Source organism: Liolophura sinensis, chromosome 8, assembly GCF_032854445.1.
Source record: "Liolophura sinensis isolate JHLJ2023 chromosome 8, CUHK_Ljap_v2, whole genome shotgun sequence".
NCBI classification, from domain to species: Eukaryota; Metazoa; Mollusca; class Polyplacophora; order Chitonida; family Chitonidae; genus Liolophura; species Liolophura sinensis.
Window position 1 is genome coordinate 45058723 of NC_088302.1, and position 263452 is coordinate 45322174.

Consider the following 263452-nt stretch of genomic DNA (forward strand, 5'->3'; position numbering starts at 1 on the left):
TTAATCCCATACATAAAATACATGTACAAGGTGCCAATAAAGCACATCAAAACATATGCACTTTTATGATATATCAGGGTGTCAATTAAACTGTACACCATACAGAATAATTTGTATTACGTTGCTAATGGGGAGGCGGCATATTTTTTAATTCCATGAGGTGGCGCTAGTGTGAAGCAGGATCTCGAGCCATTGATACTAGCGAATGGATTCTAGCGAAAGGTCTACACCTTTACAGTGTGTCAGTTTCTGTTGTAACCTCATACTGTCTCTAATGTGACGTCATTATGATGAGCTGGGAAAAGAGCATTCGACATAAACGAAATGAACATCAAGGTCCTGCTGCCGGGTGTTTGACAGATCCCCATTACAATGGGGAGAGCTGTGAATTAAGGCTTACACATGTACAATTTCAGTGTACAAAGTTAAATTATTACCTATTTTATCATATCCCATTATCAGACTGTGACATTGCTACAATTATATATGTTTTTGGTATAGATTTTAATTATAATGATTTTATATGCTTTTTATCCACATTTATACTTCCTGCCATTTTTTTATTTTTTATTTGCAAGTTTCACCCTTTATAAGGTAATAAATATATTATTTAATTTTTTTACATACATGAATTTGTAAATGGAACATTTTTAAATCGTAGTATAGTTAAATGATTTGGGATTTGAACTGATGTTGATACATTGTACTTATTGTTCCACAGCCCTACAGGGTGCATGTGCCCGTATAGATAACCTTGTTTAGGCGGACATGGGCTGTTGCTTGGGGATCAAAATGCTTGTCCACCATATATATCGCAGTCATTCTATGAATTTGTATTCGAAATATTTCTCAATATTGGGATGCTCGAGTTGATTTGAGATTAATGAATTGATGGGGGAAATGAGATAGACAAGTGAGAAAAAGAAACTGTACATGTTAAATTTGAGGGTATTTTCTTGCACTGGGCATGTAATTTGTCATAAATGACATGATAATGGGGAAATGAATTCTGTTTATTTCCTCAATATAATTCCGACTTGCATACACATGTGCAAATGAACAGGAGGGTAAAATATAATCAAATTTAACCTGTATAGTTTTATTTTGCTTGTCACAATGTATGATATGTAGCTGTTGATCCAAAGCCTTGCAGGCTGTATGTATAAAGCTTGGTCAGCAGAGGATTTGATGGTGCTTGTGGAGTCTGATCAAAATGCTTTTTCCTCCATATTCTCACTGTTATTTATCTGTAGCCAAACGTACAACTTAATATCAAATAAGTTTGTATATGCTATTAATATCTATCTTTTGCAACATTGTTCCATTTTTATGAAACATTAAATATGTTGATACATGTATATGCCAAAGCCAAATGTTTCATTCTTCATGTAAATCTGTGTGATCATAAGTTTAATTTGACAAAGACCTATATGTAACAGCTTTGTGATATCAGCACTGCAGTGTATGCATGGCTTTATGTGACGTTCCATCCATCGTAAACATTGCGTGCACATTTTAATTACAGAATGATTACATATTTGTGATAATGTGGCATGTAGCTCTTCAGTCATGCAATGTTTTTGTCATCATTTGTGAGGTGACAAATTCTGAGAAGGAAGGTATGCTGTAATTTATTCATTACTGTTTATATTCGAGAAGGACCAAAGAGAGAAATAAAAATTTAAAATGAATCCGACGTGTGGCTAAAAAGTATGAATGAATACTTGTGACTTTCTTTTTCTTAGTTGAACACTGGTACATTTCACGCAGGATAGAAGAAACAATACAGAATGTAAGCAAGAAAGGCTTATAAGACTGTGTGGATGGGAAAAAATTGCTCGCTCTTGTGATTTGACAAATATGAAATAGGGACATGGTTCTGTGGCCAGTGTGGTTAGCCCTTATTCATTCTGGGGACCTGCACCATACATGTCAGGTGATGTTACTGTGCATGTCTGGGAAGAGCTTTGAAAATGCTCTTCTGAGGACCAGTTGGGCTGTTATCATGTGTTGATATGTACTGTACATTAATGTACTAACAAACTTGTACTGAATCAACTCAAACTCAAACTTAGTCGGTAACTGAAAGTTCTAACTGATCTGTATTTGAGGTTGAATACTCAACTAAAATAAAAAGTCTGGGTATTCAGCAGGACTGGACTATAGGTCTCCAGTTAAAGGAATATTAATTTTTGTTAGTTCCAGCACCTAAAGTCTCTCATTTGATGATCAGGGTGCTGGGAAGGAGTCTCAGTCGTTAGGATTGAAGGACTAATTCTTCTCAATATGCTGATAAAATCATGGGGGAATCAAAACGGATTTGGACTTTTTTTGGAGCATTTTTATATCTAATTATATTGTATAACTATTTTATTGACATATTGCAGCAGTTGCATGTGAATAATTTTTAAAAATTTACAACTCTAAGAGCTTACCACCAGGTTGTGACATTCTGGTGGTGCTTTCAGAATTGATAGTACACCTTAATTATTCGAATTTTGGGGACAGATGTTAGTAGTGTTGAAAGTAGAATATCCCTTTTCTTTACCAGTCTTTTGGAAGAGTAAAAGAGATGAGAATGTTGCTCATTAGATGGTCAAACCATGTGAGAAAACATGAACTCAATATTCCTGATGCAATTACATATACATTGGCTAAAATGAGCAGACCAGGTGTCTCAAAAATTAGAAGAAATAGGGTAAAGTATGTGACTGGGTTGGAGACTGGGTTACTCACATGATGGCAATGTTTCCTACAAGCCCATCAAATTTGGTCGACCCAACCATTCACATGCCTTGGGAGAATATATTGGTAAAGCAGTGTCCATTTGTACAAATCTATACATAGTACCACGTATGTTTTAGGTCCTTTTCCCATGGTATAGGTACTGGTAACATTGAAAATCACCTCAGAGCAGCTGAGCCCATATGGTCACTCAGAGCCTGAGCGTAGTTTAATTGTTTATAGGTGCTCTTTCTGATGGTAAATATTTGACCTTCCATTGTTCTTACTGGTGTACCGAATATTGTTACATTTTATGAATGTCACCAACATGGAGTAGTCTACTACACAGCACAGATGACAGTTAATTTCAGACTGGCCAAAATCTATCAAAAAAGCACATCAGTTGTGACGAGGTAAAGTTTCTTGCTGTAATTGAATTGTCAAGTTGTTCTGCATATAGCTACATGAAAGTGTACTGTTTGATTTTTGTCTTTCATACCAGTAGCCTATAATCAGTATTCTAATTCTGCACAAAAATGAAGTCATTGATTTTGAAATATTACACATACTACCTTGAAGCTCACGGTCTTCAAAAATTTTTAATATTTATCAGAAATCCTGGTACTGGACTTCTGGTATTATGTATACATCCATGTCTATTGTCTCCTTTATATAGCCTACCCTCACAATACAAATGTACATTGAGAAGTAACATTGAATTTGTGGGTTTAAGTTTACCAGTTCTTACCTGTAATGTATCACGTTATGGTCAGTAAGGACATGATTGTCAAAACCATGTCGACATACCCATGTAAATAGGCATTTGGTATATGGATGATGCCTTGCTCCTAAATAAACAGATTGTCATTACATGTGTATGTGGTACTCATGGCGGCATCTTATGTTCAGGACAAGAGGACTGCCGACATTTTCCTGTTACAAAACTTTGTTGATAATCTGTTGTTGAAGTACCATACCTGTAATATCTGCATTAATAATTATGGATAAACACATTCACAAGAAGATGCAAATCATAAAAACAAATAAACTGATGTACTTTTATGAATTTCAAATCCTGTTCTCAGCCAAAAAGCCTTTGTACGCATACTGTTGAATGCAATATTTAATAATAATAGTATGTTCACATACATGTACAAGATAGCATGAAAATAACACCTGTCTGATCATTGTGAGGTACTCTGCATTTCAAGCCCGAACACTGCCAATTAGATATACCAATACTGAAATGACTTACAGAGCAGACTAGCAGTTTGTGTCTCATGGGATGGGTTCAATCTATGGGTTTATTTTCCAATATTGAGCTGACTTTCTGAACATACCATCAGTTTGTGACTTGGAGAAAGTGTTCGTCGGTTTTATCTGTTCCAATATCATAATGACTTACAGAACACAAAAAGTGTGTCATACAGGGGGAATTTCATCCGTTTTTATTTCTACCCATACCAGCAGTGTATTTAATCCTTTAAGTCACAAAGGTCGCAAACACTAACTCAAGTCCACACGGAATGATAAAATTTGACAGGAAATTCAGCTTACTGGATTCAAAAGATTCCAGTAAATCATTAACCTATAATTTCATGGAATTTTTGACCACTGAATGACTCACTTATTGAATAATCATGTCACCCTTCTGTTACTATATGACTCACTTATTGAATAATCAACATTTCACCCTTCTGTTACTATATGAGTCACTTATTGAATAATCAACATTTCACCCTTCTGTTACTATGACTCACTTATTGAATAATCAACATTTCACCCTTCTGTTACTATATGACTCACTTATTGAATAATCAACATTTCAGAAATTAGTCAGTGCAAAATTTCATGAAATTACAGGCAATTTACTGAAACCCAAAATACTGTGTACAAATCGTTAATTATGTACCTAAATCTTTAATGATGTATCTCCCTATTTAAAAAGTGCACATTGATGATTGAATAAAGTCTTGTGGCTTCTACATACATCTTCATGCTTGTCTTTGTTAACATTTCAGTTTTCTCATGGCTATAGTAGAAGTGGTTTTTTTTTTTTTATGTATCCAATTGTTGCCAACTTGCTGGTAACTGGATTAACTTCAGACCTGTCCGTTTCCATGGCGACTAATTGACAAGAGTAAATCTCACATTTTTCTTGTTCAGTGACATTTTAAATGGTGGAGAAAACCTGTCAGGTTGAATTGCTAACAGAAATCTCGACCCACAGGGACAAAATTAGGCTTGTGGGTAGAACATGAGCTGAATAAGGCTTCTTGTTTTGTGTCAAGTGTTTTCGTACCCAGGCTTTCAACCGTTACATTCTACCTGGGACTGTACATACATAGTTACTGGTGTTACAGGTATTTGACCTGGTCTCAGTTATTCAAAGGGGTATTCCATGTTAAGGCAGACAATGAATACAAAGACAAAAGTTAATACCACAGTTCATATAATTTCGGACATTTTTTCCCTAAAAAACAAGGGTCCTAGTTATATCAGAAACTAGGTTTTTTATTGACAGGACTGCCTATTCTAATGGAATTCCAACAGATTTTTCACTTAAGATGGTTTTTGGGTGGAAGACCCCACCCCAAGTATTAAGGTGGAAAATTTTAAGAAGAAGAATCACACGCACCAGTCATTTCATTATTGACTGGTCAATACAATGAAGTTTGCTCTTCAAGGTGGTCAGAAGAAAAACCTGACTGGCCAATAAACAGTCGTCAACAATGCTGCATTCAAACTGGCCCAATCATCAAGCAAGACTTCCATGATTCAGGTCTCCGTGGCTAATGGGTTAGTACACCAGCACAGTGCAATGACCCAGGATCCTCTCACCACTTCGGTCGCCATGAGTTCATGTCCAGTTGGCACGACAGTTGATTCATGTCGTGATGGCTTCCTCACCGGTCATAGGTGGGAAGGTCTCACAGCAACCTGCGGATGGTCGTTGGTTTCCACAGCTCTGCTCGGTTCTCTCCCACCATAATTCTGGCCGCCTTCATATAAGTGAAATATTATTGAGTATAACGTAAAACACCAATCAAATAAATAAATAAAGCCACAATTTCCCGTGTGGTACATGTGCATTTACATTTACATCTCATCTAAGTGCCTTCGAGCTTATGCTTTCTTCAATATCAGTATTTTTTCCTGGAATACTTAATCCCCAGGATGACTACCTTTACTTTTAACATCAACATAAACAGTTAACATTCACTCTTATTAAAGACAAGATTTTCATATGGATGGAAGAAACACACAGGTCCAGACTTTTCATCTATATTCACCTGTTGTAGCTGATCTTGCAGGAGAGAAAACTTTTCATCCGCTGCAAGACAGGCATTTGTGTGACGGAGGGGAACCTGTGGTAATAAGGCACCCAATATCACGCTACACTGGAATACCCCAACAGATATACAAAAAATTAAAGGTAATGGACAGGTAAGTCACTAAAACAACTCTGAACCAGTCATTCTGTGATATTAAGGCAATCTACATCTTACCACACTGAAAGATGAGGTAAGTCTCAACACAACTCCTCTGAACAAGTCATTATGTTTCCTGTGGTACTAAGACAAGTTGAATAACAATAAAAAAATGAATGAATTCTTGTCCATGAAGCCAAAGTGCTGCCGCCACTGAGGTATCATGCCGAAGACACCAATCATGACACCCTCATCCAGTCACATTATACTGACAGCGGAACAACCAGTCCTCCTTTCTTGCTTTAACCGCTAAGTGCTAAGTAAGGCGACAACAACTACCATTTTAAAAGTCTTTGATATGACCAGACTCCCAACTTCAAGGTGGATGCTCTAACCATTAGGCCGCCGAAGCGGTCAATAAAAAATGAAAACAAAGACGAAATAACATTGCAATGAGACCATTTAATGATACCTGATCATGTCCCTTGTAAGCACTGGAGGGGAATGAGCACATATCCACCATACACATACGAAAATCCAAATGAAGATGAAGTGAAAAACTATTTACTTTCATAATCCCTTCAGCAGTAATGATAGCAACTGACAAATGAGGTGATACACAGATTGTGGTCCTTGAACAATTGTGATCTTGATAATAAATTCAAGAACTTCATTATATTTACAAAATAAAATGAGACAACTATCTAGAATGATTTGTTCTGCAATGAAATGAACTGCAATGTCTTCATACATGATGGAATCCAGTGATTCACTGTACCCTTGTAATAATCACTGAAAGGCATTCACAATCTCAACTAACATCTCAACATATGAAAGGAACACCCAAAATGCAACAACAATCTTAATGTGATGGCTTTCCACATCAAGACCCATCCACCTAAACTGGATACTTTCCCACGTTTGTGGTTAACAGATCTCAAAAGCTCCTTCAAATAATCAGATCTCAGCCCTCTTTTCATTTGTCATTTCTAACTTTCTTATCTGCTGTTTTCAAACTGATCCAAGTGTTCAGCTTACTGGCCCTCAGCTTGGCCCAGATCACATGATCTGTAAGAGCCAATATCTGTGCAGCTTGAATCCCAGCAGCTTCAGGGGAGATAACTGTTGTACACCCGAGACCTGGGAACAAAATCACAAATGTGAAACCTGTCATACAAGTGTGTCATGTGAACAGCATCAGATATGCTCAACGTATTCCCCGGAATTAAGTTATGCAGACAAGAGAAAACATATATGGGAAAATAGACAATGTCAATGTCAGCCAAAAGATAAAGTCTGTTTCATTCCAAAAATAAAATGTATCATTAAGTGAAGTCTTGGTTTTTGTCTACGTTCCTTAAAATAAAGCAATGTAATTTCAAACAACCAAATGTCCACAATAAATTAGGTGCACCTAATTATGAGAAGATATACCTGACGGTAGTCTCAAAGATGACCAGATGTCTTCGGCTCCCCAGTCTGCAGACACAGGTGGACAGTTGATGACCGGCCAGGTAGCGTTACCTGATAGCACTGGACCTAGGCCATTACTGCGACCAGCCACAGCCACAAACACTGTCGGAATTCCCTCCCCTGAAGAAAAAGAGGCGGCATACATGAAAAACAGGCAATTCATGGAAAGAGAAGAACAGATGAAAGTTCATTTTCCATACATAATGGAATTTTGAGATCAACAAATATCACCAAACTTGAAACAGGATTTCAAAATTGACATTTTTGTCTTCACACACAATAAACTACTGCAATACACCTTCATAACTGGCCAGAATTTCCATGGTCTCATCCGTGCCCTTGTGGGCAGAGGTCACCCGCAGTTCACACGGCACACCAAACTTGTGACAGGTGGCCTGGATTTTCTCACAGTGAGCTGTGTCAGAAGGAGAGCCCATAAGAACAACAACACGAGCGGACGGTTTGGGGTTCAATTCCTGCAAGAGAAAAGCATTTACATGCAAAACCTTTTCCTTAATAAGAATACATATACTAGTACACAGAACAAATGAATTTCAACATTTACATTTGCAAGATTGCCTCTAAGTAATGGATGACACTAGAAGGCAATTACAGTTCAAGTGGAACTGCTTTACTTAAAATCCAAGAAAACCATAAGTCTGGAAAGCCTGTACATTCATTTTTTATTTAAATAAAATGCTGTAATATGTATTGCAAAAATATCAAAATATTCTGAAGCTATATGTAATTTTATCTGATTGGTGTTTTATGCCGTACACATATCACTTACATGACCGTGGCCAGCATTATGGTGGGAGGATTGTTATATTAAAAGCTAACCTGTGTAAGAATGAACTCTGTCTCTGTAACTGATAGTGAGCTATCTCACCTTTAAATCATGAAATCATCCGCGAGTAAAAAATATGTGTACCAAAAGAGTACTTGAATATCTGTTAGCTGTCTTGTTCAAAAATATTTCAGTGAAAATCAACCATTCTAGAGTAAAAATATCAAAACATCCATATGTCACACAAAAACTGTTGTAAGCATTTACTGAACAACCTCAATATGCTGTTTCTAAGGGGATTCACACCTTCAATCTCTCAGCAACCCACTCAAAATTCCTCTTCACAGTCTCTAGTCCTTCAGCTGTGACCTCCTTGAGTTCTCTGTACACCTGCTTGTCCTTCATCAGTCGCCGGTCGCCAGCTGGCCACAGTCGCCATGAGTCACTGTCAATGATGTCAGCCACCATGATCTCACCTACACAAATGAATTTAAAACAATACAAAATGAGTTCAAAATAATGTTTATAATTGATATTATTTAACTGATATTATAATATTTAGGCTGGAAATGCCTGAACAAGCATCCAATTCACTGTCTGAAGACTTGGAACCGTGACTGGGAAATTCAAAGTCATCCATGCTGGTTCAAACCTATAAGGCAGTATACTTGATACTATATAGCCTGAATCCATCATGATATTGACATCTTTCAGGAATTACAAGGTTGAGAGATCGGTAGTTAGTTGCTATCTGGAAATTGGCGAGGGCATTATATCTATTGTTTTACTGGATTTAACTTCCTTTTATTGCATTCATCAAACACAATTTCAGTAAAATCATGTTTAAGCAGGTTCCAATGTTTGCAATTAGGTCAAGTACCTAAATCTAGACAATAATCTTTTAATGACTTACTTCACAGTCAATGAATATGTCCATTCCACTGGTTGAGAGCGGAATAGAGTAACAGTACCTTTATCTGGTGTAACTCCAAATTCAATTTTCATGTCGACTAACATGCAGTTCAGTGAGGCCCAGGCACGTTCCAGGATTTCAAACACTGTCATGGTCATCTTGCCCATGATGGCCACCTCGTCTGGACCAATGGTTATCCCCGCTGCCTTCAGTCCCGCAGACACCAACTGCTCATGTGACCACTGGGGGTCATGATTGGCATCGTCCTATAAATCACACACACCTAACTCACCATATCTGAACACATATATAACTAATATACAGTACTTATACGACAGCGGTCAGTATTAAGGTGGGAGGAAACCGGGCAGAGCCCGGCAGAAACCCACAGCCATCCCTAGGTTGCTGGCAGACCTTCCCACTTACAGTCGGAGAGGAAGCCAGCATGAGCTGGACTTGAACTCACAGCGACCGCATTGGTGAGAGGCTTCTGGGTCATTACGCTGCGCTAGTGCGCTAACCAACTGAGCCACGGAGGGCCCCCCCTGAATGCTGTTTAACGTCATATTTAAGAATTTTTTATTTCTACACTAAAGGTTTTGTGGGTGGAGCCATGGAGGTAACTTGAATACCTGGGTAAACCATTAGCCTTTGGCTAGCGCCCATACTAAGGACTTTAATCTGTACCTTGTAAAGCCTATGTTCAAGTTTATGGGCCTTGCGAGGCAAGCATAACCCCAGATAAACTATTTGTACCATAAACTAGCAAACTTTGACAGAGTTGCTATAGCAGCAGATGAGCCAATGAGACCTGGATTCAAACAGCTACTGATCATAAAAACTAAACTTTGATCGCCAGTATGAAGAAATGCTTTGCGTCCTGGGTTTGCTTATGAGCGAAGATTCGGGATTCATCCTTGACTCTTTACGATGCAAATTCTACTAGAAATGAATGCAAGGGGTTAAAGGTCTCCAGAATATCTGGAGATGTTGTATTCCGGTCACTTCACCGCCTTCAGTGTTTTGAGTTATGTTCTGTAAGTGAAATATTCTTGAATAATTTAATAAATAAATAAATAAATAAATAAATAATGAGTTATGCCATCTGTATAACAACCTTAAATCATGTTCCTTCCTTCTGCTATGTGTGCAAGTGATGCAAACATCCTCATTTGTATCCACAAACATTTACAAACAGAGAAAAAAGGTACCTTAAAAAAAGTTTCCAGTTTAGGTGGGCAGAACCTATAGCCTTCTTTAACACCGGGGTTTCGCCTCAGGAACGAGCCTGTAGCTACTCTCCTGGTCACCCACTCTATTGGAATCATTTCACATTTGTACGCCAGAAACTCTTTCTCTGAATGCTTCTCAATGAAATGGGTGCGTACACCTACAATGATTAAAATATCATACAAAGATTAATGAACATTGCACTGTTATACCTTTTCCACTGATGTTTATATTCTCCAGGCATCCAGGCCCCGGGATCACGAAGCGATTTAAAACTTTAAACAAATCGCTTTAAACTTTTTATTTCTTACATAACAAGGTCAAAATACTGCTTGACAACGTAAATTCTTTGTAAGGTATTGCAAAGCAAATTTGAAGTTTAATAACTGAAATTTTGACTTAATTCTCAGATCCCTTTGTGATTCCAGGGCCTTAAGTATTTCAGTTCACAGGGCAGAAAAAATTGTCACAAAGCAGAAAACATTCAAACCTATGCTGGATTTGAGCCACTGACATCACCAGCCAGGGACGCATTGATTTCTGTCAATCTGACCTTTTCCTTCACTGCAATGGCAACAGTCCAATAATTTGTTGACATCACAAAAAAGTTTTTCGTTTAATACCCATTAATGCTATGTATTATTTCAGACGAAACATTTGTGGGGCTAAACTAACTCCTTATGTTTTCTGAAAATCTCAATATGTCTTCCTACATTAAAAGTTTGCAGCCACTTGTAAACTGGCATTACATTTACTATAGGTCACAAAAGGCCTTCAAAGATGAGGCATGTTCTCACACTCTCAACCCTTTAATAGCAATCATGAAACAAGATCTAGGTGTGCTAATATCAGATACACCTGGTAATCAAGAGTATGGGGAGTGAAAATTTCAGCGTGCAAGTCACATTCCTTGTCTTCTGCAAGGGGTTTGAAAGTCAAACACCTGTTGAATAATTATATACCTCAGAAACAATGAGCTTGACAAATACTGTGGCTAATATGAATTGCAGTCACATACCTGCATCATTAAGCAGTTTGAAGACAGCCGCAGCTGTGGTGGTGGAAATGGCAGCTTTGCCCACCAGTTCATGTTGTCTGGCACCGTCACCTGCAGATATCCTGTCCTTAGAATGTAAGAGTACTCTCTCTGGGCTGTCAGGCAAGTTGTACACAATCTTAGTTTTGCCCTCAATCAAAATATCTCCCAGATTTAATTCTGTTCAAAATCAAAACAAAGCCAGATAGTTAGAGTAATGGTTTGGAGAAGTGGCAACACAATAAACATTTTGGGGATGGGGGGGGGGAGAGGATTTATTTTGCAGGTGTTTAAGTGTGTGCTGAACCTATATCTAATCAAAACTGTCAAGCTTAAATTTATTACGACCCTATAGCTTAGCCCAGTTAATAAACTGTCCTACTATATATTTCACACACACTCTTAAATTTACATTTTAATTCAAGTTTTTTTCCTTACACAATTTTCTGTAAAATACTTTGTGTCTTCATTTGTTTTAGATGACTTAAACATCACAGCACAATTTTTTGCTCTTGTATCTCTTATTTCATGTGTATTTATATATGCTTGGGGTTTAACGTTGTACTTAACAATTTTTCAGTCATATGACGAAGAGCCATAAGGTGTGTGTACATATACTTTGTCTTTTTGTGACAGGGCAAGTTCATGCCGCCAAAGTGCTGCCGCCACTGAAGTATCATGCCAAAGACACCAGACATGACACCCCACCTAATCACATTATACTGACACTAAGCTAACCAGTCGTGTTTCCTTGCTCTAGCCTTTCAAGAGTTGGACGCCAAGCAGAAAGTACCATTTTTAAAGTCTTTGGTTACACCGGACCCCGGTTTGAAACAAAGGTCTCTAACCATTAGGACACCAAGACGGTCTTATTTCATGTGTACACGTATGCAGGCACCATTTAATGATTTAGTTTAGACAAGATCAAACAAGAGGCTGCAGCATTTTGTTTATAGGCATGCAGGGTAACAGATTATAAGCTAGGTCTTTCAGCACTTGACACCCATAAAAGAGGGACAGAATCCCCAGCGTTACAAATTCCAACGAACAAAAAAAAAAACAAACAAATATACTGTAGTTTAATGGACAAAACAGATCATGTGTATGCGTGAGGAGTTTAGCGAATCTTTTCCACGTCAATCTCGTTTGCTAACCCTTAGGCATGGTGTGGTGTCAAATATGTTGATGTTGTTGTGCACGTGGGGTAACCCGCCTTCTTGTCACGGCTGGCTGTGTCGCCTCTCAAGTACAAATGAGCAGCGCCCCTGCAGATATACAAAAACAACATGGCTTAAACTTTATCTGCTAAAAAAACACTGGTTATTAATTGGGACAAAAGAAATTCTAAGGCAACGAGGATATACGGATAATCCCATGCACTTACCAAAGTTTGGCTGCCAACCACCTAATCTGAATTTCAACTGTGAACTCGATGACCACGAGGTTGACCTGGATGAAAATGAGTCGGTCATTGGATTACACCACTTTTAAAATAGAGGGGAACAATTGGATTGTTAAACTCTCTGCGACTCGGGAAATGTTTTATTAGAATGGTTATCTATAACATTTTATGAATCATAGCGAATACGTGGAGAATATACTAAAACGCTAGCTCCTCCCCGAGTATTTGGAAACATAGACTTCTCCAGCGCGGATATATGTATTGGCAGGTCGGCATGGCCGGCAATAGCTAGGCGAATTGCAGTGTGACATTTGACGAAGCTTGAACCGTCTGAAAGCACAATGATGGCAGATCAAGAGTCACTGGTACATTTTGAAGACGTTGACACGGACGAGTTTGAATTGCGGGAAGCTTGTGGCGTATTTGGGTGTGTGGCTGCCGGAGAATGGCCGTCACAAGTAGACGTCCCTCATACCATCAGCGTGGGACTGGTCGGGTTACAGCACAGGTGATGTATTTGTATGGCTCATTATGACATGTGGGTTTCCAAATCCGAAAGACACACCGAGAATGGACACATGTAGTGTGAACATATTTGTAATCCAGTACAAGCCGTATTTCAGTATTCACGTATTTGCTTAATAGGTATATTAATTATACCATAGTTAAAACAGCTAAATTAATTATGTTTACCTTTAATTTTTGGAAATTTTTAACTCTGAATCTGAACGAGCAAAAAAAAAAATAAGGGAAATTTGAATAGTTATTTCCCAGATATAATATACATGTACGACTGAAGGATAAGGACACCAACCCAGGGGAAACCAAAGACCATGCACAGGTGGCTGGCAGATTTTGGACTGGAGAGAAAGTCAGCACCTTGCCATTGTTTAATAAGTATATAACAGAGCAGGATGATATTTTATTTATTCATTAGGTTAAGGGATACATGAAAAGGAACTCTACTAAAACAAAGATTATATATGTTTCTATGCCCAATGAAGAAAATTATTCCTTGGAATTTGTGTTAAAAGCAAGAAAATTTTGGTTATTTTCATACCATACCAATGACCAATCTGTAATATGCACATTTTCCGTCAGTGGTCAGATTATTGTGGAAATTATGTCATCGTCGACCTTGCTCGGAACTCGGCAAACACCACAGAAGTGCCCCGAGCCCAGTGAACCGCATGGCTACAGAGTGAGCAAGGTGACATGTACACAGATACTGCTTGGTTTCTTCAGGCCAGCTTAGTGCCTCTCCACCCACCCTCATTCGTCTGTTCCACACTTCCCCGCCCCCAGTTTTCCACAACCATTCAGTCTGTCAAAGTAGTTTTAAGCAGGGATCACCATTAACGTCAATGCTGCAAGTGACTTAATTTCCGAACTGACCACTGGGGCCTTAAGAAAACTACTTTGAAGCCATTTTTACTCTTTAAAGCAATATTTGAAAACTTTGTTTGTACTGTTATGTTATTACACATCATAATTTGCACACTAAGAAATAAACCAAAGTGTTTCCTGTATCCTTTAATGCCATACCACTAACACGGCTACCTGACAAATTGTTACTCACATAGTACAAAATTGTAGTGGAACCAGCAAACCGACACATGTCTATGTTGCTAAAACTTCACTGAGTGCTCTTCATTATATTTGCCCAATTAATGTGGTGTTTTATGACACTTAAACTATCATTTGTTGATACACACTATCTGTATCAAATCAAGTTGAACAAGATGTTTAATAAAATCTGGGTTAAAGGATTTATGAAATTTGCTTGTGAAACAGTTGATGATTGCAAAGGCTCATTATTCACAGAAGTGAATAAAACAGCTGTAAAGAGTTACATGTATTTTTCATTTATGGGCTGTATCAGCCATTTACTAATATAATATTTTCTGTATTTAGGATTGACATTTATACATGTGTTTTGTTCGTACTTGGGCATGTCTGAATCAAAGTGATGTCGGGGTCAAATCACATGTAGAAGAATACAGCCTTAGTCCCTCTCCTATGCCTGCCCTGTACCTCTTAGACACTTTTGTCATTCTTTAAAATATTTCCCATATATAGAGAAATCATTGCTGCTCACCACATACATGATTTACTTCCTGATGTCAAACCTCAGCGGGGCCTCCGTGGCTCAGTCGGTTAAAGCGCTAGCGCAGCGTAATGACCCAGGAGTCTCTCACCAATGCGGTCGCTGTGAGTTCAAGTCCAGCTCATGCTGGCTTCCTCTACGGCCGTACGTGAGAAGGTCTGTCAGCAAACTGCGGATGGTCGTGGGTTTCCCCCGGGCTCTGCCCGGTTTCCACCCACCATAATGCTGGCCGCCGTCGTATAAGTGAAATATTCTTGAGTACGGCGTAAAACACCAATCAAAAAAAAAAAAAAAAAAAAAATCAAACCTCAGCTGGCCCAGCAGTTACTGGAATCAGTCATTTCACACTGGCAGGTCAAGAGCTGGTAGATTAAGACAGGTTCCTCAACAGTTTTGTTTCATGTTCATCAACATACATATGTGCAGGGGCCAGGAGAGTGCTGGTATTGTGACAGGATATGGGGCAGACACCCACAGGTTTGCCCAGAAGAAGGGCATGGGGCTGGTAAACCAGGTGTTCTCTGAGGAAGATATGGTTCGGTTGAAGGGCAACTTGGGAATCGGTAAGTCACCGAGGAATCTTTTAAAAAATATAATTTTTTTTCTGGCAGTTGTTCACAAATCAAGAAGAAAATTGAAAAATAGTGTGATATTCCTATATGCCTCTGTAGAAAAAAATTTACAGACATTATTGCATTTACATTACCGTTGGTGTTGAACGTAATGGTTTCTTAAAAACACACCACCAGACCAAATATGTATGTCCTTCGGTAAGTATCTGACCTAAAGTTTGAAAAGCACAGCATTTTATTTTGGTGATCTTGAATTTCCGAAACATTGCAGTTTAAAGTATTGGTAAACAGATTGTGCAAATTAAGAAAATTAAAAGTGTGCTTATGTTATCAGTTATAACCAGTATGACTAATTTATGTAACTAGAGACAACTGAGCTCTTTCTGCTGACATCACACAAACTTTGGCTTGCCTGTTCATTGGGGTAATGGATGTCCCAACTCCCAACATCGTGTTTACGGCTGCTGTAACATGTCGCATCCCTTGACCAAGGTTAAAGGTTGACATATACAGCTACCAATTAAGGGCATCAGAAAAAAAAAACGGCTGTTTCCATCTCTCTTCTGAAATAACTACGGTTAGATTATTTGTTGTCTTTTCTTTTAACCTTGTTCTGAATTGATTTTTAGTTTTAGCTCTTACAAATTTTTCATTTTCACTGTTTTGTGAAAGTAATGCATCATGTATTTGCAGAGAGTTTGTCAGTGTTTACTTGTCAAAATCGTACTGTTATAACAATACCCTGAGATTAACTGTTGTACTATATCCTGTGATATCAGGTCACACCCGTTACTCAACCGCGGGGGAATCTTCCTGGCTGAATTCCCAACCCCTGGTGGTGGACACGTTACATGGACGGATAGCTGTGGCTCACAATGGAGAGCTGGTGAATGCAAAGTCATTGCGACACAAGGTAACTGTTGTACTTTCTGTGGATATAAGCACTAACTCAGCTGTAGTACAGAGCTATGCAGATCCAGAGAAATTCTAGTTTGTTGCTAAAATATTTTTTTAAGTTCATTCTGATCATTTCATCCAAAAGGAAACTGAAATAATTTAATTTTGACATGTATTAAACTACAAACGCAAACATGAATTTCTTTTTCATTTTTTGTGGTCAGTCAAAATTTAGGTCAGTAAACTAAATTTGAATTTTGTTTTAGATTTTGAGTCATGGTGTTGGTTTGTCTACCCATTCTGACAGTGAGCTCATCACCCAGCTACTCTCCCATACCCCATCATGTGGAGAACCTAAGGGGATCAACTGGGTTGGCAGGTAGGCCAGTTTTAAAACATCCAGCTGATCAGGAGAACAGCATAAGGATGTCTTTAGTTGTACTGATATAAAGAGTATGTTGTGAGTAAAGTCACATAAAAAGTGTTGAAAGGCTAAATTTGTGCTCAGATGACTCCATAATCCGTCTGTTAATTGTCACCAAAAATGTTAAATGACCGTGAACAGATGGCTTGAAATGACTTTAGCACAACTTTTGCTTTTTGTTAAAGATCAATGCAGTGTTATTATAAAACTGAAGAGATTTTTATCAAGGGTTATTTTCTGGGGAATTTCAGTTTGAATGAATTTTACATGAAAAAAACATGAAAACATGAAGGCTGGGTTTTCTTGTCAGTTATACAATTGAGGGGGCTAGCATGGCGCAATGACCCAGGAGCCTCACAGTAATGCGGTTGCTGTGAGTTCTGCTCATGCTGGATTCCTCTCCGGTCATACGTGGAAAGATCTCGCCAGTAACGCGCAGATGGTCGTGGGTTTAACCCAGTATCCTCCCACTCTAATGATGGTTGCCGTTGTGTAAGTGAAATATTCTTGAGTACTGCGTAAAACGAATCAAATAAATACACAGTGGAAGTGTTCTAGTAGACTGCCGGGTTATTTTTCTGTATGTGGCAGACAGTACTGGGATTTTATCCTATTTTCCTTGTAGGATAAAGAGATTGATGCTGGAGGCACACTTGTCTTACTCACTGGTGGTCATGCATAAGGATCGAGTTTACGCAGTCCGCGACCCGTTTGGTAACCGGCCGCTGTGTTTGGGCAAACTGCTGACAGCTGCAGCTTATTCAGGTGCTGTGTGTGTCGGCAGAAAAGCAGTTGCCTTTCTGCGTTTTCTGTCAGCAGTGTTGATTTTCAAACATTTGTGTATTTAGCACTCTGAATTGTGATATATTGTACTGGTTTATCAGTAACCTTGTGTATATTGTACTGGTTTATAATATGCTACAGGTCTGCCAGCATGTTCATGGGTTTCCCCAGGATCTGCCCAGTTTCCTCTCACCATAATGCTTGCCACAGTCATGTAAGCGAAATATTCTTGAGCACAGCGCAGAACACCAGTCAGACTGTGCTGTGTTAAACTGCTGTGCATTATTTTGGTGATATGAGCATGGCAAACTACTTCTTATTTCTTAATTATGTCGATGTTGGCATTACTGTGTCATTTATTCCGATGTTCTCATGAAATGTTTTAATACATCAATGATCGTTAATAAAAATGTTTATTTCGATGGGGTTATCACCAGTAGTGTATTCCCCAACCTCCCGAGACGTGCTTACTATGGTTGTGACCTGCACATGCAACATGCTATTTTTAAATGTATTTTCTATTTCTCTTTTTTCTCTCTGTGTGTTGTAGGGAAGGTTGATGTGGAGGACTGTGAGATTGATGGCTATGTCGTCTCCTCGGAGTCGTGTGCCTTCCAGGCAATCGGGGCAAAGTACTACAGAGAGGTGCTGCCAGGTCAGGCTTCAGCCGCTTTTCAAAACTCTTCTAATTTGCTCCTCCTAAAATATGAATGATTAAATTTTGGACAGGCATGAGGTTTACTGTGTATATAAATATACATAGTGTTGGCTAGAAAGCAGAAAACAGTTTAAAAAGTACACTGTTGAGCCCCAGTGCACCCAGACTTTCTGCCGAGTAAGTTCCCAGTACTTGTAAAGCTTTGTGTTTTTCTACCCTGGGATTTAAACCAGCACTTTGTGGATTTCCAGTCTGCTTTTCAACCACTAGATTGAAGGGAAATTCCCTCAAGCCTGGAGGTAGAAAGTCATATATTCCACCCTGATACATTAACAAATGCTGGTCATTCAAGAGTTGTTGTACATTGTTTTTCTCACAGAACTGACATATCCCATATGTTTTTCCCACAGAACTGACATTTTCTACATGTTTTTCCCATGTGAACATTTATTCATCCAATTTCCTTTCCCTAGGAGAAATTGTTGAGATTAGCAGGGATGGTTTCCATTCCATGTGTATAGTCCCACGACCAGAAAACAAACTACCCGCTTTCTGTATATTTGAGTACATCTACTTTGCCAGAGCAGACTCATTTTTGGAAGGTAAGACAGTTAATTTCAAATTCATTGTTTTCTTGAATATCCGTTCATTTCTCTGTGGCAATGTCAAAGCATTCTTCCAATGTCGCAGGAATTTGAGCGATGATGTGTAACTTGCTTTATGCTTGTAAGGCAGTTTTTTTTTGTGTTTTATAACTTGGCCTATGCTAAAATATCAACAAAATTGAATAAAACTAAAACTGTAAATTCATCTTTTTTATTTTGTCCAATCTTGATGTTTTTATGATTTTCATGTTTTTCAACTGAAGGCTTTCCAATTATTTAAACATGTTAGCAGGAAAAATTGCCAGGGATAGTCCTTGTTTTCTGCAAATTAGATGATTCAAGTTTTAGTTTTATTTTTATACTCTTCGACAACATTGAGAAAAGATTCATCCTGGAGGTAAAGCAACAATTAAAATTGGTATAAACTAACATTGCAAGCAGTTCCAAAAAAATTAAAATATATTTAAAAATCCCATTTTATTTTAATCATCACCAGGTCAGATGGTGTACTCTGTGCGAAAGCGCTGTGGTAAGCAGCTGGCCATTGATTCTCCTGTCAATGCAGATATTGTGTCCACCGTCCCGGAATCTGCCACGCCCGCAGCTCTGGGCTTCTCAGAACAGGTCAGCAAAGTTCACTTACAATTCATTTACATGGCATACATATTGAACTCAATCTGCAGGTGAAAATCTGTGCATCACGCACATGTGGGACAGTTCATCAGTTACTTGCCAAAGACCAGTGTTTTTGAGGTATGCGTGTGATATTGACTGCTGTAATACAGTGCAGCCTCGCTATAGCGCACCGCTTTGGGGACAGGCTCCTGAGCGCATTATAGTCTAGCCTTGCGCTATAATGAAATGACCTTGGGATCCATTATACACGGCTACAGTATGTAGGGCAGCAGGCTATCTTGCAGGTCATGATTTTGACATTGAATGAAGTTTTATCGATGCAACATGTGTTTTGTCAAATGCTTTCTTATTGTTAGTTTACTATAAACACATGAGATTTTTTGTTACCTAAGGATTCAAGCATTTCAGTACCGTCCTATCCCGCGAAGCTAGCCTCTTATCACGTAATCACAGGCCTGAGCTGATCTACAAAACTTGCTGCATGTTAAACATTTTCACAAGCTGAATTCCAGTAATGTGGTGTCATTCACTATATTTTTAAATAAAAAAAGCTACAACGCATGTCCATATCTGCTTGTTTTAGAAGTAACACCTGGAACTTAGTTGCCAAAGATTGAAAATGGCGGACTGCAGATGACTAGCTGTCAAGCTGATCAATTGACCGCGTTATAGCTACTGAACAAAAAAAAAATTATAATATTCACCATTTTAATATATATCATGGTAAATCAACGTTATTTAATGAAGAAAAGAGGAAAAAAATTAAGAAGCCATTGTTTTGAGTGAGTTCATCTCAACTCCCACAGTCAACATGCCGGTAAGCTGAAACCCACTCCCTGCAGTTTCACACCTCGCTTCACAGCCATTCAATAATTGGATTAAAGTTATCAGCATCTACTGAAAGTGTACAAACATTAATCCCTTTATGAGATATGCCTGTCACAGTGAGCAAAATGTGTTCTGCATTGCTGACGAAGCCTCACACATGCAGAAGTAATGCTGCAAAAACAGCGCCACACATGCATTTGGAATCAAACTCGCTCGCAAAGGAAATGTGACCAGCGACAACTTCTTCTTTATTCATAGAAAAATCCATTACTTTTTGCTTATACTCACCTAATATTTGAAAGCTTAAGCCTAAAATATCAAATAACACGAGGGTCACAGATAACACACCAACAGTAGGAAATGAAGCAAATGATGTCACGTTGTATATGTATATTTCATGGTGAAAAATCTTTATCCGTTTGCAGTTTTAGCAGTTCTCACTTGAAAGTACACCACAGATTTTTAGAGGGCAAGGTTTCGGTCGCGTTATGTCTGATTGCGCACTATGTCGAGGCGTCTTATAGCGAGGCTACACTGTGCACTAAAGTGAAATTGATATTCTTGAGTTCAGAACACCAATGAAATAAATAGATTATATTGATGAAGTTATATGATGGCATGCTTTTACAAATGTATTTTATCTGTATATCAGCACAGTTCAAAGTGTAATAAAGTAGGTTAATGCTGAAAAATGGAACAAATGGAAAGAAATAAACTGTCACATTATTTTCCCTATGTTTAGTCTGGAATACCATATGTTGAAGTGCTGTGCAAAAATCGTTATGTGGGCCACACATTTAATTTCCCAATGTTTACAGTCTGGAATACCATATGCTGAAGTGCTGTGCAAAAATCGTTATGTGGGCCACACGTTTAATTTCCCAATGTTTACAGTCCGGAATACCATATGCTGAAGTGCTGTGCAAAAATCGTTATGTGGGCCGCACATTTATTCAGCCCAGTAAGAGGTTACGGCAGCTTGGGGTTGCCAAGAAGTTTGGATCACTTGTGGAGAATTTCAAGGGCAAGCGAATTGTGATCATTGATGATTCCATTGTGCGTGGAAACACGATGGCTCCCATCATACGACTGCTCAAAGCGTCAGGGGCTGCTGAGGTGAGTGTGTGTGTGATGTTCAGTTGAAGTTAGTGCTCTAACTTGTCCTTGACCTAAGATCTCATGTTTGAAACCCTATCTCACAAATTTACGTGAAGCGGTTTGCCTTGTGTGTATGTGGTTTGTTCAGTATGTGGTCTCTACAGTATTATCGAGTACAAAGTAAAACCCAATGAAATTACTGCATAATTCTGAAAGGTACAGTACTAAACAGAGTTGAATCTTACTTTTGCTGATTCTTGAGAAGGGTGCTTATGCAAATGAAATATTTCACTCTCGTGTAGCGTGTGTTTGTGGTTTTTTTTCTTTCACCAATTTTCATTTCTGCATAAAATATCATTAGTTAATCCCAAAGAATAATTTTCTGCAAGACATTCTGTCATGTATTCTTTGAACTGTAAAAACCTGACATACAGCCTTGTAGAACCTTGAAATATGAAATAAACAGTGCAACAAAAGTAAGTTCCCCCAAAACATTGTTTGATGTCTCCCTTGATATGTACCAGATCACAATAAAATTTTGCACACACCATCCCAGTAATCCGGCAGACTTGATATATCAAGGATTAACGTGCAGGCGCAGTTGTGTGCTAATGTGCTTCTCGGACCTGAATCGCCCACATTACTGTCCACAAGTATTGGACAATCAATGTTGCATGTTTTGTAACTCTGGTATACCATGCCTCGATTATGCAGTACGGACAGGGCGATTGCAATTGGCCTTTTGGAGGCTAACACCCCTGTAAAACAGGTTGCACGTCGAATAGGGGTGACACCAAACGCCATTCGGAAATTGCGAGCGAAGTTTCTCGCATCAGGAGGTGTCAAGGACCTGTCAAGAAGTGGAAGGCCCAGGGCAAACACACAAAGACAAGATTGGCGAATCGTAAACGTCGCACTAAGGAACAGAATGACATCAGGTATAAGGGTCTGAGTGTGCCACACACAAAAAAAAATAATGCCATTTTCAACTCTAGTGCGGAGTCATATCACCTAACATCCATTCTGAATTTCAACACCGGAGGTTCAAGATCATGCTGGTGTCGGGGCAAGATGGTTGAGTGCCCAAACAATCAGGAGACGTCTAAAAGCCAAGCGGCTGGTGAAGAAAGTCTTGTTGCTCCACCATCATAAGATAGCACGTCTGCAGTAGGCGACAAATCACGTTCAGTGGACTAGACGGCAGTGGTGAAAGTTCTTTTCACCAACGAAACGCGTGTGTGTCTCTGTCATGTTGACTCTAGGAGACGTGTGTGGCGTCGACAGGGTGAACAGCATGCAGAGCACTGCGTGCAGCCAGTAACAGTCTTTGGTGGCGGCAGCGTAATGGTCTGGGCAGGCATCAGTTTGACAGGCAAGACCGATCTGATTCCTATTGAGGTAAACTTGGACACTGCTGGCTACATTGCTGAAGTTCTCAGTCTTCATGTTTTGCCCTACACAAGCACGGTTGGAGATGACTTTGTCTTCAATGATGACAGTGCACATCCACATAGTGCAAGGATTGTGAATGACTTCTTCCAAACTGAAGGCATTGACCAGGTCCAGTGTCCCACATGTTCTCAGGATCTCAACCCCATCGAACATCTTTGGGATCAGTTAAAACAATCAGTCTGTTGTCAAGTTGGGATGGAGTCCACTCTTCACGTTTTGAGACGCCACCTTCAGGAAAAGTGGTTAGCCATACCGCAACATCAGATCGCATGCCTTATCAACACAATGCAAAAGCCTATTCGAAATGTGTTACCATCTCGTGTTGGCTACACACAATATTGATAATTACTGGTCATTGAGTGAAAATGATCGAATTCTGTGATAACATAAAGAATTTCCTTTTATGAAATTTTCAAAGTCAACCAATTTTCAGTTTGCGCATGCCCATTAGCGCACATCTGCACCTGCACGTTAATCATTGATATACCACGTCCGCTGGATTACTGGGATAGTGTGTGCAGAATTTCATTGCGATCTGGTAATTACCACGGGAGATATCAAACAACGTTTTGGGGGGAACTTACTTTTGTTGCACTGTATATTTTGAGATAACAATTGAATTATTTCCCAGGTTCACATCAGAGTTGCCTCCCCTCCTGTTCTCCACCCCTGTTACATGGGTATTAACATCCCAACGAAAGAAGAGTTGATAGCTAATCACATGTCCACAAAGCAGCTTGCTCAACATTTTGGTATGTGGAAGTGCTACTTTTCTCATCCTCTGTATTTGTGTGAAAAATGTATTTTTTGTGTGTGAGTGTGTTGTCTTTCAAATAGCATTTTTTTTCTACTTGGATGTAACTTTTGAATATGATTCGCCTCTAGGTTCCAATACTAGCCCAAAATAAGGCTGGAAGAAATTTAACGTTGGTTATAACCATCTGTCAATGTGATGGCCCCATGAAAATTGAAGTGGCTTGAACATTTATAATGTAAGGATGGGATGTTGCCTCCTTTCCTATTGAGTGTGCTCTTGCCTCATTCACCAAACTTTCTAAGTAATATTTTTTGTACCTTTTCTTGTAAGAGACATCCAGCTACTAGCACCATATGGTGATGTGATGTACAAGAAAAGGTACCAAAAAAAAAAAAACAACAAATTATTCAAAGTTTTATGAAGTGCCCGGTTGAAGTTTGAGTTCTAACTATTAAAAAGTTACCTGTAATTTTGTTTTGTTCAGGTGCAGACAGTCTAGAGTACATGACACTGGATGGTTTGGTGTCGGCCGTTACGGACAACATTTCAGAGAAGGGGAGAAAGATTGGCCACTGTACGGCCTGCCTGAGTGGTCAGTACCCCACAAAACTGGACTGGTGACAAGATGCTAACAGTGACCCGTGGGATAAGGTGGAACACTTGTAAACGTCCACTGATACCATACCTGTTGAACAAGCTGGACTAATAGCAGGGTGATATCAGAGCTACATGCAGATCCATATGTTGGGTGTCTTGTTCAACATGCACTTGCTGCAGTGTAGATTTACATGGAAACTGACCGCTTCAGTAAAGTTGGCAGGTGGGGACCCTTACCTATTAGCAGTTAGTCAGAGACTGTCTCCTCCAACACCATGGCTCTGTGGTTACAGTATACTGACACATACAGCAAACTGACAGTGTTATTTATTGTGATCCGAAGAAAGTGCTGTAATAGAAACAGCTTGGCCTGTCCGTCATGTACCAGATACCAGTAATACTGGCTCCTTTGCTGTTGTGATACTTCTGAGTAGAATTTAATGAGCTTCAGTATGTAGGCAAAGCTGTGGTACAGATCTATCTTAATGTTAAACTGGTTAAACCATAGCCAGATGAATATGCATGTATGTAAAGGTAGTGGTGAGTTGTGCAGTCTGCATGAAACAGAACTGGGTAGCCCAATTCTTCCAAAATTTGGGATAGATATAAGTAGTGTTGTGATGAAAGTAGAATATTACATTTCTTTACCAGCCTTTTGGAAAAGTAAAGAGATGAGTATGTATGTTGCTCATTAGACAGTCTAACCATGTGAGGAAAAGAAATTGCATTTATATTGGCTAAAGTGAGCAGACCAGATGTCCCAGATTTTAGAAGAAATAGAGTACCCTGATTGTCATCACATATTACTGGAGATATTAATAACACACTGATAGGTTATGGTCTTGGAATTTCTCACAGAATGAGACATGCATCTTAAGGCCACAGTAAAGTGGACAAATTTTCAGTATATTATTGTAGGTTATACAAGAGAGTTCGGGTAAAAAAGTCCTATTTGCTGCTCAAATCAACTTCTCTATATTTTCCAAGAATAGCTCAAATTATTACCATCATGGGGTAAAGAAAACCAAACTAAACCACCGACCTTTGGCAAGTGTTTATATGTCTTAGTTATGGAAAGCAAGTGTTCTTGCAAAAACAGCGTTACTAACGCTATTAAATTCGCACCATGATGTCACTGAAGAGCAGAAGCATGGGAATCTTGAAATTCTGCGAGAAAGACTGAGACTGAATTAAGACTTCACTTGTCTGAAACGAAGAATAGCTCAAATTATTACCATCAGCAAATAGCAGTTTTGCACCTACTATTTATAGTGTTAAAATGATTCTAAAAAGTTATGGTGCAAACCGTTATATACTTTTTTGGAACATCACCGATTTTGAAGGATAACGCGCACAGATGAGGCTGATATTTTTGTACCAAGAAACATAATTACTTGAGCTATTCTAAAAAAATAATAGCAACAATTGAACTGGATTTGTGGTGATTGATTTTTTGCCAAAAGTCTCCAGTGTAGCCTTGTTAATTGTGGCAAAGGAAAATGAGGTTGTAACTCTTAACCGCTAGTTTGCAATTAAGTAATCCTTAAAATTTCTGCTTTATGTATCACCTGTTAGCAGGCATTTGACATTTCATTAATCATTAATTAATCATTAAACAGTGACATGGGCAGTGTAATCACGTGGTGGAATTGGTGGGAAAATGTAGGTCTTCCAGTTGGTGTATTTCAATGCAGAACATGACCTAAGAGTCATTTAAATGAAGTACACAAGTTGACAGGATTTTCAACCCTAAAATATAGGTGCAAGATAGTCATAGAGATTTGAACCAAACTTTAGTCCCGAGGTTTAGTCTCCTCAAGTTCACTTTTGAAAGTGTATTGATGAGGATATCAACATTGCAGAACTTACATTTTAGTATTCATGCCAAAAAACAAAACAAAACAAAAAACAGCAACATTATTATTTCATTGGCATTTTACATTTATCTTTATACTCCATGCACTGGCATCATTTCCCTGCTGGTATGGTTTGCATAATCATCTGATATGCCCATTTAATTTACCAACATTTTTCTTAATACCTTTTAAGATATGAATATAGGCAGCTACTTTGAAATGAGCAAGTCCCAAAAAGTTGCCAGTTTGTAGGCTTGTCTGTCAAGGACTCTAAATTTGAATCTCATGCCATGCTATTTGTTGTCTCTCCAAGTCAGTTTTTCTATTTTTTTTTTTCCTACAAAGCGGCTTGACAAGCCTGGATGTATAATGGTTCGGCTACAATCTTATAATCTATAGGAATCACAGCAAACCTAAATACACACCCCATGATGGTCTTGTGAAGCAGCCATCATCCATGTAGGATGTTCTCAGGATTCAGCCATCATCCATGTAGGATGTTCTCAGGATTCAACCATCATCCATGTAGGATGTTCTCAGAATTCAGCCATCATCCATGTAGGATGGTCTCAGAATTCAGCCATCATCCATGTAGGATGTTCTCAGAATTCAGCCATCATCCATGTAGGATGGTCTCAGGATTCAACCATCATCCATGTAGGATGGTCTCAGAATTCAGCCATCATCCATTTAGGATGTTCTCAGAATTCAGCCATCATCCATGTAGGATGGTCTCAGGATTCAGCCATCATCCATGTAGGATGGTCTCAGGATTCAACCATCATCCATGTAGGATGGTCTCAGGATTCAACCATCATCCATGTAGGATGGTCTCAGAATTCAGCCATCATCCATGTAGGATGGTCTCAGGATTCAACCATCATCCATGTAGGATGGTCTCAGAATTCAGCCATCATCCATGTAGGATGGTCTCAGGATTCAACCATCATCCATGTATGATGGTCTCAGAATTCAGCCATCATCCATGTAGGATGGTCTCAGGATTCAGCCATCATCCATGTAGGATGGTCTCAGAATTCAGCCATCATCCATGTAGGATGGTCTCAGAATTCAGCCATCATCCATGTAGGATGTTCTCAGAATTCAGCCATCATCCATGTAGGATGTTCTCAGAATTCAGCCATCATCCATGTAGGATGGTCTCAGGATTCAACCATCATCCATGTATGATGGTCTCAGGATTCAACCATCATCCATGTAGGATGTTCTCAGGATTCAGCCATCATCCATGTAGGATGGTCTCAGAATTCAGCCATCATTCACGTGGGATGTACAATCCCGCTGGGATGGTTGCAAGATGCAGCCATGATTCATCTTGCTTGCTTGCATGATGCAGCCATAATTCATCTTGCTTGCTTGCATGATGTAACCGTCTTCGAAATATGAAGTATGGATGGTTGCAGTCATGATCCATATTGTCCAGTCACATGACAAATTTTGCGTCCATGTACAATGTATGGTTGATGTTCATGTGGTGTTATTTTGACTGTTTGTATTCTGGCTGTCTTTCAAGGAGGATGACAGTGCCTGTTATTTAAGCAGTATATATCATAAAGTTGTTGGAAATGAATTATTTTGACATGAAGTATTTGAACCAGTTAAAAGTTTTTCTTGTAAGAAAGCTTTTTGTCCTTTGTCATCGTGGTTTATACTCTCATCTTGACAAAAGTATATACATGTATATGTATAACAAAATTAAAGTCACTTCTTTGTTGAAACATGTATTTTGGATTCTCTGTTATTTTGCCATTGAAATATCCTAAACTGTTCTCATGAAAATTGTAATCGTGGGCCTTCTGTCTGTTTAAAATAAATATGCTTCTTATACCAACCTGCCTCTTTTCAACCATGCTATATTCAAGTGCAATATTCGCATATGGTAGTGGTTAATTTCATGGGTGAAGAAAACCAAACTAAACCACTGATCTTTGGCAAGTGTTTATATGTCTTAGTTATGGAAGACAAGTGTTCTCGCAAAAACAGCGTTACTAACACTATTAAATTCGCACCAAGATGTCACTGAAGAGCAGATGCATGGAAATCTTGAAAATTCTGCGGGCCTGATTGAGACTGAATTAAAATGTTGTTCGTCTGAAATAGGGCAGGGTTTCATTTGATAGTTTATTGCCATAATCAAGAATTTTCACTTATATTTTGGGGGTAAGTTTTATGGCTGAAGGAAACCCAAATGCCTGAAGTAAACCACCGACCTATGAGAAGAATTTCAGAATCAAATTCACTGTACAAAAAATAATAGCATAACCCATTTTTACACCTCTGTCATCCAACTTTATCAATATGGTGAGCAAATCCCATACAATAATTTAGCTATTTTATGTATAAAATACAGCTTTGGGCATTGTTTTTAATGGTCTTTCCACCAAAGCCTATTTATTTTGGGAGTATTTTTTTACTTTGAAAGTTCTCGTCTTGGGCAAACAGTTCAAGTGACCGTAACATCTGATTTTTAGTTATATGAAAAACAGGAACAAGGAATCCAAGTATCAACATCATCCTTTAATGACTCATTGTTTAATGACACTTAAACACATTACATCAATATTACACCACGTTCTGAAGGTAAGATTCTTTACCTGGCTGTATGAAGAAATTATTCAGTAGAATGGTTCTATGCAGTCAAATAAAAGAAGAGACAAGCCTTTATAACAGTCCTCGAGTATAAAGAGACAGAATAATGCAAACAATTAGTTGAGCAAAACTTACAAACTTCAGCCTACCATAAGAGGACAGAGCTACATGCATGCAGAAAACACTTGTGTCACAGTTTTGTTGACAGTGACATGTTTCTATACCAGAGACAATAACTGAAAAGTTTGCTATGTTAAAATAACACAGGTCATAGTATCGGTTATAATGAACTGTCTAAAACAGTCTAGGAAAACAGTCTCGTGTTAAAAAAAAAAAAAAAAATATTTGGCTTTGCAATCACACCTGCTGAACAATTTGAAACTGAACAAAATGTAAACATGAAAATCCCCACATACAATCCAAATATGACTACTTAAACAAACCCTGTAGAATTAGTAAAAACTTGAGCAGTGTGTTACATGCACCAGATAAAGCATAACACCAGAAATACACCTGTAAGTTTTGGTACGAGAAGACTCGTGCGAGAAACTGATGTTAAAAACAGGCATGTAATCACTGTTGACTAGATCCTTCTCCCATACTATACACAAAGACCTTTCGGATGGCACGATTTAATCTTTTATTTAACACAGGCACTTCTGTATTAGTAAATTAAGACCCGAGTTGACAATATAGTAACACAGTCCTTGGCAAATTTTCAACACCCATGAGCCAGTTTTAGTCCATAACAATGAGTTACAAATATGTGACCCAGGTTCACTGAATGGTAAGTCTGAGAGTTACTGAGTTACAAAAACACAAGACCCAGATTCAATAAATGATAAGAGAGTTAACACAACATATGATCCAGATTGTGATTCACTACATCAATACACTGCATCTACAGGTAATGAATTGACTAAGGGAGTGTAGCCAAATATTGTCTATTACTCTAATTCAATTAAATATTGATTTACTGAGCATTTAGCGTTTGGTCAATTTTGAAAAAGATCAAGAGGCCCTCCTCACCTTGCGATCCCTTCGCGATTGGTGTAAAATGGATTCCGACTGAGTCTGTAAGATCTCAGGACAAGTGCGAGATCGCTGTTGTCAGAAGCAAAGAAAGACGAAAGTTGTTCCATGTGGCACGCTGGGGAGATGACGAAAACGAATCTAAAGAATAATGGAGGGATGCTGAGAATTCCACCAAACTTGGTCAGAAAAAGACCAAGAATTGTTTCATTTTATTACAGGGAATATATGACATGGCAATCCCAGTTTCAACTAACACAAAGCCAATAACATTTTTCTTCATTACAGATGGACATAACCTGCAAGGCATGCACCTTTTAGCCCACGTACACGTACTTGACATTTTTTAAAAAATCCCATGCTAATATTAACATGTGCGAGGGTGTCTCTTTTGGCCTAAATTAAGCAGGCTGTCATTAAAGTTTCACTGATTATTTATATATTGTCCTATTTAACAGAAAACTATACTTTTTCATAAATTTTTAAAATACTCTTAATATATAATTTAATCACTGCCACAAGTGCTAACACATACAAGTAAATGTTGTAAAAAGAAGATAAGTACGACATATGGCCAAAGTGGAACTGGAAGTCTGCTATATTATAAATGCACGACCCAGATTTATTTTATTTTAGTATAAAGAATATAGCATGAAGTCCCTCAGACTTTCAGTTAGACCAATACATTTTGCCTCATTACTGATTCACAAAATCTGCAAGACTGGACGCAAACAGGTTACAAACAATTATGACTGGAAATGTGCCACTTTATCGTCCCTCGCCATATCTCTGGCCAACGGTAAGATCTGGGAATATACAGCAATGTGTCGTTGTTTTATTGTACATAAATCAGGACAGGTGTAATAACAGTAATAGGCGGTATGAACATTTTCAGCGGTGTGATTCTCGTTATTCTGTACGTCTGGAACCTATGCATCGAAACAGGCCTTGCCCAACAGAATAAAGCATATGCATTACAATAAAATAGGAGATGTAGACATGAAATGTGATTGTTACTGCCCATGCAACCGACACAGCGTGGAGCTGCACTGTAGGCCTGCGGAGGCTGCCGACACAGCGTGGAGCTGCACTGTAGGCCTGCGGAGGCTGCCGACACAGCGTGGAGCTGCACTGTAGGCCTGCGGAGGCTGCCACACCTTTCCTCACTGCTGGATACCGAAGGGTCATCAGCAGGAGAACAAAATCCCAACACTAGGACAGTAATAAAGACGATGAAGCAATTCTCTGAAATGTGAATACGTAACATCCGAAAACTGACAATCCAAAAAACATGAAGTGTAACTCCCAGCTGAGCTGACATTGAGTAATTCAGAATATCACTCAGTAAATACCTGATTTTGAATGGTCACCTTTATTTTTTCATGGAATCAACCATGGCTGATTTACTTACGTGCCCATACAACAAACTGGTAGGTCTTAAATCTGGGAAGATTTTCAGTAATTTTAATTAGGTTAGCACATTTATAGTTCTAGCTGTACAATTTATTTCAGGAGTTTTCATTAATTAATTTTCACTGATGGTGCACAAACTGGCATGTCAAAGCCGGGATGTTTTATTCATCTCAGGCTTCTTCGGATCACTGTGATTTTGCTATATCACTCAATCTCTGTCAAGCAAGGTATGCGATTTTTATTATGTTCATTCTAATTGTGGAGGTAGAATAGTCCATGTACCCATCAAAAAGTTATTGTGATGCGGTCATACTTTGGGATTATAGTTTCATACGTGCATACAGGCCTACTATATCAGAGTTGTGCGGTTTTCAGAGAGGTCATTGTTTCACTTCATGACAGGGCAGCACTCAAATCTCAATTGAATCGTGATTTCATTTAATCAAAACCAATCACAAACTTGTCATCAAAGGTACAATCCTCAAATTTAGTTGGTGGTTTTTATGAAGAGGTTGTCTGACCAGTCACTGGTACCTGTGTGGTATCTACTTGTAACTGAGAATCAGTTTGCAATAAATTTTCCACATAAGTTTGTGTGTACTGCAGTAAAGTTCCCATGAATTATCTCCAGCCACAAAGACACTACCAGACTAATATCACAGGATCTTTGGATAGTGGCTTCCTCTCCAGCAGACTAGCTTCTCACCATGGCCTCCACATCATCTGGGTGTTTGGGGCATTTCTCTGTGAGAACTGTTTGTCCAGAATCTGTGATCAGAACATCGTCTTCTATGCGGATTCCTATCCCTCTAAACTCAGCAGGCACTGTAGTAGTGGAAGCTGGGATATAAATACCTGTATGAATTAAGAGAAAGAATCTGTTAAATGTGATATAAATCCCTATATTAAAGTCAAAAAGTAGTCGTGAAGTAATAATCATACAAATAAATGAGAAGTCTTCAGCACCGGTCCTTCGTATTCTTTGATGTCTGCATGTGTATGAGAGGAAATGCTATAATTATAGAAAACCACCTATTGTAATTTTTCAACCTTTTTGCGTGTTTGCAAAGCGTTTATTCAAGCATCTTCTGAAAGCATTATTTTGTGTTGACTGATAAAACTGTACTTTTCGTGTAGCCCTGAAGCAGGTCAATCCAACCGATGTAGTTTTGTTATAAATTGCACTGACAGTTGCCCTTTCATATGAGAAAAGGTTGAGGTAATTAGTGTAGAAACCTGTAATTAGGTGCACTGTCAAACAAGAAAAATTTTCGGTAGTACACAGCATTGCAGCAGAATAAAACAGTGTGTTCTGCTCTGATTTGGACCCTTTCGTGTAGCCCATCTATGAATTTTTCGTTACTTCACTGATAAAGGACATAGCCTGAAATATGAATTTACAACATTTCCCTGCCTCTATTAATCTTAAAATACAAGGCAGAATGGAATAGAAGAGGACTTCAGACCTCCAAGCCAAAACACCCCATTCATCAAGGACTCATTGTGCCATCTGCTTCATGTATTTATGTATTTCTTGACCTGACCAGTGGACTGTTTCAGTTGTGAGTGTACTGTACACAGTGACAAATAAATCTAACTTGCCTGGCTCTACTGTGACCACCATGCCTGGCTGTAGTTTTGTTTGTCGTGATATCCCGGCTGTATCATGGACGTCCATGCCCAGGTAATGTCCTAGGTGATGGGGACAGAACTGACGGGCTGCCTACAAAACGGGTGAGGTTGAAACAGAACTTAGTCAATAAAGTCATAAACTCTCATGATGTAAGCCCTGTTCAGGGCTTGATACCGATAACTCATTCAACCAGCCTTGAACACCATAATCAGACATGTATCATTTACATGGAGGAATCTGCCAATCATCCTCTGTCGTGATCCTGACAAACCCTGTGTCTTCAAGCTGCTACCATACATATAAAACCAGCAAGAGAAAGGATTTGTATAAGACCTCACTGATGCTCTAATGGAAAGAAACAGTGAAAGTCAGGTGGCACACTGATAGATCTATATATATGTATGAATAAGGCATAACTGTCTAATAATTATTTGCAATATCCAAAATTAAATTTTCACAACTGTAAAATTTAAATACTTCACTAATGGAGAATACCGAGGGCCTCCATGGCCTGGTGGTTAGCATGTTCGTTTAGCACAATGTCCCAGATGCCTCTCAACAATGCTGTCGCTCGGAGTTCAAGTGCTGGCTTAATTTCTCTCTGGTCATAAATGAGAAGGTCTGATAGGAACCTGTGGATGGTCGTGGGTTTCTCCTGGACTTGGCCTGGTTTCCTCCCACCAAAATGCTGGTTGTCGTCATCTAAGTGAAATATTCTTGGGTACGGCATAAAACACCAATCAAATGAATAAATAAAAAGTGAATATCCTGACTATCTCACCCTTAACCTGCTGTCCTTGTTACTGTTCTGAGGGATCAGGCCGATCGTTTTCAGCTGATGGCCTAACTTATCCAACATGTGGAAGAAAATGTCATCCAGGGAATTCTGGGTGGTACACTGCTGGATACAGGATTCTTGAACAGCCAAAACAGCCTCATACAGCAGGCGTTGTACAGCAGAAAACTGGCCTGAAATATCATGGATTGATGGACTGATTGCCTGAAATATGTATGCACATGTATATACTATCATTCTGCAACCTTTTCTCATGTTTGCAAGGTGTTTGTCCAGGCATATTACGAGAGTATTATTCTGTGTAGACTGATAAAATTTTATTTTTGTGATGCCCTAAAACCTGCCAAATACACCAATATAGTTTTGTTTTCAAGATCAAATTTAAAAAATTGCACTGAACGTAGCACTTCCATATGTGAAAAGGTTGAAGAAATAGGATAAGAAGCACTCATCAGGACCCAATACAACTTAGCACTAATCTTCTTCAAAAACCAACAATCCATCTTTAAGTAAAAGAAAGCTAAAATGTGAAGTAAGGTTCATCATATAGATGACTGAAAACTATGCAGAAAAATACTTTCATTTATTTTTTCAGATTTTTTGTGAGAGTGTTGAAAGGCATTCAAATATTCGAAAACCATGGTGGGCTTTTTGAGCCGTTTACTGATGGTATCCAGGTACTCTGACATCACATCATCTTCTTTTGGGGAGGGGGGGGGGGAAGTTTTGGGAACATTATTTCAGTAATCTTTTACTCGTGGGTATAAAGAGTTATTCCAACATTCAGTGTCGTGATTAGAGTTGGAAAAACTTCCTGTGATGTCGGAGTTCCCAAACTTTTATACTATAGTCCATAAAACCCACCTTAGAATTCAAATGTTTGAATGCCTTTAACTCTTTCCATAAAAATCTAGAGAAATAAATGAAAGCATATTTATGCATAGTTTCAAGTGGTCTATTTAGTGATGCCTACTTCGACTGTTAGAGGTCATTACCTTTAAATGTTCCATAATGTGTTCAACATTACACCAAGACCCACACACACAATGGCTTCTGCTATAACTGCTATGCTTGGGCTTACGTTGCTACATATGAACTGGGTAGTTAAATTTTTACCTTTAAACTAGAGGGAAAAACTATTACAATGTATCAATGTTCAGCACTAAGTAAATGCATATTTTCATATTACATGTCTATTTTATTTATAATTTATTATGAAGCCTTGTAGTGTTCCATAGTGTTCAACATCACCTATGTGGCCAGCAACTATGGTAGGAGAAAAGCAAGCTTGGGAAAAGCGACAACCATCTGCAAGTGGCTGGCAGACACTCCCACGAACAATCAGAAGGAAACAAGCATGATCATGACTTTCGCTATTGCTACATGTATGAGTGAGCTTAAGCCAAAGTTTATTCTGGTAAAGTTTTACCTCTAGACAAAAAATGATCAAGGTTTATCTGACACTGAGTGTATTTTCACACTTATGTCTTTTTCTATCATTTATGGTGGATAGGCTGGTATTTACCATTCTATCTAATAAGAGCTCTCATTTGCCATACCTGAGACTGGCCATGTTCTTGTGATATCACTGGAGTAACCATGGAGCTCGCAGCCTGCATCCATCAGTACCAACTCTCCTGCATGGATGATCTGGTTGTTATTGATGTAGTGGATAATGTTAGCTCTGTCACCACCTGTAATGGGACAGAAACTTTGTATATATAACCTCCGTGTCCATTTATTTATCGACTGGTGTTTTTAGTGGCATTTGAAGCTAGGGTGATATCCAACAGGGAATATGTCAAGTTCAGCACCAGATAAGGAGTCCAGACATTTATTTGCCCCCCAAAATGCTCTCCTGGTCAAATTTTTAGATCATTTGGGGTAATCATGTATGACTTGTCAAGTTTTACATAAAGGTCACCGTTGATTACTCTCTCACGACGTACATTTAATATTTCACACATCCAGAATTGGTATTTTGAAACAAAATTTGTTTCTACTTCGCATACATTTTGTTTCAAAATTTATACTAAATAATTACATTTTTAGAATTATTGCACTCAGTATGTCTATCTTCATCAGCAGGATCAAGAGAAAATAAGGCCAAATTAGCACTGATTTAATCAGCTAACAGTCATGCATATACACCACCTTGTGCAATTTACCTGCAATCACTGGTGGATAGGCCAAAAACTCTGCACTTCTCATCCGACATTCAAAATCCACTTTAGCATACAACTGGGACTCGTTAACCTATAAGTAACATAGGCAAAATATTAATGCGGACAACTGAAAACCCATTCAGCAGATTTCCCAACTGAAGTCCCAACCAAACCAGAACAGGTTTGACCATCACCCAACTAACACCTGGGACTGGCATAGGAAATACCTTTAACACTGCATGTAAATAGGCAGCACCTGTCACAGTATAGATCTTTGTCAACTTTGGTACCATTCTCACTTGTACATGTATCTACTAAAGGTCTACAGTTTCAATGCCTTGCTAAGAAGAACAAAAAGTTATCATATTTAATGGCTTTAAGTAAAGCTTTCTTTGTTAGCAGGTCCAACAAATTAGTTATCATGATTTTCACATGTACGTGTAACTTGAGAAAAAAAAATCTGAACTACTCTAACATTAAATACTTCAATTTTCTTCATAAGCACAACGGATGGATGACAGCTGATAGTGTGTGACACTGTAGGCATGAACACTGTGAAAGTATGTAAGGGACGTGTGAAAGTGAATATAAGTTACAACTGGGGAAAAGTGAAGGTAAGTAATGCTTATGTGAATGTGAAATTAAGTGATGACCATTTGCAAATGAAGGTATTAAAATAATGTTTAAACCATAAACATAATTACCCCAGGACAGGAGAACTGCATTACCGACTGGAAAGCCTCTGATGCAATCTCACAAGACCTTTTCATAAGTGCAACTTCTGCCGGAGACTTGATGAGACGCAGGGCCTGGACAAGCTGATTGGTAGTCTCCATGGCAGTGTGTCGGTTCTGAGTGAGGAACTGTGCCAGCACACGGTTGTGGAGGTCATTATGGCAGGGTCTGATGTAATCATACCATACAGCGAAGGAATCCGTATCTCTACAGTAACACTGTAAATAATGCTCAAGCTCATGGATGTTGTATGCCTCATCCACACCTGTCAGATCCACAGCCCCCTCCACACCTGATCGGGGTCCATCCCATAATTCTTTGTCAGGGTCTCTCTTTGGTACAAACAAAACTGATTTGAACGAATTGCTGGACTTTCCAGGGATACTGTGCAACATGAGCAAACTGTCTGGTTCCTGAAACCCACTGAGGTATAGGAAGTCTGTGTTTTGTCGAAAAGGGTAAGGGATGTCATGTGTCATGTAAGACTTACAGGCAGATGGGAATAATGCAATGTGGTTGGCAACTGATTTTCTGTGAAGTTTTGTTTTCCATATTGCCTCCATCAGTCTTTGTCTTCGGTAACAGAATTCTGCTCTTGATATGCCCGGAGTGACCTCCCCTTCCTGCAGCAGATGTGGGTGTGTTTGGGCAGCAGGCTGACCAAAGAATCGCTTAATGTTTCCATGACGCAGTTCACAATTTCGCTTCCTGTGAAGAGCATTTCTGATACTTCTCAACATGACTACTGGAAAATAGAAAACATCACTAAACATAGCATTTAAGTACTACCACATCATAACATAACATTCATGTAAGCTTAATAGTGGTTATAATGTACCGGCTATGTCATAATTTCACATACACACATACAGGTGGGTTGCCATCCAAGGCAATGAAAATTAAATCTGTGTATACTCTGCATTTTATTATTTACCAAATTCTGGAGTGCAGCCCGCATTAAGAAACAATAAAATATAAACTGATGTGTTATCATGCCTTGGAATAGTCCTACCTGTGCTTATTATAATGCCACGGATATACATTTTACCATGCTAATGTTTCACTTGATAAATTCTGAGGTTTGATACATACTTTGATCAGGTCTGCTGATGCAAGTAATGTACTGGCTACATATATACTGTAGGCCAGGTCTCATCACGAGTTATGCTGTACCCAATACCTTAATTGCCAAAAGCACACAAACATGACAAAAGAAGTCACATATCTGACACTTCAATACTTCGTCATCTTTTTTGTGGAAACATTGAAATGTCACTCTGCAGTATCATTATTTTCTGAGCGTCTGTGTCTATTCACATATAAATGCTTTAGGCCTAGTGGTATGAGCCTCAGGCTTCTACCTCAGCTTATTCAAGTTATTGATTGAACTAGTTCGGTACATCAACATCTACATAATGGTCTGCTAAATTACAAACACAACCTTACAGCTATTGAGAGTGCTAAGCACGACCTGAGACAACAATGTGCCATGCCAGTCGCTGTGACACACAGCTGGTGATAAACACAACCCGATTACAAGGAGCTTGTGTGAAAGTACCAAGGCGGCCCGAAGCACCTGAAAGCCCCTACCAACATCATCAATAATGACAGAAAACACAGATCCATTTCCCATACTGATTTATCAGATGCATAAAGTAGCTTTGAACATGATTACCAATCAAATTTATTTACGAAAAGAAGTAAATATGATTGTTAGGAGGTTTGTGCTTATTTTATTATATCAAGACGGGGAAGAAGGGGTGGGGGGCTTGTCAGCAAATAGGTCACCGCGACCACCGCCAATATTGTATTCTCGAGAACATACCGAGGCCTACTGCGTGGTTATCACAACGCTTTCAAGTATCGTAAGTACAAAGAGGATCTATAAAAAGTAAAGCCGGATAATGAGGATACGTCATTGTTAGGCACCATTTTGTGGTGATCATTTAAGAAATTTATGTAGTTTCGGGAAGAAAATGAAACTTTAAGCGTGACCACGGTTTGACGAAAACTGGACCTGCAATAGTCAATCCAAAACAACAACATGTTTCCAACTCTACTTGTTTTATATTACTATGATTGTACAAAATATTTCAGGAGACAGTGACATTGACACTGGATAAATTCTTTCTATATATCTATCTACGTGCTTATTTATAGTGTAAATGCTTTCTGCATATTATTTATTTTTTGATTGGTTCAAAGTTGATTGGCAGCTCAAGAATTTTAGCTGCATGGAGGAATATAGCTACATTCCTCCTAGATTTTATATTTCACTTACATGACGGAGGCCAGCATTATGGTGGAAGGAAACTGGGGCAAAAACACACGGCCATCTGCAGGTTACAGGAAAGCAGACTTTCCCATGTGTGGCTGAAGAGGAAGCCATCGTGAGTGGGACTTGAACTCACAGCAACTGTATTGGTGAGAGACTCAGAGTCTTTGTGCCACACTGACATTCTTACCACCTCGGTCTCGGAAAACCCTCCATATATTAAAATCTGTGCTCCTATGGTAGGTTTTTTCGTGTCGTCATTTGATACAATTTGGTTTATCGCACCAAGTGAAACGCAACTTAGGCAATAGCGTATGTCCTGTTTGCATACGTTAAATATGTGCTGTCAATATTTGTTGAATGGATCCACACGTCACCAATCTTTCTCACACCAATGTTACCTCAGCAGTCCTTTCTTGGTGAAAGCATCTGTGACAGAAAACATGATGGTCCTCAGAATGGCCGATAGTCGGAAAGGTCTACAGAAGTGAGCATTTGTGTGCTTTACAGGAAAAATAGATCAACAACATGTGTGTAACATATCATGCACATCATTACAGATGCACTTTTTTAAGTCTCCACCCTCAAAGACTATGACTTGATATGGTTGTGTGACGGGCTGAAAGTATAACATTATTCACAGTTACTAAATATGTTATGGTTACACACTCTATTCTGAAGCTTTCAGCACCTTGTCTAAATAAAGGGAAACTAAAGTTTGAAAGAGGTTATGATGTAAAATAAACCAAAAGGTTGACATCCTAATCAGTCACTATGAGTGTTTCAGTTGTAAGTGTTGGAAGATCATACAGAAACTAAATTTTTTGTATCACTTCCATTTTACCTGATGATGTCTTAGGCAGGAACACACGATATCACCAGCTGCTGATGTAAAGCCTAAATGAAATATTTACTTATGTCATATATACCCTGTTCATTGTCACATAAAGAACAATAATGTACCAGCAATGACGTTGAGGATGCTTTAGCTATAGATCATGATTTTTTCTTTAACACAGGTATCAGTTAAGAATTCCCTCCTAAGTATCATTTAAAAATTCAGGCCTAGTTTTAAACATACCTGGAAAAGCATTAATCAGTATTTTTATTCATGTATTATTAGTGCTTCTGAGAGAAAAGGTCCATTGTTGTGTGCTGTTCTCTTCAAACTGGTCTGTTCTGTTCAGTCTAGTTAATTGGCTGCAGCTCTCCAACGTCAAAATGGATAAGGAGCAGTTGGACTTGCTGAAGGACTTTGTCAAGCTGTGTGAGAAAAATCCAAATGTTCTTCATCTACCGGAGTTGAACTTTTACAGAATATGGTTAGAAGGGTAAGTGATTAAAAAATATTGTAACGTAATCAAATTCAAAAGGGGGCCTCCATGGTCAAGGGGGTTGGCACGCCAGAGTGGTGCAATGACCCAGGAGCCTCTCACCAATGCAGCCGCTGTGAGTTCCAGTTCAGCTCATGCTGGCTTCCTCTCCAGCCGTACGTGGGATGGTCTGTCAGCAACCTGCAGGTGGTCGTTTGTTTTTAGTTGAAATGTCATGAGATGTCACAGTGCAGTGGGATTGGGGGCATATTTTGACTCAAGGGCCAATGTCTTAACCAAGTGCTGGCGTAGGCACTGCATTAAATTTCCATTTCATTGGAATTCTGTTGCAAATTACATTACCATCTGACAAGAACAGTCCATGCACTGGAAACACCAAGTAGCATTACTTTGAAATGTTGCTGTTTTATTAGCTACAGACAGCAGTTTTGTCCTCAGAATGGATACTAATTCAGCCTTGACTGCACCGTTGTGGCAAGTGTCATAATGTGCAGCCTGAAATGTGAATGTGGCTTCAGTGTAGAAAGCTCTGGTAAAGTTAGGATAATTTAATAGTAACACTTCTGGTGTTGGTGTCCATGTTGGTTTAATGCGATTTTCTGTTTTACAGATTAGGTGCCAAGCTACCTCCATACAAACCTAAAGAGCCTGAGGCTGCTGACGGTGCAGGAGAAAAACCTGCTGAACCAGTAAGTAGCGGAATATCAGACTGATGATTTACAGAATTACAGGGCTGATTGGTGGCGAATTATCTGGGTAAAGGCTCACAGCCTCAGTAATGCTTGAATAAATCATGCTGGCTATTCAACAGTGAGAATGTACTCCTTTAAAGGAGAGTAGGATAACCATGATATCGCAGTTCAAAGCTAGCAAAAACGTCCCATGTAGGGAAAAACAAACACACTGCCATGCCCTCAGTTTTAACCAATCAAGGGCAAAGTATTTCTACCACCCGATAAGGCATCTGTTCCGCTGTGATGTCACCGGTTCCTAGTTCACCATTTTACCATGTGGAAGTATTGTTAGATCAGTTGTTTTCCTTCTGATTACGAGGACACTAAGCCCGCTCTGAATCACACAACAGTAACTATAACGTAACACGTTATGACGTAAGATTTTTTTTTTTTTTACACGTGCGACTATGAGAAGTGGGATCCCACTTATTAAAGCATAGGGTATGTAGGTACATTATTTCACAGCAGTGACAAATATTTTCTGGGCAACAGAATGTAAAAGACATGATATCAGCCTTTGAGAGTCGCATAAATGTTGAGAAATTTTGAATGAAGTACATGTTTTTCAGCTTGAGTTTGCTGAATCTGTCTATTGTATTTGAATAGCTTAATTAAAAATTAAAAAAAAGCTACATATAATTCATCGACTACACGGAGCTGATGTGGTTAACACGGAAACTTGCCTTTAGTCAATTACTGAGGTCCCACTTAACAGTAGCTTACTCCTAAAAATGCTTTTAGACTTGAGAGTGACGTCAAGAGATGTAATTCGGTGAGACCCTATTCAGGTATACTTTAAAACCATTTTCAATGAGAAAGTGGTAGTGGACTACATCTGGCGATATTCCCCAAGGTCTCATCCAGGAGGCCGTAATGTATGGCCTTTTGTTGTCATAATAAGGGGGAGCGCACTTCACATGTCAAAGGCTAGATAAAAGTGTTGGAAATGCGTCAAGCAACAAGCGGGCACATTACATACACTCACATGACACAGGGGTTTTTCGCCTCCAGTACTTAGGAGCATAGGGTACGGATGATGTGACATCATCTGTCCGGTTTCTCTAAAATGGTGTGTCCCATGGCTTGGTAAGAATTCCAGATTAATAGGTGATTCATTGAGTTATTAAGCATGTAATTGCCTATGCCTATGTAGGTCTCTATAGAACCCTCTTCTGAAATAACTTTGGTCATATTTTTTGATATCTTTCCTCTTAAACACCATTAGTTTAAATAAATCAAGTAATCCAATAAAGATGCAAGTAAAACATGTGCATGTATTTGCTTTTAGGAAGAACCCACAAAGCCAAAAACACCCGAGGCGGAGCCAGAACCAGAGCCAGAACCTGAGCCTGAAAGTGAAGAAAGTGAAATCGGTAGGTGATGTGTGAAAGTATATTATACATGGTACATGCACTAAATGTGTACAGTTGTAATGGAACACGTTATCTCGTTGACAACATACGTCAGTTGGTGGAGGGGAAATAATGTCTTTAGGCTGTCTCAAGTCTGGTGAAATGCTTTACTGCAATCTGGCATCCACTTATTGTCAAATTGAGTGTACACAACACACAAAGCCCTAGGGAGGGCATTTTTACTTACCTTAAAAAGGAATCAACCTGCCGATAGTTGTGGGTTTCCCCCTCCCAATATAATGCTAGCCGCCGTCATATAGGTGAACTATTCTTCAGTATGGCATAGTACACCAATTAAATAAGTAAATAAATTAAAAAGAAATCTGTGTTTGTGTTGAAGGAACTTTTCTGTTCTGGTCCCCTTTTACTTCATTCTACTCTCCCAATCCCGTAAGTTAATACATATCACCTATACCAAGGAGAATTTAATTGAGATTGTGTTAAGGGCTTTTTATTATGTGAAGGCTGAAAAGAGTCTAGAACTGTACATGGAAACGTTTAGGAGATACATGTATTTCCATTGTTTATTGTAAAGATATGTGAAATTGTTTATGAGTACAATATGTTGTTGTTGATTCAGAGTTAGACAACACTGGTGTTTTGGAGAATGTAGAGGATGATGGTGAACCTAAAGAGGAGATTGATGAAACTGTAGAGGTAACAGAGGAAATGATGGATGAGGCTGATGTCAAAAGGTCTCAGGCCACAAAAGCGTTCAGAGAAGGTAAGTTGTCTTGTCCAAGCAAATCTCAAAGGAGGTCATCCTTCATTGTCTGAGACCATGAATTCTTATGGAGACAGTTGGCTATCTTGTTCCAAAGCTTTTGGAGAAGAATAGTAATGTAATGCCAGATGCTGGAGGTGTTTGAAGGATACCGCAGTGAAAGTATTGAAAGTATATTGAAAGTGAAAGTATTGCCCTAGTAAGCTTTTTGAGAAGAATAGTGATATAGTGCCACACTGTAAATCTGTTGGGGAAGGATAGTGATTTAGTGCAAGACATTGAAAGATTTTAAACAAGGATAGTGATGTAGTGCCAGACATTAAAAGATTTTGGAAGAGGATGGTGTTTAGTACCAGACATTGAAAGATTTTGGAAGAGGATGGTGTTTAGTACCAGACTTTAAAAGATTTTGGAAGAGGATGGTGTTTAGTACCAGACATTAAAAGATTTTGGAAGAGGATGGTGTTTAGTACCAGACATTGAAAGGTTTTGGAGTAGGATAGTGATGTAGTGTCAGGTATTGAAAGATTTTTGAGAAGGATAGTACTGTAGTGCCAGGCATGGAAAGATTTTGGTGTAGGATAGCGATGTAGTGCCTGGTTGACAAAAACTTCAAGGGAATATTAGTGATACCAACTTTCACTGGCCATTTTTTAATCAGGGGCCTATTACTATAATGCATGTATATGCCTTGCCCTATTTTTTCAAAATACATTTATTTGATTGTTGTTTCACACCGTATGGGTGGAGGAAACGAGTACTGTGGGAAAACTATCAATGTGATAGAACCAGTTTCGCAAGGCAGTGTTTATAATGTCCCATTGTCTATAATTATTCCATAAAATCTTCTTTAATGCATTTTAAATGTATAATTTTTTTGTTTAAATACAGTTGCAGCCTTTTCTCACTTCACATATGTTATATATATTTGCTGACATTGTAGGTCGTCATGAGGAGAGTTTAGGGCTCTTCACAGAGGCCATAAAGAAGAACCCACACACAGCATCGCTCTATGCTAAAAGGGCCAGGTGAGTAGTCAATCTGGTATTGTGAAACATTGTGATGAGTAGACCATGCTGTATTGAGTCAACATAGACTGTGTTGTCGTGAGTCAAAATAGACCAATGCTGTATTGAATTACCACACACTGTTGTTGTGAGTGGTCATAGGCCATGGTGTATTGAGTCACCATTGGCTATGCTGTATTGAGTCACCATAGGCAGTGCTGTACTGAGTCACCATACGCTATGCTGTACTGTCACTGTAGACCGTGCTGTATTATGACCATGCTGTATTATTCAGTGCTACATCACCCTAGAACATGATAGGTGTATCATGTCTCCACAGACCATGATGTATGGACAAATCAAGATGTATTAACATCATGCAGTGAGCACCTGTCATCACAGACCGAGGCACGTTTGATCACAGATGCACATTGCATGCAAGCCACTGGCAGGCTGGTGGCAGGCTACAGTGATGCCAATCAAACTATATTGGCTGGCTCTATATGCTGGTACCAAATAATCATAAAACCTCAAACATAAAAAATAAATGCTGTGCGAAGGAAATTTTGCCAGTATCTGTTCTGTTCCAGCTTCATTGCAGTTTATTTTGTGAGAACCATCTACTGCCATTGGGTTATACCTTCCAGTCATATTTCTGGGTGTCTTTCTTTCTGCAGCGTCTACGTAGCCATGCAGAAGCCATATGCAGCCATTCGAGACTGTACAAAAGCTATAGAGCTGAATGCCGACACTGCACAGCCTTACAAATGGAGAGGGAAGGCATACAGGTATGTCCATCTGTTAAGGTCCTCATAGATAGACAATCTGCTACTTGAGGTCTCGTTCACACTAAGTAATTGTAGATGCCATTCTTAATTCATTTTGTTTAGGTGATCTATCTGTCAGCTATTCTTTTCCAAAGCAGGTGGTCATATTACATGTACCTGTTTTGTGGAGAAGTCTGTGGTAAAATGATTGAAATATATTGGTGAAGGTCACATCAAGGGTAAATAGTATCATTCTTAAAATTTATTCAATTTTTTGTCTGGCTCTCTACAGGGATCTTAGGTAATGAGGTCCTATGATGGAATCCAGCTCTTGCTGTTTCAACTGCGACTTTCAAAAGGGGAAGACAGTAACTGACTAATGTTTATGTCCACTGAAAGGGTACCATTCGAAGTATCTTAAACAGACATTAAATATTTTTAAAAAATTTTTTTCATCGTTGTAAAAGTTTAGTGAAACTTCATCTTTAGTCACAGCATCAGCATGTCTCCATTATTGACAGCAAGCTAACATCAAAGGTATTTTCTGTATAATAGTCTAAGCAGTAACCTATGGCAATTTAAAGTTGTGGACTTCTTCCATGAAGGACCAAGTGATAAAAAGCTTTCTCAGAGAAATTGGACATACTGGAAGGATATTTCTGCCACTGTTTGAACTGTTCATACCAATAGGAATACTATATCATTTATACGGTTTATGAGTAGCCTCTAGATGCATGGCCGGCGTATTCCTGGTTCAGGTCAAGCTCAATAAGGGTTTGTGCTGGTACCGATAATTCTCACCCCTTTTAAGTGTTAACAAAATTACAATAGGATTATTGTGCAACTGGGTTCTTTTCCAATTCTGACACAAATGGAAATAAATGTAAACACCACTCAGGCTGATCTAGGCGTTCGACTGTCAGTGGATTTTATGCTTCAATTTTTGGATGTGGCTTCTAAGTGAGAACAGTGCTGACCTGGTTTTTGCGGATGTCAGAGAAAGCACCTCGACTTAAACAGGGCGTTTCAATAATTTTAGTGTAAAAGTAAAACATCCCTTGTATGCGAGGAAGACAAATGGCAAAATTGAAATTCTTCAGTTCTAATAAATTGAGGGAAAATGAAGTATGTCATAAGATGTCATTAATTTTAAGCATTGTCTGATGAGATGCAGTCTTCTCATTCCCATAAACCTTCTGCATCCTTGATGAATTTTTCACTGGCTTTGATATTTGTTATTTAGGAAGTGCATGCTGACTAAACAGTAACATGAATGAAAAAAAATGTAGTTGTATAATTTGAACAGCGTGCCTACGTAGGCGGTATGTCTGACATAATTTGTGATACTGTCGTTGAGTATTACACAGTTTGGCTGGAGGTAAATGAATCTTTCCAAATGATCTCAGAATGATGTCTTATGATGTAGTTATGTGTTATCATATGTCACTTCATGGAGTGAATAGGTAAAGGCTATTGTCACAGCTTAGGCCATGCAATCTGATAGCCATGTGTTTGATTGGATAAAATGATCAAGATGTCTCCTGGAATCACACCTGCCATTTAGGTCGTATTGTCATTTTGTTCTACCTGTTAAGAGGTGAAATCTCATTAAGCCAATAAAGTATGACACTTTTTAAAGCTTGACTATTCTGCTTTTGATTGAAATATGTTTTAGCCATATTTTTGAATGAAGTGTTCAAGATCAATCTACCAATCAATCAACCAATCCATCCTATTTTTTTTTAGACAAGTGATTAAGGTACATTTGGATGCAATTGGGAATTGAAAATCATAGTCATATCAAGGATTTAAAGCTTTTTGAAAAAATGATTTGATCTGAAACTTCAGTTCATTACTTTTTTTTTTCTTACATTGTGTGAAGATCTGTTAAGTGTGACAGGCCTATAAATCCCCTGGCAGTGTTACCACCAGTTGCACTAATATGTTTCAGGTTGTTAGGCAAATGGGAAGACGCCTATCATGACCTTACCACAGCAATGTAAACTAGATTATGACGAGGAGGCAAATGCCCTTTTGAAAGAGGTAACACCGAACGTAAGTACATTTCTCCTCCTTTCCCTAGACTTTTTTTTAAATCTGTATAAAGTTACATTTGATTCTGAGACAAATTTCATGCTTAACATTTTTTTTTTTTTGCCAAAAGCATTTTTTTTTCTTCTCTATTTAGCTACACTGACCAACAAATCACACAATCTATCTTTCGATTTGTGGGAGCTTGCCTGGGATTTTTCATGCCTGATTGATTATTCGGAACTACTATTACTGGTTTCATCATGCCAGCTCGAATATTGATTACTGTAATTACCTTTTCGCATGTTAACTAGGTGTTTATTCAAGCATTTTTTGAAGGCATCATTTTGTGTATACTGATGAAATTATATTTTTTGTGAAACCCTGAAATTACCCGATCCAACCAATGTAGTTTTGTCCCCAAAATCAAACTAAAAATGTGCATAAATTGTACTGAAATTTGCTCTTTCCTATGTGAAAAGGTTGAAGAATAAGGGTATGTTTCCATCAACATAAATAAGCCAAATATTTGAAGAAACATAATATTATCAAAATAATATCAACTGCTGATGTACACGTGATGGTCTGATTTTTCGCAGGTAGTATGGTTTTCTCCGCCCTTAAAACTGAGTATAAGTAATTAATCATTAAATTGATGACTTTTGTGCTGCAATTTTAGTGGACATGTATAATTATCTTTTGTTGCTACTGCAATATATCTGTCGAGTCCTCTCTCAGAATTCACAAAAGAGGTTTTCTTTTAATAAATGCCATCATCCTTTGTTGTTGCAGTTCAGACAACGTTTATTGAGGTGTAAATTTTTTCAAAAGAAGAATCATAAAAATGACAGAATAGTAATCATGTTTTACGAGCGTTAAAACTAATGCATTCATAGATTAGTCGGGGATAGATTTACTTGAACACTGAACAACATCTTTGCATTCTGGCAAGCACAACTCTTTGCATTTTACAGGCCAGTTTTAGTGAAACATTTAACATGTAGATCACAGGCATTGTTGTTGTCTCTGTACATCTTACATCTTCTGGTAGCACAATTAGAACTTATTAAAAAGCATTTATATCTAGTCTCAGTTTTGTGCTAACTCCAATAGATGTTGTCAGTTTTTCACCCACATCTTACACTAAATTGAAATGCGTGTAGTAATGATGTAGTCAGGATATGTACATGAATGCTTTACTGTGTTCCCATCAGCTGTTTTTTATCCCACTATTTTTTGCACAGCTTACATATGTTACAGTAATTGTTGATGAACAGTTATCATTGGACGTGTATTTTCTGTAGCACTTTTAGCATCTTCCAGGCTTACATCATGGCACAATATTACTGTAATGAGAGCATTCTGAAACCTTTGAATTGGGGTATAATTTGTTTTAGTGAATTTCCGTGACACCATACTTGAAGATTGTTTATTCCACGTGATTGCAATAGGTAACACTCTCATCTCGTAATTTTACATTGCCAAATCCTAGAATGGCAAAACTACACTTATTTGTACACTGTTCCAAACATTCATGCAACCTTTAAAGTGGCACCTCTTCAAAATCTGTAAAAAATACTAGAATATTAATTGTATCACACTGTTAACAGTCTCATATAGTTACAAAAGCCACTTTTCATATCTCCACTCAACCCTCAACCTACACAGTACAATCACTATATACTTGTATTAATCAATAGAAATTTATTTTTTATATGATTTATATTTGATGATGTACACCTGTATCTTGTCACTAACCTACAACCTCAACGACCCAGGAACATTTTAGTTTACCTAGCCAATGTGGGTCAGAAATGCTAGGTTGTAAGCAGCATCAAGATAACTGTGCGCAGACTCATTTACATGCACCAGTACTTTTCGCTAGACTGTCATCAAATCTTCATACAATCATCATCAACCTATAGAAGCATATGCCTTGTCTATCTTCTTCAAAAATACCATAAACAGGATCTATATACATAAATACATACTAGTGCATGGCACCTTGTCTAAATAAATAAAACAGGTTTCTATGGAGAACATGTTTTCTGGTAATATATATTTGTACAGGATTGTAAGGAATGGTCATTTGGATATGGGAATTATAAAGCACCATGTTCAGTCTATAGACATCAGTCATATAATATATTAATAACAGTCCTAACTAAACTCATAGGGTTTTTCACACCTGTGTAAAGAAATGTTAGTATCGTTCTGTCCCCATTTTTAACATATTAAATACATCAACCACACTGGCAACCATTTTCAACTTTTGCTAGACCATTGCCTACAGGCTCCTCCTGCTGTGTCATAAGGATTTGGAAGCTTTTCGTTTTCATTTGCACATTTGTGCTCCATAATACAGGTGAAATGTACATTACAGTCCTGATTTCTCCTTGTTTTAAAAATTTTTTGACATTGAAGTGGTCTCTGTCATTCTCCCTTACATAAAGATGATCACACTTGATTCCTTGCTTTTTCGCCACTGCCCACAAATCATTTTATTCTCTTGAAAGGAACTCATTATTTCATTTTACCTAGAATTGCTACAGGTTGTGAGATCATCATAAAATACAGCTGACATGATAACAAAAATGGTTCCTCTGCCCACTTCCATTTTTCAAAATATACTGGCAGGAATCAAGTGTTACTGGCCTAAGCGTAACAGCATCAAGTGGTAGATCATCGTGAGAATGCACCAGAACCACTACTATACAAAGTCATGAAATTCCAAAATTAAAAGAAAAACAGTCCTGTTGTTTTCAGTGATTTGTAGGCTGTTTAGATTTATGTGGAATACTTCTGGTAACACATAAACTATGAACTCATACAAGATAAAACAATCTTTCGTCACCAAGTGTTTACTGTGCTAAATTTCAGTAGCAGATTAAAACCTTTGCATTTCACCTATGACTTTCATTCTGTGCATTTGATTAACACAATGAAGTTTTATCTCCCTCTAAAGGAAGGCATCACTCACTGCAGTGTCATTATTTCGACTTGTTTGATTCATAGTCATGAAACCTAACTCAGGCAGTTCAGTTGAGAAGTTTACAAGATAATCTCAGGCTGTTTGTTATGAACTAGATTTTATCAGAATAGTGTCTTTTCTTAACAGCTTGACTAAAGATGTACACATATTTTGCATAAAGTCTTATCAATTATGTTTGGCCAGTTTTGCGATATGGTTTTGTCTTCTTCAAAGGTCATACTACAGTACTACCTACATGTGCATGTGGTATGGTCACTATTATCAAATAAAGAAAAGAGACGTTGGAAATTGTTTTTTAAAAAAAAAAAAAGAGAATATCCACACCACATTTGGGTATCACCTGAGGTGGGTTACCATCTGAGGCACCAGCTCAGAGGCTGCCACAGCCTAGGCTTTTTCCCGACCTGCTGCAGGATGTTTTTCTGTCAGTTTCTTCTCTTCTGCAATGTCCTTTTCCTTTGTCTCATTTGTCTTCTTTTCTGGTACTTCTGTCTCCTGCTCCTTGACTTTTTCTGAAGGTGTCTTCTCCTTTTCTGTTGGTCGCATGCTGCGTTTAACTTTTTCATCTACTTTCTGTGAATGAGAGTTTATGTTTTTAAACTTTTCCTCCTTTTTTTTTTCATCCTTGTATTCATGTTCTTCCCTCTCACTGTTGTGATGGTGTGTTTTCCGACCCTTGACAGTGTTGCAGCCATGCTTCTTCGAGTCGCACGTCTCCTGGCCATGGAGCGTCTGGTATCGCAGTAGTAATTGAGGAAGATCTATGTTAATGGCTGATTCGAGCTTGTTTATTATACACTTCCCTACCAGCCTTGGACAGTGGTAGGACAGTGGGTTCAAGGAATCCAGTGGATGAATAGCAAAGAAATCTTTGTAAATCTCAGGATCGGGCAAGTCCTGTTTACTGATATCTTTGTGGCCAAGAATGTTCTTGAAAATTGGGTAATTTTCTGGCTCCTCGATAATTTTCTTCTTCAAGGCTTCGTTGTCACCGAAAAGCAAGCCTTTGTTTTCTGTGTAGGTGGTAACATATTTGTCCACCAGCAGAGCATGGATTCTGACCAGAATGGCATGCTGCCGGATGAAGGAAATCTTGCTCTCAATCTGGTTCTTGATGACCTGATTGACATCATTCAGCAGCGAGAGTTCCTCTGCAAAAAACAGTTCAGCAATAGTGTTGTCTTTGAAGGACTTCTGCCAGAAAGATCCAACGTAGAGGCGAGGCGGCTCAATAAGGTTCACAAGGGGCGCCAGACTCCAGAACAGGGCTCCGTAGACGCGCATTAGCTCCTGCGTCTGCACGGTGTCGGCCTTGTTCAGGATGAGGCGGATCTGAGACTCGCGACCCTTTAGCTGCTGGAACAGCTTGTCGAGCTCTGTTCCCACATCCAGTTTGGTGGGATCGAAAACAACGAAAATCAGAGCGGCCCTGTCGATGAACCATTGGCAGACGTCGTTGAACGGGTAACCCCTCTCCTGTTGTTTTCTGTTCTCTATGATTCCTGGTGTGTCAATAATGGTAACTCTCTCAAGCAGTTTAGATGGAAGCTCTATTCCTGTCAGACGTTCAGCAAAACCCTGTGGTGGAGAGAAGGATATATCATTGATTAGTTGTTACATCTGACATCTGAATGTTTATCAGATACCTGGTGAGGTGTGGTTGTGGTTGTTCACTGCCCAGACACCTGACTCATCACATTCATGAAATATTATCAGGTACACCATTAAACGTGATAACTGATGACTTGGGTCTTCTGCTCATATGACAATGTTGTTCAATGCTTGGGTAATTACTTGTCCAATAGTTTGTTTTCAAGTCCAAGAAAAGGAGGAATAAGAATGTTTGCAGTAATCAGACGTGGTTGCTGGGTGTGTGAGGGTTGAGAGAGTGGGGGATTACTTCATAGTCAACTCACCAATCCGAATTTCTGTAGTGGTGTGTAAGGTTTGGTAGAGTCTGACAGGAGCACCATACCCTCTACTGTCTTGTACTTAGGGCCAGAGGTGATGACTGTAAAATCCCGGGTAGTGGGCTCTGCACCTGGCAAACACAACCCCCCTCAAGTTTGTGAGACAACAACCGGGTGGTTAGTAACAAGTGTCAGTGCTGGTCATCAAGGTAACTTTGAAATCAGTAATGTGAATATAAATAAACAAAATAGGGAATATCGCCATAAGTTTATGTTTCAGCTTTTTTCTAACACAGGCACTGTATTCCTACTCACCACTTTGACATCAGTGTATGTAAAACTATAAACTTACTAAAGCTACTTCCTTAAAAATGACATGTACAGGTATGAGTCTATCCCGACGACACCATGAGAGAATTCTGTGAAGTTATTCTGTACAAATGAGATTCGCATCACTCTTGCAGATAGCATGAGGCTCATCGACATGGCCATTTGGTGCTGCATTGATAAATGTCTTCAGATTTAGATGCCTGAAAACATAACTCTTACATTTCAAATATGATTTCAAATTCCATGTAAGCTATGGCTCGTTCACCATTGGCAATGATCTTGATCACAAATAATTCAGTGTGAAACTGGTCGATAACTTACAGTACATCAGATAGGATTCAGTTGTGTGATAGGGACTATAAACATTGTGGGCATTGTTTCTTCTCTTGATGACAAAGCCCAGTAGATGTACAGTTGTGTGATTGTGACAGTGTCTAATATGAAATTCTGCTTGTGATTCTATCACTCACCAGTGTGCAGTTGTTTGGTGCCCTCCAACCCCAGCAGGTAGTTAATCATTGTGGTTTTTCCACTGCTCCAGGGGCCTAGAAACAGCACCATAGGCTTGGCGTGCATCTCACCCTCTGTGAATAGTTACAAAATGTTGAATGCCTGCAGAAATGAGTTTATATTTAATGTACATCTTACATATATGATAGAAAGTAATCATGAAAGTTTTTCAGAATTAGTTTTTATTACATTTCAGTCGCACATACCTGTATACTCTCTGTTCTGTTTGGGCTTTGAGAGAGTTTATCATAAGGCATATTACCCCCCCTCCCCACAAATAAAAAATAAAAAAATAACAAAAAGCACACATACACTATTTCCCCATAAAATTCTTATCTCATCTGGTGAAATTCTGCTGTAAATGTGTATAAAAACCACTGCGTTTTGACACGCCCCTAGAGGTGTTTCCCACTTAGCACATGTTGCAGTTTTCTTGTACATGCACATTTAAGTCACCTTTCATCAAGCTTTTGGAAGCTGTGTACATTTACCTGTGATCACATGTCTCTGAAGGGTTGTAAACTTGAAGGCCTCTTCTATGGGTCGTACACTCTGTCTGTACAAGGTGGTCAGATCATCCAAGATTTTCTTCTCTTGAGTACCTGGTGAAGAGAGTCACACACATGACCACGATCAAGGTCTACCAGCAAACTATAGGTGATGGTAGTTCCCAGGGCTTTCAGCTTTCCTCCCAACATAATGCTGAATGAAATATTCTTGAGTGCAGTGTGAAACACTGATCAAATAAATAAGTAAATTAAAACAAATGTTCATGTGTACATGTTATTTATTATCATAACTTCCTGGTTTACAATAGTTCTATATTTAACAAGAAGGGAGATACTCATTATCAAGTCAATGGTTTGTCATATATGTGGGTTTTATGGAGATTATTTACCATCAAGCCATTGACTGCCTGGTTTGTCCAACTGTAACATCATCTCTATGTGATCACGGTTCCTCCTACCTACAACAACAATCACAACAATTCCCTTTTAATACCAGGGTAAAGGAACTGATATGGTAAGATGGGGAATCAGCCCCAGAACAAGAAACCTCTAGGTCCAAAACTGACTAAAGTCATTTTTCAATCTTTTTGCATGTTTTCAAGGTATTATTTGAAGCATATTCTGAAAGCATTATTCTGTGTTTACTGATTAAAGAATACTTTTTGTGAAGCCCTGAAATTGGTCAACCAATGTAGATTTGTCTCAAAAATCAGTGAAAAGGTGCATAAATCACACTCATGCTCTTTCACGTGTGAAAAGGTTGAAGAATTAAGATATAGCTGTGATATAGCTCTGGACACCTTGGTAAGGCCACTTCTGTCAACGCCAATTTTCATACAGTGAATTAAAAACACAGTGCCTGGTATATTTGACAGCTTATTACTTAGCAACCATCTATTCTAGGGCTGTATAACTTTTATGAGTGCTTTGACCAAATCTTATACCTCTGATTCGAAAATTTATGGAACTGTGTTGAGATTTGAAATTTGCACTTACATGCATCATACTTCTCAGCCGCAGATTCTTTGTCTTACTGTACCAGGTCGTTTTGAAATCATAAAACAGAACTAAAACATCCTGTCTAATGCTGACAGATCATAATGTCATGATAACCACTGTCTCTTCCATTTTACTGACGCGATAACCACTCTTACTGTTTGCTTTTCTGAATTGCTTAGGCGCATGTTTTTTACATGTCTTCAAATCTGATGCTGACTTGTGAAGGAGACAGAGAAATAATAACAATAATCAAGGAATATTCAAGTGATGACAAAAACACAAGTTTAATGTACTTGTATCATATAGTGGTAAATTTCATTCCCTTCCTCATTTGCATAGTAGAAGTGGTGAAGACGTCATTGCCCTTTGAATAACAGCTCTGGGTCAGATTACAATATGGCAGATGATGAAACGAGGAGATTGATAGTAAAATGTTATTGTTGAGGCCATTTTCTTCGTTAAACAAGCAGAGCGAGCGCTTGCACTGTAAACATGTACATTTAGTTGCACAATTTGCTCTGATTTCCTTGGACTTTAGCCCAGCAGTGCCATGAACAAGTGCGACTCAGGGATTGATGAGAAAACCGGATTGTACATATAAATGGCTTGTAGACAACCTAGAATCCATGGCTAATCATCTGGGAGATGATTACCCTTGGGGGGATGGGGAGCTTGCGGGGCTGTGGAATATTGATTTTGCAGATGCTGTTGCATAATTATTAGTGTATGTTCTGTGGGCTTTCGCATCATAAGTTCCTTTGCTTTCTTAAATAGTGTTCACTAAGAGCTGTAATTATTAAATGTGCTTAAGAAATGATACTTGGTTTGCTGGAATTTTTTGCTGCTGTGGACTTTCTGACAGTGTACAAACCATGCATGTATTTGTGATTCCCATTGTATTCTGTAAAGCAGTATGTCGCCATGATAGTTACACTCTAGGTGGTTGTCATGTAATGATGCATTTATGGAATCTCTTTGCCCTCAGAACCCATTTCACATGGTAATTTTTTGGCATTTATGTTGGTAGTTCATAGTAAAGGCAAAAAACAACTCTTAATTAAGTGTCCAACCTCTTGTCTTAACATAAACCTGTTACAGGTTTAAAAAGCTACCATATAAAAGTCATACAAGGGCAATGTATATAGGATCCTTGTTATTGCTATTGTACATGGTTATACAAGAAAATTTTGCACCAGTTCCGAAGGAAACACTTTTAAATTGGAAGACTCAAGTTCATTCCTGGATTTTTAGTACTGCTACATTAGATAGATTTAGGAATTCTTGAAATTCCATCAGACAGACCCTTATACTGTGTGGTCTTTTAACTGTCAGACTGTGGACATACAGTCTAACAGTGTAATGCCTTTGAATAGGAATGTCACTATCATGTGAACTTCTTTAGTATAGTCATGTAGTCCTCAATATTTGTAAATGCATGCTGTCATTTTGTTTGAAAAGATTTGCAGCCTGTTTGAATTATCAGTTTCTTCTGCCTTGTTGTTACTCTGATAAAGAGACAGAAATGTTACAGTGGGAACATTGACCTATAGCTAAGCACTATTGAAAGTCTTCTGCCTTATGTATCTATAACCCATATTGGTATCTATAGGTTTGCCAGTGAGCTGATTCAGCAGTTGTATTTTTAGCATCTGCTTCCGCCCTCACACGCCTTATTGCGTTCACTGTGCGGCAGGCTTGGGTTACGGCTGCACCCGGCTGCCGTACACCTGCAGCACTGTTACACCTATGTCACTGTACCAAATATCAACAAACTAATACTTGTATGCTCAACAAAGTGTACTGTTCCTTCTTGGCTTAGATTATGTTGAGGCTAGGTGGTGCTTACACATGTTGATTCACAAGTTATTTACACAGGTTCCTGTGACTTGTTCCGGGGTTCTCATAACATACTAGTATTCATGTACATATATGTATGTATCTGCATAAGCACCTGTATGTGCTCTGTGGGCTTTTACAGGGCTTCGTAACTGTACATATTGTACCAAAAGTCACACTGTTATTCAAGATTGTCCTGTTATATTTATTCAGTGAGACTTCATCTTATCTTCGGACATGTGTACACACTAACATAGAATTATTTCAGTGTTCACATTTTGCATGCTATAATCTCTCTTTCATAGATGCTGTGTAAATTTAGAATTTATAGTACTACATGATTTTCATTTTAGCATGGTTTAAAAAACCTATAAATGCAGTCATACAAAATGTATGCCTATACTCTGACCCTTTTTCTCCTAATTTTTGAGACTCCTGGTCTGCTCTTTTTAGCAAATATACATGTAACTATAGCAGGAATATTTACTTTCTTTTTTCTCACATGGTTAGACCATCTAATGAACAACATACTCATATCTTTACTTTTCCAAAAGGCTGGTAAACAACTTTTCCAAAAAGCTGAGAAAGAAATGTAATATTCTGCTTTTAGCACTACTAATATCTGTCCCCAAAATAAGAACAATTAGGACTGTAGCAGCCTGGGTTGAGGGTGAATTTCTAACCTGAAGGGGGCACATGTACCATAGTATTACTGCATTAGTACAGGTAACCTTACACCTTTGTGGGATACAGCCAGCAGATTAGAGGTGGTATTGTTGGATTCAGAAATATGTACCATCAGTACAGGTGTTCAGCATCATTCCACTCACTTATATTGGCTAGGGGGCCTCCATGGCTGAGAGGGTAGAATGCCAGCCCAGCGCAATAACCCAGGAGCCTCTCAACACTGCGGTCGCTGTGAGTTCAAGTTCAGCTCATGCTGGCTTCCTCTTCTGTCATACATGGGAAGATCAGCCGGCAACCTGCAGATTGTTATGGGTTTACCCGTGCTCTGGCCGGTTTCCTCCAACCATAATGCTGGCCACCGTCTTATAAGTGAAATATTCTTAAGTACGTCGTAAAACATCAATCAAATAATTAAATAAATAAATGAACAAATACATGTAGTAAACGTGGGAAGTGCTAAAGGCCTACATGAGCTATTCGGTGGGTCAAGTCTTGTATACAAGCAAGATACACCTAAGTGGACTTAACATATTCTTTGTGGTTGGTCAAGTCTTCCATACATGCGATATACATGGAAGCAGGCCAGCATATACTGTAGAGTTAGTCATTTTACATACATGCAAGGAAGCTTACTTACTCAAACAAGCAAGAGTCAACTTGTCAAGTAAGCATACAAATGCTATCCAGCTGATCAGGTATTATGTTTAAGCAAGATTCATGTACGTGCAGTATAAAGGCTATGAACACATATGGCAAGGAGCTTATACTGTAGGTGTAACACAGTTATGAGGCATGTACACGTGTACCCTGAAAGTGAAAGTCTGTCACAGATCACAGACTTCTGTGAGATTAGCCTGTATTACTCCTCAGTGCCACTCTTTGATGTGCGTGATCAGTTACATGTGATTGATTAGACAGCGGGTAGACTGACCTGTAGAGGGAATGAAGTTGTCGGTATCAGCAGAAGATAGTGTGTAAATTCCTAGGAGGAGGAGAAGGGTGAAAGAACGAAAAGCCCGGCCATGTTTCTTGCTGCCGCACGCTGCCATGTTGATACTGTTTGTGCCGGTATAGGGCTATCACACTGCTCCCCTTCTCCGCCCATGTGCTGTGCTCGTCAGGAGTTGTCAGAGGGTTGTGAGGAGGGGGCTCGCATCTTGGTTTCTCCATCTATATCCCGGTGTTATTTATCCAAGTGGTTATCCTTAGTGGTGTCTTATCCAAGGTATGACCTTTGCCATAGTTCTGATGTACCTGTGAATGCTCTTTCATTCAACACAACAGTTACACTGAAAGAAATCTTTGCACAAAATGCACAATTATGAAAAGCAGACATTTTTGAAAATTGAGCGTTTACTCCATACATGATTCAGCTGAAGTTACCAGATCATGCCAAACTATTTAAGATTCTATGCTAGCGTGACATTTCAGATCCTTTCTTGTAAAATATTTTGTAAAATACCACAACTAATTCGGACATAATGTACATGTGTGTTGGACAGAAAATGACAGCCAGTTAATGGCTAAATTTTGTGCCTATTGTTTTCGGTATCATCTTATCTTTGAGTCAAGCTGAAACAGGCTATTAAAAAAAAACATGGGCTGCTTATTTTGAATTTACTGGTAATCTGTCATGTACTTTTGTTTTTGCAACACTTTTCTCACTTCAGTTTTCAGCTTGAAATGTTGAATCAACCTGTCTGCCATTGTTGAGACAACTACACTAACAATTTTGATACCATTTTTTTATAAGTCTTATACTGTAGTATGGTAGTTGCAGTACAACAGGACATCAGGAAATTCCAACTTTGAATCTCATACCATATGATCTTAGGATTGATTTGTGCATGTACTTGTTGGTTGAAAAAGTCAAGACACTGCATGAAATAAAGTCTGGGCTTGTTGGGTAACGTTCTTCATTAATTCCAACACTTTAAAATAAATTGTCTATTTTATTTCTTCAATATTGCTTATGGTGCTGAAACTTCATTTTAGTTTTTATGATTATTATCTTTTTGTACTATCACGTATAATCAGTATCAAAATGTTGTTAATTATTTAAAAGGCTTTGAAGATTCTGGAACATAAACGGAAGTACGAGAGAAAGCACAAGGAAAAAGAGATCAATCAAAGGAAGGAGCGAATTAGGAAGGCCAGGGAGGAATATGAGAAATCGAAACAGGTGAGCAGTGAGTGAAAAATCTGATCAATAGGAATGTGAGAAGTATGAAAAATTCACCAGAAAAATCAGGTGAATCTTAAGTGGAAAATTCAAGCAGGTGAGCAATGAATGAGGAAGGATTAGTATGAGAAATATACACTGGTAAATGGTTTATTGAGAAAGAACAGGGAGGAGAGTGAAGTTAAGACCGTTCAGTAATGGATGAGAAAGGCCAGAGAAGAGCATTAGGAGTCTTTATCATTAATATGGAGTGAAAAAAAAAACCAAGAAGAACATGACAGATGAGTAATGATGTTGAAAATTGTGACAGGAGGACTATGATATATGTAGACGTGTGAATAGTGAAGGTGAAAAATGAGGAGAAATACATTGATGAGCTGTACATGTGGGAAAGGAAAAGTCTGTGAGATGAGTATAAACTGATCAGTAACATGATACTACAGAAAACAAAAAGAGTGTGAGAAATCCAGTCTGGGAGGAGTTCGAAAAATTTTAAAAAATCAGAAGGAATGTAGAAAAATGCAAGGAAAGACAAGGGGATAATCTGTTACAGATATTAAACATTTCATGAGTTAGTACTTACAGTTTATGGGCAGGGCTTGTGCGTCTTGATTGTTTAGCAGATTGGCTTGAATTTTGCTTTAAGTGAAAATGATGGAAAGAATTTGTCATGTGTAGTATTTTTTCTTCTGTAATTATGTGCTTCACTGTACATTGGTCCTGACTTATTCAGTATCACCTACTTGGCCATCAGTTTCTATTATATCTTATTATTAAATAGTGCATGTACATCATGTATAATGTACCTTCTTTTATCTGATGTTGTAGCAAAGTTCATCTGGAGCAGGCGCTGGAGGCTTCCCAGGGGGATTCCCAGGTGGTATGCCAAGTGGAATGCCGGGGGGATTCCCAGGTGGATTCCCAGGTGGTATGCCAGGTTAGTATCCATGGGTCACAAATGTCAGATAGTATAGCCTGAACATTGTAAATCGTAAATTGTACAATTTGTTGAGAATTGTTTGCATAACTAAATGAAAGTTTAGTTATCGAGGTCAAACTGTAAGTTCAGAAGCCTAGTTAATCATGGTGTGATCACAAAAAAAAAAAATCCTTTATTGAAGGTGTATTAATTAGGGAAATATAGACCAAAATCAATGTGGTCCCAGGCTGTGGATTTCTTGGCTCATCTGGGGAAAATGTTGTACACAAAGTTGATTGCAAACCTCCCTCTGGTTCACAGAGATAGCAGTATCACAGGGGAGAACAAAGACAATTCACTGTATAGGACCATGATGTCCTCCGAATCATAGTATGACATAGTGTTCATTCCTAGCATGTTAAAACACTGTGGCATTTTTATTATATATTTATATATATGTATATATGTATATATGTATGTCTTCTACATTTGTACAGGAGGGTTTCCGGGGGCAGGTGGAGCAGGGGCTGGAGGGGCCATGCCTGATATCTCAAAGCTGCTCAGTGACCCTGAGATCCTAACAGCATTCCAGGTAATTTGTCATTAACCGCAGGTATTGAAGGTGTCAGTGACTGTAGTAAGAGTCTTTAGGCTTGGTAGGAGATCAAAGCCAGAGTTTACTTCAAACTATTTAAAGACATTATCATTTTTCACAATGTGCTGTATCAACCTGAAAAAATGCATTTTTTAGGGGAAAATGGAGATCATAATATATTACCCTTGGTGCTGAACCAGGATATCATCCTACATTCCAATCAAACTTTGTTTCTGAGATGAATAGAACTTCATCTTGTGAAAATCATTTCAGAAATCAGGTAAATTAGCTATGCTCAAAATTATGCTAGGTGAAATAGAGTAATTGGTGAGCTATTCTACTGTACATGACAATGTATTTGTATGCAAAATCAAGTTGAAAATATTTGTGGCTTCAAGTTGTATGCACAAGTGGGTAAAGTTATTGGAATGGTTATCAGCGGGTCCCTAGTTTCTGTTTTGTTTTTTCCACACTTCAGGACCCTGAAGTGGCAGCTGCCTTCCAGGATATCAGTACCAACCCGGCAAATGCTGCCAAATACAGCGACAACCCCAAGGTGCAAACTCTCATCAACAAACTTGCCAACAAGTTTGGAGGAGCCCCACCAGGAGGAGCCTCTGTAAGTACTATTGTTATCTCCCCTTTTATCCAGTTGACGAATATTGCATATTGTTATATCTCTAAGATTCTGAGTGTAGTTATTTTAGCAAGACTATTCATGCATCTGCAAAGTGGTATTCATAGGGTGTAGTGTGAATCATAAGCTTTTGAATTAATCTTTACAATGTGATCAGATCTCATACATGTACATTTTGGTTAAGCAGTTAATTTTGCAAATCCAAAGGCTGCTACAGTCATGAAACATGTCATAAAAGTTTACGGGCAGATCACAACAGTTTTGGACTTTTGAGGATTTCTTCCTTCTGTTTTTTGTTCTGTGCTTTATTCTAGTCTTTCTTTATCCAACAGGCTTAATTTGTTCTTCGTGTCCTGCCATCCCCAGGGAAGGAGGCGGCCTTCTACAACCACAGCTCATCTGGTGCAGATCTACTTAACAGTTACAGTCCTCCATTGATGGACTGGCTATACAGAGTTCTGTCCCCTTTTTTGATTTGCAGTATTTTGGTAGAAATAATAACTGATAGATGTACTAAGTCAGAAATGACAAGTAATCTTGTTGATTCTTTTTTGTCTGGTGGTTACAGATGATTAGATAACCTGTCTAATGTGTTGTCCTCGTGCTTTGATTCTAAATGTACTATGTACTATGATAAATGTTGGAGAGCAGAATTTGGGAGAATGTGTGCTAATTTGGGGAACTTTTATTTCTTCCATTTTCTGTTTTTACGTGCCATTTTGTCGTAATCTTTGACTGAAATATTTCTAAGTTGTCAATATTAATAAGTCTTAAAAAGGTTCAGCTAAAACATTGTTTTGCACATATTATAAGATAGTGTTTGTCTCTTGACTGAGGATTGGTGTATTATCAGTTTGTTCTACAGGATTTTAAAGATTTTATGAATCAGGTGTAATAACTTAGTGCTAAAACTCTGTGAATTGTACTTTGGGCATGAGCTTGATATGATAACGCTGAAGTAATGAAAATAAAGAGCGCTATGCATCAAGACACCTTAGCATTGTTACATTCATTATAGGCTTGTGGTATTAAGACACTTACTGTAGGATTTGTTGAAACTACATGTACATCTGTGGGTGCCATGAATGAGTTTGAGATTTTTTGTTCTGGTTTGGCAAGCTTAACAAAACAGGTTGTTGTCAAAAGACAGCTGTGTGTATTTGGTAGATTTTGTATTAGATCATGCCATATTTTAAAGTTGGAATTGTATTATTTCTGCAATGATGCCTTCAGAAGTATTGAGTAGAATTGACTTGGTAATACACATACTTGAAATATCACAATCGTAATGTGTACCTTCTCAGATGATCTTGTTAATGTTTTGTGTTTTAATGTGTACTAAAACTAGTATCATTTCCTTGTGGCATTTCAGTGTTGGTTAACTAAATATTCATGTACAACATTATGGACAAGTAGTTTTGAATGTGACCTTTGTTAAAGTCAGAGTATGGTGAATGTACTTCAAAGCACATGTACTGTTATTGTTCTTATTGTTTCATTATTATCTTATTGTTACAGCATTAAGGTAAATGAACTATTGGGATCTGTGCTGTGTACTCCGTGCACTTCCTCTTTCTGTATGAAATCTAGTCCACGCCTTACCTTTATTCAACTTGTGTGTGGCCATCGGTGCCGTCAAGAGATTTACCAGTGAAGACATCTACTTCGTTGCTGTTGTCCATCTTGCTAAGTTCAGATTACATGGTCTACTCATATGTGTGTACATTGTTCATTTGGACATCAAATAGATACAAAAACACATTTCTGATTTGCTTAGGATTTCTCTTTAGCAGACATCCTTTAGGAAATTTAGTGTCTAAATGTTCGCAAGAGTTAAAGAGGCTATCAAAGAAATATTAATCAGATTATTGGGAATAGAATCTGTTTGCTGAATTAGCAACAATTGTTTGAATTCAGTACATTTTAGTATGCAGGTAACCTCATCTCCATGTGTTCCGTCTTCTTTCCTCCATAATTTTGTCAAACGTTAAAACAACTTTTTTGTATTAAAGATGCATACAGAGGTGTTGTATGGAATATGCACACTTTCACAGAAATAAAGCTCCATGTTTCAAGTTCAGATAGCGTATGAGTGTTTGTCTGCGGTAAGCAGATGTTGTAATTGAAGGGACTGGGGCTGGACATCTTCTTTAGCTTGCTCGTACACTCGTACATGTGTAGCTGATGTAGCACCCTGAGGCATGATGTCCAATGATAAAATTGTTGATGTAAATTTTAGGGCGGTGTCTTTAAAAGTACTGCATGCAGTGAGATCAGGTTTTGCATGCTTGTAAAGCACAGTAATACGAGGGGGATGTTCCATTGTTAATGTGTGTTAATTACCATAAGGTATCAAGCTCATGGCCTTAGCATTTCTTTTTGTGTATTAGAATCCATGTTAAGGGATAGTTATTTCATTGGTGTTTTATGCCTTTCTCCATTTATGTAGTGAGCTGAAGTTCTGCATTCATGGGTCTCCAACAGGCACTCTCTGGTAGCCTTGTTGCCAAATCTAAGCTACACACATAGCAGCAGTTAAGCTTGGAGAAAACTGCACAGAACGCATGTAAGGCATAGTACCTGATGAAGTACTAGACGTGTACCAGACACACTTCTTATTTATTGAGGAAGCCAGGATGAGCTGGACTGGAACTCGCAGCGACTGCATTGGTGAAAGGCTCCTGGGTCATTACGCTGTGCTAGTGTGCTAACCAATTGAGCCACAGAGGCCCCCGACACACTTCTTACAAGGTACATTTGTGTACTAGACACACTTAGGTAAAGATACATATGTGTATCAGGCACACTTCTGACAGAAGAACATTTGTACACCAGACACATTTCTGACTCTAAAGAAACATACCCACCACATGTCTGACACTCCCTGGCACAAGGGGAGCTGGATAAGAATCCGAGACCAGATGGGAAAGGGTCATGTTTAAAGTGAAGTTAAACCCCAAGCACACAAACTAATGCTGGGGGAAAAAATGGAGAGGTGTTATCACATGAACACAGGAGATGGAGTTGTGGCTTTCTGTCACATCTTGCATTCAGCAACAAGTACAGTACGTCTCAGTGCAGATCGACTGATCTCAGGATATTGGTGGCAATAAGCTCTTGACAGCTCTCATCCTGCCGTATTTATAGTGACCATGCATTACCGGACAAAACTAGCTACCATCAACAGCGATGAAGGCTAAACTCTATACTCCATGTATAGTTAAGCTTGTTGATTACAAAGGTGAACTGTCCAGGTTGATTTTCTCGCAAAACTGACACAGCATATCCTAGAGGTATCTGAAACATGGGGCAAACTTTCTTTACAAAGTGATGTAAAGAATTGAAATCGCCAGATGTTGTAAAATAACAATTTCTTCGCCGATAGGACGAGTTTTATGAAGCTTGGTATTCTTTACATGTTTATCTGCCCTTGACGACATTAGTTCATGACGTCACAGTGGAGCAATGCCATTTCGTGTAGCTATGAGTTGTGCTAATCGCACACTATGGGATTAGTTTTCATGCCTTCCCATTGGATCGCTCCATGTGACAAAAATGGATAATTGCCATGCGACGAGACCATTTCGTGCTGAATAAACGCTCAAAATTATGCTCCAACCATTTCAAGTAGACGTGTTTTGACTCAGCTTACAGACTAAAAATGGCATTCCAAAGAGGAAAGGAAAGTAAAAATATCTGACAACGGTTGAAACCGGAAGCAGTACCTACTATTTTCAACGTTCCTGGTCACAAAAGCAGTTTTCCTGTCAAAAAACATGGATCACATCCAATGTAGCTGACATTGTGCCTTTAAACCTGAGTACCACTGTTACACATATTTGGCACACTAGCGTCGTTCATGGACAGACAAGCGATGTGATTTTTTTTTCTAAGGACTTGTGGTGTTAGTTACATTTTTAATTTCCAGACCTAAAACAACTAACCAGATACAATTTATTGTTTTCATACTTTTTTTCCATTTCACTGGTATACAACTCATTTATGTGAAGTGAGAAATAAAACTGGGACAGTTTACCTTTAACAAAGACTGGTTACCCTAGGCACATTGGTTTCCTCTGGGCACACTGGTTTACTCCAACAATAAAACTGACTGTCACTGTATTAGAAAAGTATTCTGGAGAACTCCAGTCAGAAGAAAATCAATTCTGGGTTTTATTTCTTTGAGACTTGGCCAAACACACATTCATCAAACAGCTTCTCCCAATGAAGATTATAGTAAAATGTATTTTATTTACATCATTTATTTCATGACAGTTTTGCAGACCATAAAAGGTGTGCTAATAAGACATGATAACCCTGGTGAACTGGGCATATACATGGTTAGAATGGGACATGTGGACACAAAACTGATGAGTCATCCTACACTGTATGTGTGTATCAAAATGGCCTTGTAAACCTCACATGCAAGCATTCCAGCCTCTTTGTCCATACAGTCCATTCTTTCTGCTAAGTGAATCCACTGGAAATGAAAGTCTTACAATTCCAGACACTGACAGATGCATCTCTGTTGATTGTTGAATAGAAAAAGCTCTCCAGTGTTACCTACTCTTGCACAGAAAATGCAGCGGAGTGTTTCTCATTTCTGATAAGAAAATGAACTCTGCCAGGTATGAGGGTGATGATATGAAGAATACAGGGTCTTTCTAATATCTGGATTTCTTCATGATGTTCGGGCGCCAATTAATAGGATGAGTTTCCTCTGTCTGAAGAAAAAAATACAAATATCTCATTATTTACACAGATTTTTGAAAGATTTCAAATCAAAGCAAATTTCTGATAATTACATGGCTTACAGTATATTTATATCCATGTGATTAATACAATAGCATTGTAGTTTTTCAACATTTCCCCACATTCGCTATGCATCTGACCAATCTTCCAATATGATGTCAGAACTGAAATACTGACAGGTGGATTTCACAATGCAATTACATGGAAGGCACGTACAGTTTTTGGCTCTACCATGAAGAACATTCAAAATTAAACAAGAATACGAGGGGTCGTTTCACAAAGCGCTTGAAGGATTAAATGCACGTCACTTCCATGGCAACCAGTAGAGTAGGCATTATGTCACCATGGTGGCCACATGAATGTAGCGCTATGTGGACTTTGTGAAACAGGGCTCAGGTTATCATACAATAGGTACCGTTACAAGTGTATTTTCCCAACGCAATGTACTACTTGAAACGCTTATGATGCGGCTACTAGCCCACCATGGCAAAAGACATCTTAATGTTGATTATATTTATTGAACCAGTGTTGTTTAAAATGCTTCAGGATATTTTACTTTACGACGGTGTCCTGGGGCCCTTACACAAATGCAAGCAAAAATGCCAGCTTTAGTACAAAACTACTACAGTTAAAACTTACTGCTGAGTCATCTTCTTTGTATATTTTTATGGTCTTATCAGCCTCACATGTGACCAGTCGACTGCCGCTGTTGTCGTATGTACAGGCAAATATTCCCGCCTCTGAATCGATAGAGCCAGGCTGAACGGCTGCCTGAATCCGCTGGAAATTATACCCTGTCTTCCAGTCCCAGAAATGCATGGTGCCATTGTCAGCTACAAGAATGCAAAACATTCATGACCATTTCACAAGCATTTTATCACCATTTGTCTTAACATTCAGTGAAAGGAATACAGAATCTTTGCTAAATGGCTGGTGTCAAAGACAAGTTCAGGTTATTCCTACATGAGCTAAGCTGAATTTTACATAGGGCTTCCAGTCCCAGAAATACATGGTATCATTGTCAGCCACAAGAATGCAAAACATTCATGACCATTTCACAAGCATTTTATCACCATCTGTCTTAACATTCAGTTAAAGGAATACACAATCTTTGCTAAATGGCTGGTGTCAATGACAAGTTCAGGTTATGCCTACATGAGCTAAGCTAAATTTTACATAGGGCAGTTATTCAATGACCACTGTTCTAGGCTTTAGCAACCATTCTGTATCCCTTCATGATTGTCTAAGCAACTATGGTATTTAAGAACATCACATCAAGAGAGTCAAAAGGCACAAATGTGTGCTTAATTCATCAATAATTCCCCTACAACTCACCTGCTGAAACCAGAACTCCATCAGAGTTTAGAGCCAGACCATTAATGATAGCATTGTGACCCGACAGATTCTGAATGAAGTTTCCATCTGGGAATTTCCACTGTTTGATGTTATCTGGTGAGCCTGTGGCAAATGTGTACCTGTTGACAAACACAGTACATTTTTGTTAACATTAACAGGGTCCATCAGTTTTCAATGGGAATTTTTGTATCTGTTTACAATGGGAGTTTCTGTACCTATTTACCATGGAAATTTTTGTATCTGTTGACAACGCGAGTCTTTGTATCTCTTTACAACGGGAATTTCTGCGCCTGTTTACAGCGGGAATTTCTGAACCTGTTTACAATGGGAATTTCTGTACCTGATTACAATGGGAATTTCTGCACCTGTTTACAATGGGGATTTCTTTATCTGATTACAATGGGAATTTCTGCAGCTGTTTACAATGGGAATTTCTGTATCTGATTACAATGGGAATTTCTGTATCTGATAACAGTGGGAATTTCTGCAACTGTTTACAATGGGAATTTCTGTACCTGATTACAGTGGGAATTTCTGCACCTGTTTACAATGGGGATTTCTGTATCTGAATACAATGGGAATTTCTGTACCTGATTACAATGGGAATTTCTGTATCTGATTACAATGGGAATTTCTATACCTGATTACAATGGGAATTTCTGTATCTGATCACAATGGGAATTTCTGTACCTGATTACAATGGGAATTTCTGCACCTGTTTACAATGGGGATTTCTGCATCTGAATACAATGGGAATTTCTGTATCTGATTACAATGGGAATTTCTGTACCTGATTACAGTGGGAATTTCTGCACCTGTTTACAATGGGGATTTCTGTATCTGAATACAATGGGAATTTCTGTATCTGATTACAGTGGGAATTTCTGTACCTGATTACAATGGGAATTTCTGTATCTGATTACAATGGGGATTTCTGTATCTGAATACAATAGGAATTTCTGTATCTGATTACAATGGGAATTTCTGTACCTGATTACAATGGGAATTTCTGTATCTGATTACAATGGGAATTTCTGCACCTGTTTACAATGGGAATTTCTGAATCTGATTACAATGGGAATTTCTGTAACTGATAACAGTGGGAATTTCTGTATCTGTTTACAACGAGAATTACTGTATCTCTTTACCGTGAGAATTTAAATTGTCCCTGTATAATATGGGACTGAAAACAGTACTGATAGATTTCAACTTGTGCAAAACTTATATCTGCAGTCCTGTCTTGTTTGGGAGATTATGCCCTGGCTGCTTTCACTATGAATCACTCATTCCTTTTTCCTTTACAAACTGTTCATTGTGTTAAATTTCAAAACTAAATCAAAACCAGGTAAGTTATTAAACATTCTCCCAACTCACTGTGTAGGGTGTAAGGCCAATGCCCTCACACTCTTTTTATGATTTGTCAGGGTGACTCGTGACTTTCCCGCTGCTAAGTCCCATAACCTCACGGTACAGTCATGGCTTCCTGTGATTATCTGAGAACAACAAATATACAACTGTCATTTTTGGAAACTCCCTGAAGATAGTATTCCTATACGCTGAAATACAGGTTTATTGTCAACTTCAGCATTTGTGTGACCAAACAAAAGTTATATTGTATTCAATCAGTGGCATTGTATTCAATCTGCTTTGTTATATCAAATGAAAGTGTTTGGTCTTCACGTCCCACACCGGAGACTTAACTTACCTGTGGTTCTGGTGCATGACACCTAACATCAGCCACTGTATTATTGTAACCACTCAATAGTGAATATAAACTTTAGCCCTCATGTCCCACACCCGAAACTTAACTTACCTGTGGTTCTGCTACCTGACACCTGGCATCAGCCACTGTATTAGTATTACCACGCAATGTGTGAATACAAGCTTTGGTCCTCATACCCCACACCTGAGACAAATTACCTGTGGTTCTGCTGTCTGACACCTAACATCAGCCACTGTATTAGTGTAACCACTCAAAAGTGAATATAGACTTTAGCCCTCATGTCCCACACCTGAGACAAATTACCTGTGGTTCTGCTGCCTGACACCTAACATCAGCCACTGTGTTAGTGTAACCACTCAATAGTGAATATAGACTTTAGCCCTCATGTCCCACACCTGAGACAAATTACCTGTGGTTCTGCTGCCTGACACCTAACATCAGCCACAGTATTGGTGTGACCACTCAATGTGTGAATATAGACTTCAGTCCTCATGCCCCAAACCTGAGACAAATTACCTGTGGTTTTGCTGCCTGACACCTAACATCAGCCACTGTATTGGTGTGGCCACTCAATGTGTGAATATAGACTTTAGTCCTCATGCCCCAAACCTGAGACAAATTACCTGTGGTTCTGCTGCCTGACACCTAACATCAGCCACTGTATTGGTGTGACCACTCAATGTGTGAATACAAGCTTTGGTCCTCATGTCCCACACCTGGATGCACAAATAATAAAACAAAAATAAAACAATTGTATCTATCCCTCATTGACTACTGATGGACAACATGGTGAATTAGAAAAACACTGAGAAGTGGGAAAGGTGCCAATGTTTCAATGATGTAAATTTCTCATCAACAATTCTTATATCATGCCTTAAGGGCCTCTGTGGCTGAGGTGGTTAGCATGCTAGCAGGGCGCAATGACCACAGGGCCTTTCTCCAAAGAGGTCGCTGTAAGTTCAAGTCCAGCTCATGTTAGATTCCTCTTCGACCATACCAAAGAAGGTCTTCAGCAACCTGCTGATGGTTGTGGGTTTGCTCCAGGCTGTTCCCAGTTTCCTCACACCATACTACTGGCCACCGTCGTATAAGTGAAGAATTCTTGAGAACGGCTTAAAACACCAATCAAACAAATAAACCTGACCTTCAAATGTACATGTAAGAGAAGTTGACCCAGGTAATAAAAAAGGTCAGGTGTCGTCATACATACAAATACAACAATTCATGAAAAAGTGCAAAAAAAAAAAAAAAATAGTACCATCTCATTATCTCATTGCACTTTATATGAAATTATTTTTGCACAGAAACACTGTTGTATTATACTATACAACACACAGGTCTAAATCATATTTCATCACATCCATAGTTGTGATGGACAGGAGCAGAAGACGACTTACCCGAGCAGAGCTGTCTCTGCCACAGGACACTAGGACATCTATGGTTGGGTGAATGTCCAGGGCGTAGCAAGCACTCAGATGACCATGGTAGTGACGAATCACCTATGGAAAGAGGTACTAAGCTGTTATCATCTCATAATCCAAATCACCACATATGTTGTGACAAGTGGCTTTCATGGTAAATTATTCCACAAATTCATTAGTGTTTAGTACATTTACTTTGTATGGGAGTATATACTGTACACTCACTATAACTGTGATACATTAAAAAAAAAACGTACTGTTTTCTTCCAAAGCAATTTAGTCACTCTGAAGTAAAAAGTAAAAAATACATGTACGTTGGTGAAAATTTTTGGTTTTTCATGAAAATTATTATCATCAGATTATGTAAAGCGGAATAATGATGTCAAATCACATCAAAACAAAGAAGGTTGGTGAATTACCAGCTGACTGCTGAATACATAACCATACCTTGTTGTACTCAAGGTCCCAGCATTTCACCTGTTTGTCTTCTCCACAAGAGAACAGGTAAGGCTGTCTTCTGCTTACTGCCACACCTCTGACAGAGCTGATATGACCAGTGAGGGAAAGCTTCAGTGTGCCAGAGGCCAGGTCCCAGATCTGACACAGGTGAAAACATGCTCATTATGTACAACAAAGTAAAAGATAGTACACAGTAAGCGATCCCAGAAAACAGTGTACCCCGCATAATTAGGTAATCAAAATCAGTCGGCCATAACATTACTACAGTGTAATTTATCAAAGTACTTCACAACTTGAAATATTTCCATACAAAACATAGTACTGTATACCCTGAAGAACTTTTGAGTATACTGACAAGGCATGATAAAGAGTACAGGTAAAGTTACTTATTGCAACCATATCATGAAAGACTTACTGATTTGCTTAACAGAAAAAATACATGCACTCAAAATCAGGAAAACAAAACTGAAATATGGTATTCAAGAACAACTGATGAAAATACTCACTTTATATACTCACTTTATACGCGTACATGTAACACGCCCAATAATAAAAGTATAACACCAAACCACTATGTACTATAAATGAAGATTATGTTCATTTGCTGAAATATTTCATATAAATAAAATCTCTCAGATATTATAGTCACTCATCCAAAATCTATCTGCTTGACTTTTACTTTCTAAAATGCACAGCATACTATTACATGTAAGAGCCTACCTTAATGACCCTATCTCCAGCCCCAGTAACAAACCACTCGTTACCTGGCTCAAAAGCAACACACCTGACCCAGCCCAGGTGACCACTAATTACCTGGAACACCAACACAAGATTTCTTTGTAAGAGGAGACAAACACATATCCACCAATCATTCCAATTATTAATTCTGTACCACTGTACAATTAATGACAGCATCTTTATTTCAGAGCCTTGGCAAAAAAACATCAAGGTATATGGAAAGCATGATGTGGTTCACATTTCATGAGAATCTAGAGCTGATGTTAGAGTCTTTTGTTCTTCTTTGAATGGTGTTTTAAGCTGTAATAAAAATTACTGTGTTTACAAAGCAGCTGTCAAGTTCTTGAGTTAAATGGTCCCTTGGAAACCACTACAACTCACAAAGTACCATACAAATGTTAATATAAAGAATCTTGCATTCAGCACACCATTTAGAAAAGACAGATTACAAGTGGTATTTACATGCAGAGTACATTTTCCCTACTCCTGGGGATGTATTTACCAGCTTAAGTTACTTTCACATAATGCGATTTGTGGTATCAACAAGTGGAATGAAAATATGAGAAGTCTTAACCGTTCAACTTGACAATCGTACCCAGTGAAGGTGGCTTCACTAAATATCAAAACACTAGTTAATTAACTGTGGTGCTCATGACATCAACTTTCACCTGTCTGACTCACCCTATATAGTTTCCATGGAGGGTGCCACTGAGGTTTGGGCATTGTTATAGCTTTCTTGGGAACCAGCATCTTCTCATGCCCAATGGACACCAAAGACTGACAAACAAATATACCATATATAGCAATCACTTAGGATAAGACCAGGTCCAATATTCATTCAAATGTAGATATGACTGACTGATTGGTGTGGTCAATAATTTTTCACGTGTACAGTAAGACGGCAGTCAAGTTTTGTGGGTAAAGAGATCAGGGTAAACCAGCAACCTTTGCCAGATACCTGACAAACTTCCTAATTCACAGTCACAGCCAACACAAGAAGAGTTGTACTGGAAAACCTCAACAACCTTTTTGTCTCAATAACTCTGTCTGGTCTTGTGCCCTGGTAGCATACACAGGTCTTTTTGCATATATAAATGTGTATTATCATCGATTTTCTTGCAATTTCTGTGACAGTAGTTCTCTAAAGGGTTTATCTCATTGCTAGTTTCAAAAGAAAAAATGTACCCAATCAAGTAAACAATCAAAATTTGATACAAAAAAATTTTTTCTTAACTTTTGACAAAGCTACTGTTATGCTGCTGGATAAGAACGCATGAATCTTTACACACCTTAGTAGGGTCTGTGTGGTCAGCATGCTGTCTATTCTCACTGATACCTGCAGCTGTAGATCCTACATTGCTTCTGAAAACACACAAGAGAATGTATACAGATACAGTATTGACAGTAACACAAAAGTACATCACAGCTTCTTGGGGATAGCCTGCTTTAATGAAGCTAAGAGTTATCCCCCTTGGGACCATGAACCAGTGTGTGGTGTTTGGCTTACACTGCAGAAGAGCAATATTTAACTAATATTGTACAGCAGTCAAATTTGACTAACACTAAGGAACGGCCACATCTAATTATCATTGAATTTAATTATTTATTTATTTATCTGATTGGTGACCGGAGAGGAAGCCAGCATGAGCTGGACTTGAACTCACAGCGAATGCATTGGTGAGAGGCTCCTGGATAATTACGCTGCGCTAGCGGGCTAACCAACTGAGCCACAGAGGCCCCCTATCATTGATGAAAAGCTGTGTGACTAACCCTGAAGAATATCCACACTTAACTAATATTTAGGAGCAGTCATATTTACCTAACACTGAAGAATATGTAAATTTAACTAACATTAAGGAACAGACACACTGTCACAACACTGAAGAAAAGCCGCTTAGAAGTAACATTAAACAATATCCACATTTAACGAATATTAAGGAACAGTCAGATAAAAGACACTTAAGATAATCAGACACTTTATCTTTACCTTGACTTCTTGTGTAACATTAGCTGCATGTTTTCCAGCCCACTAGGCTCTGTGGTCATGGCTGTACTATCTGTCAACTGCACTCCTGGAATAATACAACAGAGAATGAAAATACAAAAACAAATAAATACTTACCCCAACAAAACAATGTGAATATCGGCTGTGGAGAAATGGATGAGATTGCCATAGCACTAACTGTGATGTGGTCAATCAGAAGACCGCTTTAACCACTGTAATTCTTAAACCTTTTCGCCAGTTTGCAAGTTGTTTACTCAAGCATATTCTGAAGGCATTTTTCTCTGTAGACTGATAAAAATTATACTTGTTGAGAAGCCCTGAAATTGGCCAATTCAATGAATATAGTTTGTAGTCTAAATTATTCTAAATGTGTATGAATAGCAATGAAAGTTGCTCTTTCATATACATCACAGAATTACATTTTTTATTTTGTTCCTGTAGAAACGGCAGGTTACATACTTTGGAACTCTTCTCCATGTAGCTAAACAGGAGATTAAGACATACAAAAACTTTAACATGGGTTAGCAAATATAACATCTGTATTCCTCAGTGCAACAATTATCCTAAATGAATGAATGACTTTCTCCAAATACATTTGTGAAACACACCTTTTGATGCCAGCAGAACAAGACTGCATTAAAAGTGAGACTTTCGTTTATATGTTTATCTAATTTATTGATCTTTTACCCAATACTCAAGAATATTTCACTTACACCACGGCTGCCAGTATTATGGTGGGAGGAAACTGGGCAGAGCCAAGGGAAAACCTACGACCATCTGCAGGTTGTTGACAGACCTTCCCAGGTCTGACCGGAGAGAAAGCCATTATGAGCTGGACTGCATCACAGCAACTGCATTAGTGGGAGGCTCCTGGGTCATTATGCTATGCTAGTATGCTAACCCTCTCTGCCACTGAGGGCCCTATGAGACTTTCAGGACAAAGGTTTGGCTTACAGAATGAAAATATAAGTCACAGTACTACTATACTTTCTTCTTCAGGAGTGCAATGCTTTTCCCCCCACTGAGACATAATCTGAAGGCAATACTTTACCTGGTCCATTTGGATACGAATGTGTGCCCTGAATGGACAGCTGCGGTTCTGAAGCTGGAAACAGACAGGTGTCACATTGTAATGCTATTGTATTTATTTACTTAATTGGTGCTTTGTGGAGAATACACCAAAGTCATAGTAACCCCCAGGCTCTGGCTAGTAGTAGAATAATGATTTCACATACTTCCAGTAAAATAATTCCTAAATATGATAGGACATATGCAAACACTTAATGTATGACCAACTCTGACAGAAATATTTCAAAGGATTTCCATTCCGTAATTATACTATCTGTTAAAAGTGGTTGTCCTCCCAGGTCCATGTTCCGAACTACCTGGGGGATAAATCTATCTTTTACCTTTCCATGACCCATTTTCATATGGTTCTATGACATCATTATTTTGTTGTCTCTTTGCAACCTGCTGTTTGGATGACACATCTGCTATCAGCCCATATTCATCTTGCACTTTGCACAGTCTTTTTATAAGTTCACTGTAAAGAAAAAGTATACATTCACAGAAAAAAACAAAACACCTGGATACCTGACATTGAGACAAAGTTATAATATATTTCAGAACATTTATAATAGTCAATTAAGTATTTTCATGTGAATGATGTATAATTAATATTTGTATATGATTTTGGATATGTAACTGAAGACATTAAAAGTAAGTACATGTAGTTTCAATACACTGAGTGAGGAAGCAATCAATCTAACAGAGGTCAGTCCTTAAATCACTGCCATGTCTACAACATTGTAAATCTCTATCTGTTATTATTGCACACAATTACTTTAAACTATTAGTGTGTAAAACACCCACTATATTAAACATAAAATAATACTGTGGCTGCAGCACTTGGACTCTGTGGTCACAAACCCGAGTATTTTTAGAGTGGAAATATGTTTCATATTACCAAAAATGACAATGCATGAAAGTTATCCAGTGTAATAACATAACAGCTTGATTTTGACCTGCATTTCTAAGGAAAACATGTTTAAAACAACATATACAAAAAAATATATTTCATTCTAGAGCCATATCTTGAGCCATTTCAGTTCCAGAAATGTCTGGGTTCCAGAAATGTCTGGGTTCCCGAATTGATGGGCGCCTAAACTAATGAAGCTACATCAAAACTAATAAGTAAACTGAACAAAGATATTATGTGCAAAAGTCAAGTTTTCACACAATTTTCTTTCACTCATTTAAAAACTTTCAGAAAGCATCCTTCTGAGTTGAAGTTTGAAAAAAAATCTATATGCATGGTCACCAAGTCACCTTTACATTTTGAATCAGAACCTTCCGTTTCCTTCTAGATATGGCTCTATTCACTGAGATTGTAATGTATGTATGTCACAAGAAACAAAAGCCTACCTTTTGTCATCTTTAGGTGGAGGGTTACCCTGATCTGATATAAACATGTCATGGGTTCTCTTCAGTGATCGGAAGACCAGTGTGTGCACTGAATGTTTTTTGCACATCCTAAAAACAGAATGCACAAATACTGCAACTATTAAGGCAGTATGGAAAAAGAAAAGGATTTAACACCACTATATTTGATATCAAGTAATCCCGGCTAGGATGAGCAGGTGTGCTGAGCAATGTTTGAGAAACTGAAAGACTTGGCCAGCAGGCTCGTGGTGATTCTTAGGGAATGAACCAGCATCTATTACCGGCGCAGTCCAATACTGCAAGGTGTTCTAGATGCACAGTATCTACCATCACTTGATCATGCTGATGTGTAGCCCGAGACTGCTCTCTCCTTAGGTTTGCCGAAATTTTCTTCGTACACAGTCACCTGCCCTTGTCAAATATGTCGAGTCTGTCAGTACAGTAAATCGCATTGAGCATCACCAACGAATCACGGGCTAAAATTCGTTTGAAGATGTCTTGCGAAACAATGTTATGTTGTTGTTGTATAATGTACTGCCTTGAGAGCAGGTCTATTGAGAATATCAATAATCTAACGATATCTCAATAAGACTCTTGTCATTTTTCAGATATTCTTTGTTCAGTGCGTATACTTACCTCCACCATCCTCTTGTAGGTAACAGACAAGGAAAACAATCAAAAACTATACAAAGAAGCTTGACCAAAACGTTTACCACGCGTTGTCGTTGTTGTAGTTATGCCGGAAGTCATGATGAGAAAAGGTAAATCTTAAGACTATTTTTAATCTTCATCCGTTGGGAACGGTTTATGGACTTCTGCAGTTCTGTCATATCCCGTGGCTGTGTTTTTTTTTTAATGAACAACAGATATTTAATGTGTTATTTTCTGTGAAATAAATTGCGAAAATCTTAGTTTTAGCTGTAAGTGGTTTGTGTGTCCATTTTTAACTTCAAGGTCAATCCTTTTCTCGTGAACAGGTGGCGTCGTCTGCTATATCGACAGAAAGCGGTGTCAAACGTTAACAGTATACATCTCACTTTATTTCTCAAATATAAGGTTAGTAAGCTTACAAACTACTCTAAATGTGTTCATTTAAATGTAAAAGATTTACATACCAACAGCTGGGAAGGAAAATAAATTGAGCCGGCAAAGAACACGGTTGTTTCCAGTTCATTTGATTAGAGTGAATCTACTTCAACCGACTTTGACAACCTAAAAAAAAAATCAACGTTCAAAAAGCATAGTGTTTGTCAGAGCCTTCTAAAACGCCTTTCCTTTTTTGCAGCTTTATCATGTAGGGCTACGGATTGTCATGTGTCATCATTACTTTTCAGCTGATCTATGAAGGAGTTGCTTCAGCATTATGAAAGGACTAAAAGGGTACAGAGTGCATTGGTGTACCTAGATAAATCAGGAAACCTTAGTGACATTAAGAAGACAAGTTTGTTGTACGGCAATTCTCAGGTAACAGAAATGTGTGTATACTTATATCATCATACAAATTCCTACAGTTGATTTAAATTATTCTTCAGTTGCTATTCATCTGTCAAATTCAAATTGATACCAAGAATATGACTTGGCCACTTTTTATCTATGACTGGGATAACTGCAAGATTTTCTAATATTTAAATATTTACATCAGTGGTATAATTAAAAATAAAATTACAAATGCAAACAGTTAAACTGCAATTGTACATAGGCCTACATATATGTTATATTGTTCAGATGTAGCCTATTCACTTGAAGCTCAGTTTTCGAATTTTTGCATTTTTCAATTTTAGGATGTGATCTTGTACAAGTTCAGGCTGAAACTTCAGCCATGTGATCTTATACAAACATGTGGTATGTTGATTTACAGTCACTTAAGATCAGTATGTTCAAATATTTTAATTCTCCCATGTCAGCAAAGAATTTTATATTTGGCTTGTGGTAAGTCTTCAAATTTTAAATCATGAAACCTTCCAGCTGCCCAAGTTAAATATTTGCCCTTGATTCTTTGTGCTTCAGCTGGTTTGCTTGCTTTCAAATGTTTGGGATCATCATTTGAAGTAGCACTCTAGCAATCTAGCAGTAGATTGTTGGGATGTGTGGTATTGATAATGATTTTTTTTTAGACTATACAGTGGCAATCTCTTTATATGAAGATACTCTAAATTGATTTCTTAGTGCTGTTTTATCAAAGAAAGTGTAATGCCTATATCAGTGTAAATTATTTGTTTTTACAGCATATTTAGGAAATTTGGTTTTAAGCTGTCCAAGTGAAGCAGAGAAGATATTCCAGGAGGTATAAAATATACATGTACATGTACAGCAATATTCTCCACATTAAGAGGCTAAAGCATGTGCTATAACTCACACAACCCATATTCTTACTAAAGTGAGTAATCTGTTTACTTAAATGATTGGTTCATGTAATTTTGCAGAAATTGTATATTTCAGTGTGTTTTTTGTTGTCTGAGCTAGTGAGGAAATTTATATATTCTAGACATCAAAAAAACAAAGCAACTACAAAACTGAACCAATCTGCATGGCCCCTGGGGAACTTACATGCATTGTTATTACCTGTCTTTGTCCAGGTGGTTTACTTGGTAATAAAGTCTCTTCAACTCCTTCCTGGGGAACTCAGAAAGTCACAAATTGCTGTCAACCTCAAGTTAGGGTCTTTGCCAGCTATCAAAGAACAGTAAGCTGTGTTTTGTAAATCTCACAATTATGGTTAATGACCTGCCTAGTAAATTTTGTCCCTAATGTTCAATGATTCTGAGATATATATATTTATCTAAGATAGACATTTTGATATTTGTTTTGAAGGTAGGATGATATCCTGTAGGAAAAAATTAGGTTTTAACACCAAAAGTAATTTTGATGAACTAATTTTTATTTGGCTCTAAAAATGGACTCCTGCAGATGAAATTTTATGTTATTTACCATACTTGCGACATCGATATAGATTGATATTAACTTTGAGGTTTTTAATTTATTTCAAAAGCCATGTAGTTTGTGCTGGGTGTACAAAATTTTTCAAGTTCATCTGGCTTGAAGATTAGCCTGTTTTGTAAAAATGATCTCCACACAACCACTCAGAGAAAGCTTTTTTGAAGATCGAGCTTAATTATCACAATGTAAAATCATAAATAGAAAACACCTTTTGTTGAACCAGGTTTAATTATGCATGAGTTTTTTACCATGTCATTGTTTTTGACCTTGCCAAGATTGGCTTCAAATAAATAAATTAGTTGAACAGATTTGTACTGATCTATCATTTTTTGCTATGGGGAGGTATTGGTTATTTTTATTGTTACAATTTTTTTTTTTACAGCAAATGTTATATCAGCTAAATATGTCTGATATTGCTATTTCAGATATTACGTCAAGACAGTGAAAGACCTGCCAAGATTTCTTAAATCAGGCAGTTTTCTTGGGTTTGATGGGGTGGTGACAGGATTGTCAGCAGTTTCATCCTATACGTAAGTCTCTTGAATGGTACTTAATGTTCATCTAAATCAATCAGCTGCCATACTGTCTGTCGGTGTACAAATTGTCAAATGTACTAATATATGTGAATGGCTCTTTAAACCATAGTTTACTAAACCTGAAGGCAGCAAAAGAATTTGATCTCAGAGGGAAATATACTTAACTAGGTACCTGTGCCTGTATTAAGGATCATCAGCATCTACAATTAATTAAAGCTCACATAGGTTATAATGTTATGTTGTGTAATGTTTTCTCAGACAGAGCACCCTGTACATCTGTCCTGTGGAGGGCTGTAGTGGAGCAGATGGAAAGCAGTACATCAGAGTGCATGTGCCCGGGGCATCAGAGCTACAAACCATTAGGTAGTCTGGTTGTTGTAACACAAGTTAACTCACGACCATCCACACTGGTTTGTATTACAAGAAAAAACAATGGTAAATCCGGTTTGGGCCAGGGGTGCCATTGTGCAGAAAAGGCACCTCATTATTTAAATGTACTGAGATAATCTCATCAGAGTAATAATATAGTCAGGGATATGAAGGTCTGTTTCAGAGATTAACATAAGTGATTTGATCAGAAAAAAAAAAGAATTAAAATTAATAACCACTATAAATTTATCTCTTTGCTGAACAGAAATGACTTTCATTGCTTCCACTGTGGTATGGTACTGGAGGAAGACAAATCCAAAAGAGTTTTAGCAGGTTTGTAGGACCTATGATTGTCTGACACTCTTAACACACAGTTGGAACCACATGTCAGTGTATAGTGTCCCAAGTATATGTGCTAATTGTAGGCTGATAATTGTGAAACATTAATTAGAAATTACAGGATTACAGAATCACACAAAAGAAATCATTGTACCCAGACTGTGATGATACAAAATTACCTAAGTAAAGTTTCTGTGTTATTATGATGATACCTGTCATATCGTGCAGGAAGTCACTGCTTGTGTCATCATTCCATTGTACATACAGGGATGAGTATAATAAACAATTAACCTGAGAAGTTTTTTTTTACTAACCAGAACTCATATTATGTATTTAAGTGGTATGAATGTAGCATATGTGCTACACATGCTTCACTTAAATAAGCCTTTATTTTGCCAGAATGCACAGACTTCAGCAAACAAGAGGCATGGAATATTACATTTCAGGGGATAGTTTCAGTGCACTTCATTTCTGTTTCATGTTCTTAAACATAATTGTATAAGAAATGTAATATCTTTGCTTTCAGAAAAGTTGATAGCCGAACTGGTACCTGTGAGTACTCTTAGAACAGATGGTATAGGCACTGGACGAACACAGGCCATTACAGTCTACTTCAGGGGTAGCTTATTTATAATACCTGTGGCAACCGTAATTAAAATGCTCACGCCTTCTAATCCAATATGAAGGTCTGATTTGTCTACAAATGTCTGGATAATTATGTCAGGTCCCTGCCAAGAGTCTGGCACCCATAAACCTGACACGCATCATAGAAATAGAGCATTCAAGAGCTCATTGTAAAACCTCACTCAAATCATAAACTTCCCAACGAAAAAGCCCAATAATTAATTGGAAAATGTTTGTGATGAAAAAAAAGATTCTTAAGGTACCAAGAAACTAGTGTTCAGTGGTATAAATTTTTAATATTCCAGTTCACTCAAATGAGGAAGCTGTTACAGTACATGTTAATGTGGAGCAAAATATATCAGTGTTGTTAAATGTAAAAATATTGCAAGGACAAAAAAGCACTTTTACACGTGTGTGATAATATATTAGTCTCCACTTGTAAAGACTGCAAAAATATATATTGAAAATTTTTTAAAATATGCGGATCTTAAAAAATCATAAAAATGTGTTGGTCATTGATTTTATTGGATAGTGCAGAATCTATTTTTAGGATTGGGTTCTTGTCCATTTTATTTATGATTGAGTATTTGTGCATTTCGTCCAAATTTGAAGCAGTTTAACATGTACTGGCTATGAATTACCCTGTTTGTTATAATTATTGGAACTCGCGGTGTGCTCTTTTTATGCAATATACATGTAACTGTAGCAGGAATATTTAGTTTCTTATTTTTTTTCACACGGTTAGACCATCTAATGAACAACATACTCATACCTTTACTTTTCCAGTAAGCTGGGAAACAGTTGTATTATTCTGCTTTCAACACTACTAATATCTGTCCCAAACATCAGAACAATTAGGATACTCCAGAAAATGGAAATCTTTGCGAAATCTTTGAATAGATCTTACAACATCTGTAATTTTTGCATCTTAATTTGACTGTATAGTATCCAGAGAACATTAAAAAGTAAATAGAGGCATAAATATATTGATTCTGTTATATATTCAGATGAACTGGTCAGTATTCCTGTCATTGGAGAATTGTATAGAGTCATTGGTGTGGTGAAAGCTGATTTTGAAAACCAAAATATCCACTTAGTAGTAGAGGTAAGACCTGTGTGAAAGGTGGAAATAAGTATCTTATCACAGATAGGGACCAAACTGTTGTGCTTTTATGGATTTATTTTTACCATTTTCACAGTATATATGACTACCTTGCATTTGGTAAATTCACACAAATCTCATATTTGGTGAACTTATACAGATTGAGGCTGTCACTTTGCTTGTATTTTACCTTTCTGATTTGTTAGTTATTTTTTTGTATTTTCCAAAGTAATATTTATTTTGTGATAACCTAATTAGATTTCTGATACCTATGCTTGAGTTAGATTCTGCATGATCTAAATTTAACAGAATTTTGTTTTCTTTCTTTCAGGCAAACAACATTGAACAGGTAAGTTCTTAATAAACAAGAAGAAATATACTGTTTTACAAAAACTTCTTTTTGGTGTTTTTATTTTGTACATTGATGAGTATTAACAGATATTCTTAAATTACCTTTTTTAAAAATTATTTTTTCAGCTTTCTGCATTTTCCGATATCCCATACAGTTTGGAGCAGAGATACCTACCTAAGTGTATTCAACTCTTATATGAAGGTACATGTTGGCAATTGGCATTTAACAGAGGTATTTAACATGTTTTGTAATCTGTTACACACAAAATAGTATCATGTCTTTTTTGTTATATATTATATAAACAACTAAGACATGTGAAACTCTTTTTTGTATGAAATTTATGTTTGTTGACTACTTCTTAGCATCTCTTTGACATCACCAGAAGTTTTTCATTCTTTATTAACACACTTTCAGGGTATATGGGCCATCCCCATTCTGTGCATAACTCACTGAAAATTAATACTTTCCTGTAAACAAATTCACTGTTTGCATATATTCTTTTGCAGAGAATGTGTGTTCTCCTTGGGGCTTTGTTAGATGCCTTGCATATTTGTTTGGAGGTATGTCAAACATTTCTTCTCCACGCATGAAAACATTTATCCTGTATTAAATGGACGTAGTTGAATTTGTTGCTGTTGAAATGTTAGGTTAATGATACTTAATAAAAAATGTTACAAACTCAGGTACAAATACGCTGATAAAATAAGTTTTTTTAAGGCATTAAGTTGAGTGTATTTTTCATTAACCATTTGTATACGAGTGGCCTTGAAATTTTTTTTTAATATATTCACAGAAAGTGTGACACCTCCTGGGTCATTCCACAAGTTGAAACTAGGTATTCTACTGAGCCTGGTTTTAACTGGTTCCAAGTCAAAGGTAGGTGTATTTCTGTTACTGATGTTATCACTGACAAATAAAGGGCTCGTCATGATAGCTAGGTGTTAGTATCGAAAACTTCCATGCTTTGTGGCACCCACGTAGAATTCTTCATTTTACCTATGTTACATACCTGACTTCAAAGGATTGATCGACTGTTTGTAAGGTTAAATTTGCATTTGTTGAACTGACCTGTTTGCAAGTTGCTGACAAACATTCTTATGGGTGATTTACATTCTTCAGTGAATAAAAGACTGTGCAAGCAGTCCCACAAGCTCTGTCCACCAAGGCTCCTTATGAACACTGAGTGTGGGAAAAAGAATAATGTAGAAATTCTCTGACAGGTTTTTAACTCAAACACTGTGTGCACTTGGGTCACCCAGGGTTTTGCCTTCTAAATGTGCAATTGGGTCACCCAGGGTTATTCCTCGTAAATGCGCACTTGCGTCACTGTGGCTTTTTCCTTATAAATGGTGACCCAAGTGCACGTTCATAAGGAAAAACCGTGAGTGACAAATGTGCACATTTATAAGGAAAAGCTTTGGGTGACCCAGGTGCACATTTAGTAGGGAAAATCCTGGATGATCGAAGTGTACATTTAAAAGAAAAAAGTGTGGGTGACCCAAGTTCACATTAAGAAGGAAACCCGTGGGTCAGCCAAGTGGACATAAAGAAGGGAAAACCCTGGGTGATCCATGTGCATATTAGTAAGGAAAAACCATGGGTGACCAAAGTGTACATTTAGAATGAAAAACCCTGGGTGGCTCAAGTGCCCATTCATAAGGAAAAAGCCTGCTATCTGTCCACCTGGGTTACCCAGGGTTTTTCCTCCCTAATTTACACTTGGTTGACCGATAGGTTTCCTTATTAATGTGCACTTCACTGACCCATGGGTTTCCTTATTAATGCGCTCTTAGTTCACCCACGGTTTTTCCTTTGAAATGTGCGCATGGGTCACCAAGAGTTTTTTCTTATAAATGTGCATCTGGGTCACCCAAAGTTTTTCCTTATAAATGTGCACATTTGTCATTCACGGTTATCTCCTCTTAAATGTGCACATTTACTAGGATAAATCCTGGGTGATCCAGGTACACATTTACTAGGGAAAACCCTGGGTGACCCATGTGCACGTTAATAAGGAAAAACCCTGGGTTACCCAAGTGAGCATTTATAAGGAAAACCCATGGGTGAGCCAAGTGCATATTCATTTAATATACATTTAAAACCCTGGATGATCCAGGTGCACAGTTATAAGGAAAAACCCTGGATGGCCGAATCCACATTTTCAAGGTAAACCCCACGTGACCCAAGTGCACATTTACCAAGAAAAACCCTGGGTGACCCTTCTACATTCACCCAATGTCAAACATGGTAACAATTTTGCCAAAGTAGTTTGCTTTTTTTTTTTCATAGTTTCCCTCTTTACAAGTAAAAAATGAATGTTTCCCAGGTGCATATTTACTTGCAGAGTACTTGGCGGGAGTATACTTCATATTCACCCACTGTCAATTTTACTAAAGTTTTTATACGCCCTTGCCATTTGGCGGAGCATATTATGTTATGGCAGTTTTTTCCGTCAGTGTCCGGGCTATAACTCCAACAGTTTTCTGTGTAGAGTTTTAATTGTGTCACGACTCACATTTGTTCATTTCCGCTGTTGTCATGGTTACCAGACTGCCATTTTGCCTATATGTACTATATAAATAGATATGATTTCATCTACGGGGTATAACTCCTACAGTTTACCACATAGATTTTTAATTTTTTTTGGCACAGTGATACACAGATAACGATGTGTTGCATTTCACATTTATCCTTTTTCACATGGTAACTAGATAGTCATTTTCCTTATATACTATAAATAGATTTGATTTTCGTGTCCGAGCAACACACACACACACACACTCCCCTCTCTGTTTTCCACGCAGTTTTAATTTTTGGTGGATACATAGAAAAACAGATGACAGTGTATGACGACTCACATTTATCCATTTTTGCTGTTGTCATGATAACCAGATAGCCATTTTGCGTATATATACTACATAAATAGAAATCATTTCATGTCCGAGCTATAACTCCAACTGTTTTTTGCAAAAAGTTTGGATTTGAGGTGGACACAGTGCTGCTGGTATTCTTTTATACATTTCAAACAAATTCATTTGTTGGGGCGTATAAAGTGTTCACCTGAAATGTTGTTGTCTTTTGTTTTTTTATATTCTCAGTTTAACCCTTGGATCCTCATAGAAGTATTATATGAAGTGAATGACATCATGTTTATTCAGGTGTCCTGAATATATATATTTAAAACAACACCACAATACAAATTCATACTGATGGAAAATTTGGAGTGCAGTAGGTATATACAATACTTTCCATAAGGGCTTCATTTCAGGTGTATTAGTAAATCAGGTTTTGTTTAAAATATATCTAAACTGACAAGAAAGACAAGTAACCAATCAGATAACAAACAAACTACTTTAAGTGTTTTTTTTATTCTTTACATCCGTCATATGATATCTATTCCCCACAGACGAAGTCCCTCTTCCATATTTTAGCCTGTGGTAGAGAGTCCGTTGTTCTGGACAGGCTATTGAGGTATGGTTGCACATTTGCTGAGAGAGCTGTTACCCATAGCTTGTGTAATGCTGTCACAGGGCGAATTTCCAAGGATCCCTATCACAAAAGCCAGTACTTTGTTGAAGGTAAGCTAGTGGAGTGTGACAAAGGTCTTTCAGTTTTTGGAAGAGCTTTCTCTTGATGTCAGAGATGGTCTTTGTACTTAGACTCATAGTCTTCCTGGTAAAACTTACAAAAGCACAGTGACATGACTTTGAGACATACTGTTTATTACATATATTCACAAAAACAGAAGATTTCCAGAAGACCATTGTCTGCTGAAGTATTATCCAAGAAAAGGAATATCTGCATAGAGGGTAGGCATAAAGTCGTGAATCTTGTTTCCCTTCTTTAAAGCGGCACTGTAAAGCGGTAACCTTATATCAAATTGATTCCCCTCCAAAGTTACAATATTGCAACACCAGAACCAGGCAATATACTTTGGTGTTTATGGGTCAAGTGGAATTAGGCTTTAAGCTGATGTTCTCTGCATCTTTACCACAAAGTGCATGAAGTCAGCTAGCCTATATGCTTAATATATGTTTTAGGTGGCTCTTTGTCGTTAGCAACAAATGGCGTTTGTAACATTGGAGACCTGGGAAGGTACAAAAAAATCACAAAGGATATCATTAAAGCAAGTGAGTATTGTGCTAAATCGATAATGGGAAACTTGTAAATCTTCTTCTCACTGATAACAAAATGCTCCAAAGCTATGAACTCTTTGTTCTTTTGTTTGTTACATATGTGTGCTCCTAAAACACATTTTAGGAGTGTCACAGAAGAAAAAACAGTGTGTTCTACTGCAAATGGATCCTTTTGTGCAGCTCATCCTTGAGTCTCCCATTGTTCTTATTTCATAGCCATAAACTTGACTGCAACATTCATGACCAAATAGAGTATTGTTCCAACTTCCATAAGAGGCATTACATGATATATCGCGCTGCGAGAGTTTTTTCTTCTCTTAATTTCTAGTGTAAACTGTCCTGTTTTGTGTTATGATTATGCGTATCATAAATAAAGGAATAAAAGCATTGAAGACTCATCATACCTCATGAAGGTCAGCATTGAGCCATTGTGGTCATCGTACATGCGTTATGTAAATTAGTCGAATTTTTTGTTTTTTTATATCTTGTACCATAAGTGAGACTGATTTACCCTTTGTTCCAAAATATTTCCTTGTTGCAGCTTTGGACACAGGCAGAGTTGTGATTGATGTGAGCTCTAAATTTTCTCAGGGCCTCCCACAGCAGCACAGCTCCCCTCTCAGGTGCCATGTGTGGGCGTACTCAGACCCTGCCACACAGAAACCCTCTCAGTATAAGGATGAGCTCTTCATTACAGGCGACACAGGGGAACTTTCAAAAGCAATGCTTGAGTAAGCTTTCTGAGAGGCATATTTCTTGAAATGACAACTTTGGGGATGTGTAGTTTATCCCTAAGTTTTATTTGACTGAGGCTGTTTGAATACCTAAATTACTCCAAAGTAAAACCAGTGACAGTTTCATTTAAACATTCAGCTTTATTGGTTAAGTAGTGATGAGCCCTCTACAATAAAGTCTGGGTACTTCATATATATTCTCAATCAGCTCATCAGGAAATATTATGTAATGCCAGTAAAGTTCCCTACTGAACAAGAAATTAGACCCTGTCAAAACAAGTACGTCCAAATTCAGGTGTCAGAGCTGAACGGAAGAGAGAATCTGGAAAATATTGTCTGGCTCTTGGTGTGAATTTGTTATTGTGTGAAAAAAAATGGTTAATTGCAATTGTTTACATTAAGTCACTTAGTAAAAAAACAAAAAAGTTTCCTTATGTAACTAATATATCTGAAATTCCACGACTGTGTTAGTCTTGATTGCTTTCAGCCAATAAATGAAGCTTAAAGGAAAACTGTACATAGCACATGCGTGAGTTTACATGAGTGTTCAAATTCTTCACTAATCTGTAGATTTTAGCTGACAACAGTTAATGCAGAGAGATTATTTAGTATTTTTCATCCTTTTGTCAAGAGTGTCTAAAGTTCCCTGACTTGTCACGCTTTTGGAAAGTTTTGTGTGCTATAATGTTTAATATAAATATAACATCTGTGTATACTGGGATTTAATGGGGGTGGGGAAAATACTTTTTTTTAATTGTTTATTGATTAAAAGTATGAAGATATACTGAATGTTAAAACTAAATGTTGGAGTAGTAAGAGTGGCCATCCAAAATGGGTTGATCCAGATGTTTTCACGTCTTCTGTTTCTAACTCATACTGGTATTGCTTGGTGTTTCAGTGTTTTTAGCCTGGTGTTATTCACAGATGGCAGTGACAGCATTTCAAATTTTGATGAAGAGATCAGTAGAGACATTCTGCGTTCAGCTGTACACCCTGACAGCCTCAAACCATCAATTACCTTTCAGGAATTCAATAAGGTAACAAATTCAGCTATGTCACTGATAAACTGACACACCAGTGCAGTTCTGTGTAATGCTACATTTACAAGACAAAGTATGTAAAAGCTTAATTTAAGCCACAATCATTCATTCATTCAAAATATGAAGAGATCAGAAAATGTTCAGTGAAACAAATTAATGTATGTTTCATAACAGTTCTTGGAGATAGCCAGAGAAAGGGAGGTAATCCTTACGCCTGCAGCAGAGGTGATAGTTCAGCAGTATTATCAGGCCAGTAGGAGAATGAGGTCTTCAGACCCGAGTAGCTCATCAGTCCCTGTATCAACTCTCCCAACTCTGTATGTATATGTTATACTGTCTCCCATTTCTTTTATGGCAAATTAACCGTGACCGTTTATTTTGCATTTTCAAGATAAATACGTAACATAAATTAATTGAAATTGCATTTCTTTCATATTGTAAAGGGCAAAGAAAAACAGTGAGCATATTTAGTACATGTTTCTGTCACATTTTTATTTTCTTGATTTGTTTTCAATGGAATTTTTTTGTGTAGATACTCCCTTGCATTAGCCCATGCTAAGTTGAGTCTCAGAAGAGAAGTCACAGAGAGTGATGCAGTCATGGCTGTCCACCTCAGTGAGGAATGCCTTACAGCCAGACATGGTCAGTGATCATTTAAGCCATTACATGTACCCTGCAGACAAAAATTTTATCAGTTAGTCAAAAGGGACTTTGGAATACCCACAGACCAAAAGGGGAAATCCAGCAATTCTTCTAACTTTATCTTATTGTTATTATTTTAAGATGTGGGGAATATGCCATGCAACAGCACTTCCCTGTCATTTCCCTCTATGATTATTTTACATCATACTTAATATTATATACATGGTAAATGGTTCTTTTTTTGTAACGTAAGAACTCTCCACAGGGTTAAAATCAATATTCCTAACGAGGAGAAAGAAAGTGGTCTCACTAAATGTGGAATTTGTAGGTATAATTGATGATTTGCTGTCATTTCTATTAAAATTAGGATTAATACCTATATATTTAGATCAGCTGATGTTTCATTGAATTTAAGGAACGTCATATTATTAATAATGTACTTTGTTGAGCTATGCTGTTTTGCATTCCTTTTTTTTAGACTAAAAAGAGTGTATTAGCATCACATCTTCAAATCTTGATATTGTCATTGGATGAAAGTATATAATACTCACGCGTTTGCACCTGTGTACATGTTTCTCATCATTTCCTGTTGCCATGATAATTGTTTGCACTTTTAGGATTCTCAGCACTCAGTGTGCGTCCAATGCCTCATATTACCTGTGATGATTTTAACTTACAAGAGGTAATGTGACCACCCCTACATTTTTCATTGTTACAACTAACATGACATATAACTGGAAAACTTTTAGCTTTCAAAGTGTATTTTTATATGGTGTGCTACAGCAGAATCCTCTTATTTAGTGAAGTATTAATTCACTTTTTGTTTCTTGGCATATTTTACTATGTATCATAAAATGTTATTCCATATGTGTCAACATTGGAAATCTTCTTGGTATGAATCCTGATTAATAAAAATAAATATATATATTTTTTTTATAAATTATATCGGAGAAACTTGTCTTCATCATGTAACAAAACCAAGTCTACTTTCCTGCTGTTGTTTTGTTTTCTTTTCAGATGGATGAGGAGATGTATGTATTCCATCACCGTCTTCTGAGATTTTGTGGAGGCCAAGCACCTGGGCATGAGGAATAAGAATCAGAGAATACTACCTGTGTGACTGCTCCTGTGGAATAGAGGCGCTAGGTCATTAACATCAGGAACCACTTCTTCAAAAGCATATCAAAGTGATTTAAAGCTTTATACCAGTTTCATTGTAATATAATATCAGTGGGCTTTTTAAAAATTTATATTTTAGCTGAAATCTTTCTACAGTTTTGAACATTCTTATCACTACATTAATGTGATGTGGAAAATCAATGTTGCAATGGATGAAACAGCACGAGGCGGGACTATGAAGCATTCCTGCTAACCATTCATGAAAAATTTTGTTGTAAACTGACATTGTCCAGATTCCACTGAAAAGGAAAGCTGAATTTGGCGTTACACAATTCTGTGTGATACAATTTAAACTTGTTCATTATCAAGTCTTCAGAATGTGTCTGCATGCTGTAAATGTCCATGTTCAAACTTTGCGTGAATGTTTATCACCATGTGATGACCATGTAGTGTGAAATCAATCATTACATTTTAAGTTAAACCTGACCACTCTCAGCTGTACATATACATTAAATTGTTTGCTGTAATCTGTGATAGTTTAAACATATATACAGTTGTTCATATATTTTGTGTCCCCGATTGCCAGTGTATGCTATTAAGCTCTTTTCATTGTTCAAATGTTTATTCAATGCCTTGTTTATTTCAAGCAATATCCAGTTTCACTCATCTTATATCGAGGTCTGCCTGCAACCTGCGAGTGGTTGCAGGTTTTTCCAGGGCTCTGCCCGGTTCCTCCCACCATCCTGCTGACCGCTGTCGTATGAGTGAGATATTCTTGAGTACGGAGTTAAATACAAATCAGTCATATTAAATTGATCTGAAATGTAATAGAAACGTGTAAACAAGCACAAACAAAGGACTGTTTAGAGCTTCACCAGTTCCTTGGGAAACTATATGTAGATGGAAGTGTTAAAATAATATAAAAGAATCCCTAATGAGTTAATAACATGGTTCAAAAGTATTTATAAATGACATGATTTAACCGTTATTATTGAAGGATCATTTTTTTTTTTACTCTCGTGTAGCTCTATTAAACAGAGGCATAGAATGGATAAAGATTTTTCTGGTATTTATTTATTACGTCTTTGAACAGGTATTAGCCAAGCCATTTAAAATTTATTTATTTATTTGATTGTTGTTCAATTCCATACTCAATAATTCTTCACTTATAAAATGGCAGTCAGCTTAAATTGTTTTACATGTATATGTGGAGGAAACCTGATCAGATGTATCTGGGGTAAACCGCCAAACCTTTGGCAAGTTACTGATGAACTTTCCCATGCGTGATGAATGTGTACACATATTGGTGGAAGACAAGTGGTCTCAATGAACATTCACATAACACAGCTGGCTATATGAGCGTTTTATAAGTGCTCAGCGATCTACAAATTCCTTGTCCAAGACCAAGTTTGAGCTTGCAGCTTAAGTGTGTCCTACAGATTAAAAAGCAAACACCTAAATCGCACTGCCACAGCCCATTTCCAATTCAACAGAGATACAAAATTGCACTGTTTAATAAAGTGGCTTGTTTCGCTACGTTGCACTCTTGCAGCTGTAATATATTTTTGCTGCCTTCCTGGAATGCCAAGCTGAAGACACTAGACATGTTGTCCCATCCTGTCAGAGTATTGAGGCATTTAACTTCAAGATCTGTTCCCGGCTTAGCTTTCATCTTAACTGCTCTGAATCATTACATTCACTAACCTGGAACACGGTCCTGTTGTCGGGGCGGACCTCAAAAGTCGCAACATAGTACGCTACAAAAAACGGTGCCCAGTGACCTTAAAAGTTATTCTGAATTCATATCACTGCAATATGCAAGAATAGTACAGACCATAACATCGCAAGTAACACAAATGTAACCCACACACCCACTCGGACAGCATCATACATTGGCCAATCAACACCTGACTCTGTTGCTCTGGTGGACAAAATTTAGATCATCTCTTTTTTCACAATAGTTGATCATAGTTCCTTTGTCTTTATTAAAACACAAATAATGTAAAGACTCCCAAGCAATTTGTCAATCGCCCTTTAGAGGCTGACCACTGTCATATAAGTAAAATATTCTTGAGCACAGTGTAAAACTCCAACGAAATAAATAAATTTAAAGGTATACATTTCATTGGATTCAGTTAAATCATTCCACTAGTTTAGTTTATCTTTTTCTAGACGATGCAGTGTGGCCGGCTCAAATTAAAAATTACAAATGGGGGCTAGCAATGCACCATGTACATTTGTGATAATTGTGACGTAATGATCCTTATTATTTGCACAATTAGGTCATACGAACTCAGAATTACTGCAGGATTTGGGAGAATGTTTTTATAGCATATTGAGGATAGCACGCTTGAGAAGACCAAGCGTTAATGAACAGAAGAGTACAGATCTCAGATCTCAAAGTGGCACAGGGCCAACCAGTACAAGTAACTGACCTTTTTCGTTTTGCTGAGAAGCATGTATGCAGGTTTTGAGATACAACCTTGTGACCTTGACCTCTTTTTATGTATGGTACGGCCATTCTGCCAATTTTAGCTTGGCGTGTTATATATAAAACATAGAAAACTAATTAAAACGGATTAAATTCATCTTCTGAATTATGTTCTTGCGTGGTTTTGGTTTCATAGTTTTGCAAAAAAATAATGATCTTCTGTCAGTACTTTTGTTGAAAGATTGGCAAGTAGTCCTGCTCTACTGTGGCGTCATTTTGCACTGGAACATCACTCTCTGTCGTAAAGATGTAACTTCAAATCGGCCTTATACCATACCTTCTGAAACATTAAAATTCACCAGACCTTGTCAAAAAGTATTTATTTCCTGTAAATATATTTGTCCATAAAGTAGAATACATCATACAGACTTTAGTAATACATAAATAAATTCACAGGCTATCTGACTATGGTACCTCCAACTAGAAGTTTTCCTAAATCTGGTAAAACATTTTACCAGATAGTGAGATAGATTTACCTCAGTAGTGAGATATAATAGAATAATGAGCAGTACACTGAAACCCATGTCTGAATAGAATTTGTCATGTGAGCAGAGCTAGTTATAGGCCTAACTAGAGAGGTGGGATCAAATGAGCAACTGACAAGAAATGAGCAAACTACGATTATGCCACAAAGAAATAATACAAGCACTGAAATAACAAAATACCACTGTCCAGACACGTTACAATGTATAGGCCCCATAAACTGACTATAACAGAAATAGGGATACATGTACATCATAGAGAAATCTATCAAGGTACTGAGCAATAAATAAAACTATCAAAAATTTTAAAATGGTACTAATTCAGATAATACCACAATAACAAAATGAGAATGAGGGTAAGTTAATTAGCCACATGTTCATACAAATCATAAAACACCAACACATTACCCTGGTAGATGTTCTAGAGGAATCCTTGACGTCTAACAATTGCGTATAAAGTTATGAACCGGGAGAAGAAAGAGACATTACATGTTGTACAACTAAAACTAAATCCATACTTGCATGTATGCTCCACTGACTAGAGATGTAACCTGTCCACTGTTTCAACGAGCAGGATAAACAGCGTGGACTTGATACAAGAAGAAACCTCTTTCCCTAAGCATGTGGCAACAGGATTAACACAGTTAACAGACTAGAGTAACAGAATTATCATTTATGATTGTCATTTAAAATAGTGTCTGTCAAAGTAAATGTCTGGAAGTGTTGCAGATCATAGCTAATAGCTGTACTTAGGTATGATGTATAAATGTACATCATGTACCAGTATATACATCATATGGTTAAATTTCCCAAGCATTTTTGTATAAATCATGGAATGTGATTTTCCCAGATCTGGAACAGGAGGAAGTAATCCACTTACAAAATCATACCACAATGACTAAATGTCTCTATGTACCTCGTACCCTCTCGGCTACAACACACTGTATCTGTAACAGTGTCTAGACTAGTGGAAACTATTTCTGTTTCTCCAACGGGTCGTCTATAAGCTTCTTGTGAATGTTCATCAGGCCCTTGAAGTACTTGACCGTCTTCACCTTGAGTTCGAGAGTGGCGTCCTCATCACACACAAAGATGGTACGCGGATGCTGCTGGAAGGCTGATACTGTCCACATGTGGTTCACACCCTCCTCTATGGCCTTGTGAAGAGCCAGGGCTTTGTGAGCACCAGTTATCAAAATCATCACCTGAAACAATTTAGGTTAACATTTCCTTGGTGCATGGATTTATTTACTTACTTATTTATTGCATTAAAGTGTAACCTGTTACTCAACTTTTTTCAACTGTTCAAATGGAATCAGGTTTTACGTATGTGTGGTGAAAAAAAGGACAGCTTGGATTAAACCAATGCCCAAAGCCAGGTACCTGACAAACTCTCCTTCTTACAGCTGGAGCCAATGAAACATGCACTGGATTCTAACACAAAACCTCATTGGCCAAGGGCTCAACAGTTTCAGCAAGCCAAGGATTTGAATGCCTCAGCCAGCTTTGTATCCAAGCAGTTTACTATCAGCTTTAAATTTAGTTTGATTCACTACAGCAATATTCACTATGATCACAATCTGATGAGCTACTTGAGATTGCATATGTTTTGGCTGTCAGACACCAAGTAGCTCAGGAAGACTTGCATCGACTGATATCAAAATGGTAAAGAGAAAGTAAAATCTAAGAAATGGAAAATACTTTTTTTTTTTTCAAATTCATTATATTTAGAATACAAAGTTATGTGTGATGATAACATTTAAGCAGTTGTGAATTTTTTTGAGTACCGTAATTCATTGACCTTTCGACCATTGGAGCAGCACTCGTTGAAGTTGACATAACGGGGGCTGTAAGGGAATCTATCAGATAAGTTGTACAGTGCACTGTGGGTGCTCTTGACAGTGAAGGAGCAGAGCAAGCTTTGAGTGGTCAGTTAAGTAACAAAATCAGACCTGAAAGTCCAAATTAAAATGCACAGGCTCATCACTAGGCACGTGGCAGTATGTAAAATTCTGAGCCTCCATCTGCTAGTCTACATTTGGCGAAGATTTCACAACTGTGTTGACCTTTTTTTCCCCAAGGGGTGGGTCAATGAAAATAAGTCTAATTGGTCAGTGTTAAATTCTGTAAGCTGCTGACTTACGCTGTGACTTATTTCCTCCAAAATGTGAGTAGGAATAGATTTAGCCTTGCATTAACACACTGTTTACAACTGTTGCAATATGAAGCTGGTAATGGGCATCCATTTCCACACATGCGAACACATTGTTCAATCTGTGCTTGTAGAGTTTATGTTTGCGATTTTATGAAATGAGGAATGTTTAGAAATTCTTCTGATCTACCTTTGTTTTACTTATGTGCAGACATGACAATCAGCTGTCACTATAACGTGCGAACGATGTTTGTAAATATGTTAGTTTAGGAAATCTTGTCCCGAGTACGTGTTTACATGTATAACTGAAATGAGATGATAAAACGTGCATGAGGCTTGGAAAACTTCCCCGTGTGCTTTACAGAAGCTTAACGTCAGTCAGGTCTTCATCGCTGAAATACATTTGCGTACTGATTTGTTACATTTATTTATGGAACTGAACAGACAACACTGTTCCCCATATAATGCATTCACCGATGCAGTGTAGCTGGATACTTTCTTCATTTTAATTCATGGATACGTGTTTTCAAGCCTGTACCCACCAGACTACTTGCATCTCTCCAAGCATGTGCACCACACTCCCATGACGATGTTTGTCTACCCACCTTACCATTGCAGCTCTGTTTTAAGTTTCGATCATTCGAGGTAAAAGTGGCAAATTTCACGGTCAGGCATGCAGCTGTGGATTGATATCTGCTTGTTAAAGGTCAACGAATTACAGTAATCTGGCAATTATCTGATGGAAGCATCCCAACAGCCAGGCACATCTTTAATAGCACTAACCTCATCAGCTTCCATCACGGTCGCCACCCCCACTGTTAATGCCATGGTCGGTACTTTGCTCAATTCTCCCCCGAAGAATCGGGCATTTGCAAGAATCGTATCCTGAGCCAGAGTCTTTACCCTGGTGCGAGAAACCAGACTGGAGCCAGGCTCGTTAAAGGCGATGTGACCATCCGGCCCAATACCTGTTTCAAAATACATGTACATGTAATAAATACCTCCAGACAGATTACTAACATTATAGAAATTATTCCTATCCTACATTCACAAATAATGTGTCAAGTTAAAAAAGCAAAATCTTCTTTTGATTGAATAATAATCATTTGTAATTCCACATCTTTTTGGAATATGTTCACAATGTATATGATATAGGCCTTTCTAGGCCCTCTAATATCACCAATATTAACACATTATTTTCTGAATTGATGGAAATTAGTTGGAAATTTCTCAATCTTGTTGCATTTGAAAGTGCAACTTTCAGTGCAATTTAATTATGCTCATTTTTAATTTGATTTTGGAGACAAAACTACATAGGTTGGGTTGGCTGATTTCAGGGCTTCACAAAAGGTATGTGATCAGTTTACACAGAATACTGCTTTCAGAATATGCTTGAATAAACCTTGCAAAAAGCAAAAAGGTTGAAGAATTACAGTACATAAAGACTTGCCATATAAGACTTACATTAAGTCCTCAATAAATTCGAGCAGTAAAGCATAATCGCATGTCCAATATGAAAGCATAACTTATAACAATTTGAAGACTAAAATGTGTTATTCAGTTAGGCAGACAAACAAACTTTGCAGAAATTATCCAAAAGCCTGTCTAGATCAGGTAAATTATCTCATTAGATTATTACCTTAATAATGAGATATCTCATTATTAAGGTAATATACGCAGTATGTTGCCAAATTCATTGAGGATTTAGGGTAAGAATGTTTTGAACGTAGCAATATTAACCTCCAACAAACAGGCGAATTCCTCCAGCATCTTTTATTTTCTGTTCAAATTCAGCACATTCCTTTTCCAGGTCTGAAGCATTTCCATCCAGGATGTGAGCATTTTCTGGTCTGATGTCAATGTGTTTGAAGAAGTTGTTCCACATAAAAGAGTGATAACTCTCTGGGTGATCTCTTGGCAAGCCTGTGAATGATACATGAAGATCACAATCATGCCAGTATGATTGATTGCTCTTTGACTGTTGTATAAACTCAAGTGTCACATTCATGACCACTGAGCCTTCACCCATACAAATCTACTGGCCGTACATATAAGTCATAGTATTATCAACTATAATCCTCATGTTCAAAATACCCTCCTTCCACCTCCCAACATTTCTAAAAATAAAAGAAAGAAAACCTTTAAAGAAATGACAAGACATAATGTTGCTTAGTTTAGTTTCATGGGCCATTCATGATGTGCACTGATTCCTAAATGACTAGTTGCAGTAATTTATACATACTGAAATGTTTACATAATACAAAAGATACACAGTGTTAGGGAAATCTGTGTTCATGAAAATCAATTATTTCACTACTCTAGTACCCTACACGACCATAAATTTCATCCATGACTAACTTGCCCATTTTTCTTAAGTCTGAGAATTCTGCTGATTTTAGAAAGGTGTTTTGATGTTTGTTTGGAACATGAGACGATATTCTACAAGAAATTTGCACCAAGTTTCAGAACGAAAAATAATATTTTGTGACTTTGTGACATTTACTTTTCCCTAAAAATGCAATTTTGCGGGCTAAATTAAGGTCATTTCACGTAATTATGAGAATAATTAACTGATTGTAACTAAACTTAAGCATGCACAAGGTAAGATGATAGGAAAGATGTATGCCAAGTTTCCTGGATATACTTTAGGAAGAGTTACATGGACAAAATCTAAATACATGAACATGGAATAGCACTATTATGCCAAGTCCTATATGGGGGAAGACACACACACTTCGTCTTACCCACATACTCATCCATGTTGAAAGTCTTGACATATTTAAATGAGATTTGGCCATTTTCATGCAGCTTAATCAGCTCCTTGTACGTGCCTAGAGGAGTACTGCCTAAAAAGAGAATGGCAACGCATATCCATTATCAAAATTGAATAAAAGAACATTGTTTGTTAGCACAGAGTAAACTAAGATATATAGATATCTGGTCTTACCTGGCAATGTTGATGGCAGTATGAAAATCTGGTGGGCATCAAAAAATGGGCCGTACTTTGATGCTGCATTGCTCCGTTACCCTTTGTTCAAACCCTTTCAAACTTTAGACATTCAAATGGCATGATTTTGTTAATATACTGACCAATTTTCAAGGTCATAGTTTGAGTAGTCTGTACACAGGGTTAAAATGAAAACATAGCCTCAAAAACACACATTCCGGTGACCCATATTGCATTACCTGTCAGGTGTCATGACTAGAACACGCGCTACACCTGTGTGACACGCGTCAATCAAGTGTCGTCTGGAAAAATTGTCTGGCTCTAGTGTCAGAGAAACCCTTCTGCCAGACAGGCACAAGTTTGGCTGAATCAAGATGGTTTTCTCTGGGGCGGACAGGGAATTGATCACCTTTTCAAGTAAAACAATGTACAACATCATTTTGAAATGTCCGGAACATGCATTTTGACTCTATTTTGATTTTAGTCCCATGAACAGAAATCTTAAAGGATGAAATTAAAATCTGGTCTGTACACTTAGGACATAATGGCTTTTGAGTGTGTAAATTATTAGAAGCTGACGTAAGAGGGTTTCGGAGATATTGAGTGTAAAAGTACGGCCCATTTATTTATGACCTGATATATTGCAAGTACAACTACAATTGTGGCTGTTTTGTATACCTTAATTTTTCCACCTTTTCAACCACCTGTGCAACAAATATGTTCAAACATTCCCTCAGAGACAGGCTATAAGAGTGAACAAGACAGTGGACAGTGTGGGACATATTGACATATTTGTACCAGCTTTTAAGTCTTGTTTAATGCCATACCAGTACTCAAAAATTTTTCACTTCAATACACGACGTTAGTCAGTTTTATAGGTGGAGAAAAGTGGTGCCTGGGGTAAATCACCAATCTCAAACGGGACCTATTAGCGTGACTTGTTAAACTCATCATATTTCAGTCATGTCATGTAACATCATACAACAAGCCAACATTGTCCAGACAAAGCAACATGAGAAATGTAACTATATAGGTAATAAATTAAAAGTGACAACCTAGGCACTGGTAATTGGGTTAGCTGGCAAGTTACCTGTTGGAAGTCCCAGAGTGAAAAATTTATCAGGGCCAGGATTGAAGTCAACGATTTTCCTCCTGATATAGCGAGCTGACCAGCTGCTCACATCTGAATATGCATCTAAAATTACCAGCCTCATCTACAAAACACAACACAGTAGAGACTAGTGAATGTATATCACTGAATAACTTGGGCTGAATGGCTCACATCTTAATACCTATCCAAACAACCATGTGTAACGCATAACACAGCAGAGACACCCACATGAATACATCAATGATTGACTTGGGCTGAATACCTATTCTGATTAAACAGCCTCACCTACAACACATAGCAATACACATGAATATACCACTAACTGACTCAGATTGAATAACTCACATCTAAATACATGTCCTCAATAACCAGCCTCATCTGACATCCCTGACTACCTGCATGAACACTATCCACAGGTACTTGTCACTGGGAGTTTGATGGATTTGCAAATGGCTTGTGCATCTATGACACAGCACAGAACCTATTCTCAGCTTGTCATTAAATCTTCCTGCACATGTATGTGATCTTACGATCATGTGAGCAGGGCCTCTGTTTACAATAAGCCCAGACAAGATACAGGATACAGACCTGTGTCAATACTCATCAGACTGCCACTATTTATCTTTCCTGGTCGATTTCTATGCATCACAAAGGCTGAACGTGCATCTAAGCTTGTCTTCAAATCTCTCAACACCACCTGCCAGCCATACAGTATGAATGCGTGTAGATACACAAATGTATAGCCATCCACATCTTTTAACAAACCCAAAAACACAAGTATGTTGAATGTCAATTTCTTTTCTTTTTTTTTTCATGAACCCGAAACACTTTTTGTCAAAACTTGAGAAAAAAAGTCAGTCTGAGAAACCATTAATCAAGACTGGCCATATGGGAACTGTGGAATAGCCACATATGGTAGAGCAATTATGATAAATCTCACGACTGCCCCACGTTAGTCTGACCTGATAACTATATATAACAGTACATGTAAGCTAGGCTCTAGGCTTCTTGCAATGTATATAATGTCTCAATTGTACAGTCAGCCAAATGTCTAGTTAAAATGCCTAAGGCCACAGTTCAACATAACACATGAATGTCTAGCCATTTAATGTGAATTAATATATCACATAGGTGTATTTATAAGCCTAATTATATGGTTTAAAATTTCCAGGACGGTAAACATGTACTCTTATAAATGGGAAAAATAAAGAAAGGTTTGGGTGACTTCTGTGTTTGAAATGAATGGTGTATTTTATTGGTGTATAATGAATAAAAAAATGTGAAATGTTCTGACAAAAGTGACTGTGAAGTCGTACTCTTGTCAGTGCACTCCAACCTTATTCTTTATGATTCAGTCAAATTAAAGTTTAATATTTATAACACACTGTTTTAATACTTAACTCACACATTTAATGTTGTAACGGTTTTATACTTACGACTAATTTATGAACATATGCCAAGCCAAGAATTGATCACAATGTTGTATGTACATTTTGGCAAGTGGACAAAGATTAACAGACGACATGGATTTAATACGATATACATGTACATGAATTTGATGTAGAACGGCTTTGCATGCATCGTGATTAGCATCGACATCAAACGTAGCTTTTCAAGCCATATTAATTTGAACATATCCTTCATTAACCCATGTCACACTGACTTACCTCTGCTTACACCTTTCAACGATAGATACCTTGTTTGTGTGGCGTGGACGTCCTTCTCTGCGATTGTTGCTGTGATGCCGCCTCTGTTAACTGGGTCAGGTGTCAGCTGACAAGACACTAGTACATTTACTCAACAGCATATGTTTCAGATATGCCATAAATGTACGCGGCATGTGAATATAGGTCAATTTACGACTATCGCAAAGGAGCCTGAGAAGCATGGCTAGCAGACGGCATCTTTGCGGCACAGGGAAGAAATTTTGGAATTTTTTAATTTTTGAACAGTTTCCACAACGAATTTTAGTCAGACGAATTGCCTCTGACGGTGTGAATTCCCACAGACAGTTGTCGAAATGTTGCAATAGTCGTAAAACCTCACGAGCGTGGCCACTATTTCTGTCACGTTTTCGGGGGCAGCTAAATGTAGACGCAACAACATGGTTGTTTCGTGCATTCACTTCCACAGTGACAAATGTCAGAATAGCAGCAGGTGTAGGCTTGGGCCTTTGCGTAGCACACTGTCTTTCAGGCTCCGAAAACAATCGTAAGTGTAGTTTATGCTAACTTCATTTAGGTACTTCTGGTACCTTCCTCTGTCTACCAGATCTGAAATGATAGAAATGAATACCGGTACATGTATTTTTCACATGCATCTTAATAAGTTATATACCATGTCTTCTGTCAAGTCATTTTCAGATTTTTTATAAATGTACAAGATTGTGTGGGCTGGGTTATTGTTTGTAGGTGATTTAAGTTTAAAATCAATCAAAAAACTCTTAACCTGACGGTCAGTGATCAAATGATTTATCAGGTAAATAAATATACTAGGTTTCAAATTGAAGCCAGGCAATGTCATTTTTGCCACTGAGGCCAAATACCAAGTTGGGTACGTTAATATTGTTTGTGTTTTCTAACTCCTACGTGATAAGTGATGTTAAGTCATCAAATGCCGCCTTGCAGTCTGCCAGTGTCTGACTTGGTGAGTTGAGTCATTCAGGGCTATATCCGGGTGGGGAATGTACACAATATTCTACTGTATTTTTTTGCAATGTGTGTGGCTACCATAACAATTAACGAGCATAATATTTATAGTTCTGGCATAAAACAAGACGTCATATTATAGGGGGTGTCCGTGGCTGAAAGGGTTAGACCCAGGACCTCATCAATGCGGTCACTGAGTTTAAGACCATCTCATGCTGGCTACCTCTCCGGTCGTATGTGGGAAGATCTGACAGCAGCATGCAGATGATTGTGGGTTTCCCCCTGGCTCTACCTTGTTTCCTCCCACCATAATGCTGGTCATTGCCGTATAAGTGAAATATTCTTGAGTACAGAGTAAAACACCAATCAAATAAATCAGTGTCATATCATATACAACTAAAACTCATCTAATTCACCATATTTATGTTTTTTCTTTTTTTCAGATGCAAGGCTTCTGATAGCTGTGAAGAAAAATGATTTCCGAGATCTCGACAGGTGTGTTTAACTTATCACAAAACAGTGTAAATGTAGTACATAGACTATTTGTTGGTTACCATAATAATGACGTTTCCACAATTATATCTGTTTTCCAGAACTGAGCCAGCTGAGATATAATAATTTACTCGGACAAAACTGTTGCTGTCATTTATAGTGCATGACTGTTATCACCACTATTTTCCTGCATTTTCTTTTTTAGACTGCTGAGACTGGGAGTGGATGTAAATCAAAAACATGAACTGGGCTGGACAGCTCTCCATCTGGCAGTGGTGAACAGAAACTTAGTGTGCGTCCGTCTTCGCCTAATTTGTTATTACATGTATAATACTACATATTACGTATACCCCTAATTCCTCAACCTTTTCGCATATGAAAGACCAATTTTCATTGCAATTTATACACGTTTTAAATTTGATTTTAAAAACAAAACTACATTGACTAGTTTACCAACTTCAAGGTTTCAGAAAAAGGAAATTTTATCAGTCTACATAGAATAATGCCTTCAGAATATGCTTGAATAAACACCTTGCAAATGTGTGAAAAGGTTGAAGAATTACAGTATGTTTATGTAAAGGGCCTGATCCAGGTTAATTCAGACTCTAATAACCAGATATCAGGGAGATTGGGTATAGTGGAATCAGCCTGTCTGTCTGTCCGTATGCAGTCTCAGTCAGTCAGTATGCATGATTTCGACCACACAACTCTGCCTAAAGCACAGCACCGATTTCTTTAAAATTTGCATACTCTGCATCATCCGCCAAGGTCTAAATTTTTACACTGATTTTTGTGAACACAACTCCTTTGAAAGTACTGCACAATATATGTACTGTAAACATCTTTCTTTTAATATAATCTTCTGCTTTCTTGAGTTTTTGAGTCATGACAATTAATTAAATATTTACAAAGTAAACTCCTTTAGGTACTTCGTCTAAAATTTGGGTATGGACTTCAGGAATGTCTCTGTATCATTATAACATAATACAATGTTTGTGTTGTTCAGTGCCGTGAAGATGCTACTGCAGGCTGGAGCAGATCCAGATCTGGGTGATGAGTTTAGTAATGTACAGAGAATGGCCAGAGAGAAACAGCTTAACCCACTGCAAGGTAACACCTCTGTCCCTGCATATCTTTCTCTGCCAAGGGACTCCCAATACGTGCATGTTATATACGCTAATTCTCAACCTTGTAGTGTATGAAAGAGCAACTTTCAGCACAATTTGTGCACATTTTTTAATTTGATTTTTGAGACAAAATCAGTCTACACAGAATAATACCTTAAGAGTATGCTTGAATAAACACCTTGCACACGTGCGAAAAGGTTGAAATAATTATAGAACCATTGAGACTAGGAACATAAATTTGTTGAAAGAAAACACATTTTTGGCTTGATTAAATAGATGATATCACACATTGACCTCTTGAATAACTATTTTATGAATATTTTGCTGAATATTTATGAATAATACATGAGGAAATTGTACTAAATTTATTTTGACCACAGTGAATGCTAGAAAAATTAGATGATCATTGCAGTGGATGTACATATACTTTGTACATCTTAATGCATGTCAAATAAGAAAAATCATTTTGCATCAAAATGTTTCCGTGACATTAGTTCCTATCTTTGTGATGTAGACGTCCTGCCTAAATAGATAATGTGGAAGTTTTTTTTTACAGTCAAACGTCGATGTAGAGGATAGGTGTAGAACTCTAGGATAGTTGTCCAAGGAATCCCATACATCTATTGTTTTCATCCTGATAATTTCATTTAAGGAATGGAAGCAAGCAAATGAGACGTAAATTGTGCTTTGTTGTTTAGTGCTGGTGACAAGGGAGGACGAGTTCTGTGACCGTCTCAATGTTCGTGCCATCTTCAAAGGCTGCACAGCTCTCCATTATGCTGTGTTAATTGATGACCTGGATATTGTGAAGGAGCTCCTTAATGCAGGCAAGTCTATGTGCTGTCAGTTTTCTACCTTAAAAACTAGGACTGTGGTGATTTTGAAAACCATTAATTTGAAAGAGAGGGAAAATGTGAGCCTCATGCTCCTGTGTAATAGTACACATCATTTTCTGACATTTATATTTGGGCTGACAGTGTCTGTTGCTCTGTTTGTTGATGGGACCTACATGTACCATTGTAAATCCATAGGTAAAAATGGAAAGTTAACTGTAAACTGTAAATTTACTCATTTTCACTCCAGTATTTTTGCTGCCTTAAGTGAAGATATGTGCGCCTGAAGAAAAAATTCTCAACAAATAAGTTTATATCTTATGAATGAAGCAAATTTGATGTAAAGTTATACAGTAATACATGTAAATGTTGTCATTATGACAGGGGCAGACCCTACCATTGAGAATGCCAGTGGGCACCGGCCAGTGGAATATGTGAAAAACCCAGAAATAAAGAACTGTCTACTTGATTATGAGAAGAGGGTGAGTACCGATATTTAGAATAATGCTGAGAATCTGCTGTTCAGTTTATACAGCTAGCTTAGGTGCATATGATAGGAGTCCTTGCCTCTGTAATCATAAACACGAAGGAACTGAGTGCCCAGTAGCTTTGTGTTGCCCTGTTAACTTCCCAGCATTGTATTTCCTTCACATCTGTCCTTGCTGGCCAAGAGAAATATTGTCTTCATCTAATACCTGGTGTGCTGTCCAGGTTCCCAGTTAGGTAGCTGGTTTCACATGGTTTCTACCAGATTCATTCCATCCTTTACGATGAAGGCAGTTGACCAAGACCTGTATTTTCACTTTTTTTCCTATGTTTGGTTATGCTACTTCATGATGATATATCAGTGAAACTCTAAGAAGTACTGCTGACATTACCATTCTTTACAAGGCAAGTTAAATACTTACTGGTACTCAGAGAGACGACTGGCCCCAATAGCACAGTTGGTTTGAGCGTCCGCTTGGGAGTGGTAGATCCAGTGTCAATCCTGGGTCAAGTCACACCCAGGACTTTAAAAGAGGAAGTTGTAAGTTCCTCGCTTGGCGTTCAGCATGAACGGGATAGTGCAACGACTGGTTGACCCGTATCAGTATAATAGCTGAGGCGGTGCTGCTTACTTGCCTCAATAAACCTCAGTGAAGCAGCACTAGATAAAAGAGCAGCGGAAATCTGTCCTGCAACAAGGAGGCACGTTACATGCACTCTAGTGATTCCTTCGTCGTCATATGACTAATTGTTAAGTAGGATGTTAAACCCCAAGCACTCACTCATTCAGAGAGACGAGTTAAATATTTGCACTTTACCCTTCCTCCTGTTGCCAGTTTGCTGAGATCCAGGCTAACAAGGCTGCAGAAGAGAGGAGGAAGTACCCCCTTGAGCAAAGATTGAGGAAACACCTGGTGGACAGGAGGGAGCCATTAACACCGTGGCATCAGGTAGAGGGGTCGGTTGTAATGTCCTGACACTTGATTGATTTAGAGAAGATTGTGCCTGATTATTCCAGTTTATGTACATGTAAGACCTGAGAGATAAAACAAGTTTCATTCATGCGGTAGAAATGGAATGAAATTGAAAACTTTTAAATATTAAGAGAGGAATGGCTTGAGAACAGATGTATTTATATATGTTGGCTATTTTATTCTTGCAGCGATCAGAAGAAAAGAGAATGGGTGGTATGACGAGGATCACCCTCTAGTCTTCTTATTCCTGGGATCATCTGGCATAGGTGAGGTCATGTGGAATAGGTGAGGCCACCTGGTCAACAAGACATAATTCTACAAAAGTATTCAGACAATTAGTCGTCAAAACAGTGTTTAGTTTTTTTACTAGTGATCCAGGTTTATAATCGATGGCAGTGAATGTAGTAATAGCTTGTGTGTTTAGATGTGTAGTTTGAATGTGTCTAATGGCATTGTAGTTGTAAATGCATGTCAGCTTTTGTGTAAGATGTAATGCCTTCCAAACCTGCTTTGTTTAAAGAAAAAACAACTCTAGACCAAGTATATATATGCATCAATAATGTATTCCACAGGAACTTTAAAGAGCAATTTCTTATTTTTGTGATGTTGCACATCCTATATCGCAGCTCAAAGTATTAGCAAAATCACCGACATTGAGACAATCAAAAGCGCTGCCATGTTATCAGTTTTATCCAATCAAGCACAAGTATTTCTGCAACCCTAGGACCCCTCTGTTTGTGCTTATGTCAACCGAACCCTTTTGCCTTTTAGCAATACATGTATATGTGTGAGATATCACGTGGCCGTGGGGATATCACATGGCCATGGGGGTATCACCTGGCCGTGGGGGTATCACATGGCTGTGGGGGGTATCAAGTGTCTGCGGAGGTATCGCATGGTCACGGACGTATCACATGCCCGTGGGGGTATCAAATGGCTGTGGACGTATCCCATGGCCATGGTGGTATCCCATGGCCGTGGTGGTATCCCGTGGCCGTGGAGGTATCGCATGGCTGTGGGGGTATCGCATGGCTGTGGGGGTATCGCATGGCCGTGGAGTTATCACATGGCTGTGGAGGTATCACATGGCCGTGGGGGTATCACATGGCCATGGAGGTGTCACAAGGCCTTGGAGGTATCACATGGCTGTGGAGGTATCACATGGCAGTGGAGGTATCACATGGCCTCGTTAGGTTTTTAGAGTCAGGTCGCGTGTCACAAAAAATGTTTGTGACCATTTAGGTCTGTTTTCACCCCTTTTCCTATTAAATTCAAGCTATATCATTCATTTTTTTTAAATAGAAATAAAGTTAAGCATCGAATCAGCTGTTTCAGGAGTTTTCATGTTTGACTTTCATTTCAGGAAAAACAGAACTGGCTAAGCAGGTGGCTAATTATCTTCACAAGGACATTAAGAAGGTGCATGTATCTAAGAGCTGAGTATTTATACATGGAACAGCGTTATCAACTGTCTAAATGAGTCTCATATACGAGAATAACTTGGTAGCACATTACATTACAGGAGTAAGATTCAGTTAAAGCTATTACGTCCCTTACAGCGATACCGGTGGCCAAGCATCCAAGCCCAGTTGAATGTCAAATTCAATTGCTGTGCCAGACTGAACTAATTTGCCAAGATCAGAAAAATTAAGCTTTGGAAAACATTTGTTTACCAATAGATGCTAACACACATTAAGACAAATAGCTTTATTCAACTGCCAAAGTACATAGACAATGGAAATTTATTTATTTGAAGAGAGTTTTACACCGTCTCAAGAATATTTCACTTATACGACGGTGGCCAGTATTATGGTGGAAGGAAACCGAGCGAAGCCTGAAGGAAACCCACGACCATCCGCAGGTTCATAGACAATTGCAAATTCAACACATTCAACCTGCATGTACAAATTGTAACATTATTTACAAAAACGGGACACATGGAGAAAAATTATGAAAAAAATTAAAAATAATCAATTGGGTTTGAATCCCACACAACCAGATATCATATACAATGCGTCTTGTGCTGAAAACCACCACAGCGCCTTGATCAAGTTGGGCCTTAGCGATTACCGCACCTGGTTAAGTATGTACGTTTCAGGTTGCTGGACACATGGTGTGCAATCACCCCACGCTAGTGTCCCATCTGGTCTACCTGAGCTTAGTTCAGTTTTGAGAGCGGGCGAGGACAGAGCACATGAAGGTGACAGGGAATGTTAAGAGACTATAAAGATAGGATTTGGTCTAAATAGTTAGAAGGAATAAGCAGTGTGGTATGTTATTTTCTTTACAAAATATCCCCAGTCCAAAGCCATGGAGTACGGTTTTGTAGTTACTTTTCTGTGCGGCATCCTACAGCCCGTCTCTTCCTGATGGACATGTAAGGTCTAGACCTGAATAGAAACTGGAAACCATGATATTTCTTTAATGGTTGAATTTGGCCAAACGAGTAACATGTTTTGGGTTCGTAATGACTTGAGGCACATGTGTGAATAGAAATTTTTGGTATGTTTAGCCATGACTTTGTACTTATATTCCACATAGCACAAGGGTATAGGGGAAGGCTGTCAGGATAATTGAGAATTACCCATGATGCATTGCGAACAGGGCTGGTTTACGTGCTAACATGCAGCACATGCACAGTAATACAGTTACCTCCAAAGTCTCTGTTAAATGCACAGGCTTACATTTCTATTTCTGAAGTAGGGTGGTGTCATTTAAACATTTCTAGTGAGAAAACTATTTATCGTAGCTCAAATCCGTTGGCATGTTGCCAGAAGGGCATGCCTTGGGCTACAATGTGGTGCAAGTTTCATATTTCTAGTTACCATAGTTCTCGAGTTACAGGCCATTGAAATTATATAACTGAAAAAAGTTTTTTGACCACAAAAAGTTACAAAGATAGGCAAAATCTGTAAGCAGATTCGGAATCAGCGTTGCGAAATACACTTGAAAACCTTATCAAAGTTTTTATGACGTCATACCTTCAACCAATGGCTAGCTTCTAAAAGCTTTGGATGAATGTCCCAAGATTTTTTCAAACTTGCTGGGATCACTCTACAAGTACATCAGATGTCAAAAGAATCCATTTGTTGGTTCTTGAGAAGAAGATGGCAGCTGTGTCACATGATCAAAGTTAACCAAAATCAACCAAAATTTGCCTCGTAACCTGGCTCCTAGAATAACAAAATTTCAGCAACATCCAGTGAAAACTTTTTCTTTTACAGCTGTTAAAGCTTTCAAGAAAACGGTAGAAAAATAATAAAAATCGGAATGACTTCAGAGTGCTGGGCCACCTAAGGAATTTACAAAAAGGTCTGGATTTACTTGATCTCTGCCAACCAGCAGACTGAAAAGTTTCCTGTGAAAAAGGTACATGTAGTAATGTTGTTTTGGCAGAATTTTGAACAGAGAGTATGAGGAGTGTTGAGGGAGTCGCCTCATGATTAGTTAACAGCTGTTATTTTCCCAATTCTCTGTGGAAAATAAGGACTTCGGAAATTTTAACCTCTCATACAAATGTAACAAGGTGGAACATAAGCTCTATATACCTCCAGACTGGAGGAAATTTCCTCAAAACCCAAAGGTCATTGATTCAGACCCCAACAGGGTCATTTCGTCACACAAAGATACGTTTGGTACATGTATACCTCTGACTCACTTTAATTTGAACAATATAGTACATCTTTATCTGATCTCAGGGTTTCATCAGACTGGATATGTCGGAGTATCAGGAAAAACATGAGGTGAGTACATCTGACCAAGTATTGGAAATAGACTTAGTTAAGTCTAATACTAGTATAACCTTTTAGTCTGACAGTTTGAGAATTGCAATTACCAATTCACAAAGCAGAAAATCAGAGGCTGTTGGGAGTTTAATTGATAGAGGCTGATTGCAAAAGCAGCACTGCCCATAAAGATATTCTGAGAAATTATGCCCACACTACTGAGATAATATTTAAAATGTAATCTTGTAATGTATTTGCTAAACTTTTTAGTAAGACTTTACAGTGGCTTTGGATTGCATCTTACCCCACCAGGTGGCCAAGTTCATCGGATCTCCCCCTGGCTACATCGGTCATGATGAAGGGGGACAACTCACAAAGAAGCTGACAGAGTTTCCCAAGGCTGTGGTACTGTTTGATGAGGTGGATAAGGCTCACCCTGATGTTCTCACCATCATGCTCCAGCTGTTTGATGAGGTCTGCCATTTCTGTCGTGTTCCATTAAAAACTTGTCACAACTTAAATCTTTGTAGGTCATGCTGGCTTCCTCGCCGTCTTATGTGGGAAGGTCTACCAGCAGCCTATTCTGTGGATGGTTGTGGCTCTGCTAGGTTTCCTTCCACGATAATGCTGGTCGCTGTTGAAGAAGTGAAATATTCTTGAGTACATACATCTTTCTACTAATTGTGCCAAATTCAGCAAATCTGTTTTTACCAAATGGGTGATTAATCTAACAGTGAATACTCTAGAAGATGAATTCCTGATTTCCTCCCACTATAATGCTGGCTGCAGTCGTATCAGATAAATAAATAAATAAATCTAAGATGAATTCCTAGTAACTTGTTGAGGTAATAAAATATATTTGAAGAAAAGCTAGAGAGACATAGGCCATTTTTTTTTTTTTTTTTTTTATTTCAGAGAGGACGGAATCCTAAGGAAAGCAGGCTAATAAATAGATTATCCTGATGATTAACTTAGCCTAAAGATCCTAGGTTTGGTTTTAAACAAAAGAGGCCATTTCTTAAAGAATAAGTTAAACCAGCATATATTTCATTGATAATAGCTATGATCGGCACAAACTTAAAGGTATGCAACTTTCATCAGGGTCGATTGACAGATGGAAAAGGGAAGACAATTGAGTGTAAGGACGCCATTTTCATCATGACCTCTAACCTTGCCAGTGAGGAGATAGCTGAACATGCTCTGCAGCTCAGGGCAGAAGCTGAGGAAATGGACAGGAAGAGGCGTGAAGGCAAGCTAGGTACATAGGACCACAATTGCACTTATCTACGTAGAGAGAACTGCTTTGCTTTATCTGTTACTTGAAAATAAGAAGGTTGGGTTTAAATTTCACCTGTACTCTAGCTTTTGACAAATGTTTGAGAACATAGGCATATTCATAAATACTTGGATGTATTTTGTAAACTGTTTTAGTTTGATAATACTAGTGTATTATCCAAATTTTAAAGCGCATTTACATCTGTACACTGGATGTATTAAAAATTATGTGTGGCTGGGTAATTATACTCTTTCAGAGCTGCAAGGTTGTGTTACCAGCTGATGGGCTGCCTAGCGAGAAGGGCTGCAGAACATGATCAGTACAGCAAATGAAGTGTACACCAGGCTAGACTTGGTAGTACCTTGTAATAATATTGTGTTTTATTGTACTTGTAGATGACTTGGAACTTGCAGAAAAAATCACTATATCAAGAAGGTTTAAGGACAGGACAGTCCGACCCATTCTTAAGGTACACGGATGATCATGGCCTGCTGAATCTAGTTTTTATATCGCTCCCACCCCCCAACTTTTGTGTGTGTCATCTTGATTTTTACTTGTCCATAGGTGAATGTGTTTGTTTGTGTTTGGCATAACCTTTGGAGCAAGATGAATTTAAAATTTGGTTCAGATTTTCTGGATAGTTTTTGTCATGGTCTACCTAATTTTCAAAGAGCTAATTTTTTGATAAATGTCTTTAGTTTTCTCCATTTTTCCATATTTAGAACCAGTTTCTGTAAGCAGGTTTCAGCTTATCAATGTTATATATATATATAATCTCACTTTTGATAACTCACCATAGCTACAGATTAGAGGGAGGGCATGTATGTTTTTGTACCCCCCCCCCCCCCGCCATAGCATTGTCAAAATCATTCTAGAAAGTGTGTTTGTGAAAAGCGTGATGACTGAAAGAAAAGTGATTGATTGTTGATTGACACTTTTCTACCCAACTGTTGTGACAGCGCCATTTCCGCCGGGATGAATTTCTGGGTAGGATCAATGAGATTGTGTACTTCCTGCCATTCTCACGGTCAGAGCTGGCAAAACTGGTTGTCAAAGAGCTAGAGTTTTGGGCTACCCGAGTAAGTAAAGATACTACGATGAACACAATGCTTAAGTTAGACAAACTCGTTCTGATGTAACCACTAAAATCGTTTTCAAACGAAGCAGGTTTCAGACTGGCATCTGACTGATTGTATAAATTTGGTTTTCATGTTTATCAAATGCTAGTATTTCATAGATACATAAATATACAACAAAAAGGAAACTGAACAAAAATACAAATGCAACACCCAGTATTTTGATGAAATTTACTGTGTTATCAAATTCCTTTCTATGCAGCTTTTCAGTGGGGCATAAAATGTACTCTTAATACATTTCCATAACTGATGGAAACATACAGCAGCAACATGGGGACAGGCATGGTTATGCTGAAATGTTACCCATGGTGCAGGACAAATAGGTCGACTTTTGGGTGCAGGATTTCATCACAGTATCTTATTGCATTCAAGTTACTGTCGCATTAAAGTTGAGTGTAATGGCAATGGCTAATCCCCACCCACACAAGTACCCCACCACCACCATGTTGCACCCTGCTTATGAAATGTCGGCATAGTACTCACCAACCACTGCCTCCCATCGGCTCTGTGTAGTTGAAAACGGGATTCATCTGAAAACATAATACGCCGCCATCGTTCCAAAGGAAAATATACATGAATGTTCACCCAGTCGCCCCCAACTCTGGCATCGTGCAGGAGTAAAGCCGCAAATTCTCTTCTGTGAGGCAATTCTAAACTGTTTGAGCAGGATAAGAGCCCGACTGTTTCATTTGCTGTGGCAAGTGACTGGTCTGAAACCCTCGTGGAGGTGGAGGAGGCGAATATGGTGGTCTGGATCGGGAGTCTTTACACGTGGTCTATTGGCTGTCATGCAGAATTCTTCATTGACACATTAACGTTAACGGTTCTGGCAACAGCTGTACATGTCATGCCAGAGTCGAGGATGCTGATGGCATGATCTCGTTGGTTTTGTGGCATCCATGGCATCGTGCCTTTTGACAGATCTTGTACTGTACGGGTGGCCTATTGTACACCTGAGGGTAAGGAGTGCCAGGGAAGACCTTACAGATCATCACTGAATACTACAGATAGAGCCACACCTGTCTGACGGGTCAAAATGGTGCACAGGCTTGAACTCAACACTTTCATTTACTGGAATGTACACTAGTGTAGGGTTTTGCTCTTGGCCATCCCTCTGTACTATGTTGACAAAAATCACAGCAGAGTCTTGTGAAACGCGGCAAAATCAAGTGTTGTGTTAATATTTATGTTCAGTTTATTTCACAGAAACTTGATGGTCCATGGTCTGGCTGTGGCCATGCAGTATGCCAAGACATCTGTGAGGACCTAGGAAAAGGGAAGTGGTTTCTTGGCTGTGACCGATTTTGCTCACACAGAAGCAGCCATTTAAAAAGTGATATATTCTTGAATAAAGCATTGAACACCAGTCCAGTAAATTTATTGACATTGTTTCTCTCCAGGCCAGAAAGAAGCATGATATAGAGCTGAGCTGGGATCATCAGGTGGTGGATGTTTTGGCTGACGGATATGATGTGCATTACGGAGCTAGATCCATCAAGTACGAGGTGAGACTTAAGTTAGTGACATTCTAGCTGACGGATAGGGTGTGCATTACTGAGCTAGATCCATCAAGTACGAGGTGAGACTTAAGTTAGTGACATTCTAGCTGACGGATAGGGTGTGCATTACGGAGCTAGATCCATCAAGTACGAGGTGACTTAAGTCAGTGACATTCTAGCTGACGGATAGCATGTGCATTACTGAGCTAGATCCATCAAGTACGAGGTAAGACTTAAGTTAGTGACATTCTAGCTAACGGATAGGGTGTGCATTACGGAGCTAGATCCATCAAGTACAAGGTGAGACTTAAGTTAGTGACATTCTAGCTGACGGATGTCTGTTTATTTCATTGGTGTTGAATGATTACAGAGCTAGGTCCTTCGAGTATGAGGTGAAGTTGTTCATGAAGGGCTGAACTCATTCAAAGTGCAGTGTAATTATAAACTTTTATACCAGAAAAAAGGTGAAACTTAAACACCAAAAAAAAAAAAAAAACCTAAAAAAATCCTCCCTGTGACCGTTTCCATTCAGAAGATATCGCCAACGACGGCAAGGCATAGTGTATATGCAAAAAAGTTGTCCTTGATAAAATAATATGTTACATGTAATTAAAGACTAATCGGTTGCACCTTGAATAAACTCTGTATGTGATACCAGTCAACCAGTCAATGCACTTTCCCTTAATGCTGAACGCCAATACAAATGGTATTTATGAATCATATGCCCATTTTTATCACAGAGTGCATTTAAATTCATTCAATCACATGACTACTGTGGGAAAATAGGAGTCCTACAAGAGTAAGTTTACGTGTGACTGCTATTCAGTCGTGGTAGATCCATTTACCAGGATCAGAAGACCAGGATGAATTACAGATGTTACAAATGTGAAAGAAAACTTTAGAAGCAGAAACTTGAGAACTTTTTACATAGATTGTTTGAGAGTTAACAGTGATTTTCAGTAGTACAGAGTTCAGACACACTGGTTTTCGTGTGTACGTTTACTTGAGTTTACCACAACATCCCCAGGGATAGAGAATTATGGGAATCCATACTCATATTCTTATTCGCAGAGTATCCCACTACCTTACTTCTCCTGCTGGTGGGGAGAGTCCTTACTTCTCCTGCTGGTGGAGAGAGTCCTTACTTCTCCTGCTGGTGGGGAGAGTCCTTACTTCTCCTGCTGGTGGGGAGAGTCCTTACTTCTCCTGCTGGTTGGGAGAGTTTCAGGGAGAGCACTATTGGTTGTGTTGTTGTTTTTTAGTATGTATGAATGTATATAGCTTCTCTTTTCAGATTACATGGTGCTTTCTCTTCTTTCATATATATATATTGATTTATTTTTGGATTGGACTCTGAAGTATGTGTGTCCTATATACTTGTTTTCTCTGTGAAGGCCTCGAGGAAGAACAGTTCCATTGTGAATTGACCAAGCCACCTTCGATAAATTAAGATAATATTATTATCATATCCCGAATATTAGCAGGCCTGATCGATGTTGCCATGTTCATGCAGTGTTGATTGTTGCTTTTGTAGGTTGAGCGTAGAGTTGTCAGCCAGCTAGCCATGGCACACGAGAGACAACTGATCCACAAGGGGTGTGTCCTGAAGATCACTGTAACTAACCCTGAAGACCTAGTCACCACCAGCTCTAACCACCCTGAGGCTGAGAAACCAGAGGACCCTGTCACAATAAAACTACAGCTGCTAAAAAAGGGTGGAAAGACAGAGAAATATGAAGACATTAAAATAGATCCGAATGAAAATCCATTCTCGATGGGGTTTAAGTGATTGCATCCAGAAATGCATATTTAAGAAGGATTTGTACAGATAAATTTATTGCATGAAGAGCTACTACCCTTTTGCTTTTCTTCAGATGAATCAGTTGGAAGATGAAGTCAAGACGGCAGGTATTCATGATGGCAGAGTGGATGTATTTTAATAAGATACGATAATATATACATGTAAAAATAAACCCGCTCATTGCCTTAGGAAAGGAATCAGCAGTTTGTATACATAAAATAAATTACATACATGTATGCAGTGTAATCTTCCTCAGATTTATTTGACTTGTGGAAGGAACCTGTACAGATAATATGTACTATAGTATATGAACGCTTTCCACGGTTGCTCAGTCTAATATGCTGAACAGTGATCTTTAACTTCCATTACTAGTCTTGTAATCTTGTATATATGTACAAGTAAAAATACCCATAACAGTAGCTTGTTGCCTGGATTTTTCTTCAGGCTTTGGGATCTTATAAAGAGATTTTAGACTTAAGTCCAAACGTCAATCATAAAATTTGGTATGTTCCTTTCCATTATTTTAGCTGAAATTTGTTGTCCAACAACATACCCAGAGTTTACAGTGTCAAGCTAAATACTGACCTTATAACATAACAAACAACAACTTTGAAGTCATTTGAAATTTTGACTGAAATCTAAGATTGCTCTGTCATCCCCAAGGCCAATGTGTTATTTCACAGTTAAACTGAATGCCAGGATGTTATGACAGGATGACATGTGGTATTAGCTCTTCATCTGGACATCCCCATGGGGTTTCTATGAGCACACTGACCGTGTCAGTCCACACGAAGATAACACGTACATGTGAATCAAAGCTCAATTACACTGAAGATTGCACGAAACGGCAAAACCAGGACCCAGTTTCATAAAACTTTGACAGTCCAGTCAGAGTTTTTTTTCTCTAAGTCCAGGATGAAGTGTTTCTCGACAAAACTTGAGTCAAACTTCATAAGTTCTGTTCCATCACTGGCAACTGGTTGAAGCACATTTATGGAGGCATCCTGGCTTGGAAACCACAGGTCTTGATCATGAAATGCACTCATTTGGCACTCAATTCCTAGCTCACTTCTTTTTCCTGCAAAAATAAAGCTTAGATGTACACTGGCTGAAAACAAACCTATATTTTGTATTATTGTTAGAGTCTGTCTTATTAACATGTGAGGGGGCCTCTGTGGCTCAGTTGGTTAGCGCGCTAGCACAGCGTAATGACCCAGGAGTCTCTCACCAATGCAGTTGCTGTGAGTGCAAGCCCAGCTCATGCCGGCTTCCTTTCCGGCCATACGTAGGAAGAGCTGCCAGCAACCTGTGGATGGCCGTGGGTTTCCACCTGCCATAATACTGGCCACCGTAGTATAAGTTAAACATTCTTGAGTACAGCGTAAAACACCAAGCAAATAAATAAAATATCAACATGTGAGTTGACATCACATTTTTCAACTCAAACTACACCATCTGGATATTTTAGACCAAGTGCACATAAACATACACAAAAATGTTACATTCTACCATCTGTTACCCACACAAACTATATCAAAATTTCTTTTCCACACAAATCCAATTCTAGTAAACCAGGTTCACTTTTGATGTATTTCTTGAAGACAATGCAATAAAAAAAAATATCTTCTGCAAAAGGTGCAGTTGAGAGAAATCTTCTATAGACATCAAAGCCATTATATTTAGACTTACTTCTTCTTTGGGGCACTTGGTCTTGGAGGTACAGATGGAGGCGACATGATCTCTGAGGCCCCTATGGAGGGAGGGTCCTGCAAGTCCCCAGGGTCACTCATCTGGGCTGGGGTGGTAGGGGGCTGATCCTGAACACTTCCAGGGTTAGCATATGCCTCCAGCTGGGCGCTGGCACTGGAAGACAGGACCCAATAGGAACTCATTACAAATCTGAACTCCACATGAGGACTGGTAGAAATGGCCCACTTTTCAAAACAGATTTGAGATCTATCCCAATTTTAAGCGTGGGTTCAAACACAACCATACATGAAGTGTACCTTCACAAACAATACAGTTTTACTTCACGCAGGGCCAGGGAAGGTTGTATTCGGGGACCACCTGAGATACTTAATTACACTAAGCAACCTATAATTTCATGGAATTTTTCAAAAATTGTTGGCTTGCTGTACAAGCTGTAGTACAGAAGGGTGGTTAGTCAGTAAAAAATTAGATTAAATCGTAACTTGAATCTCTTTTCACCTATTTAGTACAACAGTGCAATCAGACAAAAAAAAAATAAATCCATGAAGTTCTAGGTGATAAACTGGACTTTAATGGTGTTAGTTTACTGGTGTTCATGCTATACATTCTTTTGCTTATGAGATGCTTGACAAATAAAACTGGAGGGAGAGGGGGCTGTGAAGAGTTGACCTGGAAAATGTTTTTCTCTTCGTGGTTGATACAACCTCTTGGTGGTTGACACAGGCTATGTTTGTAAGCAGAAGTATGTATATTGTGGACTCACTTTGCATACTTGAGATCTGGAGGCTCAGATTTTATCCCTTGATTCATCCACTTAGACTCTACCTCTGTGGTCAGACCAGATGCAGATTCCTGCTCCACAGTGATCTCAAAGCTACCCAGAGCTGAAAACAAAACCTCCTCTCACATTACCCTCCATCTTGTTTGCATGAAACATATTCTAGCAGTTGCCAAACCTACACCTGATCTAGTTATACAATGAGGAAACTCCAGCCTGTTTTTTTCATACATGTGCTGTGACCTTGGCCAAAGACATAATCTGGCTATAAGCTAAGTTCATGCACTTAAGTATTTAAAAACAAAAGATTTTTTGCATTCCTTCTTGTGGACTCTACCTCTGATTGAAACTAAACCAAAGCAACTTCCAGAATGCAATTTTCCCAGAAAAAAATGACACTGTGCCGCAAAGTGTACTTTAAAGCAGGTGAAAAACAAGTGATGGTAGTGAAAAAAAAGATGGTAGTATTTCACGGATTATGAGTGAGGAGATGTCAATGATCATCACTGTCATCACTGCTGGTTCACTGTTGGTTAGTTCCCCTCAGCTTGTATTTGGCAGTATTGTAAAAAGGCCCAGTGTTGTACATTACTCACCATCCAGCTGAAGCAACTGCTCAGGATCTTCATCCGTATCATCCAGGTTAGGAAACTGAATATCAGTATATGCTTCCTCCTTGATCCTGTGACAGTCAAAATGAATAGTTAGTCTCACGTGGAGGATCATACAGGTTTCAAGAAAACTGAGGCTGTCTCCAGTCATGACATGTTAACGGGAGTCATTTTCTGAGGGAGGTATCCTATACAACTAATTACATGTGTCTCAAACTGTCTAGTTGTGTTCTTATATCTTTGGAATTTCCCAGAACAATTACAAACTTATGCATGCTGCAGAAATATTAGTCTGGGGCTTGGTCCAGAAACCAATCGTGGACAAAGTTAAGTGTACATGTAACTACCATTTGACAAATGTTTGTTTGTTTGTTTATTTATTTATATGACTGGAGTTTTGAGCTGTACTCAAAAATATTTCACTTCTACTAAAGCAGCTACCATTACGATGGGAGGAAACCGAGCAGAGCCCAGAGGAAACCAACCACCATACGCAGGTTGCTGGTAGATCTGGTGACAAATGTCATGTGTTGCTAGCCCACAATGGCTTCTTGGAACACTACCCAGGACTTGCAGCAGATCTTGAAATACAAGGCATTCTAGTTTTCCAATGTTAAGAAAACTTTTTAAAGCAGGTGCCTAGTATATGATCTGCTGGCTATTAAATCATGAATGCAAGCAAAATTTCAACACAATGCTTGAACAAAGACATACTTGATCAAGGTGAAGGTCTCTTGTTTGTTTTCAAGAGGATGTTTGAGTTTGTTGTATTCCTGTGAGAGCTGCTGACAGGTTTCTATCATATTCTCATGGTACTGTAGGATCCGCGTCTGGTAGAAGTCGTGCAGCGTCGTGATACTACCCAGTCCCATCTCGGCAAACACCTGACACATGATATCCTGAACAAAGTAAACACGCCACATCAGAATTTCAGCTACTGATTTGTAGGCTTTCAAAGAAAAACAGCTCACCATATTTTTCTTAAATCAAGTACCATTTCATGCAGGAGAAAAGATTAGCTTTTATTTACAAATTTGCTGATTGTGGGCTGCTTTTATCCTTAGCAACTGCCTGATGATTCATGCACTGATCTTAACATCTGAACAATGAACTGTTCTTACAACTGCCTCACAGTAGACAGCTCTTGTAAATGACTGATGGTTCATCAACAACCCTAAATACTCTCAAACAGTTCATTTATTTATTTATTTATTTGATAGGTGTTTTACGCCGTACTCAAGAATATTTCACTTATACGACGGCGGCCAGCATTATGGTGGGTGGAAACCGGGCACAGCCTGGGGGGAACCCACGACCATCCGCAGGTTGCTGGCAGACATTCCCACTTACGGCCGGAGAGGAAACCAGCATGAGCTGGACTTGAACTCACAGCCACCGCATTGGTGAGAGGCTCCTGGGTCATTACGCTGCGCTAGCGCGCTAACCGACTGAGCCACGGAGGCCCCTCAAACAGTTCATGGACAGCTCTAAAATCGACTGATGGTTTATGGAAAGCTTTCAATATAATCTGACAGTTTTTGAACTGTCTGAAAACTGACTGACAATTCTTTGTCAGCACTAAAAGCTGGCTGACAGTTCATGGACAGTGCCAAAATTGGCTGATGGTTCATGGAAAGCTTTCAATATACTCTTAAAGCTCTTGGAATGTTTGAAAAACTGACTGACAGTTCATTGTCAGCTCTAAAAATTGGCTGATGCCTCTTGGACTGTTCTAAAAATTGGCAGATGGCTATTGGGCTGCTCTAAAAATTGGTGGATACTTCCAAAAACATCTCTTACAACTGTTTGGACTACTTTTTTGTTTTTCAAATGCACTATACTGGTGTGGCACATCCTTACACTTTCTAGATATTAAAAATGTGAAGTAAATGCAAAATTTTACAATAGTAACACTAGTCTATGAACAGGCAATATGAAGCAATCAGAACATCAGTCACGGTCACATCTGACTGCTGACATAAGACAAGGGGAGGTAACTCACAGGGAAACCAGAGGATCCATGAAGGGCTTGATGGTCAGCTGCAGCTCTCATGTGTTTGGTGAACTGTAGGTAATACTCGCTGGTCAAATCTGTTAGCATTTCCAACACAGACTCACTGGAATCTAAAATTACAAACAGAATGTACACGTCTCCTTCTGCTTGGTTTCTCAGCCCATCTGGCCGTTAGCTTTGAAATCAAATATTCCTGAATACAGTATTATACCTCACACAGATAAATATTCATGACCAGAAATACATTACAAAGTGACACAAAAAAAACGCAATCAAAATGAAACACAAACTTATACAGTTACTTCCTTGTACCACATGTTGTTGTAAGGAGTGATGATAGTAAATTTTCGATTAAAATTTGTCACACAAGAATCACAGCAGTTATATACGTATTCACAGGGAATCAATTAAAACCACCAGTTTGCAGAGTAAGCAAAAAATAATGAAAAGCTTTTACAACTAATTTAAACCCATTAGCCTACAGCATCTGGAATTCTTAATGATAAAACATTTTCTGAAGTCTTATGAAAACAAGATATAACCATAAAGAGATACACAAATAATATTAAATCTACTGACTGTCAAAGCCTGCGTGTGCACAAATTGTAGCCACAGAGCGACGCAGAAGTTTGCGACAAGCCATGTCGTCCACAACTGGCGGAGGTTCTGATTTCCCCTTCACAAAGTCAGACAAACTGAAATGACAAAGTAAAACTATGTAACTTGCTCATAATAAAAGCACACTGTAAATTGTAACACAATACTGTTGGTATAGAGATAAAAAAATAGACGAAACAATTCAAATAATCATACTGATACTCCATGCCCTAGATACCATAATAAAACCTCATTAATATTAATATAGTGAACATCAACATCATGCCAGGCCTTCGTAGAAATGACACTCACACTACAATCACAAAAGCATCTCAGCATTTAGCATGGCAATAGTTATTTAGCTGTTTCCCTGTTCTCACTGTTAACTCTCATTTTAAATTGAGGGAGCTTTAAAACAAGAATTCAAACTAGAAAGTACTCTGCAAAGTGCATCAAAAACTACCAAACCATAGAGTTACAGACACTGCCAGCAGAAAATGGAGCTAAACAGGATACCAGAACCATGAAGTGCTAGTCGTCATAAAATCAATCTGTCTGACATAGCCACGAAATTGTTGAAGAATGCTGAATTACTATTACAGCACACACCTGGTGCTCTAACGATGACTGACTTACTTTTCCAGTGGAATTGGCATGAAAGGCACAGGCTTCAGGAAGTTGTGTTTCGGAGGTGGTCCCTCAAACTCTGGGATACTGGGTGTGGCAGGGTAGGTGATGTCTGCATCGCCAGTTTTCTGTTGACCAAAGGTAACAATGCATTCATGGAGCCAATACCCCTCAGATCTGCTCCAACCCTTCCCCTAGAGTAGACAGATTATAGCCTAGTCGTTTTGTAGATTGTGTTAAAATCAAATAGGGGAGACCCACCATTAATTTATTTATTTACTGGTGTTTTATCCTGCACTCTAGAATTTTTCACTTATACAGTGGCAGCCAGCACTAAAGTAGAGTCCAGGGGAAACCCATGGCCATTCACAGTTTGCTGGAAGACCTTCTCACTTATAGGTATGACTCGGTGACACCATTGGTGAAAGGCTCCTGGGTCACTGGAGCTTATGAGCAAGTGAAACAAAGTTACACTTCATTAAGGGGCAGGGGAAAATTAATTAAGCCACGGAGGCTCGGCCCGGTTTCCTCCCGCCATGATATTGGTCGCAGTTGTATAAGTCAAATATCCTTCAGCACGGTGTAAAACACCAATTAAATAAATAAGTATCTACCTACAGGTTACTTGTGTTCTTATCTATATAACTACTGCTATCATTTTGATATGAGACCATCATATCATCACCGCCTGTGCACAAGACCACCCACCCACCTCCACCACCTGAAACTGGGCGCCATGGCATTAGTGACAAATTCTTAATTACGACAATGATAAACAACTATCTGTCATTATTTCTGTTCAATAACCTCACCAGGTTTTCCTGTAGTTGTTGTTGTACTGTGTGTATCAGATGTCTCAACTTTCGAGCGTGCTGGAGAAGACGAATTGTGTGCAAGGTGATGGCATCAATTTGAAACCTTTCTGCAGGTAATGAGCTGAAAGTATAAAATATATTCAGACAAGTCCATGTCGCCAAAGTGCAGCCACCACTGAAATATCATGCTGAAGACACCAGACACGACACCCCACCCAGTCACATTACACTGACACCTGGCCAACCAGTCCTATTTCCTTGCTCTACCCTTTCATTGCTGAGCGCCAAGCAACAAGTATCATTTTAAATTCTTTGATATGACCCAACCCAGACTGCATAATGTATCCTGGTATGTTATTTGTGGCTCTAGCCCACACAAGCTCTGGTCTCATACTGCACATATATAAGTGTCATATATTATATACTGAGAGGCCAAACTGGAGTGCAAGTAGATGAGAGCTCCTGTGTGTACACCAAAGACATCCACACATTTGCCATTTAACTTGTGCCTATTTGTTTTACTTGAGCTGACACGGTGGTGAAAATATGGGAAGTTAATACAAAGCTCTACTTCACAGCAAAACGAGACCAACTGAACGGTTACATACAAGTATGCTGTGCAGGTTGTTCTGCTGTCTGCCATACTGTAATATCCAGTTATTATCAGGTATGGTTCTCAGAATAATGTCTTTTGTTGTTGATTTTCCTATTCTTCCCATGTTCTTTTTCACTTCGTTTTCTGCTTGCTTCTGCCACAGGTGAGTGGAGTGCCTGATCGTGCGTAGTCTCTAATAAGATAAACGATGTTGGGCAACACAGTGAAAATCACCATATTAGGGCTTACTCATTAGTAGGAGGACTGTGACGACTGGACGGCTGGTAAAGCCATGGACCCTCTACATCCATAGGCCGTGGTTTGGTGATCTGCTCCCTCTCAATCGCCATTATTCCAGAGTCCGTCTCTGGAACTGTTGGAATCTCACCCCAGTTTGACATCTTTCTCATATACGTTTAGGTTCTCACAAAGCTGAAAACATACAAACAAATAACAAGCATGTGTCATTCTACTGCACTTTTGAGTTTCCATGCAGAAGAAAAATGCAAATAACCAGAAATACTTGTAGTTCTTATTTTTTGCTCAACTCAGATATATATGTAGTCTACATATTTATGGGGATATGTTTACGTAGAAACCGTGTATAGCCGTGTAGAGCTATATGTACATGAGTATTTAACACAGGAGCCCTCATGTACTCACACTCCATTTAGTTCTCTCACCTAAATCATGGAGTGTTTGTAGGGTTGGGCTTGAGTTCCTGTGACTACTGTAGACTGTTCTTATGCATACTGTAGTTCTTAAATTGGTGTGGATACCCATACCTCCTTGGGCTTAAAATATTTCCCTGAGTAACAGCGACAATAACACTTCTCGGACCATTTTCCGCACTGGCTCGGTCATTACCTTGTGCCACATGTGACAGTGATCCTAGTACTGAGCGTGATGCATAGAACAGATCATTTGATTCGAGGCTTCCATAATGCCGTTTTAACAAAGTGTCTGCGAAAGTGGTTGTTCTTACCACATTAAAACTATTCTCTATCCATGAAACTGCCTTCAGTCATTGCAATAATGACTCGCGAAATCTTCTCTGTGCTAGTGTAATAGGTTGGAATAATTTTAAGTTGATCCGAAAAATTAATTTTACGCCGGTATCTAAACAATATACGCGACATGTGCGTGCAATGTACGCGACCATTTATAGGGTCCGCACTTGAAAAATTTTATCGGACGAAAAATATACAGTACTTCGAATTTTCAGTCAGGCATATCATTCAAAGATATTTCCAAATCAAGATTAAAATATATATTTTTCCTCTTGGTGCGGACTTTTGTTTCTATGGTTACCGCTTTAACTCGCCGCCATTTTCGTAACTTCGCAAAGGTAGGCCTGAGTTTCTGTGGACTCGTGTGATACATTTTTGAATGTAAGACAAATATTAATGTAGATGATTCTATTTTTGTAATGTCAGCAGATATTTATTTGCATGTTAGACGATGAATCTCGTGAACAGAATAGAAATATGCTAAACGGTGATCACTACACTGTTTACAACCAACATTCAACATTGCATGGTCAAAAACTTTCTGTTCAGCTTCAACTGTTCAAGGGTGAAATATTTGTTTGTCGACAAGTGACAGTTGTGACAGCGCCTACAATAACCCAGATGCCATTCCCATGTGGCACAATTGTCTCACGGTGGGCAGGACATAAAAAAGCAAACATTTTATGTCTTTATGAGGCAAAGAGATTTTCAATAATTTATTTTCTAGCATTTTTTTTAGTTTTGTTTAAGGCCACACTCTATAATTTTATGTGTAGAAGAAACGGGACTGCTCGGTGTAAATTAGAACCGACCTTATTGTCATGAAAGCCCCACAAACAATGAGAGGGATGGAATTTACAAATTCCCAGTCTAAGGGTGTGTGTTCTAGCAATGCGATTTTTTGAGTTAGGAGCAACATTGCATCTTTTTACCAAATTTCTCTGATAACTTTCATTGACATGGCCAATCCAGAATTATGGTTGAATTTTAAATTAAGCTAATTTTTTGGAAGGTTCTTATATCAACCAGTAATTCAAATTTTGTTACTTTTTATTTCAGAAAAATGGCGGCCACATTACCCCCAATTCCAGGTGCGCCAGGAAGCGGTGGAAACATGATGCGAGGAACCCGTCTTCATCAATACAATGTTCCAGCACCTCCACCAAAACCAAATAATAGACAGATTCTCAGACCAATACAAAAATTTCAGAGCAAAAAGGAACGAGAAGCATTTGCCAAAAGAAATGAGTTAAGAAGTCAACAGCCACTTCTTACAAAAGCACAAACCTCAGAGTAAGTTTGATGAAAAGTTTACCATGAAGACAGTACAGATCTTGATTAGTTAGTAGACCTATTCATTGCCATTTTGTAATGGAATTGACTTTAAAAGTGGTTACCATACAGGTACAAATCTCAGAACACATGTTGTTTTTTTTTTTTTTGTGTTTTGTTTATTTGAAATGAAACCCTTTTCTTTTTTTTTATACAAACTTTGTAGCTAATCAAAGGAATTTTAAACCCTGTCTTTTGTAGGTACCGGAACAGCTACAAGCACAATTTATGCCTGGACATGCTTGCGGAAGGCTATCACAAGTCTTATGGTGAACTGTTCGCATTGATGAAAAGTCAGCAGGATGAGCGATTGTCAGCTGGTCCAGAGTCACTCCTGTGGACTTTACCTCAATTGGAAGACCAGCATGAAAAACTGGACATGTTAAAACGGCACCTCACTGTGGCAGAGAAGGCATCAAGAAAAGGTTGTTATAAGTTTTAAGAAGTCTGTACAGTAAATATTTCATTGATCGCAACAAATGTAGGATATGAAATTGATGTTATATATCAGCTACATAATAGATGTTTACTATGATGCATGTACTGGTCTTATTCCCTAATTATTTTTGGCCATAATCAGAAGGTTTGACTTTGCCCGTTTTGCTATTTCAGATGACTATGCAACCATGTACTCAGCACGTTTTGAATTGGCTAAATACTTCCAGATGACAGGAGATAAATGGTTGGTTGACCATTTCTTTAACTCCTGTCTGACAGTCAGTAGTCAGGTACAAGGCGATGGAGGCAAGATGTTAGCACAGGGTCATTGCAATGTTGGATTAGCCTTGGAGCAAAATGGTAAGCTGAGTTTTTTTGGTTTTTTTGTTTGCTTTTTTTTTCAAGAACCACCGACAACAACTATGAGTGGTTACTGTTACTGCCATCTTTATATTTTTTCCATATATATGAGTGGCAAATATTTCTTACAGACTTGCAAAAAAGATGAATAAATATGACAATTGTGTGATCTCAAGTGTAATGTGCTGCAAATCATTCATGGAACTATAGATATGTATGGTTCATTTACAGGTGATATATTTGGCGCAGTACAGCATTTTGAAGCCTACTACAAACTGGCGTCCGAGAACACAGAGTGGGAAGGAAAAGATGGTGTGACATTGCTGACTGATGCATGCATCAACATGTACAGAATCTACACCACTTTTGGCAACAAGATTGAAGCAGATGATCCTCATCAGTCCTTGTCCAGTTTCCAGAAGGCTTATTCAATGGCCAAACAAAGTAAGTGTTTTCTACTATACTCTCTGTTTTATTTAACCTATTTTGCACATATATTAAATGTGAATCATGAAGGTTTTTGATCTGAAACAAAACTGTTAACATGAATGACAGGGACCGCTGATGACATCACAAAATTCTCAAAACAGAGATAAACTAACGGACATTAAATGATTCGCATATGTTACAATACAGTTGCACAGATTTATATTAAAAATGAGTAATGAATTATTTTCACTATGAAACTCCTACAATCTTATACAGTTACAGCAGAAGCTTGTTGACAGTAATTCTGTGTAAAGTGAAAGCACTGTAGTTCTCCTCTGAGTAGAATTTCTTCTAATGATTCCTTTTTTGTTATTTGGGCAAATACATGTGTGGCCAATCTATAGATTAATTCAACTTTATCAAATGCTTTAGCTGGGTATTAAACTGTTATTATGCAACTGTCCTTGGGGGTTTGGATCTTTGAACCAATTTCTTGAGAGTTTAATATTTCCTACTAACATTTTTGCAATGTGTTTAGGTGGAGAAAGAAAGTCAGCTGGGGAAGCTGCATACAGACTTGGCCTAGCCTATCAGAGGACAGGAGACAATGCAACTGCCTTACAGGTATGGATAGCATTCTCTTATTGGTTGTGTGGTTACCCATGATACAATGAGCTATATCATTATTCTGTTCCCACCCTACAGGGTGACATGCTGTTTGTCTTCTGCTAGTGGTTTGTAATACCATATGTATGGCATCTGTATTGTTTCAGCATTTGACATCCTTTTTTGAAGTGTGTAAGATGACTCAAGATTATGAAGGCGTTGGGAGAGCCTGTAACTCAATAGCAGAGTCACACAAATGGTAAGTTTGATGTGTTTGTGAGTTACTTTTAATTTATGACCATTTTTTATGTATCCCTGCCATTAGGCGGAGCGTATTATGTTATAGCCATTTTGTCCGTCAGTTTGTCTGTCTCTCTGTCTGTTCATATTCATGTCCAGGCTATATCTCCAATTGTTTTCCACTGAGAGTTTTAATTTTTGGTGGATACATATATACACAGATGACGATGTGTCGCGACTCACATTTGTTCATTTCCGAGGTTGTCATGGTAACGATATAGCAATTTTCCTTATATATACTACATAAATAAATATGAATTCGTGTCCCGGCTACAAGTCCAGCTGTTTTCTGCATAAAGTTTTAATTTTTGCTGGATATCTTCATAAACACATGGTGATGTCTCGCGACTCACATTTGTTCATTTCCGCGGTTGTCATGCTTACCATATCCCCATTATTCGCATATATTCTAAATAAACAAATACTAAATATAAATAGATATGATTTCGTGTCTGGGCTATACTCCAAATGTACATGGGAAGGTCTACCAGCAACCTGCAGATGGTTGTGGGTTTCCCCCGGGCTCTGCCTGGTTTCCTTCCGCCATAATGCTGGCCTCAGCTGTATAAGTGAAATATTCTTGTGTACGGTGTAAAACACCAATCAAATAAATAAATAAATATAACTCCAACTGTTTTCAGCGTAGAGTTTTCATTTTTGGTGGATACATCCAACCACAGATGATGATGTGTCGCAACTCACCTTTGTCCATTTGCGCGGTCGTTATGGTTACCAACCTGCCATTTTATCTATATACTAAATAAATAGATATGAATTCAAGTCAGGGATTTAACTCCAACTCTTTTCTACATAGAGCTTAAATTTTTGGTGAATACATAGATAACGATGTGTGGCGACTCACATTTGTCCTTTGCACGATTGTCATGGTTACCAGATTGCCATTTTCCATGTTTATACTATATAAATAGATATGATTTCCTGTCCTGGCTATAAGTCCAACTGTTTTCTGCGCAGAAATTTAATTTTTAGTGGATACATAAATACACAGATGACGATATGTCGGAACTCACATTGGTCCATTTCCAAGGTTCTCATGGTAACCAGATAGCCATTTACCTTATATATATATATATATATATATATATATATATATATATATATATATATATATATATATATATATACACATATATACTAGGACCATATAAAAAGATATGATTTCATGTGCAGTTTTTAACTCAACTTGTTTCCGCATAGAGTTTTCATTTTTGGTGGACCCATTTGTCTATTTGGGCGTTTGTGATGGTAACCACATACCTATCATCAACACCCATGAAGATTCTACTCAGCAGTTATGCTCACCACATTGCTGCTGGTATTCTTTTATGCATTTCAGACAGATGTATTTGTTTGGGCGTGTGTTGTGTTCACAAATATTGTCATGAATACGAAAAACAAACTTATGTGTGATACATGTAAATGAAATCACTTGAAGATGAATGCAAGTTACATGCTAATGTCTGCTTGAAGAATACGCTGTTCAAGTAATACGCTTGTTTGTTTTGTTAAAGGTAATTGGTGTTTCTTAATTTTACTTAACAAATGTTAAGTGAAAACTTGCATTTCTTGTTTTCAGTGATGGAGACATTGCAGAATGCATCCGTTATCTCCAGATGTTTGTGGAGGTATCTGAGGAACATCAACTGGAGAAGGCCTATAGCAAAGCCTGTCATAACCTTGGGGCCTTGTACAACACATTGGTATGTCATGTGTGGTTTTTCTGGGAATTGCAGTGTTGTTAGATGGTAACAGTACACCATCCCAGATTTATTTTCTGCTGTGAACTGTTTATGTATTGTTTTTGTTTAAATTTTGTTTAATTTAACACCATGCAAAAGAATGTTTCACTTATGATTGTGGTGCAGTGAAACGCACAGCATCACTACTTAAGATATAGGACAGTTCCTGCAGAAGTCATTAGTCCCTCTGTCCAGCAAATGCCTGCTTCCATGACAATTAATAGTTTCAGTCATTCAGAATTGCATGATTTATTAACCCACCGCATGTGGTCAGGTTTGCAGCATGATGCAGTCAAAGAAATTTCAGACAAAGTTCTGCATACTCATTGATTGTACTCTTTGAGTGAAAAATGGGTACTTGTCACATTTCAAGGAAAATTTTATCAATTACCTGGCAAATACTCATGGTATGTATGCTCAGACTCTGCCTTCCACCATTAATGCAACTCATCAAGTTTGTATAATTGGAACGGTCTCAAGAACAGCTCACACGCCAATCAATCAGTCTTTTCATTGTTGACTGGTTTGTTTATGCAAGTGGAAGACTTTCAAAGAAAGTAACCTCGGAAATAAAAATGTTTTGTTACACATCGAAGAGCTTCCATCTGGCATTCAACTAATTCTGTGTATTGGTATCAAAGTAAAAGAATTTGATTTAGTGATAAAGTAATTTGTGAGGTGCTTTGATGCTTGGACATTGTTTTACAGGGGCGGTACAAAGAAGCTGCAGAATACTTCAGTAAGGCCTACAACCTGTCCAGGGCTCACAATGACCCTGTCTCCATCGGCCTAAACAGGGTACAGTTTGGTATAGCCATGGCCCACAAGATGCTGGGTGGATTCTCATCTCATATTATAGCACAAAATCGTACCTGTTTGGAGAGATTGGGGGAGTGGAAAAGCTCACGGATGGATCAGGTAGCTAATGGGCTTCCAGTGACAGGTAAGTGATCACTGTTGACACTTGCTCAGTATTTACATTTAGTTTACATCAAATGACTAGTAGATCAATTCGGAGCAGTTACCATTTACCGGTAAATAAAGTTGTCAACTTTGTACTTTACTCCTCACAAGCTATTGAGTCTCTGGTAATAATTATTTAGTAGAAATTGGCAAAAGACAATGGGCGAATATAACATGTATGTTCTATTCTTCACAGTTAGAAGTTGCTGGGCTGCATTGTCTGTGTTTTCCTTTTTTTAAATTCATGGCTTAATACTTATGTCAGAATTACATATGTATGAGTATTGCTGGGAAATTGTTGGGATTTACAGTTGATGATAATTTGCAAACATCTTGTTAACTTTTAAGCCTCATGATTCAATAATGATTTTATCATTTAAGTTCAGTTTCAGTTCAAATGTATATCCAAATTTGGACATCCCCTTTGAGCTGTTGTCAAAAGATTTGCATACATGTCCCATCTTCAACTTCTAGTGTGTGTATGATCATTTCATTTGTAGAACAAAGTGAAAAAGACACAGTCGAGGAAAACAGAGTAACTCCCCAAGCAGAAAACCCAGAGGAAAATTCTACAGCTCAGGAGAGCACAGAGGAGAAACCAGCTGCAGAGGAGAGTGCGACTTCATAGTAGCTGTGTTCAGGTGGACATTCAATATAGCATGTGAATATAAATCTTTACTATTTGCAGACAGAAAACTTTCTGACATGGACCTTTTGAGAATAGTTGGATGCGTTACCAGGGAAGCGAGACGTGGAGTATCATCCTTCATAGTTCTAAGTCAGTTTTACCACTTGGGTATAACAGTATTTATGTTTGGAAGTTGCTCTTTCTTCTGGTGAGATAATGAATGAGCAATCCCTCTGAATACTCTTGCAGGTCACCTAAGCACCGTCCCTGTGACTTGTACCTCATGAAGATGTGGTTTATACATTTTCTCGACATCCTGGTACACAAAATAGTATGCCTTTTTCTCTGTAAACTTCTCTGGTGAAGTGTGAGGGATTGCCTTTGCATATCATCACTACTGTGATACTGGATCATTTACAATTCAAAAAGCTTATGATGCACAAAGATTGACTTGTGATATATATATATGTTTACACATGATGAAAATTGTTTGGTCGCATGTTAATTGGATATTGAATGGATGTTCTCTGTCAAGTGGCAAAGCAAAATAATTTTATTATAATACAGAAACTTTGGTGAATATAGTGAAAACTAATATATATACAGTTCACTTTGCTCACATTTTTTCTCAGCTTTTCAGTGATTGTAATTATTTAGTGTTATATTGTTATTTATTTGTGTATATATCAAAGAAATAAATGTTTTGTAAAGTATATTTCCTTACGGAGTCATGTTGATTTCATCCACTTCATTAGGCTGTAATTTAATATGAGATACTGAGACAAGGTGGAATCTCCAAAACATTTAAAGTGTTAAAAAGTTTTTAAATCTGTGATTATGAAATATTTTGGGGTTTCATACCAGTACCAATTACAAGCAGCTTTATCTTGGAAATCTGTATTTGTTTTCTTGTTGTAACCTACCCTAAATTTCATCCATAATTTCCCAATTTCTTTCCTCATGCTGATAGTGTTGTTGATTTTAGAAAGGTGTTTTAAGGTTTTCTTGGAAAATGGGATGATATTCTACTGGAAAATTTTTAGCTTTGAAAATAATGTTCTGCAACGTTTATTTGCCTCTTAACATGAGCTTTGGTGGGCGAAATTATCATTTAAGGTTTTATGCAGAGAAATTGTTGTCATGTAAACTTTTTGAAGATGTCTGTGTTGGAAGTATGTTAACATGTTATTTGTTCTCTGTGAACTATCAAGATACATGTGTATCTAGGGCACATCTGCAAAACAAACACTCGGCACAAATTTATCACAGTACGAATATAAACACCTACTTGCGCTCGTTGACACAGGTCAATCAACCAGTTTATCAATGGATAGGTCATCCATTTATCTGTATGAACTTTTTATTATTAAAATGTAATTTCAGAGTGGTGTAATCTTGCCCCGCCTTTGCAAGCTGGTTCCAATCTTCATTCTCCATTGTTAAATACCAATGCTTGCAATGTGAACTACCTCCACTGTTTTACAAGTACAACTATACAGAAAGAGCTCTTGTGGCAAAGAACACAAACATGTTAAAACGCTCTTGAAAATATGCATAAATCTTGTTGTATTACAGCCTTTACATTACGTTAATATGCTGACAGTAAAAAAAAAAATTTTTAGCAGCTTTCTACAGTTAAAGAAAACCACAACAAGGTAACAAGTTTGTTTTCCAAAATTTTATTGGGACTGGTCAGAGTGTCAACCATGAGTAAATATAACCCCACAAAGTTCCCACCAGACTGAATATATGAAATGCTTTACAGCACAGCTTCTAACCATCACCAAGGTACACAAGTCAAAGTTTATAAATAGTCAACCTCTACGTATACTGTTTTATCCACTGAGGCAACCGTGTTCTGTGCAAGGTATAAACTGTTAATAGAGTTTTCAACATCAAAATGGTTACACAACAGTATAATTGTAAAAATTTAGACCACCAACATAATACGTATTGTACACAAAGTTTCCACATTTGTACTACAAAGCTGAAATGCACATACACATAGGTGTACTATATTATTAAGGTACTTGTATGACACATGGGAGAGAGTAAGAAGCACGAAACCTGAAAAACCACAAATATTGTTACCATACTTGTATTGAAGTACTACTGGTTAATATTAGGTGCACTTAATTATCTACTGATAATTTTAAGATAATGTAAGATTGCTAGTCTGGCTGGGTGTGTGGGCTGGGTATAGCCTAGGCGCGACGTTCCCCGGTGCTTTCCACCACTCTGAGCGGTTTGATAGCGTCCAGACATTGAGAGATGTCACCGTTCTTCATCTCCACCAGGCGAGTCAGCCATCCTCCCTCATTAGAGAACCCCATCTCCATCATCTGCTGAAGAGCCTGGTCAATCTTCGGGTCTAAAATTCAAGAAGTCACTGGATTAGTTCAGGAGTTTCAATGGTTATTTCACTGCGATACGCAATCACTGTTACTCTAAAAAGAATTTTAAAAAAGGCTCATTTGTTAAAGTAATACTTCGCCAATTTGCCATGTTATGATGATGAAACAAATTTCTGATATATTGTGGGAACCTGATCATGTTGACGGAACAAATTGCCAAAATAATGAGCGAACACGAGCTGCTTTTTTTCGGAGTGGGTTTAGAAGTGAATTATACTGGATTGATACAAATCCAACTTGTTAGAGAATTCTTCACTGCAATAGATGGTGAAGTTAGAACTTGGTGAACTTGCACAGTATAAATTATGTCTGAATTTCAAAAGAAGTAAGTTTGCCATTAATAACCTTCTTTTGAATATGTTAACTGAATATCTGTAAATGTTCAGGTCTTTAGGTTCCACAATGATGTTACGAAACAAGGTAGTATTAGCATCAGGATATGTAGTACAATGCAACAGATTTTTATATATACAATTTAGCCAATCTATGGTGAGGAAGGATGTGCTAACCTGAAGGCATTGGTGTGGGCAGGACTGGCTCCTGGCTCTGTGTCTCCGCTGGGGTGCTGTCAGTCACATTTGGTGGGCTCAGAGACATACTAGGGGTGACAACTGTCCATTCACTGTCTGGGGAACTCTCTTTGGGAGCTGAAGCCTGGAAGATACACAATTAAAACCATGATAAAACCACATCCAGATACAGCTGGAACTAGATATTTAAATCAAGCCATATTTAAGAAAGGTGACCATTTATTTATTATTAACAAATTTCCATTTTATTATAGATAAATATATACCAGTACATGCTCCACACAATGGAAAACATGATTTTACCTGATCTTCATTTGATGCTGTGCGCACAATGAAGTCCATCAGATTGGTGACAGGGGCAGATTGTGTTTCCATGGATTCTGTCTCCTGGGGTGAGGCAGTAGGTGTTGCCTCTTTTTCTTGGTTTGGTGTGGCCTTTGGGGCAGTTGCCTCCTTTTGATTCTTCTTGCCACAGCCTTTGCCAGCGCCTCCCTTCTTACACTGTCCACCCATGCCTGCTTTCCTGCCACAGCCTCCAAACACACCTGGCCCAAACTCAAAGGGACCTGCTGGACAGCCATGTGGGCCAGGTCCATAAGGTGGTGGTGGACCCCATGGTCCATGACCCCACGGTCCATGGCCCCATGGCCCACGACCCCACGGTCCATGACCCCTGCGACCTCTCCCATGCTCTCCCTTCATTCTAGTGCGTCTCCCACCTGTCTCAACATCCACAGCAACGTCTATGCCTACAAAGATGAATGCCAAATTGTAAGACTTTCAAATATAGGTCCAGATATTTACATTGTAATAAAAATCAATCAGTTTTCACTGTATCAAAGCAAGGACTGTTTATGCTCTTTGAACACACCTAAGCGCTACATACTGTGGATTACGCCCTACCTATTTTTATGTACTAGGGTGGTAAAAAATCTGCTTACAGCAAAGGGTTGTTCTATGGTTATTCTATCAGACAGCCGCTGAAAGTCCTACACTACTATGTCTGCATATGTAAGTTAGCTGATATCATGGTGTGATGTTCATGAAAGCTGAAATCACGCTTTAAAGCGAGATTTGCAGCATCATGTCACCATTTAAACTCTTCACATGTCAGTTCCAGCATTCTGAAGAAAATTCACACCAATAAGCAGGATTTCACATTAAATACATGGAATGTAGTGTATGCCAGCAACATAAAAGAATGTACTGATAAAGTTATTCATATGTTCAAGGAAAGACATTATGTTAATTAAGCTATGTGTGCTAAGTAGGTAATACTGATCGGATTTCCCTATCACTTATGTAAATGTGGCCTGTAAGCTAGGAGTTAATATTTGTCCACCCATAATTTAAACTAGTATTCTCTCCTTAATAGTAGAATGAATTCTACACTGCTGTTTTCCTGTACAGTTACTCACCCAATGGATCCAGCATGGCCGCCACAGATTCTCCGACATCCTGAAGATACTGAGCTGCCACATCTTCCTCCTCGCCTTCTGCGCTGGCTGTTTCCGGGTTAGGCTTCTCGGGCTTGCCCTCAGTCTCAGACGGCTTCTCCTCAGGGGCTCCAGTGGGGCAGCCAGCCGCAGCTTGTGGGTGCTGGTTGTGCCAGCGCTTCATGAAACGTCCCATCCACCGTCTGAAGTGGGGTGGGGGCGGTATGAACCCCTAGAGTAAATACAATCATCGAATTAACATCACTGTTGTAAAATGATATATCCACTTCAAAACTGTAGACATTTTCAATAAAAACAACTCCAGTATGCAGATGGCAATGGTCCAACACAAATATTTCAAAATTGAATGTTTTCTATGTAAGATTTCCTCAAGATATAAAAGCTATTAACATTTTTCATGAAAACATGATCCTCAAAATATAAAAGCCATTAACATCTTTCATGAAAACAAAATCCTTAAGATATAAAAGCTATTAACATCTGTAGTGAAAACAATGTCATCAGACTGATGGAAATGGTGCAATGAAAGTCTTTCAAAACAAGGTAGATTAATTGTATCTTCCTCAAGACTGACAAAATAATCAATACAAAAATAATAATCTTCCTCAAGACTGACAAAATAATCAATACAACCTGTGGTTAACACCACAGGTTGTATTGATTTTATACACAATGTATACCTACACAATTTGCATGAGACAGTTGTGTTTCCAAGCAGGTTTTTCATACTTTTTTCCCCAGGTAGGTTTTATCTTCCACAAGACCGACATTGATCTTGATAGTATTGATTTTAAACCCAATGTACACTGACACACCTGGGAGACAATTAGTCATAGAGCTTTTAAAAATGATGCAAGGTATATTTTACCATCCAGGTGTCCTTTGGGGCTGGGATTTTAAGCATCTCATGCATGCTGTGTGTGCCAGCAGCCTCGCAGGTGCTGCACAGGTCATAATCTGGGCAGACGTAACACTTGTAGCGGATGCCAATCACACGACCCTCGCACCCATCACAGGTGATGTTTGGGTGAACCTGACCACTACCTTGCTCACCACCTTCACTGCCCTCCTCTCCAACAACTGTTTAACAGAAAACAAATTTATTTATTTAAACAGAGTATAAATTAAGCAAATACTACCTGTACAACAGTTTATTCAATTGATTGCAACCTTAATTTAGGTTAACTAAAGATAACTGTCATTTTTCCACATTTACATATGCATTATTACATTTTACATCTGTGCTTAACGCATACTACGGCTCCCATATAAAAAAACCTAGGCAAAATGTCAATACATCACCTACAAGGTCTTTGTGACTTCTACCCTTGATATTTACAGCATTACCATATGTTGCTCAGATATGTCCAGTTTACATTATCCTACTCATAATACGGCTTACTGGAATAATGGCTTTGAGGGTTATTTAAAGGATACATGAAACGCCTTGGTTTTATTTCATAATGTGCAGATTATCATGTGTAAGAACATATATAACAGTAGAAAAAAATTTTCAGTTTTCACTTTGGGGGGTAAAAAGTGGCTTCCAAGTACAGTTTTCTTAAGGCCCCAGCGGTCAGTCCAGAAATTAAGTAGCTTGCAGCAGTGACATCACTGATGAGCCCAGTTTAAAGAGAGCTCTGTTGGAGACAGATCAAATGGGTCTGGCCAAATGGGACACGGGTGTGGGGAATAGAAATGGGGGTGGGGGGTGGTGGTTGTAGGGGCGCAGAGCGGGAGAACATGTCTCCTTGTCCATGCTGCAGAGACATGGTTCATTGGGTACGGGGCACTTTGGGCATGTTTACTGAGTTCCAAACAAGATCAACAATGACGTAATTGCAGAAAAAATTTTGACTGTTGACGAAAAATATACATAATATAGAAAGGTAATTAACAGGTTTAAAAATACCCCCAAAGTGACAATAACAAAATTGCCAAGGCACAATTTCTTTCACCGGTCATAGAAACATAATCTTTGTTTTATTGTTCCTTTTTATGTATTCTTTAAACCTGACATCATGATGACCAACACTTACTGTGGACAAACACTTTGAAAACATCCCCCTGTCTGAAGCTCAGCGCAGACATAAGCTCATCATCACTTGAAAATCTCACCAAATCATTCTCATCATCTGGGGATTAAACAACAAATGTTAGGTCTTGAAAACTGAATGATACAGCTTGATGATTTACCTCAATAAATTAATTCTCTGGCTTCTTTCATCATTGCCAGTTCATATTTACATTACAGTATTACATTGTATTGTACAAGATTATCTTAATTTTGTAATAGCTGACTAAATTAGTTTTTTCCAAATACTGAGATGGGAACATAAACTAATTTCTGAAATATATTCTGTCATAATTCTGCATTCAGTAAGAAATGAACTTGTATTCCACACAGAGACACCATTAATAATGAAAACTGAGTATTGTAAGCATGAATTAAAAACTACATGAATGATATGTGCAGGACAAATGAAATTTGACATCTGGCAACAATTTCTTACCTCTCCAAAACAGAGCGAAATTTCCAGCTGAGAGGTTTTGGAAAACATCTGCAATCTTTCTGTTTAGGTAGTCATAGCTGCTCGATACATCAGCCGGGATAGGAAATCGCCGAATTTCAGGCTCCTGTCCACTTTTCTCAAGGTATGCCTTCACTGTTAGTGACATTTTGAAGCTCAATTACAGGTCAAAATTATAAATCTCTGAAGGTTTCCTCCTGTCCTCAATACACGCACAAGTTGTGGCTGTCAGTCGAAAATCTGCTCTTCTGTAGCGCAGACACCTCTTTTATACCCACAGCATATACGCAGTATAAACGTTGTGCAATGGAACAGTCTAGAAGACAGGTGCGAGTAAAGTCGGCGCTCAATTTCGCAGTCTCACAACAAATCTGATTTGACACGAGGCGGCCAGGGGCCATTTCCTGTGTATTTAGGTGGATGACCCTTCATCACATGACTTTGATCATATGGTCATGACGTCATTTGTTGTGAAGCTAATTTTAGCATCTCATTTACAAATGCACAGACTGGGGCCTGTGAAAATGATACATGTTTTGGGGCCGTTATATTATTCATGCCTCTCGGGCTGACGTAAAATCACCCCATCTGAGCAGACCGATCTGATTGGCTAAAATATAGTGGTGTTATCTTCAGTGGGAAACACAACATGGCGGACCCGGGAGCAAACTGGACGTTTGCTGCCGAGAACTTGCCCGATCTTGGGCCAAATCTCGAGCCACCGCAGAATATTGACAGTGCACTTCTTGGTGATATTGATTTTGATGGTAAGTTAATTTTTTAGCCAGAAAAATGTACGGTTATTTCTGAGGCACTTGTTCTGTGACTCGCCTATAGCTACTTCAAAGCAAATATTACCCCCTATCGATGGCCCCCACGCTACATCGTAGTACACAACAACATGGTGATCAGTTGGGATAGAGGCTCTGTTGGGGGCCGCCTTTAGTAAAGTATGCTCACAGAGGAATTCCTTTCGGTGCGTTGACTTAGACCTGAGCCAGAATGACCATTTAAAAAAAAAAGAACGACAAACGTTGAAGACTTTTTTTCCACTGAATGTAATCAGTAGACGAAATTGGCAACATTATCATAGTCTTTTTATTTCAGTTATCAAAGCTGCGTACTACAGTACAAATGCAATGAACAATACCGACATTTTATACATATGGCCATGTAGAAGTACAGTACTTTTATTATATATGTTATTTTGGAAAGAATGAGCTTTCCAGTGATCATCTAAATGTCAAATTTAGGCCTATGATGTTGTTTCTGTAAGCTTATCAATATTAGATATAAAAATTTCAAGTGCTATATGCCTGAAAAGGGAAATTATCTCACAAAGTTGTAGGGTTATAGTTTGCGCTCCAATCTCTACTTGTTTTAAAAATGTAATAACTCTGTAAGCAAAGGTAAATAATTGTTAGGCTGATCATTTTCACACCTGCTATTTTAAATGGAGTTCAAGTTTTACCAGGGGTTGTCATGTGGTAATTTCCTATATTTCAAATGTGAGATTCTCTAATAAATTTGAGGCAGCCACATACTGTTGTACATTTTCATAATGTTGGTATCAGAGGTTGTCATTTTTTTTGACCTACTTCTCCTGGTCACTCAAGCTGCATGACATCACATCTTGTCAGGAGATGCACACAATTATCGTCTGAGTACATTGTGTTATTACGTGGCCATGCCCAGTTATGACTCACTAGATGTGTGGGTATTCCCCACGTGATGCTTTTAGATCGGATCATCAGCATAGCATGATGAAATCAGGAAATTTGTTTCTTATTCGTTTCCTCACATCATTATTCTGGCCGCTGTCAAACAAATAAAGAAATTGGGCAGTTGTAAAGACTAGGTTGATGCTTTTGTTGGTTGATGAGCCCCTTCTCAGATATTCATTCTGAAAACCTGGCTCAGTGCATTTTTACAAAAAAAAAATTCGTTTTTTTTTTATTTTCACTGTACCTTATGACAGGACCTGAGCTAAAAATTTCCCATAAATTGTTTTGTCATTGCAGATTTTGTACAGTCTATGTATCATGAAGACCAAGATTATTCAGATTTGTTTGACGGTCAGTTGAACTTTGACCCAACTATTAAACAAGAAGATGCAGATTTGGTTCACGAACACCTGTGACCAAAACATAGATGTTGCTGCCATTAAAGAAGAGCCAGAGATTTTTGACACAACACCACAGATACCCTCAGTTCCCTTCAAACACAAATTAGTCCACAGCTTCTGAAACTCAACTTACAGCAGCTTAAGCAGAGAGCTCTACTTCACATACAGCAACAGCAGCAGCAGCAAAAACAACAACAGTTACAACCCCAACAAGCTGTTAAAGTAATTCAGCAGCCAGTTCAAAACTGTACCAACTGCACAGCAGCAACTGAAGCTCATCCTTCAGCAACAGGCTCAGCATGTGGTGCAGAACATCAGCACGCAGCCAGTACAGCAACTGCAAGTTCCTCTGGCAGCTCCCCAGGCTACTCCAACGGTGCTCACCAACCAGGTCACACAAACCAACCCCATCAACTACCAGCCCCCTGCAGGGAATCGGACAGATCAATGTGCAGCAATTGCAACAAGTAAGTTATCTAAGAATCGTGTGATTTGCACAAAACAAAAATAATCTGTTTTTTGTGGAAAAAAGTTTGATTTCCTAACTCACTGATACATTATTTGGTAGTCAATAATTTTGTATGTAAGTTTTTTAAATTTAACCTGCAGATGTGCAATTTATTAAAGTAAAACTTTTCATTGTAGAATGTCCATATAATCTGAACAAAAATCACAGAACACGATAAAACTGCACAACTAGACATCTGAATTGAATGTAATTGTGCCTAATTGCTTTTTGCTTTTTAATATGGCAGTTTAATGTCTTCATCTTTTGCAGAATTGTCTGTCAATGTATCTTTTCTCTTTTGTCTAGCTTTTGCTGCAGTCCCAGCTGATCAAAACAGATGGAAACACAAATGTTTTGACATTAACAACCACCCCATCTGTAACAGCAGTAACAGCCTCGCCTCTGCAAACTGCCAACACCAGTACAATTCTCACTACAGGGATACCTGTGCAGGTAGTCCATGATGGAGACAAGGTTCCAATTAATCGCCTTAACAGCAGTCCCAAGGTGAAGAAAGGTGGTGAAAAGCGCACAGCTCATAATGCCATTGAGAAGCGATACCGGCTTAGTATCAATGACAAAATTCTAGAACTGAAAGATCTGGTGGTTGGAACAGAACAAAAGGTAAGACATTTTATTTCTGACTGGATGCTGACATGTTGAAGTAAATTTTTAGAAGTAAGGGTTTACCGCTGGGAGGACTAATGGGAGACAACTCTGAGAATCCCATATGGAGTTCCCCTTGGAAAAAATTTCTCCAGATTTATTTGATTTTTGTTCAACTCCTTTCACATTTTGTTGCCATTTTGTTGAAACCATCGTTTGAGTAAATATTAATGTTTACAAGGTCTATTATGCATGGTGATAGGGTCTTCTATGAAAAGATACACACCAGCAGGTGTTGGCAGAGTGAGTTATGTGCACTGGATTTATGGCTTAAAGCAATTACAGTTTAGACATTAGCCTGATTAGTCATCTCAAAATTTATCCAAAGAGAGTTATTCAGAATATTGTATCACTATGTGAAAAATTCAATCAATCTGTTTTCAGTTGAATAAATCTGCTGTGCTGAGGAAGGCAATCGATTACATTCGTTTCCTGAAGAATTCTAATTCAAAGTTGAAACAGGAAAATATGATTCTGAAGATGGCTGCTCAGAAGCAAAGTAAGTGTTGTTGTTCTACCAACAAGAAAAATAAGAAGTAAGAAACTATAACCATTACTTAGTAATATTGTTCAGACATGTTAAAATTTCTTTTTTTGCTTTGATGTCAGTTTGCTGAAGAATATTTTTTATGTTTGTTGCAGCTATTGAGGCCCTTCTGGCGAGCAACCCTGAGCTGCTGGACCAGACTCTGACACTCACTCCACCCTCTTCAGAAGGAGGGTCCCCTCTGCATAGTCCCCCAGCAACCAGTGATGGGGAGGGGTCATCTCCCTCTAGTCCAGTGTTTGAGGAAGACAGGCAGCTCCATGGGTGAGTAGTTTGGCTTGAGACTTTGTGTGGGGCATGTGAACATCAAGGCCTAAGGTGGCATGCATACCTTTTAGAGCTGCATGATGATATATCGTGATTTAATACTCTTTTTGAGTACATTTGCAAATTTGTTCTTACACATGTGTGTTTTTTTTCCTCTTAAGGATTATTTGTGCTTTTGTTAAAATTGGTTCTCATTCTCAAACTCTTATCTCATTGCTTCAGATGCGACCATGGATTCGGAGAGCACAGAGTACTCCTTTAACAGCGGCATGCTGGATCGATCTCGTTTGGCCCTCTGTGTATTTATGTTCACTGTTTTCGCTTTCAATCCCTTTGGAATGCTGCTTGGTGGTGGAGTGAGAGACCAGATAGACACTAGTGGACATTACGGTCGCACCCTGCAGAGTGTAGGACAGCAAGGTAAGCATAACAGCTTAAACTGTCTAGTCATCAGAGGTCTAAACTAATCTTGTCTGAATAATTTCTTTAAATAACTCATCTTTTATATAAACCCCAAACCCTTCCTCTCAGAAGTAAAGAGGCAGTGCAATTTTAGTTAAATCAGGTGTAGTGTTTATCTTGGTTTAGTGCTATAAGATCAAGTTAATACGCTTTCAAAAACTTCAACTGTTTTTTTTTTTTCCACAAATGATTGAAAAAAACAGGAAAAGTATAAATTTCATGGTCCTAAGGTCTCATTTTTGCAAATGAGGACACAGCTACAAATCCCTGGACTTTTTTGTGAAACTATTTTTTTTCGTTGTGTAGGTAGTGTTAGTTGGACAGACTGGATGCCAGGACTGGTGACTTGGGGCCTCAATGGCACCCTGGTGTTGGGAGCTCTGGCGTGGCTCTTCCTCTATGGGGAACCTGTCACCAAGAAGAAGTCAGAAGCTTCCACTATGTTCTGGAGGCACAGGAAACAAGCAGATATGGATTTGTCCAGGGTGAGAAAATGTTTGAAGCTTGAAATTCAGCCTGATTTCTAGATTAGTTAATGTAAAGTTAAGCCTTGGGCTAAAGTAATGCATTCTTTGAATCTGATGTTATTTTGGGCTTTTGTCTGGTGATAAAAGATACATTATAATCAATTACAGTGATAAGAACAACTGTTACCTTTAATCAGTGTGTTTGTGTATGTATACATATATGTTTTGTTCACGTTGTTTTCAGGGTAACTATGCATTGGCCTCGCGTCAGTTAAAGCTCTCCCTACAGGCTTTAGGCCGTCCATTACCAGCTTCCACCCTGGACCTGTTCAGCAGCCTAGCCTGGCAGGCTCTACGCCAGCTGCTTAACAGGGTGTTCATTGGCCGCTGGTTATCCAGTAAAGCGGGCAGGCTGACCACAGGAGACGTGAAAGCCGAGGAAGTGCGAGAGTCTGCACGGGATGCAGCCCTTGTCTATCACAAACTCAACCAACTGCATATGACAGGTAAGTTTATTGCTGTTTGGAGAATTGATTAATGGATCTGTCTTAAGTGGGCTTTTTTTGTGCAATTGGAAATAAAACATTTTAATTTCATTCCCCAAGCAATCATTTTGGGGAAATTTTTATGTTTACTCTGCACAAAAAAAATCTGCTGTACTGCTATAAAATTATGAAACTGATATCTGCCAAACAAATCTACAAAATTTCATTATCTCTATATTTTTAAGTCAAGGTAAACTAAAGTATTGCACCTAATGTTCAGCATTTTTTCAATTGGCACATTTTGCTTGATTCTGATTGATCTATTCATCTTTTTATCAACAGTTTTTTTGTGAAGTTCTTGTCAGAAAAAATCAAGTGTTGGCATCAAAAGTATAATGTGGTGACCTTTATGTTCTTTTGAAAGTGCATTTTTACATACTAAAGGTTAGGTGAATTACAGTACATAAACTAATTGATGTTGTTGTTGATCAGGTCACCTAGAGGGCAGCAGCTGGTTTGGGGTGTATTTAGCTGTCAGTGCCGTCAACCTCATGGAATCAGCAGGCAGGGCTGTGTCTCGCTCCCTTCAGGCTCAGGTCTACGCTACCACCGCGCTCCGTGTGAAAACCACCTCCGGGCTGGAGTTCTTAGCGGTATGTTTGCTCTGGTTAATAGGAGCTCTGGTTCTGAATGCATGCAGATTTGATGTACTTACAAGGAAGGTGTTGTATCCATTGATACAAAGCATTTGTATATCGGTCCTATTCTTTGCTATCCTATCCCATTTTATTACAATCTGCCAAAGTTCTATGTAATTATAATTTTAGTGGAGAGGCAACAGAAATATAGAACCATACAAAAATTTGTTCAAATGTTAATTGTTGCAGAAGGTTTTTTTTTTATTGTTTTGTCCGTTCCTATTTTACGTCAATATATCTTTAATGAAAAGAGATCTTGTGTGTTTCAGCGCTACTTTCTGAGCCGAGTGCGCCATGTGTGTGCCAAAGCTGGGGAGAGTGTTCCGGCAAATGTCCAGTGGTTGTGTCAGCCAGAGGGTTACAACTACTTTGTGAATGAAAACTGGTCACTGGAGTCTACTGAGAATATATTCAGTTCAAACCCATTACCAGGTACCTGTAGTTACAGTTTACATTGGTGCATATATATTCTTTCTATTGTCAATCGAAATTTTGAACTTGGCTGTTAAAGTGCCAAAAGTCTTTTCATTATGTTGTGTTAAAGCCACACAGTTTTATTGGATAAAGATTTTAAAGTGTTTTCCTAATACTGTTTTGTGCAGTTGATCCATTTGCAAAGCTGACCAGGACTTTCAGAGAGTATTTGTTGGAGAAGGCGCTGTACACACTGACACTGCCAGCCAGCAGATCTGCAAACAGGTAAGGTGATAATAAATTTGCTTGAAATTATATTTGTTTGCACCTGAAAGTAAAGTGAATGAGTGAAATTGGTAAGATGTTTTATTTACAGTCACTGTGATCAATGTTTGGGAGATTTTTTTGTACTAAAGCTGAGAACTTCAGATCACCACATGTATTTGAAAAATGTATCCATAATTTCTTCGTTACATGAAATGATTTTCACCATTCATCACATTATACTTCACTGTTGATTTGTTTGTTTGACTTGCAGTTCTTCAGAGAGTGACAAGGTATTGCAGTATGTGGAACTACTATCGGACACTGCCAACTCGGACCAGATTGCCAAGCGACTCTTTGATGTGGATTGTCTCTCTCTTGTGGACAATGGTAAGCTGACTGGCACCAGTTTTGTGGATGAGCATGTAAACATCCAGGTTTTGTATGGGATTGGTATAGTTTACATCTTACTAGCCCAAAGTGAAGCAAGCTGGCAGCGTAGCCAAGGATATAAATTCTTTCTGTATTATTCTTCCCATTTTCTACAACTGACTATGACAGCTGTTGTAATCTGGGAGAGTCTGTCGCACAGATGTTTTTGTGATGTTAGGTTTGAGTCATTTAGATCCAAGCATACCTATTTTGGCGTATTGTAGGAGATGATATCTCCAAGTGGTGGGCAGCTGTTGTCAAAGTGGCGACATACTGGCTGTTAGGTGAAGAAGAAAATGCAGGCCAACAACTACGGATCAGTGGATAACTTCCCCAAGGCTCTGCAGTCCTCTGAGTACGTATCATATGACATCCTCATCAAGCCCTAGTCACAACCACATTTGCCACTAGTTGTCTGTGGGGGATCATGGTGAATTGGCGATTGTGATTGCGATGCATTCAGAGTGGTCACAGGTGTTTTTTGTGAAAGCACAAAAAACCAGCTGCGATGTACATAAATTCTGACTAATCTTAACCTGTACAATCATTGCAAATGATATTGAATGAATCATGCGCCCATTTTCGTCACACAGTGGATTGAGTCCATGCAATCACGTGATCATTGTAGATAAACTGGAACCCTGTGAGAGTTAATGGGTGAGTTAAGGTGTGATTACAAACAGTTTCTTTGTTTTAGTGGGGATAAATCAGCCACAATGGTTGGTGATGGAAATATCACAATAAACCGTAGAGGTGGTTATGTGGTCGTAAATCTGGTGTGACTGGGTCTTTAGAAAACCTGAGCCACTTATTTGAGAATAGTGTGAATGTCATTAAATTTTAGTGTGGTTGTCTCTTTCATAAGAAGATTGTATTCATCACAAAATGTGTGTACTGTTCTCATTGCATTGCTTTACTTTAGTCTCTTAGATAATGACTGAAAATAGTGTTGATCAATAGATTTCGATCTGCTTGTCTCTTGAAGGTGGTATTTGTGACAATAGTATGATCAAATGTGACATTTCCTTCATTGCAGAAATGCATTGCCTAGGGCTGTTTTCATGGCATATAAAGCCAGGAAGCAGTATTTTGCAGAGGGAAGTAAAAGAGCGTACTACACCGTGAAAAGCTGTGACAGGGGTGGTCGCCTCTTACGAGACAGCCTGAACTATGGCTTGAATCAAGACCATGGTCCTTTAGTACAGGTAATTTCAGGATAATTGTGTACTGGAGTTGGTTTTCAGCAACAATATTGGGGACCTGCAGATTTTAAAACCATGGCAAACATTGTAGGTGTCTGGAAGATTTCTACACCATTGGAAGCATGATGGGTGTGCAACAGATTCCTGCAGCATGGCAAGCATCATGAGTGTCCCACAGATGCGTGTAACATGGCAAGCATCATGAGTGTCCCACAACTCCCTGCACCATAGCAAACATTGTTTGCATCAACAGATTCCTACGCCATAGATGTCCAACAAAACTGGTCAGTGTTGTGGTGCATTGTAGTTGCATTGCATTAGTAATTTAGATATGCAATGCATCTGCAGTGCAAGCATTACTTTGACAAACTTCATCATTGCTGATGAGGAGTGGGTACCTGTCATGGAGATCACTTCTAGGGAGAGAATAACTGCCATGGAGTTCACAATTGATACCATGAAGAGAATACCATGGAAAGGAAACTTGCCCAGTTACAGAAGTTCCCAAAAATTACCTCTCTTTATCATCAGCAACTTATAATTTCATGTCCTTTGTGCCAAAATTTTGTTGGTTTTGCCCTTAATAGTTTTTAATGTCTTTGTACGTAAAATACTAATTTTTGAATGCGATTCATACGTGGTAGTTCATTCTCAGTTTCTGGTCATTCAGTTTGTTTTACTGCTGCTGTTGTCTCTGGCAGCAATTTTTCTGACTGTGTCAATTTTTGCTATACTAATATGTTTGTGTGTAATCATGCTGTTAAAAGGACATGTAATGTCCTGTCTCCTATAAATCATATAAAGTGTTATTGTCTTCAGGTTGCTCAGTTGTTGGTGTGTGACTGGCTCCTGCAGACACGAACAGATGTCTGGCAAATTCAACAGGAAAACAAGGGGACACTCAAGGCTGTGCCTACAGAACTCATAGCATTGCAACAAGACATCTCCAGTCTCAGAAAACTAGCCCAGAACAACAAAGCAATTTTCCCAGGGAAGGCTTTCAAACATAAAGGAACTATTACTTATTTACACAAGATGAACATTCAGATTGGTTTGCAGTAATTTTTATGATCTGGTTGAAAGAAAACCTGTAATATACTGCTAATGAACATTTTATCTGGTTTGCGTATCAAGTGTATTTGTGCTTGAGTTTTTTGGGTTTGTTTTTTTTTTTTTCTGGCTTGAGGTTGTTTGTCATTGTTAATCTATGACAACTACTCATTGTTGACTCTTTAATGTTTTGTGCTGTTAAAGCCATATCAGATTGTATCCACTGATGTTGCTGGTGGTTTCACACTGTCCTGTTTCCTGCAGGTATTTTTACACGAGGCCACAGCCAGAATGATGGCGGGTGCCAGTCCAGCCAAAACACAGCAGTTGTTAGACAGAAGTTTACGACGACGACATCACTACCCAAGGTCCCCATATAAAGGTAAGGGACTCTTTTTCATAGACACTTTCCTTATTCTTGGATTGAATCATGGTCATTGTAATTGTGATTTGACCAAATTTATATACCTTATTAACTTTAACAAAGTGGTGTCATTTTTTTATTTTGTTTTTTTTTTTTGGAAACACTATAATAATCTTTGATACTGAAAAAAAAATTTTTTTGTTTGTTTGACTACACTGTGTCACATTTTACCATCACAGGTTATCTAAAGTGTATGTTGCTTTTCACTTTCAGACCCACAGAGTGGTGAGAGCGAGGGGATGGGCCGTGAACAGGCCACTGCTCTACTAATGGCGTGCAGACACCTGCCTGAACCTGTGCTGTCCAAACCAGGGCAGAGAAGCCTTATGCTGGCCGAGGCTGCTAAGGTGTATGAACAGTTAGGGGACAAGAAGTCAGTGCAGGACTGTCACAGAATGATGATGAGATTAGAGGAGGGCAGGGATCAGACCAACCCAGTGGGCACCTGTTGTTCATAGCCCACTTCCCATCCAACTTTCTCCCTCACTCAGATTTCTAAAAGAATTTATTGTGTCTTGGGCTGGCCTGGTGTCATAATGTGTAGCGTATGATATTGAACTTCTTTGTTAAGTTTTTAAGGAACATCATTTGTGCTGAGAATAGCTACAAATAAAGTACATCAATACTCTGGGCCTGGCATCTGTGACAAACAACATTGGCCACTTTCACAAAACTGCACATGTCAGATTTCCTGTAGCTTTTGATGCAATTGACCTTGTCTGGGTTATAGTTCCATATAGCAGTGTAATTTGTGAGAAAAGTCACAAGAACTTGACAAAATTTGCAAATTTAATAATTATGTGAAAGTGGGACCTGAGTGATGAAAAGGTTCACTACATTACTGCCTTTTTCCTCCATCGCCCATAGCCTCCATTCCCATTGTCGAGGTGCAAAATATTTCATTGTAAATAGATCACAGACAAATTTTGCAAAGCTGTGAATAATATATGAATAATGACCTATGAACTTTAAATATTGAAATAATAAAAACACTTGAAATTTCCCATATATAAAAACGTGTTCTTGAATTTTCTTCATAATTTATGAACATTAGATGTCCTGGAATTCCCTCTGCTAGCTATGTGCATAACTTCTATGGGGATTCACAAGTACTTGCAAACATGCTTGAGTTCTAGACAGTTACTGGTAAGACTTGTAACATGGTTTGTTATATTCTGGACGATAATGGAAAGGGCAAGCGATTTTCGACGTCTTTCGCAGGAATAAGAAGGTTTTTGCCACCCAAACTGTTCAAATCCAGCTGGGGCGTGAACTACATGTACAGGGTCACACAGCAGTCGTTTTGTTTTTAATTTGGGCACTATCTCTCAAGACAATCATTTCGGATTTGTTTCCGTTTCTTCCTAAGTAATAAAACTGCCCAAAATAAGCTGGTAATCCTCATAAAATGTTACTTTTGAGGCTGAAACTTATTTTCCACGGGGGATATCTCCCACCTTCCAAAACAAACTTGTAAACACTTTAAATTATAGCCGCTCAGGACTGGGTGGGGGGGGGGGGGGGAAACAAGCAAATTAGTTGTGGACGAAATTACGGGTCATTTAGGGTACTCATTTGATATGAAGTTGATATAGATCTGTTTTGGTCTAAATTAAATGGAGCTGTAAATGCAGCCTTATTCGCAAGTTTGCTTCTTGGATTTTTTTCCCCACAAACTCAATTCCTGCCATTTATATAAAATCGTTGGGGTAGAACATGAAACGTTCATAAGTAAGCCCTATGACATTCAAAGAGGTAAGTGAATAAATACCCAGAAAGTACTTACTACTGTGTATTTCACTAAATCTACGAGTGGTAGGGAGTACGTAAGTGAAGACCACTAACGCTCGAGTAGTCGAACATGGGTATACAGTCGATTAGTCAGTTTACGTGTTCCTTGTGGCGGCACTGTTTTTCCTCTGAGTAGATGTAACGAGGAAGGTTATCGCAGGGCGATCTTCTATCACAGGCTTATGTTAGCCTACACAGTTGAACCTCATTGTTGGAAAACAAGGGATTGTCAGCGAGCAACGAGAGAAAGGGGGAATGTAGAAACATGCAGTTCGTGTGGCTCACGGATGGGAAATGCGATCTCTTAGTTACCTCTGATGAACCACCTTCTGCTCCCATGCAACATTCAAAAGCCCACGCCCTTTTGATACATATTGCTTAGTGAAATACGATATCGTGACATCTCTTCGCAGTATCATTCCATCGCTTCCTACTATCATGCAATCACTTCGTTGGGCAATGGACCGATGGTACGACTACGGCTTTAACCGTCTTCCATAGAAACACCATGCAATCAACTGAACTAATCTGTAAGGCAGAAACGAAAGTAGGGTACCTGTACCGGTACCTAATTCGCCTTTATGAATAGTTCAAAATCACATCGGACATGAAGTTGGCGAAAGTCTTCCCTTTCCGTTGTAAGAACTAAATCGATCTGATCAACACATTGGCCGCTTTCAAATCTTTCCAACATTTGGAATATGATTCCTCAGACTTACACGTCATTCCTCTCTTAGCTGAAGGGCAAATTTCGAGCTTGGTAATTTGCGGTCGCGCGGTTGAGATGATAATCTTTGAATCGTTCTGATACCTGGAATGTTTAACATTTAAACATTTCTTTGCAACAGTTAATGAAGGTGCTTAATGTTTAATTATAGCACACTTAAACATGTTTACTCAACAGCTGACAATACGACCGCTTTATAATGTTCAAATTACTCCCTTTACGCAATAGACCAAACCAATTTACCAAATACTAGTAAATGATTGCATTTATACAATAAATGTAAGTGTTTATAAAATACTGCATGTATTTATAAGGTAAACCCATGTATATCATGAAACAAACGGGTGCATTTGACAAATAAACATACTTTCAACATGTTAAACGTTATTATAAGAAAAGAGTTAAAAGCGCTCAAACATTTGACTTCCGAGGTGTGCTTTAAGGACCATACTATCAGAGGTTAAGAATGATGTCACTGGAAGTTTATCCAACTCTAATCATGACACTGAATGCTGGAATAAGTCTTTTTACACATGAATGAAAGGTTACTGAAATGATGTTCCCAAAAATTCCTTCCTTCTAGTGAACATAAGAAAATAAAATGATGTGACGTCATTCAAACCAATGAAGTTTGTTGCAGATCATTTATGCACATTCAGCTCTCTATATGTCAGTGAAACCTGAAAGCCACATGTGGAGACGTTCGCGAGTTATTTACCACAGGATGAAGGTTTGGTCTGGGTACTCTGTCTTCCTCCGAAAAAATCGACCGCAGTCGTATTGAGAAACAACTTTAAAGCTTAGTCCTCTACATCCGGAACGACGTTGTGTGAATACCAATCCGTATAGTGCCTATTGTATGTTGGTAAGTTTGTATTTCAGAACTTGCCTAGTGTACTATATGGAATATGCTGAAAATTCGATATAATGAGAATTGGGAAGTCCCTGAAGGCCAGATTTGAACCCGCGCGACGTTTGCCTTGTGCGTGATTTGAATGTCGCATTGAGCTACGTCCTGTGAACTGATTTAATAAACATCTGTACACATGCAGTACAAAAAAGTGCTTCGTTTTGAAACACATTTCTACTAGAGTTTATAAACGCGTTCTGTTGTTCAGCCACAAAAATTACGATTATTTACCATGTCTTTATTACAGTAAACTGAATTAATCAACATCAATACATATGCACGGGGAAAATGTTTATACATGTACGGAGAAAATATTTACACCGCACAGGATAGGTTTACACCGCGGAGAAACATTTCCACCGCGGAGAGGCGTTTCCACCACGGAAAAAATTAAGGTTTACACCGCGAAGAAAAGGTTTGCACCGCGGAAAAAACGTTTCCACCACGGAGGAAAGATTTACACCGCGGAGAAAACGTTTCCACAGCGTTTTTCTCTGCCTTTCGAAGTTTTTGGTTGAATTGATCAATTCTATGTAAAATGTTTTTGTTTTGGCGTTAATTTCCTTTTGTATGTACTTCAAATTATTTGTTCATAATGATAGGTTTCATTAGAAAGCCTTCTGAATTAGTGTAAATCAGAAGAAAATGTTAAAAATGTCGAATGGCACTAACGAACCGCCGTATGTGGTGCATGGATATTTTCAAACAAGCACAAATAGTCCTGTAAGCATGTTTGCTAGTGTATTGGGTGTAAAATATCGATAAACTTGTAAAAATGTTTGACATAGAGTAAATACCACATGCATGTTTACAATATAAACATGCCACATGATTAAGCAACAAGACGCGTTTCTAAAATGTAACAGAAATATTTTTATAAAGGAAACACTTCGTTTTAGTGTGTAAGCTGCCAGTAGAAGTCCTTGATCTTCCGATATAAATTTCCGAGTTGTGGGCCATTAACGCAAACCGAAAACCCATACGTGGTTTTCAAAACTTTCCCACACTTGCATGTTATGACCCCTTTTATCTCGCTGATGCCTGATGGTCAACTCTATTTTCTGACAAACGGGAATTTTCGAGTTTTAATCTCTTCATTCAATGTACCGCGCTCCTAGATCAATTATGCTGACCAAAAAAAAAAAAACACATGGTGGGCGTTGTTGGAAAGCCATCATGTACTTGCAAACATACATACATGGGGCCCACCCCTTGAAAAGTGGATATGGTTCCTGCAACCATCCCCACCCCCACCCCACACCCTCGTTTTCGACATTTTTTTCATTTAAATATGTGGACTAGCTGATTACCACTGACAGGTTCCGCATTATAAATGTATAATAAACTTTTGTAATATAACGTTATGTTATAACGTAAACACGTATCTTTTTATGATGTTGGCACCAGTTCATGCATGCAAGTTTTAATGCAGCATTTATAACATGTTTCGTCATTTTATTAACAAGTAGAAAATAAAAAAGCAACTGTGTGGCTTGTCATGGATTCACTGATTTCGATGAACATGTAATCTATAAAACATTATACAAACACAGCTTCATCTTGTTGTCCATCCGAGGACAGTTTGGTCCATATTCCGTGATTGGGATATGACGTTCGACTTTCAGTCGAGAGGTGCTGTAGTATGTAGGGCTTAATGTATCACAAATACCGGTAAAAGTGCAATTAACACTTTATTTTTCCAAGCACTACCCCGTAATTAAAAAGAAACATCTGCACGCATGTCGATTTATCAACCGTCATTATGCGCCATTATGTATACTCCGCAATTAATTAAGTAGAAGTGGTATAATATTGTTTTCGTTGGGGCTTAAGTCATAAATAGGATTGGGTCTACAGGGCAACCCAGAAATCCGGGTAAGTAGGTCACCTCATGTCAAGGCCATTCGATGTTTACCCATCATTCAGCAGTGAGCATGCGCAACACGCATCTGGTACCTGTTTTCAGTCGTCTGTTCGCTTTGAAAGTTTGTGAGAAACAGAATAATGTGATCGTACGTTAGTGTGTTCTGTAGTGCCAAAATTCTTCCCAATGACGATTTAAAGGTTCTACGATCGGGGGACATGACCAGTGCGGCACCTGCTGGTAGAAAACCCGCACTGTGCCGCTTTTTTGTTAACACCCGCTCGTGTGTGTACGGGGAAGAGTGTCAGTTTCTTCATCAGAACCCCGACATGATGAGTGGAGTCCATCCGCCAGCTGCTTATCCAAGTTCTTTACCTGCTCAACCAGAATCTGTAGACAGTCATGGTATGATATCCCCGTGTATTGTTATAACAGGGGGATGTATGAAGAGGTTGACTGGTTTGGCTCTCCGCCATATCATAGATTTGCAGTCACAATGCTCCAGCCTCGTCCACTGTTATCAAAACTGTTGTGTTATTGTTCACTTCAGTGACTGTTTTATGATCTCGCCACCAAAACTTCCACCATTGTTGCATTAAAACATGCCCGAATGTGTTAAGCATTGGTACCTTACTTAAGGATAATTAGCTCCTTGATACTTAGTATGGCACAGGTGGTGTCTGCACTAATTCAACGTTGTGGTAATATTTTAACTCTTTCTCAGTGAAACACCCGTACTGCTCAGTCAAACAAAGCATCAAATAAATCTGTCGTGTGCACCTGCCTAAAGTGATTTGTGTTGGTCTTGGACACCTCAGGGGTACCTCATTAAGTAATATATGAAAAAAAGATCAAGTTTTATTAAACACATGACACAGGCATTTTATAATGACTAAGAAGATGAAAGCGATTGTTGGAAAGGAAATGATTTATAATAACATAAATTGTTTATGTTAATTGCACCCATACCTTGGTAATTAACAGAATATATTTTATTGTGGTTTATGTGTTGTACATATAAGGTATTTTAGGATGTCAGTTGGGCTAATACAGAGCATAACCCACTGATTTTGGGAAAGAGCCATCAGGATCACAGTTGGGAATATGGTTTCATGTCACTTCATACCCAAGTAACTTCGTCCCACGTTACCTTGTACCATAGTCATCTCGTACTATAGTTAATATATAATCCCTATTCATACGGAATTCCATAGTCAACAGCTACTGAAGGTTACTATAAGCATGTTGAACAATATTGTTGAGATGTTGTTATATTTTTTATCTATTTTAAGTTTATTTAGTGATGTTGTTATATTTTTTATCTATTTTAAGTTTATTTAGTGGAATTTATTGGGCATCCAAAAAGCAGTTGGGTGATATGCTGACCGCAGGTCTGAAATACAGACATTCCACTAAGACGACATCAAGCACAGAAACAAAACCAGTGCATGACTGGTTTGTTTTTACCTCCGTTAACTAAAAATCAAATTTATATACTTTATTTCTTTTTACATTAAATATTATATAAATACATAAATAAATTAAAGCTATTATCCAGCTTTTAAATTTTTTAAATAAAATTCAAAATGAAATTTTGTGACTTGTAAAACAGCATAAAACATCAAAAGTGGCTTCATATGTTCCTCATTAAGACTCCAAATTCTGGTTTTTCGACCTTTACTAGTTTTGGAGATATTGCAGTTTTACGAGTTAACTAAGAACAAAAATAATAATATGAACTATTTCAAGCAGTGCCCCACTAGGATACTAGCATGGACCCCTAAAAATAAATAGTATATAATACTTAAATTTACATGATACATGTATATAAATGCAAAAACTAGGTTAAGGCACTGTATTTTAAATACAGAGGTAATAAAATTAACATGCACATAAAAACAAAACTGAACTGTTAAACGCTCACAAGTTAATACCTCAGTTAATAGAATAGGGAGGGTAATTAATTCATTACCAGCACGGCATTGGTATGTAAAATATTGTTCAAGTAAAAACAACCGAGTCAGTGTTTGAGGATTTCGCATTTTAATATTTCATGTAGCCTAGAATGTCATCTACACATCTTATTTTTGATAGTCATTTAAATGTATTGCCTCACTTACCTTAAAATTTGAAATCTAGATGGCTGGCTAAATAGTAATAAATGTTGCGGATACATGTTACTGTGTACATGTAATCTTTTGCTGAAAATCACTATGTAAAGTTTGGCAAAGATTTGAAGAGAAGATTCCACAAGTAAACTGTTGTCCTGAATAGAATATTGAACAAATTCATTTGCCTGACAGTAGAAATTACTGCTGGTAACATTAGACATTTGCCAGTTGGCAACAATGATGACTGGCAGCTGGAACCCTGCAATACTTATAGTGGCTACAAAACTTGTTTATTTACTCACTTTACTGTAGAAAGATTATTACTTTTCTTCAGTAGAGACTGTGATTTTGCGCTCATACAGAATTTATAATTGCCCATTATATGTAAATGCTAGGCTTGATGATATGAGAGCTTCTGCATGCACCTCTTTGACAAATTGTAATTCAGAATCTTGTAGGAGATACCCCAAGTTACGCAATACATGTATTGGCAATAGCATATTTGCAGTTGTGTCAGTTGTAGATTTACATATTTCTATTTATTTTGTCAAGATTAGATTCTGATACTTTCAGGTGACACAATCGCAAATAATGGAGACCAATTTTTCAATGCAACCTTCAATTCTGGTGGACAAATGCCGGAGTTTCAACAGTTCATTCAGGTACTTTGGTCAGACTTGTCTGAGATAGTTGTGTTCAGTTTATTACATTGGATATCATTAAAGAGACGTTGTTTCTGAGAATCCTTGTTTCTGGTTTTGAAAAAAATTGAATATCTGGTACAGTTTTGTTGAATTCTTACATGTCCATTGACAGATTGTGCCAGCAGACTGCAAATAGTTGTATTAAAAAAAAAAAAAACAATTGTTATTTGTTTTACAGAGACCAAGGCCTAGGACACGTAACAATCCCCTGACATCAATGGCAAGAGGCATGAAGCCTTTTGTGCCTCAGATGAACAGAGGGGAACCTGGATTTGCAGACAGCTTTGCGGCTCTCAATCTTGCCAATTCCAGTAACAAGGTACTTCTGTTTTCCTGGTATTAGCCATGGCTTTTAATTTGTGTGGAACCAATTCAGTTTGTGGTTATTGTGGAACATTATCTATTGAAGACAGAGGTTATTGTTTCTTACTAGAGGGCAGAAATTCAACTTCTTAGACCTGTGGCCACAGGGTTTGTTTATTTTCAGGTATTTTAACTTCCTTTGATGGGGCAAGGTTAAGCAGGACTTCATCATTTTGAGTGAGAGGTTACTTGGGAGAAGTAGCTAGCCAGAGACTGAAATGAAATAGAATAGGAGCTTTGGCCAAAGTAGACTGCTACCTATTCAAAATTTTACGAAAGTAGCAGACCATGGTTAATTCATTTTAAGTTACTTAATATTTCCCATTTAACATTTCATTGAAAATGACTGAAGACTGGGTTTATGGGCATGTTCTATACTTTTGAGTAATTGACCTCTGCTTATATATTTATTCACTTGGTGTTGGGTAGAGAAAGCATTATCTTCGGTTCTTGAACAAAGGTAAAATCTAATCATTTTGTCCTTTGCTATTCACTGTTTAAATTTTGATGACTGGGTCATCTATATCTATAGAGTATATTTTTATATATTTCCACTGAAATAAGACTTGTTAGAAGTTAAAATTCTCCTCTTTATCTCTATTTATACATTCATTTTTGTTCCAGAGTTCTGTCAACCCTGGTGCTAATGAATTCGTGCCTAAAGCAGCCTCCATTTCCCACAGTTCCAGCTCACCTTCATTCTCATCGTTCAACAACATCACACCCATGCCAACAAGTACGCACAGTAACCATGTCATTAACAGTAGTAAGTGTAAATCTTTTATTTTCTGGTTTCATTCATTAGATGTAGCAAAGAGTATCTTTAATATTTGGGAATATGAGTGAATGCCATTTTACATATCATTGATGTGAAGTTGGCAATTGCAGTACATGCTGTTTTAACTATTGTTTTTTGTCACAAAAAATTGTAATACTGTGTCACTTGCACAGGCTCCACCCTGTCAACTGGAGTGAGTCCCACCCCCAGCCCTGGTATGTCTCCAGCGGACTCTCCTCTCATGATGAGACGGAATGCCTCACCAGTTACTCCATTGCAAGGCCCAAATAATAATGCAGGAACAATCCAGGTAGATGAAATCTGTTCATTTATTTTGATGGTCATAAATGAAAGCACTAGCTTTTGTACCCCCTCTTTTAACCTCCCATCTGCAGTTAAAATAAAAATAAGAAATAAACAAAAAGCCCTCATTTATCATCATATCGGTTTTCCATAACATATTTGCCTGTGAGATCAGTTTAGTTTATTTACTTGATCATAGTTCAAAGCAGTTCCCTTAACAATGTCGATATTCAGATCACAGTAAATCCTTTTCCACCCTGTAAATCCCTGTTCACTGGCCATATTTTTAGGAAGCTCATGTTATGGTATTTTAGTTCATGTTCAAGTAGACAACTTGATAAGTTCATAAGTCACTAGCAGAAGGTGACTGATCATGGTAGACGTTAACTCTGCTGTATTGTGTTAGTGGTGCAAAATAGTTACAATTTATTGTAATTTTTCAGGAGAATGTTGGAGGTACAACATACTTTTATTCTGCTGAAGATTTTGCTCCCCAGTATCAAGGAATGGTAAGATTTTGTACTGATCAGTTTGCACAGTAAGATAGGTCTGATGTCACTTACTGTATTTGCCATGGCATTAAGTGGACCTTATTGTTACCAAAGTATGTAAATTGAATATATAGTAAGAGGGTACTGTAGACAGAAATATAAACAAAAGCCTATCAGATACATGTACATATTACTTATTGGTGATTGATGGCTGATATCTGCGTCCCATTTCTATTTCAGGCTCTTCCTAACTTTACCATGTTCCCAGCGCTCCCTCCACATATTGCCCACATGAAGGTTAAAGCAAATATGCCACAGTTCTTCATGCCCGATGAAATCAAAATGGTGAGAGTTGGTGTGCATTGATTATTATTGTGTCAAACTAAAACAAGCTTGACACACACCCATCGTCAAATAAATTCATAAAATAAATAAGGATGGAATGCTGTAAGCATGATTTAGATATTTTCACATCTTACCAGTGTGAAAACTTACAGCTCTTTTTTGTGGGATTTTATGTAAAATGGATGTTGTTACATATACTGTTGTTCAGAATATTTTTCCTGTCTTTCTCTCCAGGACTTACTTAACAGGCATGCCCTTACTTTGGCACAGCTTGATCCTGAGCAAAATCCAGGTGAGATTTTAGTCTCTTTCTGTGATTGTTGCCTTTTTCCATCCCTCTCAGAGTATTGTGTACTTGAATGGCGTAATTTTTTGCCTGCTTCTACTGGTACTCTTCTTAATTAAATGTCCTTTGTTAAAAACATGCTCTCAAGATGTTCAGGTGCATTTGTTTGCGTGTTTGATTTTATGTTGTGTAGCATTTGTTTGTGTAAATCATTGATCTTGAACTTAGCATCACAGAAATCTATTAGCGTCACAGAAATGTACACTTAACTGTAAATTATCCTGGATATTTTAGAAATCTTCACCTAATTACATTTTGAAAGGAAACAAAATTGTCATATTATCAGGGAAATTAAACTCCCATTTAGTATAAATTGTATAGCAACAAATATTAACTTTTTGCATTTTTTTTTAAGAAACTAAAAGGCTTTAAACAGAGAAAAACAAGTAAAGATGTACCACTCTTGTGGTAGCCATTTAATCAAGCTGTAATTAGATGTGTGGTCCATTAGCCGCTGCGATTGCATGATTTCGGGAAATCTCACATTGATTTGGCGGTACACACAAATTACACACCTTTGACCTTTGACATTTGGCAATGGACATGGAGTGAAAATGAAATGTGAATATGAAAATCTGTTGAAGACAGTACAATATTACCTCTTTACACTGAGGAGCAGGTTTGTAAAAAAAGTGTAAATGCAATCAACAGAAGGCTTAAAAGTTCATTTGAGAGTCAACTTTTGAGTTTTCTTTTAAGATTCCTGAACAATGAGGATTTTTTTAAAAATATTGAGGTCCTGCTTGATTTGAGTAATCTTGGGATTTGCTCTATATATGTATATTACATGTATTTCTCAGATATTCCTCCAGAAGTGGACAATTACCACAACCTGTTTCCTTTGGAACCACCACAAGGCAACAACCTACAAAAATCTACAACATTTGGGTATCCAACTACATGTTATAAGGCTGTCAATACCAAAGACGGAATGACATATTGTTTGAAAAGAATTCATGGTAAGATGCAAACATTCCGTCTTCTCATACTGGATCTAGTTTTGTTGTGTTTCTTGGATCCGCAGAACCAGTTACCGTTATTTTTTAACCTGTTTGCATTTTGCAAGGTGTTTATTCAAGCATATTCTGTGTTGACTATTAAAAAGTGTTCTTTATTGTGAAGTCTGAACTCTAACCAACCAATGTAGTTTTGTCTTCAAAATCAAATTAAAAATGTGCATAAATTTCACTGAAGGTTAAGGTATTATGGTAGAAGAGGAAAAAAGACGAAATGTGTAATGGTCATGCAACTTAGTTTCGCTGTTATAAACTCTTAACATGGACATCCATAACCAGTGGCATGTGCCGTTTCACCCAATTTAAAGGTATTTATGTTCGTAGTTTTTCATCATTTGTTATCCTTTGGAATGAATCAGATAATTTGACGATGATTACTGTATTACTCAGGAATATTTAATTTTCACTTTTTATATCATAGTGGTCCGGTTTATTGGCATACATGCTGTCGTAAACTTTTGTACAGCATGGAAAAATCTCCTACATTTTTATTGACTCTCTATACCTATGCATTACAATTCATGTGGGTAAGCTCTGCCAGCAACCTATGGATGGTCATGGCTTTCCCCAGGCTCAGCCCGGTTTCCTCCCAATATAATACTGGCTGCTGTCATGTAAGTGAAATATTCTTGAGTATGGCATAAGACATCAATAAAATAAATAAATACATGTATTATGATTAAGCAGATGTACCATTATTACCATCATTACCAAGTAATGGCTGAAAACTTCTATTTTGTACAGGCTTTAGGTTGGTGAACACAAAGTGCATGGCTGTCATCGACATGTGGAAAAAGTTATACCATCCAAATATTGTCCAGCTGAGAGAAGTCTTCACAACAAAAGCATTTGGCGATCACTGTTAGTATCATTTTTTAAAGACCGTGTTCAAGTATTTTAAGATTATTTTTAATATGATTATTGAAAACTAGATTTCTTGATGTTTCCAACACTTGTTTGAATGTATCTCCCTCATTGCTTCAGCCATGGTGTTTGTGTATGATTACCATCCTGCTGCTGAGACTCTAATGGCTCGTCACTTCAACAACCCAACTCATCTGAATGGCTTTACCAGTCCTTACAATCTAGATGGTTCAGCTAGGCCCTACAGTGCTGGCAAAGGTGAGCAAGTCAGAGTTAAGCAACCTCAGACAGCAGTCTTCTGAACATTAGATATTTCCTGTTTTAGGTAATCATTTTTAGCTGGCTTGTATATAGTGGAGGCGTAGCTTATGTTGTACCCAGAGCGTCTTCGTTGGCATCCAATAATAGACAAAGAATAGTTAAACAAAATGATAGGGGTGGTATCATGAAAAGGACTGCAGATATTGAAGTCAGGGTTTGCACACATGTAGAGCACAATAGCAAGAGAGAGATATTCCATCTTTGATCCCATGTGTACATATTAAGTACTGTCAATTACTGAATTCTTGACTTTGTGTATTGTTGACTCAATGTTAAACAAAGTGTTAAAGGTGGTTTCTCAAAAAGTACCGCATGTACAGATCGACAATGACAGATCGCGAAACACTTTAATAACCTTTTACACAATTAATTCATTATATTAAGCTCATCTGTTAGAGTTTGTGCAGCAAACACCACACCTGCATGTACAGCAAACAGAGACTAAATTTCTACTCAGACAGTGGTCGTTCTTGATGTCATGTGAGCCTATGTGTGAGGTAAAACGAGTAACCTGATTGACTCGTTGTAATCAGTCTGACTCAAACTTTTATTTAGGTGTGGTGTCCAAGAATTTTTGTTTTTGTCCTTTCATTAGGTTGAACACGACATTGTGAGCCACTGTGCTGCACCGACTTACTGAAATTAGACTCAGCATGACATGTTTCTTCTTGTAAGAAAAACCCATTTTGTTTGCATCAAACAATAGTGTTCTTTGTGTGGAAATATGGGAGAGAAAGGGACAGACTATGACTGACTGAGTGTAGGTCCCTATTCAAATATAAACAGCCGAGTTGTATTGATATGCAAATCGCAACTTCGCTCAACTCTGGGTATAACCATTGAAGTTCCAACGTTGTGTGTAGGAGCCGTCAATAACAGCAAAGACCCAATCTGACCACCTGTTGTTTTGGTAATTGTTTTGAATTTTACCTGGGGTAAATAGATTACGTGTAAGTGTTGTGATATCTTTGTAATACACCTATACCTTTAATAAGGAAGTCAAACCAAAGTCCAATGAAAATGCACAAGCTCTTCACTAGGCATGTGACGGTGTGAAAAATTTTGAGCCTCAGGCTGCAAGTCTAGATTTGGTACGAGATTTCACAATTGTGTTGACATTTTGTGTTCCAAGGTGCAGGTCAATGAAAATAAGTTCATCTAACTGGTCATTGTTGAATTCTGTATGCTGTCAGTACCTGTAAGACTTAAATACATGTGGACGAGCGCTCAGGAAATATGAGTTTTAGCCTTGCATGTACACAATGTCGCAATATGACACTGGTATGAATGGACATCCATTTCCACATATGCGAACACAGTGTTCAACCCATGTATGTTGAGTGTATGATCACCATTTTTTGAAATGGGGAATGTCTGGAGATTGTTCTGATCTACCTTTACGGGCTCAATGCAAATTTTCTAATGTGCAGACATGGCAATCGGCTGTCACAATAATGCGAGAACGAGGTTTGAACATGTGTTAGTTTAGGAAATTAAACCCGAGTGTGCTTACGTATATAACCGAGAGTTTCCGAAATGAAATGGCAGGAAAGTAGCACACTTCTAAAATGGGATGAGGAAACACCAAGTGTGAGGCTTGGAAAACTTCCTACTGTATTTAATGGGAGCCTAACAACAGATACTTGTTAGTGACGTCTTTAATGCTGAAATACATTTGGATGTGGATTTGTTACGTTTATTTATGGGACCGTGGACAGACACCACTGTTCCCCGTATAATGCATTCACTGATGCAGTGTAGCTGACAGCAGGAGAAGCAATCATAAGCTTGCCAGTTTGACAGGAACATACTTGGTAACAGTTTTGAAATTTACAGGTTTGTAAACATCTGTGGCTGTATACTTTCTTCATTTTAATTCATGGATAGGTGTTTTCAAGCCTGTACCCACCAGACTACTTTCATCTCGCCAAGCATGTGCACCGCACTCCCTTTGGGCATGTTTGTCTAGCCATCGGTCTAGGCAAGAAAACAATCGCCCACCCCACCATTGTGGCACCGTTTTAAGTTTTGATCATTCAGTGTAAAAGTGGCAAATTTCACGGTCTGCCACACAGCTGTGGCTTGACGCCTGCTGGTCGAAAAGGTCACCGAATTACGGTATTGTGTATTAGAATCAAAGTTGAACAAAATGTTGGGGTTGGCATCTTTAAGAGTATTGTATGTATTAACCTGAAATTTTACATGCATATAAAGCACAATGACGCAAGGGGGATGTTCAGTCACTGATGCTCTGTGGGCATATTACTTACCTTAAATTACCAACTTGACGATTTCAGTTCTCAATGCATTGAGCTGAAGTTTTGCATTTATGTGTCTCATACAGTCAAGCTCTTTGGTAGCGTTACTACCTATTCTAAGTTTTAAGTTATTATCTGTGCAGCTCTAAGATGACGTAATATCCTGTACAGAGTATATCTCAGCTGTTGCGAATTGCACTTGTTCTGATTGTTATGCAATACACAAGATAAACAGATAATATAGGTATACCAATGTTGGTAAGGTTTATACACAGCAGAACCCTAGTTCACTGTTAGTCTGCTATAGTGTTCATATTCATTATTATTAGTTCACACACATATCTGTGGTTTGATAAAAGTATCTGTGGTTTGTTTCAGGGGCCAATGGTCCACGGCAGCATGCAGGACTCTTGCCTGAGAGTTTAATTTGGGCATATGTGGTACAACTGAGCTCTGCCCTAAGAGCTATCCATGCTGCTGGCTTGGCTTGCAGAGCCATGGACCCTACAAAAATACTCATCTGCAGTAAATCCAGGTAAAGAGCTTTATGTTTATGCTACATGTAGTTTGTGTTTTACGGAAAAGTAAAAAAACAAATTAATATTGAGTTATACATATAAGATTTGGTAACTTTGTTTAGCTCTGCCTGAATAGGAAGGCTGCCAAATACGTTGGAGTACTTGACCTGCATGTACTCTCTCAGGTCAGAGTTGGAGTTTGGGTCCTCAGTCGTTGTGAACAATATAAAGTCCCTTAATATAGGAACCCTTTGAAAATGAGACTCAGAGACCAAGGTTAGACCAGTTTCATGTATTTAGATTAATGCATGTCTGATACAACCTGTTTTCCCCTTTTCGTGTAAAGATATCAGATTTCAACGACCTCTTTCTTACAGCAATTCAGAGGCAAGCTTACTAATTGCACTATATTTGGAACCCATTTACAAAACTAATACCAAAAATCTGTCTGTTCCATTTAATCTCTTTTTTGTAATAATATCATTGTAGGTTGAGAATTAACTGTATGGGAATCTTTGATGTGTTGACGTTTGACTCGAGTCAGAACAATCCAGTGGCCATGATGCCTCATTATCAGGTATATTAATAATGTATAATGAATTTAACATAATGGGGAGGTAACTCTGCACTGAAAAAGTTTATTTTGTTACATGTAATTATGTCCATTGCCAATCGCATTCTGCATCCTCCAACAGCTGATGACGTTGTAGATATGAAGCTTTTTCTGTAGTGTGAATGAATACATGCTTTTTGAATTGCAGCAAGATGATCTGGTGTCTTTGGGCAAGGTGGTTCTGGCCCTTGCCTGCAACTCCGTCTTAGGGATTCAGCGCGAACACATCCAGACGTCCATGGAACTTGTTGCAAGAAACTACTCGGCAGATCTCAAAAATCTCATCTTGTCTGTACCTCTATTTTCATTAGCTTGCTTTTCCATGACCTTTTTATTGGAATACTTTTGTTTAAATAATTACAAATACATGAATCAGTGTGTGTAGAAAGAGTTAACAGTTTTTTTGTAACGTGAACCTCTTTAGGTACATGTACAAGAATTATGTATATGCAACAAAAATTAACAGTCTTGGTAATAACTGAACATTTTTTGGATTTTTTGGGCCGGGGGGTGGTGGGGAGGAGGGAGTGGGGACATTGTTCATGATTAAGTTAATACAATCCAGATCTTTCAGTATATCCATGACATTTTACCTCAGAGACCCTGGTATTATGTTCTCTGCCTTTCTATTTGTGGGCCTTATGGAAATGTTTGCTCTTTTAGATACTTACTTACCAATCAAACTCGTCCTCGAAGTATCAATGACATAATGCCCATGATTGGGGCCCGGTTTTACACACAGCTGGATGCTGCACAATTAAGAAATGATGTGATTGAAAATGAACTTGCAAAGGTAAGCCACTGTACTACAAAGCTTCCAAATGTTTTGGTATTTAAACCTGTAAGGCATTTGCACGTAAGCTACAATAATGGCCTTTAACTGACAAATTTCACTTTTTTTTTTTAGCACTAGTATGATTTTGTTTGGTGTTTGCCAGCTGCTCATTTACTGTGAAAACATTATAATAGTTAGCTAATACTGGAGTTTGATAATGTTATTGTAGTGTGGATGTAACAAAGAGCTTGTTCAACAGAGCATGTTTTTAATTTATATATCTTTTGTTTGAAAACTGTGCTCGTAAACTGGACAGCAGTAATAAGGGTGAAAATTTTTTTAGCGTTACCTCTCTTTACCACTTTAGTAAATAAATAAAGGTAGAGACTTCAAGAGTTTTCAGTTTGGGTTACTAGTGGTAATTTTATGATTGTAGGAAGTAGAGAATGGTCGTTTAATGCGTTTACTGTGTAAACTGGGAACTGTCAACGAGAGGCCAGAGTAAGTATTCAGTGTTGTTAAAATAGAAATTAGGATTGTTATCAGCTCCCTAGAATAAGAATTTTGATACTTTTTTTTTTCTTACTTGCTAGTTTCCAGTGAACTTTGTATGTATTACATTACGAAAATGAAAAATGTTTGGTGAGTAATTACATATCATTCTGGGTATGCTTACATTACAGTACTGGTAATTGAGGTCATACAGTTGTTCATGCTCTGAAGTAATCAATATTCACATTATTTGTAGGTTTAACATGGACACCACATGGTCAGAGACAGGAGATAGGTACATGCTGAAACTGTTTCGTGACTATTTGTTCCACCAAGTTGATGAAAACGGTGCCCCATGGGTGGACATGGCTCATATTGTGCAGTGTTTGAACAAGGTAATTGCTGTGTTGGTGGGGTGGTAAATTCTGATAGCTCCATCTTTCTGCATATTTGCCTGTGATCTTGTAGTATTTGTACTTGTATGCTTTGACGGAAGTGTCTAGTCTATTTTTAATCATATTTATACTTTGAAATTTGACACCTTAATTAGTCTTTTCCCGTCCAAAACAGATGTTTTATCTTTAATTGACTTCCTATTTGAACATTTTATTACATTTGACATTCATTACTGGTATTTAGGTATTTTGGCTGTCTGTTGGTAAATGAAAGACAAATTCAGTTGAAGACCGAACGCAGAAGATCATAATGTTGGTTAATGTAGGAAAACAAAGGTGGGGAAAGGGGAAACAAAATAGCTTTTGATGGGCAGCCCTCATCTGAAATCCCATGTTGATTCTGACTCTTCAATCATTTTGCAGTTGGATGCTGGTGTACCGGAAAAGGTTTGTCTGATGTCTCGAGATGAACAGAATATCATCACTGTTAGTTATACAGAGCTCAAGCGTTGTTTCCAGTCGGCTTTTTCAGAGCTGTTGTCTGCTAGTCACCAAAGTGGCTTTTCTTAGCTTCCACCTGAGAAACCTGTCCAATTAGGGAATTGATGCACTCTCAATAACCAACTATCCGTGATTTACTTTGATTGATAGCTGCTGATGCTGTCAGACCAAATTTTCTGTTTTCCATGCCGAAAAGCAAAGTGTGGAGGACAGACATGTGTATTGTACATTAAAGTCACTTGAGCATTTCTATAATATTTACATATTTATTCAACCCATCATTTCACATATACATGTAATATTTAATAGCATCATTGGACCCAGATCTGTTTTAACCTTCCTGTCATGCAGGGATTGTTTTGTGGACTGACTGAGAAGAACTTGTATTTTTGTACTGCAAAGATGTTGACTTTGCAACAATTTGTTACATGTTTATTCTTACAAGTACTATTTTGGACCACTATTGAAGATTGGGATGTAACGAGGACATTATGTATATCATGATGACATATGTGCAGCGTGTTCTGTTACCAGTGAGTTAACATTCTACTGTCCTGGATTTGTTTACCTATGAGGGTATGGCATACTTGCTACTGCACACCAGGGGCCGATCATGAAGCTCACTTAGCTAAGTTGGCCCTTACCTACCATGACAATATATGTTTTGGAGATGTAAAATACACTTAACTGAGGACAACGTAACACTAAGTATGCTTCATGAAATCGGCCCCTGGTGTTTGCATTGTACAATATTGGTACTCTGTTGGTGTAAAGCTAGGTACTACAGTGAACTCTGCTGAATAAACAACAGCCAGGTAAATGGGTTTTTGGGTTGCACTGTATATGCCGTTGATCTCATTACCATGCCTCCCTCTAGAATCTCAAACATGTTCTGCCATCTTTAGGACTTTTCTCTGCAAACATGTATCACATGTGAAATTTGCTATTTATTCCAGTTCAAGCGCACACAGTAATATTATTAATGTGTGTAACAAAGCTGACTTGAGCCAGTACATTTTGCACACATGTATTCCTGACAGCTTTAGAAACCCCCATAGGTTCTGAGTTGTACTGAACACTTAAGCATCTCCAATGGCTATATTTACAATAATATTCAAACTCCTCATCTGTTTATATTTCATCTTGCCAGTGACTTGGTCTTCCTGCAATGGGTTTAATAACCATGATGTGGTAGGCAAATAAGTTATGGGGACACATAGTTGTGACTTCTTTAGAGCATTCCAAAACCAAGCCTGAGCCCTTTGTCATCGGATTATCGTTGGACAGCTTTTGTGGGTTGGGATAACAACGGCTATGGAGATAAAGAAAGCTGAGCCTTATACTCCGGGCATCACTTGGAAACTTGATTTGTTTGCATAGCATGTGCATGTTACCAGATTTCTGGCATTGTTTTTCTGGTTGTTTATTTTTAACATCTTGGTCAGTAATTATGAATATCATTCAGTGCTCTTTTGAGATCTCTTGTGCTCCATTTTAATGTGTACATTAAAGAGCTATGTTTCACATTGTCTTGTGGCAATTGCTTACATGCCTCTTATTCCATGTATTTGGCGTTAGTGCAATAGCAGAGGAGAGTACTAGTAGTACACAATGTGTAAAACACGGCCTTACATTAATTTTCTGTACAATGTCTTGGTTGTTTTAGATTCAGCTGTATGCAATGCAAATAACAAATCAAGGTAATAGAAAAATTGTGGGACACAAACAAAAATCATCTGAAATAATATCATGTTATGCTTTAAGGCTGGGTTAGATTCATGTTTGGGATGTATTTCCATTGGGGGACAGAAGAAAGGATCTTCAGCGTAAAGAGAAGTGCATACTATCCGTCGTTGACGATATGTGAAAAACATGTATTTAATGGATTGTGCTTTGTCTACGTTCAGCGTCCATTCTCAGTGCTAGAGTTGTGTTCATCCGAGTTGACACTCACGTGGTAGTGGTCCAGACTGCCAAACTTGAACAAACCATAATGTAGGTTTGGGTTTAAAGAAGCTTAATTTGAGGATTATCAGAAACAATAGGTAAAGAAATTAAGTCCATATGATGTATTTTCGCTTTAGAGAATGTTGTGAACATTGATTATATGTAAAGAAAAATTGAAGTAAATGAATAATGGGTTCTACAACCTAGGGTTGAGACTCTCAGTACAAGTCTAAGATACCCCAAGACGTGTATTAATTGGTTAAAGCTCATGACAGTGTTGACCGGTCAGCACCCAGATTTATCCTTGGGTTGATTTTCATATCCTTATTGTTTAAGGGGACATGGAATTGATATTTTTCCAAGGATAAATAGAACCATGTAAATAAAATATGTATAATAGGTCTTGTATAGGAAACCGTTCCCCGAATTGTATACAATGTCGCTTTGTTGAATATTTTTTGGGGAGAAGTGTTATGTTGTCAAAATCACATTTGTACAGATTGTTAAAATGCTGTATGTTTTTAAAGATTTATCATGTTACTAAAGTAAATAAAAAAGAAGTTACACCTTTTGTGTTTTTGTTGTGTTTTTGAGGGGAGAGGGTACTGGCTGGGAGTGACTATACTATATTGCTACTACTCCCGTGACGAAGAGAAGAAGATGGAAGAGATCGAAATTCAGCTGCGTAATGTTGCACATAACTTAAGTTCAACCATACCCCAGGCTTGAGTCTTGTCGAAGACTTTTTCGAAGTGTGAGGTAACTTGATCCTTGGAAACAGACATATTTATTTCATTCGTCAAGCAAAATTGACGTTTCGACTCAATAATCGCAAGGCCATTGGTCTATTAAGATTACAAATTCAAAAAACAGGACGGACTTATTAATGAGAAGCAGTGAACAGTTTTCATTACTGCTGGAAAGACGCAAGGAATGTTCTAGGGGCATAAATTTAACCAGTATCCAAATCGCCTACAACGCGGGTTTCTGAAGTTGTGAGTCAAAGTACACGTCTCGGTTGCACTCTGGATGCAAGTGTTAATGTATTCGCTGTGAAGATTTTATTCAACAGGATGAAAATATGGCTGAAGGCCCGGGTAAATGGAATTAGACAACTATGATGAGATTCTGGGCACTGAGTTTATGTTTACATACATGAGAATTGTACTCTTGTAATAAACGTATAGAGTGAAGGCTGGACTACCTTAATACAGCACTTTTTGTAATAACTTGCGGGGAGCGGGCCATGGTTTTATGGGTCGTTAGGATGCTAGATGCTCGTTCACTACCAGTCTTGGACAGGGAATGTTAAGTGTCGCCGCTCTCACTCCGTGTTGGCAATGTGGAGCCTTGGTGAGATTAAGGTCGACGCTCAGTCAAACGTTCGTTGATGACTATTTGTCTTCCACCAATATGGTGGGGAAGTTTGTCACTGACTTGCCAGAGGTTGGCGACATGGTATAAGTGTAAAATTTTTCAGTAAAGCGTTAAGAAAAAATGGAACAAACTAGAACTGCGTGCAGTTATACGGCTTCCAAGCGGTCCGTACACACAGCTTTTAGCGTCCACTTCCTAAAACTTTCCACTTTCTCCACCACAGACTGTTCAAATCTATCAATTTTATGCTCCTCTGGAAAGACCCCAGGTTTGTTTTATACGTGAAAAAAAAATACACGTAATCCATGCTAGACAATAAACTCTCTGAACGAATGAATTGCACGTACCTTCTCGAAACTAGATCTCGTGTTTTCAACGAAAACAAAACTATTGTACCAGGCATCACGATCTCCCACAAACAAACCATCCAGACTTAAATCCAAATGAATTTGGTAAGAATGATAAGGAGTAGACTGAATTTGAACTCCAGGCTGCGAGGACTGGTAGTCTTGTGCCTAATAATTTCATGGTAATTAAAAAAAAAAAAGAGAGAACAATGATTGGCACGAATGAACTGGATTTGAACCTAAGACTGCTAGCGACGAAGTTCATTTGGGGCTATGGTGAAAGACGGTGAAAAGAAAGAAAAAAAACATAAAAACATTGCTCTCAAATAGAAGTGCTTGGCCACATGTATAGAGAAATTGTTTCTCTGTTCTACTGCTCTTGTCGCCAGACAGAATTAGAATGCACACTCTGTAGATAGCGCGCTACAGTGAACGGGTTTCATACAGTCTTGCACGAAACTTCCATGTTCTTTGAATGGGAGGTTTTGTCATTTTTGTATGTATGTACGCTGGGGATTTTACGTCATACTTCATATTTTTGATGTTTTTTTGGTCATAACCTGAAAACTGTACCAAGCACAAAAATATAATTCTTACAGATTTGTAATCCTGACGTCAAGGTGTACTAGACAGTGTGTTTATTTAAGCAATTTTTAGACTTGATCCACTTTTTAGCTATTTTTATTGGTCAGTTACAGCATACCAAACAGGAATTTATTTTACAATCTAGGTACGTCGATTCACCCAAAACTTGCAACTGAAATTTCATCCAAAGATCGTTAGCCGATTTATGGAAAAAGATGGTTTAAGCTTACCAATATAATTCAACAGGGCTGCTATATCACGTGACTAGTCAAACAGCACAACACGTCAAAAGCTGCTTCATATGTTGGCGATTAAAGCTGCCGTGTTTATTTTTTCTATGTATACCGGTTTTGGAGATATTGCAATTTTACGAGCTGACGATGAATAAAAATAACAAGTTTTTAAACGCATTTTAATGGCAAAACTATCAGCCATAGCTCTGCGGCCCTACAGTCAAAAATGAGAACTGTAGTTGAACGATCTGCTGACCAATTTTGAGCTTCATGGCTATTACGGTGTCCGGTCACCTGACATTTGAAAATGTCACTAAAATGAACTATATCCGCAATTTAAAGAAAAACTATACATCGTAGAAAAGAAAACTGAAACCATGGTTGTATTCAGCTGGCCAAACTAAATCATACTGCTATCTTGTTTTTGCAAACTTCAAACACATGTCATCACGTGACTAAAACGACCAATAGCGAGCTTACACATTTCTTGACCGACTTCCATAACATTTTCAATCCTGATACCCTCAGTAGTCTTGTACATGCATATCAATTTTCGATGCTTTCGAATCAGCGGTTCTGGAGATTCTGGCAAGATTTTTCTCCAATCTTGCCCAAAAGTGGGTCACAGATGGGTAAAGTTTTATACTCCAGCAGGTATACGCTAAGCAGTAGACCTACTAGACATTCGGTTTATATAATCATTTTAAGCAGTTTTTATACTTGACCTACTTTAAAGCTTATTTCCTTGGTCAGTTACAGTACAACTTGCACACCAAACAAAACGTTTTTGTGCAATACAGGTACGGCGATCCATTTCAAATTTGCAGGTGAAATTTCATCCAAACATCAAATGACCCTGGGGTGAGCTTTAATTGCAATTTAAAGAAAAACTATACACCGTAGGAAAAAACTAAAACCACGGTTGTCTTCAGCAGCCAAACTACATCTCATATTTCTTCAAAATTCAACCACAGGTCATCACGTGACTAAAATGGCCAATAACGAGCTACCACATTTCTAGATCGATTTGCATAAAATTTTCAATCCTGATACCCTCAATAGTCTTGTAAATGCATAACAATTTTAAATGCAATCGGATCAGCGGTTCTGGAGAAGAAGTTTGTTGTAGATTTCCATACTGCTTCAATAAGGCCAAGAATTGGGTCAGAGATGGGTAAGTTTTATACTCCAGCAGGTAGCCCAATCGATTTGGTAATGAACATGTGTAGAAAGTTAACAGCTGTGACACACAGTTTTTTCGCAAATGGAAAAAAACCCCAAAAATAACAGTTGTCAGAGAAGAAGAAAAATAATCTGAGCGTGAATAGTCTTCCAGAGGAGCGTACTGGACATCCAGTTCTTTTGAGTAAATGAATGAGTGAGTGAGTGCTTGGGGTTTAACGTCGTACTTAACAATTTTTGAGTCATATGACGACGAAGGAATCCTTAGAGTGCATGTAATGTGCCCCCTTGTTGCAGGACGGATTTCCACCGCTCTTTTATCTAGTGCTGCTTCACTGAGACACCTTACCGAAGGCAAGTAAGTTGCCCCGTCCGAGCCACTATACTGATACGGGTCAACCAGTCGTTGCACTGTTCCCTTCATGCTAAACGCCAAGCGAGGAAGTCTTAAGTGTCATTTGACCCAGGATTGACCACAGATCTACCTCTCCCGAAGCGGACGCTCAACCACAGTTCTTTTGAATTCCTTTAACTAAAGCTGACTTTGTTAGACAGACACCTTGCATGAATGGATAAAGTTGCCTTGTGGAAAGAATATTCTTCGCCAAGAGTAATGGCCAGGAAAACTACTACGAAGTTGGGGATAAAACTGGCGTGAATAAAAAGAGCAAAAAGATCACTGGATGGAAGCATATTTTCTTTTAACAGATTTAAACAGATAAAGAACAGATCATATCGTCATATCACTATGAGTTAATAGGCGCCACAATGATGGCGTACTGATTACCAGAGTGGCCGGAGACATGATGGGTGCCGGAGATGGCATTAAAGGTGTAAAACTCGGCCGACTGAAAAACAAGAATATAGAATAATTGTAAGTGATAACGAAAATCACAAATGACATAAACATTACAGAGGACGTCATTAAGTGGAATAAATTAAAAGATAGCGCCTTCAAGCATTGTAAGCTAAAAAGCAGCCTCTAAGATGACCACATATAAACTCTGATCGATATTTTCTGAACTATGGAGTCAAACACCAAACATGAGGATACTCTATATTCAGTGGATATATCAGTTGATCCTTCAAACAGACAGCTCATAGGCCTACCTTGCCTGAGGTTCGAATGTGGAAAACCGTTTTTTTAATTCTCCATTCAAAATTTAACGGCTGGGCAATTCTTTGAAGAGGTTATACCTTTGCAGTTTTTGAAATCTTGAAAACCCGAACGACTTAAGAGATTCAGTAATATTTACCTCTGCGTGGGCCAGCAGAACAGCAACCGTTTTCCCATTGACTGTGTTCACAGCTACTTCGTCCGACCCTGCCTTCCCCGATGTCTTGGTGAAGACATTCCAAACTAGACGACGGTCAAAACCGGAAGGAAGGCCTGGTGAGAATGACAAATCGGAAATATCTTCGATTATACCTTGGTGAATGTTTTTATGTATACAACGTTCTTTCTCAAATCGTTCGTTTTATAGCTAAGGTAATGATCATGAAAACTTGAATAGTGTTATCATTATAAGACTGACTGGAGAAACTTACCTCCACTTTTCCATTTTTTTCCTCAGTTTGACAAGGATTACAGATATATTAGATATTTCAATGCCATGTAGGCTGTGCCCGAGATTTGAGGCAAAAGATCGGTCAGCTTCGGTCCAATCGATTTTTTTTGCTATTATTCTGTAATAACTAATAATACCTTTCACAAAATATTAACCTCGTCTGTCCACGCATTATCCTTCACAAACTGTCAAACGTTCGTGAAATTTATAATGCATTGTAAATTTTTCAAACCTAAGAATCATTTTAACACTATAAATAGTAGCCTACAGGTGAGTATGATATCTTCTGAAAAGCAATAATTTGAGCTACCGGTACTCTTTGTTCGGTAACTAGAAAAAAAAAATGGTTTGATCAGCGAATATTGCTAAGAAAATCTCGGGTGTATATGGCCTGTTTAAGAATACATTACCTGAAAACTGCCCAGGTCTTTTTACCTAGATTGGATATATGTCGAAATAATGGAATGTGACTTGATTATGGATAATACTACACTGGTGGAGAATTTCGCCATTGCAACCCCTAAAATAGCACATGCCTTAGCTGACCCTTTGACCTGAACCCAAAGTAGCACCATAGGTCCCAATACATGAAAAATATCAATGATGGGGAGGGTGGTATTATATTGTGAAAATTTCTCATCTGTTGGACAGTATAATATTAAAATCCTCCGAAAGAAAGGACTTACCCAGTAATACGGCATCGTTGCCACCATAGTCAGCGACCTTGTGCCCATTGACACTCAGGGAATCTCTATGTTCTATAGAAGCTACAGACGTTTGTGCAGCCACGACTACCCCGTCCTTCCCAGCAGCAATGCTCTGTGTACTTACACTGTTTCCAGAACCACTGCTCAACCTATGGGACAACATAACATACTATACAGCATGGAGAGTAACATCAGAGCAACCACGACAATGTGATGACTGACAGATCAATCGGTTACATGCAATCGGTGAATCCTTTTCGTTCTAAACGCGTTCCACTTTAAACTATCTTTCTTTGTGTAGCCACCTTACCGATACAACAGCGCTGCAACAGCATATAAGAATGATTCAACGTTGTAAGCCTTAACAAAAGATCTGCCGCGAAGGATAGAATTACACGAACATTGGTTAACAAATGAAATGAACGCATAGGAATTTTAAAGTACTTTTAATCAGTATTTACAACCTCTGTATCGCATTATAAGACAGCAGTTACCTGGCCAGAAAGAAAGAGCTTCTCTCCAATGCACCATGTTCTGGGTTGTATCGGCCCAAGAATGTGAGGGAATGTGCTCCATGCATCCCGTACGTTTGCGTGTACTTATCATAGCCTGGCTGAATATCATGGTGGACTGGCTTCAGCCTGTGAAGTTGAAAACAGAGAACAAGGTAAAAAGAGTATTTGACTTCATTATTTTATCACAAATTAGCTTTTGCTAACATAGACGCCCAAGTTGTTACGCTGCAGAAGACACCCGGTTGGTCAGTCGAAATTTTCTGTGTTCACACTGTCGCAATCGTGAATACAAATACAACCTACCCGTGAAGACATCCTTCTGACTATCACCTACACGTGGTCAAAGACGTCTTTATGATGATTACCAAAGATACTTATGTGAGTATTATTCACGGATTATTTACCCGTGAAGAGGTTTATATGAGGATCACTCACTCGCGAAAAGACCCATATGAGGATTACTTACATAGACAAGAAACATCTATGAGGATCGCTTACACGTGAAGACACCTTTATGAGGATCATTTACCCGTAAACAGGCCTACATGAGTATCAAGTACCCGTGAAGAGGCCTATATGAGAATTACCCACTCGTAAAAACAGCCATATGAGGATTACTTACCCATTAAGAAACATCTAGGAGGATCATTTACACCCAAATGTTAAGACACCTACATGAAGATCACCTATCCGTGAAGACACCTTCATGTACACAAGTATCGCCCACCCGTGAAAACACCTGTATTAGTATGACCTACACGTGTTCAAAGACACCTATATGAGGATCACGTACCCGTGAAGACTGCCATGGTTTTTTCTGGATCTCAGTAGGCTGGATCCGGAAGATGCTGTTTCCTCCGTCCGTGTAACCGCTCATATACAGCTTCTTGTCGTGGTCATTGTAATACAATCTCTGCACTCTGCTGTCCGCCATGTTTTGTGTGTCGTATCTTCCTCACCTAAAAAATGAGAAGACAAAATCTATATACATAATAAGTTCTTCGTTACTCAGCTGCTCTTTCACGGGATATCATTCAACGTTTTTTAACATTTTATCCAGCAACGCTTTGTGTAATTTCACAAATGGTGAAAAATAGCCTTTATACTAAATGAATGCGACAGATCAAATTCGTCGAATCGATAAATCGCACCCGTTGGTTACGGCTTTAAATGACGGCGGTCAGACTGAATAGGTCGATAAAACCATGGAGGAGCTCAGAGGAAACTACAGCACGTGACTAGGGAAGACCACAGCATAAAATTACCAAACATCTTTTGTAAACAATCCCAGACTACATTGTTTTTTTCTGAGCTTCAACAAGAAAAGGCACACATTGATATATTTTATCCCAACCAGGGCAAAGAGCGTGTATGTATAAAAATAGTGTAAAACTGCTCATCTGATCATAAGCAGTAGATCACTTTCAAGACACACCTTTAGTTTGGCTTGGATCTGTTTTTTGAATATAGAATAAATTACACGTCTAATAATAATTCTGTGTTGGGTGCCTACAATTTGTAATTATTATGGACTGGTTGAAATACTGCCATTGTATGTGGCGTTTAAACTCAAAAAATTCTCTCGACTGTTCCTCTTTCTGCCAGCATTTAATATAGCTGACAGCTTTATTTTAAATACTGTTCTAAACACAGAAACTTATTAAAACCACACCTTGACACAAAGATTAAAATTTGACATCGATATTCAAATCTCGTAGTTTTTCTCTCGTGTTCGCCAATCACTATGCTACAAGCTCTGATTTGTTATTTATTTATTTAATCCGTGTTTCACACCGTATTCAAAAATACTTCACTTATAAGACGGCTGCTAGCATTTTGGTAGGATGAAACCTTTCAAAGCACACAGGAAACCCAAGGCCATCGGTGGTTTGCTGACAGAAAACAAACTTTGGTTAATTACATGTATATCAGTTTGGTATAGTGTACCAAAGAGAAACGGCGGGCATCTAATCCTCCTAATATATGAGATTTCTGGTATCAATTAACATTGATTTAAATATGTACAGAATAAATTAATAGACTGATTGATCAATTGATGATGATTCGACTGCGGTTTTTAGTCAGGAGGTACCTTACAAAAAGCGGTGATTTATTCCAGGTACTCTGACTTCAGGAAACTTATTTGACCTGACCGTACTCTTGTAAGTACAAAACGCATATAATTTTCCCATTTCGATACAACATTCTAGGCATCCGGTAATCCATCCATTTCTCTATAAGGAGGCATTATTTAATATGACCCATTGAAGTCTCCGAGGCTTGGTCCCCATGCATTGTTTTCATATGATTGTTTACTAAATATGACCTCAACAGTGTATTTGATTAGTGCCGTCTAGGGATTGGTGTAAGTTACTAATGTTTAAGTATTTATATGAATAATTAGAATAAATCCCTGAGGTAAACTGTCGATTTTCACCGAGAACGTGTGACCATTTTTAAACTTCATATCAAATTATTTAATATGTATGGCTTACCAGACACGCAATAATCCTTCCATTTTTCATGGGCCAATGCATAGTCCAGAGCTACCATACAAGGAACTTGGACAGGGACGTGGTGTGGATGATTTTGAATGAAGTAACCGTAAATAATCTGAAAAACACAGGAAATTTGTTTTCATTGCTTAAAATAGATTGCAGAAAAGAGTTAACTTTCTGCTGTTCATTGGGGGCATGAGGAAAGCGCTATATTCGAGCTGAATGAATTTGCAAAGCGATTCATACAAAGGTTAGTCGTTATTATGAAATTAATACAGAAATGCGAACTATATAGTCACAATAAATCCAGGAGTTGTTATCCATAAGTAATACCTCTGTCAATCTATACATAGTCTTGTGACTTGCTTAAAAAAGGATATGTAAGGGCCCCTTAAATATACACGTGGGGAATTTAGTAATGACCAGATACAGCCTTATATATCACCATTTATGACAGGATGCTGCATGAGGAAGTTATGAAACAACGATGAACGTTTTCCATTGAAATGCTAATGAAAACGTTTGGCTAAGACGTTGACGGTCAACTACGTGCCTGTCACATGCCACTATTTTGGCACATTTATTATCCGCACATTTAACCGTGTTAGCGAGAACTGCACGTGGCAAGTCAGGATATAAACCAGCTACTGTAGATTTTCAAGGTTATACGGTACCGTTTTGTGTTGGGGGTCGATAGCCACGTCCCCGAAGTGATGTCCGCCTGCGTGGACACTCTTCGAGCCCAGCTGTTTTCCGTGAGAGTCCAAACGTACAGGTACTCGTTGGAGAGAGTCAAGATCGCCACGGTTCCGTCCGTAGCCATGTCTATCCGACAGTGGTACTTGCTGCAGTCAACAGAGTCTGTAAACCCATTAGAGACAGTCAGGAACTATAACATGTTATGCCGTGCATTAGTGAGTAAACAACTTAACAGTAATGATTGATTTACTGATACAGAGACCACCATCTTAATCACATGCATTAACTCAGCAAATTAAATGACCACGCATTCCAGCAGTGGATATAAGACAATTGACAATTAAATACAAACCTAATCACTTGCATCCCTATTGTTAAACGCTAAATTGCTATGTTACTGTATGTTAAATGTGATGACAACACAGTATTTTGAGTAATTCTACACCAGTGATATCTAATAAATTGAAATCAACATCACTGCATTTTTTTTACCTAATTCTGCTTAAGCCATGGTGCTAGGGGGCGTGTAATTTGTCATTATTTATGTTATATGAACAGTTAGAATAAAATCCTAAGTGAGGTAAATTGACAAGAGGCCGTATTCACCGGTTACGAATGACCATTTTCCAGCTATAACACTGTCGTCGCTGCTCTTGTTTTTCTCTCTGTGCTGTGTGTCTTATTGTATACCTGCATAAACCAAGATTCCGTTGGTGGTCTAAACATCCCCAAGACCTGGCCCCTTTGCATGGTTTAATATAATTGTACGTTAACTGTGAAGATAACACAGCTATTCTCGACAAGTAATGTCTAACAAATTGCAATTAACATCAGTGCATTTTTTTAAACCTGATTCTGCTTAGATCATGGTTCGAGGGGGCGTGTAATTTACTACCTATTTATGCATTTACATGAACGGTTAGAATAAAACCCTAAGTGGGGTAAATTGACAAGAGACCGTATTTTACATCTTACGAGTGACCATTTGGCCACACTGTCGCACTGTCGTCGCTGCTCTGGTTTTACTCTCTGTGCTTAATTATCTTGTTCTAAGTGACCTTGATAGTGTTTTGCCTAAAGTATTGTACATTTACGGACTCAACTTCGTTGTTATACACAACGAGCTGACCACCCACCACCTGCCAGACATTTCTTAGACTTAGACTTAGACTTAGACTTGATTTTTTTTTATCTTGGCCATACATCAAATCCACATATACGCGCGCTGCTCATATCAGAAGTTAACAGAGTGTGTGAAGGACAAGCATGCAGGATCGCCAATGCTGGAAGAGATTTACTACACAGCTCTTACTCTGCCACAACATGGTTTTTGATGCACTCAAAAGCATGACAGATTCTACATGCAAAGCAAATTCCCAGAGAATTGTTGTAAAGCAAGGAAATAACGACTTAAATAACATTTTTCCTCATACATGACAGTGTGAGGGAAAATGTCAGACAAAAACAATCATTCTGAAATTATTGCTGTTGGACGCCTTGTCCCATACTGCTTTAAACCGTCCGAATAACATCTATGTCAAGGCCCAAAACAGGACAAAATCGGTCATGAATTGGTCGAAAATGAAAGATTTATTCATAGTAAAACCATGAACAAAGCTTCAAAACAATACCATAAACCACTATGAAAAAAGTTTGAGGGACTGACGGACTAACGGACTGACTACCGGGTACTGCTACAGGACTAATGCAAAGCAAGATCATATTAGGGGCCAATATATATCATTCTAAATGTAAAGAAAACATCATCATGATAATTGTTATACACATCGTTACGTCAAGGAAATGAAATGGTGCTTTCTGATAACGGTTCTCAGGACGTGTATACGTGACTTTCTGTGGTTTGGACTTGTGGTCACAAAATCCTGATAAACCTAAATAGACTTACCCTGACTCCAGATCTTTTTAGCGAAGCCGTCACTGTACACAGCCACACCAAAATCACCAGAGATCAGGATTTGTTTATGGCCACCCACAGTTCTTGTCTTAATGGCATTGACCTGGCAAACAAAACAAAAAAAAAAAAAAATAAAAAGATCGGCAAATGGATAAAGGGGTAAATTCAATAATTAAATACGATTGAATTAAGCGCTTAAAAGCAATTTAAATGACCAATACTAAATTCGCAATTGTTTGTATCTTTACAGGTTTTCCAGTGCGTTATTTCACAGCTTCATGGAGCGGGACAAATTTAAACTGCTTGGCACAAGAAAGGCAAATGTGAGACTATGCAAATGGTGAAGAATCAAAAATCAACTTTTAATCACTGTCGATACAAGATAACATTGGGTTGAAAGCAGAACATGTCAACATAGTCTGAATTTCTGACTTAAAATAACCACTGATCGGTATTTACAATTCAGAGCAGAAACACTCTGAAAATTAACCGACAGATATTTGATAAATTAAAATGAAACTCTTAACTGAAGGTGTGTGTCTGTCGTTATTTCACAATTCTAATGAAAGTTTGGGAATTGTGAAAAATTGGACTTTGCGTGAACTCTGACATTAGTTTACGTTAAGTTCCGGAACGTACTTCTTTTCCTATCCTGTGAACAGCTTGTACGTGTTGACCTGTACCATCCAAAGTCAGGATGAATCCATCTGCTCAAAAGATATTCATTACAACATAGAAAGAGAGCACTGTCAGGAAAAGAATTGACTTCTGAGTGTAGGTTGAACTGGATACTATGTTATCCTGCTTGGAAGACAGCCAATTACAAGGCAATATACATCAATGTGTTGAACGTTGTTATTGTTGATTAGTGTTTAACAGGAATTTGATGATCTTCTAGCTGCCTTGCTGGCACTTTTATTCAAGCCGTAACTGCCCTTGTGTTTACTTTTGTCATACATTTTAGTAAATACACGTATACTTACCGCCACCAGATCCCAAATTCTTTGGCGTTTTACAAAGTTGTAGGATCCGCTCCAACAACATGAATATGCCCCCGTCATCAACTGCTACTCCCTTTCCGACATTGGCTGTAGACCCTGTGCAGAAAACTATGTCTTTGTAGTGGTTTTGGTACAGTGGTCCGAAAACTGAGTTTGTATTAGATTTGGTACAGTGCTCCGAAAACTAGGTTTATATTATATTTGGTACAGTGCTCCGAAAACTGAATTTACAGTAGATTGGTACAGTGGTCTGAAAACAGAAGTTACAGTAGATTTGATACAGTGGCCCGAAAACTGAGTTTGAAGATTCATTTGCATGCATATGGAGTTTTTTCAGCAACAGCACGAGCTTGCATTATATTTGGGAGTATTTCATGAACCCAGTGTCCAGTACATTTTAAAGGGTCTTTTACATGATATGTCCAAATACCCACGAAACCTACATGATAGAAATCTTTGCATTTAGAGCACAGTCCTCGGCTTTACCCGGAAGACGATTTGTTTATTTATTTGATTGGTGTTTTACGCCGCACTCAAGAATATCTCACTTATACGACGGCGACCAGCATTATGGTGGGAGGAAACCGGGCAGTGCCCTCTGGAAACCCACGACCATCCACAGGTTGCTGACAGACCCGGAAAGACGAGAAAAAAAGCTGCTGGTTACATCTAACGACATCTTATTCACCAAATGGTCAAACTTCTGTGTTATAAATGGATATATAAATGCTTATTACAAGGTAAGTGTAGAGGACGCGTTACTCCTCCTAGATAAGATATTGATGACACTCAATGTTGGTGGGGGCGCTGTGTGAAGCTGCAAAGCTGCAGCCAATGAGGAACGAAAGACACGCTAGCTGCAACAACATGGCCAAGCCTACAACAGAAAATGCTTCGAAGTCCAAGTTATAAGATCTATTTTATAAGATCTAAAACAAAGCAAGAATATAATGCTTTTACTATTAGTTGTTATTCCAAAAGGTATAATATCCAGTATACCGTTTGTCTGAGATGTTGTGGGTTTTTCAGTGGCAGCCCATTTAAGGGCTAAATAAGCATTCAGATTTCGTTACGTCAATATGATATTATGAACCGTACAGTCAAACCTCAACTGAGAAACCTATATTTGTAATCGACCTGGAAAGCTCTGCATCCTTGAAAACTGTTGAATTCTTCTCTCATACACATTCCATGAAGCATCGCTTCGCAGCATGACTAATTCCCCCCCCCCCCCTTCCCTCCCCTAATTACGAGAAAGGCCGTAGCGATGGTGGAAATCGATGGCCAAATGATGCAGTCGATCATCTATCCTCATTAGCGCGCCATCAAACTCTTGGAAATACCTTAAATGGAGTCTTTTGAATGAGTGTTTAAGACCAACAGTAACGCTTACAGTCACTGGACTAACATATCTACAAAAACGTTCCGAAAATAAGCCCATTCAAAATGTATTTTGAAACCCTGTATAAGCAGTTTTATGTCCACATGGTAATGCAACCAAAATCAGACTTCGTCAATGTGTGTGAGCACGAGGAACAAAGACAGAAAAGCGACAATAGTGTGATAGCTAGCAAAGGGTCACCCTTTAGCGGTGAAGTCCGCCTGTTGTCAATTTGTCTCAGTTAGGGTTTGAACTCAGTTATAATATCATTAGACATTGTGACCATCCTTTATTCAACAGGTAAATTGCGCTACATGTTTACCTTCCTGCAGGTGAAGTCTTTTCAAAATTGTCGACTCTGGCTTGCTTTTTTAAGTCAACTTTTCATCTTTAAAACTTGTTGACTGTTTGTTTTTCCATAACTCCATCCTAATTTATAGCTGTTTGCACGTTTTTTAGTTCTTTGTTTGACTGATTCCTTGTCACTTTGTATGGTTTTTCATATTACTATTTTTTTTAACTTGATGACATCACAACATTTGAGTAATACCACTGTAATCATTACAAGGTTAAGCGGACTCAGTGGTTAAGGTTAAGAACTCAATGGGAAACTTTCCCGATTAAACGAATCGGGACCTATTCAGTGTAGTCGATTGTTTTATACGCTGTTTCCTTTGCGAAGAGTTTTGTGGGCAAATACCAAGTTGCTTTGGCGCAGGAAAATGCTCCACATGAAGCAAAACGCCAGAGATTCGAAATACTCAATATTTACGTCCAAGTACTTCAAACTGTACTTCAAAATTAAATTTCAACGGACACATTCCATCTATAGGTGAAAGCTTCTTAGTGATAGGTACGAGCTAAACATAATAATGTTGAGAAACATACTTACCTAAAAAGAATGATATGATAATCTGACGGAATGACTGCAATGAAGTGAAAGGAACTACTACAAACGACACCAGTCCACGTGTTTTTATCACTGTTCTCTGATAACACAATTTGCGTTATCTGCTCCTGCCATATATATAGTTTGATAAAGGGGCACGGGTTACGCATGTCTGTTGTAGATAAATCTTACGTTATGCATACAACTCATAGACTTCAGAGAACTTGTTGCCTCTCAATAACGCGGTCGTTGTGAGTTGAAGTCCAGCTTTCGTATTAGATTTCTCTCCGGTCGCAATGGAGAAGTTCTGGCAGCAGCCTGCGGGTGGCCATTGGGTTACCCCGGGTTCTAAGTGAATGTCTAAGTTATATTCTTGAATATAACGTAAACCCCCAATCAAATAAATAAATAAATTTTTCCATCGTCAATGTTAACGCACTGTAGAATGTGTGGCTACTAGTACATGTAGGATAAGTTTATATGGATATTGCTATTTATATATAATGGATTTTTATCAATATGTAAAGTGCCATCTGGAGAATAAGTTCTCTCCTTAAATTCATGTGAATTGGGATATATATTACTTTCACTGCTTCTTTCACATATAGGGATACGTCTATATAACCTTAGGATGTAAAGGAGAGGGCTCTAAGAAGTTTTTTTAAAAATTATTTTTCAAAATCTTTGCTTATGATGAATAAAGGTCTGCTAATAGGAGAACACCATTTGCCAATTCTTCAAAGAACTATAACTGTGGCCCTATACAGTGTTTTGTACATTTTGGTCATCTAGTATTTTGGTAAATCTCAATTGTCTGGTTTAAGAGAAATACCCCTTTACTTGAGAAAAAAAGTGGCGATCTTTTACAATATTATCGAATGTATCTACAGTAGCAGAGTAGGCAGATACATTCAATACAATAAGAAACAACGCGTTTGATGGAATATCCCTGGCCCAGTTATTGTATAAACATTAGTTAACGTCAACTGAAATCGTCTTCAGTATATTGCTATCCAAGAAAGGATAATCAACAATGTCAAAACTTAAATTAAAATTGTATTAAAAGTATTTTTATTAAATCCAGTCAAAGTGGGTAAATATCTTTCACTGGCTTTGTTATTTATGGGTTATTTAGAACTCAGCATTGGTACAATCTACCTCTAGATTTCACTAACGGTAACGGGGACTTGTATTTGTTATGCACTGATTCCCTAAGTGGTGCGAAGTATAGATATATGGAAGCGAGCATCGGAAAGCCTTTCACATCAACGCCCCAAGTTATGACTGAAAAGAAACACTTACGCTTCAAGGTACATGAAGGCGAATCAAACGCCTTCACTCTACGTATAGACATCACAAATAGATATTATCGCCTTGTGTATTTTTTTTTTATTAAAATGCCTCCTGTGTGTTATGCGACGATTTCAACCCACGTAACAAGTTATTATACAGTTATCGCGAAAACGCATTCGCCCTAAGTGTCATAAGTTTTACAATGAGTAAAATTCTCTTCTAAGTAAATATGGACACAGTGTCCGAGAATCTGTGGTAGTCCGCGGACATTTTATCCCAGCCATACTCCTTGTGAGTTGTATTTATTTGTTTATTTATTTGATTGGTGTTTTACGCCGTGCTCAAGAATATTTCACTTAATCGACGGTGGCCAGCATTATGGTGGGAAGAAACCGGGCAGAGCCCGGGGGAAACACCACAACCATCCACAGGTTGCTGGCAGACCTTCCCATGTACGGCCGGATAAGAAGCTAGCATGAGCTGGGCCTGAATTCACAGGGACCGCATTACGCTGAGCTAGCGCCTTGTGCGTTGTAAGGATTATATTGGCTGAGATAACTATAACGCTAAACTGTTTTGTTCTATATGGATATTGAAGGCAATACTCAATGGCCCAGATAGCTAAAGCGCTGGTTTCGCTGCGACTCTTAATTCTTCAAGGTTAAATTATTGTTCCAATTTCTCGCCAGTGCGTAGATAATAGCTCAACAGCTGCACTGGAGTCAAGGACGCAACTTACTGTTGTACAGAAAGGTCATTGCCTTTCATCCAGGATTGAGTATAGGCCCTATAATATTAACATAAAGAAGTCTTGAAATTCTGTGGAATCAACAAAGGAAATACCAATGCTCTTAAAGATATCATTTGACATTTCTGCAATACTGAACTCCTTCTATTGCTGGGAAAGGAGGAAAAGGTCACTGAGCAGTTCCGAAAGTCTCCTTCCCTAATTCCTTGTTCGTTTAAGTCATGCCTATTGCGTATATATAATAGGTCACATATTGTGAAATAATGTCGCATCGTAAATGCTGAGTATGGAGTATCGCTATTTTCTAAAATTCCCCAAAGCCTTTATTTGCTTATTAGATTGGGAGGAAAGCAGACAGAGCATCCCCAGGTTACTGACAGACCTTCCCGCGTATGACAGGAGAGGAAGCTACCAGGAGCTGGATTTGACATCACAGTGACCGCAACGGTCGACTGCTTTTGGAAACACTGAGCAGACTTATATTCTGTGAGATTCCGCTTTTCCAGTTATGAACTGGGCTGACTTGATTATCTTGACGTATTAGCGGGTATTAGCATTCCGACCCAATAACCTACAGACAAGATAAATTGTCATATGGCTTTCCGACATCTGGACACTTATCACCAAATTTCACTCATGGTACGTTGCTGCAAAAAGCGCCTATATATTAACAGAAGAAAACTTTCGATACAACCATTCTGTTTTTCCCTTTAAGGATAGCCTACTAAAATACCCCGGGGTTTGAGATTTGTGGACATTTGCTTAAACCCTTTAACGCTAACTGATTATCTCTGATATGAGCAAACACAGTTAGAGGTAACCATATACCTAATAAGATTTCTTTTAGCTCAGAAATCAAAACGTGACTCAAAACAGTAAATGCATGTTATTAGAAAGAAATTATACCTCCATACGCCCAATACGTCTGTTGAGTCAACTGGTTATTGCCCCTGACCGAACATAAGAAGCAGATGAGGTGCAGTGCATAGTTTGAAGGACAGAGCAATATCATTGGCCTGATATGAAAACATCAACTCAGACATGGTCGTAAACATGACGCTCTCCCATATACATGTATACGAAATGTAAGAAAATCATTGTGACTGTATTGCTGGTCGTATGAAGTCTTCATTTCTGATGAATAAAGACCAAAAATCTCATCTTTGAACAGTAAGCCAAAACAGGACAAGCGTTGTGATTTAGTTGTGATTCTTTTACTATTATTGTCCCATTTACACAACAACCATTAAATGTTCTTATCTGAAGTGAAGTCTATTATATTGTATGCCTGCATAACACGAGATTCTTCTGCTTCACTAAGTGTCCAGAGGGCCTAATTCTTTCCATTGTTTTCATGCTAAAATGATAGTTAAATCTGACAAAGCTTGAATATAGAATATGTAACATGAAACTTATCTACCTCAGTGTTCATCATTTCTCTGATGACACCGATGAATGATTCCATGACACGCTGACCATAAAATAACCTGATCTTTATAAATGCAGAGATGACTGATGTCTTGATGCTTAATATTTAATGCACAGTCAATTTCCAAATAAAGAAATACAAAAACATGGCAACAGGCCGTCGCACTCCTTCAGCTGTCGTCTCCTGTCTACTCAACACTGTTTCCACTCAGCATAGCCTTGTACAGTGATCCACGCTGATTCATCAAATTATCAGGACAGTCGAATTCACGCACCTGTGATCAGTGGAAATTAGGTATAGATACGTGGAATATTATATGTGGTATGACGTCAGTGTAACTTTTTACAGAGATAAATGAAAAACATTTTGTATCTTATCAGGAACACAAACTATGCTTTAATGTGATCTTGAAACTACACTTTTCATATAATTATATTTTCAACACCTTTGGAAATGTACTACATGTAGTATTGTTGATTATCAAGGATCATTCGAAGGGCCATTGTTGATAGACATCACATTGACAGATACCACAAACAAAGACTAACGTGCTATAGTAAAGCTTAACGGGATTTGTGTAAATTTATGAACAAGGAACCAGTCCTACCGTGCCTTCGTCCATGACGAGTATCTTGTCGCAGTGTTGCACAGTATTGAGGCGATGTGCAATAATGAGCACGGTCCTATCACAGAAGGCATCTTTCAACATCAGCTGGATCTTGGAGTCGGTTTCTGTGTCTACACTTGCCGTGGCCTCGTCCAACAGAACAATCTGACAACATTAATATCATTATATAGAGAACGATCTGACATCATCAATAACTTTTTAGACCACCCCATCTCACAACTGTAATGTATATTACATGTGCGATATCTCTCACGGATGCCTCAAATCCTCAAAATGTAACTGATGTTAGACGTTTTCTTGAATTCATACAGTATTTGGCTAAATGTATGCCAAATCTATCGATGTTACAGCACCCTAACCTCAATTAGACCTTAAGGATGTTAAGTGGCACTGGAACCAAGCACAAGAGGACAGTTTCCAGAAAATGAAGGAATTAGTCATAACTGCCCCTGTGCTTCAGTTCCATGACTTGAACAAACCAGTGGCTTTGACGGTAGACGTCAGTTTTAGTAGACTAGAGCGGCAATTCTGCAAGAGGGTAAATCTGTTGCGTAAAGTTCGTGTGCGTTAACATCAAAAATGAGGTACGCACAGATTGAAAAAGGAATGTTGGGCTGTAGTGTATGGTTGTACAAAGTTCACCAATATTTGTATGGACGATATATCAATGTTGAGTCATACCACAAACCTCTAGAGCAGACATTTGTCAATCCTCTCCAAAACGTGTCATTGCGACTACAGAAAATGGTCATGAAATTACAGAGGTATGACCTCAACATCAAGTACAAGCCAGGCAAGGAAATACACATTGCTGATGCTTTGAGCCGAGCCTCCTTGGACGAGGTTCCAGCAGGTCTACTTGATCCTGATATGGACGTAAGCCCAGTTAATGCACTTATCTGTCTCTGAAAGTAAGCACAAACAGATGCAGGCAGAAAAGGCCAATGACCCAGACGTGTAACGGCTTCAGGACATGGGTAAGCCAAAGGTTGGCCACTTGACAAGAAGGGCGTGCCCAGCAGCATTCGTGAATATTTCTCCTTCCGTGACGGCATCACACTGAATGATGGATTAATATCAAAAGATCTCGTTTCATTGAGCCCAAAATATTGCGATCAGAAATGTTGAACAAGATCCATGAGTCTCACCTAGGCGGTCTTATATGTAAATAGCGTGCTCGAGATGTGCTGTACTGTCATCACAAATTGAAGACAAAGACACATCGTGTGCTGTCTGTAGCAGACATCAAAAAGAAGAGTAACCCCAAACAACCACTCATCTCTACAGAATTCTCGGACAGACTTGATCTAAAGTTGGTGTCGACTTATTCGAAAAGCAGAGCAAAAACATATGTTGTATGTGTGCACTATTATTCCAAATCTCCAGAGTATGAACAATTGGAGAATCTTTCTGCATGCAACACCATCCGTCATCTCAGTCACATATTTGCCCGCCATGGCATTCCAGATCAAGTTGTCTCTGACAATGGGTCACAAACTTCTTCTCGCCTACAGAAATACTCCACTGGAAAATGTCAATCTGTCCCCCGCACACTTACTCATGAACTGCAGGCTGGAAACTACATTCCCAATTTCCACAGATTTACTTCAACCAGAACTCCATGAAGGGATGACAGAAAGGCTGAAAACAAACCAGGCGAAACAAAAATTTCACCATAACAGAGGGTCTGAGATTTTGACTATTCCGCAGCCAGACTCTGCAGCAAGCTTCCAGCGCCATGGGAAATGGGAACCAGCACGTGTTCTATCTCAGCACAAGTCTCCACGGTCATATATAGTGCGCACTCCAAACGGAAATACTCTGCATCGTAACCGTAAACACTTGAAACCGATTAATGAACCAGTACCTGAGATAATTTTATCAGGAGTTAAACTACAGACAGAGTATAAAAGCCTTTCCATCAGTCCTGAGACAGCTAGGACCCGAGCGAGAGAAGTCCAGTCTACCCTCCCAACAACAATTCTTAGGCAATCAAACTGATACTCGTTCTGTCCTGAGACAACTATGACCCGAACGAGAGAAGTTCAGTCTACCCTCCAAACAACAATTCTTAGGCAATCAAACTGATACTCGTTCTGTCCTGAGACAACTATGACCCGAACAAGAGAAGTCCAGTCTACCCTCCTAACAACGATTCTTAGGCAATCAAACTGATACTCGTTCTGTCCTGAGACAACTAGGACCCGAGCGAGAGAAGTTCAGTCTACCCTCCCAACAACAATTCTTAGGCAATCAAACTGATATTCGTTCTGGACGTGTGATTCGGAAACCAGTGCGATTCCAATAACTACTATCAATGGACTGTGTGAAGTGTGTTTATGTGCTGATTTAGTTAAAGCATTATGTTGTGTGCTTGGTTAGAGACTCTAACGTAAAGTATTACATTCACATTATAGTTTACAATTCATGAAAAAAAGATACAGTGAATTGTACTCCCGTATTAAGTTCAATTCTACTTCTTTGTGATCGTATCCATTGACTTTAAAATGCATATCAAGCCACAAGGGCAGTTTACAAGGACTGAGTCAGTTTTGTTTATTCAAGTTCATTCAATGCAGGTGTTTTTACAGGAGTTTTACAGATCGTTAAATTTATGTGTTGTTTTATGCCAAGGGCTTCAAACACATCAGCTCGATCCGACAACAACAAAGATATACGGTCGCACACGGGAAGGTCTACCAACAATCTCCGGATGGTCGTGGGTTTCCCCCGGCCTCTGCCCGATTTTCTCACACCAAAATGTTGGCCGCATTCGTAAAAGTGAAATACTCTAGATTACAGCATAAAACACCACTCAACTAAATAAATCACTGTCATTCTAAACAGTTCAAACTGACAACACTAAGGGCATCGTAAGAGGTAAGTTCATCCTAAACAATGGGGTCACCTAAGTCACGCCATCTAACATTAAGGATATCCTAGACAGTGCAATCAAACAACATCCTAAGAGGTGCAAATCTGAAAATATCAAGCACATTATAAGCCGTACGATCTAACATCAGGAACACCCTGAGCATTACGACCTCACACCATCAAGAACGATTTGACAACATCAAGGACATCATAAGCAGCACGATCCGACATCAAGGACATTATAAGCAGTATGATCCGACATCATGGGCATCGTAAGCAGTGCAATCTGGCATTAAGGGCAACCCAAGCCGTGTAATCTAATAACATCAATGTCGTCCCCACTAGTCCCATCTAAAAACAAGGCCATCCTATGCAAATGACGGCACTTCCTCAAAATATTACTGCAGACCATTTTTCAGGAAGAGGACAGTAGATCTGGAGAAATTCACTCTCTCCGACTTTAAATGTTGTGGAATGTATTTTTTGTTGCTGTTGTAAACCACAAATGTACCTAAATGCATGCATAGTTAGTTATTTCACATGAATGTTGACATGACTTGGACTGAACAGGTGTTTATTATGATGTAGTTTCCCATACCTTGGGTCATGTTTTCCTTCGGCAACTCTGTTAGTCATGCGACTAGACTTGTAAAGTATTTTAGCAATCCTTTGACGTTTTGCTGCGTTGTAATGTTCTCGTTTTTGCTCAGTAACATAATGTAATTTTGGTTGTTGTTGTTTCATTGTATTTCATGCAGATAAAGCTAGGTGCTACTTGTATAACTTTGTGTAGGAACATTATTTTTGGAAATTGCGTGGTCCTTCGGATAGCGGGAACATTTTAACAGGTCATACATGTGTGCAACAGCACTGAAACCCTTTATTACTTTCGGCGTATCATATTAAATAACCGTTAAGTATCATTAGACGCTCAGAGCGTTTGGTATCATTACGCTCTTCTTTAACTATGGATTGATGTACTGTTGAGTGTAAATTTGAAGCTAATCACAAGGTGCAAACTCTATGTTATCAGGGTACTTTAATCCTTGTATAAAAGGTCCCTTTGCACCGCAGGAAGATCCACCCGGTGTCTTCTCATATTCCTAGAATTTGTCAATGTTTACATAAGTAGTTCTTGTGTTGCCAATTTCGTCACGATTGCACCATACGTTGATTTATTAAACGCCATTGCGTGACTTGATTTGCATGCCTATAAATACTGGCTGAGATGCATACTTGGCACATATAATCAGACTGGCTTCCTGTTAACATCTTGGGATATCAACAATAAAGGTGCCTACATTGTATATGCCGTATTGGATTTTATCTCGAATATATGCGATACTGTACATGCAGTTACACACTTTAAACAAGGATATATGACTTTCTGTGTGCTATCTCCCATGGTTCAACTGTGGGTTAACTAAGCCATTCATCGCGTGGTACAACTGCACTTATATGACCTTATATGAAGATTTGATGTTTCCTTATCTGAAATATATATTTGAACTTCAACTGAACTTGTTCGTTGATTTCGTTATTTATTAGCGACCATTGGATGTTCATAGGAATTTGACTGATTGGTCGATTCATTAATCATAAACTGTAGACTGGGTCTGAAATTCTAAGGTGCTTTGCAACAACCTTTACAGTAGGAATGTATGCTTGGAAGTGTGAATAAAGGACAGCTGGTTTTAAAATAAACCTTGTCATCCTGCGATCAAGTTATCGCTAAATAATTAAGATCGAAATTAATCCGTAACTACGTTGTTAAAGTACCTTAACCGGAAGTGGTAGACTATATTTGTCTTACCGGAGTTTTCCTGAGGAGAGCTCTCGTCATACACAGCAGCTGCCGTTCTCCCACAGAGAAATTCGTTCCGTTATTCTCCACGTAATACAGCAGCTGTCCAGGTAGATGATAAACCTGCCGGTAACACCAAACCTTTACCACACCGCTCAGATATATAGGGAAGAGTGCTAAACAGAAACCTGACTGACTTTTAATACTATTTCATAACACTTGAAATGTTGGAATACGCCGAAAATCTTTATAAAATATGCTGACTGGTATCGAAGAATAGAGGCCCTATATGTGCTTCATTATGTACAAAACAAAGATCGTACGGTTAAGGCACATAGGTTATTTGTTCTGGTCAGTGTATTGCGTGTACACGATTGACATTGACTTGCCTTCTCTTTCAGCTGTGATTTTTTCAAGGCCGTCCAGATGTCTTCATCTGTACAATTCTTCATAGGATTAAGGTTCCGCCTATTAAGGGGTGTAAGATGGGGAGGTCAAATTAAGCCACTATTTTTGCGTTCTAGTTAACAGGCGTAGAGAAAAGCAATCTAACTGCATCCTCTTTGCAAAAATATGGACGTCCAGTATATCGATGTGTAGAGCTTGTGGCGTTTTAAATTGAGGCAATTTTGATAGCAAATATGAGTGATTTTACAGACAGCTGATTGTGGACGACACCTCCCCCCCAAAAAAAACCAAAAAAAAAAAAACAACAGATTATACTAGGGTGATTTTGAACAGTGGAAACACATTATTAATCTCCACCTTATTCCTATCTGCATCGTAGCATGAACAGTACCTGAGAGACCCAGCAAACAGTACCGGATCCTGTGGAATCACGGAGAGCCTCGATCTGAGCTGGTGTAAGCTGAGCTGGGCGATGTCAACCCCGTCAATAAGAATGCTGCCAGAGGACAACTCAACCAACCGGAAGAGAGCTGTCCCTAACGAGGACTTGCCTATAAAATTAGTACACAGGTTATACAATATTAATGGTGGTCGAAACTTAACTAGGAGAGGTTATTGAGAAAGTGTACTGTTGGCTGAATCTCCATATGCGAATTGTTAAGATTCATTTAAATTGTCACAATACATTTTAACTCTATTTACTCTTGGAAGGCAGTAATTGATATTTGCACGTTGGTCTTCACCTTTGGTTAAATTTTCGTTTTCGGAAATATCATAGAAATATAACACTGACCTTGAACAAACTGTTTCCTTTATTTCATGCACACCACGTACTAGCTAATATACTGACACTAAAATATGTTTTGAGCAGCTTGAATAAAAAATACCAAGGAGTAAAAATACCAAAAAAAATGCCAGGAGTTGGGCACTGAATAAAAAATACCAAGCCATCACATATCATTGGTTATTTGCACCAGATACCAGCTATCAGGCTATCAATGACGATTGTTTTTTGTTTAACTTACCAGCTCCTGTCCTCCCAATAATCCCAATGCTTTGTCCAGAAATGACACTAAAGGAGACTTCCTTCAGCGCCTGTTTGCTGTTCCTGTTGTACGCCATGCAGACGTCATTAAAAGTGACGTCACCAGACCTCGGCCAGTCAGGGGTCACAGAGGTCGTCACTTTTCTCCGATGCCCTTCGGACTCAAGAGTCTTCGATGAATGAGTGATTGAAAAATGTAAATATGATCACTGATAACAATGCAGTATTGAAATCACAGAACTGTCAGTGAAGTTATAATGAAACATTAAAGACATAAGTATGGATTTGTCACACAACAGAAATTTGTCGACAGTGGATATAAATTGAACCATGAGAATATTTTTGAAAGAGACGAACACATTGATTCTGTAACGGGTTGATTATTATTTTAAAGACAAGCTGTATTTTTTCAAAATTTATTACTTTCAAACTAAAGATATCCCACCATAATATACTCGTCAAGTCTCTCTACAGATGTCAGTCGAGCCTCGAACTGAAAAAGTTGCTGTATCAGGGGACCAATCAACGTCATGACCTGGACAAATATAAATACAACTAACTGAGTGTAAGCAAAACGTAATTATGAGACATCTGTCAAACCCCTGATCAACCAAAGTGGTAAGGATTTAACGTTCCAACACGAGATAACAACAGTTTGGACAAACATTAGTCACTTAATTAAAATTGCCGAAAGCTTGTAAACCAGTTCCGAAATACAAAATTTATCCACAAAATTCAATCAGAACATGCACAGTTGAATATTAGAACTGATAGTGCTGGCCGCAAGCTGCATTTCTATGCTGTGATAATCACACACTAGGACATTGAGACTAGATAATACTTAATGGTGGAGAAAACATAAAAATGACATAGTTCACAAGTTCAGAGGAAAGAACGCAAAAATTTATTCCTAAATGTGGTCTTCAATATTTTTTTTTTCGATTTTTCCTTATGGAGAAAAAGACACTTGAAAATAATTTTTGTATTGTGGGTATTTGGGACCACCTTTTGGTATTTAGTCTTTGTTTAATAATGTCATAAAAGAGGATGTAACACAGGTTTAATAAATATTTTTGCACTAGAATTTGTTTTTTTCAGCTAACAAATGTATTAAACCTCCTTCCCACCCATTCACCTCTCCCTTCCCCTCCGATTCACCTGTATATTCATGGACAGCGCCATTCCTCCCCACCGATTCACCCCCTTTCCCCTTCCGCTCCGATTCACCTGTATGATAGACAGCGCCAGTTCTTCCCACCCATTCACTTCTCCCTTCCCCTCCGATTCACCTGTATATTCATGGACAGCGCCAGTCCTTCCCACCGATTCACCCCCTTTCCCCTTCCGCTCCGATTCACCTGTATGATAGACAGCGCCAGTCCTTCCCACCGATTCACCCCCTTTCCCCTTCCGCTCCGATTCACCTGTATGATAGACAGCGCCAGTTCTTCCCACCGATTCACCCCCTTTCCCCTTCCGCTCCGATTCACCTGTATGATAGACAGCGCCAGTCCTTCCCACCGATTCACCCCCTTTCCCCTTCCGCTCCGATTCACCTGTATGATAGACAGCGCCAGTTCTTCCCACACATTCAACTCTCGCTTCCCCTCCGATTCACCTGTATACTCATGGACAGCGCCAGTCCTCGTCACCGATTCACCTGTCCTTTCTATTTCCCCTCCGATTCACCTGTATGATAGACAGCGCCAGTCCTTCCCACCGATTCACCTCTCGCTTCCCCTCCGATTCACCTGTATACTCATGGACAGCGCCATTCCTCCCCACCCATTCATCTCCCCTCTTCCCTATCCCCTCTGATTCACCTGTATGCTCAAGGACAGCGCCTGTCCTCTCCACCCATTCACCTCTCCCCTTCTGTATCCCATCTGATTCACCTGTATGCTCAAGGACAGCGCCTGCCCTCTCCACCCATTCACCTCTCCCCTTCCCTATGCCCTCTGATTCACCTGTATGCTCATGGACAGTGCCAGTCCTCCCAGCTGAGAGGGAATCTGCTGCCGGAAGAGGACAACCAGCATAGAGGTTATCACACTCAATATCACCCCCACGAAGTTCCCGCGTAAGACAGTCCACTCTACACAACAATCGTGTAACATGTATCTCGTCGAATTTGTGTCCAAATAACTGATCAGTCTGTGGGTAATACATAATTACATAATTAAATACATAATTCTTTTTTAACAATAAGGTCAAATTTATCGAAATGAACATATTTGTCAGGTTTTTAACTTATATTTTCTATTTCAGCGCCTGACACGTAGGCAGGAGGTAAATATGATATCGAATTAAAACACAATAATCATACTACATAATGCGAAGTAACCATGTCGGCATTTCGGCGATAAACCATTGATTTTTCATATCAATGACATTTGCTGCACTTTGACCTGGACATTATTTGGTCTGCTTCAATGGCGTTGTTTTATTTTAGTGAATCCAAAGACAACATAACATTATAGGACGAGTATCAAGATGGTACTCGCATGTACATGAAAAGACAGAATAACATTATGTGGTATGAATTGAAGAGAGGCCGAATTTCACCGGTTACGTGTGACCATTAGCATACTATCACACTGTGGTTCCTGCTCTTGTTTGTACTATCCATGTCGTAGTTGCTTTAACATAATTAAAGATGTAAAGCATAGAGAGTAAAACCGGAGCCATCTGATGTACAAACTGAAGATAGAGTGAATATCTTGAAAGTGTCTCCTGCATTGCCTGTGGGTTTAGGAAGGATGTGTGAATTACTGGAGCCTCACATCATGCCAAAAAGCTCAGAAATTGCACTGATCCCTGTTCAGCATCAGAGATGCCCATTACAAATTCCTTGAGCTTTAATTTAACATCCCTGCATCTTCTTTCACCTAAATCTGCTTCATGATAGGGAAGTGCATAATGTTGTTAATAAGCCTTTACATCAACAGTCAGAATAATACCCTGAGCCCGGATTTCACCAGGTACCATTTGACCATAGGCCAAAGTTTACTCTCAATGATGTATTCTTTTATTATCGGTAGCTTTTTGTGCTTACTGCATGTATTAGGAGTTGGTTACTCAAAAATATAATCAGGTTTGGAGGAACGGACGAACAGATGTATGGGCGAACGCCCATCAGTCCCTGACTCAATAATAAAACACCTTTGTAACCAAGATCAAAGGGTTTTGAATACACTTTCGCTTTGTGTTGTTACACCATTTCTATTCACACCCATGGTGAGAGTCTTACCTTTTTATGAAAATGTTTTCTCTCTCGTAAGTGCGAACCGATACTAGGCCCTGGACCGTGCTGGTCACATGATCAACAAGTTTGGACCGCGTGACGTTGTCCATTCTTTTCATCTGGAGACATGAGGCCCTTCCGAGGCGTCCAATTATCATGACGGCGATTACCGCAGGAGCAAGGGGAACCAAAAGCAGCGGGAAAATTACTGCTATACCAGCGATAGCGATCACTATTCGAAAAAACATCATCAGATTTGCGGCAACATCTATTGGAATAATAGTGTCCACTGGAAAAAATAAACACAAAAATTTCCTGCAAATCGCCCACATGATGGTTTCTCGGTATTTCCAAAGTAACAATTTCTCTATCATGGAAGAATCTGACATTACGTATCATTTTTTTTTTTCAGTTTAATTATTCCACCCAGTTGGGCATTATCTAAGACAGCACTTTTGCGGTTGGACAGCACTTTTGTGCACACCACCTCAAAATGTAGCTCCGAGATGATTGGTTAGGCCTGTTTCCGATCTTAATAGGTGTAATTAAATAGAAGTTGGAATTCAGAGTCACTCCACTGGCTTCCTCTGCGGTTGTATGGAGAAAGGTCTGCCAGCAACCTGTGGATTATTGTTGACTACGGCGTAAACTACGCAAGTGAATAAATAAATAAATAAATAAATAAATAAATAAATAAATAAACTTGGAGCCCGTTCTACAAACTATGCGCAAGCGTAACTGTCATGGTAACACGTACTGAAGTGATAGGTTGCCACGACAGTTATGCCTGTCGTAAAGTTACTCGTAAAGCAACTGAGTCGGATTTAGCAAAGGAGCCAAATCTGGGACGAATGACCAATCAGATCTAGCCCACTCAAAATGCAACACTATCCACTGTAAAAGTTAACATATTTCACATCAATATAAACGGCTTTATTATCCGAGTGGAGGGGTTATGACTTACACGTGTCTGTGTCAGCAGAGAACCTATTCATGATTCGTCCGGAGGGGGTCCTGTCAAAAAACGACACCGGGCTGGACATGACCTTCCCCAGGGCGTCCTTGTGCAGCACACGGGAACTGTGTATGGTCGTCTAGAAGAATGGCATGACCCACATGCTTGTTATGCTTTATAGGTCCTACTGATTTAGCTAGGAGTAATTTTTGTGTAAGTAGGTTCTTATTACCCGAAAACCTGCATTATGGAACGTGAAGCGCAAATTCACCTATCTTACAAAAGAAGTCCACTCAATATTTTCATTACCAACAACCTTCACACACATTTAGTCGATAAAAGTTTGTCCTCAATAGTTAGTTGTTAAAAGAATTTATTTCTTTTATTAGGGTTGAAAAATTTCCTGACTTTTTCTTTACTATCCCTAAAGAATCCATTTTTCGATTAGAGATGGATTATATAAATATTATTTACAACTAAAGAGCAAATGACCGTAAATCTGCATTTCACACAGATTAATCAGCCTGAAAGTGGATTTGATTTTATGCCTACAGAGAATATATGTCCTGTCATCTGTGAATAGTAGAAAACTTATGGGGGTTTCTCTGCTGTACATGATACAAGCTCTTTTATCACAATTTATTCGGCATTTTTTTTTTTGTGCGTTAGTGATTGTTTTGTTCGATCTGTGTATAATCGTGATTCACGGTTGGTATACGACAAACAGTTAGATCTCCCACACGACATAGATGTACAGGAATCTGAGCATCGAAACAGACATTCGTGTTCCAGTGGTCAACCAAAATTGATTTTAACGGTCACTAATCACAAGACAAATTTCCAAAACAGCGTTCAACACAAAATCAGCAAAGGACTAAGAAAGTATAAAATGGGAGAAATCATGATACCTTCACGTAAATATAGAAGCAATCAACAGTTATCAATGATGACGGAACAATTACGTTATATTACTCATAGACTTACCTTACATAATACCCAGCACCTTAAAAATATTGGTAAGACAGAGAGCGACAAGGGCAATGCCGTAAGCCATGTAAAACGTGGACTTGCTCATGTCAATATTGATTGCAGACACACCAGTCAATGAGCGCATCACGTCCTCCGTATCAGGAGCAATCGTCACATTGCCGACATCAGAAGTATTTTTTAATATGTTTTCCAGAAAACCGTTAGGTTTTACGTCGTCCTGAAGAGATAATTAGAAAATGTTTTTGAGAGAATGGTTTTGCAAAGTTGACAGGACCGATAAGAACAATGGAATGAGTGCAAACTGTCGTTCCTGATTGGTTTATTTTCACATAACATTACATAACATGTAAGTTTGTGTATTTCTTTACCTTCAATGTGTTCCATGCACAATGAGAATTGACTGTCCAATATAATTAAAGACGTACAGTACAGAGAGTAAAGGCAGAGCAGCGACGAAAGGGTGATAATGGGCAAATGGTCACAAGTAACCGGTGAAATACGACCTCTTGTCAGTATACATGAGCCTCAGTTAGGCTTGCATTCTAACTGTTGATGTAAATGCATTAATAGTAGCAAAATAATACACGATATCGGAAGATGCAAGGAATGTTCTAGGGGTGTAAATTTAATAAATACCGTCTGCGATGGAACTCTACAATTTGTCGTTTTCCAAAATATGTGTCTAAGTTAAGCTTTGGTTCTAACTGCTCCGCATACAAGATGTATGTATAGCCCTAAATCCCGGGTTTGCAGACACCATTGTAAATCCGGGCGCCAGAATTTCTGGACACTTGTGACTTGTAAATTGGTCTTACGATTACTGAAATGGAACAACCATTTATGGCTGACGAATGGTATGCGAATGCCTGACATACGATGTTTACATTAAAAAGGTATTTATGACAAATAGCTGGTAAGCTTTAATGCTTCAAAAACTGAGTCTTTGACGGTGTCAAGAGGAACCAATCCATCCAATGTAACCCAGGTCTTTACATCATCTAATATCAGCCCCTCTATATCACATAAACATCTTGGTGTTGGTCTTTCTCAGAATGGAATATTGAATGTGAATGTACATTGAATAATTACTTACACTCTCGCTCGAACAAGTGAGGTATATGTGTTTACATATAAATATATTTCTAACTATATATGTAGAAATATTTAATAATATTGAACTGGTAAACAGACTTGCACCAGTCTCAAGCCCCAAGCCTCTTCAGGGTCTAAAACCACCATCAGTATACAGGCGTACTGAAGTTAGAGAAAGACCCGCATTTTTAACCGCTACACAACGATCCGCTCCCCGAGTTCCATCAAAAGTGATCGCGGATTGATGAAAGAATGCAATGATAACTTCACTCCAAAAGGAAAGTAAGTGATCGCTAAATACCTTTTGTTCCGATGCCTTAATTCGTTGATGTGATGACTTAACCGAGAGACCAGCTGTACAAGGCAAAATAATGAGGACATCGCGACATTTCATCAGGAGGTTTCTCTTGTATCGATAGGGAGGGGCGGTGGATACATTCAACCGCATTTTACCAGCGATAAATCCACATTAGTCATTTATATAAAATATTCTCAAGTATTTCGAAAAATGCTCAGCAAATGTATGGTACGGATAATTCTAAGATTACAAAACAGTGTATGTCAGTAACAAGAAGTAAGTGGGACACACTTAATTCCATCGTAAGCCTCCACTTAAGATTGGATCCCCATGTAATTGATCACACACACAATCTCTCATTTTGAAGAAGTCTTTGGCATTAATTGCTACAGTATATCGGATGTAAAATGTGTCATGTTAAGTAACCATAGTTAAGATGATTAAACTATCAGATTTTTGCGCGTGTAAACAGCGTTAAATGTTGCTTACTGTCAACCAGACACATTTGTGGCGGTTTCACTCCGTGACGTTCGCAAAACTGCGAGTTACCCCACTCTGCAACTATAGATAAAATTTTTAATTAAAGTTCACTCCATAAACTTCATCCAATTAGCTCGTTCATCCAGTATAACAGCCAACATATCTGACTTTACTCACCGAGTCTATCTGCTGAAGCCAGACAGAAAGCCACCAATCACAACCCAAGACAAGGGCCTCAGTTAACATGAAACAGAATAGCAGGAAGAGGAAGATGGTGGCGCCGCCTAGGGACCGAATATATGCTGCGTAACAAGCCCACTTGACACCGCCTATTCCCATGGACTCCTTCTCCGTCAGTTGGCCTACAACAACACAACCTACGGTTAATCACCTGGCCTCGTAGGCTACAATAAATTTCCACCAGTGTCCAAAGGGCAAGTGGAAATATTTATTTTCGAGAAGTGTCCACCTTGACTAGGATTGTTAGAATGTTGAGATCAATGCCTTCACGAGCCCGAAGGACACGTGGAAATATTAACTACTGAGAAGAAATATGCATCCATCTCATGTGCACTGAAGGCGTTTGATGGAACATCTTTGACACAATATGTATACTTTTTGTAGTAATAACATGTGACGTTGATTGAAATCGTCACATAACACAAAAAGATCTCAAAAATGCATCAAGGCGAGATAATTCACAATGTCAATATCGAAACAATCCGTCTTAGTTTTGGCTCTGGTTTTATCCTCCGTGCGGTAGACTTTGTTATATTACAAACACAGGTACCAATAGATGTACTACATGGAGAGTGTACCCGTCTATGTATCCAGAGTACAATGCCATCGTTATAAATGGAACCATGACATATCCGTCTTTGTTGCGTAACAGTATTATAAACATGACGAATGTAACAATGACCAACCGTTCTGTCCATCCCCAGCATGTACATCTAGCACCATCTTGTCCGGTTGACGGATCTGTTCACCCCCGGGTTGGCCTAAAATATACGCATAAGTCACCCAGTAACATATTCCAGCCTTCATTAAAACACCGTCTTAAAAGGCCTTTTAAGGTACATGTAGGATCTTCAAACATTTCAAGATATCTGTATGTAGTAATTACACATAATATAACGTATCATAAAACACGAATATCACTGCCAAACAACCTGCTCCGGCAGGATATTTCTTTGTGAGCGTGACGTTACGTTCCAAGGGTGCGTCATCGTTGTAGATCATGATTTGCGGAATATCATGTGACCGTCTCGCAATCAATGGAAACCGAGAATCACTCTGCATGAGGCATAATACTTCATGATATCTATACGTACTGACAAGGCATAATGTAGCGTGTGTGAAAACACGGATGTCACCACCGAACAACCTGCTCCAGCACTAAGTTGTTGTTGTCAGCCTTATTCCAAAGAACGTGTACATCAACCAGCATGATCGTCCCCGTTACCACTGTAATGTTTAAGCGTTTAAACTGTTACAACGCTTGCAAATTTTGTCAGTTGAACCTTACCACAATTGTGAAACAATTATTTTAGCGCCACTTATGCTTGGTGAGGGCAGTCACGCATCTGAAATTATGGTAACTTTTCTGCAAAGCCATGTATGGGTGTGTACTTACCATCGTTTGTTGTGGTCTTTTCGTAGAAAGATTTGATCATATGGGAGTACTCTTTGGCCTGTTTCATTAATTCTTCATGTGTTCCCATTTCTGATACTGTTCCATTTTCTAGATAAATCACTAGATCACAGTCTTGAAGATACTAAAATGAAATCATTTCCGTAAGCGTTTCCAAATTTTTGTGTTACTATAGTTTAAAGAAAAATATAACACGTAAGTCACAGCGTTCGTAGACCATCATTGCAAGAATGGTAACTAAACCAGTGTTCTCACTGGGTGACTAATTTTGCTGGACAGCATCGCCATTACATGTGTATGGATGTGAATAAGTTATCTATATCGCTGGGAAACTTATGGATATTATCAGACGGCTTGAAAGTTCATTTGGTCCTCCATACAAATGGTACTCATAAGATTTTTTAAATACAAGATCAGTACATTCCACACTCTTTTACGATGTCTACCCTATACAGACGACAAATAACAATGATATATTTATTTATTTATTTATTTGATTGATGTTTTACCCGTACTTAAGAACATTTCACTTATACGACGGCGGCCAGCATTATGGTGGGAGGAAACCGGGCAGATCCCGGGGGAAATCCACGACCATCCGTAGGCCGCTGGAAAACCTTCCTACTTACAGCTGGAGGGGAAGCCAGCATGGGCTGGACTTGAACTCACATCGATCGCATTGGTGATAGGCCTCTGGGAAACAATGATAAAACTATATTGGTTCTTATGCCCTGTCTGACCTGTAGTTGGTGAGTGGTCAGTATGACGGTCTTCTCCCTCAGACCTTGTTTGATACATCTTGTAAAAACCCGCTGACCGACGATCACGTCCAGGGCGGACAAGGGGTCGTCCAGGAGGTAAATGTCCCGATCACTATACAGGGCTCTGGCTAAACTCAGCCTCTGACGCTGACCACCGCTCAGCGTGATGCCTCGGTCACCGATCTGAAACCAGTTGTGTATTAAAGACCTGGGAACTAACCATTTCCATAAAGTCATTTCTCACTTTAGTCAGAGTTTTTGAAATACGATCTTAAAGACTGTTTGGGGGCTTTAGAAATTAAAATCATATCAATCTTATCAATGTTGACTTAAGACAAATGTGTCCAAATTTCAACGCCCAGTACCAAAAACTAAGTCCGAAAGAGCTTTGTGGAATCCGCCCCACGTCAAATACATGACCATGTCGAATATGGCAACTGGCAATTAGATCTCAATGTGACAATGGAACAAATGTCTTAGAACAAAAAGTCACTCTCTGCACTAAAGATCATATCACGCAGGTCGATGGTCAACACCAAATAAACATGTGGCATTTAAGCCTTCCATCAGCAATGTTGTAATCTTTGAATTATATACAGGACACTGAGGCACTGAAAAAAAAACAATATTATAGTTTTTTCATATTAGCAAACCCTTTTGTCCCTTAGTGATGCCACAAAACCACAGTGCAGACTTTATTTACGATGTTACATGAAATGAATTCTGTGTTACTGAGACATGACATTCGCTGGCTCATTGTTATCCTCACTGATTCGTATCCAGCTATTAATGCCTCGGCTTCAAATCAGCACGTTTGTCACTTATCTGATAACTCCAGCTTTTCATATTCTACATTTTAAAAGGGAAAATTTTAATAAAATAAAAGCCTTTAGAAATATATTAACGGGTCTACTTTCTGTGTGAAGGACGCCACCATACTGAGCTAAAACACGCGAACATTTAAGAAAAAAATCTACGGTCAAAAGTTTGCACAAGTGATTGCGCACTAACTTTGACGAGGTTTTCAATTAAATATTTCACTGATATAATTTAATAACAGCTGAACATACTTCTGTTTGATCCCCTGCTGGAAAAGACTCCAGATCTGCCAGAAAGCAAGTCAAATCCAATGCTTTTTCATACCTGAAAGAACATACATAAATCCAGTTCGTATCTGCTACGATTTATACTTTCCCAAGTGTGAAGTGAATGTCATCTAAAATTAGTTTTCTTGTAGCTTACAGCAGAATCAATGCTGCAAATCAAGCAATGTCACTGTCACTGTGAATGTTTAGATGACGCAAAATATCAGTGTCAGACTTACATGACGTTTAACGTTTGCGAACGTAAGTTATCAGGTTTTTATCACTTTTCTACATACGTCCTGTATCCATACCTGTCCTTGTTATACGGAGAACCAAACAGAATATTTTCTCTGAGCGTATCATTAAAGATCCAGGCTTCTTGTGGACAAATGGCTATAGTTCCGTTCACAGTCAAACTCCCTTCTACCTGCGTCATCTGCAACAGACATCAAATCGAACATGAACCAGACTTGGTTCGTAACGTTTTTGTAATGACAAGCAATGTTCACGTCGCTTGACTTTACAGCTTATTAGAGTAGGTTGCATGCCGATTTACAAAGCTTTCGCAACGTTACTTCTAGGGCATTATCATGACATATCTCTTCAACACGTTTTGTTGTGGAAGCTACGCAAGGTGTACACTGCGACTGTTAGTAATACAAGTCCCAGTTAGCCACTGTGGGAAGTAAAACGGCCCCTAGAAAGGGATATCAAGAAGAAAGTTAACAAAGAAATTGTCAGCAATACAAATCTTGTCTCAGATGATCAGTAACATGTGGGAAGGATTTCGAGGGTGATCCACACACGTCTTTATTCCCTCAATATGATTGGCTGAAAATGCATTGAGTGTGAGGACAAATGCCTTACTGCTCAGAAGTTCATGAAATGCGTATGGTCTTGATGTCAATAAATCTGAGCAGAAACCACAAATGCATATATATGCTGCTGATACCCATATATCTGAAAAGAAATCACAATGTTAAACATTCAACAGTTCAAGTCACTCAAAGTCAATGGAATGTTTCTTGTCAAAAAATACATTATAAACTTCAGCCTATGAAACAAAACAGATATACGTTTTGGAGTTACTGAAACGCATTGGAAGTTTCACAATCTTCACACAAAATCTTCGCTTGTCACTGCTGAACTGTGACTCACTGACAGTGGTGAAGCTTGTTGTCTGATTGTCTCAGGCTTGTTGATTAGTGGACACGTGTACACGGGAACATAACAAGGTAGGTGCATTTTCAGCGGTTTACTGCAAATCGCGATTGTTGCGGTGAAACTGGGTACCATCTAGTGTAGTAACAACACAAGAAGGTAGCGATATATGCTTTTCTGTGACTACTGCGGGAATGTATCCCTTGTCTTTCCATAAACGTGCCGTGTCACCAAGAGTGGACTCAGAGTTCAGTTTCTTACCAGATCCACTTTGCATGAGGAAAGTCAAGTTTCTTTAAAACAGTGTGAACTGTTACCTCGATGTTTCCATGTGTGCTCATGTTGACGGGCAAATGAGCCCTGGATAAGGTGTCTTTTACTAACACGTTTCCCTCAGGTGTTTAAGAACAGCTACTGAGTATTTCTGTGAAGCATTTTCTGGAGACGTTGGGCTGCTCTGCTGAGAAGCTTTTGCAGGACTGAGTGTTGTGGTTTGTGGTCCGATTGAATCTCCACTTGAGTGCCGTGAATATACTGTTGATATCTCACAAACATATACTATTGCCACCAGTTCCTTTTTAATTTAGACACAGTTGTCCTCTGCTGGAGACAAGGATCTGGAAGCATAGGCTACTGGGTGGTTGTCCGGAAGTCCTATTCCACGTTCCAAGGGATCAAATAATTTCCGCACTGCTTAAATTGTGTCTTTGCTTTTTCCCAGGACATGACTGCGTTCTCTATGGCAACTCTAAGCTGTGCCTTCTTTCACAAGATAACGGTATTGTTCTGTTATCTCGGGTGCATTGGCAATGAGCTTTGAAACCCAATTTGCCATTCCCATGAGTCGTTCTTCAGATTTAGAGGTTGGTTAGGGCATTTCTCTGACGGCTCCTATTTTCCGTATGCTTGACTCCATCTTTTGAGACAATGAAGCCCGGTGACTTCTTTGATATGAAAGTTGAATTTATCCACACTAAATTTAACGTTTTATTTACGAGCTTGCTGTCGCAGCCAAATATTTCGAGGTTTCTCTTCTGGAATACTTCAGTTGCTGGGCTGATAACAAACTGCACACGTTTGAAGCAATAACGCCCAAACGGAGAGTCAAATGTAGTTGGATGAGAACTCCCTGTGTCTAGTGGTACTTGCCAGTAGTCATCTATCTCATTCAAGCATCGGAACAGACATTCGTATAGCAGCTGTCAACCAAAGTAGCTGTTCCGGGTCAATAATCAAAAGACTAGTTCACAAAACGACGTTTAACACAAACAACCAAAGAACTACGAAAGTGTATTAAGTACGAAATCATTCAAACAGAAGCAGTCAGCAGGTAACCATGAGGTTAAATAGACGCCGTTTGATCACCAAAGCGATCAGCGGTTTTGTCATTTTATGTGCACCAGTAAAATGCGTTGAAATTGTTGAAATTAAATGTGTTGTACACTTTTTCGTCCATCATCTTATAACGAACGAAGCAGCATTGCAATCTGACGCCATTTTCAAACACTTCTGACCAGTGACAGAAAATATGCATAAACTAAACTAGTAATTACGAGATATAAAATATGCTTTACAAATCAAAAGTTCTAATTTTCTTTTCACGTGACTTTTTTCATTTATCTTAAAACCATAATCTTTGTTTTTAAGTTCCTTTTCATATATTGTTCAGAATGACCTGTAGGGAATATATGAAACACCAAGAATTAAGACGAATAACACTATTTAACTCCTATAACTGAGGACTCCTTAGAAACAAAACCGTCGATTTCCGTACTTTAGCTGATGTTAGGTGATAATATTCCTTAGCTGAAGTTCAATCAGACAGATATGACGTCAAGTAAGGGCGTCTGGTAGTACGGCGTCATTGGTGGTTATGAGTCAGCGATGGGGCACGCGGTGTGTTCTTGCATGACGCCACACCAGGCAAAAGTTAAGAACGCCAGAAAACTTGCGGATTAAATACACTGCACTTTTATCACTCTAGGAATGCGGTTCATACTATATGGACACCTATCATTTAAACCTGCGTTTAAAAGACAGACGTTTTAACACTGAAGTAGTTCTTCAAGGCGATTGGCTTAGTTTGACTCGTAAAGGCAAGGAATATGCTTTAAATCTGATGAATTTGCAATGTTGTCCTCAATAGATGTTTTGCTAAGTTTACACTGAGTGAGACATTAATTTCCCCAGAAGATCGTGAATAAATGCCTATGTAGAGATTTTAGTTAAATTCTTTGTTGAAGTAACCAATAAGTGCAAAATGTGCTGAATAAACAATATTCCCACCCCACCTCTCTTGGATGTCAAGTGTCGACTATACACAAAGTTTGACAATAGCTTCAAAAACGTTATATTTATAAGAAGGGCGGATCGGAAATATATTACATTGAATAATATAATAAACGACTTACAGCATAGAGAGTGACCACAGAGTGTGATAACTGGCAAATGGTCATACGTAAACCCTTCATCAAAATAAGCTATAGCGAGGGAATAACAAGCCATGCCAACCAAATAACCGGATTATGGCTTACCTGACCCAGCAGAGCGGACATAAGAGCTGACTTGCCACTGCCTACACGTCCACATACGCCTACCAGGCTGCCCTGTAGCCGACAGTAAGAGAGTATTCAGATTTTACTTGTTATACATGTGAATAGTTCCGCAGGATATGGATTCACAAGAGCCTTTGAGGATCATGGTATATTTAACGTCCTTCCTACAAAGTTTTCAGATTTTACTTGTTATACATGTGAATAGTTCCGCTGGATGTGGATTCACAAGAACCTTTGGGGATCATGGTATATTTAACGTCCAAAGTTAAAGACTGCACCACCGATTTGGATCCCTAAACTCTTTAAAATGTTACACGCAATACCACCACTACAAAATCATTTACAAAATCTTTTATATTAAAACAAACTTTTCATAAATATCCAAACAGACTGAATAGATGTTGAACCAAATAAATTACAAGTGACTCTGTTCTGTATAACAGTTAAGGTTCATCCAGAATTTCGTGCACAACCTAAAACTAAACATGTTCAGAGATTGGTAATGATAACAAATCATCTGATATAAGTTACCTTCTTTGCTTGAAATGATAGGTTTCTCAATATGTATGCACCACCGACCTTTCGCTCGCCAGTCACAGCGCCTGCGTGTTAATAATACTAATACCAGTTCATGTTCTATACAACTCAGTGTAATGCCTGACAATCACTGTGAATAGGTAAAATGGCACTGAGATGAGTACTAATGAGCTGTTTACTTGTGGTTTTAAATACACTTCAGAGAATATGTAATCTTGAGGCTTCAAAGTAAAAGTTAAAAGTCAAATAGGCTGCCAGCTCATGCTCATAAGCTCAGCTCATGGTTTACAATTAATCCTACAAATATCAGTATTGAGGAGCCAAGGCAGCTGACATATCATCTGGAACTGTATCAACGACAATCTTGTTTCAGTTTGTTTTAATATCAGTAAATGGAATTTAATTTAGAATTACTTTTTTCTTCCACCGCAGGATTTGAATATGCATGGGCGGTTCCCTGTTCGTCAACGTCTGACGGCCAATGAAAATGCGCCTTCCTCATCTCTATCGCCAATCCATCATGGTTCACAACACGGGTGCCCTTTTTCATTTCCGGTTTGAGTAATAAGTCCTGAGAAGGATGGGAACAGAGCATGATTTTATTAATTTGATGATAGGGTTTGTCTCTGTACACCAAAATATTTTACCATCGCGTAGGCAGTCTTAGAGGTGGAGAAAACCTTGGCCCTTCACAAAATGCTCTTCGTCAGGCTCCTTATCTATCAACCTGTCTGCATACATCAGGTATTGATGTGACCTTGACATCACCCGCTAGCACCACAGCTTACACGCCCACTAGCACCATTGCGTAAGAGGTATTACGTAATAAAAAGACGTTCAATATTAACTGCAATCTGTTAGACGTCACTGGTCTAGCAATACTCGTAATGCTGTGTTGTCCTCACATGTAATGTGACCATATCACCAGTATCCATGTCAGAGATATTGATGTCACCATGCAGTGTTGATATCAGGGCACTGATTAGATGTCAAGGTCTTGATGTCCCAGGTACTCATGTCACTAATATTGATGCCACAATTACTAACATCACTGATACTGACATTTATTTGTTGTCCAGTGTGCCACGCAAATCTAAGCATAATGAACTGACAAAGCTTTTCTACCTGAATTCGCCGACAGCTGATCATAGCATCCGCCAGACATCGACCGTAAAGAGGCAATGCGGCCAGGGCAAATCGCATAGTGGAAAACGTTGTGGCCACTGAAAAAGCCTTAAAAACAATTCCTTGTGTACCATTAAAATATATGACAGGGAACAACAAACAAACAAAATTCTTGATAAAACGTGAAGTGCACACTGATAAAACATACTTTTACAAGAGGTACACGTTTAACACACACACTGGCACAGCATACGGAGTCAACATGTACGCAGAAAACGTGTGCACATACACCATGTAAGCATTCAGCATGCAAAGACAACACGCGTAAAGCCAGTCTGTGCACAGGCATTTGTGCAGAGAAAATATGCACTATATGTTATACTCGGTCTATACTGCGCGTGTTCAAATCCACCTCTCGCTCTTTCGATCGATGCTTTAAGTCAGAAGCTTTGTAACATACCTAGCGAAGGTCGGTGGTTTACCGTGGGTACTCAGATAAAAGCCTGATTACTTTCATTAAGTGTAACATTAAGTTTAACTTCTTGATTGCGAAGTTAAACACTAGTCAAATAAATAAATCAAGACAGAGCCAGACAGCCGTTCTCATCGATGCCCTAGTCTGGATATACATGTAGCTTTTATGCATGGGTACAGATACTAGAAGATACTTGAGTAATACCCTGCGCTCATAATATCAGCGGGTTTACCTCATCAGGCCTGTTGAGGTAAACCCGCTGAAATTATGAGCGTACTAATACCCCGACGAGAATGTCCACCGGACTGTCTCGGTAGAGATGCCAAGCAGACATAATCATTACGTCAAAACAGACATTCTTATACCACCCGTCAACCAAAATGGACGTTCCAGGCCAATAATAGCAAGGCCAATTTCCAAAACGACGCTTAACACAAACCATCAAAGAACTATAAAGAAGGTGTACTTAGTACGAAATTATAGTCTTACCAGTCTTACCAAAGAACTATAAAGAAAGTATATAAAGTGCAAAATTTGAGTCTTACCAGTTCAGTGTTCAGTGTATTTCCGAAGTAACTGTAGAGGGTTAATGTCAGTGCGGTGGCTAACGCAGGTGTCTGGAATATTTGGGCGAATCCCAAGATCGTCCAGAACGTCAGACTTTGAGATTTAGACGTCTCTTTCTTTCTTTCATCTGTAAAGACAAAAAACGCTTACCATACACGTGAAACCACGGAGCTAAAAATTAGGGTTTTGAAGTTATGTAACTCCTATGAGCTCTAGAAATATGTAATTGCCTCAAAGTGTAGCCCGAGATACTCTCTTTTTGCAGCGGGTTGAATCATTTCAAGCTACCATCAACAGTTTTCTCGCTTCTAGTGTTTAAATGACCACACCCTATTTCAGAAATTTAATCCCTTTCATTTACCCAGGGTATTGGTGCCGTGGCCAGGTACCTATAACAAACCTGATTAAAAGCCACAGCCGATCCAGCGGAAGTTGGATTCGATCCGGAATCAGAAAATGATCGCAAACATAACAATGATCTTAACCTACACATTATTTCCTGAATGAACGGTGTCTCCCAGGCCCACATCTTGATCAGACGAATGTTGTTTAGCATTTCTTTTAATTTCTCGATCTGAGAAAAAAGGTAAACAACAAGCAAGTTTATAATTAAAATAAGATAAATCTTCATGGCAACTAGTATTTTCAGAACGAAAGTGTGAATACAAAGAGACACTGCAAAATGAATCATCTGACGCGACAATCAGTCAAGCACTTGGTAGGCCTACACCAGAGAACCAGACAATAACTCATGAAGGCGTAAAGGTACATCAACGGGCGAAGACTGATGACAAAACGTAAAGACGCATCAAATCATGAGGACCCACATATTGTCACGATGGTGTAACACTGAATATAAACGTCTCTCAAACTCGAGATCAGGGTAATCTGACTTTTCAGCCAAATCAGTCAATGAGGAGGAACTTAACAGCTGTTAAGACCACATGGTTTAAACAATCTGTTGAAATAATTCAAATAGAGATGCAACGATTATGGGTAGACAATAAAAAAAAGTACAGAGATACAGTAAGAAAACAATGCTTTGCCTACACATATCGTGATCTACCTTATCCGTTGAATTTAGTCCTGAATGTCCTGTCACAAGATGCAGTTACTTTCAGGGTTTCTGGATGCGTTACTTTCATTCTGCCTGAATATGTATGTACCGGTATGATCCACCACTGAAGCGTATAACAGGTCTACTTTTTGGGGCATGAGTGCATGAGTCTGCACTATAACATTACTTTTTAACTGTGAAATTTACAATCCAGATATTCTGTCGATATATATACTTTAAATATACAGACAAAACACGCACACAGTCTACTTTTAAGGTCTTGAATCCAGAAGACGACGAAAGTTCAGTTTACAAATATGCAACCCTGCAATGGGTATTTTAACGCACACGGTTTACACGAGTAGACTTCTTAAGTTGACGAGAAGACTCATGATATAGCTCATGAATGACTTAGGTTTAACAGACTTTTTTGCTCGATCAAGTGGCTGCCACCCGCTACCTTAAAAACACCATAAAATAAATGTAACTGAAGACGTACACTATATAGAGTAAAGCCAGGCAGCCTTGCTCAAACGTCATTGTTCTGGAAGCATCACGTTCTGGAAAGCTACATAATAAATGATATCTTTAAGTTCCTCAACATATTTACGCCCTATCCACGTCAAACCGACAGACATCAAAGGGGTACTTTTGCGGAGAAAGCTTCCCTTTAATGATTGACAGGCCTGCTGTCGAGACACTGCTTACGTGATGAAATCAACACACGTTAGTGGAATACATACTCTGGAACCTTCCTCGAGGATATGAAATGAATTTACAGATATGCAAATACATACAATATTACCCTTGTGTCAGTGTGTAACAGTCGTTTCTTCTGAAGTTTGGCTGAAAACCTTGTCAAGGGCACCTAGGAAAACAACATATCAGTAAGTGATATACGACTTACGTATGTAAAAAAAAAGATCAGCCGACATTGGCCTCCATATTAAACGTGTAAAATTTGTTTTCAGTTTAGAAAAGAAGTCGTTATATAAAAGTCGGTTATAAACAGAGAGATGTGTATAGGTAGTGATTATCTGGCAGCTTTCAGGGGAAATGCGGAAGCGATGTTATTCATCATCGAACATTCGTTATTACTACTAATGCCCAGGAGCCTGCGGTCGCTGTGAGTTCAGGCCCAGCTCATGTTGGCTTCCTCTCCGGCCGTACGTGAAAAGGTCTGCCAACAACATGTGGATGGTCGTGAGTTTCCGCCGGGTTCTGCCCGGTTTCCTCCCACCATAATGTTGGCCACCCTTGTACATGTGAAATATTCTTGAGTACGGCGTAAAACACCAATCAAATGAATAAATTACTACTAATGAAAAGCAACAGTATAAACTCAACTAGCCTGTGATAAAGTCGTGAGAGCAAATATGCCGGCTCCAACGAACATCCACCAGCCAATCAAATAGGCCGAGACGGAGATACCGGCGATCAATAATGTGCCGAAAACAGACGCGTAGATCAGCCGGTAGATGGCTGTGTAGAGACGGAGAGAGTCTCCCGTGAAGATGCTCACCAGCTGTGGACAGACATATATGTACGTATCCTATAGTTATTTATTTTTTGTGATAGAATGGCATTTTTATAGCTCTATATTCATCATGGATTCTTCCAACTTTACGCCTGCTCGTGAGAAGGTTTATGGGAACAGATGCCAACAGATGCGTCACTGAATGCGTTCGAACAAGACACTTCACAATATTCCAAGATACGCCCGCGAATCTCTATACATTCGTTACACCTCCTTATATGCAGGTTTACGAATGAAGGAAACCATCAGAGAGCTACAAGCGAGGCATCATAGTCAATGGACGCCGCTAAATGAGTTCGATTGAGCGACTGATTGTTACTGAGGTATTTATAAAGTAAATGGATTACAGTCAAATAAAGGCTACAGCACACAGAGTAAAACCAAAGCAGTGGCGACAGTGTGACAGTTGGCAAATGGTCACACATATTACTGGCGAAATCCGGCCACTTGTCAATTTACAACAAATAGGGGTTTGTTCTAAGTGTTAAACAGTAGCAACTTACATGCCCTCTACCATCATGGCTTAAACAGAATTAGGTAAAAGATGCAGTGATATTGCAATATTTATTAGACGCCATTGGTGTAGAATTTCTCACAATGCTGTCTTCTCATCCCTTTTACTGTACGAACACACTGAAACAATGCAAACGGACAAGACCTCGCTGAATGCTCAGCCCACCAGCAGAATCCTGCTTTATGCAGGAATACACTAGGGCCTATAAAAGACTACACCGCCGAGAGCGTTTACTAAGTGAGCAAATCTCTAAGCTGGAAAGAATCCACATAACCCAAGTATTTCTGTATTGGAAATACACAGATGTTACAATTAAGTGCATTGTGTGAGCATTCAGTCTGAAATAGTTGATGCAAGTTACGATTATATACACCTAAAATAGTTGGCAGATGCGGACTATGTCTGATGGGAGTACCCCTGGTTACCGTTAGCCATTATAGACGTAACGGTTAAAATACTGGTCAGGCTTTTTTGTAACCTTGGGAATCCCACAAAAAGCCACGACATACAGTGCATGTAAGATATGTTAATTCCTTGACTATTTGAATTCTGATTAACTGAGGTATATCTATTTGACTTGCCGAGTCGATATAGGAATTTGTGCAATGTTACGAGATCTACAATGGTGTGCATACTTACCACGCCTACGGTGTTCTTACGGAAGGTTTCCAGTCGCAGAACTTTTTCATATGCTAAATACATAGCCGCCCCCTTCAGCCTGGTGCCTTTAAGATAAACACAGTTAAAGAATACAATCAACAAACATGTCTACACCAACTTACAATAACATAATAAAATCAATTTTATACAAAACCTACCTTTTTTTAACAAACGTGTTCATTGCGTAAGCACTACCATATAACAGAGAACATTTTGCCCAAAGTTCCCCCTGCTATATACATATGTATGCTATGCTTGGCTTTTTACATCGTACTCAACAATATTTTTTAGTCATATGGCAAACAGGAGTCATTCGGTGGGTATACATATACTGTTGAAGATACCAGACATGACACCCAACCCAATCACATTATACTGACACCAGCCCACCAGTGATGCTTCCTTGCTCTAACTTCTCAGTGCTGGGCGCCAAGCGAGGTATTAACGAGTTCCATTTTCAGTTTGTAGTATGACCCGACCCAGGGTCGAGTTTCACAAGGATGTCGCACATGTACGATAATGGCACATATAGGACATTGGCACGGTAATAGTGACGTCCAAAATATCGAACGATAAAAAAATGTCTTTTGTGCTTTGTGTAACAGGGCCCAGGATTCGTCGTAAATCTCCCGACTTTGAGGCGGGCGCTAGAACCGCTTGGTTACGGAAGCGGTTGTTACCGTTACTGAGCAGACCAGTTTAACAGCGAATGATTAATACTGAGGAAACTAGTTAAACTATATAGTGATACCAGTGGATCGTACAGTGGTACAAAATCTAAAACTCATTTTGAACGGGAGAACATTTACCAGGCTAATCAAGAGGGATAAGAACTGTCTTAAAACAAATCATTCTTCACTGTTACATTGTGATGTTTATGATCTGCTTTTTAACTTTCCGGACAAAAAATCGACTTATTTTAGATGGGATTCCCCCCCCCCCTTACCACACTCATAAATTCAATCTTTAATGAGAGTTCCATCTCGGCATACGTCTTGAGTTACAATGTGGCACAGTGCATTCACATACCATACTGGATTCCTAGAGCCGAATTATAAGCAAAAGTGCCTATCTGTAAGGAAGTCACCAAGAACATAGCTCCCACAAGAATGAAGCCGGAATACATGTCTTCTCCATTCTGTAAATACCTAATAATCTGTCTAATCACCACAACCTGAAACAGACATACACAATCTCATTTAGAAAGGTCATGATGTGTCACATTATTTGCAATCTATTTATTTGTTTGACTCATTGTTTAGGCCGTGCTCAAGAGTATTTCACTTATACGACGACGGTCAGCATTTTGGTGAGAGGAAGCCGATTTGCACGCGATATATTTGTCATATATGCAATGTATGTTAATGTTTGGACACACGAGATATTCCTTCTATTTAATTAATCCCAGCACTGAACGGAGGTTTTTCGAGACTTTAACTACTTCCAACGATCTCGGGGCCTTAGTGGCAGTAAGCTGTCTACAAGATCCGCTCAGGCAGTTTGTTGCAGGCTATTAGAGACCGATTGAGTATTTGATGGCTATCTTTAGCCCTACTCAACGATATTTCACGGCGATCGGCTTCAAAGGTAAGAAAACTGGAGTGTAAACCGTGCACCACCAAACGATGGAAAGCCTTCCAACATGTGACGCGCGGATTTTTGACCCACACAGCAATGGGTATGGCATACTGGCAGACCATTACAAACTGTATCTAAAAATACACTGAATTATTTTTTTTACAGGGTTTAAAACTGAAATATACACAGTCGAATATTTGTATTATAATGTGGGCTTTATGGATTATATTGATAACATATGTCATTACCGATGTCACGCCAATTTTCCCCTGTCGAAAAGGCAGGAATTTAATCACACATTCCCTTTTTGTACTCAGATATACGTTACATGATGTGAAGGTCACGAAGCAAAATGTTGCTTGCAATGGTTGTTACGTGGATGCGCGTTTTGAAACGGAGCCAAAGAAGCCAAGTAGAGAATGCAGAAGACAAATTTCTGACGTAGCCAGGCAGGGCGTGAAGAAGAAAGCTGGGAAATCTGTATGAGATGGAAGAAGACAAACTTACTGCTAACGTAGCCAGGGAAATAGCGAAGAGGACAGAGGCCAGCATAAGTCTCCGGAACATTGGTCTGACGAACCTCACACAGCACTTGAAAAAGGAGGCGTTCCTTCTCCCCTTCTCCCTCAGTTCTCGCCTCCATAATTCGTCCAGTCTACAACATTGGGTAATACATGACAGATAATTTCTACTCCTGTCAGAGAACAAAATTAGTACCAAATTAGTTATTTATTAGTTATTTTGAATGCCACACATATACACTGTGTGTGCAAGAATATCCACCGATCTTAAAGAAATATACTATTGCCTTATAGGAATATACCACAGTGTCATTAAGGTACCATGTTCTACATACAGTTTTTTCATAGGAATAAAAAAGTTTACATGTGGGCGTTTTCCTGGCAGCCATCCACTGAGGCAATTGACCACACAGCATCGTCATCCAGTACTTCTTCCGTGGTACGGGCAATCTGGCAGATGATGGGGGTCAACCATGACATACCGGTGAAAGACAACAGGTTTGCCTTGGGTAGGGGTAACGGGGTGCCGACCCTGGGAGTCAAAGAAAATGGATTGTTCACCACATATCATGCTCGCCTAATTCCCTCTGATAGCTTGTGCAAAGAGACGTATAGGGATGGAGCATGTGAATATCAGGAAAACCTTCCTATTCCACTACATACATGTAGGCCTAATAAGCAAGCATCTTACCGTTTGATCAAACTAGCACAACCCCCACTACATTACAAGAAAGGGAGAAAGACAGTTCAGTCCCTTAGTACCAGTGTATATTACATTTATACTACATACCGTGGAAGGAAAAATCGGTAGATCCCCCACTACATTATAAGGAAGGGAAAAACAGCTGTCCCTTAGTACTAGTGTATATTACATTTATACTACATACCGTGGAAGGAAAAACTGGTACATTCCCCAATATATTATAAGGAAGGGAAAACCCGTTCACTCCCTTAGTACCAGTGTATATTACATTTATACTACATACCGTGGAAGGAAAAACTGGTACACCCTCCACTATATTATAAGGAAGGGAAAAACAGTTCCGCCCCTTAGTACTAGTGTATATTACATTTATACTACATACCGTGGAAGGAAAAACTGGTACATTCCCCACTACATTATAAGGAAGGGGAAAACCGTTCAGTCCCTTAGTACCAGTGTAGATTACATTTATACTACATACCGTGGAAGGAAAAACTGGTACATCCCCCACTACATTATAAGGAAGGGGAAAACCGTTCAGTCATTTATTACATGATATGAATTCCTCTATACTAATCTCAATGCTGAGTATTGAGATTACTCAAAACCTTGAGTATACAGCGTTAACCACCAAATAAATATAAGATATAAATATAAATATTTTGTCGTCTTCCGTTTTTCGTGACTGGAAGTTATACACGTAGTTGAAACAGGAAACTGTTTATTTTTTCAGCATCTACCAAAAAAGAATGCAAAAGTCTAATGTCAGTGCAAAGTGACTTGTTACCTGAGTTTACCCTTTTCCTGCGAACGTTTATCATTTTTCACCTGTCGTGGAGTCGAGTGATCATCACCTAGTTTGAAGGACTGTAGGATTATTCCGTTTTCAGAGATCTGAGGATCCATACTGACTGAGGACAGCGGCACTTACTCACAACTAACTTCTTGAATGAAAAAAGAAATTGTCATAAGCAATTATGTGCATCGGCATTATAAAGGTTGTCACTGGAAGAGGCCAGATGGGTATGAACGTGCTGAAGAATACATTCCTTAATGCGCTGACTGTACCAGGTGTGACCTGACATAAAATAATGACCTCGCCTTTGTTCTTGCAAGCTTATACCAAGAGACAACTTTATGCTTATAGGTATAAAACGAGTGCAATAGTTTTTTTCTTATTAGACCTTATAGAGAGATCTTACACGGCCACATGACATTCAGAAAATCATGTTATTATATTTCTCAGAGTGATTCCTGGGTTTTCATTGGTCAGTACACAGTCATGTAATATTCCGCAAAACATGATGTACAACGGCAACACTCTCAAGCAAAGAAACGTCACGCTCACAAAATTTTTTCCCACGTTCTCGAGGCAATAGAAAAAACTCTGGCACTAATAGCCAACAATCTCATGCTTTAATTCTATTTGAGTTGGGGGCCTCCCTGGCTCATGCACCCAGCAGCCTCTCAACAATGCTGTGAGTTCAAGTCCAGCTAATGCTGGCTTCCTCTTCGGCCATACGTGAGAAGGTCTGCCAGTAACCTGCGGATGATCGTGGGTTTCCCCCGGGCTCTGCCCGGTTTCCTCCCACCATAATGCTGGCCATCGTCGTATAAGTGAAATATTCTTAAGTACGGCGTAAAACACCAATCAAATAAATAGAGAAATCTATTTGAATTATCTCCCTTTGAGTGCTCTCTAGTGTCTGCTTGTTTGTAAAGCCGGGGATACACAAGGCGGATTTTTTCCCTAGTAGGAAGGTACTTAATCGCACGCGAAATACGCCGAAGATATTCACAGCATAGTAGCAGACACACTAGCGGAGTGTGTGTCGCCTGCTTAAAGTAAACAGCCAATCGATGACTAGCTCCGCTATCGATATACATTTGGGCAGGCACCCGTCTTTGGTAAAATAATACATGTAACACATGCTGTCATGGGATGTCAGGAATTGTCAGAGCCAGTGATGTTCAACTCGAGCTCCTCATTCGTCGAACGTATCACTTCTCTCGAACTGACAATTAATGATATCATATCATATAGATATTTAGAACTAGGCCTATTTGTATAATGTCCAACGGTATCAACCAAAGCAATGTTTCGCCAACTATGTAGAGACAGGTTAGATGGAGAAAATGTAAAAATAAAGTAAACTTCAGACTTGAGAAGACCAATTTTATACGATCATCAGTGACAGAAGAATAGAATGACATACAGCAGAGCAATATTTACATGTTTATAGCACGGAAGGTTACATGAAATTAAATCGTAATCGTAATCACAGTGTGACACAGCCGTAAAGTGCATGAAGTTGCCAGTTTACGTTTTCTTGGTTTAATTTCTACTGTTTGCAAACAAAAATCGACACTTGCGATTATATAATGTTTCTAGTTTATTACTGTTATTTCTTTGCACACATTAGTATTGGGAATACTGATCTCAATACAACAACGTATCGTACTGGCAGGTGTTCATGCCACCTGTCAGTCAAATTCATTAACGCGGGCGACAACGCAACGTGGATTGTTATGTACACCAGATAATATGAGGAAACGCGGTAAATCGGAATGAGTGCGTTTGGTTTGCTCTGCGTTTATATTGGCATAGCTCAGCAATCTATCAGTTAACCAAAACGTGACAGGCACATCGGGCAGCCAGCACGCGAACTTCATGAACAGCCCTTTCGAATAACGAGACCAAGTGGCTAAACTTAACTTGCCAAAATTAAGACCATTCTCTTCTTAGAATTTAGCTGCTTCTGCTCATTAATGAATCAATAGTTAAAGTTAAACGTCTTAAAGGTGACAGATGTTGAGCCATCTTGAATATTTTAAAACGATGTCGAGTGTGGTCGATTCTAACCCGCTATAGTAACGGAACTAAATGATTCGAATATGGCGGTTGTCCAAGTTCAAATATGATACATTAAATATGATGAATCACATCTGTATTAATTGTTATTGCTTTACAATTTAATAACAGCGATAGTGATAGTGATATGAAATAAAGACTACTTCATAAAAAATTGTATTGGCAGCGAACATCTTGGGCATGTTGAGGAGAGCTCACGCACGCAAAAGGCGGAATTTCAGGCTACAGTAAATGCAAGAGAGCGGAATTCTGAAAGTTATGTTGGGAAGAATAAAACTAATTTAGATTCAGATTTAGGCTTAACGTCAGTTTCACAATTACTTCAATCGACTACAATCAAGCGGAGTCAAAAACCAGTGACAGAGTGCGTCACAGTTGCAAACAACACCCAAGCGTGTTTACTATGGACCAGGGATTTAGGAGTCCAAAGAGATTACGCATTTAAGCACTGTCATGAACAGTGAGAGATAAATCCATGACAAAGGTTAAACTATGAGTGTGATCAGATATCATTCATCACGATGTATTCGCTGCTATGGTTTTACCAAACTAGGCGTTATTTATGTCCTCTGGTTCAGTGAGCACACTGGGGTCAGCACGCTCGAGGCACTATGGCCTATTCCAATGTCTAGCGCACTGTAAACGACTTATGGTTATTTCTCTCCACTGGTACCTTCAGCTATAGTGTAAACTTGTCCTTCTGTCCTCAGTCAGTATGAATTCTCAGATTCCTGAAAACGTAATAGTTCTACAGTCGTTCAAACTAAATAGTGTTGAGTCAGATTCGAATTTAGTTCCACAACAGGTGAAAAATGAAACTCGTTCCCAGTACAAGGGTAAAATCAAGAAAGTACAGAGCAGCGATCATAGTGTGATAATTGGCAAATTGTCACACGTAACATGTGAAATCCTGCCTCTGGCAAATTAACAACATGCTGTTATAGGGTGTCACTGTGAATTCGTCGTCGCACACATAGACGATATTTCACACATCCCTGATAAAATGTGTCCATTTCGCATTTTTCGTTCTAATCGTTTGTGCAAAATGTTAACAGTGGCGTGAAGGACGATGCTTAGCAAATACAATATTTTACTTCTTGACAAACTTTTTAAGAATCAGTTTTGTTCTAATTCACTACGTTCAATCGAACACAAGTAATTTGTTATCTCAACAATTGTTTATTTACTGTCAGCAACCTGCGGATGGTCGTGGGTTTCCCCCGGGCTCTGCCCGGTTTCCACCCACCATAATGCTGGCCGCCGTCGTATAAGTGAAATATTCTTGAGTACGGCGTAAAACACCAATCAAATAAAAATTGTTTATTTAAGAAATAATGTTCGCGTCAGGGTAGTCTAACGGTGGTTTTACATCAAATCGATGTGGAAGAGTTTATATTACAGGTCGAAGGCGAAGTCTGAGACCTAAAATTTGTAAACTCTTCCACATCGATTTGATGTAAAACTACCGTTAGACTACCCTGACGCGAACATTATTTCTATTCTATTACCATGGTAGCAGCAAAATGTTTTCGTAATTATAACAAAAACGCCATTGCGGTATAGATTAACGGCTAAAACGCCCCCACTTTCCCTGACACGTTGTTTTCGTCCAACCGAACATTTTAAAGGGGCGTGACCTAATTCGGGACGAAACCATGATGTGTTTTACAGGGGGTGTTAAAATGCGATGCTAAATATTACGGACGTGCTTCACGACTAGAACAGAATAATAATAAGAAGAATGTTTGTTTCTCGAAAACAATTCCCACTATAAAATATAGCACTATAAAATAAAACATCTGCAGGGTTGCTTTTCAGCTAAAACGCTGTTATCAGGGTAGGCTTCGGTGAGACAGGCAAGGTGTCAAACAGCGACTACACTGACAGTGAGCCGGGGAGGTCGCTCGTTGCTGGCAGCGAGAGTTCAGTCAGGTCAAAAGATTTCCCAGACTCTGTCTGACAGAGCCAAAGGAGCTGGAAACCGCTGGCATCAGCAAAACGATGACAAAAGTCGGGAGTTGAACTGTTTAAGCGTATTTAAAGTTTGATTACGTACGAAAAAAAATTTGAAACACACAAAATTAGCTTAACAATAGTTTGATACTGAATTTTATTTGGTTTGCTTGTGTGAATGCTTTGTATGTTGTGTTGTATTCTGTATCAAATTCATAAACACTGGGTAACGAATGATGAAATAATGGAACCCTCCAGTTCACATTTTCAATTCAATGTTAATTTCTCAACATATGTTGATAAATAACAAAACAATAACAGCATCATAGATATGTGTTTATGCTTATTATAAGTAAGCAAATAAATATTTTATAATTTATATATTCAAGGTATCATGAGGATAAATATGATTTGCGTTTATAGTATTGTGAAATACAATGGATGGATTTCACCATTTAAATTTGTAATGACGCAATCTGTACAAAGATATGTGTACATTAAACAAGCCACGTGCACATGTTTCACTCAGCGCGCCGTACCAGTTACGTAAAATGTACGCGTCACACTCATGCATAAAGGTCACATGATGTACCGATTTTGAAGATCTGGGTGAACGGCAATATATTGGCGGCAGTCAGACAATAGCGTTTGTGGAGAGAAAACATGAGTAAACGGACTGAACATTGTGAAAAAAGCAACGGTTTAACACGGATAAAAATCAAACAAGGATTGGTTGTTGAAAAGGACGATCTACAGCCAATCCGCTATCCTGAGGATGTAAAGTTGATGTGAACTGTGCTTTTATTTATTGTTGCATTGTTGAACAACCCTTCAAAACTTTGAGGCGTGACTGAAAACTGGGATTTTGCCATTTGGATGGTATTGCTACTGTGATGTGTAACATTACAGTCGACAGCGTCGGGCATTTGCACCCATAACTGACATGGGAGTAATTTCGCTCAACTCCATTTTCACTTTCAGCATTTTCTGATAACACACTTGAAGCATGCAGGATATTGCTGATTTCACGGCTTTTTGAAACGGACGGTTTGGTGATTCCTGTTACGGAGCCAGGTAACACAATATTATAAGGATCGTCAATAATGCTTAATCCCCAGGGACAGACTTGTTTCGAACAGGGGCTTCCGAGATTGATAGACGAACCAGAACACACTGGATAAGTTTGCGACAATTTATTGAAGATATATATACAGAGAGGTAATGCGCACGCACCGGCGTGAGCACTCGGTCCGGCCCTCGTAATCAGGACAGAAGCTGGCGTGATAAGCTCCGATAGCCTTCTGCAGGTTGTAAGTTTCGTTTAATACCCGCCAGGCCTTGTTCAGGACTTTGCCTCAGTATCCTTATTCAGGAAGAGAGACGAGTTCTCCGAGCGAGCTCTGCATTTTTCATTTATCGTTTATTTACTGGTTTTAGGGCCACTTTCCTGGCGGATATCGTGGCTCATCAAATCAGTGTTTTATTTATTTTTTTTTTAACACATGAATATTTTGGTTACATAACAGCAGTGCGTTTGTATACTATTTACATATGTACATGAGTCAATTAGTGGGATTAACCTCTTTGTGGTAGCATGTTACAGCTTATTCTATAGGTTCAAATGCTGCCATGGTCATTTAACAGAAAGGGGATAAATAGTAAGCTATTTACAGGGATTAACGTTATCTTTACATTAGAAATACATAGATCTGCATTAAAAGATTACAATGAAGAACTGCCGATGCCTTATATGGACACAGACCCCCATTACAACTTGCGTTTTTCAGTAGGGACGATTGTAGTTCTGTGTATTTTAGGGTGTAAAGTCTTTTTTTGCTGCCAGCCTGCCGTTTTTGGTGTACAAGTGCATGCTTGGTATCAAAATGATGGAAATTGTCTAAGCTTTGGGCAGGTATGAGTTTTAATGGTGAAAGTTTGAAATTCTGGGCGAGAGGACACAAGGAGACAGGTGGTGATGAGGCTGCGAGTGACGTCCCCTTGGCGTTGCTAGGCACCCCTCCCAGCTGCCGGCATGTAAAGGTCCAGATTTTGACGGTCAACCTATGTCAAGATTTTTACAGCTTCTTTCTCTCAGGCTGGGCCAGGTATGCACCAAAGCTTATTGGCCTCGGAATGTTTGGGACTGAGCTACAGCGCTAAACGTTAACATTGTCGCTTATGGAAAACTAATGGGGGTCTGTGGCCATATAGGGCAAATCACGTGGTATAGTAACGCAAGTAATGACATCTAGTGGTTCATTTACAGGGGAGATAACCCATACAAAGGAATTACAAAACAATGGAGCTTTAATTCACGAAACATATTATTGTAAGCAAAATAATACAAACATTTAACAATAATACAGAAACATAACACTCCGTACGCTATGTACGTTATGTCACAGACATAACGTCCGTCACAGAAACCCCGCATCAGCAAGAACTGTGGCTGTCGTAGCCCGGACGCAGTGATTCGTGTACCAGCGGCTAAGTTTTGTATCCCGGGAAATATCAGACATCATGGATCCGATCGTTTTGTGACCCATTGGTTGATTGCTATACCATGGTTTGTGGTCAACTGGGACGTTTAGGAGAGGCTGCTAAAAGAAAGACTCACAGGAAGAATTATCAGGTCCGTTTGTAAAAACTTTCCGTGAAACCATTATTATCTCTTATAGTGTAGCATTTCAAACGTCCCTATGGGCTTTAAATTATCTGTATCCTGATACGTTTCTCCTTTAAAATAAACGTTCGTTTCGACAGAAAAAAATAGCCATTTTGTCTTTTTGTTTATATTTGTCGCCTGCTTTATTCAATGTAAACAGCAACCTCTATCTACCCATAGGATTACAATAGACCCGTCCAGAAGTCAAACGCTTCTGTCTCGTGATCGGGGTATCTAACGACTAAGATAAGGTACACTTTGCACAATGCCAAGCAGTGCGTTGTATGTAACAAAAAAGAATCGAATAACTAAGATAATTCTATTCTTTGACAATAGTTCACGTTAATTGCTTTTCTTTATAATCGAAATAATAGTTAAAGGTCGGTGTCCATATTTAGAAAATGGTCATAATTAGATTAGAATTATAACCTGTTTAAGCGGTATATTATTTGTGGTGACTACTAAAAGTGTAACTTTAATACATATGCGCGGAGTAAATTAGGTAGCCATTAATAAATAGCGATAGCGGACTTGATCTTCTAAGTGCTATATACACATGTTCATGTTTATGCCAGTTGATGTAATCAATGACGAATATAGCTGGTCCAATTTAGCTTAAATCTAGCAACGGAAGAAAATGGTTCAAAAATGGTGGATAGAGTTTGGATATACTCGATGCGTATGTGATGACGTTATTGTTTTATAATTCAAAAACAAGAAGGTGATATAAAATAATAAAAAAACACCTTTCATGGGCTCTAGCACAGATTGAATTTTGTTGAAGACGGCGCGTACGCAAAAAGGCCGAATTTCAGGTTACATGTAAGAGTACAGAATTCTGAAACAAGCTGGGAAGAATAAAACTGATCTCAGTCTTAGGTTTAACGTTGTTTTAACAGTTATTTCTCCAAAAAGTCTGCTTGCAGAAGACTGGTTTTGTTGGGACGTTATGCGGAAGATATATATACCAGTGAGGGATATAATTTAACCCGGGACTCAATTTATACTAACCGGATAGTCCAACAGTCCACAATCGTGATGTTATCATCTATAGCGGAGTCAAAAACTAGTGACCGAGTGTGTAGGGTTTTTATATAATGCCCTCGTGTGTGAGCTATAAATTAAGCAATGCCACGAACAGCCAGAATGAAACCATGACAAAGTAAAAACTAACTGTGTTCCGATATATCAGTCATCATACTGCCTTCCTGACTTTGGTTTTACCAGCCTGTTCTTTGGTCTATTCCATTGTTCATTGGCTTAAGATTGTTGTTTCATTACAGTCAACGCCTTATGGTTATTTCTCTCCGCGAGTACCTGCAGCTATAGTGTAAACTTATCCTTCTGTCCTCAGTCAATATGGATTCTCAGATTCCTGAAAACGGAATAGTTTTACAGTCGTTCAAGCTGAGTAGTGTTCAATCGAATTCGAATTTTTCACCTGTTCCACAACATGTGAAAAACGAAACTCGTTCCAAGAAAAGGGGTAAAATCAGGTAAGTACAGAGCAGCAATCATAATGTGATAATTGGCAAATTGTCACACGTAACATGTGAAATCCTACCTCTTGTAGGATATGTAAGATATTTACCAAAACAAGCTAATACGGCGAAATGAAGAACATTTTCAGAAGGATGATGGCTGTGTCTTGGTGTGAAGATAATATTCATGCAGAGTTAGATGTAGATTGGAATAACTAAACCTGGAATGCCCACAAGTAGTCAAAGTTATTCTTTTTGATACATCTTAATAAAGTTGATGTAAAATTATACATCATTATAGATGTAAAACCCGAGAATAGACCCACTTTTTCATAATGTCCAAAATATTGCTTGCTTTTCACATCTGTACTTTCGATATTTTATAGTAGCCTACTTTTAATAAAAGGAACAAAATCGTAAACAAATAAGACGTTCTCCTTCAACACAAGGGAAATTTGAATTGTATATTACGTCTAGAAATATCGATTGTCTTCCCTCCATCAATGGAATCCCGAGATTGATTCTATTCTTTATTTGCTATTTATATATTATTTTTTTACGTATTACTTTGGGAACTTGTGTTAAAGATTCCTTTGGATATGGTTCTTGTAAACCCGAAACGTCGACCTTTAATCGTTTCTTATGGGGCTTTGATTTATTTATTTGATTGGCGTTTTACGCCCTACTCAAGAATATTTCACTTATACGACGGCGGCCAGTTTTATGGAAGGAGGAAACCAGGGTGAGCCCAGGTGAAACACACGGCCATCCTCATGTTGGTGGCAAACCTTCCCACGTACGACCGGAGAGGAAGCCAGCATGAGCTGGACTTGAACTCACAGCGATCGCATTGGTGGGTGGCTTCTGGGTCATTGCGCTGCACTGGCGTGCACGGCCACGGAGGGAACCCGATGATGCTTTGTCTTCGACTAGCTTATGAATGTTGGACTTGTTTAGATTATAGACTACTCCCTGACTATGCAGAAAAACAAAAGATTTTAGTAATGAACACTACACCATTTTCTTCCTCTCCCCTCCAGGGTCGGTACACCCTTACCCCAGCACACGGCAAACCTGTTGTCGTTCACCAGCTCGTATTGGCTTACCCCTCTCATCTACCAGATTGCCCGTTCCCAGAAGGAAGTCCTGGACGACGACGCTGTGTGGTCAGCCGCCCCAGTCGATGGTTGCCAAGAAAACGCTAAAATGTAACAGCTGACTTTAATGTCCTTCAGAAGTCATGTAATACTTGTTATGTATGATGGCGGGGTCTGTTATCTTACTGAGATCACAACAGAGTAAGAATGTTGTCGAGCCGCATAATGTGCTTAAGCAGAAGACAAGTCTTTGTAAGATTGGATCACTAGTTCTTTTCCAACTCACGTTTGCTTGAGTTTTACTTTACGCTGGAAGGTAGTCATACTCATGCACTGGTTTACTCTCTGTGCTGTAATCTTTTATACTTTGCCGATGAAGGCCGGCTTTTTCACCTTTTTAGGTTTAGTCCTGTTTAGTGTGATTACTGACCTCGAACCTCCGTTGTGGTTGACGTTTGGCATATGAATGTCTGTTTTAGACGCCTTTTGAGCACAATGTGGATAAACAACATGAAACTCGAACTTAATCTGTAACTTCTTATTTGTGGAAAAATGCTTAAGTCTACAACATGATAAAACCGGCCAAAATTTTATTCAAATTTAAAGACACATTACGCGAAAATCAAAAGTCATCTGTGAATTGTCACGGCGAAGCGATGTATAAAGTTTCATCACAACTGGACAACCATACTCCCTACAGCGCATGCGTCGCTCTCTGCCTTTCGCTTAACCTCACTGCCAACAATAGCAAATTTGGAACAGAAATCTTGAACAACGCCTAGGTCACTGGGGTCACTGTGATAATGATGTCAGAAAACACAAGAAATCCGTCTCAACCTTCGTCTCTAATAATACTTTATTCATATCCATTCTCCTTATCTAGAGAATGTACAACATCATTCTAACCAAAACCTGAAACAATTTTATTGATGAATGCTGATTAAATAGTTCATCGGTAGGGCACAGGTGATGAGGCTAATCCTAAACAAGCTTACATGCGTCTTACGTGCTTGTGTATTGGTGGCAGTGATGTAAAGCGAAAGGTGGAAAACGACACACGCGCTGTAAGGAGTAAGTTCGACAATCCATTATGAAAATTCAAGCCCAGGGATATTGTTTCGAGATTAGCGCACTTGGTAAACACCAATGGACCCACTCTCCCAGCATGGCACCGATAGAAAACTACTGAGTCGAGCGACAATAAGGCTACCAGTGACGTCAGAAGTGTGAACTCATGTTATTTAACTTGACCCTAAACAGTTATCCGTGGAACAACAATATATAGTTATGGTTCAGCTGTTTTTACTATCTTTATGCAATAAGACACACACATAATCAATTCACGAAACAAGATAATCGTTTTATCAAAACTGTACCAGGTGGTAAAAAAAAAGTTTTGTTGTTACTGGAAATAAGCATGATGGCGGGATGTAATTCTACATATAATGCTCCCTCCTTCAATAGACTGGGTGAGTTATGGGAACGAGAGTTGAGGAAGAAGGGGAGGAAGAAGGCCTCCTTATTCAAGTGTTGTGTACAATTCGTGGGACCTATGTTCTGGAGACTCTTGCTCGGATCTGTCTTCTTTGCTCTCAGCCTAGTTATCTTAACGGTGAGTATTGTGCTGAAGAGATCTACTTCACTTCGTTCGTGACTAGCTTAACGGTGAGTCCGCCTTCTTAGCTCGTGACTGTCTTAACGGTGAGTCCGCCTTCTTCGCTCATAACAATGAGTCTTCTTCGTCATCTGTACACTTGACCAAAAGCACTGAGCTCTTGCTTTTTATCAGAGGAATCTTTGCTGGAGAAGCCATATTTTATAAACAAAATTACCTAATTCTACCTAAGCTATGGTGCTAGAGGCGTGTAATTTATTACTATCTAATCATTTATATCAACAGTTAGAATAAATCTCAGAGGTAAACTGATGAAGGGTCACATTTAACCGGTTACATGTGACCATTTTCCAAAAATTACTCTGAGATCAATGCTCTAGTTTTACTCCCTGTGTCGAAGTCCGTTATATTGTATTCCTTCATAGACCGGGATTCTGCTGGTGGACTAATCATTCCCGAGGCCTGGTCCATTTTCATCGTTTTTATGTTAGTGTTTTGAGTAATTCGAGGTAAACCTAACGATCGCCAAATACCACATGTTTTATGCACAATAGCTTCAGCATAGCGTAACAATGCAAAGCCAAATTCTCTACCCGTTCGGTCAATTTATGACATTACACGTGTTGTTTCCAGGTCGTGGTGATCAGACAGATGGTCAGATTTCTACAGCACAACGAAGATCTATATTTCGGCTTTATCCTTACGGGCGCCATGCTCATTCTTAATCTGGCACAGATTTCCACCTTTTCTTATTGTTGTACTTTAGGAAAACAATACGGTACGTATACTTATTCAGTTTTCAGTTTAATGTTGTTTTGGAATTGGCTTTGCGATCACTGACCCGGAAACTCCGTTTTTATGGTTAGCAACTGGTATGCAAATATCTTGTTTGCACATAAACTTATAAAGAATTCCTTAGAGAATTTTATCCCGCCTTATATTTTAAGTCACTATCAGGTCTTTGATCATGACTCCCATGTATAGTAACAAATGTTAAATAAATATATTTGCACTAGCATTGTTTCTTTTCAGCTAACTAATGTATTAACCTGGATTTTGATAATATTTATTTTGCTAATATATTCATAAATGTTATCTTAATTCGGATTACAGGCATGTGTTTGGATAGCAACAACAAATTTACATTCAAATAAATTTATTAGGCATGAAAAACATTTTTATGTTTTCTTCTCCTTTAAAGGATACATGGGGCGCTTACTTTTTATTTCGTGAAGGATTAGTGTCCAGATTTAGCTACTGGTTCTAATTATAAAGGCTATAACTTGTCTAAACAGAATGTTCCCCGGAGGGCTAATGATTTTAAATCCATCAAAAACAATACATTTACTGGCCTAGCCGTTCTCCCAGTACAGCTCAGCGGGTGACGTCACAGATGGCCACACCTAGTCTACCTGGGAATTCGTATCAATTCGTAAATTTTCGAGATGGATTCTGGCTACACAGAATCAAATATACTGCCTTATCAAATTGAGCCCATACAATTCTGCTTAAGCCAGGAAGCTGCGGGAGGGAGGGGGGGGGTGGTGTAAATTGCTATAATTTATGCCTTGAAATGAACAGTCAGAATAAATCCAGATAAACTGACAAGAGGCCGTATTTCACCGGCTACGTGTGACCATTTGACAGTTATCACACTGTCGTCGCTGCTCTGGTCTTCCTCTCTATAATGTTAAATATACCTCAATTTTTTTCACATTTTTTGCCATATGTTCATTTTGCTTATCTCCTTAATATTTGGTTTCTAATACCTTTTCATGTATCTTTTAAGCGCGATTTAAATGAATAGAACTGAATGCACACAATTCAACTCCTTTGAAGAACTTCATACATGTAACTGCATATCCAACTGTCAACAGCAAAGGTGCAAATTGAAGTTTTGTGGACAAATCATTGCAACAAATATCTCTTTTACATGTCATTTTATGTTCATCTTCAAGGCACCAGATTAAAGGGAGCAGTCATGTATTTAGCATATGAAAAAGCACTACGCCTGGAAACCTTCCAGAAAATCACCGTGGGCGTGGTATGTATGTATGCTCATTCTGCTCAGGCATAATGTTACAGATACGGAGGTAAGCCTTAATCATGCAGTCATCTGAAGACGATCTGGTTTGTTTTCGTACAGCTGTTTTCCCCCAACAATAAATTTATTTGTCAGGTTGCACGGTGTTTTACGTCGTCGGTCATCATTATAGTAGGAGGCAACCGGTCAGAGCTGGACTTGAACGAAATGGTCGGAGGCTCCGGAATCATCACGCCGTGCTGGCGTGCTAACCCCTTCGGTTATGGAGCCCCTCTCACCTCCAGCAATAAAACCGACTCTTTCAAAAAATGTGAATTATTCTTCAACATTTTAAACTAACTGAACATAAATCAAATGGAAATAAACCAACAAAACAAAATAAAATGAATAGCATGAATATAACGGTTATAACAACAAGTATATGTCTTCTCTTCTTGCAGCTGGTGAGTATGTTTGCCGCAGATTCTCTCCGTGTCTTCATGGCTGTTTATCGACTATATACCGTATCTATTTTCATCACCATACTGATTGCAACTGGCTCTGCCACGGCCTATTTGATTGGCTGGTGGATGTTGGCCGGTTTCGGTGTATTTGCTTTGATGACGCTATTACAGGTATGTTCAATGTGATGGCTACACAGCATTTTGAGTAATTCTAGTTTAGCGACGTCTCAATGATTATATTTAACATGGCCACATTTTTGTTCTGGCGTTCACTCTGACCTTCCTCACACATCATGTTTGACTCTTCCTTCTGTTCTTTCTGGCTCTTCATTCTGGTCGTTCTGGCTCGTCATTTTGGCTGCTTAGTTCCATCAAATTCATCGAAATATTCGTCGATCCCATGAAAAGGGCTATGTGACAAACTAATACCTGTATTGCGCTCCGATAAGCAATAATATAACAATCCACAACTGCCTATTTCTTATATTTTTCAGATGTTTTTGACTAGTTTGTCAGCCACACTGCAAAATCAACGAATGATACACATGGACTCCAGGGTAACGCTATGTTTTGTCCCGCTGCCGTTCATAAAAGGGATTTAATACAAATTCCGTTACAATTAAGCTACAATGTGTCATAAAATTTTGTTCTCCTTTTGCTCTGAATGTTTGCCTTAATATTTATGTCGTTGACTATATATCAATGTTTTCTGTGTGAAAACTGGTTTGTGTTTTGTACACTGATTCGCAAATCGATTTATTGTTAAGTGTATTGATTTGTCCATGCGCTTTAGCACTGGACATGCATCACTTATTCAGTGCGCTCACTTCACATTGACAGTTTTTTGTAAGAATCATCAAATGAGAACGCGGTTTTACGTGAGTGTATGTACTTTTTCATCTTCAAGAGGTCACGTGCTGAAGTCTGCGGTCGCGTGTCGGAGAATATAACATGGTCTCTTATTAAATGTTGCAAGTTTTCGTAAATAAAACGTAATTTTAGTTTGTATCTGAAAACTGCATTTTTTATTTTGCACGATGGTTGCGCTTTGTCAGATCCAGAAAATGAAAGAAGTACTAAACAGCATTCGTCTGATAAAAATGTGGGCGTGGGAAAAGCCATTTCTGACAGAAATTATCGGTAAGCCTATGCGTATCCTGCAAATCCGTCACTCCGGCTCAGTCTGGAATGACCTTCAAAACAGTAGTCTCCCGATAGATGTATAATTGAGTGTAAGGGATGTACCTGTACTGTTTGAAAATCAGTTCTAGACTTTAATAATTTTCCGATAAAAATTGACGTTGGGATTGTGTCGCAACCTCTATTGAAATAAATTACCCCTCTTCAATAGTCGTAACCCGTAACGAAATAATATTTCATTAGAGGTTGCACCGGCAACCCCTATTGAAGTACAGAAGATTTATTTCAGTTAGGCAGTTTTGGGCATATTCTACTCGCCATTTGAAATGTTTCACACCTTTGTAATGTTATAGTTTCAAAGATATTATCTCTCTAACTGATAGAATACCACGTGTTCAAAATATCAGAAACTGTTTTATTTTCTACAAATATTTTTAGCTGTTGACGATTTTTCCACGACGCGTTAGTGGTATTGGGGAGGGGAGGCGGCTTAAATATTACTAAAAATCCTGTTTTATGGTAGTTCTGCTCTGTAATGTTCACGAAACTTGCTGAATTCTGTGTAACATGTAGAAACCTAATTATTCTAATTCAAGAGGCTTCTGACCAGTGCGATCGTGAGTTCAATCCCAGCTCATGTTGGCTTTCTTTCCGGTTGTACCTCAGCAACCTGCGGATGGTCGTGGGTTTCCCCAGGCTCTGTGCGGTTTCCTCCCACAGTAAAGGCCGCCGTGGTATAAGTGAAATAATAATATATGTAAGTGAGCACGGCGTAAACACCAATCAGATAATTCAGTAAATAAATATGATTAAAGGACATTTTATGTTAAGCGGCAACATTTGTAGCCTTAATTGTGCTAAACTCCTATGAACCAATCGATCAATCAACCAACTACCCCAACTTTAGTCAAGTGAATACAACTGACAGTAAGTTTAATGTTAAACGGCATACTTTGTTTATTGAAAACAAATAAAGCGAATTAACGAAACTGAATTTCTCAGCACTATTGACGCCTTTTCAACCTCATGCTCATTTATACTTAATCAATGAAGTACAAAGGATTTGCACCGTGTGTATAGTCTTCCTGCCATCAAGTCACCTTTTAACTAGCACAAATAATCAGTCATCACTAATGATGTTCACAAACTTGAATAGATCATTAAAGAGATTCGCCTCATCAGCAATCAAGAATAGTTATTTAAACACAGAATGCAGCAGATAAGACGTAATTGAAACTGATTTTTCCTTGCTTATTTATTTGCAATGGGAGTCTACCGCAAGTCATTCAATGGGTATTAGAAGCCATTGGATATTAAAATGGAAATTACTCTATGCTAAGGAGCAGACGATGGACGGGCGAATATTGAATTTGTTCACTGATCACATGCACCGGAATGGTTTCCTCTTTAAAAAGACAGAAACTAATGAGACCCAAGAAACAAAAATACCACATCTAAAAGTATTAAAAATCCTTGTTACACAGAACAACTTTGTAAGAATTTTCTGTTTCAAAAGAATTCGTATAAAAATACTTATCACTCTGAACCTATGTACAAACTCCAATAAACTAGCATGGATTATAATCGGAAATAGCTATTTTTCAATAGGGGTAATTTATTTCAGTAGGTGTTACGACAGCTTGTCTGTTGAGTAATGGATTCTACGGCTTGTGTGACGCCCTGCAAATACAAATATCACGTACGTGACGTAAAACAGCGTATTATACACGGGCTCCGAATTTTTTTTTTTTTTTTTGAAGTGTGAAATATAGAATTACCTGCGTTTACGTCGTTCATCGTACGTGTTTTGTTTCTGCAGATGAAAGGAAAAAGGAGACGTCAAAATCCAAAAATCAGACATTTTTGACCATATTGGGAGTTTGCCAGATATTCCAAACGCCAGCGTTAGCCACGGCGATAACATTAACCTTGTACAGTTATTTCGGCAACACACTGAACACGGAATTGGTAAGTTTGTGGTCCTCCCTGCAGCTCTATTGAGACAGTCCCTTGTAGTAGTTATTCTTTTCAAGCCAGTTGTCCAAATAAATAGGACGGTTCACAAATGTCCCACTTCTTGCCTGTAACAAATATATATGAACCTAGACAAGGAAATCGTGATCCGCATATGTTTTCTGAGGATATGCTGTTTGTACATCCATTGTCTGTGTGTATTTTGACTGTTTACACCTTTGTCTATGTATATTTTGTCTTTCTGTGTGTTGCCTATGTATATTTTGTCCGTCCACGTTTTTGTGTATATTTTGTCTGTCTACACGGTGTCGTTTGTCTACATGCCGTTTTTTGATGACATGTCTGTTTTCATGTTCTCTTAGTGCATTGGTATGGGCACATTATCTTTATAAATCTTGTTTGTGTACATTTCCTCTGTGTTCATGGTGTCCGTGTGCACGATATCAGTGTACATGTATGTCTGTTTGTTGCATGTTGCTTGTCTGTACGCCCGATAAGTGTGTCTGTGTATGTCTGTTTGTTTGCATGTTGCTTGTCTGTACGCATGATGCCTGTGTAGATGTATCTCTGTTTGTCTGCATGGAGCTTTTCTGTACGCACGGTGTCTGTGTACATGTGCGTACATGCATGTCCGTTTGTCTGTATGCTGCTTGTCTGTACTCATGGGGTCTGTACTCACGGTGTCTGTGTTCATGTTTGTCCGTTTGTCTGTATGCTGCTTGTCTCTACTCACGGTGTCTGTGTACATGTGTATACATGTATGCCTGTTTGTCTGCAAGCTGCTTGTCTGCACATGTATGTCCGTTTGTCTGTATGGTGCTTGTCTGTACGCACAACGTCTGTACATGTATGTCCGTTTGTCTGTATGCTGCTTGTCTGTACTCACGGTGTGTGTGTACATGTATGTCCGTTTATCTGTATGCTGCTTGTCTGTGCGCACGGTGTTTGTGTACATGTGTGTACATTTATGTCCGTTTTTCTGTATGCTGCTTGTCTGTATGCATGGTGTACATGTTAACACAATTATCATGGAACTGGTAAGACCTAAACTCGGGAGCTCTACTGAGACAGTCCAGATAGTACTCTCATCAAGCTAACTGTAAAAATAAATATGGCGTTTTGCAATTCTCTCGCCCTTAGCCCGATACAAATGTGAGCCTAGAAAGTATCATCTTAGTAAATCGAGATCTACATATGTTTTATTATATGCCTACTTGTACACGCAGAGCACGGGGTGAAACCTTTTTTCATTGACGTGTTGATGCCTCCACTTCTCTGTTATTACATGCTTTTTACATGTTTCCATGTTGCTTGCGTACGTGCGTGCTGTCATTGTGGACTACATGTGAATTGTCCGTGGACATGTTGTCTGTGTAATTATTGTGCGTCTACAAATGTCTGATATTTTAAGTACCGCTGTGCACAAGATTATCAGGTTTAAAAACATCAATTAATGTTCTCCCTGTACATTTCTGTTTAAATTGTGAACGTGTGCATGTAGGTTGTCTCTTATGTTTTTTCACCTGCGTCTTGTGTCTTTATATGTCGTCCCTCTGCATTGTCTCTGTCTACAATATGTCTGTTTATACTGTCTGTCCACGTGTTGTCTGTCTACACTGTTGCTGGCTACGTGTTGGCTGTCTCTGTTACTTTGATTAAATGAATCTGTGATTTGACATAAACCTTTTTTTGGAAACCTTGCGATATCTTAAATCATAACATGAAGCAATTGCTTTCCAGGCTTTCTCAGTTGCGACAACTTTTTCCGTCATGCGATATGCGCTCATGGCGTTACCTGTTTACGGTCGTCATTTTGCGGATATTCTGGTCAGCTGTCGGCGAATTCAGGTACTATCTTTTAGAATTAGAAATCAACAGCTTGATCCTTGTACATATATATCTGAGGCACCCGCTTAGAGTGTATGGACAAAAACCTAGGTGGACAAAAGCCCGTTTTATTTATTATACACATCGATGTAGGGTATATAAAAATCACACAGTAACCTATACAAATGAATAATGATTTTTTATTCTTTTTAAAAGTATTCAAAAATAATACTTTTCCTGTGAACTATAATATGATTTGGATTAAATTTTTAAATAATCAAAACACATAAAATTGCATAAGATGCCTGTAAACCGACTCAAAACACATACATTATGGCAGCCGCGAGGTGGTAATGCGAATCATAGAAAGCTATAACCTGTATGCTATGGTGAAATATTTCAGCCAAACAAATTGAGTATGTTGGCTGAATAAACCTATATTTGCTCGACGAAAAGCATTCGATAATAATTTTAGAGACATCAGAGACTGTCATTTTTGGCAATATTGTTATCAAAACGTATGTGCACCACGCTGACGAGAGGAAAGCTGTCGACAAAGTTTTAGATGGAAAACAAAAGCTACACTATATGAATTCCTGTCAACGAATATTAAACATGATGTTTTTTATACTTTCGGATATGTTTTGTCGGTTAATTATGACGACGGGGCTTTTGTCCGCCGGAGTTTTTGTCCGCCGAGGTGTTTGTCAGCGGGGCTTCTGTCCTCGAGGCTTTTGTCCGCGGGGATTTTGTCATAGGTTCATGTTGGGGTGTATCTGCTTAAAATAAGACGAATATATGAGGGACACGTATTTCGGGATATTTTTTCTTTTACTTTCACGTACAAACAATTGACGTCTGAATATATATGAAACCCATAGAAAGAAAACAACTGAAAATAGTTTGAGAAATAGTGCATGGATTTAGAAAAACTTCTAAACTTCAATTTGTCTATCTCATGCGGCTTTAAGTCAGAAGATTTGCCAGGCACACGATGTAAGTGTGATATTGGACTGTTCAGTTTCCTACCACTGTAAACCTATATGTATGTTAAAACTTCTTGACCGGTGAAACACCAATCAAATAAATAATATAGGCAAAGTTTAGCGGTGGCTGTGATCCAGTTTCACGTCACCCATGTGAACGCGAAGTGGGGTTTTTAATTCGGTTTATTTGCCCCAGCTAGCGACGTGTCTTTAATTCAGTTTTAGGTCTTTGCCCCGGATACGTGGAGGTCAGGATGGCGTCTTAATTACTAAACCGATATATATATATATATATATATATATATATATATATATATATATATATATATATATATATATATATATATATATATATATTATATATATCCCTGAACTGGCTTAAAACCAGCTTTTCCACATGGTCGTGTGAACGCACGCATTTTTACAGCTGTTTTCGATTTAAACCCGTTCAGATTTGATCCAGTTTAAATTTGGCCTGTGTGAACAGGGTATAGCTAAATGGGCCATGCTTGTCGTGTCGTTTAAAAGATTGTCCAAGAATTCGCACGTCCTTGTCTAGAGAGGTGGCGTATGGTTTGACCCCGGCCTTTGGTCATAAGTAAACGCCACCTTTGAATTATACGTGTTATAATCTTAGGCACGGTCTAAAACACCAAGTGAATAAATAAAATGAAACATTTATTACCATATCATGGTAACTTGATTGTGTACGACGGTTGTGCAAAGTAAAGGTTGACGATTTGTGTTAACCCAATTTTTGCTTCATCAGGACTTTTTACTCAGACCGGATGTGAAAACAGAATCCACTGTTGTCAGCGATGACCAGTTAGCTGTAGAGATGAAGAAGGCGTGTTTTCATTGGCCCTCAGATCTTGAAAACGGTGACCGGAGTAAGGAAATCTCCAACGCATATTCAAATCCTGTGATGGACGAAGAAAGTGATACTGAAATAGATTCTGCCTCAAATGTGTCTAAGCCCAACGGTACTTTTCTCGACTGTTTCTTAGGAATGCCTTTTTTTTTTCCAAAGCCTTACCCAACACAGCAAAGGGGTGTTAATCATTATGGTCTTGTCCATCTGTGTATCCGTCTGTCTTCCTATCTGTACCGGTACTCATTTCTGTCACTTCCATATCTCTGAACTCATTTAAAGAAAATTCATGAGCTTTTGAAGAGATGATCATCGTTCTGGCCATTTTATGTCTATACTTAGATTAATTTATGTATTAATCAGCTTACTTCACGTTTTGTTATAGTCGTATCTCGGAAATTATTGAAAGGATTCATTTGATTTTGCAGAGATGATCTTTGTGACTCATGACTCATGTAGCATTTTTCAATCTTCACCTCCATATTGTATAACTGTTTTCACTGTTTTCTTTAGCTTACACAAAGTTCCACGAAGTGACTATCGTGTTAACAACACGTTTCTACACACAGGTGTTGTGACTACCAAGCCAAACCTGGGCCGTGAACCTGTCCTCAAAAACATATCCTTTGAAGCAAAGAAGGTAAATCACGAGCATATGTTATTTCAGCGTATCAAACAACTCCAGTTTTTCTTGTGCTCAGCTACAGGCAAAGTATTTTTTTGTACGTGCATGGACCGAACATATATTAATCAGATTGTTTTATGTAACAATCTTTAGATAAATTTAGCGGGCTTCTCTTCATAAGTATACTAGATAGTTTCATTACATCTCTTCTGATAACTTGCTAATCCCTGAAATTTCAATACGTTTATCTCTCACCTGACAGCAATTGGTTAAAATTATCTACCATAATTCTGTATCCTGTATGTATAACACAGCTTTTTGGATACAGGCACAAGTTGCACCCTTCTCTATAGAACAAGATCAACATCCAGGATATTTCATTGAAACTTCAGAATAACATACACGTTTTAGGTACTTATTTAGGGTCAAATTATTATTTTATTTTGAAAATGTGACAGCCTTTCTAGGAAATATTTGAATGCTACAGTTACAGACCGTCTTAAACGTCGTTTAATATAAATAAGAGACGTTAGTATAACGAGTAAAACCATAGCCGCGAGGACAGTGTGATAGCTGGCACATGGTCACACTTAACCGGTGAAACACAGCCTCTTGTCAGTTTACCTCAGTTAGGGTTTATTCCAAACTGTTAATGTAAATGTTTAAATAGTAGCAACTTACACGCCTCTGGCACCATGGCTTTAACTCATACACACCTCGGGTAATATATTGTAGGGTAGTCTTATCGGAATCTGTGGGCCTGTCGGAAGTGGGAAGTCTGCCCTCGTGTCCGCTCTTCTCGGTCAGGTAAGTCGCCTCACCCCCTTGTCATTTGTATGTATGCATGTATGTATACTTGGGCTTTTACGTAGTATTCTTAACAACTAGAATTAGTTTACAGTCATACGGGTGATTAGGTGTGCGTACGTCGTACTCAAGAATATTTGACTTATACGACGGCAGCCAGCATTATGGTCAGAGGAAACCGGGCACAGCCCAGCGGAAACCCACGACCATCCGCAGGTTGTTGACAGACCTTCCCACATACGGCCGGAGCATACCCTATCATACCGAGGACAACAAGACATGACACCCCACCCAGTCACATCATACTCACATCGGGTCAACCAGTCCTGTTTCCTTGCTCCAACCTCTCAGTGCTGATCACCAAAAGAAGCAGTGCCATTTTTAAAGTCTTTTGGTATCACCCGACCCGGGTTTGATTCCAGGTCTCCTGAATACCGTCTTGTCATTGGCGTGTTGGTGGTTAGTCAATAAAATTCATGAAACATTATTTTCCCTTATGTACAGATTTACGCGAGAAATTGAGGTATATTCATTGTCTCTTCAAGGTCTTCACATAAATCAAGTGATATCCATTGATTGGATCAAGTGTGACTCACTTCATATAACAGTATACAATGTCGAGTGTTAATGGGAATGCCAAATCCATGTTACACTAAAGTTTCCACATTACGATGACGATTTTGATATCTGCTCCAGATGACGCAGCTAGAAGGGAGTTTGGCTGTGAACGGAACTATAGCCATTTGTCCACAGGAAGCCTGGATCTTTAACGATACGCTTAGAGAAAATATTCTGTTTGGTTCTCCGTATAACAAGGACAGGTATGGATACAGGAGACAGCAACGACTTATTCGTCATATTTGATTACATGCAACCAGAGAAGAATGGCCATATGACATTTTTGTTTTAAGAATGATTTTACCTACCAGACAGCGTCATTGCGTGGATTACAGCTTTTAGGATGTTTCTAAGTTGTGAATATGCCTCATGCATGACATGTCAGTAGTACTTTCGTTAGCATTAATAATAGTGAACGGTTCAGTTTTTTAAAGAAAATGATCTCGTTTGATCTTGTAGGTATGAGAAAACATTGGATTTGACTTCTTTGCGAACCGATGTGGAGTCTTTTCCTGTAGGAGATCAAACAGAAGTATGCTGAGTATTGTCATTCAATTGACGAACGTGGTCCTTTTCAAAGGATGACATTTATGAAATACGCTGTGGAAAATTTGTAAGGTGGACTTTTCTGCGTAACTTTGCATTATTTGAACGGGACAAATTGAATTTGGTCTATCTTGAGATTTTGCAAAGGTGATTAAAATGCTTAAATAATGACGTCACAAACTATGATACTTTCTGGATCTGACAGACGACAATTTTTACTGATGCAAAGATACAGTGACTAGGACATATTTTTTAAGAAATTATCAAATTTTGACCCATGTGATTTTTGTCCCTTTCCGAACTCTGACTATAGAATAGAATAAAACAATCGCCTGACAGAGTGAAAAATACAAAATGGCCTAACGGAATACAGCATCTTACTTTCCTACAAATGTCATAGGAATAGTTTCACCGGCGATTATAGGTTACAAACACAAACAAGACATACACCGACTCCGAAAGACTAACAATGACAGACAGCTGGTAGAAACTACTATTTTTGCGTATCTGGGGAAACATTGCGTAAACAACTTACTAGTATCTGATCTTCACATCTCTCGTTTCAGATTGGTGACCGAGGCATCACGCTAAGCGGTGGTCAGCGTCAGAGGCTGAGTTTGGCCAGAGCCCTGTACAGTGACCGGGACATTTACCTCCTGGACGACCCTTTCTCCGCCTTGGACGTGACCGTCGGTCAGCAGGTGTTTACCAGGTGTATCAAACAAGGTCTGAGGGAGAAGACCGTCATACTGACCACTCACCAACTACAGGTCAGTCAGGGCATAAGAAACAATACCGTTCTGTCATTGTTATTTGTCGTCTGTAGAAGGTAGAGATCACAAGCGTAAGAAAAGTCATAAAATATATGCCCAAAACCCGGCATTTATAATATTTTATGTCACATATTTCTTCCCGATGGAATCAGCCAGACACAGAGAATGTGAGGTTAGGGTTAGTACTTAGTTAGGACTTCACACTTTGCCACAAGGCAGTAATATAATGACATAGTAAGGAACTACGGAACTAAAGCTACTACGGAACAGAGTCATTGTTTATTCCAGTATCTTCAAGACTGTGATCTAGTGATTTATCTAGAAAATGGAACAGTATCAGAAATGGGAACGCATGCAGAGCTAATGGAACAGGCCAAGGAGTACTCCCATATGATCAAATCTTTCTACGAAAAGACAGCAACAAAAGAAGGTACCGTATAAACTATAAATTATTTTATAGCAACGTGTGAAACATTACAGTAACTCCGAATTTTAACTTCGTCAAGATTCCGTTACATTAAAACTATAGCTGTACAACTTCGAACTTACATAAGAAGTCCACTTTGTACTTTCTACGCTTAGTAAAACACGGGTCTTCATCTTAATGAAACTTATTTGTCTCTACCATAAAGTTTGGCCCATATTTAGTCTTAGATTACCAGCAATTGTAGACACTATGAGAGGTTTGAAAGCTACTATATAAAACGTATGGAAATCTTCCTCCCTCAAAGGACACTTTTCAAACCGCTACTACCTGTATGTTTCAGTCCAACCCGGGGAAGAACAGGCCCAGCAGTCAGAAAAGGCGGTTTTACACATTCTAGATGCAGAGGCGGGTAAGTTATGGTAACAAAAGTAATGTTAACATTGGTTGTATTGGTTAAGTTGGCGTTGAACTTAACCAATCAAAATAACATGTACCGTAAGTATCATTTCAGAAACGATTTTTCTGAGACAAAACATAGACAGAAATACAATATCTTAAGAGGGATATTATTGAAGAGTTCGAGATGTAGCTGCAGTCTTGAAGTACATGGTGTAAAATCTGGGTAGTCTGCTAGGCCGTCTTGTACATAACATACAAATTCACAGATTAACAAAAGATAGCTTCTTAAAAGTGACAGTGAACACCTTCTAAAGCACCCTGCAAGGTAATTCGGCGTGTGTGTGTGTCCTGTAAACCAGGCCACTACGTACGATCCACAGCAAAGCTTCAGCAAATCTCCTATCAGGTAGGGCAACGTGTTGAATTGGAGTATAATTGCTAATTGCTTGGGTGCTGTTGTAGGCCGACTGACGGAGAAGGAATCTATGGGAGTGGGCAATGTCACGTGGGCTTGTTACGCAACTTACATCCGGTCCCTAGGCGGCGCCACTGCCTTCCTCTTCCTCTTATTCTGTTTTATGCTAACTGAAGGTATTGTCTTTGCCTGTGATTGGTGGCTTTCTGCATGGCTTCAGCAGGTAGATTCGGTGAGTAAACGTTACATGGTCTAATCTACCCTGAACATTCCATGGACAACTAGCACTGGCGCCTACCTTATCCATCATATGATAAAACAGCCATAAAAATAATGACGTAGTTTGACCATCAAAGCCTGGACCTTTGTATGCCAGTAGATGGGAAGGGTCAAAGCGACGTCACTGACACCTTGTGTTCACTGGTCAAGAATTTCCAATTTTCATCAATTAAATTCATACTTGCCCAAAAGTCAGAAAATATTCATTAATTTCATACATACAAACCATGCTCAAAACTCGCTGGCTCTCTCAAAACCTCTCAAGAAAAAGACTTTACACAGGATTACATTAGGAAGTGATATAGGGTAATGGGGTCCCGACTCCATATCGTCTGTAACTGTAGATAAATGGTGGAGGAACAAGCAGAACACTAATGTTTGAAGTACACTGTGATCAGGAATAATAGTTTAGGCAGTAGACAATGGTAATAGTCCTGAGTTAAAAGAACCATGGTTAACTTTATATATCACGTTTATATTACAGGCTACGTTTTTTGTCCACTAAATATGTTGGTAAACGTACTGTTTCTTACTACGTTATGTTGGAATTCACTTGACGGATGAATTTTAAGCAAGTTCGTATATTATGCTCGTCAGCGTTAGGCCATGTTGTAGCACCAGTTATAGAAGCGTATAAAAGTTGATTGTGCGTGCCATGGTAAATATGTTTTAACATTTGTCGCCATTGTACATGTGGTTACACTTAACTTAGCCTACGATCGCTTTGTGCAATAGGACTCCGAATCTTTGTCTGCTCTCTGCAACAGGATGATGTCAAATCTGGAAACAGCAGTCTATTTCAAATGGACAATGTGACGGTTTCTCCTGAGACGGAGATCTCAGATGTGATGCGATCACTGACCGGAGTGTCGACAATCAGCATAAGTATGGACAGATCAACCTTTGTTCTGGTTTACGGCATTGGCATTGCAATTCTCTTTCTAACCAATTTTTCAAGAAGCTGGATTTTGGCTAAGGTAAGCAGGTCTACTTCTTCCCGCCATCATTGGGTTCATATACATGTATTAACTGTACTACGCTTCCCTTTGCGTTAGAAGGGTATGCATTCAGTTCAGATGACCAAGCATAAAAATCATGCAAGCGCTATAAAAATGGGCTTGGCGAATTTATTTTTGTAAATATGGTTTTGTTCCAAATTTTTATTTAAGGAGGAACAGTATGCCAACATAATTTTTGTATCGTGCTCTTCCCGATTTCCTCACACCATAATGCTGGCTGCCGTCGTATGAGTGAAATATTCTTGAGTACGGCGTAAAACACCAATGAAATAAATAAATAGATTGCATCAAGGGTATTTTGGACCACTGTACTTAGTTTAATAGAATGAATGAATGGATGAATTACTTAAAGGCACATTGGCAGTATTGGAGCCGCATCGTGTATCATGTAATTTAATATACACAAAGAACTTAATTGAGCATCCCCAGGTTTCATACACGTGCGATTAATGTTCTTTTGTATCAAAAGGGTGTAAAATGTGATTGGTTGTGAGCCGTGTGACACTCTGGCCGATGAAAAGCGACAAATTGGAATCCGTATGTTTTAACGATAACATACATACGTTTCTATCATCGCTGGATTTGATGTGAAACAATGGCTTCATAAGTATGGTTCTGAAGTTAACAGTGTTGAAGTAGTGGTTGAAATTACTCAATAAAAACGCCGTGTAAGGCAGCTTCCAACTGGGCCAGACCATCTACGGGTGGATCTCTTGCTTGCACACGACGACCATCTGGCTCAACTGGGGTCCAGCAAGGATATTATACAGGAGCGGTGGTATTCCTTCAGGTTCCGTGCGAACCATAGCTGAACTTGAACGGTTTAACTATGCCATGTTTTCAGACGACCATAAACAGTTCTCACGTTCTACACAAGAAGGTCCTGGCAAAGGTCATGTCCAGCCCGGTGTCGTTTTTTGACAGCACTCCCTCTGGGCGAATCATGAACCGATTCTCTGCTGACATAGACATGTGTAAGTCATAGCCCATACATATCATCACACTCCGTGTGGTATTATAAATATTTCTTCAACAAATGTCATTATTGTTAGGTAAATATTATGTGGAGTTAGTTCAAAGTGTGAAAATATATCCTCAAAATCACAGGCCCTGGGCACGAACAAGTTTTGGGTTTGCCATTCATGCTTATAATATCATATCATATGTAGCAGTTCATTGTGTATTTTTTAAAATACATTGTGGTATTTCAGAAATACCAAACATGCCTAAATCTTCAACATCTGTTAGCAAGGACCAAGTCTGCTTTTTGTGAAACTTTTGTTCCTCTCGATTTTCCAGTGGACACTCTGATTCCAATGGATCTGGGCGCATGTCTAATGGTGTTTTTTCGAATAATGATCGCTGTCGGTGGAATAGCGGCCATTTTCCCGCTGCTATTGGTTTCCCTTGTACCCGCGGTGATCGCCGTCATGATAATTGGACGCCTCGGAAGGGCCTCATCTTTCCAAATGAAAAGAATGGATAACGTCACGCGGTCCAAACTATTAGATCACGTGACCAGCACGGCCCAAGGTCTAGTATCGGTTCGCACTTACGAGAAAGAAAACATGTTTACGAAAAGGTAAGACCCTGAGCGCAGTGACATGTGAGAGGCTGGTGAGTCATTATGCGCTAACACCCCGTCAATCAGCTACTGATGTAAGTTGTTATGATTTAAGTATGTACATTAACGGCTGGAATAAAACTGTTACTGAGGTAAATTGACAAGAGGCCGGATTTCACTGGTAACGAGGGACCATTTACCAATTATCACAATGTCGTCGTTGCACCAGTTTTACCTCTTTTCTGTATAATTTCGTATTTTACACGTGGGTCAAGTCTTATAGGCTTAGATTTAGTGTGTGTCTAGACTCGTGGAACGTTTAGATTAAAACCGAGACAATGTACACCATTAGCAAAGCGACTGACTTGTTTGGGAGCCAAATAATTTTTGTTTTAACAATAAACAGAGGGAACAATCAGCAACTATTTTTTAAAAAAGAAGATGATCTTAATTTTTCGAAAGAGCAGACGAGTTCATCCTAGCAACGGAGTCACCTGCTTCGAAAATAGGGGTTTGTGACTTTGAGGGGCTGCCTAGGTTACGTTTGTGTTAGTCGTGAAGCTATGGTCTTTATCATTTCCACATATTGGTGGTGATATAAGTTCAGAATTACTTCAAGATGACGCGAAAACGGCGTTCGTCGGGTACAACTTTAACACTTTGAGGACATCGCAGGCGACAGGACCTAGTTAGAGGTTAGTGAATGTTACGATTCAGAGAGGTTAATGTGGAAGTTGGGCTGGAAACCATGGCTTAGAGCTGAGTAATCGTTATTATCTGCATTTTTAAACTAATGCTGTTATTATCCTACTACTTTAAGTGTCAAACTGGTCACGCGTCTGGGTGGCGTTGTACTTGGGTTGTATCAAGACAGTGTCTCTGTGTGTCCGGGTTGATGAATGTACCAGGAGCAATGTCCTATATCCAGGAACAGTATACTTGTCTCCATGTGTCCGGGTTGATGAATGTACCAGGAGCAATGTCCTATATGCAGGAACAGTATATTTGTCTGCATGTTTCCGGGCTGACGATTGTACCTGGAGCAATGTCCTATATCCAGGAACAGTATACTTGTCTTCATGTGTCCGGGCTGATGATTGTACCTGGAGCAATGTCCTATATCCAGGAACAGTATACTTGTCTTCATGTGTCCGGGCTGATGATTGTACCAGGAGCAATGTCCTATATCCAGGAACAGTATACTTGTCTCCATGTGTCCGGGCTGATGAATGTACCAGGAGCAATGTTCTATATCCAGGAACAGTATACTGGTCTTCATGTGTCCGGCTGATGAATGTAGCAGGAGCAATGTCCTGTATCCAGTATCAGTATACTTGTCTCCATGTGACCGGGCTGATGAATGTATCAGGAGCAATGTCCTATATCCAGTAACAGTATACTTGTCTCCATGTGTTCGGGCTGATGAATGTAGCAGGAGCAATGTCCTATATCCAGGAACAGTATACTTGTCTCCATGTGTCCGGGCTGATGAACGTACCAGGAGCAATGTCCTATATCCAGGAACAGTATACTTGTCTCCTTGTGTCCGGGCTGATGAATGTACCAGGAGCAATGTCCAATATCCAGGAACAGTATACTTGTCTCCATGTGTCCGGGCTGATGAATATTGCAGGAGCAATGTCCTATATCCAGGAACAGTATATTTGTCTTCATGTGTCCGGGCTGATGAATGTACCAGGAGCAATATCCTATATCCAGGGACAGTATACTTGTCTTCATGTGTCCGGGCTGATGATTGTACCAGGAGCAATGTCCTATATCCATGAACAGTATACTTGTCTCCATGTGTCCGGGTTGATGAATGTACCAGGAGCAATGTCCTATATCCAGGAACAGTATACTTTTCTCCATGTGTCCGGGTTGATGAATGTAGCAGGAGCAATGTCCTATATCCAGGAACAGTATGCTTTTCTCCATTGTGTCCGGGTTGGTGAATGTACCAGGAGCAATGTCCTATATCCCGTAATGGTATACTTTTCTCCATTGTGTCCGGGTTGGTCAATGTACCAGGACCAATGTCCTATATCCAGTAATGGTATACTGATGTCATGGGCCTATCCACATGTTTTATATCCATATAAAGGACTGACAGCATAGAGAGTAAAACAATAGACCCTTGGCGAATGGTCACACATAAAAGGTGAAATCTGGCCTTTTGTCAGTTTACCTACGTTTGAATTTTTTTCAACTGTTCAAGTAAATGATTAATAGTAGCAAGTTTTCCCCCTAGCACCATGGCCCAAGCATAAAGGTAAAAAAACCCAAACACAGTGATGTTTGAATGCATTTCATTAGAGGTGATTAGTTTAGAATTACTCAAAATGCTGTGCTGTCATCACATTAAGTAAATAATATGATTTCATACCCACGTACAATATACCGCTATAATAAAAGCCATCAAGGACAACAGTGAGTCAAATTGTCACACGTAACCGGTGAAAACTTCCTACCAGTATGGACCTACTGATGTCCTATCCAGTTACAGTATACTGATGTCCCATCCGGTTACAGTGTATTGATGTCCAATCCAGTTACAGTATACTGATGTCCCATCCAGTTACAGTGTATTGATGCCGTATCCTGTTACAGTACACTGATGTCCTATCCAGTTACAGTATACTGATGTCCCATCCAGTTACAGTGTATTGATGTCCTATCCAGTTACAGCATACTGATGTCCCATCCAGTTACAGTGTATTGATGCCGTATCCTGTTATAGTACACTGATGTCCCATCCAGTTACAGTGTATTGATGCCGTATCCTGTTATAGTACACTGATGTCCTATCCAGTTGCGGTATACTGATGTCCAAGTCAGTTACAGTACCTATCCAGTCCTATCCAGTTACAGTATACTGATGTCAGTATCAAGTTAAATTATACTGATGTCCTATCCTGTTACAGTAAACTGATGTACTATCCAGTTACATTATACTGACGTCCTATCCAGTCACAGTACACTGATGCCCTATCCTGTTAGAGTACACTGATGTCCTATACAGTTGCAGCATACTGATGTCATATCCAGTTATAGTGTAGTTGCTTAGCGCGCAAGCATGGCGTAATGACCCAGAAGCCTCTCACCAATGCGATCGCTGTGAGCTCAAGTCTGTCTCATGCTGGCTTCCTCTCCGGCCGTAAGTGGGAAGGTCTGTCAACAACCTGCGGATGGTCGTGGGTTTCCCCAGGACTCCGGTTTCCTCCCACCATAATGCTGACCGTCGTCGTATAAGTGAAATATTCTTGAGTGCGGCGTAAAACACTGTTGTTCTATCCAGTTACAATATACTAATGCCCTAACCTGTTTCAGTACACGCCGTACTCAAGAATATTTCACTTACACGACACCTGCAAGCATTATGATGAGAAGAAACCGGGCAGAACCCAGGGGAAACCCACGACCATCCGCAACCTGCTACCTGCATACGACTTGCAAGGAAGCCAGCAAGAGCTGGACTTGAAATCACAGCGACTGCATTGCTGAGATGTTTTTGCATTATGCACGACGGGCTGTTTGTAATATGATTATGTCTGAAACTGTATGAAGGAATTAATTACACATGAAATGAATTAAAACATTTTGGGGAAGTTGGGGAAGTGTGTTAAAATAAGAAGAAATAAAGGTTTTACTTTTACAGTAGAATGCCGGAGATACATGCCAGAAAACACCTGCGGCATCGTGCTCAAACAGTGGACTCGTCCATTTGTCTGATATATATCTCAAGTTCTTTAGTTCTTTAAAGTCCGTGGCACGATCCACACATGGGATGGTATGTTGAATATGAAAAAATGTATGTATGCCTTTGGTTTTACGTGGAGCTTAACAATTTTTCAGCCATATAATGACTTGGACAGGTTTCATGAAGCTCACTTAGTTAAGGGCAACTTAACACTCAGTAAGCTTCATGAAACCCGCCCGAAAAGTCATTAGATGTATGTACATATGCTTTATCTTCTTGTCGCTGGGCCAGTCCATGTCGCCAAAATGCTGCCGTCATCAGACCATATAATACCGAGAATACCTAGCATGACACCCCACCGTCATATTACACTGACACCAGGCTAACCAGTTCTGTTTCCTTGCTCCAATCTGTCAGTGCCGAGCGCCAGGCAAAGTAGCAATAGGTACCATTTTTAAAGTCCTTGGTATGACCCGTTTTATCTCCAGTCTCCAGACTTCGAGACTGACGCTCTAAACACTTGGCCACCGAAGCAATCACACACATTGAATAAGACGATTATCCTCATTATTGCCAACTCACATACAACACAGGACTCTCTTTTACCTACAGATTGATAAATTATCTGGACACAAATTCGACTAGATACATGCTGTGTGAGTGCTGTATCGATTGGACAGTCTTACGCGGAAACTTTGTAGGAGTAATGTTGAGTCTGATAACCTCCGTGCTCGTTGTCGTCTTCCGGCAGCAGATTCCCTCTCAGATGGGAGGACTGGCGCTGTCCTTACTCATACAGGTGAGTGTGTGAGTGAGTGCTTGGGGTTTAACGTCGTACTGAACAATTTATCAGTCATATGACGACGGAGGAATTCTTCGAGTGCATGTAATGTGCCTCCTTGTTGCAGGACGGATTTCCACCGCTCTTTTATCTAGTGCTGCTTCACTGAGACGCCTTACCGAAGGCAAGTAAGCTGCCCCGCCTGAGCCATTATACTGATACGGATCTACCAGTCATTGCACTATCTAATCATACAGGTGAATCTGAGAGGAAAGGGAAGTGGGAGGGGAGGGGTGGTATGGGAGGTGGAAGTGGAGAGGACTGGCATTATCCATGGCCATACAGGTGAACAGGAGAGGAAGGCCGACGCTGTCCATTTATGTAGGTAAATTGAAGAGGAAAGTGGGTGTGAGGTGTGAGGCGTGAGGCGGAGGCGGGAGGAGAGGTGGAAGTAATGACGCTGTCCATGATCTTACAGGTCAGAGAGAAGTGAGGGATGGGAATGGGAGATAGACGAAGAGGGCAGGGAACGAGGAAGAAAGGCGCTATCCCTTTATATAGGTGAATCGGAGTGGGTCTGCATGATGGTAGGCGTTTGTACTCACACTGTCAGCAGACGGAATAGAAATGAAATTGGTGGTTGTCCTATATCGTCAGCAGATAAAATGGGGGTGGGACGAGATGGTGTATATAAACTGTCTGGATGCGATGCTATTGAGGGTAGTGGTCCTACACAATCCATAGATGCGGCACAACTAAAATGGGGTGAGGGTGGATTGTGATGTAGTGGAAATGTACCCTCTTAAGATGCAATACAGTTAAGGCGGTACAACCATACCGACTGCTGATGCAATGCATGCGAAATGTCGTTTATAGTATTAAAGCATAAAACTGGTAATATACAGTTGTCAATACTAAAATGACCTCAGACTTGTGAAGACATGCGATAAAAGTTTTTTGTCTGTAACTTAACGAAATTCTTAAACATGATTAAAAAACCTAAGCTTTAGGGCCAATCCAATACTAGCCTACTATTTACACGATTATAGCCGTTGAAAGAAGAGACAATTCCCTGCAATTTGTAAACATACACGTGTCCTGCTTAGTACACAGGACACGTGTCTGAGGATTAAGTTTCCTTCCGTGTGTTGCTTCTGTTTATAACTAGCTCTTATTTTCTGTCAGGCCATGACGCTGATTGGTCCTTTAATACAGTTTGCATGTCAGTTCGAGGCTCGAATGACTTCAGTAGAGAGACTAGATGAGTACATAAAGGTGAGACATCCTAGGAAAGCCATAGATTGACAAGTTTTCTGGAAGATTTGGAATCACTTATTGAAAATACTGCTTGCTAAAGCGAATCTGCTTAAGCAAATTGTGATAGATGTTTATGTAGAATATACACTGTTATGTGGCTTAGTTCAGTTTGACGATGCTTCTCACTGAGGACAATTCTGAAAGAAAATTTTCCAGCCATTAATATCCAATCGAAATTCATATTACAACAAATATATATTGCTATCATTGCATTATGTTTTTTCAACCATTTTTTACTGCGCGGAAGACGCTTAAATCCGAAGGGCTTCAGAAAAAGGTAACAACCTCTGTAGCAGCCGACTGGCCGAGATCTGGTGACGTCACCTTTAATGAGGTCTGCATGGCGTACGACACGAATAAAAAACTGGTGCTGAAAAACGTCTCCTTTAGTGTCATATCTGGACAGAGCATTGGAATTATAGGGAGAACTGGAGCTGGTAAGTTGAGTACAAGTATCGTGTTATAGTTTTCATGGACATCATGGGCAAGACGTAAAAATTCACTGCTGTAAGTGATGAACACAATCTTCTTTCATTGCCTTGTGAATCGGGGAATTTGGCCCAACAAATATGCAATGATCTAATAATGATAAGGTTGGATGTGTCTACATTTATTTTTGCACTTTCTTCAGCTAAAATGTGGATTTGCTGTCTATTTTTTTGTGGGGGTGAACTGCCTGACCGATGTATTCGTGACAAAAACAGAAACAGTTTTTTTTAAAGATTTTTTGCAATAAAAGTATGCGGATTTAGTAAAATTAAGTGACAGAACGGCATCCGCAAAAGGATGATCTTCGGTTATAAATCGGTCCCTTGGTTATAATACAAAACAGATGTTGTCGGTTGTGCATCACACAGATGTCATTATCCGTGTGTACCAAACATGTGGCATATACATCTAGTTACCTACCTTAATGAGTATACGAACACATTATCTGTACAGTCTGTACATTCAAAGCTTCCAACAGTGTGCCAAAATACCGAGAGTTTATAAGAGCATTCGCCATATTCATCTAATGACGAGAGAAGACAATCTCATCTCTGCACAAGTACATGTAGGCCATATCAATGAGGATGGCCTATGGCTGTGAACTACTCGTGCATGTATAGTTTAACAAAGTATTCTCCCCCGATTGCATTCTCGAGAGAACTCCTCCCCCGATTGTATTCTCACGAAAACTCCTCCCCCGATTGCATACTCACGAGAACTCCTCCCCCGACTGTATTTTCTCAAGAACTCCTCCCCCGATTGCATACTCACGAGAACTCCTTCTCAGATTGTATTCTCACGGCAACTCCTCCCACGATTGTATTCTAACGAGAACTCCTTCCCGATTGCATTCTCACGAGAACTTATACAGACGAGACTAAGAGACTGGTATATCGACGTAGGCCCGACGAAGGAAGTAGGATTAGTTATACTTTAGACTAGTATCTGTTTCCTTGGCATTGTTTACTAATTAACTGTGATGACAACACAGCCTTTTGAGTTATTCTAGACGAGTGATAGTTAACATCAGTGTATTTTTTCGCCAAATTCTGATTAGGCCATGGTGTATTTGTGTATGTATGTTTGGGTTTCATTTCATACTGAAGAAATTTTCAGTGGTATAACGATGATAAATTTGATGTAAGTGTTATGTTCTTGTGTGGAGTCCATACCACTGAAGCGCCACTGCCACGGAAGTATCACTTCAGTACTGAAGACAACCCTGACCATGTCACATCAAACATGACACCCCACTCATAGTCTATTTCGTTTAGAAGGTCGCCTATGTTCATCTGTAAAATCAGTCATACTCGCTACCAAAATTGCCTTTCGGTAGTGACACGTAACAACACAAGCTCTTCACATGGATATGTTGGAAGTTTATTTTCTTGCTAAGAAAATCAAATTAGAACGCTTTTTTTAATTCATAATGTTACATTTTATAGGGGGGGGGGGGGAGGCTCCGTGGCTCAGTTGGTTAGCGCGCTAGCGCAGCGTAATGACCCAGGAGCCTCTCACCTATGCGGTCGCTGTGAGTTCAAGTCGAGCTCATGCTGGCTTCCTCTCTGGCCTTACGTGGGAAGGTCTGCAGCAACCTGCGGATGGTCGTGGGTTTCCGCGGGGCCGTACCCGGCTTCCTCCCACCATAATGCTGGCCGAGGTCGTATAAGTGAAATATTCTTGAGTGCGGCGTAAAACACCAATCAAATAAATAAATACATTTTATAAGCTTGGTTTCCACATCAAGAACTCATTGCCTCGGATGACGTCATAATTATTAAAAAACCAGCGCCATGTTGGGGGTCGGGCGTGGAGAGTACTTTGTTTTACAATAGGTGCACCAACATGCGGCAAGAACAAACTCCACGCAGTAACTACACACTTAGCGAACAGACTACCGGTACATAGTTTTATAACAAAATTTCCTTAACATCCAGCTTTAAAACCACATTGCCGTGAGACAATATACTACAACACATAACATTATATTAATTTATGAAGGTTATATTTTAATAAAACGTGTAAACAATTTCAAATATGGTAGAGGCAGAAACAGGGTTTACAGTAAGATCGATAGCAGTTTAAGAATCTGGCGTCGCCCTTCGACAAAACATCCGCCCAATATCCAGCATGACACTGGTTTTTTAATAATTATGACGTAACTCAAAGCAATGAGTGAACACTATGAATTAGAAAAAGTGTTCAAATTTCAGTTTCCATGCAATAATGTGAACTTCAAACATATCAATGTGTAGAGCTTATGTTGTTCCGTGTCACTGACTAAAGGCAATTTTGGTAGCAACTGATTTTACAGGCAGCTGAAAATAGGCGAAATACCTTGTTGCCTTGCTCTGACCTTTCAGTGCTAACCGCCAAGTGAGACAGCAACAAGTACCATTTTTGCTGCTCGATCCCAGATCTGTCGACTCCGAAGAGGACGCCCCAATACTAAGCCCCTGGGGTAGTTCTCATGATGCTTGGGGGAATGTAGGTTGCTACAGTGTAAGCATTTACGTGAACAGTTACAACAAAAAGGAAACTGAGATAAACTGATAAGGGCTGGATTTCATCAGTTAAGTGTGACCATTTGTTATCTATCACTAAGTCATCGATCCTATTGTGTTACTCACCATGCTACACTCAAGAAATTAATCTGTTAAACTTAACAGAAAGATTGTTATCTGAGTGCTGCTAGAATGTATTCTGTCATTAGAAGACAGTATTGAGTGACATTCAACATAATATCCTGTTAGTCTAACTGAATGGTTATGTTGAATTAACAGAATATGTGTGTTATATTTAACAGAATAATCTGCTGAAATAACAGAATATATTCTAGCATCACTCAGATAACAGAGTTTCTGTTAACTTTAACAGATTAATTTTTGATGTGTATGGTCTTTGTATTGTACTGTCTGAATACTAGTGTTAATGGCATTAATGGCATGTATATAAGTCAGTTAAATAATATTACGCATGCTATTCTCTCATAACAGGCAAGTCCTCCTTAGGGACAGCTCTGTTCCGGTTGGTCGAGTTGTCCTCTGGCAGCATTCTCATTGACGGGGTTGACATCGCCCAGCTCAGTTTACACCAGCTCAGATCGAGGCTCTCCGTGATTCCTCAGGAGCCCGTACTGTTTGCTGGGTCTCTCAGGTAAACCTGCTATAGATAAAGTAAATATTTATTTATTTATTTGATCGTTTTTTACGCCGTACTCAAGAATATTTCACTTATACGCCGGTGGCCAGCGTTATGGTGAGAGGAAACCGGGCGGAGCCGGAGAAAAACCCACGAGCATCCGCAGCTGGCTGCTAGACCTTTATTTCCACGTACGAGCGGAGAGGAAACCAGCAAGACCTAGATTTGAACTCTCAGCTATCATATTGGTGAGAGCCTGATAAAATGAATACACTTGTTACTTTTTGTGCCATTTGGAAGTTGATGAGGAAATATACTGTAGATTATGGATATAAAAGTTAGGTGTTTATTTACGGGGCGGAACAAATACTTGTTCACTTCTTATAACTTGTTAATATCTACATCATAAATCAACACGTTGTTTATCCGTAAGAAATATTTTTCCAATATATGTTACGTCTTAATGATGATAATACTATCATCATTAAGTCGTGCCACAAAGAAAAAAACTTTGTCAGCCATCACTGATCATAAACGTGACTACAGACACATCACAATACTAGCACTGCTACGGAATATTATTTTAACATCGTGAAGAATCTCGAAGAAAAGTCAGCGTGTTCTGTCTACATTGTGTGTGTGACGTGTTTTAAAAATATTTGTCTTTGCAAGATAAATTCGATTTGTGTATATATTTCTTTTTTTTTTTTTTGGAACACATTGGTAGTGGTATCAAGGTTCTACTGAATACTTATTATCCACTCATCTTGCATCCTCTAACAGGCGGAACCTAGATCCTATCAACACATGTACAGATGAAGACATTTGGACGGCCCTGGAGAAATCACAGCTGAAGGAGAAGGCAAGTAAAGAAAAACTTAAGGAATCCTGTTTTATACCAAAATACCAGATGTTTACTCCATGTCTGCATCTTTTATGTTTGTTTTTATTTGTTCCATGGCCATAATTCAATGTCAATTAGCCGACAGTTTGCAAAGCTTTCCTCGAGAAAACCAATTTCTTTAAATGAATTAGTGTATGAGACTATTATAGCAATAAGGTTTGACAGTTTTACTGTCCAATAACACGCACGATTACAGTTTTTCTCTATGTTTTTGGTAACGTTTAATAAATTGTCCCGTAAATTATACACAAAGCTAATGGACACTTGTATTGCGGAATACCGGGATTATGGTGTAAATAATAGGTTTTTGAAATCGCGCCTTATGGAAGATATTAAAATATAAAAACTTCAAAGCACTGATTTTGACATCACCTTACAACACAATAGTGTGTTTTGCTGCAGGTGTACCATCTACCTGGACAACTGGAGTACTATGTGGAGAATAACGGAGAAAATTTCTCCGTGGGAGAACGGCAGCTGATATGCATGACAAGAGCTCTCCTCAGGAATGCTCCGGTAAAGCTAATATAATATATACCACTTCCGGCTTAGGTACCGTCACTATGTATTATATTGTAGTTTTGATTGTTGTTTACGTCTGTATATATATCTTAGTCACAGAAAGAAAACTTCAAAAGAAACATTTCCACTTCATCACATTTAAACTGATTAATTTATTTATTTATTTGATTGGTGTTTTACGCCGAATATTTCACTTATATGACGGCAGCCAGCATTATGGTGGGAGGAAACCGGGCAGAGCCCGGGGGAAACACACGACCCTCCACTTACGGCCGGAGAGGAAGCCAGCGTGAGCTGGACTTCAACTCACAGCGACCGCATGGGTGACAGGCTCCTGGGTCATTACGCTGCTCTAGCGCGCTAACCAACTAAGCCAGGGAGGCCCCCTAAACTGATTAAGATCAGTAACGTGCAGAATGTTCAGTAGATTCAGCTATATTTTACTATGATATGTAATATAAGATTACACAGTGTACAGCAAATAATGATTGGTACATACATGCTAAAGTAAAAACGGCTATTTGGCCAATCTGTAGTAAGCAAGTCACATGTTTTCTGCAAAAACACCCATGTTTTGGAGAAAACGTTGGAAATGACTTACTGAAAAAGGATGCTAGCCTATGTTTTAACAAAAACGTAAGCGTGTATAGTCCCACCATATACATGTAGCGTTTAAGGATAAGACGCCTGTGTTCATATACTAGAAAGCAGCAAGGCGTTTGCACATTAATGCGTGTGTTTTTATAAATACATGTCATACGTCATTAATACTTGCAGTGGTATAACGATTATAGTTTAAGCAGCGCCGGCAGTGTGACAGTCAGCAAATGGTCGTACGTAGCCGGTGACATCTGGCTCTTGTCAATTTACCTCTGTTAGGGTTTTATTCCAACCGTTCAGTAAATTCTTAAACAGTAGCAACTTACACAGGCTTAATCAGAATAAGATAACTAGAAAAAAAAAGGCAGTGATGTTAACAGCAATCAATTAGACGTCCCCAGTGTAGAATTTTTCAACATGTTGTGTTGTCGTCATATTTAACATACAATAATATGAATACAGTGCCAAGAGGCAAGGCCTCACTGATGCTTAGTCCACCAGCAGAATTCAGGTTTATGCAAATTTACAACTCCAAAGACTCCAGCTGTAAGAGGTACGCTCAGTAATTAGGTCATTGTCGGTGACTGGCATGTTCGTGCGTCTTGGGAGATCTCCGTGACTGTTCGGGGCTGATTAGTTCACCAAAGTTTATTAACTATCATTGTTTTCTTGTAATCGTTATTTTGGATAATCCTCATTCATTGTCTGAAGTCAATATATATTGAAAGATATGTTTTTGTATGTGAAATTAAGACGCACACTACATGTGACCGATCAGTATTGACTTGAGAAGGCTTTATTTTGTGCTACAAGATGTCTTTTAGAGGTTTACAAGTAAAATGTGCATTTGAGCTAATAAACACAGAGTTATATTTTGGTCGTTAAAGTAGATATATGGAAATTGCTGTAGAATTCTCGTATGTTGTTTACATTATATTTTTGTGTAATATCCGGTACCACTGTAATCCTTACAGAGGATGCCACTACCATATAGAGAGTGTACTATGTAAAGTCCTAATGTACATGTAAGTAGGGAACTATGCCATCAGTATTATTATGTGACAGCATATTTTCATCAGCATATTTTAGTTTATTTACTATTGGTTATTACACCGTAGACTAATTGCCTACTTACATCACCTCATGAGAACCAGAAGTCACATCCCTTACTACTATTACCCAATGTATGGAACATTACTTTATCTGACAAAAGGCAGTCCCCAGAATAGCTATCATAGAATTACAGCCTCTGTTCTAAAATCACCTATTTATACAAGTACACAAAGCATGCTACGCCAGTGAAAACATCACTATTACTGACCACTCAATAAACATCCTAAAACATTTAAATACAACCTTATCTGTATATAAGTAGAACTGAATTTAACGTGCTAATTAATTGAATGTTAAAACTTGTAAAGAAATATCAGTCTACATTTCAACAACTGATAGCTTTGTCACAACCGACACTTACTAAAAAGGAAAATACAACAGTTAAACAACTGCCTGGACCTATCCTGATACAATGGAGTCTATGACAATGCACCATAATTCACAAGACACCTCTACTACATCACTACAGTAACATTTCGTTTTGATAACAATATCATTTACACACATTATTATCTAGCCAGAGGGTAAACTGTAAAACAGTCACCGACAATGACCTAATTACTGAGTGCACCACTTTCACAGAAATAAAGAGTAAAACCAGAGCGGCGACAACTTTCGACAGCAAACAGACATGTAGGATTTCAATTCCCACAGTTATTGACATCTGTGGCTATGTACTATCTCTAGCTTCTGGGACAGCTTCCAACGGTCGTCTGCTTTCCCGCTAACTGGACGCCGTGCCAGTAAGGCAAGAACCGAAACCTTTAATGAGAGCTTTCGTCATACTGTAGTTCTGGTCTTAAATACAGTTAATCGCACAATTAACACCGGAGTAGGGATTTCACTGAGATTAAACAGTCCTTTACAGTTGACCAAAGGTAACGTTAAGACGTCATGTAAGATGTCCTTCGCATTTTGTGCTGTGTGTTTGGTGTTGATTGTGGATGTTGTTTAAGAGGTTATTGATCATGTCAGACCGTTCTTTGTATGATGTCATTGGTGTTGTCAGATTGTGCTGTTGGACGAGGCCACGGCAAGTGTGGACACAGAAACCGATTCCAAGATCCAACTAATGCTGAAAGAGGCCTTCTGGGATAGGACAGTGCTTATCATCGCTCATCGTCTCAACACAGTGCAGCACTGCCACAAGATACTCGTCATGGACGCAGGCACGGTAAGACTGGTTCACAGGTGCTTTCATAACCGCCCTTGTTGTAGCTTGATTTTCCTGACATCTCTCCATTTATCTCAAGTCTTGTGGGTTTTTACATGAATTGGGTTATGGTGCTCTTTCTAGTACATCTTAGTTGAGGAAACCACAATCATTATTAATCAAAATTATTTTTTTCCAGAGAACCGTTGTATTTTATATAAATATAATATTGATGTCACATCAGATAAGTTGTGCCATATATACATGTGCGTGATACGTCGGCACGAAATGATGCTGAAATACTGTCAGAGACGAGTTGAACCTCACTCGTTCGCTCACGTTATACATTTTACCACTTTGGCAGGTGCATGAATTTGACACCCCTCAAAACCTGATGAATCAACCCAACTCTCTGTACAGGACCATGTTGAGTGGGAGCATTGCCAGAAAAACAGGAAGGGACATCTGAGATAGCTGGGATGGGTCCATGTTACTCGATCGTCAACATTGTCTGTCGACTGGTTGTGTACAACATGGATATACAATCGTTATTGGAAAAGCTTGAATTCGGAACTGGTTTGGGAAACTACGTAAAATAATACATAAGGAATTAGTATTGGGTAGCTTTAAAATCCTGAATACGGAAGGGTTATTGGAAAGTATATAAAGTATGCACAGGAAATCTTATGGGCGACACTGAAATTGTGCACACAGAGCTGTTTTTGGAAAACTGTATCAAATCCTTGGATACCAAAATCTGGTCGGAAAACTGAACAAATAATACACGAATATAAAAGTGGGGAGCCCTTCATAATGTATGAATTTTTAAGGACATCTGATTAGTGCATCAATAAACTGAAAAACACGGGCTAGTCGATTGAAAATGTGTAAATACTGAACAAAAATATATAAACGCAACACTTATGTTTTCACATTATTTCACAAGATAAAGTTGTACGTTATTTTCTTCAATATAGTACCGACGAATGGTGTACATTCCAGTCGTAAAAACCAAAGTGTTGTCGACCTCAGATCTATTCACCATTTTGATCAGTCAGACAGGTGTGACCCTATCTGTAGTATTCAGTGATATGTAAGGTCTTCCGTGGCGCTCCTTGACGTACAAAAGGCCACCCGTACAGTACAAGTTCTGTCAGCAGGCAAGATGCCACAGTTGCCACAAAAACCAGCGAGAGCGCTTCATCGGCATGCTCAACGCTGGCATGACCCTTAAGGCTGTCAGCTCAGAAGACAACATGAAGAATTCGGCACGACAGCTAATCGCACGCATGCCCGTCAACCACGTATAACGACCTCCTACCATGACCGGCACATTCGCCTCCTCCAACTCCGCGACCGTTTCATAAAGCCACTGCTACAGTTAATGAAAACAGTCGTGCTCCATATTTAATAACCGGATTTCCGCTCAAACGGTTGGGAATCGTCTCAGAGAAGCGAATCTGCGAGCCCGTAGATCACTCCATGGTATAGACCTTACCCTTGTGTGCCTTGTTCGTTGGCCTTCGGCACGATAGCGACGTGTTTCAGCTTCAGAGAGCCGAAAGGAGGTAGTTTGGCGGCGGGTCGGTGAGCACTATGCCGACGCTGCCGTCGTGCGTGGGTGCTTTACGGTGGTTGTGGGGTATTTGTGTGGGCGGGGCTAAGTCATAGCCATGGCACTCAACTTCATTTCATCGACGTTTACTCGAATGCGGTAAGATACTGTGATGAAATCCTCCGTCATGGGTAACATTTCAGCACGACCATGCCAGTCCTCATGTTACTGCTGTATGCAGAGCATTTTTACACGCCGAAATCATTGAAGTGCTCGACTGGCCAGCGTGTTCACCCAATCAGTTCCCAATCGATGTCCTCAACCCGTGTGTTCGTCGGAGACTTTCAGTTCCAGGTATGACATCGCGGAGTTGCGTTTAGCCCTCACACAAGAGTGAGACAAAAATTCCACAAGTCAGAATTGACCATCTCATCAAATCTATGCGTCAACGATGTGTAGCAGTGCAGCAGGCAAACGGCGGAGATACTCGGTACTGAAGTGTGGAATTTCCAAACTGACTCCACCCGTTTCTTCACCTGCCTCAACGTTACTTTCGGTTGTCCGCTTCCATTGGTATGGAAATGCATTGCAAAAATTTTATGCCCTTTCTCCCCCGAAATACCGTATTGAAAGGAATTAGATAACGCAGTTTAATTTATCAAAATATTGGATGTTGCGTTTATATTTGTGTTCAGTTTTTATTTATCTATTTCTCTTTGAGTATGACCTGTAATCATAGTTTAAAAATGGGAAACGGATAATAGATTACCGCGTACGTCTCAATATCATTCCAGAACATCAATGGACCACTGTGGACCTTGTCACTCTTGAACGATGTCATGCTAAAACCATGAACACTAGAATGATGGGTCTTGATTGATTAATTGGTTGTCTGTAATGCAGTATGGTAGAATATTTCACTCACATTTCATGGGTGTAGGACGCGGGAGTGTCCAACCCGGAGCGAATAGCACACGGCTTCCCTTAAACGCACGACCATATGCAGCTTGCTGACAGACCTTCCCACGTATGGTTGTGCGTTTCCTCCCACCATTATGCAGGCCGCCGTCGAAAATATTCTTGTAAACGGCGTAAAACACTCGTCAAATAAATAAATGCCTTAAACAGGTTGAAGACATAAGGACTCCAGCGAACATCACGTAAGATCATCTGCGCGGCCATATGAACACTGTCAACTGCATTTTGCAACCAAAGCCGGTTGTCCAAGGCTGAGATTAAACCAATACTTCAGCCGGAACTCCATCCGTGGAGCAGCCTCGCAACGGAAATACATCTTTAACTTCTCAAATATAGACGAATAATATGACTATGACGAATGAGGTCGCGTGTTCAAATCCAGCCCTCGATATTCGAATCCAGATCTCGAAGAGCGCGGCTTTATGTAATGACGTTAGTCAGGCACTTGATGGTTGGTGGCTCACTTTAGGCACTCATGCAATTTGACCTTTTGCAAATTACTGACTTTCCACAAATATACACAACGAGCCATTTTCCAAACAAACAAAAAAAAAAAAAAAAAAATGGTGAAAATAACCACCATTTCGTCCTATGAAAAAGTATGTTTTAGCCAATCCAAATATCAACGTATAGGTGTATTTGATATATAAAACTAAGTATATACAACTGTTCAACCGCATCAAAGCCGGCCTTTCTAAAATGCTTCTCCATGTTTTCTTTCCAAGGCAACATTTATTTACTTTTACTAAGTTTTTATCAATTTCAAGATTTATTGTTGGAAGAAACAGACAGAGCTAGGAGAAAACCCCCTTCCTTCCCCGTGCAGGTGGACTAACTGGATGCTTCACAGGGATCTTCAGCATGCATCCATATACAACACTTTTCATTTTCATATTGTAAAGATTCAAGAGCCAGCCTGAAAAATCCCAGAACCGCAATACATCTATTTGTTGTTCAGATGTAACTTTCACAAACGACACAACTCACATTTTGCCTTACCTCGATGTGCATTTTTCACTGGTCAGTACTGTGCATGTACATACCTACAGGAGTTAGTGTAAACAAATACAAGTAGTCTTATATATCTTAGACAACATACAATCGGTATCACATTTAATTGAACAGAAAATCAGAAATTGTACATATAATCCAGGTGTCAATACATTTATCCCTATTCTGTCTCAATTGAAGTGCTATATGCACAATATAATCATTTTCAGAAAGTCATTGACAAGCACGTAAATATAATAAAAAAAGTTCAACGTTTCTTCAAGAAGTAAATTCTTTGGAGCTTCCAGTCAGCATAATCTTCTAAATACTTATATAATGACAAGGACTGCACAGGGATTCATAGAAGTGGTAACATGTAAGTACACTTACACATAGGCAAAGTTGGTTTTTGAAACATTTTTTTTTTGTATGACCTTTATTTCAGGGCTCCACTTATATTTAATGAGTCTAAACAAATCAGGCTTGCATCACAAACCCTGTAGTTAACAAAAGTATTTAAATTTCAACACACAATGGTTTTGTTACTCAACAAACAATATACGATTCATAGGTTCCAAGTGTTGCTTCAGGACTTCAAGGAGTTTGCTTCATGACTTCATATCCATGACCTATATCCTAGAAATCCGTCTCTTCGTGAAATTCTTAATGCTCTCGATGAGATTGATTAATTCGTGTCGGAAAAAAGCAGTAATACCGGTTGTCCCAAGATCATCGCTAGCTTGGTCGGTATGGTACGAGACCGAGACAGGCCTTACGGGATGTTACAGCCATCATTGTGAAAATAAGGCACATATATTGCGACCCCCAGCATAATTTCGTGGTCATCATCACACCTTTCCTGCCGTAGAACCAACCTTCACGAGCTACACACACCGCTTCAAATGAAAACAACTTGAACACACAATCATAAAGATGTTGCAGTGAAGGTCTCAAATGTTTATTTTCAAAATTACCTAATTTGAAACGTTAGATACCATGTTATCACGCGAAGCCGACAGAAGTTTTCACATCCGTAGCACATAATCTCTTTACACAGGGAAGTTTTTTTTTTATTATAACAAGCAGTTTCGATACCCTT

The 263452-nt window shown here is 38.8% G+C and overlaps 17 protein-coding genes across 23 annotated transcripts; 8 read left to right on the top strand and 9 right to left on the bottom strand.

The window, feature by feature from the left end:
- Positions 1-6500: 6500 nt before the first annotated feature.
- LOC135473085 (bifunctional phosphoribosylaminoimidazole carboxylase/phosphoribosylaminoimidazole succinocarboxamide synthetase-like) lies at positions 6501-13039 on the bottom strand. The gene is made up of 9 exons (XM_064752895.1): positions 12979-13039; positions 12749-12859; positions 11577-11774; positions 10540-10718; positions 9387-9594; positions 8722-8891; positions 7927-8104; positions 7590-7748; positions 6501-7295 (listed from the first exon to the last, which is right to left on the bottom strand). The coding sequence occupies exons 2-9, from the start codon at positions 12756-12758 to the stop codon at positions 7132-7134; spliced, it is 1266 nt and encodes a 421-aa protein (XP_064608965.1). The 5' UTR covers positions 12759-12859; positions 12979-13039; the 3' UTR covers positions 6501-7131.
- A 275-nt stretch (positions 13040-13314) lies between these two features.
- On the top strand, positions 13315-24532 carry LOC135473956 (amidophosphoribosyltransferase-like). The gene is made up of 11 exons (XM_064753921.1): positions 13315-13504; positions 15530-15666; positions 16455-16588; positions 16839-16951; positions 17622-17761; positions 18330-18434; positions 18911-19039; positions 19539-19666; positions 21401-21622; positions 23688-23808; positions 24298-24532. The coding sequence occupies exons 1-11, from the start codon at positions 13338-13340 to the stop codon at positions 24432-24434; spliced, it is 1533 nt and encodes a 510-aa protein (XP_064609991.1). The 5' UTR covers positions 13315-13337; the 3' UTR covers positions 24435-24532.
- A 7288-nt stretch (positions 24533-31820) lies between these two features.
- LOC135473152 (xaa-Pro aminopeptidase 3-like) lies at positions 31821-38178 on the bottom strand. 2 transcript variants are annotated; one of them, XM_064752987.1, is made up of 7 exons: positions 38097-38178; positions 36620-37395; positions 35919-36006; positions 35310-35444; positions 33736-33923; positions 32924-33044; positions 31821-32176 (listed from the first exon to the last, which is right to left on the bottom strand). In XM_064752987.1, exons 2-7 carry the CDS (start codon positions 37388-37390, stop codon positions 32016-32018), a joined length of 1464 nt encoding a protein of 487 aa, XP_064609057.1. In that variant the 5' UTR covers positions 37391-37395; positions 38097-38178; the 3' UTR covers positions 31821-32015. The 2 variants fall into 2 exon arrangements, with proteins under 2 accessions (XP_064609057.1, XP_064609056.1); XM_064752986.1 differs by lacking the exon at positions 38097-38178 and adding an exon at positions 37663-37729.
- Positions 38179-38483: 305 nt separating this feature from the next.
- LOC135472120 (hsc70-interacting protein-like) lies at positions 38484-63120 on the top strand. The gene is given in 14 exon segments (XM_064751480.1): positions 38484-38515; positions 40113-40256; positions 40870-40948; positions 42282-42366; positions 42986-43129; positions 44073-44157; positions 44814-44924; positions 46855-46900; positions 46902-46958; positions 58773-58889; positions 59718-59826; positions 60306-60400; positions 60882-61022; positions 61373-63120. Coding segments are annotated over 13 exon segments (1185 nt in total). The 5' UTR covers positions 38484-38515; positions 40113-40146; the 3' UTR covers positions 61379-63120.
- LOC135473014 (sarcalumenin-like) lies at positions 47700-57736 on the bottom strand. Its single transcript, XM_064752783.1, has 6 exons — positions 57639-57736; positions 53575-53643; positions 53168-53278; positions 52637-52750; positions 51843-51967; positions 47700-51504 (listed from the first exon to the last, which is right to left on the bottom strand). Exons 2-6 carry the CDS (start codon positions 53615-53617, stop codon positions 50314-50316), a joined length of 1584 nt encoding a protein of 527 aa, XP_064608853.1. The 5' UTR covers positions 53618-53643; positions 57639-57736; the 3' UTR covers positions 47700-50313.
- Positions 63121-65568: 2448 nt separating the features above from the next.
- On the bottom strand, positions 65569-76651 carry LOC135472119 (pleiotropic regulator 1-like). 2 transcript variants are annotated; one of them, XM_064751479.1, is made up of 15 exons: positions 76573-76651; positions 75919-76006; positions 74904-75037; positions 74546-74599; positions 73477-73561; positions 72779-72851; positions 72171-72266; positions 71472-71564; positions 70740-70889; positions 70269-70370; positions 69495-69587; positions 68523-68641; positions 67128-67267; positions 66432-66625; positions 65569-65764 (listed from the first exon to the last, which is right to left on the bottom strand). In XM_064751479.1, the coding sequence occupies exons 2-15, from the start codon at positions 75963-75965 to the stop codon at positions 65705-65707; spliced, it is 1440 nt and encodes a 479-aa protein (XP_064607549.1). In that variant the 5' UTR covers positions 75966-76006; positions 76573-76651; the 3' UTR covers positions 65569-65704. The 2 variants fall into 2 exon arrangements, with proteins under 2 accessions (XP_064607549.1, XP_064607548.1); XM_064751478.1 differs by lacking the exon at positions 76573-76651 and having other exon boundaries at positions 75919-76012.
- Positions 76652-76964: 313 nt separating this feature from the next.
- LOC135472642 (minichromosome maintenance domain-containing protein 2-like) lies at positions 76965-90378 on the top strand. The gene is made up of 22 exons (XM_064752246.1): positions 76965-76992; positions 77271-77400; positions 77718-77778; positions 78162-78220; positions 78513-78619; positions 79299-79403; positions 79668-79772; positions 80044-80111; positions 80644-80736; positions 81749-81846; positions 82175-82192; positions 82321-82396; positions 82702-82755; positions 82989-83071; positions 85602-85773; positions 86236-86325; positions 86873-87062; positions 87964-88102; positions 88280-88422; positions 88638-88747; positions 89365-89429; positions 89765-90378. The coding sequence occupies exons 2-22, from the start codon at positions 77278-77280 to the stop codon at positions 89840-89842; spliced, it is 2037 nt and encodes a 678-aa protein (XP_064608316.1). The 5' UTR covers positions 76965-76992; positions 77271-77277; the 3' UTR covers positions 89843-90378.
- A 2440-nt stretch (positions 90379-92818) lies between these two features.
- Positions 92819-100802, bottom strand: LOC135472282 (glucosamine-6-phosphate isomerase 1-like). Of its 2 annotated transcripts, none has more exons than XM_064751720.1 (6): positions 100746-100802; positions 99029-99152; positions 97736-97837; positions 96732-96914; positions 95775-95959; positions 92819-94044 (listed from the first exon to the last, which is right to left on the bottom strand). In XM_064751720.1, the coding sequence occupies exons 2-6, from the start codon at positions 99150-99152 to the stop codon at positions 93814-93816; spliced, it is 825 nt and encodes a 274-aa protein (XP_064607790.1). In that variant the 5' UTR covers positions 100746-100802; the 3' UTR covers positions 92819-93813. The 2 variants fall into 2 exon arrangements, with proteins under 2 accessions (XP_064607790.1, XP_064607788.1); XM_064751718.1 differs by having other exon boundaries at positions 100717-100794.
- A 133-nt stretch (positions 100803-100935) lies between these two features.
- Positions 100936-115587, top strand: LOC135473581 (mitochondrial disaggregase-like). The gene is given in 17 exon segments (XM_064753439.1): positions 100936-101260; positions 102141-102192; positions 102395-102481; positions 103196-103299; positions 104015-104143; positions 104534-104631; positions 105472-105547; positions 105550-105585; positions 105798-105875; positions 106973-107028; positions 109308-109352; positions 109647-109808; positions 110436-110592; positions 111006-111079; positions 111570-111689; positions 113147-113251; positions 114780-115587. Coding segments are annotated over 17 exon segments (1959 nt in total). The 3' UTR covers positions 115035-115587.
- A 1144-nt stretch (positions 115588-116731) lies between these two features.
- Positions 116732-123920, bottom strand: LOC135472586 (STAGA complex 65 subunit gamma-like). Of its 2 annotated transcripts, XM_064752146.1 has the most exons (10): positions 123779-123920; positions 123043-123225; positions 122196-122319; positions 121393-121511; positions 120739-120854; positions 120148-120269; positions 118860-119044; positions 118131-118216; positions 117529-117640; positions 116732-116909 (listed from the first exon to the last, which is right to left on the bottom strand). In XM_064752146.1, the coding sequence occupies exons 2-10, from the start codon at positions 123201-123203 to the stop codon at positions 116732-116734; spliced, it is 1203 nt and encodes a 400-aa protein (XP_064608216.1). In that variant the 5' UTR covers positions 123204-123225; positions 123779-123920. The 2 variants fall into 2 exon arrangements, with proteins under 2 accessions (XP_064608216.1, XP_064608215.1); XM_064752145.1 differs by lacking the exon at positions 116732-116909 and having other exon boundaries at positions 117226-117640; positions 123661-123789.
- Positions 123921-124115: 195 nt separating this feature from the next.
- Positions 124116-131334, top strand: LOC135472217 (tetratricopeptide repeat protein 29-like). Of its 2 annotated transcripts, none has more exons than XM_064751607.1 (10): positions 124116-124141; positions 124863-125096; positions 125337-125560; positions 125748-125933; positions 126165-126377; positions 126901-126986; positions 127136-127227; positions 128866-128989; positions 129737-129971; positions 130492-131334. In XM_064751607.1, the coding sequence occupies exons 2-10, from the start codon at positions 124867-124869 to the stop codon at positions 130617-130619; spliced, it is 1518 nt and encodes a 505-aa protein (XP_064607677.1). In that variant the 5' UTR covers positions 124116-124141; positions 124863-124866; the 3' UTR covers positions 130620-131334. The 2 variants fall into 2 exon arrangements, with proteins under 2 accessions (XP_064607677.1, XP_064607676.1); XM_064751606.1 differs by having other exon boundaries at positions 124121-124184.
- Positions 131335-131989: 655 nt separating this feature from the next.
- On the bottom strand, positions 131990-137909 carry LOC135473582 (sequestosome-1-like). Its single transcript, XM_064753440.1, has 7 exons — positions 137534-137909; positions 137060-137155; positions 135889-136100; positions 134982-135231; positions 133798-134312; positions 133543-133702; positions 131990-132990 (listed from the first exon to the last, which is right to left on the bottom strand). Exons 1-7 carry the CDS (start codon positions 137697-137699, stop codon positions 132824-132826), a joined length of 1566 nt encoding a protein of 521 aa, XP_064609510.1. The 5' UTR covers positions 137700-137909; the 3' UTR covers positions 131990-132823.
- Positions 137910-138194: 285 nt separating this feature from the next.
- LOC135473583 (sterol regulatory element-binding protein 1-like) lies at positions 138195-148589 on the top strand. The gene is given in 19 exon segments (XM_064753441.1): positions 138195-138318; positions 139573-140143; positions 140491-140808; positions 141235-141349; positions 141493-141661; positions 141826-141833; positions 141887-142084; positions 142433-142611; positions 142838-143099; positions 143571-143731; positions 144046-144208; positions 144379-144475; positions 144729-144844; positions 145111-145187; positions 145189-145241; positions 145923-146091; positions 146908-147084; positions 147403-147520; positions 147776-148589. Coding segments are annotated over 18 exon segments (2793 nt in total). The 5' UTR covers positions 138195-138318; positions 139573-139975; the 3' UTR covers positions 148021-148589.
- Positions 148590-152952: 4363 nt separating this feature from the next.
- LOC135473094 (PAN2-PAN3 deadenylation complex subunit pan3-like) lies at positions 152953-168566 on the top strand. Of its 2 annotated transcripts, none has more exons than XM_064752905.1 (18): positions 152953-153259; positions 155539-155627; positions 155848-155988; positions 156657-156798; positions 156984-157120; positions 157557-157622; positions 157845-157949; positions 158184-158241; positions 159096-159254; positions 160056-160172; positions 160296-160433; positions 163133-163289; positions 163762-163849; positions 164034-164173; positions 164549-164678; positions 165097-165161; positions 165409-165547; positions 165971-168566. In XM_064752905.1, the coding sequence occupies exons 1-18, from the start codon at positions 153073-153075 to the stop codon at positions 166115-166117; spliced, it is 2205 nt and encodes a 734-aa protein (XP_064608975.1). In that variant the 5' UTR covers positions 152953-153072; the 3' UTR covers positions 166118-168566. The 2 variants fall into 2 exon arrangements, with proteins under 2 accessions (XP_064608975.1, XP_064608976.1); XM_064752906.1 differs by having other exon boundaries at positions 156657-156768.
- Positions 168567-172406: 3840 nt separating this feature from the next.
- Positions 172407-175463, bottom strand: LOC135472118 (uncharacterized). Its single transcript, XM_064751477.1, has 5 exons — positions 175303-175463; positions 174489-174635; positions 173974-174143; positions 172976-173109; positions 172407-172567 (listed from the first exon to the last, which is right to left on the bottom strand). The coding sequence occupies exons 2-5, from the start codon at positions 174572-174574 to the stop codon at positions 172466-172468; spliced, it is 492 nt and encodes a 163-aa protein (XP_064607547.1). The 5' UTR covers positions 174575-174635; positions 175303-175463; the 3' UTR covers positions 172407-172465.
- A 1536-nt stretch (positions 175464-176999) lies between these two features.
- On the bottom strand, positions 177000-193198 carry LOC135473584 (ATP-binding cassette sub-family C member 12-like). Its single transcript, XM_064753442.1, has 11 exons — positions 193102-193198; positions 192468-192627; positions 192058-192136; positions 191678-191791; positions 186970-187134; positions 185889-185949; positions 180605-180718; positions 180261-180328; positions 179613-179724; positions 177682-177868; positions 177000-177122 (listed from the first exon to the last, which is right to left on the bottom strand). Exons 1-11 carry the CDS (start codon positions 193196-193198, stop codon positions 177056-177058), a joined length of 1224 nt encoding a protein of 407 aa, XP_064609512.1. The 3' UTR covers positions 177000-177055.
- A 32321-nt stretch (positions 193199-225519) lies between these two features.
- LOC135473585 (ATP-binding cassette sub-family C member 5-like) lies at positions 225520-259627 on the top strand. Its single transcript, XM_064753443.1, has 26 exons — positions 225520-225656; positions 226682-226849; positions 228203-228350; positions 230838-230840; positions 231896-231980; positions 233800-233948; positions 237537-237750; positions 238208-238278; positions 238999-239070; positions 239767-239891; positions 240148-240220; positions 240801-241004; positions 241296-241437; positions 241775-241843; positions 242296-242480; positions 243295-243504; positions 244391-244520; positions 244846-245128; positions 249423-249609; positions 250777-250866; positions 251156-251345; positions 254394-254553; positions 255322-255400; positions 255845-255958; positions 258687-258851; positions 259195-259627. Exons 1-26 carry the CDS (start codon positions 225520-225522, stop codon positions 259297-259299), a joined length of 3558 nt encoding a protein of 1185 aa, XP_064609513.1. The 3' UTR covers positions 259300-259627.
- Positions 259628-263452: the final 3825 nt, after the last annotated feature.

What these genes read in the sequence shown, in the direction of transcription:
- LOC135473085 (XM_064752895.1), bottom strand. An exon ending in AATTCTGGCCAGTTATGAAG is followed by an intron (nt 7,749 to 7,926) that starts GTGTATTGCAGT and finishes CTTTTTCTTCAG; the next exon opens with GGGAGGGAATTCCGACAGTG. An exon ending in ATCTTTGAGACTACCGTCAG is followed by an intron (nt 7,296 to 7,589) that starts GTATATCTTCTC and finishes TTTTGTTCCCAG; the next exon opens with GTCTCGGGTGTACAACAGTT.
- LOC135473956 (XM_064753921.1), top strand. Translation starts at nt 13,338, where the DNA reads ATGATGGCAGATCAAGAGTCACTGGTACATTTTGAAGACGTTGACACG. An exon ending in CTGGTCGGGTTACAGCACAG is followed by an intron (nt 13,505 to 15,529) that starts GTGATGTATTTG and finishes ACATATGTGCAG; the next exon opens with GGGCCAGGAGAGTGCTGGTA. An exon ending in CTCTGGGCTTCTCAGAACAG is followed by an intron (nt 19,667 to 21,400) that starts GTCAGCAAAGTT and finishes CAATGTTTACAG; the next exon opens with TCCGGAATACCATATGCTGA.
- LOC135473152 (XM_064752986.1), bottom strand. Translation starts at nt 37,693, where the DNA reads ATGTATATCCGTGGCATTATAATAAGCACAG. An exon ending in TGCAGTTCTCCTGTCCTGGG is followed by an intron (nt 36,007 to 36,619) that starts GTAATTATGTTT and finishes TGTTACTTATAG; the next exon opens with GTTAACGAGTCCCAGTTGTA. An exon ending in GGTGGTCACAGTAGAGCCAG is followed by an intron (nt 32,177 to 32,923) that starts GCAAGTTAGATT and finishes TAATTCATACAG; the next exon opens with GTATTTATATCCCAGCTTCC.
- LOC135473014 (XM_064752783.1), bottom strand. Translation starts at nt 53,617, where the DNA reads ATGATGTTACAGTTGGACAAACCAGGCAGTCAATGGCTTGATG. An exon ending in AGGCAGTCAATGGCTTGATG is followed by an intron (nt 53,279 to 53,574) that starts GTAAATAATCTC and finishes TCTCTTCACCAG; the next exon opens with GTACTCAAGAGAAGAAAATC. An exon ending in CACTACAGAAATTCGGATTG is followed by an intron (nt 51,505 to 51,842) that starts GTGAGTTGACTA and finishes TCTCCACCACAG; the next exon opens with GGTTTTGCTGAACGTCTGAC.
- LOC135472119 (XM_064751479.1), bottom strand. Translation starts at nt 75,965, where the DNA reads ATGTTTATATCAGATCAGGGTAACCCTCCACCTAAAGATGACAAAAG. An exon ending in GCAGAGACAGCTCTGCTCGG is followed by an intron (nt 69,588 to 70,268) that starts GTAAGTCGTCTT and finishes TTGTGCATCCAG; the next exon opens with GTGTGGGACATGAGGACCAA. An exon ending in TTGGCCTTACACCCTACACA is followed by an intron (nt 67,268 to 68,522) that starts GTGAGTTGGGAG and finishes GTTTGTCAACAG; the next exon opens with GTACACATTTGCCACAGGCT.
- LOC135472642 (XM_064752246.1), top strand. Translation starts at nt 77,278, where the DNA reads ATGAAGGAGTTGCTTCAGCATTATGAAAGGACTAAAAGGGTACAGAGT. An exon ending in TGATCTTATACAAACATGTG is followed by an intron (nt 77,779 to 78,161) that starts GTATGTTGATTT and finishes TTGTTTTTACAG; the next exon opens with CATATTTAGGAAATTTGGTT. An exon ending in CCTTTCAGGAATTCAATAAG is followed by an intron (nt 88,103 to 88,279) that starts GTAACAAATTCA and finishes GTTTCATAACAG; the next exon opens with TTCTTGGAGATAGCCAGAGA.
- LOC135472282 (XM_064751720.1), bottom strand. Translation starts at nt 99,152, where the DNA reads ATGAGGCTGGTAATTTTAGATGCATATTCAGATGTGAGCAGCTGGTCA. An exon ending in CACTCTGGGACTTCCAACAG is followed by an intron (nt 97,838 to 99,028) that starts GTAACTTGCCAG and finishes TTCTCTTTTTAG; the next exon opens with GCAGTACTCCTCTAGGCACG. An exon ending in CCGTGATGGAAGCTGATGAG is followed by an intron (nt 94,045 to 95,774) that starts GTTAGTGCTATT and finishes AAATTGTTTCAG; the next exon opens with GTGATGATTTTGATAACTGG.
- LOC135472586 (XM_064752146.1), bottom strand. Translation starts at nt 123,203, where the DNA reads ATGAGAAAGATGTCAAACTGGGGTGAGATTCCAACAGTTCCAGAGACG. An exon ending in TGCACACGCAGGCTTTGACA is followed by an intron (nt 120,270 to 120,738) that starts GTCAGTAGATTT and finishes TTGTAATTTTAG; the next exon opens with ATTCCAGTGAGTCTGTGTTG. An exon ending in GAGACCTTCACCTTGATCAA is followed by an intron (nt 118,217 to 118,859) that starts GTATGTCTTTGT and finishes TGACTGTCACAG; the next exon opens with GATCAAGGAGGAAGCATATA.
- LOC135472217 (XM_064751607.1), top strand. Translation starts at nt 124,867, where the DNA reads ATGGCGGCCACATTACCCCCAATTCCAGGTGCGCCAGGAAGCGGTGGA. An exon ending in GGGCCTTGTACAACACATTG is followed by an intron (nt 128,990 to 129,736) that starts GTATGTCATGTG and finishes ATTGTTTTACAG; the next exon opens with GGGCGGTACAAAGAAGCTGC. An exon ending in TAATGGGCTTCCAGTGACAG is followed by an intron (nt 129,972 to 130,491) that starts GTAAGTGATCAC and finishes TTTCATTTGTAG; the next exon opens with AACAAAGTGAAAAAGACACA.
- LOC135473582 (XM_064753440.1), bottom strand. Translation starts at nt 137,699, where the DNA reads ATGTCACTAACAGTGAAGGCATACCTTGAGAAAAGTGGACAGGAGCCT. An exon ending in TTTCGCTCTGTTTTGGAGAG is followed by an intron (nt 137,156 to 137,533) that starts GTAAGAAATTGT and finishes TTTAATCCCCAG; the next exon opens with ATGATGAGAATGATTTGGTG. An exon ending in CCCCAAAGGACACCTGGATG is followed by an intron (nt 135,232 to 135,888) that starts GTAAAATATACC and finishes TATTTACTCTAG; the next exon opens with GGGTTCATACCGCCCCCACC.
- LOC135473094 (XM_064752905.1), top strand. Translation starts at nt 153,073, where the DNA reads ATGACCAGTGCGGCACCTGCTGGTAGAAAACCCGCACTGTGCCGCTTT. An exon ending in TGCCCGATGAAATCAAAATG is followed by an intron (nt 157,950 to 158,183) that starts GTGAGAGTTGGT and finishes CTTTCTCTCCAG; the next exon opens with GACTTACTTAACAGGCATGC. An exon ending in GCCCTACAGTGCTGGCAAAG is followed by an intron (nt 160,434 to 163,132) that starts GTGAGCAAGTCA and finishes GGTTTGTTTCAG; the next exon opens with GGGCCAATGGTCCACGGCAG.
- LOC135472118 (XM_064751477.1), bottom strand. Translation starts at nt 174,574, where the DNA reads ATGCATGGAGCACATTCCCTCACATTCTTGGGCCGATACAACCCAGAA. An exon ending in CAACGATGCCGTATTACTGG is followed by an intron (nt 173,110 to 173,973) that starts GTAAGTCCTTTC and finishes CATTCTCACCAG; the next exon opens with GCCTTCCTTCCGGTTTTGAC. An exon ending in TTCTGCTGGCCCACGCAGAG is followed by an intron (nt 172,568 to 172,975) that starts GTAAATATTACT and finishes CTTGTTTTTCAG; the next exon opens with TCGGCCGAGTTTTACACCTT.
- LOC135473584 (XM_064753442.1), bottom strand. Translation starts at nt 193,198, where the DNA reads ATGGCGTACAACAGGAACAGCAAACAGGCGCTGAAGGAAGTCTCCTTT. An exon ending in TCATCTGCTTCTTATGTTCG is followed by an intron (nt 180,719 to 185,888) that starts GTCAGGGGCAAT and finishes TTTTCTGCACAG; the next exon opens with GGTCTACAGCCAATGTCGGA. An exon ending in GAATTTGGGATCTGGTGGCG is followed by an intron (nt 180,329 to 180,604) that starts GTAAGTATACGT and finishes TCTTTTGAGCAG; the next exon opens with ATGGATTCATCCTGACTTTG.
- LOC135473585 (XM_064753443.1), top strand. Translation starts at nt 225,520, where the DNA reads ATGGATTCTCAGATTCCTGAAAACGGAATAGTTTTACAGTCGTTCAAG. An exon ending in GAAGCTGGATTTTGGCTAAG is followed by an intron (nt 243,505 to 244,390) that starts GTAAGCAGGTCT and finishes CCATGTTTTCAG; the next exon opens with ACGACCATAAACAGTTCTCA. An exon ending in AATCACAGCTGAAGGAGAAG is followed by an intron (nt 255,401 to 255,844) that starts GCAAGTAAAGAA and finishes GTTTTGCTGCAG; the next exon opens with GTGTACCATCTACCTGGACA.